This window comes from Lampetra planeri, chromosome 29, assembly GCF_965212315.1.
Source record: "Lampetra planeri chromosome 29, kcLamPlan1.2.h2, whole genome shotgun sequence".
NCBI classification, from domain to species: Eukaryota; Metazoa; Chordata; class Hyperoartia; order Petromyzontiformes; family Petromyzontidae; genus Lampetra; species Lampetra planeri.
In genome coordinates, this window is record NC_136135.1 from 6,345,248 (window position 1) to 6,595,170 (window position 249,923).

General features: G+C 48.1%; 2 protein-coding genes across 7 annotated transcripts; both read left to right on the forward strand.

Annotated features, from left to right (window-relative positions):
- The first annotated feature begins 535 nt into the window (after positions 1 to 535).
- LOC144728627 (protein Aster-B-like) lies at positions 536 to 126,491 on the forward strand. 6 transcript variants are annotated; one of them, XM_078608183.1, is made up of 21 exons: positions 536 to 1,230; positions 65,395 to 65,421; positions 70,165 to 70,384; positions 76,737 to 77,024; positions 90,469 to 90,489; positions 91,110 to 91,194; positions 91,462 to 91,565; positions 92,286 to 92,381; positions 93,737 to 93,817; positions 95,093 to 95,208; positions 100,882 to 100,990; positions 101,523 to 101,706; positions 102,762 to 102,911; positions 104,671 to 104,789; positions 105,932 to 106,074; positions 107,469 to 107,572; positions 108,155 to 108,349; positions 110,031 to 110,127; positions 112,639 to 112,746; positions 116,933 to 117,056; positions 118,074 to 126,491. In XM_078608183.1, the coding sequence occupies exons 1-21, from the start codon at positions 1,181 to 1,183 to the stop codon at positions 118,158 to 118,160; spliced, it is 2,508 nt and encodes an 835-aa protein (XP_078464309.1). In that variant the 5' UTR covers positions 536 to 1,180; the 3' UTR covers positions 118,161 to 126,491. The 6 variants fall into 6 exon arrangements, with proteins under 6 accessions (XP_078464309.1, XP_078464306.1, XP_078464307.1 ...); XM_078608180.1 differs by having other exon boundaries at positions 537 to 1,230; positions 91,107 to 91,194; XM_078608181.1 differs by having other exon boundaries at positions 537 to 1,230; positions 70,168 to 70,384; positions 91,107 to 91,194.
- A 90,354-nt stretch (positions 126,492 to 216,845) lies between these two features.
- On the forward strand, positions 216,846 to 229,487 carry LOC144728510 (sodium channel regulatory subunit beta-4-like). The gene is made up of 6 exons (XM_078607996.1): positions 216,846 to 216,941; positions 218,455 to 218,624; positions 219,811 to 220,027; positions 220,615 to 220,747; positions 221,584 to 221,704; positions 228,601 to 229,487. The coding sequence occupies exons 1-5, from the start codon at positions 216,848 to 216,850 to the stop codon at positions 221,678 to 221,680; spliced, it is 711 nt and encodes a 236-aa protein (XP_078464122.1). The 5' UTR covers positions 216,846 to 216,847; the 3' UTR covers positions 221,681 to 221,704; positions 228,601 to 229,487.
- The last annotated feature ends 20,436 nt before the right edge of the window (positions 229,488 to 249,923 follow it).

Genomic DNA, 249,923 nt, shown 5'->3' on the forward strand with positions numbered 1-249,923 from the left:
GTCAATAAACACTGCTTTGAAAGGAAAAAAATATGTATATAATCGGGCGACTTTTCGGGCAATGACCCTTATTCATGTGCTTTTTACTTTCGATGCAAGTGTTATTGACGATTTGTTTTTGGTTTGGCATTTTTTTAAATTAATGTAACCTTCTAGTCTTGGGTCTTTCGGTAAAGTCATGTAAATAGATCACGACGTTTCAATCGCGTTATCTATTATTATTTTATTAACGTGACTTAACCGAAAGACCCACGAGTGTGAATGCCTGCAGCCACGAAAGCTTTAAATCAAGATGTAATTTCACCTTCCCCCAAAAAAATTACAAAAAAGGAATCGATTCGCGAATCGATTCAACTTCTAATTCCATAATCGCATTAATCGGATCGCGTCGAGTGGACTCGCTACTGCCCCTGGTGTCGCCGCGCTGCATTGTGGGGCGATCAGCTGTGATCACCGCGCCGGGCTCCAAGCAGCAGCAGCGGCGGCGGCGGTGGTGGCGGTCGGTGGCTCCCGGTCGCTCTGTTCCCCAGGACCACCCCCCCCTCCTCCACCACCACCCCCCAGGTCCCCCCCAGGTCCCCCCCAGCTTAACGAGTTCCTGATCGCAGCTTCCCGAGGGTTTCGTTCCCCCTATCCCGGTTTCCAGACCGCCGGTGAAGCGGGTCCTCAGGTTAACGGGGTTACTACGTCCCGGGTTAGGTAACGGGGGTCCAAATCCGCTTAACGGATTCCAGTTCTCTGGGTAAGGGGATCCTCGTCCCCGCGTACCGGGTCATAGGGTCAGGTTAGCGTGGTCCAAATCTCGATTAACGAATCCTCGTGCGAAGTAACGGGGTTCAAACCGCGTCTAACGGGTCCCAGTTGTCCGGCTAACGGGGTTCCAGGTCACGGATTCTTGGTCTCCGGCTCGCAGGCTAGGTCCAGTATCTGGTGGTCTCAGGGCACAGGAGTGTCGCTCGTTCCTAGTCACAGGACCACACGCCCCCAAAGTCCAGACTCTCAGCTGCTGGGACCAGGTCTCTGGGACCAGCTCTCTGGGACCAGCTCTCTCGGATCGGATCTCTGGGACCAGCTCTCTGGGACCAGCTCTCCCGGATCGGATCTCACGGACCCAGGTCACCCGGTACCAGGGTCACCCGCAGAGACCTCGGCCACCCTCGGCTCGACTTGTCACGGGGGAATGATGACGGCCATCCCCGAAGTAACAGTGCTGGAGGCCCCTGGCGAGCGGTCAGTGGCGCGTGGTTTGATGGTGGTGGTGGTTGTGATGGTGGTGGTTGCGGTGGTGGTGGTGGTGGAGCTGAAGTTGTCGGTGGCTTTTGTGTTGTGGTCGAGCGAGACGCGTGGGTGAGAGAACGATTGGGGGGTGGGCACTCCTTTTGTGTTGATGTGTGATGGTGATGCTTGCCGGCGGGCGATGATGGTGGTGGTTATTACGGTGATTGATGACGATGGTGGTAATGCAATTAAAATGTGGCCAGTGTAGTTTGTGATCGAGCCAGACAACGTGCATGCGAGAGTCTATGCGATGTGTGGCGATGCTGCCGTTGGTGATGATAGTGGTGATGGTGATGATGATGGTGGTGATGGTGGTGGTGATGATGATGGTGGTGGTGGTGATGATGATGGTGGTGATGTTATTGTTCACGAAGTGGCTGTTGTTTGTGTTGTGATTGAGCGAAACACGTGGATGGCGCACAGCACAATGGCACTTAGTGTTTGCTACACGTTACTCTTGACCTGTACACTAACACACTAGAGACGTGTCATGCGCTAGAGTTAATACTTTGTCTACAGCAGAGTTTACTATGCATTGTCTACGCATACATTCTGTACTTTGTAAGCAATGCACAGTACTCTTAAAGTCATTGTGTAGTGGTAGTGTTACTACAACTTGTGTGAGTGCTGGACTGACTGCGGGATTGACGAATTCGCCCTCACTTAGGCTTTATGATTTGTTCATAGTTTATATTTTGCCACAATAGAGTTTGCACCTTGAAACAATGCACTGTTAAATGCACAATAGAGTCTATGCTTTGTAAACAGTGATGTATAATGATGTATTGTGTTCGATTTATTGCGTGCAGCACAATATAGTGGTCACAGCACGTTCATCCACTGCAATAGTTTTGTACTTTACAATTTGGTTTGTAATGTTTTACTTTTATAAGTTGCGAAAAGATTGCATACTTTACAGTCGGATTAGTTATTTTATAACGCTTGCTTGTATTGCGCCTACAATAGTGTACACCGCCTACAGTTTATGTTTCGTCCACAATAAGCTTATCTAAAGTGGCCTATATTTTGTCTGAAACAGAGTTAATACTTTTGTAAACAATGCAGCACAGAAACTGTGCTTACCGTGTGCAATGCTCTGCAATGCAGTGCACTGTGTAGATTTGAAGGATACGGCATTAATGTTGTACATTATATACTTTACACTCCACGTGTTAGCCCATACATGGTACACAAGTGTGCATACAATACACAGTAGAGTCAGTCGACTTTACAGTCTACTGTGTGAATAATATTCCTTGTGTAGTAGTTGACATTGTAGTTAGGGTTACTGTGTAGTACTGTTTAGCCACATTGTTCTTACACAGCTCAATACAAACAGTATTATGGTAATGTTATAATTACCATATTTAGTATACAGTACTGTATACTTGACTAAGTGGTAAGAATGTACATCATCACAGTGCCAGTGCAGTGTGTACCTACAATACTGCTCTCCATTACGGCATTGCTGGATACACAATCGTCCTGTGCACAGCACTAATACACTGTGTATACAATACTGTAATACACACTACATCCAGCAGTGGATTGATCACCTTTGCTGGTGATGATGATACGGCACAAAGCAGTGCACGTACTGCGGTAGAATTTCACGTTTGCACGTCGGTGTGGAAATTCCACGTTGCTATGGTTGGGGCCCAGTCTCCTCTGTGTGTGTGTGTGGCAGGAATCACACCGCTCGATTCGCCTGTCACGTAGGGCAGCATCAGCAGGGAGTTGACTCATTTTACCAACCCCATAGGTGTATATGATGGCCAAGCCTTGACCCTGGCGAGAGCAACACGTGCATTTGTGGAGGTCGTTGTTGTTTTAGCCACCCGCTCGTTCACGAAGCACAGAGTAAGCCGGATGTTTTGTGAAGGTGCAGTTTAACACGTAAAGGCTTTCGCGAACGAAACGGGAGGATTTCTCCACAAGTCTGGCTGCCGCCTGATGATGCCGGTTGTAATTACTGGCGAAACGTCGTACTCAGATTGCCAATGCGTTGTGGCTTTGCTCTCCAACACACCGGCGTGCTGTTCTAGTAAAGCATTGCCGCGTTCTGTTTACGTGACAAACCTTACCGTAATTTTCTGTGTTGGGTGGTGGCCGGTTTAACGATACATATATTTATGCGATCTAACCAAAAACACTTGAATTATGTTTGAAGGTGCAGTAATCGCTTGCACACTAATTAACGGATGTCGTTTTCTCTTAAGATTTGTCCGGTTTTTTGGTTGGGGTGTGGGATTCATGTTTTCTTTTTATTTTGGCTTCCTCTGTGAGCTTCATAGAACGTAAGTGGCGTAATTCACACTCGCCTTTTGGCGCTGTCGGCTTATTAAAACAATTAGGTGTAATTGTTTAAGCTGGTACACGTACTACTTTGTGTGTGTTGAGTGGCTAAAGAGTTTAGTGTTTACAGGTACTGTCTGTACCTGTTGTTTCAGTTCACTCTTTCTACTACTCCGCTCTAGTTATTGCAAGATGATGTTTAACTAATTCTTTTCGTGTGCCAAGAGGAGTGAAGTGTTCTTGTACACTTCACCGTTGACCTACGAGCCCCGAGCTGACACCGGTGGATTAATCAACTGGTTAACCCAACCTCCAAGAGTTGGACTTTCCAAGCACTTTAATGCAAGTAATTAATTACTCAACCAGTTACCGCTTGACAAATGAGTTATCATGGTTATCCTGTAATTGGAAAAGAGTCACGGCTTATGTTCCCACATGGACCATCAAACGGGGTGGAGGTGTTGGGAAGGGCTTCTTGGTAATATCATCTTCATCATCAGCTTTGACGTTGAAAACATTACGACTTCTTGTTGATTAATTTACTTAACGCACATACCGTTCCAGCTCTACGACAACAACAACAAAACTATTGACCAAATCACACGGAATGCACCAGAGTCTTGTCAGATCTCGAGGCTAAGGAGGAATTAAGCCTGTACAGTGTTTGAAATGACGACCCTTCAGTAAACATTGTAATATCGGCTACCATGGGGCTACTTTGTAGTCGGTAGAAGGCTGGTTGGCATCATTTATTGTATAGTATGACTATTTTTTTTATCCCATGTCTATATTTCTTGTCTTCAATGTCCAATGACCTGCTTGGTGAATTATGGTCCAAATAACCCATACAACCTGCAGTGTGTCGAGGCCATCATCCAGCAGTAGAATAATAGAAAAGAGACCGTACAAGTAGTAAAAAACAATATTATTCCATGTTTTGGTCCGAATGAAATTGGGGGGATGTGCATGAGGCCAGTGGCTTCATTTTCTTGAACTGTCACTTTGTAAGGCAAGACAGTGTTGCCTTTTTACAGCATACAGCTAAGCTGTTCGTCGGATTTTACATTAAGTAGCACAAGCAAAAAGAACAAAAGCGAATAATCCGAACTGAGCATTTATTTATTCTCGAATGGACAGAGGCGCGATGAGCTTGTGATTTGCTGAGAAGGTGTGGTCTAAATCCATCAGTGTAATCGACTTGGGTACCCACGGCTTACTGCCATCTGTGTGCATTTGGTGTCTGCATTTTAAAGTTTTAAAGGCACACTGTCTGAGCGTGCCTTCTTTGTGCAGGGGATCGCTTCCTTTGTTGCGTTGCCTGGGGCGCCTCATATGCTCTGCCCACATTCGGGCGCGATGGAGTGGGATTTGCCTATTCGTACGCTGCCTGGCACATCGAAAGACAAAGGTCCTTGTTTAGCCTCGTGGACTGCAAGAGGCGAGTGCCGTTAGCAAGCACCTATTAAGGTCGGCATGGCACACAGAGAGGTTTGGTGTGGCCAAAACCATAAACGGCTGCCTCCTTCTCCCTGCTGCAACTGCGAATGGTCCCACACGACAGAAACTACCCATGAAAGGTGGAGTCGACTTACAGGAGGTTTTAGATACCGTTTGTCTCCGACGTACGCCATGTCCTTAAATAAAACGTGAATTGCCGTAATCGTTGCACACTTTATCCCTGACATGGCAAAGGCAAATATTATTCACATGTTTAACACGTAGGCTTTCGCGACCAATATTATTCATAATAAAGGTTTTTTGGGTTAGATGGCGTTATTTATAAATGTGTTGTAACCCTCCACCACCCGACACGGCCAAACAATGCTGTGGATTCACTCTTCAACACACCGGTGGGCCAAAGTAGGGAACTATTTGTCTTTTATCGATTTAAAGCTTTCGTTACTGCAGGGATTCATCTTCTTGGTTCTTTCAGTAAAGTCACGTAGAAGGGAAATAATAACGTGACACTTTTTTTTGCTGATTGGCCGTGTCGGGTGGTGGAGGGTTACGACACATTTATAAATAACGCGATCTAACCCAAAAACCTATATTATGAATTATTCATATGGTGAATTACTGACTGTTGGGGTAGCTGCTGTTAGCGAGCACCTGTTGAGGCCTTGGGTCTCCCCAGTGCTGATGGTTACACACCACACCTTATTTAAGGCTGAGTAGACCTATCGGAGGCACAGGACCAGTTCAGGTATAACTCGCCATTGATGTGAACAGTGGCTGGGAGTTTAACTCGGGTTGCTTGTTTTGGAGCGCAGTGCATTGACTACTACTTATGTTCACACAAATACTTGCAAACCTACATTATGGTTAAAAGTGTTAACGAATTAGCTTCGTCATTTTGTTTCTTTAGACTGTTTAAAATCTCAGTGGATATTTTTTTATCAATTGCGTGAGGTTATATTACGTTTTCCAAAAAAAACACGATTATTTGTGTACCGTTTATCATATGGTACTTGCCTAAGTGTGAGCATCACGTTAGCTGTCGTGATCATTATACTGTTTGTCATGCAGTGACGTAACCGCTATTGCAGCCTTCATAAACCGGTGGGTATGAGAACCCACCGTTGGAATGAATTAAACTTTTGCACGATTTTTTTTATCTTGTTTTGGCAGATATATGACATAATCGTAGCCGCCAGATACAACGTGTGTAAATGATCACGTGTCTATTTAAATCTATTCTTGTTGAGTGTTTGATATCGTTCAGGGCACGACCTGGCATCAATACAAACAAAGGGTTCAAAACATTTCTTGTTTTTTTTTATTTTGAGAATGCCAGCTGCAATGCCTTCGGTGCTTGTTATTAGTTTTTTTTAATGTTTGTTTACTTAAACTCCTGTTATACTTTATAAAAAAAAACTAAATTCCACCTTCGCTACATACCATCGTGTAAACCCATAAATGGAAATTTCACGGAGGTTTAATTCTCCATTATTGGCCTTGGTCAGACTTAAGGTGCTGGAATTCATCAGAAGCAAATCAGTGGCGGGCAAATGTCAGACTGAAGCAAGTGCGGGAGAAGTTAATTAAAGACGTGTTGTGTGTATGTTTGTTGAATTTTCTGATATGTTGAAATTAGGACACGCTGACCTTCATACAACGTAGTGAAGCATAGTCATTCTGCTCTGTGAGTTTTTATATTTCTCTAATCCATTTGTTCCTTTTCCTGTCTCAATGTAATTCCAAGCGGCCTCCTCCCTCGATGCTTCTGTTCACACTTTTCACTATTCATAAAAAAAATTCAGTAATGTCCACGTTTCTCATCCATGTTACAATAGGTAGTACGCATTGATTAAAAAATGTGCCCCACCACTAGATTTGAATTTTTTAATGAAAAGCAAAGCGATTGCCTTCCAATGGCAGTTTTGACCTCCCGTCTCAGAAGCTAAACAAGGTCAGGCCTTCATAGTATTCAAATTGGTGACTTTGGTAGAAAATCTATCAACATTTTTCAGGAAGTTTCATTTGATAGCTTACTACACAAGAATTTTCTTCCTTCCAAATATGTTAAATGCGGGTAAAACTCCACTCCTCTCCATTTTTCAGCACCGTTGGGGATTCCATGTGCCTACAGCAGAAATTAAAATATGCGTATGACAATCGCCGTTGATTTCCCACAAAGTGGTACTCATCCTGGAGAGATGAGTGGCTCATGTGACCCACGTTTAGGATTTTTACCTGTGACCTTATTGCGAGCCACGAACTCTGGCCACCGGGCCACTCGGCCAGATCAGATCAACACAAATGACGAGATGACTAACTAAGAATACCGATTTTCACACTGTTTTAATATTTCCTCGGCATGACTTGGGAAGGGGGTGGGCGGCGATAACCTTCATAATTGGGTTGTGGAATCGATGCATCCTTGTTTATGAAGAAGGAGAGTGCAGCTGCCATTTTTTCGTGTTGTTTGTGTGTCACCTTGCAGGTCCGTGTTGTTATTGAAGGTTGGGCACGTTGTTGTATTTCGTGATCTCGCATGCCTATTTTTTTGGGAGCCCGGGCAGGGCTTGTGGCGTCAAGTGTTTGCTTCGAGTGGGGCTTCACAAGAGGAATAGTTCAGCCCCAGCTACATTTATTCCGAGGTGCGTTGTTATGTGGGCGGGGGGTGAATCGAGAAGACACGAGCAGCTTCCAAGGAAATGTTTATGGACCGCAGCTTTCAATCACGCAGATCTGCACTGCCATGCGTTGCGACGTCACGGTGCTTTATTAATTTTGTAAGGACTCGTTGGTTGACGTACCGCGTTTCGGGATAGCAAAAGTAATTAAAAGCCAAAACCCTTACGCACACTCTTTCTGCGTTGCCTTGGAGAATTGTGGTTAAAGCAAATACAAAAAGGATTATTTTCCGTGTCTCAACACAGAACGTGTGTGTCTCTGTGGCATGGAGGTGGCCCAGCGATAACGTGCTTGCCGCTCGTTGTAGAGGTTCACGGTTCAAATCCGGTGACTGGCTTGGTTATGACGGGGCCACCCTTTGCCAATCCTGCACTGAGCTGTGTGGTGAAGTAAGGTTAAAACAAACCAGGCCCATGACCATGGGGAGTCCTTCACCCAGCAGTGGATTGTCAACGGGCTGTGAATGTGCTCCGTCTGCCATCGCACTACTCGCTCTACCAACCTCCCTCACCACGCTCTGCCGCCTATTTCGATCGCAGCCATTCAACAAAGAGTGACGGGGGGGGGGGGCTTCTTCAGCGCTGTGCTGCTGCCGGCCCAGTGGCGCGTGTAACGAGTGCGGTGGGCCCCCCCCCCTTCCCCCGACACAGGCGAGTGGGAAATTTGAACCGGGAGGATAATGCTGCAAGGTCAGTTGCTCGACCGGCTTCCTGCCCATGGGTGGCACGCACGCCATGGCTGCTGTCTATCTCTGTAAGTGTCTGTGAGCCTCAGGGTATCTCCATCTATCTCCGAGTATCTGAGTATCTCAGTCGGCGTTGGCCACTGAGGGAGTGAGGGGTTTCTTTTTTTTCTTGTCGCTACATGCTTCCCCCTGTGCCGTTCCCGTTCCGTTGTAATTTGGCTGATGCCTACTTTATTGGGGGCGATATAGGCTCATAAAATACAGATTGATTGATCGATTCTTGTCTCGTACGCGTGTGGGCTCCAAACACGCTTCCTGGCAGATTCGTGCAGCAGCAGCAGCAGCCGTTTCCTCAATGTGGGAGGCATTGAAAAGCAGTTAAAGTCCTTTTGAAAGATACTTACATTTTTTACATTTTCTCAAGAAAATGCATTTAAGAGAAGATGTATCTCACTGCATAAAGTAGCGCTTTATGTATATAATAATACTTCTTACGTATGTTAGGACCATTTCATCCATAGATCCCAATGCGCCATATGTTACTTAGGCTGTGTGTCATGGTTTGTTGAATGATTTTGAAGATTTGTCTGTTACACACAAGGAATGAAGTATCAAGCATATGCGTGGATTAAGTAACTTTCCAGTATGCAGCGTACAAACACTGAGGCAAATCCTTTCCGTGCTGGTTCATCTCCAACTTTTGTGCTGCCCTTTGATCAATTCTGCCAGTCTTCTATAGTTCCAAATGGCAACGTGACCGCATGCTTAAATTTCGCTCATATTGGACCATCTTCACAAGAGTTATCGTGACTCCACGTGAACAGCAACAGGTTCTGACAAGGAAAACCCATAGCAGTTCCATTGACGTTGGCGGGGCGCGTGCCACACGCAACATCCAGCAGCGAGAAGCTCAGAAGAGCAAGCACTTTTTGAATGTTGGTCCCCACCTCCACCCCTTGTTTATGCCGACCTCAGGGAAGATTGCTGCACGTAAAAGCCGGGCATTGTGTGCGGCTTTCCGGCACTGCGACTCGGTGGGGTGGGGGGGCTTGGCCATGCATGAGAAGCGTGCAGAGCTCCGAAGAAAGGGGTCTTGTCTCGCGAAATGCTTTAATAATAAGTGCATTAATCATTGCTTTGGGGGGTTTAGCCCCTGATTACCGTAGTGTTTCCCATGAGCGCGGGCTCCAGGCCGCTTTACAAGCAAACCTCGGTGGAAAAGCAGTTCGCACGGTTGCGTTTTAAAACAAAGATCCCCTGTATAGGCTACTCAGGTTGTGGGGGAGCAAGTGATGTCAGCGTCGATGAAGGGCGGTGCGCAGTGGCATGTGGTGCGTGGTGTGGTCAGAGCCACGCTCGGCCCTGTTTGTCTCTCCCGGTGCTCTTGTTTGAACACCACGCCGGGTAGAGTCGTGTGAGGCCAACTCGATCTGTGGGAGGCACAAAAGCGGTTCAGATGGTTGTTACCGATTGTTGGTCACATGAGCAGGAATCGGAACTCAGGTGGGCTTGGTTTGTTCGTAAGACGGTGCACATCACTCCACCAAGACGACGACTGTGTCACTCGCATTGCAGAGGGGTTTCGTGGACACTAATAACAAGGCTCATCACAAGTCACCTCCGCAGATATTTCGTGCACTTTCACGATTGGGGGCGTCGCAATTTGATTCAATAATTGTTTTTGTTTTTGTCTTGTTTTTGTTGCCTCGTTTGAATTGCGTCAATTTCATCTCGTCTCTTGCACAGCTTTGCCCGCTCTAAATTGAACATGAGCGTACGCTTTGCATAAAATCTCCATAGCTGTAAGCAACCAATTCTCAAGCGCACGATTCGGCTAAGAATCATTTCTTGTCATTGAATTTACACATCGTTACATGCCCGCCAATAACGACTGAACCGTCGTGTTGTGATGGCGGCGAGGAGCTTTGTGTGATCTTCATCGCAAACCCTTGAAGCGTAAATTCTAATAGAGGCGCGCGCCCACCTCGCATCTTCTCTGCAGATCTCGCAAGCCATTCTGTCGCCCTAATTAATACCGACGCATTGACGTAGACGGGCAACGGTCGTGGCCATAGACACCTGCTGAGATTTCACTAAAGTGTCTATTTATACGTGCTGTAGATATGCGACTTTGACATCTCTGACTTTAAATAGCTGCAACCTAGCGCACTGAGCGTCCAGATTCATAATCCCCTTCTTAATACCAGTACCTGCGTTTACTCACGCGTTCTGCCGTGTCCTGCACATGCGCACGCTTGGCACAATGTTAATCCTCAAGATAACCGTCCTTTAATAATCTGACAGCTGCTCGGGACGGCCGTGCTATACATTCTGTGGCACCAAAGATTAGTGCTGTACGTTAATTTAATTATTTTCACGTCGCAGCTTTACCATGATATACTGACTCAACTGGCGTGGGCCTTGCAGCCAATTGCACACAATCACTGAAATCCCCGTGCGCCGCTCAGAACAGCCAAACGCTTTTGACTGGCACGGGGCGACTCTTCATTTGCCGTTGATTTCTGCGACGCTGGGGTAGAACAGCGAGTGTAAGGGTCATGTTTCGTAAAAGTTCTAGCTCTTTATATATGTAACTATTCTTGTAGGCGTACTTTCTAATTTTGTACGTAGCTTCCTGAAATGTATCACATCTGCTGGCACCCTTGTTTACCCTGTGCTATGCTTGAATATTAAAATTGTTTTGATGGCAACAATGGAGAGTGAAACGACAAACTAGTGAACCTGACATATATCTTGTTTGTCTATTTGTCCTGTACTGTCCGTGTTACGAAGCTTGAATTTGTCTGACTTGTTATACCGTATACATATGTCAATCCACTGCTGGATGAGGGCCTTCCCATGCCGTACAAGCCCGTGGGGGTTATTTGACCACAGATTTCCACGCTGGTCAGTGCGGGTTGTCGAAGGTGGGGAGCATAGGAACATAGTGCAACAATAATGGACTTCGGTGCACCGCCGTCTGCTGCCCACCACAGCCGATGCTAATCTGTTTTGAATGCTGGTCACCCATCCCAGCACACCGTGCAGGCTCAACCCTGCTTAGTTTCCGAGATGTGATGTGAGCGGCACATTCCGGGTGATTTTTTTAAAATGCGTATCGTTCTGTCCGTCTCTGCTCCGTGCCCTATATTAACCTGCTCTCTGTCACAGGTTTGTGGCGTATCTGTTTGCCTCCCTTTGTTTGACCATGTGTCTGTGCGTCTGTCTGGCTCCAACAGTGCGTGCCCATTGATCTGTTGTGGCCGGATGTGCAAGTCATTTCAGCGCTTTGTTGCACAGGGTCACATGCGGCAGCAAATAGTGTGCGCTGCGTGTTCAAGGTATAGAGAATGTGAAGGGAATCACGACTTAGCCACTGGTCACGTTGGATTGTACAATGCGGCATGCAGGAATACTACGTTGCAGCTTAGGATGGTGTCTTTATCATTGCTAATGATTGTTCCATTTCTTTTCAACAAGTACCCTGGTGGTCACACCATTATGCGTTAGCATTTCTTTGGGCTGCCTTTCTATTCCTGATTAAATCTATTTGAGTGATAATGTGTTCTAACCAAGGTATTGTGATTATTTTGCTTTTAAATGATGGTTGACGGGTGTATAATACGTGTTTATTTTCTTATCCATGTTTGTCTTCTTGTGTCCATGGTGACCAGGCTTATTAAATTTTTTATTTGGCTCACAAAATTAATTATGCGTTGGAATGATTGACCTGACCCAATGACTGCACTAAAGAACAACATTATCATAAATCAGTGTTTGCAATTAGTGCAGTGTTAGTCAAAGGTCTGCCTTTGACCAAATCACCTGCGATGTGCCCGTCCTCATCAGATCTCTCAAGCTAAGCAGGTTTGAGCCTGGATATGTGCTTTGATGGGTGACCACCATTCACAGTATAAATATATAACCAGACGACACACTTTTTCACGTTTGTCTCTCCATATAAAAAGTAAAAGTGTTCTTTTATTTATGGATCCTTTTAGCCGCACAGGCTTTCTGGGAGTGATTTTATTCAGCAGCATTGGTTCAGCACAAGCAAATTCTGGACCGGTTTCAACAGGAAGTGTCTCATCAGCAGAGTCAGGCTTGCTCGAACCAACGCTGGTGACCAGCGTGGCGAAGTATAGTCAAATAACCCACACGCCGTGGGGCGGCCCGCATCTGACGGCGGATTTGCATGTATTTCAAGTGTGAAAAAAAAACACAGCACAGGCAGCGATGGCAAAACACGCTTACAGTTCTCGCCAAGCCAGAGCCCGATGCAAAGAAGCTGGTGACAGAGGCCTGTGCCATGAGCCAGGTTGCATCCAGGGCTGTTCAGGAGCCAATGCAGATAACTCCGTCAAGGGAGGCAGGCGATGCAGTGTCACGAGGGACGGAGCTTCCACCGATTATGGTAAAATCTGAACATGAAATCGGCGGCTCAAAGATGATTTTTTTTCTCTTTTTCATTTAAAATCTTTTCTTCTGGGCTGCGCACAGCTCGCCGCGCTGTCTGTGCCACTTCCGATGACGGGGAAAAAATGTATTCGCTGTGAAACTGGCTCGCACAAGATGTCTACGAAAATACAGTACTGTACCTGTTAAATTTTGATTGATGAAAACGCGGTAAAAGCTTGTTTGTATTCAGTTGCAACACACTGTGTGATTGAAGCTCGGTGAACGTGTTTATTGATGGTTTTGTTTTGGTGAATGTTTATCCGTTTGGCTTGCAGGCATTTTGATTAGCTAAGTGTAATACAGCATATGATGAAATTACTTGGAATGTGCCCATTCTTGACAGATTATAGAAGCCCAGCAGGCGTGAGCCTGGATAGTGTTTTCACAACAAGTTGTTATAGGCTTTGTTATGGGCAGCAGAGGACAGTGGAGAAACACTGTTGTACTGTACTTCAAAGCTTCCATATAATGCTCCCCACATTCACCAACCCGCACCATTCAGTGTGTGGTGAAGTATGGTCAAATAACTCCTGCAGCCCACATGCCGTGAGGAGGTTTATTTTCTGGCAGTGGCTTGACAAAAGTCTGCACATTTGCATGTTAGATGCCCTCTAATCATGTTACTTGTGGCTTTGTTGACTGAATATTTATATGTTTGGTTTGCTGGCATTTTAAGTAGGTAAGTGTCGGTTTAACACGTCGGCTTTCGCGACCAATATTCATAATAAAGTTTTTGGGTTAGATCGCGTTATTTATAAATGTGTCGTAACCCTCCACCACCCGACACGGCCAATCAGCAAAAAAAGTGTCACGTTGACAAAAGACAAATAGTTCACTACTTTAGCCCACCGGTGTGTTGAAGAGTGAAACCACAACATTTTCAATTTTTGAGTAGTACGACGTTTCGCTGGTAATTACATCCAGCATCATCGAGCAATTCGCCAGAATGGTGAGGCTCTGCTCTGGCTCCCGGTCTTAAATAGAGCAGCAGCAGGTAAGTGTGAATGCACTGTTCTCTTGAGCTTTGGCGGCCCACATTGAAACCGCATGTTTTATATATAATATATTTAGTAATAATCATCATGATCGTTGTAATTTATCTAAAGCTGCATTGGTTGGAGCTCTGTTTGCGCATAGTCACTTGAAGATGTTTTCTTGTTCATGTTTTTGTTTTTTGTTTGTTACGGTTGCCCCCGATTCAAGAGCCGAATGGCTCACATGGCTCTACCAAATAAATGAAAACTGAAACTGAAACGTGACTGCCGTTGTGCGCGATAAGACACCACCTCCAGCGCCCACATTGGGCACCCGCAGCGTTTGCTTCAATGCCCCCTGGGCAAGCCCCAGCTATGTCGAGACTGTGAGCAGTTTACATAACACATTCAAAAATAAAGCACTGAGTCGCTGTGAAGGAACAGACGCAGGCAATGGCAGCGATAATGATGGTGTTGGGCATGATTGAGAGGTTTTCTTTTTTATCTTGGCGTGCCGCTGTTAGAGAGAGTGGAATTGTGAGACGCGGGAGTGTATCCCGCAGAGGGTTCCATGCCTATCGCGTGACTTGCTATCGGTCCGTGGGCTGTGGGTGGGACGAGGTGTGAGCAGTGCCGCTTTAAAACGTCTCTGCCAAGTGCGTACCCTCTGGGGAAGAAACGTCATTAATGCTGATAAGCGACTGCACGGATAGATACGAGGGAGCTACAAACGCTTGGCTTTTGTAACAGTGGCCATTGATTTAATGAGTGACCTATCCCTACTTCGCAATCTACACTGATGGCACTGACTTGAGTTCTAGGGGGCTGTTTGGAGATTGCTGCGCTCAGGTTCATGGGCACACCGAGCAAATTCCTCGTGCTCAGTCAGCCAAACGAAAGCAGCTCTAAAACCACCAGTTCAGCAACAGCTGTCTACCCTAATTCAGCACAGTACGTTACAATACAGTATAACCAAAGGGCGCCACGGTGGCGAGATATTCACTGCCTCGCTTTGTGTACAGGAGGTCGTGTGTTCGATCGTGACCCTGACGCCTGCTGTATATTTGGAGTTTGCGTGTTCTCCCCTTGGTCGCGTGGATTTTTCTCCAAGCCCCCTGGGTTTTCCCTCCACATTTAGAATCAACATGCGTTTAGAGTAATTGGCTGCAATATATTTCCACATGATAAGCCACTTTTTGTTGAGCTATCATTTGCAGCCAGGTTGCTTCTGAAAAAGAGCTGTATAGCTCAGTGGGCCTTTCCTGGCAAAATACAAAATATTTTTGTTTATAGATATATAGTTATGGGTAATGTAAAAACAATCTTGATATGCATGGCCATTCTTGAAGCTGCCCTATTTTTTTATTATGAATTTGGTGTTTTCAACTTAAAATTTATGACAATTGTGCTGTTAGCACCGTGCAGCGAAACAAATAATCCATTTGGAAATTGCGCAGAGCAGGTTTTGGCTCTTTTATCTGGCAACAAAACTGACACCTTTTTTACAAGGAGTCATGTTTGCATTGACCACAATACCTGCGATCGGAATGCAAAAAAAAACACAACTCTGATAATGTATGCACTGTCCTTAAAATTGATTGGTCCACACCCGAGACAGCTTTCCTTAGAGCCTAGTATCACATGGTGTTGGACCAGATAACGCCAAGAGGCGCACAACTCAAAGATAATGCACCATCAGAGTATGAGAGCTCGATGTAAGCATTTACACCATTTGAACCTCCTTTGCCAGTAGCAAAATATGATTTAAAAATGTGTACCCTTTTATCTGGCAACAAAACTGACACCTTTTTTTACAAGGAGTCATGTTTGCATTGACCACAATACCTGCGGTCGGAATGCAAAAAAAACACCTTTTCCAGTAGCAAAATATAATTTAAAAAAAGGTGCAATTTTGTTGCCAGATAAAAGGGTAATTTTTTTTAAAATCATATTTTGCTACTGGCAAAGGAGGTTCCAATGGTGAGGTTTTGGCTCGTTCGTCACGGAGAGCACGTGGACAATATTTTTGACGGAACTTCTCTTTATAAAATCCTTATCTTTTACACCGTCGCGGGTTTCACTTCTCCATCCGCATAGTGTTATGAGATTGTTATTTGACAGTCAAACCGATATAAAAAAAAATTGTATTTGTTTCCGAGGTTGGAATATGTCCAAATTGTGTTCAACATCACATTTTACGCAATGGGTAATTTGCGTGCACTCATTGGTGACCGGGTTGGGACCGTCAATCCGTTCCATACGAGAGCCAAGTTTAATCACGGCCCGTTGCATCCCAGATTTGAACCCTGCGTCTCGGTGGTGCGGGCTCAGTCCTCCGACCTTCAAGCAGCCAGGCCACCTTAGAACCGCTCTGCTGGACACATTAACACACGCAGCCTCTTGCTCATGCTTGTATGCCACACTGCAGGTATGTAGATATGTATGTTGAACTTCTTTCGCACCATACGTAGCCAACCGCGCTTATCGGAGGTGTGGGGGGGAAGGACAACAAATTAAACAGAGCGGTTCTCAAGAAATTAGTTTTTAATTTCGATGATTTAAAACTGCATAGCTCCCAGTGGCTACCTAATATCGGAAGGAAGAGCGTTCCAGACGGCCGCAGAATGCGTCTGAAAGTGCACGATGCGGTTACCGCCATTGTTGGATGGTTAGCCAAAAGCCGCTGTGAGGTTGACTGGGGTTTGCGTGATGGCTTGTGCTGCTTGACACGCAGTTTCCCACGTGTTTTGTTTTACTCGATATATATTTTTTCTTTTGGTTCATTACATTTATTTAAATGCAAGAATGCCATTTAAGGAGATGAATCATCGCACTATATTCGCCAGATTGAAAAAAAATGCACCAGAAATTCAGACAAACACCCAAAGGAATAATAAAACGAAACCTTTGTGCGGGTAAACACGACGCAGGTAAATGTACAGCAAAATAATCACGCAGGCTGTGAGAATAGTAGTACAGAATTATGGTACCAATGTGAATACAGTGCTGACATTGCGTTGGCGTGCATAACAAAGGTGGCCAGGAGTCTCAACACGGTTACAACATTACCTGTACAGTATGTCGCTTGTAAAAAAAAATAATGTTAAAATAAATATGTATGAGTTTGTGTATATTCCTGGTCACATTCTGAAATCCCGTTGGCGTCCCGAGTTATCGAGTGGCATGTATGTTCCAAGTGGTATGCAGACCACGTGGCATGTAGATTGAGTGGCGTGTAGATTGAGTGCCATGCAGATTAAACGTGCGTTGGCTTTATTTAGCTGCTGTAAATTCCCACGTGATAAGCCGCTTGGTGAAGCTATCATTCTTGGCCAGGTCGCTTCTGAAAAATAACTAAAACCTCAGTGGACTTTACCTGGTAAAATCAAAAGAGCCTAATATTTATTTATTCAGTGATTTTCTCAACTTTCCTATACTTGGCATTGCAATTTTTTTTGTATTGTTTGTTGGAAGTTTATGACTCTCGCCTACTGAGCATCTGTGAAAAGCGAGCTTTATAGCTCATAGGATTTCTCCAGGATAAATAAAGATTCTGATTCTGAGAAACTGAGTGTAGTTGTTACTTGCCTGTTCAGGTGGCAATTAATGATTTTATTTCGGATCATAGTTGGTATGTTTTTATTTAGATACTTTTACTATTCCGTGTGTACAGTATACAGTGCTTGACGTTAGTACATTGATTATTTACTTTGTGTGTGCCACTGATGATTCTGTCCCACTGATGATGTACGTCACCGCACTCGTCGATTTAACAGCGATTAGCTCGGTTGGCTACGTGCATGCAGCTCAATGTACAAGGAGCACGTGCTGTGGCTGCATTTGCGGTATAAATCCAAGCCGTTGCTATTACTAAAACCATGTTCCGGGAACAGTTTCTGCCTGATTATAATAAACTACAAGCAGGCTTTGAATTCCCTACGCGAGCTGCGTGTGCTGTCATGCCATGCCTACTAGAGGGGTGGAATTAATTGCTTCCGGTTTACATTGGAGCAATTTAACACTGAATTTTGCACTTGTGCTCAGAGATCCAGTGTTGAACAACACCAATTATCACGCCTTGGCATCACACGATGTCATTTGAGGCTAAATAGCCCCGTTATTTCCATTTGTATTTAACGCTACGTTGCTTGCGTGGTTCGTCTCGCAACAAGTTGAGTGTGTCCACGTGTGTGTCCCCTCGGTTTCTTGCGGTCACGGGGTAATGACAGGGGAATTATCAAAGGAAGAGACGAGGGGCCACAGGGGCTAATGACAGGTTAATGGACAGACAGGGCAACGATCTGGGGTCTACGAGAAGGATCGAGAATAGGGGCTGGGATCGAGAGCCGTTGAGAGGGTTCGAGAGTAGGGGGCGAGGTCAAGGGTTGGCCACGCTGGGGATAAAAGGGGTCAAGAGGAGAGGCTCGAGGCTGCTGTGGGAGTTGGGGTCTTCGCCTGTCAAGTGAACGTGTCTTCAATAAAGAATCATCAAAAGAGCAGTGTCTCCTGGAGTCGTTACACACCTTGAGAAGAACTCCTCTTGTTCGCGGTGATTTGGGGACCATATTGTGGATCCTTATACCCGTGGGGTTATCCGCGGTTTTACTCCTCTTATCCGAACGTGTGATTGTTGAGTTGATGCATATATCCTGACCCTATGGATTGATGCTTCCTTCCACCTCTCGTGGATTCTGTGTGATGATTTAAAATACACTTATTGACATAAGTATTGACATCAATACACACACAGATATCTGTGTGTGTATTTGCGTGAAGGGGGGCCACAGTGTAGTGATTTTCACGCTGCGCTACGAACCTGGTGACCACAGTTCTATCCCTGCGTGTGTGCCTGAAGCTCGTGGAAGCAGTATCTGATTCAGTCCTGCTTCTCCACCGGTTGACTCCGTTTGAAATGAGTACCTGCTGCGGTGTTTAACCATTTGCACTGGGGGGCAAAGGCAGAGGACCGTGGGTCTGGCCACACCACCTTCTCATGACCTTAATAGGTGCTCTCCAAAAAGCCGTTCTGTCAGCAGCATTTATGGCTATTCACGCGATGTTTTATTTTTTTTGTTTTAAGTTAATCCCAAGCAAATAATATGCACGTTAATTCCCAAGGCTTGCGCAGGAGTACTTACATTGAGGTCGCCGTGACATTTCTGTTCCGGCCCCATGCCTCCCTAAGCCTGTTCTATTGGAAGGTGCTGAATGTAGGGGGGGGGGGGGGAGAAAAAAAATAAACTAATAAAGTCTTCCTTTATTCATACACTGCAGCGTCACAGAGAGCACTGCGAGTTGTGGTTAGAAGGTTTGAAGCCGCGACAGTGGAGTTAACGGTTTCGCGCCCTGGACTTGCAATCCAGAGGTCGCCGGTTCAAACCTTCCCGGCGCACGGCGGTCGAAACAACAGCACGAATTTCTTACATCTCTCCCACCTGCCTCTCTGCCCGCCCAGCAGTACGCTGAGAATGCGTTACGCCCGGACAGTCGGCCGGCGGGTCACGTGTAGTGGGGTCAAGTCGGAATCTTTATCAGAATCTTTGTTTATCCTTGGGGTAATCCGATGAGCTATGAAGCTCTTTTTCGCAGATGTCCAAAGTGTGTGCGTGCTCCCACCTCTTGCAAAGCATCTCGGCAGCGTGGAAGAGTTGCCCAAAATGCCTTCCAGAGAGGCTCTCTCGGGCTCTTTCTCATGGAGGCCCCTTCTGCAAGCAGTGGCCTGAGTGAGTAATTGTGAGGCCGCACCTTTTCATTTCAGTACCAGCACCGCAAATGCCAATGCACTTTGCTGATGATATAATTTCCTCGATGTTGAGATTCAAAATGAAGCCTGGCGTTCAATGCAGAATTCCATGGCTGATACTGCAGGCCTGTGGCACCGTATGTATGCGTGTACGTTGATCTTCTTTTGCACCGTACGTAGCCCACCGTGATAATCGGAGGTGCACCACCTGATATCCATTAGATCACACTGGTCTGGCTGATTTTTTGGTTTGATGATTTTGGCTCTAATCCTGAGGTTGTGAATTCAGTTTTTTTTCCACCAACAGCATGTGTTTTTGATTCTTATTGCCAGCTGCTGAAGACCCAATGATCGCTTGCACCATTGTACAACCAGCAAGATAAATTGCCTTTAAATGAGTCTGTCTTGGAGGAGTAGAGCCGCTGTCCTGCAGGAGTAGACGAGTTAATGTGCAAGAGTTTGATGGATTGTGACATCACACGACTTAAGTATGGCAACGTCGCGGGGAGGAAGATATCCAGTAGTGGCTATGCGATGGCTGATTATGATAACGATGACTCGGATCGTTTGCATGTACTGTATGGAAATGTATTATATTCACGATGCACGTGAGATTGAGGATGCATGGACAGAGGCTTTACAAGTAGCACCACGCTGGTCCGTAAGCTCTTGTAGACCTTTGCCCTTCTCCCTTTGGTTTATGGCTGACTCGTGATGAATGGAAATGATAATTCGAGGTGGGTCGGTTTATGCTTGCATCACGGCTGGGGATTTGGTGGAATTTGGCCAATCGGCTGAACATTTTTTTTGAGCACGGATTGAGATGCATGGAGCTAATTAAAATCTCGCCAGACGGAATAGTTTGTTGCAATTAATGGGGGATTAAACGGTTCACATCCGCAGTTATTTGATTAATAGTTGCGATTCAGAGGCTGCGATTTAATTCAAGATGAAAAACTAAAAATGTTTAATGGTAGCGTCCCCTACTGGCTAAAGGGTGACGTAAAAGCATGACATACAACGTATATCGATCCTATGGTGATCGCTTCCTACACACGTGAATCATTGCAGTCATTCCTGAGCTTAGGAATTAATATTAATAATAGTTGTTTTATATATTTTATAATTTAAGCAAATATTGCGTACAACACTGCGCAATCCGCAAACACGGAGGCAGCCATGTGGTTAGCTGCTGCCAACGATTTTCCAAGCTCTGCAGTCGTCTGTCTATTAAGGTGTTTTCAGCCAAATAATGAGTGTATATACCTCTGGGAGGATACTGGCGCACCCGGAGAAAACCCACAGGTGTGAGAGGGTGCAACACTCTATCCCGCACATGAAGTGACAGATGTTATTAGTGTAATATCGTTGAGGACTCTTGGACGCCGGGGTTGGAGGCACACGTATTTATTCCGCGTCAGTTGGCACAATCACGGACATACAACACTGGAGGGGGTATCGGCCCCCTCACCCGGCTAGCTGGGGATACACTTGCTAGCTATGCCTGACCTACCTCCTAGTCCTCCACTAACGGGCTAGGGGAGGCTATCTGGCCCGACACTGGTAAGTCGGGCTTACGGTACCCGGAGTCCCAGACCAGCTCTGATAAGAGCACCGGCTCTGGCTCTCGGGACCACGCCGCTGGCTCGGTCCTGTGCGGCCCTGATAAGGGCGGCGATCCAGGGGAGTCCAGGGCCCTATCTGGACGATCTTCGGTCTTCACTGGTTTAGCTTAACATATCTCCCCGAGCCCTCCGGCTCATCCCCTTTTATACCAAACCCCCCGCTGAGGGGTGGGGCCCCGGGGGATCCCAGCTCCGAGTCAGCCCCCCAGGCTGCCCGATGCGGACGTCGCTGGGAGCACCTGCCCGTGCACCGACATAGCCACGCCCACTGTGTTTCTTTCCCATCTGATCCCATTGTATACAGCCCCTCCGTGACACCCCTACATTAGTACACGCTTTGTTTTACCGCATGTTCCTGGCGAGCTAGGCACCTTGATGCTCACGGGAAGGGAGCCTTCACAACATTTTGTGCGATCCACCAACTCTCGCCTGGCTCTGGCCTGGCTCGTTGGGTGAACCGATACATCGCTGCACTTGTAACGGTTATACCACTGGCTCTCGCTGCTGAGAAAAAATAACCATAATCCGTAGAGCGGGAAGTATGTGACTCTTTCAGGTTACACGGTAATGCATCTCGGAAAGTAAAAACTATTTTTAATGCTCGCTCCGATTAGTATTGTGAATGTTTAATGACCTTCAGCTTGTTACATGAATAAGCATTCGCCGAGTAAGCATGATGAATTCAATCCTGCTACATGATCCCGCAAAACAAGGAAATGAACACAAACATCTGCGGCTAGAAAATAGACATCCGTAGCACAAAAACCAGAGTTGCATTTGCTAATTTGGCGTGTATATTATGTTCAGTACGTATGATTTATCTTAAGTAGTTTTATTCCTCTTCTTGGTTCTTTCGGTGAGGACGGCTGCTTGCGTTGTGGCAGAAACGTCGTGAGAATAATTTTATTAGGTTTTATTTTTATTATTTTATTATTTCCCTTCTACGTGACTTTACCGAAAGAACCAAGAAGATGAATCCCTGCAGTCACGAAAGCTTTAAATCGAAATTTAGTTTTATTCCAAAACGCGTTTAAGGACTTGGACACAACCGGCCACTTTTACCATGGCAGCCACAATTAAAAGGTTAAAGGTGCAGCCCTGCAATTTCCTGCTCACCCCGCTGCTGGTGGAATGGTCGCTCCACCAGTGAGCTCCAGACAGCAACTCTCTGGGGCACGTGGTCGTCTGCTTTTCCACGCTGGCTAAGCATCTTGGAAGAGGTGAGAATACCCACACTTTACCCCACTGCCACATGCGACCTCTACCGGTCGACTACGGTGGTGTGTACCCATTTATACTGCTGGGTGGGGGGGGGTTTAAGAAACCTGGCCGTTGTTTTCACCGCCCTGCCGGGAGATAGGACCGGTGACGTATGGATTGCAGGCGTACCCTGACACCACTGCCTTAATCCCCTTTGCCACACTATAAGGACTAAAAAAATAAGACTATATCAGCTTCTGAAGTCAGTTTAACACACAGGCTTTCGCGACCAATATCATCCATAATAGAGGTTTTTGGGTTAGATCGCGTCAATATATAAATGTGTCGTTATAATCCGCCACCACCCAATCTGGCTGTCGCCTGATGAAGCTAGTTGTAATTACTGGCAAAACGTCGTATTCAGTTTGTAAATGTTGTGGCTTGGCTCTCCAACACACCGGTGTGCTGTACTAGTGATGAATTGGCACGTTCTGTTTACGTGACAACCCTTACTAGTTGGCTGTGTCGGGCGGGTGGTGGCGGGTTTTTACGACACGTTTATATATTTAGCTTCTGAAGTGTCATCCATGTGTCACTTGAACTTGGTGTTCTGGACTTGCCCGTCGTTGTACTCTACCCATATTCGCTCCATGTGCATTGAGTCATTGTTCATGAAATGCATTTGTTATAATTACCATGTTCTCTGAGTTATAAGACGCTCTCCAAACTTGTCCTCGGTGTCAATAAAGTTGACATCTGTTCTCACACAGGCGCAAGCCTGCTTTAAAATACGGGGGGGAAAGTGCGTCTTATATTTATTTTTTTAGTCGGTTGCTGAGCATGATTCCAGAAGGTATATAATGCAAAGCTGCTAACAGCAAAGAGCACTAATGAGGGTATCGCACTTGAGAATGAACACTTTGCTCGAATTGAGCAAGTTAAAGGAAGATGAGTAAAGAGCCCATCGATGGGAGTTCAAAAGTTGCGCAGGATGTACGTGTTGTTGAAGTTCTTTTGCACCGTACATAGCCATGGGTAAAGAAAGTGAATTGTCGTGTCCTACCATCTGGTAGTAGAACAAAAATATTTTTTTTGTCTGTTCCAGAGGCCAAGTATCAATGCACAATGCGTTGTAGTTGAACATTTTAAACGGATAAAAAAGCACATTGGTCAGACCATTTGCAAACATGTAATTTATTATGTTATTGAATATGTATTGCAATCCTTTTGACATCGTAAGAGTTGAGCGCTTTGCTTATTTGTTTCATCGGCCGCCTCATTTCAGTTGCTTCCCTGCGTCACCGCCGCTGTCGCCAATCCGTAAGATGAAACTGTTTATTGAGACGCATTGCCAGCCAGAGTTCAAGCAGTCGTCTCGACATGCATATCATCAGCCATGGTCAATCCACTCCTGGATGACGGCCTCCTCTAAGCCGCCACCACCTCCCACGATACCTCCGATGCAACAACCTCCCAGCACCTGCACACATCAATCTCATCGCTCCAATTCTTCGGTGGACGTTCTCGGCCACATTCCGTTCCTTAAGGGGCTGCCACTCCATTATTATTCTTGACCCCCGTCAATTGTCCCTTAGAGTGGACATGTCCCAAGCCCAATTAATTGTTTGGATGTTGTCATGAACCCGCACAACCTGTTGCACAACCTGCTACTTACACTTGAACCAAGGCCAGAGGCATCCTTGTTGTGCAACTACTCGCTCAGATGTGGACAAAGCGGTTGCAGATGACGAAGTTGCGCAGATGATCACTTGAGTTTGGACGCAATCTTTGTGTCCGCGAGAGTGGGAGCTCACCAATCTGGTGTTTCAGGAGATTGCGTGTCGGTTTAGGGTACTTCATTTATCGCTTCGCACGATGCAAGTTGCCGACCGTTTCCAGATTTCGAACCCAAGGAACAAGAGCCACAGATTCACTTCCAACAAGATTGGGGAGGGGTGTTGACGTGTAGCTTTCCTCCCGTTCCCTTTAATTACCAGAATGTGTGGTTACAAAGATAGAAAACACACAGCCACACGCACATTAGACGTATCACGGGGGGGGGAGGGAACTACAACACAAGCGGGAAGGCAACCACAACTGATGCCAAAGATTGGGCAAGCTCTCTGGCCCTGTGTTGGGATGTTTGACCAATGCCACTAATGCGTATGGGTGGAAACCGGAGCACCGGGAGAAATCCCAAGCTTTGCGAGGGGGGTAACACTGAATCCCCATACAGATGGAAATTCATCTACTTGCTGTATTGCCATACTCTGCTAAGCAAGGAGATTGTGACTTCGCAGACTGGTGGGTTTTGAGAGTCTCTTAAATTTGCGTGATTCACCAAACCTCACTGCCCACCGTGTTGTACTACAGACATGCAGCATACCCACCAGCAGCCCTGTCATTCTGGAAGCATCAAAGTGGCCAGAATGGTTTGGGTTCCTAAAATTTTCAAGACGTTGGAGGACCATCATCAATTGTTGACTCTCCTGGAGCAAATGAGTCGTTTTGAGAAATTGGGTCTCGTTTCTAAGGTTCAGAGATTGTTACTTTGGCCCAGTCAGACTTCGACCTCAGATTTATCTTTGTCACAGTTCTGGAATGTGGTGTATAACACTTGGAGTGGACCTTGTCACATTGTGTGACATTTTAGTTCATGTTTTTCTTTATTGTAGTAGCTGATATCTATAATAATAATTGACAAAAAGCACAATTTATCCAAGGGTCTCAGTGCGCCATACACGAAGTTAGGAATTATAAAGAATGCAAAGTCCAGAGTCCACTGGTCATACATGGGAAGTGTAGACCAGGTGAAACAGGTGAGTCTTTAGAGAAGACCTAAACAAGGTGAGTGACCTCGCCTGTCTGACCACAAGTGGTAGCGCTACATCGACATGGGCAATGATATCATCTAGCTCTGAACCAATTCCTCAACCACATTAATTCCATACACCCAGCCATCAAATTCACCATGGAGGTGGAAAAGGATGGTAAGCTACCATTTTTGGATTTTCTAATCGAAAAGAGACCAGATGACTCAATGGGACACTGTCTACAGGAAAGCAACTCATACGGATGCCTACCTAAAACCTGACTCCCACCACCATCCATCTCAGAAGAATTCCCTCATCAAAACTCTACACCATAGAGCTCGACGTATCTCCGACCATCATCACCTAGCCAGTGAACTGAAACACGTGCACCAAGCTCTCAAGATGAATGGATATTCGGACCACACAATCCGTAAAGCTATCACCCCAACCGTTGGGAAATAACCATCTGAGGATCCAATTAAAACCATAAACTTGCCATACATACCGGGGGTCACAAAAATATTTCCAAAATCTTGAGCAAACAAGATCCAGGCTCGATTTAACACAGTACATAAAATTTGTGATCTGATCCAATCTGTGAAGGATAGGATCCCTGACATGCAATACCCTGGCGTCTACAACCTAAGCTGTGTCTGCGGCAGTAGTTACATTGGGGAAACTAAGCGACATGTCTCGGACCGTGTTTGTGAACATCAGGCAGATTTGAAATACGGCAGGACCAACATCTTGGCCGTGGCTGATCATTGTTTTAATGCGGTGGGCTCACACGAAATTGATTTCTCTAAGACGAAGGGACTTTGTAAGCTCACTGGCTCTCAACAAAGATTTGTTCATGAAGCCATCCACATTTACAGACACAGACACAATTTCAACCGAGAGGATGGGTACAAACTCAGCAATCATTGGAACGATGTCGTCAACCAGTTTAAGTCATAACTGGCTGTGATGTTGTCATCCTGCCACCTTCCAATGTTAGTTTTTATTTTCCCCGTGGCTTCGGCTCTCCGATTTAACATTAACAGGTAAAAAAAAATGTTTACATCAACATAGCCACCTCCGCGCCCTCATTGTGGAGGTCGCCCTCCGATCTCACATTAACATCACTAGCCCCGCCCACGTCGTTTATGACCCTTGGGCTACACACATTTTAAACCTTTAAAACAGTCTGCTTCAGCAGCTTTCCCCTTCTTTCTTCCTCCTGATGACGATCGCTTGTGTTGTGATCGAAACGTCGTAGTTTTTTGTTTATTTCATCATCGATATCGATGAATGTCAAGTTTCCCGCCATGGGACAAGGGCTATTACGGGGGGAATTAAATTTATCCACTTCCGGGCCTAAAAGGAGTACAAAGCTTTAAAAGCAACAAAACTCAAGCTAATTATTAATGTCGCTAGAGAATTATCTGAATTGAATTTCAAAACATTTGCAGGTGATTCTCACGCAGAATGACGCGTCAATTGAGGACATTTTTATATCTACGTGACTTTACCGAAAGACCCAAAGAATATAACCCAAAGTTGTTAAATAAATATTAAAACGCAGGGCATGTTTTAAAGCGATGTGCACGGTTGGCTGCATACGGTGCGAAATAAGTTAATCATGCATACACACAAGCAGGGGTTTTGCTTTATACATACTTTGCGTCTGACAGTGCACTTGTTAACCCAAGAGGATGCGATGGGAAGAGGTGTATCATGACATTTTGGACTTCATATATGTTGCCAGAGTGCAGCATATTGTAGTGATGGTGGGAACACCGGGGTTATAGCGAGTCGATGTGTAAATAGTATCATCATCATCATCCATGATCAATTAAGTGCTGAATGAAGGCTAAAACAAGCCATCTTCCATCTCTCAAAATACACCTAGCACCAGCACATGTGCTTATTTCATCCCTCCTCCTCGGGTGACATCCTCTATGGCACGTTACCTCCTTTGGCCTCAACTCGATTGTTATTCTCAACCCATCAATCTTTCTCCTCTCCACTGACATCTCCTGTCCAAGCACACTTTTACGTTTCTTAATCGTTGACCAGACAACCGCGTCTTGGGTGAAGAGCGGACGACGCCCCACTCATCTACTCCGGTGGCGTCTGTCAGAGCAGTCGTGCACAGCTGAAGCCTGTATGTATGTTGAACTTCTTTTGCACCGTACGTAGCCAACCGTGCTAATCTGAGATGCGGTGGAACGACAACAAGCTAAACACAAAAAGCAGTTCTCAGGAAATAAGTTTTCAATCTAGATTTAAATGTGCATAGCTAAAGTGGCTTCCTAATATCGGCAAGAAGAGCGTTCCAGACGGCCGCAGAAGCGCATCTGAAAGCACGCGATGCCCATCTTTGTTTGATGGCGAGCCGAAAGCCGCTGCGAGGGATGACGAGTTCGCGTGATGGTTTATGCTCCTTGACGAGATCAGCAAGATACTGTGGTTCATTTATAGCAAGCACTTTGAGTGTAATGAGTGCGATAATGTAAAAGTGCTGTTGTTGGCCTGTGCCCACAAACAGCTTGTGCCCACAAACGGTCGTCATTAATCTGACTAAAGTTACTATGATGGACACAAAATTAACGAATAGTTGAACTCATGTCTTTAACCCACGTATGTCCTCGAGTCCACGCAATCCTCTATCCGTTTCCGAACAAATCGTATGAGAATAGTGAAATGAATCGCGTGTACACAATTCACATTAGTGGTGGGTGGAGAAGTGACTTGCAACAGTGGAAAGTTAAATGCCGTCCAAACAATATCCCCTTTGTGCCAAAGAGCAAGTGATTTGTGTCCCCGCTGTGACATAACCACAAGCTCTTAAGTCAATGCCTACAGCGACAACTTAACATTGCCCTATGATAAATATACTCCGTAAAATATGCATTGTATGTACAAGTGCTCATATCGTGTAATTGTATCTCTTGTGTAATTTAATTTCCAAGGACTACTAATTACGGCAATGAAATTGCCCACGATGTTATGACAACAGGCAGAGGCGTGCAAGGCGAAATGACAGCACACCAGCATGGGCACTTGTTAAACAAATTATGACCTTATTCTCCAGTTATACGATGAACTTTTCCCGTGAATTTTAGAGCTAAACATGAAGGTGCATCTTATTAATTCCAGGAGGTGTATGTGTCTGAGCAAATGTATATAACGTTATTGAGACTGGGCACAAGTTTGGAGTGCGTCTTACTTTCCGGAGCATCTTATTTTCAGGAGACTACAAGTCATGTCAACACGTGCTAAAAAAGAATGCGCCGTAGTACATCAGCTTGTTGCAAATAATTCATCATTGGCAATGAGCTGTCCACTGCTGGATGGAAATAACGTTCTTAGCCACCCCTGCTGGACATCTGTGAAGGAAAGCTTAATAGCTCATCGGATTCCTCCAGTATGAATAAATATTATGATTCTGAAATATGGGGACTTAAATGTGTTATGCTTGGCAATTATAATTTTTCTTGCAAACTACTTATTATTGTGCTTGCAAAGGACTTGATATTGGAAGCACATCCATAATGGGTTAAAAACATATACGGTTCTTGTCACGCAGCAGCCTGCCAGCATCGTCTGACCTTTGTGAAATGATCTAGTGTGCTTCTGTAAATGCCACTTTCTGACATAGTGTGTCTACGAACAACACAACGCACAGAGCAGTCTTCTTCATTCTTCTAGTGCAGTAGCAGGCAGCATACGCCAACGTGACGACGCTCAATTGCACTTTTTAGAACTTTTTTTTGGGGTACAGAATGTGCTGAAAAAAAACAATTGTGTACTGTGTAGTCACTGATTTCTAAAATTCTCCTTTGGACACACCGTTCCAGGCTTTTACCAAAAAGCAAGGAGACCGTGGTAGCCTGTTGTGGTTTGGCCAAGTCGTTGGAATCCCCTGACACAGTTGACAGCCGGTCACGCAGTGCGGCTTTCTGGTAAAGAGATCAAAAACAGATCCGCCGTGCAGCAGTTTACACCAAACAAATGGAACAAACAAAACTCATTTTGATCCATAATAGATTTCTGGGTCAGATCGCGTAAGTAACATGTATCATCTTAGAGCAGCTTTTAAACGGGACCGATGGTGCTTGTTCGACAATGGTTCACATTACAAAAGGCATTTAATCGCGGAATAATAAAGTTAACGTTGGTGCCGCTGACTGGCACCGCCTGTGAAAATGTACCGGACCACCCCGGCTGTCATCTTGGCCACCTTTGCTTGGCTGCTGCTGGGTTGACATGCAACAAGTCCAGCCCACTCTCTGCCAGCCTGCTGTTGGGCCGTGATTTGTTGTTCTTTGTTGTGCCTTGTTGCCAATTTTTAAATCCTTTATATTAAGTTCGCTTGCTTGCTTGCGTGCTTGCTTGCTTGCGTGCTTGCTTGCTTGCTTACGACCGTGCAAATCTTTCGGTCGTTTTTGAACCCACTTCCCGTGATCCAATCGAGCTGACATTTTCCACACAGACTCGTTGTGCGAGACAATTAATGTTCGTGAAAAAAAATTCCCAAAATTTTACACTGTTTAGGGAAAACAAATTAAATATTTAATAACCAATTGCTTAATACTGGCAGACAATCATCTGACCCATAGGTGGCAGCCATCTCAAGCCAGAGGACGAGAAGACTCTAGCCGCCACGCATATAAAGGATTTATAGTGACAAACTTTGTTTTTACGGGTTTACTTGTTTTCCTCTGTGTTACCGAATCGTGGGCTGCAATGGAACTGCAGTGAGAGAGGGACGAACGCCATGGAGTTTCCACTGACGACTTATCCGCACGGCTTTGTTTATTTCTCAAACATTTGCATAAGTGTTTGGCAGCCTGCACACACCGCTTTTCTGTCTGACGAGTTTCTCATCGTTTAGGGAAAGCAGTTAGAATTGGTTTATGGTATTGTCACCTTTCGGCAGTTGCCAAACGGTCCCAGCAGCGATCGGGGAACGCTGGTTCACATCAAGCTGCTGAAGCACAAACTTAACGAAATTATTCAACCATGTAAACCCATCTAGAATTGAAGCTTTCGTGACTGCAGGAATTACTATACTCATTGGTTTTTCGGTAAAGTCACGTATGTAGAAATAAAATAAAAGTAATATTTCCATTTTATTTCTACATGTAAGGCCCATTGAGCTATATAGCTCTGTTTCAGAAGTGACTGGCTACAAATGATAGTTCAACAAAGTGGCTTGTGACGTGGAAATTTCTCGCAGCCAAATACTCTAAATATGTCTCTAAATGTGGAGGGAAAAACCAAAGGACCCAGATAAAAATCCACGCGACCACAATAACAAAAAACTACGACGTTTCGATCGTGATTCGTGGTCACGATTTAACATTTGTTTTATCGATTACTCCTCCTTCGATGCTATTTCAGTGCTTTTAGCCAGGTGAGAACCCGCGAGACCAGGATACAGGGACTCCTCTACACGAACTTTCAGAGATACGAACAAACCTATCCGTATGTCCAGTTGCCTGTTCAGACCGAGAGTCGAAAGTTCAACCGCCACGCAATAGATGGCGGTGGTGACATCTACATCTGCAGAACGGGAAGAACCAGTGACATCTACAGGAGATTATACAACTTTCAAAGCCATTCCCCGTGTTTGGTGCACATGCTGTACAACACGTTTGGAATCGGCAGGAGTAAAGTTGGACTCACGAACAGACCTCTGGAAGCTAACTCGTTCCTGGAGAGAGTCTTAGGCTCCACCGAAAAGAAACCTCGCCACAGAAATGTTGACTGAGGGCATCGCTAAGATCCAGCCTGGGAGAGCAGCAGCTCCAACCTCGTCTCCCACCACTGCCTTGTACAGTAGAATGTACTCGTGAGTAAAGTAATAATGTTAATAATACATTTTTTATGTGTGATAAACTGTTAACCATCGGTGTTATTATTTGCACAATTACCGATACCCCAATGAAGCCCTTATGTATTGCGCATACGAAAGACAACGCTTTCGGTAACGCATTCCGATATATGAGCGCCGCGGTGGCTTAGAGATGTTAACTATCTCGCCTGGTATACAGGAGGTCGTGGATTCGATCCCGACCCTGACGCCTGCTGCAGCTGTATATTTGCAGTTTGCTTGTCTCTCCCTGTGGTCGCGTGGATTTTTCTCTGGGCCATCTGGATTTTCCCTCCACATTTAGAAACACGCGTTTTAGAGTATTTGGCTGCTCTACATTTCCACACGATTAGCCACCTCATTGAGCCACGTTGCTTCTGAAAAAGAGCTATATAGCCCAGTGGGCCTTACCTGGTAAAATAAAAAAACGTTTATCGTTTAGTTTATACAGCGCTGATTTGATTAGCGCTCCCTTCTCCAGGAACGCATCTTGAGCCGCTAAGCGAGGTCTGCCCTATTACAAAAGTTTTCAGCATAAGTAAAAATGTGATGTTCTATTTTCTTGTGGGCAGCCTTTGCAAGATAACTGAAGCAAAATGTGTGCATTTGCGTCTTGCTCATATCAGTGTGATTTTATTTGCTGCCTTAGATTGTGTTAATAATTAACGCCAGCGGCTGTTTGGACCCAAACCTCAGAGGCTAAAGGTTACACACCCTGAATCCAACACACTCGTAGTCATCGTTGGCGTGGTGTGAAGTATTCTTTAATGAGCAGTATACTCAGCGCGTGATTGGTTCATTTCTAAATTAGTAAAGCAAGCGCTGTAAGCGATCTCCAAAAATGGATCCTGTGTTGTTTGTTGTTGGCGGCCGTATGAGTGACGGGTAAGCCTTTTACGTTCATTTGATCGCCAAAATGAGCACTGTGATTTTTTTCGAAAAGGTTTAACTCATTCGGATAAATTATTGAGTCGAACGTCTTTTTCAATGTCACATTTTGTAGCTCCTTGTATAGTCAGAGGTCTTTTGTAAAGTGTGTAATTGTTACCTGCCTTTGGGCAAACCGGCAAGAATGTGCGAAATCTCGACAGAGCAGCTAAGCACGGTTGTGCCTGGGTCACGCTTTGATGGGCAACCACTCTGCATAACAGATGTTATAAGCTTGTGGGGTTAAATTTCGATTTAAAGCTTTCGTGACTGCAGGGATTCATCTTCTTGGTTCTTTCGGTAAAGTCACGTAGAATGGAAATAATAAAATAAAAAAAATAAAACATAATAAAATAATTCTCACGACGTTTCGGCCACAACGCAAGCAGCCGTCCTCAGGTGAAGATCAGGTCTGTCGGGGAGACAGCGTCTGAATGTCAGACGCTGTCTTTCCGACAGACCCGTTCTTCACCTGAATTGTGGGGTTACGTGATGGGCAGCAGAGGGCAGTGCTGTAAAACCCATTGTTGTACCGTTCTCCTGTGCTTCTACATATGTGGCTCTCCTTCACCGACCCGCAGTGACCGAGTCTGTGCTGATGTTTGGCCTAACAACGCCCGTGACCAGGGGTCGGCAAACCTGCAGGCTCCGGAGCCGCGTGCGGCGGTGGCTCATGACGGACTTGCTCGTGAAGTTATTTATTCACGACCGCCGTCTCGTATTCACCGCAGTGCATTGCGGCTCTTGAAATATTGAGTTTTTCTTTTTTCCGAATTCGACAAAATCAATGGCTGCTCTTGTTATTTTGGTTGCCGATTCCAGCAGTGGATTGCCACTGGGCTGTTACACGTATATTGGTGCCTTTTTGTGAATTGCATATGGGGTGTCGATCATGGTGTTCAGTACTAAAGTGTTGATTGGACAGGGATTTTGTTCTGCGTGGTTGAATCTTATGGCGATGCGAAAGATAGTGATTGCCAATAAAACTCTGAAATGTTCGGGTTGATCTTCGGCAGCAGGTAACGGAATCATTCGGGGAATAATCACACGCACCGTAGATGTTGGCGAATACCCAGAATTCTCTCAAATCTCGATACGACGTGCGTCACCAATGCCACGGTGGAAGGTTTAGAGGGCGTCGTCTTGTAGGATAAAGTCTTCACACAAGCAAGTGTGAGCACGTGCGCGTACAATGTAATTGTGTCAATCTAACCGACAGTGCTGTCTCTAAATGTGATTGTTTAACAAATTACGATGTGATTAAGGTTAGTCGTTAATGGCCGGCGGTTAACCAAACTTCACGCTCATCTGGTGAAGGGAGAACGTATTACATCTTGTCTCTCGCTGAGTACCCGGCTGGTTCGGCTGCGCCTGTCACATTTACAGCTCCTCGGGTCCACAATGCACTCAAGCCTCGTTCCCCACGACAAGGCCGTGCTGCGTTGAAGAGGGAATTCAATTGGCGCGTGTGGAGGTGCTGGGTGGATTATCACATTGCAGGATCGTGAAGAGGTGGTGGTAGTGGCTGCTTGGGTGGGGAGGCGCTTTATCCAGCAGTGGATTGACCATGGCTGATGATGATGGTGATACCTTGATGGACAACCTCATATTGCTTGCCAAATGGGCTGTCATCCACGGCGAGATCGACTTGTAATCAATGTAATGGTAGCATTGTCTACAATTCCTCAGGGCAAGCAAGGCATTGTATTTAACGCTGCCTTCCTAAATAAGCATGCACTTTCGCCTCCCAAGTGGGCATGTATAGCTTGACACAGAGTGTTAAACACTCTGGGTTAAAGATCTTAATGTATTTACGTGCCAACCGACCAAATCGCTCTGAATATGTTCCTGGATGCCATTATATCTCAGGCACTAGGCAACGGGTTGAGCCTGGATAGGTCTTGGCGGGTTGATTCAAGGGCTGCATGGTGTACAGGGTGTACACAAAGTCCCTTCGCAACACGGGACCGTACATTGAACTTCTTTTGCAACGTACGTAGCCGTCCTGCATTGCGCCCTCGCAATTCGGGAATATTTGATTCGGGCTTTTCGGCGGACGATGAATTGGGAGAGTGTCTGATGTTGATGTTGCTGCCCCTGAAGGCTAGACCTGACAAACATGTGGAGAAATACCAGGGGGAACTGTGACGGAGAATACTTTCACACTTAAGGTTGACAAATATCGACGAGCTCAAAATCATCAGTCCGTAACTGCATTTACAGTACGCAGCTATCCACTTGGAAGAATCCGTCAAGGGGAACTTTGGCACGAATCCAGCTGTGTGCTGAGAATGAGGAGGGCAACACGTGGAGCTTTGCGAATAGAGATGCTTTACCGTGTTTTTTTTCTCACGTAAAGGGACTTCGTGACCACTCTGTTATAACGCTTCGGCACTCGTGCAACCAATGTGATGTGCGTGGGAGGCCATCGAAGACCTCCTCCCCCCCCCCTATCATTGCCTTCCCCCCCACTCGTTGTTAATCCTTTGCAGCTTTGCAACTCCGTCTTGGTAAATTGGATTCCACTTACATATCATTGGCTGCTCCCCTGCTGCTTTGTGGGAAGTGGTGGGAGGCGGGGGGGCTCACTGCCTGGTAGGATCAGCCTTTGTGTTTAATTTGTGTGGTGGTGGTTGTTGTGGCTCCACCGGAACAGCCCCCCCCCCCCATTGCGCTCAGAAGCCCCATGCAACTGTAGCCCCCCCTGCTGGGAGCTTGCCGGCACCACGTGGGGCTGCCCGCGTCTGTAGAGCGGAGAGATAATTTAGTCAAAAGCACAGACCAGCAAGGACTCTGTTCCGTAGCTCCACACACAAATATCTAGACGCAAGAATATATATTTTTTATTTACGTAGCGGTACAGATGAGTCGGCGAGGTGGTTCGGTGTAAGAGTTCCACGGTTAACTTCCCCACAAAGTGGGAGGAATTTTATTGACCTCGGAGGGATGATGGGCTTAGTCAAACCTTCTGCTCAGAATTGGAAGGTTGCGAGGTCAAATCCTGGTTGGTGGGGCGGGGGGGTGGGTTGACTCAGCCCATCATTTCTCCGGGGTGGATACAATAAGTACCATTTTGTAGACAAGTCAACAGTGAGACTTGTCCCCAGTGTATACACGGGAAATAGGCACCACCTCGATGCTCATTTGACCAGGAAATCACTTGGATTGTGACAGAGAACAAATGAGTATCGCTTCTATTTGTGTTTTCCTATGAAACTCAACAGCAACACATCGAGTTTAGTGTGCTGTATTGCTTTTCGCGATGAATGGGGTCCCATAGATTATGTGGAGTGCTCTTGCCAATCATATCTGGCAACCCAGCGGGCATTTGTTTATAACAAGTCTGAATCTGATCATTGGTTTTTTACCCTTTTATCTAGCAACAAAACTGACACCTTTTTTTACAAGGAGTCATGTTTGCATTGACCACAATATCAGCGGTTGGAATGCAAACAAAAAACACAACTCTGATAATGTATGCACTGTCCTTGAAATTGATTTGTCCACACCCGAGACAGCTTTTCTTAGAGCCTAGTCTCACATGGTGTTGGATCAGATGACGCCAAAAGGCGCACAACTCTGAATCTGCTAACGGGACCCAGATTGTTGAATACGATCCAGAGTTTGCTTGCTTAAACAAAATGTTGCTTGCAAATATTCGTCTGGGAAACCCAGAGCTTGATGGAGATGCTTCTACTCTATTTCATTTTACCCATAATACTCCACAGCAATGTATGATGACGAGTTTTTGGTAACCTTTTAAATTTTAGTCGTCTTTTACTAATTCTCTTTGTCACTGATTCTCTCTGTGTTTAGTCGACTAAAACAGTCAAGAACTCTTAGTTATAAAATGTTAGTTCACTTTTGAAACCTTCCTAAATTAATTAATCCTTGTATATACATATATACATCTACAGTAAAGCCAATTAGTGTCGCATGTTTTGTCTTCTGCCGTTGGCTTCAGTCTCCAATGACGTTACTAAATGATCTCAGTATGCGGCTTCATTGACGTCTCGTTAATTTTAGTCTCATCAAAGCCAGTCACGCTTTACATCTTTGGTGGGTAGTCGTTGTGAACGTCATGCTTGACGATTTCCGTGCACTCGGAGCATTAGTTGATTAAATACAAAAACCACTCCATGGAAGAATACATGTGTGTCACTGATTCCGTTTACAAAATGAACACTGATGCGCTATAAGCCCCTACGCTGACCTGTAGGGGGAGGTCGCAGCATAGGGCTGTGCTCGATGCTGCCACAAGGCAGTCAGAAAATTTCCAAGCCACTCACCGTACAGTAGTCTGACTGTGGCCGTGCAAACCACACACACTGTGGACCGTATCGTGAACCGCTGTAGTTCTGCGATGCTCCTTCAACAGAGGAGGAATTGCAAAACTACGCAAACTCTCTCTTGAAGACCTCTCATACCTAGCAGACATTGGCATTTAGCTTCCTGCGCATACTGCGTCGTCGTATGCAAGGAGAGACGAGGCAGCCGGCGTTTGCTTGGTGTGAAGCCGACTCCTATCGAGTCGGGCCATTGCACACTTCGTCAAAGTTTTGATTCCATTTTTGGAAGGGCGGTTTTCTTTAGCATCTGAATGCGATGGCATCTCAAGGAGGCTTACGGAAGAGTGCGACATGCCTTGCGGAGAGCACCAAAGTGGGAGGTGTGTACCGTGCGCTTGTGACCAAATCACCCGGACTGCACCACTTCTTCTTCCTAGCGTTGTTCCCGCTGTGGCACAGGGTCCGCTTTTCGGCATTGTCTTCTCCATTTGGCTCGGTCCAGGGCATCTTCGGGGGATGCGTTGACCGTGTGCTTGTGACCAAATCGCCCGGACTGCGCCACATCTCGTCAGATCTCGTAGGCGAAGCAGGGTTGGACTTGGATGGTGCTTGAATGGGCAACCACGGTGCGTAAGAGATTGTTGCCGGGCTCCTGCTGAGATGTTAAATACCTCACTTGGTATGCATGAGGTCGTGGGTTCGATCCCGAGCCTGACGCCTGCTGTATATTTGGAGTTTGCATGTTCTCCCCATGGTCGCGTGGATTTTTCTTCGGGTCCTCTGGATATTCCCTCCACTTTTAGGAACGTGTGTTGAGAGTACAATACATTTCCACATGATAAGCCACTTCGTTGAGCTATCATTTGTGGCCAGGTCGCTTCTGAAAAAGAGCTATATAGCTCAGTGGGCCTTTTGTAAAATAGTTGTTTATTTTTTCAATTGGGTGGACAGTGGAGGCAGGTGTGGCAATATTCTATGGACCGTATTCGAACCTGCCACATCTCTGCTCCCCGCCTTCACCAACTTCCACTGACAAATATGGGGAAGTATGGCCCAATAAGCCCAGCACAGCGTGGGGAGGCACTCATCAAGCAATGGGTTGGCAAAAGGGCTGAACATTAATTTTGTGCGCGTGTTTTACACATTTGTCAACAGTATTGTATTTCAATGAATGATGCCAGTCGCTGTATATTTCTTCTTGTTTGTGCTTATGCATATGCACCGTATTGTTAATGTATTGTGTAGACTCCCACATTGAGCCATCTGTCTGTTGAGTCGTGTTTTTCACGCGGAGGATTTAACTTCGACCGTTTATTGGCGACAGGTTTTTCTTTTTAGAGACGCAACAGCAAAAAAGTCTTAATATATTTTTCTCTCGCGGCGGGCGCGTTTTTATTTTAATAAGCGTAACAACCCTGGGAGTTAACGAAAGGGTGCTTCTCACACGGAGAGGAAGTCCTTTGCTAAAACAAAAACAACTCGCCACTCATGTCTGTCTGTCTATCTGTGTGTGTGTTGTCATTGTTGCGCGCGCTGCCATTGGCTGCATCCTTGCCAGCACGACGGCTTCCCCTCCGCTCTCATTGGATGCCCGCCAGTGGTATGTTTTAGCGAGGGCGGCGTTTTGATTTTTAATTCTATTCCCTTGGCATCTTCCGAAAGTCATCATCGTCCTCATGTTAGCGCTCTGGACTGCTGGGAAGAGTGCTCGCTGTTTTGCATAATTTGGTTGTGTTTGGAGGTACGCTGGTCTTGCCATTTTAGAGGAACGGATGCTTGGAGACATGCGTCCTCTTCTAGAAGATGCCATCATCCAGCAGTGGATTGACCAGCGAAAATGTTTAGCGGAATTTTCTGCAGAGCAAACGCACCCACATTCAAGCGTCGTGGATTTAGCCACAAATATATGCGCCCCCTTCTGGAAGATGCCACTGAAATGCCCCCCCCACCAACCCCGACAAAGGAGTGCAGTGGTTGTGAGGTTGGCATATTGTCAACTGAGAATGCAGCCGCCAGGAACATTTCAGCGATGCCACTCTGTGTGTTGTTGACAGTGTTCCCTCGTTATTCGCGAGGGCTACGTTCGGGAGACACACGTGATATTGCCCTACGAAAATCTATATTTTTTCATGAAAATCCTTAAATAAATATATAAATTAGCTCTTAAGTACATTCACATTGTCGGACAATTTTTTTCTAATAAACAGTAAATACAATTTTAATATTAAAGTATTAAATAATTTAATACATTAACCTTAATGCATGATGATGCTGTGCAGTAGCACGGTTTACCGTGTTTCACATACTGTTTACATTTATTTTCCAATGTTTTTTTCTAACACGCATCAGTGTGGAGCGAATGCGATCGGCAGCGGTTTTGCCCGGGTTCACAGCCGCCTCTTTACGGTCGCGCATTTCGCCGTTTCGAGAACGAACTCTGGTTCACGACATCGTGCAAACAAAGTATCGACGGAAGGCAGTGGGGGGCTTGTCAGCATTACGGCGTTGATGGACGACGATTACGAATAATGATTTTTCGATTTAAAGCTTTCGTGACTGCAGGGATTCACATTCTTGGTTCTTTCGGTAAAGTCACGTAAAAGGGAAATAATGGAAATAAAACATAATTAAATTCTCACGACGTTTCGGCCACAACGCAAGCAGCCATCCTCAGGTGAAGAACAGAGCTGTCGGAAAGACAGCGTCCTAATGACATAATAATGATAATGATGGAGCGAGGATGGATTTTTCCATCGCAGGAATCGTGCGAGGTGGTGACGGCGGCAGCTTTGGGGGGAGGCCTTCATCCAGCAGTGGATTGGCTGATCATGATGATGATGGTGACGGCGAAATAGTTGTTTTGAATCACCAGTAAAACAAAAACTGCCCACCGGTACTGCAGCGTGAAACGCACCCAGTTCAAAAGTGTTGTGGAGGTGCTGGGGAAGAAACACAAAGAGCTTTGTGGAATATTTTTGCTCTCTCGTTGGCATAAAAGGCTCCGAACCCCCCCCCTCAAACCCCCCCATGTGTTCCGTGAGCAGAGTAACGGTTCATTTAAACACGGAGAGCTCATCAAACAGCGGCGCATGCCCACTCATCCATGCACCAATGGTAATATTCAATCAGCTGCTCACAAAGCTTGCTTGATTCAGTCCCCAGGACACTTTGCCAGCATTGTGCCTGCACGTAATCCTCTTATTCTAGTGGAAAAACTAAATGAAATGCTGTCAATAAAGTGCAACAACAGGTGCGCATTCTGTTGTCCATTGAAGTGCATGAAAGTGAGAATTTTTTTTAAAGGTGTGCCGCGTAATTTACTCCCCGGACGTGTTCGCGTAAAGATTGCAAGTTTTTTCCGGTAATTACCATTTATCAATTTCACTGGTGTTCCCTGCAAAACGTAAGTGGCTTTGACGGTGGCGTGATACAAAAAAAAAACCACTTGAATTCCTACTCATTCCTTGTGTGTGTGTGTCGGTCGAGACTTGAGGCACTGTCGCCTTTGGCCGTACGACAGAGGTCGCAAACGGGTTTTGATTCCTTACCCGTACCCGGCCGCACCAGGGTCGCAAACGGGTACCCGTACCCGGCTGGGTACGGGTACCCGTTTCCTACCCGTACCCGTACCCTACCCAAAATGAGTGACAAACGGTTACTCACCAGTGACTCACGGCCTACCCGTACCCGTACCCGGCCGCACCAGGGTCGCACACGGCTACCCGTACCCGGTCGGGTACGGGTAGCCAGGTATCGGGTAGGGTACGGGTATCGGGTACCCGGTTGCGACCTCTGCCGTACGATCTCTGCTGCGGTGGATGAAACGTGCGACGAACTGGAGGCCGTGCGTCTGACCGTTTTTGTCCACCTCTCTGTAAAGTGTTTACCGGATGGTCACAATCAATTTAGGCATCCCCATCTGGTGGCTGCTTATAAATGCAGTGGCGCAGCGTGGAAGCTTTATGCATGTGGATGTTGGTGTCGCCTCGTTCGAGTTTCTTCTCCGCTGTGTGGCTCGCCCCGGCTGTAGGTCGGGGGATGCCGTATTTGCTGCGGGTTTGTTTTGGGTTTTCTTTAAAAGATGCAAATTGACAAACAAATGTCCGCTTGCCTTGTACAAATGCACCCAGGCAGTCTGCCGCATGCCCACATGGCAATAGTTTTTGTTTTTGTTTTTTGAATGAAAAGAAAATATTTAACAAGTCCACTTCAGCAACATTACTGCAGTGATATAGTCCAAGTACAGAAATGATGCTTCCGACTTTTTCTTTGGTTAAGCCTGGCTCTTTGCTTGCCTAAACAAATGCTGCTTAATGATATTGGTCTTGGAAGCCAATAGGGTGATGGACAAACACATTTTATTCATGTGGTGGCACGGAATTCTGACTGTTTATCTTCTACAAACTTTAATTGTTTTTATTCCTATGAGCTGATTGTTTTTCTTTTTTTGGAATTTCATCTTCCGTGAAGCAAAACAGTTAGTGTTTAACGTAGAACATAGCGTTTCTGGGGAAAAAAAACCCCATACCGGATGTATAATATTAAACGATATCCAAAAGTGCAATGGTATTGAGTCGACACATTGATCTGGGTCAAAACTGCTGTCAAGCAATACTTGGCATATGATCAATGGTGTTCAATCTGTGTACATTACACGAATAATCTGGTGGTTTGGCGTGCCTATCGCTGGGCTGGTTTGTGCTGCATTGTTTATTTCAGATCCTATAGTTAGCCATTATCTTCAGCTGAAAATCCCGGAGCAAATGAGATGAATATTCAAAGGGGATATTTTGTTTTTCACAGGCTATTGTGAACTCGTGTCCTCAATTGGAGAATTATTCACAAAAGGTCAAAATAAATTATTAATAGCTGTCCTTTCTAAGGCTATCCCAAAAAAAACACCCTTGTAAATGAGATGATTAATATCATTAGGTTCCTACGTGTTTAAATAAAGAACATCAATTAATCATATATGCCATACTCATAACCTACACCGCACTGCGTGCGTATGCATGTATACTCATACAGAATTATAGGTATACACACAAAAACACACGCAAGGACTTGCAGAGTGTGTCGTTGTATTTGGACTTACTCGTAAGCAAATTATATTTTACATATGTAAAAACACTAGCGTCAGTAAATTTGAACGATATTCTTCAGGGGATATAAATATGAAAATTTCCACAAGTATAGTTAAGTTTGCTTTTAATTTGAAAAATTCAAACGCAAAATATATTTATTTTAAATTGGGCACCCAAATCTTTATAACCCGGAGCTTGAATGGTTTAATTTGTAGGGTAGGATCAGCCTGAAGTTCTAATTGCTTCCAGTATTGTGCTAAACGCTTTAAAAATATAATTCTCATGATGAGTGACCCAAGCAATTATTGGTATGAAAGCAAAGTCGATGGAAGGTAGACTGTACATGTCCAGTCCTTGGTCAATCCACTGCTGGATGAGGGCTTTCCCATGCTGGTTGTGGGGGTTTATTTGTTCATACTTCACCACGCCGATCAGGGGCAAGTTGTTGATGGCAGGAAGCGCAGTCGCATGAATGCAGAGGGACAGCACAACAATGGATAATGCAGCTCTTCCCGCTTACTGTGCTATCAAAATATAAACGAGACACGATGAAAGGTGAGAATGAAAGTGAAACTCCAGCACTCACACAATTGCAAGTGGCGGCCAGTACCACCGACTCGAGTTTGTGTAGCAGGGTCGGCTCCGATGAGCACGGTCGGCAGCGTACGGTGCGAAAGAAGTTCAACATAGTGTCCAAGAAACTGTCGTTCTTTCTTTTGGCCACTCCACCTCTGTTGTCCAGCACCATCACAGTGTGCCCTCCACTCCATCTTCCACTTAACTCGCTCTGTTCTGCCAGGCCTAGCCAAGCCAAGGCCATCATCAGCCAGCAGTGAGCTTCTAGCTGGGTGTGGTGGCGCATGCTCATAATCTTAGCAGGCTTTATTTGTGAAACGTAGCGCCTTCTTTGACGATAGCCTTTCCGTTGTAAAAAAAAAATGGCACGAATTTTTTTTGTTTTTAATGATTGCTAATAACGTCTTCGCGGGGTCTCATTCGTTGTTGTGCCAGCGTCGTTTCGTTTGCCCGTCATGGGAGATGCCAACGCATCGGGCACCGTTGCATTGCCTTCACGACGGCACCGGCGGTACATTATTGGCTGGGGAGTATCTCGGGCGCTTTTTTGTTTGTGTGACGCGCTGCTGCGCCAGGTGAGACGTGTTCACCTCCCGTGACTCATTAGCCCGCTCGAACAGATTTTTTTTTGCACCGCTTTAGCCACGTTCATTCAAACCTTCGCCCCGCCTCCCCTCCCGTGCCAAATGTCCCCTGCTCGAAGCATCCCGATTACCTTAGCCCATCGAAAAGCGTTTGCGCACGGGGAACAAATCAATCGATTGGTTTGCAGTCGGAGAGACATTGGCTGGCAAAGTTGTATGTCACTCTCTGCGTCCTTTGCCCATCCCTCTCTGCCTGTGCCTGCTCAGCCCTGTCCGTGCCAATGCTAATTGGCACATTCTGGCATGCGCCACTCAGTGGTGATCTGCGTGCTGGGAGCAAGAAAACGAATTCTGGAAGGTTGCGGCTGGAAGTTGGATTTTAAAATACGCATTGATGGTGAACTCATCAACTGTAAATCAATGCGAAAAAAAATCTATCTGGATTATAATGAAATAACGTGAACGTCAAATAGGTTACACGAATATTTTATTTGATTCGTGCGATGACGTGTTTCTGCGCTTGGGTTTTTTGCGACCGAGATCGGCCGAGCTCTAAACTCCGCCCACCCCCTCCAGTCGAATGGTAGCGTCCACATCCTCAAACAGATCGGGCTTCTGCTGTATTCGTGTCAGTAGAAAAGTATACGCCGGTATATAACGACGCGTCATTGACACTTCTCCAAATTGGGGTGCGGAGCTTTTGAGTTTTTTTTTAGTTGAACATTAATATAAAATATATATTAATGTCGTTTTTGCTTTTCAACAAAGTTGCCCAGTGGGCCGTGTTGGTCTGTACCAGGGTTTGGTAGCAGCTCCCACGTGCAGTGAGCCCACTGCTGCAGGCGGCTCTGATGTTGGGCAGTGAAACCGGGGGGCTAACGACACTGTCGACTCCCAGGTGCTCACCGTGCAAATAGAGAAAGCGATGCCCAGGCCAGCGTGCGGAAAAGGTGAGTCCGTGGCGTGCCTGTGAGCGTGCAAGAGTTTCAAACCCTTGGCGACAGCTGCTTCGCTTCTAAGCACAGGCACTGCGGGAGATTTTTTTTTTTGGGGTCCGTTATGCGCACCATGCACTGAGCCCACCCGCCGGTGGTTGTGCGCTCTCTGTGCCGATTGCATGTCGGCAGTGCGTTTGCAGGAAATCGCGCTTGGATTTTCAGCCGCCGGGAAATTTGTTCCTTTCGTTTTCGTACATGCCACCCACTGTGCCCTCTGTATCTTTCCTGTTCGGAACACCGGGTCCGGATCATCTTATTTTGGATGCTTTAGCTTCGTAAATTAATAGAATTGTTCCCAAGAATCCCCAAACATTATTACGAGTTGTACAGTGGTAATAGAATTTGTGTTATCGTGCATTATTTTCCTGTTTCTTTTTTTTAACTGACTATCTCACATTGTGTTTCGTCTTCTGAATACCGAATGAATATCTCACTTGGTTGTGGGCAGCGTTGGGGTGATTATTTTGGGATTAAAGAGAAACCTCTCTGCCGTCTCTGTACTTGCTTATTAAGCGCCTCATTAGTGGGGGGACGTGGAGGCAGTCTGAACATCCGTTTTAATATTTAAAGGGTGCTCATCTGTGCGCTGGATGTCAAGGGCCCACCTAGAATCGCCCGTGTCAGCAGGCGCATACAGTATGCGTGGACAGTGCCGTTGTGAGCTTTGTTGCTTTTTTTTCAGTTCGAGTGCAACGCAGTCAATCTCCGTCCCGCTCTGAGCAGCAAATGTTGGGGTCGGGTGGCATAGCCGGCTCTCTCGTGGGGCAAAGGCGCTTCGTCCTCAAAGGTTAGAGCGGCATCATCGCTGCTCGCTGCGTGGCTCTCTCTGTGTCGGTGCGTCTTGTGGCAGGTGCATGTTGCAAGTTCCTGGGGGGGTGGGGGGGTGATATGCGAGGGCTCTAGTAGATGGGTGTGTTAGAGGTGTTGGGGCTGTGACAGATCGTGTGGTTGAGGTTTGTGTGTTGGCATTGCCTATTCGTGTTATGGTAGCTCTGTTGAGGAGAGGTGTGCTGGTTGTTGCTGGCACTGGGGTTGGCGTGGGATTGTCGTCGGGGTATAAACCTTGGATTTCTGGCTACATTTCTCAGTTCTGGATGATGCCCATTCAAGAAATGATGTGTATTTGCTCACAAAAGCTGTACACATTGCCCCCTTTATGTAAAAATATGTTACGTGTCTTGCTTAACGGCACGCACGGGTGCCGGACATGTATACCTAAGACACAATGCAGGATCTCATGGACACAGGGCTGTACCTGAAATGTTCAGGTTTGTTTGAGTTGTGATAAGCTTCGAGTCATGTGTTGGGATCGTGGTGGACGTTAAGAGTGGTTGAGTTGTCTTCATAGGGGTTGGTGGTAGTGAGTGGTTGTGTTACGTAGTGGGACGTGCTTTGGGGCTGTGGTTTACGTTGGAGGTGATTTGTTCTTTGGAAACAACTTGGAGAATTGCTATAAACGAGAAGTGCTTGCTGCCAGTAAGAAGAAAACAGACGAAAGTAGCTGTGTGTGCTGCAATCCCACTTGCAGGTGCATGCTATAAGCAGGCAAACCACAGGCTGATTGAAACCAGGGGCCACTGCGTGGATTGCATAATTTTCATTTACGGAAGTCTAAAAAAAAACTGATAAGAAACAAGAGGAAAATATATTTTTTTAATCCGTATACGGATTTCATTTCTCCGTGGTGGCCTGGTTTATGTGTGCGAGCGTCAGCCTGCTGGCCGTTGGGATAATCGCAACGTTTCCCGTTTGGGGCAAGTTCGGATTTTTACTCCTCGGTTCCACCAGAGACAGGTTAGTTACAGAACTCAGGGCAAGCTATCACCGCCGCCACTCGGCCAACAAAGACGTTCAAACACTCGCAGGAATAGACCTGGGAAGTAGTGGAGAAATTAACAAAGAGGATCCCTGTTCATGAATTACTGTTGCACAATGGGCTGTGCTTATTCAAATGATTGCTACTTAAGGGCTATTTAACACATAATAAAGAATACGTTTACGGTTAATCGTCGGGCAAAGTGGCGTGACGCACTGTATAAAGGTCACGGTTTTTTTGAATGGGTTTAACGTGATGCGTATGCAATCCTTGTTAAGGTTATAAAAATAATGTCATTACTGGAGACGTGCAAAATCTGTAATGATAACGAGTTTATGTTGCAAATACGAGATAAGGTTTCAAAGATTACACAGCAACACAAGGGACAATTCAGACGGCCTTTGGAAATGGCTGTGAAAAGACACGGCAATTAAGTGACGAGTTTAATGACAATGATTTTGCTGAATGGAGCAGATGGCCTGCTGAGGTCTGATTGACGTTCAACTGTTGGTAAGTAGTGCATTTCCTGCATTTTTCTCATTGATCCGAATGCACCTTGGTTTGTCCTCTTTGTCCAAAACCGGACAGCGCTGGAGACACATGGCTTCCATAGATAGGGCTTAGCTTCTTGAGTTTCTCATTTCTCGCATAAAGGCTGCGTACATATGGCCTTAGGCTTAACCGTGGCACGTGTGCATGCTGTATTAAAACATTCACTGCACATCATATATGTCGACGTCTAGTTGAAGTGCTGTGTAAACGTGGTGGAAGGATTCTCATCCTGGAAATTAAACAAATTGTCACGGTGCAATGTAAGAATTGGTTGTGTTTAATGCTTTCCAATGGAAGTTTGAAAGGGTGAATGTATTTGCTCCGTAACATGGGAGGCGCATAATAAGAAGATGGTCTAATAAATGTTTAGTATAAAGTCGTGTTGCTGTTTGGGCTTTAGCCCACTAAAAACTAGTCACATTTTTCAAAGGATTGGCCAAATTTTGGAAAACAAGCACTAGAAGGACTCAACAAAAATCCAGCGCTAAAAGGAAGTGCGCACCTCCCCGCATCCCCTCCCAAATTACGTCATTGCATATGATGTCACCCATTGGCATCACAAAGCACATTGACGTCTGACGTCATAATTCTATGCGGCTTGAACGTCACGTTTGCGACCCTGGTGCGGCCGGGTACGGGTAGGCCGTGAGTTACTGGTGAGTAACCGTTTGTCACTCATTTCCCAACGTCTTGTCTCTTCTCACAATTGAAGTTCCTAGAATCAACCCACCCGCGCCTGCAACATGGCTTCATCCCAGAGGTCGCAATCGGGTACCCGATACCCATACCCTACCCGATACCCGGCTACCCGTACCCGGCCGGGTATCGGGTAGGGTACCTGTTTGCGACCCTGGTGCGGCCGGGTACGGGTAAGGAATCAAAACCCGTTTGCGACCTCTGGGCGGAATGCAGCACAGCGTTTGGATTTTGCTATGGCCGCCCTCTTCCTCCCCACAGCGCCTATTACACCGGTCTGTTTGTGCATGGAGGGTCACCCAGCAGTACTGTGTAGCGGTTGGCGCACGCTGCGCTAAGAGCCCGGTGACCCGAGCCAAATCCTACTCATGGCCAACATCAGTGACGATTATCTGAACCGGTCTTGGGCCTCCCCAAATGAGTATCTGGTGCGGTGTGTAAACATCGCCACTGGGGAGACAAAGGCAGCCTGGTGTAGTGCTGGCCACCCACCTCCCTCGTGTGCCGTTACGGCCTTCATAGGTGCTCGCTCACAGCACTTGCCCCAACAGTCTGTTAAGGCTATATGGGGATCTTTGTCTTTGGAGGGCCACCCATCCAAGCACGGCCTAGGCTCAACACTGCTTAGCCTCCGAGATCTGATGAGATCAGTCACTTTCCTGGTGATTTGTTCACAGGTTAGGGTATCGTCATGATCGCTCATGAAGTGCTTACGAGGACAAATGCATCATTGAAAAGCATTTTTTTGGTGTTTTTCTTTCTTTTTATGACATTGCGGTATAAGGAAGCACCTACAGTGGCTGCAAGTGTGACGTTAATCATTACTCACAATATACACACGTAAATACAGTTACATTGATGCTTAGACATGTGTCGTGAGCGACTAATGAGACGCGTCATGTAGAAGGCTTATTGTTTATTATCACACTTTAAGCACAACACGTTCTACGTAGCTACACATAGCCGACCCTTCAACACAATCCCATCGTCAGCGTCCAACTACACAGCTGTCTGACTAGCGCAGCAACGGCGACGATGAGAGCCTTGCAGAAGATCGGCCACGTGGCCGGACGACCAAGAGAGATGACGGCGAGCAGCAACGCAGCCAGGACGTAGGACCCGCAACAGGACCGAACCTCTGGTGTATATAAGGGGGACCGAACCAGAGGTTATATACGCCCCGGCGTGGCCAAGCCCCGCCTCCGGCCACGCCCCCTTCCAGAACCTTCAAGCAGGTTCCCGGAGCTTCCCGACTGACTCCGCCTTTCAACTTTACCCCAGATACGTCCCCCTCATAATTAGACATTACTTAACATGCCCATAACCGCGATTACCCCTTCAGGCCGAAAGATGGCACCCTGTCATTAAACATTTAATTTGATGTATTTATTGTTTAATTAAGGATCGATTTGAATCGATACATTTATGCATCGTTCAGGTGCCTACCTTTTATGTAGAGTATTTGGGTAACTTTTAATCTTCATCTGACCTTTCATTATTCGAGAATTAATCTGTCTACTGCTGGATGATTGCCTCCTGAAACTGTGGCCCATCTCTCACCATCTTGCAATGCAACAATCCATCTAACACGAGTTGATTTCATCACTCCATCCCTGGAGTGATGAAATCACTTTCTCAAGGTGATCTGCTGCATCATCCCTTCTTCTGACATGTTCTGGCCAATGACACTTCTCTTAAACCTTTCCTGTACCGAGACGTCTGCAAGTTGCAGGGTGGGGGTGCCGTTCACTGCTGAATCTTGGAACAAGGAAGAGGCTCAACGTTACTTGTATTTCAGAGAGGCGTAGCGCCGTTGTTTTTAAGGACATTGTACTCATCGCAGAGAACTCTAGCGACACGACCGCACTCTACGATAGCTGGCGCCAAATTCTGCCACATGCCTTCCCGCATGGCCTTGTGGGAGCCTCCGTACGTCTTCCCGACCTGAAGACGTACCATCATCGGAATGGGATTGGGTTAAGTCATTGTGATGTTCTCTAGCTTCCTATCTCTCAGTGTAATTCTCATTTTAGTAAACTGCTATTATGGTGTTGTTTTACCAGTGGCTTTTGCAAGTGATTCAATATTATTCAAATCTGGGTGTCCATCTAAATATGGCACCTGGTGTGAAATTGTCCCCCTATCTCGATGGAATTGTTGCTAATATGCATGCAGACGTGACATGAGCCCAACATTTCCACTTTATCTCTGAACTAGTCAGCCTGGCAATTTAACTGCTAGCCACTGGATACGCAATTCTGTCTTGCCACACGATTGGCTTATTAAGGGTGGTTGATGTATGCCTGTAACACAGTGTTTGCAAGGCAAGGGTTACGTGATAGTTTTTATCTGTGAAACGCAAAACTGGCCAGGAGATGACAGTACAGAAAATGGCTTAAAAACCCATCTGTGCAGAGCTTTGGGAGTTATTCTCACATTAATGGGTTTTTACTGGATTTCTTTCCAACACAAACACACGAATCAATGGAATTGACTCGGCATACTAATGCAGGACCTTCCTGGACAAGTCCTATGACTCGGTGCGCCTCTCGTGGATATATAAATAACATCATTATTATTGTTTGCTGCGGGGTGGAACTGTAAAAGGGGTGGACAGGTGCAATCCTGTAATTGTTTGCTCATGCCACTGCAGGCAGGAAGGTCTCCATTAGCGAGGTGTAGAGAGCCCCTCTAGAATACAATTGGCCTACAGTACTCTTCTATGTTACCGAATGTCTTAGAAATCGTGGAAATTCTCACACTTTACCGCACCACACGCGACCTGCCGATCGACCGAGGTGTACCGATTTATACCGCTGGGTGGACAGAGGCAGAGGGGATTTGGGAATCGTGCACCCGTGGTTTCAACTGTCGCGCGAGGAGATGGATTCAAGCCGGCGACCTCTGGATTTGCAAGTCCAGTGTGCTGACCACTGCATCCCTGTGACAGCATACCCTCGGGTGGAACTGTAGGAAGGCTCACTGCTCTGTTTAGGCTGGAGTTCAACTGTGGACAAGCGTTGAGTAAAAAAAAAGATATATATTTACAGTGTATGAAAGTGACATGTGAATCAAGGGAAGTGGTTTGTTGAACCACAAACATCACACCACGAGCCGGTCGAGTTATGTTTAATAATAAAGCCGCACTATGTGTGGAGGAATTGGAAGCTCGTGGGGGAAACAACACTAATGGCGCTTTGCTGTCCTCAGGTGTCAAAAGGAACAGCTGTGCGCCCAGCATTCGCCGCCGTATGATCTTGGGGGGGGGGGGGTCACGTTTCTCCGAGAACAAACAAACGGGACGAAAATGTTGCATCGCGCCGGCGTATTTCGCGCTAATAAATTACCGAGTTGGTTTATAATTTAGCGGCTTGCGAATGAAGAGGTTTGATCAACTTTTCCGGGTGCCCGAGTGAGGCCGCGCGTGCCAGCCCCTGTGTGTGCGTGCGGGGTGGTGTGCACACAGACGGTTTTAACCCAGTGCTGCACAATGTGCTGGGGCTCTCAAAGATGCTGTGTAGCACAGTCTGTTCTCCTATAATTCGGAAGTCGTTGCGTTCCCGAAGAGCAACGCGTTGCGGAAACAATTGCGTTTTAATAAAGAGTACAGTAAAACCTTGGATTGCGAGTAACTTGGTCTGCGAGTGTTTTCAAAGACGAGCTATTTTTTAAAATAAATATTAATTTGATAAACAAGAGATGTCTTGCAATACGAGTAATACGTGAATACGCTTTGTCTGCCGAGCGTCATGTGATCACAACAACGAGTGCTTTGGATTACAAACACGTTTCCGGAACGAATTATGCTCGCAATCCAAGGTTTTACTGTAGATAATTTCTGGTTAAAGCACAGTCCGCACTAACACGTGAGATGCGTATGCAGGCTGCACAAAGACTGAGGCATGCGGGTAACGTCTAGAAGCATCCGGCAGCATCCCGCTGCCTTGTGTGATGCTACGCCGAGCCAGCCGTACGAGCGCTCATTCCTACTAGCGCGAACGTAGTTCCATTCACTCGATCGCGTTATATCCGATTTGCATCCGCGTTATAACAAAAGTGTTCCTAATACAATCCTCGCGTTGTATCCCAAATCGCGTTATGAAAACACGTGGCATTATAGGACAACAGACTGTAAATGGGGAGAGGGAGGGAGGGATGGGGGGGCCTTGATTCCTTTGAGTTGATAAAATATTGTTTGTTACTTTTCCTTTGTATGAACTCACGTTGGCACTCCGCTATATTGTGGGCATTTTACGGATTGACGGTGTGCGCAGGAAGCAGCTGTTTTCCGTGAAAGAAAACAAACCTAAAGACGTTTGCCCTTCCACACTGTAGTTACAGTCGGAATAGGAGTCTATCGAGAAGGCTCGCCTGTTGGGTTGAAGTGGACACATTGCTTTGCGCGGCGACGCAATTGGCTGAATTTGTGTTTTTGTTATCCGTAGTAATTCCGCTGGCGGCGTTGTCGGTGGCTCTGGCATTGGAGTAAGCGATTGCATTGTTGCGTCCAAAAGGAAGGAATTATTATTTGTTTCTTTCGGTTAAGTCACGTCTAAAGATAAAATAATAAATTAAATTAAATAATACAATACGACGTTTCGATTGCAACACAAGCAATCATCATCAGGTATAATGAAATAGCGACATAAAATCTAACCAGAAAACTATAGACAGACATATTAGCAGACAGATATCACCAAGATACATAGCGAGAGCAACACAGGTAACAGAGAGGGGTGATCGTCTCTGTGTGGTGGCCTTAAATAGACAGAGGGGGGGGGCGGAGGCAGAGAGAGGGAGGAGGGTTAGAGAAAAAATTAGCATATCAATGAGTGGTCAACAGACGTGGTGCTGCGAATGCGATGGCACGGCAAGCAAGCCTGAAAATCAGAAGGACACACTAAAATTAAATAACCTAGTAAAATATCGAAATGTAATGTAATACAACACAGAGGGTCGGTCAACACACAATTAACGCATAGCCTGGTTGATTACGTATTTCAAAGATTGCTAAGTTAGAATTTAAGTGTGAACAATCTAAAGAGAGGACACAGGCAGAGAAAACAAGTCGCCAGAGAGAGAGAAAAAAGATAAGCTTAAAACTTCCCCGTAGAAGTGGTTCAATCTTAATTTTAGAACTTTCGTGACTGCAGGAATTATTATTTGTTTCTTTCGGTTAAGTCACGTCTAAAGATAAAATAATAAATTAAATTAAATAATACAATACGACGTTTCGATTGCAACACAAACGTATTGTATTATTTAATTTAATTTATTATTTTATCTTTAGACGTGACTTAACCGAAAGAAACAAATAATAATTCCTGCAGTCACGAAAGTTCTAAAATTAAGATTGAACCACTTCTACGGGGAAGTTTTAAGCTTATCTTTTTTCTCTCTCTCTGGCGACTTGTTTTCTCTGCCTGTGTCCTCTCTTTAGATTGTTCACACTTAAATTCTAACTTAGCAATCTTTGAAATACGTAATCAACCAGGCTATGCGTTAATTGTGTGTTGACCGACCCTCTGTGTTGTATTACATTACATTTCGATATTTTACTAGGTTATTTAATTTTAGTGTGTCCTTCTGATTTTCAGGCTTGCTTGCCGTGCCATCGCATTCGCAGCACCACGTCTGTTGACCACTCATTGATATGCTAATTTTTTCTCTAACCCTCCTCCCTCTCTCTGCCTCCGCCCCCCTCTGTCTATTTAAGGCCACCACACAGAGACGATCACCCCTCTGTTACCTGTGTTGCTCTCGCTATGTATCTTGGTGATATCTGTCTGCTAATATGTCTGTCTATAGTTTTCTGGTTAGATTTTATGTCGCTATTTCATTATACCTGATGATGATTGCTTGTGTTGCAATCGAAACGTCGTATTGTATTATTTAATTTAATTTATTATTTTATCTTTAGACGTGACTTAACCGAAAGAAACAAATAATAATTCCTGCAGTCACGAAAGTTCTAAAATTAAGGAAGGAATTAATGAAGTAACGCTAAACGCAGACGATTAGAAGACCCCGTTCACCATCAGCCACATGAGTCCGCCCTCCTCGTCCTGTCCGGCGTGACCTACGTCCATTTTAATCATAGCTACGCATAAGTCACACCGGATGTTTGAGTCACCGCACATCACCTGTTTGAGTGTTGTGCGTGGTGTTGTGCGTGCGTGCGCACGTTCGGGGCCGTGTCCTGTGTCGCTTGTCAAAATAGGAGAGAGTGAGTACTGCCGTTGGCTAGGTATGCCTGCCACTTAGCCGATTTTTCCACTTTTTTCACCGGCGATCATATCGATGCAGGTTCTAATACACTTAATAAGAACGCTTGAGTGTATGTGTGTGCAAGTGTGCACGTGTCTTTGTTTTTTAGGGAGCGGTGACATAGCAGTGATCTCTTGATGCTGTTAAACCAGCAATCTGAGTTTGATTCTCGGCCAGTGCCTAACATCAGTGACGAGTGATATCTGAACAAGTCCTGGGCCTCCACGAGGTCAACGGCGCTTTAAATGAGTAGCTGGTGCCAGGCGCGGTGTTGGCTAAGATATCCCACCCACCTGCCCACTACAGTAATTCTGTTTTTTGCTGTGGTTGTCCCACCTGATGACGGAAGCTTGTGTTGCCTCCGAAACGTCGCGATTAAATGGTTATTTTATTTTTATTTATTTATTTTTATTTCCACCTACGTCACTTACCGAAAGAACCAACGAGTATATCCCACCCACTTATTTGTCAAAGTGTCCTTGCTCCAGCTGCCTTTTAGGCCTTAACATAGCCAGGTGGCTGGCTCAGCAGTCGAGCGAGCTGTTTGCAATTGGAAAATTGTGAGTTCAAATCCTTGTTGGGGGTTAACTCAGACCATCATCCCTCTGGGGTCGATACAATCAGTTTGTGGGGAATTAAAGAGTGGCTGTCTTAGTGATAGATTTTCCCCCCACCATATGAATGTGGAATTTTCACCGCTTGTTCAGGGCTGTCAACAGGAGATGAACACCGCCTCAGTACTCATTTGAGCATAAAATTACCTTGACTTGTTTGACTGAATGTGGACATACCGCGTGCAAACTCTTTAATGTATAACTAGAAAGCTAGCCTGACCTACGGACTGGATTGCGTGACACGTAACACTCATCTGACCTATCAAACATTCCCCACCCACCTGACTCTCATTACTGGTCCGTTTAAACGATATGTTGGGAGGCCCGTTGATATTCTAAAGCTCCCCCCTCCACCCTGTTACCTGCCATACACCTTACTAGCTGTGCACACCTTACCGTTGCATGATTTTGAAACGGGGTCACGCCACTTGATTTTTGCAAACGGGAGAGTGGATAAGCAGCACCATGGCTGATGCACCGAATTAATTATTGGCCGAAGGGTATTTAAAAAAATATATATGTTGTGATTGACCTAATATGCATAAACTACTTTTCTTGGGCTTTCAAATGACGCCTCATTCATTGAAATTGGTGGCAAGTTTTTGGAGTTTTCTAGACAACCATACATACAGATTAGCCGCTTATTATACAAATATGTTACATGAAACCGTTATATCAGATGTGTTGGCACAAACCTGCAATCCAGCATTACAGACGTGCTGCTGGTAGATGGTGCAGATTGTCGTCGTGTGTGAGACTGCCAGGTATTACAAGACGCCCTACAGGAAGCAGTACAGCAGATAGGTTGAGGCTGTGGAACGTCCAACCAGCGGCATGTTTTTTTTCCGCTCGTTGCAGATGTTCGCAGTTCGAGCCCAGCGGCCGCCCTGGTAAATACTGCGAGTGTCTTAACCCAAAAAATACTGTGCCAAATGCTTCATATTGGATGTTAAAGGTCCTCTGACGAAATTGAAACCCGAGTAGGCCGTGTGTGCTCTTGTCACAGTCCAACTTTGTCAAATTAGCAAATTACATGCAAATGACTGAATTGATTGAAGCCGTCATTGGCAAGATCGTCCCCGAGTGTGAAACTGCTGCAGGCTACGGTATACTCCTCTGTGAACCATGCTTATCCTTGCGTGGTAAGAAAGGCTCGATATACCAAATGTACTCATCATTTATAATAGGTTACGAACCATTATATGTAGATTCATGAGTGATATCCCATATTCTTTGGTTCTTTCGGTAAAGTCACGTAGATAGAAAAGTCCCCTCAATTGACGCGTCATTCCGCGTGAGAATCACCTGCAAATGTTGTGAAATTCAATTCGGATAATTCTCTAGCGACATTAATAATTAGCTTGAGTTTTGCTGCTTTTAAAGCTTTGTACTCCTTTTAGGCCCGGAAGTGGATCATTTTAATTCCCCCCGCGATAGCCCTTGTCCCATGGCGGGAAATTTGACATTCATCGATATCGATGCCCAAAAGGCCTTGTATCAAATTGCAGAGCCCTTAAAAACTGCGCAATTAATAGCGCCGCGAGAAACTGAGAGTGAAATTTCTACGTGAACCTAGAGCCGCGTGTAACGCGACGCGAGAGCGATTGCGGGCTTCCCGTTTCTGCCAAACATAGCTCGATAATCGTAGCCGAGGCCATCGTCCCCAGCACGTTGCTTTGCGAGCACAACTGTGCAGTTGGCGCACGGCTGTTATTGCGTTATTGTTAATAAAGTCTGTGAGTAAGTGCGCCCCTAGCTTTAAATCTCAAATGTTTGTTACACTTGCACTCTCGGTGTCTTATCGTGAGACAAAGTATCAACACGGCGCTCTCTCGCGGAGGGCAGGCCGTGCCACGTGTCTTCGGCAACGACTTGCGGAAGGAAATTTCATGGAACTTTTTTCTGACTTTTCCTTCAAGTGGTCTTCCCCCCCCCCATGCACTAAGGATTGCTTCCTTGCCATGAGAAATGATCGCCACTGTATGGCATTTAAACAAAATTTGTAGGCTTCAGACTGGATTTCAGCCAAAGGTGGAAAGAGTACAAATGTCATCTGACGTGGGTTTTTTTGTATTTGTACGGTCATTGGTGATTGGGTTGATACCAGATTTGAAGCTTTCGTGACTGCAAGGATTCATACTCTTAGGTTTTTTTCGGTAAAGTCACAGCTGAATTTACTGTATCAGCTGTGACGGTCCCACCTGATGACGGAGACTTGTGTTGCCTCCGAAACGTCGTGATTTATTATTTTATTTCTATTATTATTTCTATTATTTTTTTTTTACCTACGTGACTTTACCGAAAAAAACCTAAGAGTATGGGTTGATACCATCAACTTACTGTGCTTGTTTACACAGTTTAATCAAGAGTGGCTGCCTGGATTCGAACCCAGGATCTTAGCAATGCTGGCCCGGTGCGCTGACCCGTGAACTGCCCAGTCACCTCTATATTATGGTATATTTTTGTATTTTATTAGGCTCACTTCTGTTGAGCTGAAATCTGCAGGTACATTCTGAGATGCTGGTAATCATTGGTTGAACGTGAAGGATCGTAACTGCTTTGTCTAACTGCTGTTGTCCGGTGCTTGAGAAGAAGAAAAGTAGCTTATGCTTGCAAAAGACCCCATCATATCCCCGTGAGATGAATTCCAAGGTAGGGGTAGTCATGGATCAATACTCTCCCATTGCAAGAAAAGGGCATGCCTCCCACGACAGATATAATAATTTTGTACGTATGGTATTCGTGCTATTATTATAGCGCAGGTAATCACAGAGGCGCTGTATTTCACGGACACATTTGCAGGAGTTTCATAGTCGGGGGAGAAATGTTGCTACGTGAAATCCCAAGTTGGGTAGTAATTTGCAAATTATTTTTTCCCCGATTTTTGGCAAATTTGGACCATGACACCCAGCACACAGCAGCACGACTCGTTTAAGATGAACAAGTGGCACTGGGCCATGCCATCGCCCCGGGGTTACGTTGACTACTCGTGTACGCTAACCAGATGAGTTAGTGGCAAGAGGTGCCGCTGTACCCACATTTGCCCCACCTTGTGTGATTTTCCACACGGCTTACCACGTTTTAGCTGTTTAATCACTCGTACTGTGGTCACACTTGATGAATAAACTTGCCGAGAGATGAAATTGCTGTACAAGGATTTAAAACCTTTACAAATTGTAAATGGTCATAACGCCTGGGTCTTTAGAAGCTATTTGGGTTTGCACACAATGTTTACATGGGAAGGTTTGTTTTAAACAGACAACCACTGGAAGGCACAACAAAGGAGTCTATGAATAGCCTGACAAATTGTGTAAGCCAAGACCACAAAAGTGTGCACATGTCCGGCAGATTCCGTGTATCTATTTTACGTTACGACCCATCCGTTACGAGCACGGGGCTGTGAGTGGGCTCGCCACGCTGGGCAGCTTTAAAAGACCTGGGCGCAAACTAATGGAAAGGAACGGAAGGGCATGAGAGGTCCAGTGCCGCCCGATACATCGCTGATGCGGGCTGGATTTGAGTAGCTTCCTCTGTACTCGCGTCTCCATTCGCCGCTCGCCTGTTGCGGTTTCTGGGTTGTCTGCAGTAAATGACCGCGTGCTTTTTCCGAAGCTTTATCCCAGTAATGCCCTCAATTGATGCCTGCTTGCATTTAGGCCCGTTTCACCACCCCAGCCCCCCCCCACCCTATCCATCCTCCCATAACCCCCTCCACTCGCTGACGTGCACAAAAATCCTCCTGGACCGGACAGAGCTTGCAAAGGCCCCTTTGCCCTCCTCCCCACTGCTGCGCCGTGTGTTTGCGGCGCCGTTGTGTTTAGCCGGACGAAAGTGCCAAGAACACATTTTTTTCCCCACTCTCAGAGTTGAAATTAAATATTAAAGCGTTTTAATCCGGTGTTGTGTCGTGCCTAGGAGGAGGTGCAACTGGATCTGTTGTGAGAGACGATGATCGAACGGGCCAAAACAAACGCGTAAAGCCACTCCTGTGCGTCGCTCGTAGGCTGAGTAAGGATGCGTCGCTTTAAAGAACAAACCGTGTTGACTCTCACGGTCTCTTTACACGCACTGCCGGTGGCGTGAGTCAAACTGTACAAGCGGGTAATATTATTGAGGGGCGCGATGGAAGGAGCGCTTGGTCCGCTGCACTGTGAACCCGGTGAGCCGAGTTCAATTCCCGGCCATGGCTCACGTCGCTTGCGAATGATGTCTGAAACAGTTCTCGCACTGACCAGCGTGACGGAATATGATCAAACATCCTCCACGGCTGTGGAAGCCTTCATCTAGCGGTGGACTGACAATGGGCTGTACATACGAAGTAAAAGAGACTGTAAGAACGATCCTGAATCACAAGTTTTCTAATTCGTGGACATAAATCCACCAACCAAAACTATTATCGAATTGGGACAAATCTTCCCAGATTCTTCTGTGGAAGCGATTTGCCCACAGTTGTCCTGAGCCCGATTGAGACGCACGTGACTGTATCACGACGCCCGGTTAATAACAGCGGTGGAACTCGGTGGAATGCGCGACGCTGCCGTGGATTCACCGTGGCTGTCGTGGATTCACCGCGGCTGTCGTGGATTCACCGCGGCTGCCACCGCCTCGGGCTAAGCCCGAGCGCACCCCGACGCTGGCCGTGCGCAGCATTGATTGGCCGAAGGGCGAGCGGGGACACACGGGAGAGTTTACGTGTGCGTGCGTGCTCCTGTGCACGACCGTGCTTTAACCAGTAATTCCCATTTGAGAAGCACGCTCTCTATATATAACTTGAATGGAGGTTAATCTGTAACGGAGGTCACGTTTCTCTCCTCTTCTGCATTCTCACATTAAAGCCTCCTGGAGAGTGGGGTTGAGCCAGTTAGGTTTTTAAAGATTAAAAACAGAGTAACATAAGTTACCCCCAACTTATGCTCTGCCAATGACACGATCCCAACATTTTGCAAATTACGGTCACCATTATGGTCTTTATATTTCATTCGTCGTAGAGTAGGCCAAATAAATGCAGTCGACAGATCTCTCGAGCGGGGAGACGCTTCCGCCCGCAGTGGCATGAGCAATTAATTGCAGGGTGGTATCTTTGTCTCTTTTGTGCAGATCGAAAAACATTGATTATTTCGCGAGGCAATTTGATGCAGATATTATGGGCGAAAGAATCAATATGAATCCATGAATCAATTCTGCATTACTCCTGCAGTAAACATAGAGTGCTTGTGTTTGTACTGTGCATTTTTTAGTGCACCTCTTAGAATTTAATTATCTACAGTTTATAAAGTTACTGGCCATTATTTGACCAAGCGTTGGTCCGTTGAGATGCATTAGTCCACATTAAAGTGACAGCGTTTGATTTTTCATCCCTTTAAAAGTGAGGGCATGGCCAGGGATTCCTAACCATGCACAGACACCATTCCAGTGGTGATTCTAGAAAATGGTAAATAGTTAAATAGTGGGCCATGGCGGTGGTGGGGGGGGGTGTAACGTGGGGGAGGGGGGGCACACATTCATACCGTGTATGAAACACTCTATAACCAGGAGGCTTTAAGAACGGAACATCCGCACTTCCGACTAGCACGTTTGGCTACGTATGGCGTGACAGAAGTTCATTATACATACATACATACAACGGGGAGATCGGCATGTGGCTGTGCAGCAGCTACTTGATCTGGCAAGAGGAAAGAAGCGATGGCGGCGATGTTTGGGCGGCATCATCCATATCGGTCATTGATGTCCTCTTTCAATTGATCTCGAGTGCTGCCTATGCAACCTGCAGGAGCTCCCTCTTACTCGGGGGGGGTGGGGGGCACCTGACCTGAAGCACCTCCCCCAGCCAGAGCCACTGCAGTTCATGCAGGTGGTCACAGGGTTAGGCACCCACCATGAACTTTCTGCCACTTCCGTGCCCCCTAAAACCAATGCAGTGTGTCCTCCTGATTTTCAGGCTTACTTGCCGTGCAGCACCACGTCTTTTGACCACTCATTGATATGCTAATTTTTTCTCTAACCCCCCTTCCTTCTCTCTGCCTCCGCCCCCCCCTCTGTCTATTTAAGGCCACCCCACAGAGACGATCACCCCTCTCTGTTACCTGTGTTGCTCCCGCTATGTATCTTGGTGATATCTGTCTGCTAATATGTCTGTCTATAGTTTTCTGGTTAGATTTTATGTCGCTATTTCATTATACCTGATGATGATTGCTTGTGTTGCAATCGAAACGTCGTATTCTATTATTTAATTTAATTTATTATTTTATCTTTAGACGTGACTTAACCTAAAGAACCAAATAATAACAATGCAATGCTATCCACGCAGCCTCCGAACGCCGGGAAATCGCTGACAAGACCACGGCCGGTGGCCCGTGTTGTGTTTTGGAAAGAAAAAAAAGTTCATGTTTTTTTTTATTTTGGCACACATAAAAAAAAATGTCCATGCAAGTGTACTGGGAAAACTGTCAGCGGCTCACGCAGGCATGCTCGTGGAGCCCCCTGGATTAAAGAGGACAGAAAGCTTTCAACAACCATTATGGAGGCATGGGTTGAGAGGTGGCACTCATATCTAATGGATCTCGGAGCAAGGGGAAGAAGGGTTGTGAGGAAGGGCAGATGGGGGTCAGTCACGCTGGGTCCGGGTGCGGTGGGGCAGTAGCTGTGCGGGGTGCCGAGGGGCGTCTGTAGTTATGACGGAGGGCTGTGGCGGAAGGGAGATAGCGGTGGCATGTCGGGTGGGGGGGAGCGGCTGGGGACGCATGGTTGGAGGCTGTGGGGAGTGAAGTCAATGGTACGGGGGAAAAAAAACAGGGGGCCACGCTGGGGGGGGGGGGGGAAAGAGCGGCCGGGGCGACTTGGCGAGACGTAGCATCACGAGCGGCGGAAAGAAACAGGAAGGAAAGCGAAAAAAAATAAAAAAAATTCAATTACGATAATGAAAAATGAAAGACTAATAGACCATGTGGCAAGTTAAGAGCAGGGTTATGTTTTATGCATACGTGCTAATTGTCGTCCGCTCATGATTATTGCAAGAATGGATGAGATGAGTAATTCTCCAGTGCATCGGTGAATAGCCACGGCGGGGTTTACGCGAGGAGTAGTCCAGTAAGTCGTGGCCGGGGGTATGGCATGGATCAGTCGACCTATGACTCGGAATGTGCCCAATCTCACTCGATCTAAGATCGAGGAAGGTGTGGGGAGGCCCTCATCCAGCAGTGGATAGAGAAAAGGGACTGCACATGTACATGATCAGTGGCCTCGACACAGATTCATCGTGGTCGGGCTGGACATCATCACTCGGGTTATCAAAGGTAGCGCCATTGATATGAACATGATGATTACGTCGATTTTTCACAGAATGCGTCAGCCCAGAGGCAAGGAAATGCAACACTCGGCTACCCAACAAATATATATTTTGCAGGATGAGTGTTCTCATCATGGTCTACTCTAAACTGCATCAGCACACACCATGGCAGATGTGGATACCTGATGCACAAATGGAAATTTAAAAACTCTCCAGTAGCGTGCAACTGTGGTCATCCAGAACAGACCGTACATCGTGTAATAATGCAATGCCCGATTCACAAATACGAAGGAGGCATCACAGTGATACATTCCGCTACTCCCGATGCGGTTATCTGGCTTGACCACCGAAATGTGAAATTGTAATTATTGCTCCGTATCTATATCAGCAGCCGTACGAAAGAAGAAGATTTACACGGGTGGTTAAACATGTTTGAGTTAGGTTTAACAAATAAAAGCTGGCTAATGCCTGTGAACGTGTTAGCAATGTGGTCGACCATTTATTTCTAATAATGTTGTTGTAGAGTGTAATTTAATATTCCAGGTAAGCCTCGCTGAGTCGCAAGACTTTCAGGAGAGTGCTGCGTCGGGATGTTTGGCCAATTCCTTTTAAGGAGCGTTTTGAATGTTGGGAGGGCACTGGATAACCAGGAGAAAAACCCACCCACTCACCCGCTTGCTGTACCATCTTCTGGCCACCTTACAGTTCAGTGCATTTAAGGGTGTCACTGATTTACGATATCACTAACAACCGTCTTCAAAGCTCTCGAGCGAAGGCATGCGGCACAACGCGCCAGCTGAAGTACTTTGTGATTACACCATGAAGATATACAATGTGGCCATAAGCAGGGACAGGGGTTCTGATGTATGTATGTTGAACTTCTTTTGCACTGTACGAAGCCGACTGTGCTAATCGGAGGTGATGTAAGAATAATGCAACGAGTACTTAAATATTTTACTGAGTATCACGTTTTATTGATTTAGTTTACCAGGTAAGGCCCACTGATTCTAGATTTTAAGCTTTCGTGACTGCAAGGATTCATATTCTTAGGTTTTTTCGGTAAAGTCACGTATCGTGCTGTGACGGTTGCACCTGAAGACGGAAGCTTGTGTTGCCTCCGAAACGTCGTGATTTTTATTTTATTTAACTTTTATTAATTTTAATTTTTTACCTACGTGACTTTGCCGAAAAAACCTAAGAATAAGGCCCACTGAGTTATATCGCTTTTTTTCAGAAGCGACATGGCCACAAATGATAGTGGCTTCTTATCTCGTGGAAATGTATAGCAACCAAATACTCCGTAAATACACATGTTTTTAAATGTGGAGGGAAAAACTGGAAGACCCGGAGAAAAATCCACGCAACCACTGAGAGAGAGACATCCAACCTCCAAATATACAGGGTTCGTATCGAACCCACGACCTCCTGTATACCAGGCGAGGCAGACAACATCTCACCATCAGGGTTGAGGGGCAGATAACATCTCACCACCAGGGTCGTGGGGCAGTGGTGCCGTGGTTTCCGCACTGTGCTGTGAACCCAGCGAGCCGAGATTGATCCTCGGCCTTGCCTCGCATTAGTGACGAGCCAGTGATATCTGAACCGATCCTGAGCTGCCCCCCAACCCAACCCCACCCGCCACTCCCTTTTGAGAAACTCAATGTGACCGGCCTGGTTAAATCGCCCCCATGACCGTCGCAGCGTAGAGAGGCCTTCATCTGGCAGTATATTGACAAATGGTTCTACGTCACGTGACACAAATTGCATATCCACAATAGCTGGTGCCAGTGTTTCTTATAGGAAAGCCAAGGGGGTGATTTGCAGGTCTGTTACCTGTGGTCGTTACCTGCTGGTCGCTGGTATTTAAAGGTTCTTTTCATCATCGGACGAGCCGCACCTAATGACTTCCTAAGGCCGCGCATTCATTGCGGTATTGTCTCGGCGCTCCGGGTTGCATTTGAGTTGCGTAATCCGCGCCTCCTGTGAGTTCTGGCGTCGCTTCGGGGACAGATGCTCCTTATTGAATGATCTCCCGGCTTGCAGCCCCACGCGTTATGCAGCGGCCAGCATTTACGTCTCTGTCGACGTGGGGAGATCGTCTCCGTGCGCATTGTTCGCTTAAATCGGACCCGCGCGGCGACAGGCCCACGGGACTGATTTGACGTTAAATTGTTCCAAAAGGTGAGCGAGTGGAAGCTTGCACACCTGCTTTTTTTCTTCTTCTGTTTAGCACTTTATCCAAAGGCACCTTGAGTCTGCAGTTGCTGGGGAACACTTGTAATTCGTTGCACAACATGTTCGTTCAATCTGCAGTCTGCACTTCCTCTACAACGAGTTTGTAAAGTTCTGGTTTACACGAACGAGAATACGTTTAGCTGGAAGTTTTGCCAAGCGACAATATGACACGGTGCTGTTTCTCCGAAATGTCGGTTGCCGTACGTTAACTTGGAGAAACCACAAGTGGAGATTTACACGGTCTTGCAGTTAAATCTGAACACGTTATTTAATAATTATATGCAGGATATGGAAATGTGCATCTGTGCACATTCGTACACGGATTCATCAATTATTATAGATATTGTGGTTGATATACAATGCCTTAATCCAGCAGTGGATTGACAAAGTGCCGTACATTTTGTATTTATTCGACATGTGTTATATACGTGGACTACATAGTGTCCATATACAATCAGCATATATCCATGGAATTACAAATGCTTATTGAACTAAAATTGATGCAAGAAATTATGAATATTCAAGAGAATTGTTGTTACATATCTTAAGGCATTTTCATTATAATGTGGCTAAGCATTTGGTTGAATAATTAGTGCCCCTCGATTGAAAATTGGGATTGCGGTTGAATGTGCCGCCACGCCACCTAAAAGGAAGATGTAACCCAAGAGATGAATCGCTCTTAACTCTTACGTATCTGCCCAGCTGGTATGTCCTCAGCTTTTTTGACGAGAGTGTGAAGAAGCTTTGTTAACCCTAAACCTGACTCCACTGCTAAGTGATCAGCAGCCCAACCAACATCGCTCTCTCGAAATCGCCCGACTCATTGCCTGCAACTGCTTTGTCCACATCTGAGCGTTTAGTTGCACAACCGATAAACCAAACCGCATTTGCAGAATTGCATCGACCAATCGTAAGTTGGCAAGCGTGTGCGTGTGATGAATTTCGTTAGCTACGCATCGCCGAGCAGGTCGATGCTTGTAAGTCGGGGTCTGTCTCCACTGTAAGCAACTGGTTGTGCAACTGCTCGCAACTGGTTGCGGAGACGTCTACATGACAAACGATTCAGTTAAATGCCACAGAGTTGCACACCTGGTCGCTCTTGTGTGGATCCAAATTAAACGTGCTCGCACGCAATCAAGGCTCTTGTCGATGTCATTTCCTTAGTATGTATGTATGTATGTTGAACTTCTTTCGCACCGTACGTAACCGACTATGCTGATCGGAGTGGGAGGGTCGCCCGCTTTCTGTTCCTGCCCACGTGGTCTGGAACTCCTCAACTAAAATTAAGATTTTATTTACCACTGAGCTATCAGATGTTTTTCAGAGGTGACATGGTCACACATGAAAGCTCATCGAAGTGGCTGATATCATCATCATACTTCGGAATTCATAGTAGCGGCCAAGATATCTAAACACACGTTTCTTTGCGAATTCCAAATATACAGGCATCCGTGACAAACGGTTACTCACCAGTGACTCACGGCCTACCCGTACCCGTACCCGGCCGTACCAGGGTCGCAAACGGGTACCCGTACCCGTACCCGGCCGGGTACGGGTAGCCGGGTATCGGGTAGGGTACGGGTATCGGGTACCCGATTGCGACCTCTGGTGGCATGTAGATTCGATGCTTAGCACAATGGTAGCGTGCTTGTTCGCGTGGCAGATTTTCAGGCCACATCGTTGGCATTTAACCCTTGCCCGTTCCGGGACGTTTGTACGTTGCATGGTGGGTTCCGTTCACCGCTGAATCTCTGAACGCGCAAGCGGTTCACGGTTAATTTTATTTCGAGAGGCATAGCGCCGCTGTTTTAAAATACATTGTTCTCACCGCAGATAACTGTAGTGACACGACCGCATTGTATGATAGCTGGCGCCAAGCTGTGCCACACTCTCCTCCCGCATGGCCTTGTGGAAAGCCTCAGTACACCTTGTGACCTGAAGACGTGCCGATTCTGTTCCGTACTTACATGTACGTCACCGGAACGGAATCGGAAAAAAATGATGTACACATACATCCCATTGCGATGATGTACATCTACCTGCGTCACCGCAATGGGAAAGGATTAAGATTCACCGCCAACTTTTGCTTTTAAATAATTTAAAGGGAAAAAAAAAATCCGTCATATCATCTGGAGAATATGGTAAGTTTTTTCTTTATGAATGACGCTGCCGAGTCATTGTTGCACTGTAATTCCGCAGACACAGGGCCAACGTGCTTGTCTACACGGTGAGGAATATTGTGGCTTTTGTGGATTGCCCAGTTTGTTTTATTCTGCTGGTAAGGAACCGTCACGATGGTACAGGCAGGTGCAACGTGACTGCAAAATGGATGGCAGCTTTGAAGAATGAATTCATGTAAGGAAATCCATTATCTCATGCATCCTTTTTTTTTCTCTTTTGCAGATTTGACTCGTCAACAGAGACAATAGGGTGAGTAAGCTACCGTATGAATGTACGCGTGCGTATTGGCGACACAGCATGGCACTGAGATGCTGACGTACCGCATGTATTTTTTGGTATTGGGCACATAATTTAATACTCTCCTTTCCGTCAGTGTCCCTTTATCCGTTTACATGAGCGCCTGGCAGTCGTGATGCAGCTCCTTCTAGTCCGTGATGGATGCATGCTAATCGATGTGCTCTTATTTCATCAAAAGTGGCTCGTGCCAGCGGTGGTCATGTAAATGGATCTCAACTCTCCCGTCTATTTCCCTTCCGCAACTCATTTCCTGTGCGCCCCATTGCGCCTCCCTTGTTCTTCTCCCTCCCCGATTTTCCCAGTCGCGATCTCACTTTCGCTGTCCCACTCCCCGTGCCCCCCCCCCCGCACGCACGACATCTGCGCTTGGCATCCCTCGTGTTCGCTCTTCCCGTTTGGTCAGCTGCTTGCGAAGCTCTCTCTCCCACGCCATTGCCCCTTCCGCATCATCTCCCTTTATCCTCCCGTCGCCAAGGAAACCACCCTCAAGCCGCAGCCAATTGGGATGCAGTGGGTCCCAACAGCTGATGCGGTCATGTGCTCGCCCGCTATCCAATTGTAAAGCGGATAATGTAGCTCTCCGCTTACTCGGCGCCGACCAATGCTGTCAGTGCTCAACAATAAACACGTAAAAAAAAAATCACAAAATATCGGCGCTGCCTTCACGGGAATGTTGAGGTAATGCCCCGTTCAGGATGCTTGTTTTTGCTCGCGATGTATTTTCTCTCTCTTTCTCCACCGATGAGATGCAAGGTGTGCTGCCGATGACAATGCCGAGCTGTGCTAAAAATATCTCGGTCTATTTCGGGGACTTTGCTTCTTCAGGATGCGGCATATGACGTGTGCGTGCACACTCGTGCGTGCGTGCGTACGCGTGTGGCGTGTCCGTGCGTTTTCTTTTTGTGTTTGTATTCATAATTAATGTGGCCATCCGTCCACCGGCAAGTAGCGAGTGCAATGCTTTGCTGCAGGTTGCATTCGTGTCCTTGGGTACGTCATGTGCATGTTTATTTTGACTTGGTGAGAGCAATTTAACGGTTAAGCGAATTACAGTGGCAATACGGGCAGACGAGATGCACTGTAGAAGAAACTGGCTGTTTGATATGTAATTGCACATGGAATTTGACAACGCCTTTGGACTTCATTAATATCCCACACTATAGCGATGTCTTAAATTCGTATTTTTGTAAACGTGTTCATTCAGCTGGCCATTATGTTGTGTTAATGTCAGAAATAGTTAAAACGATCGCAGAATTTTTTTTGTCGTGTGGGAGACTGCGTCGGTGGCGGTGCACGGGCGCAAATAATCGCAGGCCAACCCAGTCGTCGTATTTTATGGAGAAATACCCTCGTGCACTGTGAATGAATTAAAAGGCATGCGTTTAAATGCAGCCGGTTCCAAAATCACCCTACACTCGTAAATTACGCCCCCCCCCCCCAAAAATGTATTCAAACTAAAGGTAGTACAGGTCTTCCCTGGTAAAATAGATGCTGCGTCGCAATGAGCACCCGCCTGGTTTAACAGACGACACTGTCTCCTTGGTTCTTTCGGTAAAGTCACGTAGAAGGGAAGTAATAAAAGAATAAAAATCTAACAGAATAATTGTATTTTATAATGTTTTATTTTTATTATGTTATTATTTCCCTTCTACGTGACTTTACCGAAAGAACCAAGAAGATGAATCCCTGCAGTCACGAAAGCTTTAAATCGAAATTCAGACAACACTGATTGACTGATTGTGATTCTTTAATGAGATTCGAGGAACCGTTAGGCCAGCCTAAATTTCAGCACCAGGGACCAGGACGCTTGCAGGAATTGCGTCCTCCAAGACTGCTTTAGGAAACCAAACCCTCGCCTAGCACTGAAGGTACTGAGGCATGTCACGCGTTTAATTGCACTGTAATAACTGAGGCAGTTTAAAAATATCTTCACCGCGGGTGTTGTCTTGTTTTGCCGACGATCTAAAAAAACAAATTTCGACGTTTGAATTCCAGCCCTTGATAAAATGTTGTTCCCGCACGGCACAGAACAAACAAAACAAGATTGTGCATTGGAAAAATAACCCATCGACGATTATTCGTTGAAAGAAGTGAGTCGCTTGCTTGCTTGCTTGGAATTCGTGGCTCATGTTTAATTAATTCAGTGGGGCACAATTAACGTTTGGTTCTGTTCACATTGGCACGGGACTACAGAGTGAGATGTTGACATAATGGACCATTGCGTAAAAAAAAAAGACCACAGTTTGGCATGAAGGGCACGATGAAAATTGCTCGAACCATTCGGGCATGCTAGAGCAACTAGACGCGACGTAAATGATATCACATGGTCACCGTAACGCACAAACATCCGGTATTGTAAACAGGAAATTAAGAGACCTGTAACTAAAGCCACACAAGTCAGCATGAATGGGCCATAGATGTCTTCAGAGCATCATATACCAAATTAAAAAGAAGCTTGGTGAAGCAGTCAAGTGGACGAGTCTCCTGAAAGCTGTGTTTTTGCATAAGTCGATGTAGGCAATTGTTTTATGAATCGATTTTGTTTAAGATATGTATTTTCTCTAATTGTGGGGAGCGGTAGTGTAGCGGTTACCGCACTGCACTATGAACCCGGCAATTCGAGTTCAGTTCCTTCTCGCAGGCAGCACTAGTGATGGTTATCTTAACTGGTCCTGGGCCTCCCCTAGGTTGACTCAGTCTCAAATAAGAACCTGGTGCAGTGTGAACGCATCACCATTGGGAAGGAAAAGGCGGTTGGGCATGGTGCTGGCCATCCACACCTCCGATTAGCACGGTTGGATACGTACGTAGCCAAACGTGTACCCTGCCGTGCCGGCCTTCAGAGGTGCTCGCAATCAGCACTTGCCCCAAAAGTCTGTCTGGAGCCCTATTTCTCTTCCTCTGTTGTTATATTTCCTACCCAAACACTAGCTTGCGTTCAACTGGCACATTGCATTTAAAGAGGCAATGGCTAACAGCACCCAACAAACAACAACAACAACATAACACACACACACGATTTGCATTCGCTGATGAGAATGGTCGGGAGTCACTGAGAATCAATTTTGACTCATCGTTGTATTGACACGACGCCTTGCATTGACAAGGACATGTCTCTGCTGCTGCTGCTGTCTCTTGCTATGTTATGCACGTTTCACGTGGGACTATGCCTAAGTGGGTTTCATCCACTCCCGGAAGACCTCGGTGGGGGCCACTGTGCCTCCTTTCGTGTCTTCCTCCTTGCAACCGTCATCCTTTCAAGGCCGGCAGCGCGTGTAGTAGAGGGGGGGGACCTACACCCAGATGCGCGGCGCTATTTTACTGGGTTTAAATACTGGACATGCCCATCGGTGTCAGTCATGTGTGAGCGTCGCGCTCACGCCGGGAAATGCGAAGGTGGCCCCTGGGTGTTGTGCTGACCTCACCAGTCGAGCTGTTAGCTCACTAACAATCCTTGCCCCGCACCCCCCCTCCCCCGTTAGCCTAATCTAGTGGTTCCCAAAACTCGTTGTACTTTTATTTAGCCAATGCTGGTTACACCTTTGGCTGCACGGTTAGAGGTGTAACTGTTGTTGCGTGTTGGCCGGGATCATGAAAGATTCGGCAGCTGTAGCCGCCGCGGCTCTGGTTTCCCCTGGACGTGGCCGGGCGCTAGCGTGGAGGATGTGAACGTAGCGGCGGTGCGCACTCGGCACTCCCTGACATCCACCGTGACAATCGCACAGGCCTGGTACAGAAAGCAGCGTTGTAAGGCCGCACTATAACACAGGTTGGAGTTACGCCTCAGGTAATTTTAAAGGGTCCTGCCTGATGTGTGGGTTCATGGGTCCGTCACCGGTTCCTGCTTTAGCTTTGCAGATCCGCTGGCACATTTTGAGTAGGAAAGCCTCATTTGTGTCTCGAGTTTATTTTTCTTCTGCAGTGGGGTATTCAATCGGTTCCATTTTAACCGGCGTTTTGTGTACGCGATAAAAGCTGGAATACCCGAAAGAAAAGCCACACGTATGAGGGAATACCCTAGCTGCGCACAGATGTGCGCATTAACCCGGATGCCCTACTGCCTTTTGTTGGCCATCTCATTGCCTGGCAGGTGTACGAGTGACTCATATTTTTGACCCACCAACCCTTGCCTCTAAATCCAGCCCTGGGATAACAGGCATGTGCTACCACCATGCCCAGCTCATGAATCCCCTGGTCTAACCAGGAACCAGTTGCATAAAATACCTTAAGGAGGATTTCCCCCCCAGGTTCACAGCGATTTACATTGCAAACTAAGGGAAAATATCACTTGAAATATTCCATGCCACTGACCTTGGGCCCTGTAGGCACTTATAAGATCCACGCACCCGTGTTAATCATGGGGTGTGCGCGTCTACTGCAGAGGAGTGGTGGCGCAGTGGTTAGCGTTCTTCGCTCTGAACCCGGTGACCTGAATGCGAATCCCGCTCACGGCCAACACCAGTGACGATTATCTGAACCTGTCCCGGGACTCCCCTAGGTCGACTCGGCCTCAAATGACTACCTGGTGCGATGTGTAAACATCGCCACTAGGGAGGCAAAGGCGGCCGAGCATGGCACTGGCCACCCACCCCTTCGTGTGCCGTGCTGGTCTTCATAGGTGTTCGCTAACAGTACTCATCACAAAAGTCTGTTCAGGCTATATGGGGGATCTTTGTCTTTTGCTGTGTGCGCCAGCAGGGCAAGTGGTGGCACCCCCAACTGCTCCCCGACCCTGGGCCGGCGCTCCCTGCCCGAGTCCCGGCCCCCAACTCCGCAGCTATCCGAGCCGCGCCCTCCGACCCCGCAGCACCCCGCTGACCTGCGACCCCCAACCCCGCAGTTTGACCTGCGACCCCCAACCCCGCAGGCTGACTACCGACCGCCGAGTCCCCAGCCCTCCCCTCGCGACCTAAGGGTAAGTCCCGTGCTCGCGTGTCGGCTGAGAATGGCTGATGATGTGATTTATTATCCAGCAATAATCCAGGAAGGCTTCACCGTGTATAAGGAAGATTTTTTGGAATGATTCGTCAATTCAATGAACGAGCGTTTTCCATGTGGGAATGCACCGGAGTGCCTGGAGAAATCCCAACCACTCGCCCACTTGGCGTGCCATCTTCCTCCAGGCCACGTTGCTGTCCAGTGCGTTTGAGAGTTTCACAGATGTGCGCGATCCATGAACTGCCGTTTTCGAAGCGCAGGATCACAGCCGTGCTGCACAGCGCCCGGCTAAAATAATGCTCTTGAGTTTATAGGCGGCTGGCAAAGGTAACTTGCAAATGGGATCCGCCAGGTAAAGTCCAGTTGGACGTCCTGGACACGATGGAGAGGCTTGCTTTTTTGAATGAAATGCAGAGATCCACGAAATCAAAACATGGGGTAACAACCGGAAGCAACTGGGTGAACATCGAAGAACTGGCAAGAGATAGACACCACTTGCCGAATGTGACTACGGAGTCAATAGCCAGAAACGCCACAAAGACAAAAACCTGACCTAGCCTGCCCTTACGTTAAGGAGTATTTAAGGGAACATATCTAAATGTGGGAGAAAATTGGGAGTGCCAGTGGAAAATCCATGCATACGAGGGGAGAGTGCTCACTGTGTCTACTGTGTGGGCGTGCTCACGAATCATTCTGTTGTGCTGCTATTTCCTAAGCACTTTAAAGCTCAGTGGGTTTGGAAGAATCACAAATCTATGTGATTCACCAACCCTTGCCTCCAAAGCCTTTAACCTATATGCACCGCCACATCCAAATTCTAAGCTTCCTTCTTTGTCTTTGTATCCTTACGTAGCCTTGGGTAGAATGGAGTGAGTTAAGTGGGAGATGCAGTGGAGGGGAGACTGTGATGGTACCTAGGCACCACGGCGGCGAGATGTTTAACTTCTTCGCCTGGTATGCATGAGGTCGCGAGTTCGATCCCGACCCTTGACACCTGTACATTTGGAGTTTGCGTGTCTCTCTCCGTGGTCTCGTGGATTTTTCTCCGGGTCTTCCAGTTTTTCCCTCCACATTTAGAAACACGCGTTTAGAGTATTTGGCTCCGCAACATATCCACGTGATAAGCCATTTCGTAGAGCTATCATTTGTGGCCAGGTCGCTTCTGAAAAAGAGCTAGTGGGCCTTATCTGGTAAAATAGTCGGAAATAGTTTTCTCTGGATGTCGGTCACCTGGCGATGCTAATATATGGCCATTCAATACAATTTGGATGGAAATGATAGCATTTAAATACAACTCGAACAATGGAACTTAATCATTCAGGGGAAATAATACATATGTATTTAGTTACTCGCGAGGACGAGAAATAGTCTAAGGTGCCGAATCTGAGGCAGAGAGTTGATAACACCGTACTGCTGACGCGAGGGACTTGTAGACCTTAGGGACAGCAGAGAAGAACGAGCGACCTCCCACGAAGCAGAAGGTTGACTGGGGGCTTAGACAGAAAAGCCCTGGTGGCTGGAGCATAGAGCTCAAGGAGGGGAGTGGAGTGAGAGGAAAGCAGAGAAGCAGCGGCAGGGGGGTGGACGCGGAGTTACACGGAGGATTTGACGATGGCGAGTGAAGTCTCGAAGTTGATCCGGGATTGGGTCGGGAGCCAACGGATGGATTTGCGTTCATGAAGGGCCCCATGCAAACGATGATGCAGGTGCACATATCTGCCCGAGGTAGAACGGCATCGCGTCGACGCTGCCCACGTCAGGAGGCGTTGCTCGATTTTCGTTCACGCGTTGGCCGGGGCAGGGCCGCTCTCCGTGTGCGTTTTCACGCGTTAGGCTTTTGGTGGCCAACATTTTTCACGATAAAAGGTTAGATCCCGACGCATTCGTATTCACGCGATCTAACCCAAAAAAAACCTCTCTGCGTCCGTTTCTCCTTTGGCCTCCTGTCGACGTACGGTGAGCGCGTGTCTGTGCGTTCGGCGTAATTTTTCCGCTGCGTCTTTGTGTCGTGGCGCGTGTGGACACGACAAAGACCCGAAATAGGTTTCCTGTTGCGCTTGTTGTAACGGTGATAATTACGCACCGCGGCGCTTAATTGTTTCTGACCACGGATGGAACGTGTTTCGATAGGCCCAGTGCTACTGCGTGCGCTCGCATTTTTTTTCCATTACCAAGTTTGCACTATCCTCGAGTGAATTTGTGTCCCAGGTTTAATTATGTGTTTAAAAAAATATAATTTTGTCAAACTACGTTTTTTTTTCCACGTATGTATGATATCATTTTTTGCTTTACTCCATGGAAGCCTCAATGAATTTCAAGTTTTACCAGGATGATCTTGTATTGAGATGTGGTGCTCAATCATTTGTTTAAGGTTATTATTTAGCATTTGGGAGGAAATCAGAGCATTTGGAGAAAAGCCACACAGTCGAGACGATACCGCTCAAAGATCTGCACAGAGGGGGAGCCGTGAACCCCGTTGCTCTCCTGCGATCTCCCCCCCCCCACCCAGAGGAGTTTTAAACAGATCCGTGTAATTTATAACAATTCTGGATTACAGGTATGTACTACCGCACCTGGCTTCGTGTCCACAACATTAAACTCTGAGTCCCGGTGCTTTGGTTTCACTGGCGCAACTATGTGTGGTAACACATTGTGAAGCGGGATGTTAATCATTGCATTTTTTTTTGTTATCAATGACCAAACAAGGAAGGAACGTCACGCATACGCCTGGATTCCTGTAACACTTTACAATACGCGTTTGTCCTCTTAAAAGTCTAAATTGACGAGGATAACGTGTTCCAAGTCACGCAGCTTGATGACGTCACGCGCAATGATGTCTTCTCACGGTGTCACCTGTAATGATGTTCTCGGCTTGGCCAGCAAGGCAATTACTTTTGAGTGTTGCTTATTTGTCCCCAGGTTTTGAACAACTCTTGCTCGCAATTTGTCTGCTTTCTTGCAGGGTAAATCCCTGACAGACAGACGGACAGGCAGACGACCTTAGTTGTGAAGCATCGCCAACCATTCGTAACTGTAGTAGCCCGTACAAATTTAGACAATTTCTGCTCACGTCATTAAATCAGGAAATTGAACACTCATGCATAGTAACAATTGCCGCATCTCACGTGCACTCACTCCGAAAAGTCATCGCACGTTTATCGTGTTGCATAACCTGCTTCCGCAGATTTCCCGCGTCCGCGGGGGGGGTCATTGCTCATCTCTGTGCTTGGCCACGTAAGAGAAATGAGGTGTCCCCTCCATCCATCGTTAATGAGATCGACGGCGCTGATGTTGTTGACAGCCGGCGGTTGCTCGTCTTGGTCCCCGTGACCCCCGTGACCCCGTTTGCGAGCCGACCCCCCGAGCGCCGTTCCACTCCGGGGGTCACGGTGCGCCACGCGCGGAGCGGCGAGCGGATTCGGGAAGGTGGCGGTGTGTGTGGGGGGGCGGAGTTGAGGGGGGGCTGCTACTCCCGCGCGTGTGTGCGTACGTCGCAGCGGCCAGAGCGCACCTCCCGAAAAACGCAGCGACCGACCGACGCGGCCATTTTAGTTTGCGCGCCGGTGCGTCACGCGTCACCGTAGCGCCGGGGCTGACAGCCGTAATGCGCCGTTACTGGCAGGATGACGGATTGTGATTGTGTGCCCGTTGTCTCTTTCATAAGTGAAATGTTAATCCTCGTCATTGTGAAAGATTTAAAACACCTCACCGATAATGATTTAAAGCACCTCACCGATCCTGACACCAGGTTCGGTTTGTTTGGTTATCTTTTGCCCGAAGCAGTAAACATAACTAACAGTAATATTGTAACTTGTAAACAATAAAATGGCGCAATGAGATGTTAATTTTTAATTTATCACCTGTGTTATTGTATGATAAGCATATATCACAAGACTTCGCTGGTATTTAAGGGCAAGTGAATAAATGTAATTCATTGAATATATTCTGAATGAATGAATCAAATTTCCACAAAGCCTTAACAGCGATACATTTAAATAAATACGAGTGTAAATAGGATGGATCAATTTTAACATTCCAAATAAAATAACGATAACATTATCACAGTGACAACAATGGTCCTGTTTTTTGTGACTAAATAATAATACACATTTTAAAAGCTCGTAACTTTACAGTATTAATAATGCCCTGTTTCAACGTCAAGACATGCACATTCCACTACTGGTCGTGATGTCACTGAGCCCGAGCAGTAGCAGCAGCAGCAGATGCGGCATCAGCAGTGGCAGCGGCATCAGCAGTAGCAGCAGCAGGAGGAGTACTCGCGCCCCTGATCGTGGAGTGCAAGCGCAGCTGTACACTCATTACCCTGGGCGCAGCGCGAACACGGCACTCTGCAACACGTCTGTGAGCGAGCGGCTAATGAGGTCACCTGTCCCCAACCGCCCACGTGTGTGCACCACCCGCGTCGCCAGTGGCCGGGATGCAGCCTCGTGTCGTTGTGGGAAGTCTGCGCGATGATGAGAGAGAGAGGTCCGATCGTGAAGAAAAGGGTTCTTTACTGCGGGAGTTCTTATCTGCATTACCGTGTGGATCGGAGAGCCGGACTCGCAAAGAAGTTGTTGGCGTTTTAGCGCAGGTGTTGGATGCTAGGGATATCGTGGCATGGCAGGATATGCAATATAGAAGCCCGGAAGAGAGCGTGGCAGGTGAATTTTGTAGATGTGGTTCGGGGGGGGGGGGGGAAGGTGACGCTCTGGGTAGGACGTGTGCTGACTTGAGGAGCAGCCGGTTACTGAAGCAGGGATTGGGAGTGGTTTCCAGGAGCCTGGTGCCCAACGGGAACAACTGAGACCAGATGGTGGGATGCTGTGAGGGCAGACCTTGGAGGTCACCGCGTGTCTACTGTGCAGCAGCTGCAGGATCTGGCGCTAGGGGAGAAGGCGTATGGCGAGGTGTGGTCGCATCCATGGCTTTGGCCGCCATGACATTTTAATCTTTGATCTTGAGTCTGAGATCTCCTGGCAATGTCACCAGCTGACCGGTCGGTCAGACAGTGGGAGCAAGGCACAGGAGACAGACAGTGGGAGCAAGGCACAGGAGACAGACAGTGGGAGCAAGGCACAGGAGACAGACGGTGGCGGCGGGAAGACTCGATGAAAATTTACGACTCATGTCAGCTCGTAGTTTGTGTGTCGGACATCCTGATTTTTTTTAGGTGGCCCCAGGGGGTTTCGTGATATCCAGGTCTAAGAACCGAGCCGATGCTGGTTAGGTCTAGCTCCCTCCCCTCACATGTGTGCGTGGGTTTTCTCTGGGTATTCTTAGGTTTTCCCACATGTGGAACGCCTTCTACAGAAAGAATAACAACAACAAAAATCAACACGTCCATCAATAATACTGCTTTCAAAAAAGGCGATGTTTTGGGTACAATGGCCTTTTCTTATTAGAGAGAGGCCTTGGAGGAGGGACCTCTCTTGACGAATGTGTTGAGTTTTTTTTGTTGATCTGTACTTGTTCACCACATCACAATGCAGTATCACCAAATTATTTGTTTAATGCTACAGGAAGAGCAACCCAAAAAAAACATTTTTTTTACTTGTAGATGCCTATCTCGGATGCGGGTCCTGTGCTGCCTGGCACAAGTCAGAAACATAATTAATGTGAAAATAGACTTTAAAATCACGGCCAAAAGCAAAGTGGCACAAGTGATGTAACTCTCATACCCTAAAACTAAAGTAAACTATTTTATTTTACCAGGTAAGGCCCACTAAGCCATATAGCTATTTTTCAGAAGCGACCTGGGTGCCAATGATAGCTCAACAAAACTGGCTTATGTGCAATTTTATAGCAGCCAAATACTCTCTGCTTATAAACGTGGAGGGAAAAACCAGAGGACCTGGAGAAAAAGCAACGCGGCCACAGGGAGAACATCCAAACTCCAATTATACAGTTGTCAGGGTTGGGATTGAACCCACGACCTCCTGTATACCTGGAGGGTCATGTTGAGTTTGTTGTCCTTCCCCCGCACCTCCGATTAGCACAGTTGGATATGTACGGTGCGAAAGTAGTTCACCGTGCATACATTCCAGGCGAGGTAGTTAACATCTTGCCACCTCGGCGCCAGCTCCCAACATGTTTTGGATAGCACAGGGCACAGAGCCTATTTATGCCGATACAAGGTTAAGGGATTGGCTTCACATGTAGGTTTCCCCAGCCAATGTTATGATTTCAAAATAACGCTTGTGCACGTGACAATGCAATGTTTGGCTGCGTCGGCTGCTGGGAGAGCCTCGCGACACATTTGGCGAGATGATTACATTTCCCGACCCGCCAAAGTCTGATCCATTGACCCCGGCCGACCCATCGGGCAGGGCGGCGAGGGGCGGCCGGGGACCCCGCGACCCACCGAGGCGGCGGCGGCGGCCGACGGGAACGGCATGGTGGAGAAGGGCTCGGAGGCGGCGGCCTGCATCGCGGACCGCTCTCCCACGGGCAGCACGGCCGGAGTGGCCGCCGTCGCCGCCATCGCCGCCGCCGCGGCCGCCGCGGCCGCCGCGGCTTCGGCCTCGTCGACAGCCTCGCCCGGCGGCAGCGACGGGCCCGGCGCCAGGCTCAGCTCAACCTCGTCCGGCTCGTCGCGCAGCGGCAAGGGCAGCAAGGTCAGCTGTGTGTGCAGTGGTTCGTGTGCGCGCGTGTGTGTGTGTGTGCGCGCGTGTGTGTGTGTGTGCGTGCGCGTGTGTGTGTGTGTGCGTGCGTGCGCGTGTGTGTGTGCGCGCGCCCGTGGGGAGCAGTGGCGCAGTGGTGAGCACATTGCGCTACGAACCCGGCGACACGAGTTCGATTGCCGCTCATGGCCGACACCGGTGAGGATTACTCGAACCAATCCTGGGCCTCCCCTAGGTCTACTCGGCCTCAACAGAGTACCGTAAACATCACCACTGGGGAGACAAAGGCGGCCAGGGTTTGTGCTGGCCACCTACCCCCTCGTGTGCCGTGCCAGCCTTCATAGGTGCTCACTAACAGCACTTGCCCCAACAGTCTGTTAAGGCTATATGGAGGATATTTGTTTTGTGTGCGGTTAGCCTGCTACGCTATAAACTCAGCACCCCGAATTTGATTTCTGCTCCCGACCAACACCAGTTACGATTATCTGAACCGGTCCTGGGCTTCCTCTCGGGCGACTCGGCCTTAAACAAGTACCTGGTGCGGTGTGTGAACATCGCCACTGGGGAGTCAAAAGCGGCCAGGGCTTGTGCCGGCCACCCACCCCCTCGTGTGCCATACCGGCCTTCATAGGTGCTCGCTAACAGCACTTGCCCGAGGAACCTGTTTAATGATATACGGGGGATCTTTGCCTTGCGGAGATGTCACCGCCACTTGGCGGCGGTTGTTGTTGTTGTTGTTGTGTCCGTGTGTGTGCATGTGTTCGTAAGTGCACATTTATACGTGTGTGTGCATGTATGTGCTCGCAAACGGCACTTGTCCCACTAGTTTGTCGAGGTGTATATAGCGCAGTCGTTTGAGCATTGTGCTACGGACCCGGCAACTGAATAAAATTTCCGGCCATGTCCAACGTCACTGGCGAATGTCTGAACTGGTCCTGGGCTTCTCCTGGGTCACCTCAGCCTTAAATGAGCACCGGGGAGACATCATCACCCCCTCTTGTGCCATGCTAATCTTTATAGGCATTCAGAGTATTTGGCCGATATACATTTCAAGGTGATAAGCCGCTTCGTTGAGCTATCATTTGTGGCCAGGTCGCTTCTGAAAAACAGCTGAGTAGCTCAGTGGGCCTTACCTGGTGAAATAAAAAAAATAGTTGAGTTAAATTTGCGAACAGCGCTTGCCCCAACAGTTTGTATTGGCCATGCTGGGGATCGTTTTTGTGCATGCATTGTTGCGCCGGTGCGCTGATGCATGTGACCGCTTGTGATGTACGGATGATGAACGCGGTGGTCGAAGTGAGCTGGACAGTTGCGGATCAACCCCCTCGGCAATATTGCTGAGCATGGCCCACTTGCGCTGCCAAGAAAGTAGATGAGGGAAGAAACAAAAAAAATTCTGGCGCCATTATTGAGAGTGGGCCACTGCTTTGACGGTGTCACGGTTGAAGTTTTGCCAAATTTGAACATTATCTGCAGTGAATAATTATGGAGCCGTGGCAGTACATCCTTGAGAGTGAGATGAGTCACTGGCTAGTTGTGCTCAACACGAGCGGCGTTTGATTAAAGAAATGGTTAGGCGTGGGAGTCCGGATCGTGGTGTAGTCATGTGGAACTGGCGTTGAGAAATGCCGGTCTCGAATCCCTCAACCGTATTGCTGCCCATCTTACGTGAATGGGGGCCATCCTCGGAGCCACGGATCATTTTGAAATGCATCGGCAAGAAACATGGGGAGAAAAAAAATTTGACACCTTATTGTTGGCTTGTGTTTGGATTCGAGTATTAATGTCACTGCATTTGAGTGAGAAGCCTTCCATTATTATTAATAACTTGTGGCAAAATCGCCCGATGTTGCTGGATGTAATTACCAGCTAAAACGTCGTACTACTCAAATTGTAAATGTTGTGGATTTACTCTCCCAATACACCGGTGGGCTGAAGTAGTAACTAATTGGCATGTTTTTTTACGTGACAAACCTTACTCATTGGCTGTGTCGGATGGTGGGGGGTTTAACGCGATCTAACCTAAAAAAACACATTACTACGTATAATATTGGTCACAAAAGCCTACGTGTCAAACTGCTAGCATCAGCGTATGGAGGTGCATTTTGTTTACAATAACTGGCTTTAAAAAAGTGGTTTATGAAAACATTTTCATTGATCCTGTGCTCAGATGGGGTTTGAATTTCTATCCCAGCGCTGGAGCCCCAATACTCACTATTCCTTCTTTTAAGCATTTCCGTTTTATGTTTGCATCCTTCTCGTTACTTTATTTCACCTTTGTGCACGTTTGACTGCGTGTGGGTCGCTGTTGCGTGCGTGCGTGATCTTACGGTATTCTTTCTCCTCTCTCTCACTCTTCTTTGCTTTTGTTTGTTCATTTTTTTTCTTTCTTCACCATGGCAGTCTTACAGACGGTTGAAAATTAAAGTAAGCTGTTTATCGAGTTGTTGTGTTGCTTTACTTAATGCAATTGCTTGCAATGTATAAACCCACATTTTGTCCGATTTTTTGGGTTTGAAAGCTTCACGATAAAGTGCATACATAAACGAAAGACTGCATTTGTACAAAGCCGTTTAATTAAAGAGGCAATATGCCTAATTCTTTAATTCAAAGATAATTGTTTGTAGGCCCACATTTGATGGCCCCTCATTTTAAAACAAAATTTCTCGCATTTTAATTACTTAACAATTCTGTCCAACTCAGTTTCATTTATTTTGTTGTAATTTGATCAACAAAGCGATTCTAAGTTGGCAATTGCATTTCAATCTCTCTTTTTTTTTGCTTTAGTCAATGGGTGTGAAAACGTTTTAATTAAACGGAAGATTTTACAAGAGCGTTTTTCATTTTTCCGTGGCCAAAAAGGGGATAAAGAGCAAAACTGTACCGGGTCTCTTTTTTAGAAGTCACATGACCTCGTTTGGTGCTGCCCTGCTGTGGTTCCTGTCTCAGTCACTTGCCCCCACACTCTCTTTCCCTTGCACCCAAAAATAACAATTTATAAAAAATGTATGCCATTAAGTTGCGTATGATCACATAGTGTATTTTGTAAATCCACTGCTGGTTAAAGGCTTCTTCTCGCTCCGCGGCGGATATGGGGATTGTTTGACTGTACTTCATCATGCTGGTCAGTGGGTGTTGAATTGGGGGCCCACAGCACCGGTTCAGATATCGCGTGGTGTTTAACTCAGGTTGGTAGCTTCATAAGGCAGTATGCTAACCGTATCGCCACTGCTCCAGCCTGCAAATATAGATTGCTTGAAGAAAAGTGGGGCTGTGGGGACAAAGGAAGGGCAACTGTGAGTCTCCTCCCCAGCATTTACACTCCGTTCCTGCCTAACGCTGATGAATTAGGGAGACGTGGAATATGACACATTGTAACGCGCAGAATAGTTTCATCAGAGGGTACTACAGTATTTGAGTTTTACCCCAAGGTGACTTTAAGGGGAGAAGTAAGGGTCGTGCCTTGCCTCTGGCAAATGTATCCCAGCCAGCAGGTGAGTTCTGAGTGACGGTGACGAAATTGAAACTTCTACAAATGTTGGCGATACCGTGCAGACGTTTCTCTGGGTCTGCGTCTCGGAATTTGCGTGACCTGTTCAGGGCGAGTTTTGACAGGCAACTGAAGAAGCTATTTTTGTATAAACGTAGCACTATGCCTCCTCTTAGTTTCAATCTGACTCTTACCCCTGGATCTGTCCTCGTGGGAATTTTAGATTGAAAACGAAGTTTTTTAGAACTGCTTTTTGTGTTTAGTTTTTTGTCCTTCCTCCACAACTCCGATGAGCACGGTTGGCGTGAAAGAAGTTCAACACGTATCTGCAGATTGTGGCCATCTCCCCCGTCAGCCGGCTTGGTGTAGAGCCTCGGCTCTTTTTGTGAAAGGGCAGAATTTCCTGGAAGAACACGGATCGGGCAGCGCAGCTTCTGTACATTGTCAACTGTGAATGGCAGCCCTGGCAATGTACATCCAATTTTTGCAGGAGGCGCGTGCCATTTGGCTTTACAAATGCAATGGCTCACATCCGTTTGTGCAGCTGCATTTATATATATTGTTTGTTTCGTTTATTGTTCTTCTCCCACACCTCTGATTAGCACGGTTGGTTATTTACGGTGCGAAAGAAGTTCAACATTCTTACATACAATCAATTGTTTACTACCTAATCGGCACATTTTTTTGCCCGTGTATTATGAAGATTCTCAACGGATCTGTTGGGCGCACTGGAACTGAAACCACATTGTTGGGAATTCAAATAGCATCGTGACATCTGCATCATCGTCATGTTGAACTGCATTTAACGTAGTAGATATGGACAAAGGCAAGAGTGGTAAACCTCCCTGGCAAGCTGACAGAAAGTCGACTCCGATGGCTTGGACATGCCCCAAGAAGACAAAAAAGATGAAAAGCAAAAGGCAACAAAGGTGGTGAACACGAACTCACCGGAATGGAGAATTAGAGTCAGGCCTAGAAAGAGGAAAGTTCAAGTGGTGATCCAGGATATGAACAACTGTGGAATAGACGCAGAGATGACCCGTGACAGAAATGAATGGAGTGACAGCACCAGGAAGGCAGACCCCACATGAGTGGGAAAATTACAGAATCAAGGAGATGATGACTCCTACGTCAGCAGTTCTGCTGCTGTGTTTGTTTCACCTGATGACGGTTGCTTGTGTTGCGATCGAAACGTCGTGATCTATTAATTTTCTATCTACGTGACTTTAGCGAAAGGACCAAAGCGTAAGAAGATGATAATTCGAATTATATTACAAGTGTGCAATTATACATTTAGAATTTTCTCTGCAAGTGAAATGATAACCGTATAAACACAGTCACGAAATTGGGTCCTCCTCAATGTTAGTGAACCCATGGCTCAGATTTTGCACTGCGAACACAGCATCTGACCTCGAAGCGGCCGATTGCAACCCATCCATGTATCTCGTCAGCTGATATTTATAGTTGAAAAGTAAGTGGCTTCTGTTGCCACCGAATGGCTGTTGGGTATTTGGGGCAGGTCAGCCAACCGACAGGTGACTTCTCGCTCGTCTGAGCCAAAGTCATACTCCCATATCTTAGCTGCATCCCTATCTATGTACATGTTGATCTCCGTCTGTCTACGAACTGGGGCCACAGCGGTGAGATGTTAACTACCTCGCCCGGTATACAGGAGGTCGTGGATTTGATCCTGGAGTCTGCATGTTCTCCCCGTGGTCGTGTGGCTTTTTCTGCGGGTCCTCCGGTTTTTCCTTCCACACTTAGAATCGACGTGGGTTTAGAGTATTTGGTTGATATTAATTTCCGCGCGATGATAAGCTACTCCGTTGAGCTATCATTTGTGGCCAGGTCACTTGTGTAAAAATAGTTGTAGTATTTTGATTTAAAGCTTTCGTGACTGCAGGGATTCATATTCTTGGTTCTTTCGGTAAAGTCACGTAGAAGGGAAATAATAAAATAATATAAATATGAAACAATATAAATTCTCACGACGTTTCGACTGCAGAAAGAAAATTTTCTTTCTGTGGATATTTATATTATTTTATTATTTCCCTTCTACGTGACTTTACCGAAAGAACCAAGAATATAGTTGTAGTAGTTTAGCTTTAGAACTGACCGGTGTCCCTGCCTATCTCCTGCACACCACCCCTGACCCCGGATACTTCCACGCTTGCCGCTCTTTTGTGTCGGTCCCAGCGCAATCCTTTCCCACCGTCTTCGCCTGTCTCCCCATTTACCTGCCTGTTTGCATACTCGCATAGCTATCTGCAGCCCTAGATAGCTCACGATTATAGCAGCATTTTCCCGTTTGTCCATCTTTATGTACATGCCTTCGAATGCATAAATCTTCATCAACCCCCCCAATGCAATTAGATTAGATGAATCCTTTTGTCTCATTTGTTGTCTTGTTGGTCCAGTTAATGTTTTGCTCCGTTAGTCTGCAGCTAACATTTGCATACAAATTGTATTACTTTAAAGCGAGCGACTGTCACTCGCGTGATTCGAAGCGTGTGCCGTGATTATAACAGTTTTAGTCAGTGTACTGATGCATCGTCACCTGCCAACTCCCTGTCTGGCTGATGCCCTACCTCTTCCGGTGTAGCAACCCGCAACGCCATCGTACCCCTTCTGCTGTACGATCAATGCTTTTGGAGTTGTGGTCCCTTTTCCCCAAATACTCTCCCCCTGGCTCTGCGGGAATCACCAACGGGGGACACTAACGGGACACCACTCCGCCTGGCCTCACATTGTGCGAAGGGCAGGGCAGCACCTTACCTTGGTCTCATCTAGCCTAGCCCCCCCGCCCCCTCCCCCCACTATTCCAGGTTTCGTGTTTCATTACCTGCATGTGGATGATGCAATCGTCCCAGTGGCAGGTTGGAACTTTCGCTTTCGTGAAGGGGAATTGCTACATCGACAGTGTACTCGACTGGCGCCACGCTCGTGGTAAAACGTGCCGTGATGATGCGAATTGAGCGTGGACAAATCCCCAGTGGATTATCTCAGCGCGGTTTTTAGGGGTGGTTGGGCTGTCCGTTGAGTATTGCTTCTCTCAAGATTTCCCCACGCGCTACTGTGGGCTTTAATTCTAGATTTGAAGCTTTCGTGACTGCAAGGATTCATATTCTTAGGTTTTTTCGGTAAAGTCACGTAGGTAAAAAATTAAAATTAATAAAAGTAAGATAAAAATAAAATAAAAATCACGACGTTTCGGAGGCAACACAAGCTTCCGTCTTCAGGTGGAACCGTCACAGCACGCTTGCTGTATCAAGTAAATGAGAGAGAGATAAAACACAGAACCAGAGACATATTAGATTTGTGTTTCTATTTCAATTATACCTGATGATGATTGCTTGTGTTGCAATCGAAACGTCGTATGCTAGTATTTAATTGATTATTTCTCTTTATACGTGACTTTACCGAAAGAACCAAAGAGTAATTCCTGCAGTCACGAAAGCTCCAAATTAAGTATTAGAACTCAACCCCCGAAGATGTCCACAGTAGATGCTCAGGGAAAATAAATAATCAACGAGCAGCCCAACAAACCTTGGAAAACTTGGCTCACGACTGAGTGGCTTACGAACGCTTGAATCCTCAAATTCGGATAGATTATTATCATTAAATGTTTTTTTTCACGACGGTAATTTATTTGAATGGTCCTCTGGTGAATGCAGCTTGAAGCAATGTGGCTAACGGCCCCCCCGTGCCAAAGCTTTACCGGGTGGCACCTTGCCACGGCACGCCACGGTTTGACTATAGCCATAACCGCCCTGCGCGCACGCCCTATCCTCTGCCCCCCACCCCCTTCTCCTTGGCACAAACGGCCCGAGTGAAAGCCTCTCCTTGTAGCGGCGTCAAACTTTTTGCTGTGGCACGCTGCCACCACGGTCGTTCGTTCCCACACGGCGTCCAGCGCTGGCCCCGGTGTCACTGCCTCACCCTTTGCGCACCGCCGCCGCCTGAACCTGACACCTCCACGCTTGTCGCCCGCTCTTTTGTGTCGGTCGCGCATTCTTTCTCACCGGACTTCCTCTGTTTTGTTTGTTGCTTGTTTTCTTTCTGTTCCCATCTCGTTTTTTTTTTCTTCCAGTATGAGCGAATGGCTCTAATAAAAGTAAGGGAGTGTTTTATTTAATTTTTGTTTCCCCCCCCCCACCGCCGTGTAAACAAACGGGTAGAAAGCGGAAATTAACGGGGTATTGCACGACTGCTTTCAAGATGCGTCGAGTGCATTCGCTGCAAAGTTTTCACATGTCTATGCGTTGAACTGATAAAAAAAAATGAACATGGGTCGACTTCTGGTAAGTTTTTTTTTATTGAATCTGCCCAGCCGTATAGTGTGTATAATTTTTCTGATGCCAAATGCGGGCAATGCTGCAAGCTAATAGCGTTAGTAAAGCACTATACATTTTGTATATGTGTGTACACGTATGTGCATGTATACAGTGTAAAGAATATACATGTGAGTTTGTATTTCTAATGTGTATGTGTGTGATTATCTGGAATGTGCTTATCTACAAACTTTTGCTGCTGATTGGGATAGAGATTGGCTGTGGGAGTAGAGATTGCTTTGGTAGCCGGGTATGAAGAGATGCTTCGTTTAGTATATTGTTGATTTCCCTTCACAACAGAGCTCTGCTCAAAGCCTGTATTCACAAGGTGGCCATGTTATTTTTAAACTTGAGACTGTGGAAGAGATTTTTTTTCTTCCCCACCTCATGGAGTGGGAGTGGAATTGCAGCTGTGACTTGCACTTGTTTCACAATTGCTTTACTTGCCCAATGATTCTGCTCAACGCAGAAGTTCCCACAAACCTCTCTGGTCCGCCGGACGACTTTCAGCCAATAAACAAAATGCATGTGTCCATGTGTTGAACTTCCTTCGCACCGTGCGTAGCCAACCGTGCTAATGTCGCGACGATCCACGATTTTTCCGTGGGGCATTTTTTCAAAAATAAATCTGCTCGAACGGGGCTTGAAAAAGGGTTCCTTTATAAAAGCCATCAAAAGGATCAACTTTCCTTTAATTGACTCGCATTAATGAGATTAAAGTAGCTGCGCAATGGGCAGTGAAAACAACGTGTAGGGTGATTTTCGCTTGAAAAAATGTTGCATTTGTAACACTTCCGCGTTCCACTTCCCACGCACGACCTTGCGGGACCACAGCTTGGGAAGTTCTCCGCTACGGGGTTGATGTTTTATTCTGTACCCCCCCCCCCCCCCATTATCCTCGATTTTGTTTCTGTAATACCTGTGGTTGACTCAACAGCACACTTCTTTTTGCAACCATAGTGAAATAATAACAACAACAACCATGATGTCGTATTCACCAGATTATTGGACACACTTTTTTCCCCCCGTATTTTAAAGTTCAGGTTGGGTGTGCATCTTATAACCTGGTAGCTGTGCGACTGTGAGAGAGAGACCATATCTCTGCATAGCTTTATTAACACCGTGCACAAGTTTGTTGTGCGTCTTGCTTTCCATGGTGGCTTGTAATCTGGAGAATACGGTGCCATTGCTTTTCTTTTTGCAAGGAAGGCCTCAACTGAGCCTCAAGACAAATTATAGGAGGGGGCCGGCTGAGACTGTTTGGATAGTTACTTGAGTGGCAAGACGAAGTATTTTTTCAATCAAACTACTTTAAAAAAAGTTTTGTTGTTGTTAAAGAGGAGTACCTTGAAATACAATCCACGCAAAGGAGGGGTGACAATACAAAATACGCAACTGAAAGGCTAACATCCTGCTTGCTTTACTGCGTTCTGCAGGCAACTGTAGCGTTGCTGGTGAGCGTCTCATACAGTGACGCCTACCCAATCCACCGACCCCCACCTGCAAAGTGCTTGCGTTACAGCTTTGCACCACCACGGACAGAAATTACTTATTTTGGGCCAAACGTGGGTTGTGTCGAATGAGGGATTTGCTATATCCATGGAGGACCTGGGTAGAAAAGTAGTCTGGTTACGGCCATGAGGGATGCTGATTAATTAACCACAGAGTGGAGGCCGAGAGGAGGCAAAAGAATCAGAGGAACACGGAGGAAAAGATGGCAGCAGTGAGACGAAATTCACAGTTTAGAGGCTGCAGCTGGCGGAAATAAAATGAAATAAAACGGGAGAGGCTATTGCACAGCAGTGGGACGTTACAGGCTGACAACAACAACACCACCACCATCAAGCCGAATTTATTTGACCCCCTTTGCAAAGTGGCGTCCATTGCCTTTACGCTGGGAGTTGGCTGGGCATTGTTTTACGCAGGCCGTCAGGTCCACAAGCCCACAGCGGGTTCTTGGTGACCGTATTTTTAGGTTTTTTCGGTAAAGTCACGTAGGTAAAAATTAAAATTAATAAAAGAAAAAGAAAAATCACGACGTTTCGGAGGCAACACAAGCTTCCGTCTTCAGGTGGAACTGTCACAGCACGACAGATGTATCAAGTAAATGAGAGATTTCAGGAGATACCACTCCGTATATATAATGGTTGAGGGGGGGGGAAGGGAAAGGAACGGCCCACTTTTTATTATTATGGTAAGGTGCGGCTTGAGACTACGGCTAGATTACATAACAAATGACTGAGCCTTTATTATGGAGAGGTGCGGTTTGTGACTACGTCTAGCCTACATAACAAAATGCTGCAAATGAGACCGAGCCTCTGCCATGTAGATGGTAAAAGCACAAAAGCAGGTCAGGAAGAAACAGCCTCCTGCTATGTTGTTTGGTGGGTGCCGCCAGCAAAACCTCCTGCTAGGGCAGCACATAGGCACCCCAGCAGCTTGTGATTCGTGTTTATTTATGTAAGTGCTGTCCGGTTATTGTCACAAGGAGTGATGACGCATAAGGAGCATGCTCACATTTGTTGGCTGGTTTCCTTTTAATAGCTTCGCAAAGACGTAAAGGAATTAGATTCACGCTGGGAAAGAAAATAAATTGCACGCCAACGCTGGGGGGGCCATGGAAATTCACGGCAGCAGTGGCATTTTTGGCTTCTGCGACGCTCGCTTGGAAGGCTCTTGTCCTTGTCCGATCCTCGTGGGGTTGAGGTTTTTTGCGTATGTTGCCATGGCCGTTCAGAAGTGCCAATGCGGGGGACAAAAGTGACCTGGCGGGTCCTTCCACTGGTCATCGCCAACCCATATTTTACGCCGATTTTGAGGCCCTGGTGACGTGACCCGAAGCGGGTTTCTCCGTGAGCAACAGCAGCGCTCACCTGCACGCTCACCTGCACGCTCACCCGCACACTCGCCTGAACACTCGCCTGCACGCTCACCCTCACGCTCACCCGCACTCTCACCTGCTAGCTCACCCGCACGCTCACCTGCTAGCTCACCTGCACGCTCACCCGCACTCTCACCCGCACGCTCACCTGCACGCTCACCCGCACGCTCACCCGCACGCTCACCCGCACGCTCACCCGCACGCTCACCCGCACGCTCACCCGCACGCTCACCCGCACGCTCACACGCACGCTCACCCGCACGCTCACATGCACGCTCACCCGCACGCTCACCCGCACGCTCGCCTGCACGCTCGCCTGCACGTGCGGGCGGTAATTGGGAGTGAAGCCGAGTACTCAAACGGGTTTGGTTTCGGCCGATGGAATGTCCACTTCCACCCAAGTAGCGTTCAACACTCGCGGTAAAAGTGCGGCTCGTAGTGGAGTTGCCAACGTGGCTTCGTTTTTGTTCCCGCGAGCGGAGAGTCACGTGTACGTCGCTCTGGCTGGTCCTTCGCCATCTGTGCAAGCTCCCCAAGTGAAAACAAATCGAAGAAGACAATGGGCTTGGCACCTCTTTTTTTTTATTTAAATGGAACCAGGTTTTCAAGATGCGGTTGCGACCATCCACTTGGCATTCATTTTCACATTAATATACTCGGAAAATATTACGCTCGTGCAAAGGAACGAGCAAGGCCACGCGCGGTATTGTGGCGTATGATTAATCCAATTTGTGCATCTGGTTCATTTATAAACTGACGTGAATACAATAAGCTCAGGCATGTATGCTCTCTTTTTTTCGGGTTAAAAGCATTCGGTGACACGGCATTGTTTATTCTAAGCACTTGCTTGCTGAGGAAAAAAAACATCAATTGCGTTGATATGCTTACTTGAGTGCGACGTCAATCGCACGGTGCTCGTCGTCGCTGACTAACAGCAGTTTCCGCGGCATTCAAATTGTAGCCCTTTTCTAAATAATGCTTCCAGTGGTCATCCCGTGAGATGTGGCAGCTGCACAGAACTCAAACGTGTTCACTTTACAGGGCCATTAGTTTCACGTCGTGAGATGAAGAGTCTTACAGGGTGGCCTTGCGGTCATTGGACAGCCCTGGAAGATGAAAGCACAAAGCTGCTTCCAAAGTTGCTTCGGTGTGCTCTTAACTCAACCTTAGGACAAACGGGTCCATGCCCTGCACAGAGCATTGGATTGCTTGGCAATAACTCGCTAAACATCCAAATGCTCAGGGATGGCATTCGCTGAATTAAGTGAAAGAAAATTTGGTGTTGCAGCTCTTCGACGCATTTATTTTGTGACCATCAACTCGTTCCGCTGAACAACCCGGTCTCGTAATGAATATAATTGGCTGCCCCTATGCGAACCCAGGGTTTCGGCGTTGCTGGCACAGAGCGCTCTTATAGTATCCGACTCCTGGGATATTTGGCTATTTCCAAGATATTGAGTAATGTTGAATAATTAAGTTACAATGTAATACCTTGATATATTGTAGTGTACATGCACATCCCTCTTTCCAATCCAATGCTGGATGAAGGCCTCCCCCACACCATGCAGACATTGTGATTTATGACCATACTTTAACCCCCACTGGTCAGTGGAGGTTATCCAAGGCAGGAAGCATAGATGTTTAGGTGTTAAACTAATTAATTGCAATAGTGTTCCTGGGTGAAGCCTTGAGGTGGACCATCTCATCTGCAAGGGTGTCAAGTTACACACTCTGCAGGTAATCCACCGTGTCGCCTAATGCTGCTGCATAGGGGAGAACTAACCTCGGATCCAGTCGACGGTTTTGCCGTCGGCTTCTGTGAAAAAGAGCTCCAGTATAAAAAAATATTCAGATTCTGAAAATATGCTCGCCAGCGAGCCGTGGGGCTTGTCGATTGTAGATGGGACGTCAATTAAAACACATCTGACACCCCCCTTGAGAAGTGGTACACTCCACAAGTTATCTTCTCTGCTGGCTCTGCTGTCACGAGAAGTTGGAGAATAAGGTCACGTTCAAAATGCTTTTCGATTTCTGACCTTTGGTTGGCTTTTGGTATTTTTTGTTATTTCCTGTAAAGTACAGCACGATATAATCTGTGGTGTATTAAAACTTACGTTGTGAGTGCAATGTCTTGTACAAGGGCATATCTTTATTTTCCGTGCAGGGTGGAATTTAGTTTGATTTGCGCGACTGATTGAATTTTCCATGTAATGACATCACTGGGTTCACATCAATGTCAATTTGTGACAATTTTTCTACATTTTTTTTGCAGTTTATTGAAGAAGAAAACATTTAATTCATGAATTTTAAGGAAATCTCCCAAAACTCCACTTTGGTCACTTTCATATTGAAACAAAAAACATAGGGGTTCAATTTACTAGTTACTAAAAGCTGCTGAACAATTTTTTTCCCTCCTAAATACCATTCACATTTGTCATCATTACAAATATATCTTGGAAATGTACAGCCGGGTTTCATTTGCACAGCCTACGTTATTATTCAGTATAAAAAAAAAATCAATAATGCTGCACATATCCCACTTAAAATGGGATTTATTGATGGTGCGTGTCCTCTGTATGGGTCTCCCAGTGACAATGGCCTCTTCGTGAATACAAGTAATGGGTTGTGAAGCTGGTTTAGTGCTTGTTAGCGGCGGTTGTCAATGCTTTGCTTATAGCCTGGATTCGAGCTCCGATTATCGTTCACGTGTATGCAATTATCCCTCCCCCTCTACAGAAAAGTCAGAGCTGGTACAATGTAAGTAACTATTCTTTTTTCCAATGCACAATACTATAACTGGTCTCTTTTTCGTCGTATACAGTATTCATCTAATGTAAACGATGCCACTCTTTGTATCATGACCAACAATTTTCAATTACCTTACCTCCCGAGCAAAGAATTGTCCAATTTAACATTTTCATTAAATTCAACAGCCCGAGTGATTGCGAGGTCGGCCGCATTTTACACACATTATAAACAACGTTGCCAGCTTGTGGAGCGCATTTTATGAGAAGTGAAACAGCTGAGGTTAGCTGGCAGGTTAATCGCCCTTTGGAGACTTCTCTAATGACATAAATCAGCCTGATTGCCTTCTATCGTTATTTCACTAAAATAAAAATATTTGTCTCTCTCGCTATATGACTGCGGCGTTTGAAGTATTTCTCAGAAAAAAACGATTATGAGTCTCGGTGCATGCTCAGCTGGTTAAAGAGAGAACATAACTTGCGATGTTTTGGAGTATCTCTCAGAAAAGCAATGATGAATCTCGGCGCGTGCTCAGCTGGCTTTTAAAGAGAGACGACGATGATCGATTTGTTTGATTTATGTCCATTCTGCAATATTTACTGCGATCGCTTTCTTGGTCGGTGCAAAAGCAGGTGTTAAGTCCAACGTACAAGCAGCGGAACGAGGATTTCAGAAAACTCTTCAAGCAGCTGCCCGAGTCCGAGCGGCTCATCGTAGGTGAGTTTTACAGCAGCGGACGCCGCCCAGTGCCGTGCTCTCTCGGTGAGCCATCTCTGTCGGTCAGCATTCAACTTGAACTTCAAGCCCTCTCTTACTGAAAGTTAATTGCAGCTGAGCCAGAGACCGCACGGAGGTGGCTGCCGGGTGTGCCGCTGGCCACACACCAAGCTTCCCCGCGCCAGTCTCTACTTAAAACCGGTGCTCGATAGCAGCACTTTGCGCACCGATCGTTACCGCTGAGCACCTTTGTGTTTGTTTGCACAGACTACTCCTGTGCACTGCAGAGGGACATCCTGTTACAAGGCCGCCTCTACCTCTCTGAGAACTGGATCTGCTTTTACAGCAACATCTTCCGCTGGGAGACACTGGTGAGTTGCGCCCGTGCCGCACTCTTTGCGCTCTTGAGCCGGGTGCTCCGCTCGCCGTTGGCTGTGTCGATCGCCAATGTGTCACGACGTGCGCCCTTTAGCTTTGGTTGCGTCAGTTGGACAGGCGCAGACTTGTACGTGATCGTAGAAGGATTGATCGTTTATTCAGCTGCGGTGACTCGGTGTCTGCTGAACGGAAGGCCAATAGCCTGGACGCGGGTGGAGATTGGTGGAGACTGGAATTTGTTATCGGCATTTGACAAAAGGAAGCATGAATACTTTTGAGTGAGCAGCAAGAAGCCGTGGTCTACAGCGGTGCTACTCAACTTAAGTCTTTGCGACCCTGCACAGTCTGCCTTCCCTTGATTACCGATCATTACTCTTCATATGCAAATTAAGACACGGCACACTGCACACGCCTGATAGTTGGTCATCGCAGAGCAGAGCCCTACCGTGGGGTGGGGGGGGGAGGTCGCGAGGACCGGATTCGAGAAGCGCCGCTCGGCGGAGCGGATGATTTACGAAGGCAGAGGCGGAAGATGCGGTCGGTTAGACGGCGTGAGAGCGAGGCTTGGGACCGCGTGAGATGGAGCCGGGTTGTGTACGACGCGTCGGCCGCTCGGCGTTGTGAGCCGACGTGGTCGTCATGATGATGATGGTGATGCTGACCTCCATCTAAGCATGTTTTGTATTCGCGCCCTGTGTTGTTTGTGCGCACAGCTGACGATACGCCTGAAGGAAATCACAGCCATGACGAAAGAGAAAACAGCAAGGCTAATACCCAACGCCATCCAGATATGCACCGAGAATGACAAGGTATGACAAGCTCACAGCTTGTTTACAAGTCGGTATGACAAGCTCACAACTTGTTTACAAGTTAGAATAATGGGCAGCCCCTTTGGCAATCCACTGCTGGATTAAGGCCTCGCCACACCGTGTCGATTGTGGGGGATTTTTGACATTGCTTGGGCATGCCCTTCACCGTCCACTTTACTTCTTTAGCGGTTTGATATCTCACCCTGAAGAGTTTCTGTTCTGGTCACGATCAAATTATGCCATTAGAACAGGGTAATCTCAGATGTTCTTTAGTCCATAAATTTTCCCATGTGCATGGGGATATGCTAACTTGAGTGGGGCTATCACGTGGCTTTGCGTGGATCGTTGTTTTTGGTCAAAGCATGGGGATTGAAAGGGGGTTTCCACAAACCTCCTCTTGAGTTCTCTCTCTGATTCAGAGTGAGTGAATACTGTGTGCGTTACAAGTTGAAACTATTATCCTAGTGCAGGACCACTCTGCATTCGTAAAAAAACAAGTTAGCCATTCTGAGATAAGTACAACATAACAAAAAATTATTATGTAATTGCAGTTTATAGCTTTGTGTCAAACTAGGACCGATTTCTTACAGAAAAGCCCTTTGCCTATAAATATCAGGCATCTTGCTAGCATTGGCTCTAACAAGGTGTGACTGTGCTAATGGGACACTGCATGTCGAAAGCATCCCAGCATTTGCTTGTGTTGAACCGACGCTGCCGATAAGATACACTCCCAGAAAGCCGTGCGGCCGGTGGGTTGAATAACACATTCCTGCGGAGGGAGCTGGTAGGAACGTTGGGTTGCTCGGTCAATGGCCAGGGTCAACGGCGGCGTGGTGTATTTCGCAAATATGGCCGTTGAGTTTTATAAGGGCACCACGGGGTGACCAGCCCCTCCCCACCCAGCCCCACCCCTCCCACCCAGCCCCACCCTCCCCACCCAGCCCCTCCCCACCCTCCCCACCCAGCCCCTCCCCACCCTCCCCACCCAGCCCCTCCCCACCCAGCCCCTCCCCACCCTCCCCACCCAGCCCCACCCTCCCCTCCCCACCCAGCCCCTCCCCACCCTCCCCACCCAGCCCCTCCACACCCTCCCCTCTCCACCCAGCCCCACTCCTCCCATTTTTGGATGCACGACGTACGGACGGACGGACGGACGGACGGACACAATAATCCCCTGTGGGCTGGTGGAACCAGGAGGTTCTTACCAGTAAAAATATAAAATTCGTTTATGATGACAAGAGACACTTATGAGAAGAAGGTGTTAATCATTTGTGGTTGATTCGGAATAGGGAAGTGATGTCTATTTAATGGGCGGTCGAGTGACTGCTCTGCATGTGCGCATTCTTTTCACGCAGCATTTTTTCACATCACTGGGTGCACGGGACCGCACCTTCATGATGATGTTTCGACTGTGGCAGAACGCTCTGCTGGACAAGGTACCCCCCCTCCTCCTACTCTCTCCGGGCAACCCGAACTATCGAAGGCTTTGGGCCTGTACTCTTTGGTTCTTTCGGTAAAGTCACGTAGTTAGAAATAAAATGAAATAAAATCGATCGCAACACAAGCGGCCTGATGACGACTGCTTGTGTTGCGATCGAAACGTCGTGATTTATTTTATTTTATTTCTAACTACGTGACTTTATCGAAAGAACCAAAGAGTATGAATTCCTACAGTCACGAAAGCTTCAAATCAAGCTTTGGGCCTGGTGTAGGGGGCTGCTTGGATGAGGTCAAATTGCAGTGTTAGAGAGGTGCTTCTAGCCGTTGTCTTCGTTCATTGATTATCCAAATGTGGGGCTTCGTGCTCATAGCTAATGTAATGACTTCAAGCGTGGCGCGTTATTCCAAAGTGGTTGAGGTGTAAAAATTTAAGTTATCGAGTGAAAATTATTATTGGGGGTTGACTCAGCCCATCACAATACCTCCAAGGTTGATTAATTGAGTATTGCTTTGTGGGGAAGTCAGATTTCTCCCTGCCATGGGAATGTAGAATTTCCACCTGGGTCAGGGCTGTGAGCAGGATGAGCACTGGTTCAAAGCTTGCAAAATAAGTCTCATGGGTCGGTGTCTTGGGTGGACACTGAGGATTAGTGTTGGGGTCAGAAGGTTTAGTGTTGGTGTTTGGGATTAGTCTGGCATGAGTTAAGTGGTCGGTTTGTTGCACTGTTAGGACAAGGGGGTTAGCGGATTAGTGTCAGTCCATGCTACTTCGTGAGGCCGAGACTCAGTAAGTTTTACACTCAATACAAATTCATTGCACACTGCGAGTGAATGCGTGAATGCAATGTAAACAAAACAAATGCTAAGCCTGCTTCAAATGTAAGCACGGCCATGTTAAATGGAATTAATAATGTATGTGTGTTGAACTTCTTTCGCACCATACATAGCCAACAGTGCTGCTAATGGGAGGTGCGGGGGAAGGACAAGAAACAAAGCACAAAAAATAGTTTTAAAGAAATTCATTTTCTATTTAGATTTCAGAGTGCCTAGCTCCAGTGGCTTCCTAATATCAGAAAGAAGAGCGTTCCAGACGGCCGCAGAAGCGCATCTGAACACGCACGATGCAGCGACCGTCTTTGTCCGATGGCTAGCCAAAAGCCGCTGTTGCGAGGATGACCGGGACTTCGCTTGATGCTTTATGCTCCTCAAGAAGGTTTTCGAGAAGAACGTGACTAACCACATTATACCATCTGATCCATTTCCTGTGACAGCCGCTTTGCCCGAAGGAGCTGTGGCAGTTTGTGCACCAGTGCTACGGCAACGAGCTGGGCCTAACCAGCGAGGACGAGGACTACGTCCCTCCGGATGATGACATCGCCACCATGGGGTGAGTGGCCCCCTCGCCTCGTCGCCTGCCATTCCCCCCCCCCCCTCCCGGTCTCGCCTGCCTCCACCTTTCCTACGCACGCTCCTTTTCGCCCGGCCTTTCCACTTTCCTTGCTGCATCCCCCAGCCATCCGCCCTAACAGCGCCTCGGTGGTCCGATTTAATTGTCCTGATTCGAGTCAAGAATCGATTTAACACGTAGGCTTTTCGCGACCAATATTATCCATAATAGAGTTTTACTTGGGTTAGATCGCGTAAATATAAATGTGTCGTTAAACTCACCACCACCCAACACAGCCAATTAGTAAGGTTTGTCACGTTACTACAACATGGCAATTCGTTACTAGTTCAGCACACCAGAGGGTAAACCGACAACATTTACAGGATTCGATTCTTCTTCGAACCTCGCCTTTGCCGTCTCTAATTTTAAACTAAGAAATTAATCTGTTCTTTTTGGTTTCCTCAGTACAGTTTTGTTTGCGAATTGTCAACTTAAGTTCCCACGTGCATGATTCTTATGCTCATATCTTGAGCGTAAAGCAGTCAATTTTAATAGGAAGAATTGTCACATGCTTAGAAGCCATACATGCTCAGAAGCAGCCTAACTTGACATTCAAACCATGCCATTCCCAAAGTCCTCCCTAACTCCATATTGGGGATTGCACAAAGGGGTTTTTTGGTTGTTGTTGCTCTCAACATCTGTGAACTTTTTTTGGGTCGGACAGTATTCTGGAACAAGAATGGATGGGCTTTATTGTCAACTTGGGGTGTAAATCCCCCTTATCGCACGGCATGCACACCCATGGCTACATTTGGCATGCACACCCATAATTAGCTAAAGGTTCCAGCTTTGCATTGTCTGGTCTCCTTAATATTTGGCCTTGAGAGTTTGTATTGACCTGCAAAGGCGCCCTGTGCAATGTCCATGGTGGGTCCGAATTGGCTGATATGCTTCGTGGTGTACAAATGTTTAAGCTCACGAACGTTGAAAGTGCCTTGCGTTGAGAGCTGTAGGAAGATTGCTGCACTAAAATAAGTGCTCCACTAAATCCCATGCAAAACGCTGAGCCTCACCTGCTGGTACTGCCACGTGGATGCTGGCGGTTCAGTCAATTTCTATCGGGCAGTCGTAATATTATCTCCGTAAACATCTCCAGAAGAGTAAAAATTGGTTCATCTTCAGTAAATAATTACACCTAGCTGAAAGCAACACCTTCCCTGGCTCTACCCATGTCATTTGCTTTTCCTCCAGGCAAGCTCTTCTCTGAACCATAACTCAAAGCCAATGACCGTTTACAATGGAGAGGGGGGGGGGGGCAACGTTGAAAACACGACTTTTGTACAGCTCGCACGAATTCACTGACATGGGTGCACGGTCGATTTTAAGAGTCTTAGCGTAGCCCTCAAATAACCCGGAAAAGGCCGTCCCATCGTGAATGAGAGATGTTTATTTATGCTGGTCAACGGAGCGTGCTTTCTCCAACGGCCGCCCGTATCTCCTTTGACGTAGGCCCACGGAGTTGCCTAGGCGACATAGTCGTGAAAAATCGGCCGGTCTGTCGCATGCGCGGCTCAGCACTTTGGGCCAAGTCCCAGGTGCATCGTGTTCAGTTTGCCCAGACCAGACGACAAGCCTCCCTCCTTCCCCGCACACGCGCCGCTCTTCCCGCAAACACCAAACACATTTGGTGAGCACGAGTTAGATGTACCTATACAAGCCTCTCATTAAATATTGGGGGGAGGGGTGGGGGGGGCAAAGTTCCCAAAAGCCATCATTATTTGAATGGGCCAATCCGACCCTTGGGAACCGAGTGAAAGCAATGCACATGCGGATGGGATAATATCATCGTTGTGTTTTGCTTTGTTAAAGTCAACATTCGGCAATAATGCTGACCATAGCACCTGCCTTACAACAATGTACAACTCCAAATATCAGGGTTCAAACTCAGTTCAGAGGCCCTATTTGTGGTTTGCCAGTCAGCTGGTGAATGTAGTGCACGTATCTGTTTTATGTACTTTATTTCCTGGAATGGCCATTTGTGAGTTTGGTTTAAACATCCAAATATTGTTTACATTTATTTTGTCCTCCCGAAACATCGTGCAGAATGGAAGTGGACTATTCTTTTTTTCTGTAACAGCAATCGCTAGGCAAGGTTTACTTTTCGATTTAAAGCTTTCGTGACTGCAGGGATTCATCTTCTTGGTTCTTTCGGTAAAGTCACGTAGAAGGGAAGTAATAAAATAATAAAAATAAAACATAATAAAATAATTCTCACGACGTTTCGGCCACAACGCAAGCAGCCGTCCTCAGGTGAAAACCAAGATGCTGTCGGCTCGACAGACCTGTTTTTCACCTGAGGACGGCTGCTTGCGTTGTGGCCGAAACGTCGTGAGAATTATTTTATTATGTTTTATTTTTATTATTTTATTACTTCCCTTCTACGTGACTTTACCGAAAGAACCAAGAAGAAGGTTTACTTTGCCTTTCCCTGTAATGCGACGTCTTTTCTTTACAATTGCTATTTTTACAAAATTTTTATTACGCACACCCGCCTTTAACAAGTAGTGCAATTGACTTCCCTCTTGCAGTGTATGTATACAAATACATGAATTAAATCGCTGCATTATAAGCAGGGCAGGAACTCGTTCAGACGCAGTGACTTTTGCAATGGAGACCTGACCCAGAGCACAACGTGTCTGCGAGGTTTTCCAGGCAAAAGTCATTGTGCGTCTCTGCTTGCACACCTCTCAAATTCATTAATTTGCGTACTGTTCATTCACATTGTGCTCAAGGCCTCCTTCCGTGAAATAAAGTACACGTGTTGTTTTTGTTCACGAATACGATTTTGATTGGCCGACGTGGAAAAGCCGTGCTGTGCTTAGAACCCCTGATTGCTTGGAGTCGTCGGTCATGTCTGGGCTCTATATCCATGCTAGCCCAGAGCTAACCCTGACACCATGGCATTAATTGATGCTCAACACCAATGCGAGGCGGTCACAGTGACACAGGGAAAGAACAATTCAGGTTTGTCACCTCCCCGTCCCTCCAGCACAATGCAGAGCTGACTCATTTATAGATCTTCACCAAGTTGTGATGTCCTTGGAATGGCGGTGGCTATCGCCCTCTCTCAGAGTATTATTCTAATCAAATCCGATGTTTCAGTGATGAGTGGTACTCTCCCAACGCTTGATGTTTCCAGAGCCCATACATTTACCTGAATACTCGATTAATCTAAATGACTTGAGAATCTTGATGAGCGATTGGTTGTACAGTTGGCCTCGATTCAAGTGCACGTAGACTCGTACAACCGTGCATGGCCTTTGGCTCTGTAAGAAGCCTTACACTTTATCAATTAGAGCGTAGATAATAAGCAACACCAACTTTTGTGGTTAGTGTTTATTCGTCCCACTTACATTTGATACGTGATTAGTCGGTCCACGTTTTTAATTGGAATGGCCTAATTAGTCTAAAATGTGAGGCCTTCATGCGACCCCGACTTGTGGGTGATTTGCTGGTGCTGTAGACTCCGTCGAGACCCTTCAAATCGGCCCGTGTGGACACGCTATCAGCTCCGCTAATCATTTTTTCCATTCACCTGTAAATTGAATGAAGCACATCTGCCGATTGGTAGACAACGGAGAGGCGGCCTGTTGTTGCCTTTGCCTCTTGTATTTAGCCGATGCGGCGACGCCCGCTACGTGGTTGCAGGCTTTACGGCCAGGTTCACAAACTCTCCCTCACCCGCCCCCGTCTCTTTCCCTGCATCACTGGAAAACGGCTCACGCACGCTGGCCTGAAAACCCATCGGTGGCATTATCTGAGCATTCACCGACTCAAATCCTCCTCTCTGGCTGGCTTCCGCTCACAACTCCCACACATTCCCCCCGCCCCCTCCCCCCGACCTTTTTGCCACTCTGGATTTTGGGGGGGAGGGGAGGGGGGGCGAAACAGCTCTGTCACGTCGTGGAAAAAGGGGGCAGCGTTTTGAAAGTTTTCCTTCGTGTGTTTCACAGGAGACTGTGCAGGTACTCCATCCCCGTTCCCGCCAGGCCCCTTTGCAGGCTCCGCCTGAGTTCACTGTCGGACGCCGGTCGGTCGCTCCGTGCCGTCGGACGCCCCTGCCAGCCACCGCATGCTGTGCCACTATCGTTAGGGCGACTCTGCGTGTAGGGGCATCAGGGGGGCAGGGGCGAGCGAGGTGGTGCCGTAGGGTGCAGGTTTGGGGTAGGGTTCTTCGTGAGGCCGAGAACTCAGTAAGTTTTACACTCCATGCAAATTCACTACAGACCGCGAGTTAATGCGTGATGGAAATGTAAAGAAAGTAAATGCTAAACTTGCTTAAAGTATAAGCACGGCCATTTTAAATGTAATTAATAAGAGGGTTTCCAAGAATAATGTGACTAACAATATTATACTTCTTATCTATTAACTGAAATTTTGTTTTTACGTGTTAATTTTTTTGATTGATGTGATTGCAATTTTTCATCTTGCATTTTTATAATTATACTTGTTTGCTTTAGGGTGTAAATGGTTAGCGGAGGTTGCCGGTTTAATGAACTTGCGTGACAGTTTGAAGAGATGGCAGGCTTCTTAAATCCCCTGGTCTCTGTCCGCCCGGCAGCATAAATGGGTTCACCAAAGTTAGTCGATGGGTAGGTGGCATGTAGTGGGGTAAAGTGTGGGTACTTCCACCTCTTCCAAGACGTATGGCCAGCTTGGGCGAGTAGGCCAAATGCCCTGTAGAAGAGCTCTCGAGAACAGTGTTCTTCATTGCAAGGCTCGTGGGCCACTGACCGGCCCCTGGTGGTCTTTAGTGCGGCCCCTGACTTTTGGCCCCCGACAATACACAACATGTGAAAACAGTAGATTTGAAGCTTTCGTGACTGCAAGGATTCATATTTTTAGGTTTTTTCGGTAAAGTCACATAGGTAAAAAATTAAAATTAATATAAGTAAAATAAAAATCACGACGTTTCAGAGGCAACACAAGCTTCCGTCTTCAGGTGGAACCATCACAGCATGATTGCTGTACCAAGTAAGAGAAATTCCAAGAAAACCGTATGTGAGTGTGAAAGCGATGGGTATTACTTTGTTATCGCGGCATCTCTTGAGGAAGGCCAGCGTCTCGAGAAGCTGTGACTTTTTGTCTCGTCTGTTAAAAACTCTAACAGATCGGTGCAATTCCTCCCCGTAGAGGGTATTTATTCTAGATTTACTTCTAGAATTAGATTTTACGTTTATTAATTTAAATTTTTTACCTACGTGACTTTACCGAAAAAACCTAAGAATATGTGAAAACAGCCTGAGCAAGGCGGTGTGGCGGCCTCCACACTGATGTCTCATTGACAAAAGTGCCCCCCCCCCCCCTTCTGAAAATAAGTGAAGAACACTGCTCTCGAACCGTCTCTTGTGGTAGAAGCCCTTCTGGCGGGAGCAAGACAATTTCAGGGCTGCACATCTACCTTTCTCATTATTTACATTTTTGGTGGCGTTTGGAACAGTCGTATGATACACAGCCGAAACATTTGGTAACATTGTCAATTATTTTAAGCACATCCTCTATATATCGGGGGTATTATGAACTTTATTTATCGTAGCATTGGTAGTGCTGGACAGGGTGTAGCGGTGATGTGTGCTTTGGCCGTGTTCAACGCGATTCTCATTTGCATTGCAGCTTCGTGGAGGAGCTGGTTGGGGAGGACCCGGACCTCAACGACTCCTCAAAAGCCACCAACGACTCTCGCTCCAACCCCAGCCCCCGGCTCTACCACAAGTACAACTCCGTGAGTCACCGCGCTCCGCACCTTGCCCCAAACTGCCACCCGGAGCAGTGTCACGGTCCGAGCTGGAGACGTGACTCGCGCTCGTTGCAGCGGTTCGAACCCTTACGGCCGCCGGGGTCAACGCTGCGGGGGTGGTAACCGTAATCACTACGCGCTGCCTGCTTCACAGTGGGCACAAGCGCATGTGCACATGTACAGGCGATGTCTGCCTGCGTCGTGGTCCATATGAGCCACAATGTAGAATTTACCTAACAAAGTTGAGAAAACACAGCAACGTTGCCCCATACTGCAAAATCACTGCAGGCTGTCTGTTAAACATGGCACCTATTGTGATAGCCTTGCACTATAAGAATGACGCGAATACCAAAAGTAGTAATAGCCTGTACCCTGCCCTGCTGCCCTGCCTCGCTGTTCTGACCCTTTCCTGATCCCATCCCGACCCTATCACTTCGATCTTATCCTGACCCCATTTTAATGCTGTTCTGACCCTGCCCCTGCCTTGCCCCTGCATGTCGCTTTACCCCCTCTACAGTTCGACACCCTCGCGAACGGGGACGGGGACGACCTGGGCTCGGGCGACGGGCATTCGGAGCGGGGTTTGGGCGGCGGCGACGTGCCGATGCCGCAGACGCCGTCGCCGCCGTCGCTCGACATGAACACCAACGAGGGCATCCCCACGGAGCTCAGCGACTCCTCGGAGACGTCCGACGAGCACGGTGAGCAGAGGTCGCAAACGGGTTTTGATTCCTTACCCGTACCCGGCCGCACCAGGGTCGCAAATGGGTACCCGTACCCGGCCGGGTACGGGTACCCGTTCCCTACCCGTACCCTACCCGAAATGAGTGACAAACGGTTACTCACCAGTGACTCACGGCCTACCCGTACCCATACCCGGCCGCACTATGGTCGCAAACGGCTACCCGTAACCGGCCGGGTACGGGTAGCCGGGTATCGGGTAGGGTACGGGTATCGGGTACCCGGTTGCGACCTCTGACGGTGAGTTCGTCTTTGCTCACGCGTGTGGAGTGCAAGCGCTCTCGCCTCTCAACCGCTCACCCAGCGCTGTAACCTGCAAGCCCATACGATGAAGCTCATCACAGTCAGGGAGCGGTCACAATGTGATTGAAGAGTGGATTCAGCAGAGGTTGAAAGCGTTAATGCGCTTTGTTGCTGTTAGCGATATAGCCTCAAGAAAACTGGCGAGTTTGGTCAAAGGGTTTCCCAAATCTTAGCGATTAAAAACCGAGTGAAGAGGATTTTTCTTGGCAGCCAAGGCGATTGCGTCGTTACGTGTGTGACATCATCTCGCGACGTCACAGATGTCATGCGCCATATGTGATGTCATGCCACTGCAGCTTGAAACGCAGCGGTCATCATTTGTAACGAAATGTTTTCGAGGACAGAGCACATTTTGGAAACCATTTGAAAACGCATGGCCGTGCGTGACTTTTTGACGAATTCTTCGTGTGTGGCTTGTATTATTTCTGTCTCGTCTCATGCACTTTTGTTCACTCCCTTCGTAGACACGTACATTGTCGTACCGTTTGCACAAGTGCATGTGCACACGTACTGTTAATTTGTCGTTCTACTGCTGGACGAGGCTATGCCCAAATAACCCCCATGACCCGCACGACACGAGCAAGGCCCTCTCCTCCAGGGGCGGCTTGACAAGAGGGGCGGCACGTTACCGCTTCATTTATTATTTACTTACGTGCGCCTGCATGGCGGCGCGATTGTCGACGCGTCTCGTGGAATGCGTGCGTGCGTGCAGCACCGTGCGAGGTGGACTGCGGCATGGGCGACTTGTCGGGCCGCGTCGTCGTGAACGCCGTCTTCCACCTGGGCGCCGACAAGCTCTTCGACCTGCTCTTTCACGACCCCGAGTTTGGCCGCAACTTTGCCGAGTCTCGCAAGCTGCTGGGTGAGGCCCCCCCGACCCCCACCTACCCCGGCCCCCCCCACCGTTGATTGCCCAAGCGCTGGTTGTGCGCAAGGGTTATCGGTGTTAGCCTCCGGTACCTACTCGAGCACGGAAGGGGAGCGTGACCTCCGTGCCTTGAAGTCGCGTGAGCAGCGCCGCGTGTCTCTGCGTTACGTGTATTCGGCACGGCGTACTCCGTTCATGGAATATGCAACACGAAAAACCAACGGCTCGTTTCTTTAAAAAGGTTTTGCGAGTGACTGCAAATAAATGTTTAACAGGTTTATAGGTGCAACTTGTTTGTACTTAAGCCTTTCCGTTTGCACGGTTGACGGCCCCGTGACGTCATTCGCAAGAGCTGGCCATTGTGTGTGCCGACGGCATCGCGGTCCAAATGTTGTCAAAGTTGGAAAATTGCACCGCAAATTAATCGATTGAAATATCGCTTAGCAATCATCGCCCCCTACTGTGAAAACTTGGCAGGCGTCTCCTAAAAAACGAGTCGTGAGACTCGGTGAGGCTTTCCTGGGTGAACAAGTGTAACAGATAATAATAAACAGGTCCCTGCGGGGTGGGCTGGTAGGAACGAACAAATGAATGGCTATAATAAAATGAAATGGCGGGGGTACGATACGAAGAGAGAGTTTGAGGCCTAGTTCTAGGCTTTAGGCCTAGCTGTAGGCTTTAGGCCGCTGTGAGTTAATTTTTAATTTAAATGTTTTAATTAAAAACTATCTCAGGGAATTATAAGGGAATGTTAGACTTGTTTAGCCAGGAAAGCCTCACTGAGTCTAAAGGTTTTTGTAGGGTCCTGCCAAGTGTTTGCAGTAGGGGGCGATGTTGCTACACCTAATCGGACATCGGACAGACGCACGGACGATATAATCTATTGTAGGCTGGTTCACTTCGTTCCTACCAGTATAAACGTGGATATATCACAGTAAAAAAGCCAGCCATTTGCTTTTCATATTTTTTCATTTGTACAGTAAAATCTCTCGAATCCGGACTAAATTAGGGGAGAGCAATTTCCGCTGATGGTAGATGTCCGGCATACTGTGAATAATTAATGCATGATTACCACTTGAATTAAATTTGCTTACTTTCACGGTTGTGTGTAAATACCGTGGCATTTCTGCAGTTCAGATTCAAAATCAGAATCTTTATTTACACGTGAGGAATCCGATGAGTTACGAATCTCATTTTCACAGATGCCCAGTATTTCGTGGGTCAGCAAGTTACAGCAACAAACAATATAAAAAAAAATATAGGAGTGCAAAATAGAGAAGGTAAGAAAGCCACTATGAATAAATATATAAATATTAATGAAGTACATAACAACTACATATTGTACTTGAATTTTCTGCCAATTTCCCAACAACATATGCAAGTTTTGATTTAAAGCTTTCGTGACTGCAGGGATTCATCTTCTTGGTTCTTTCGGTAATGTCACGTAGAAGGGAAATAATAAAATAATAAAAATAAAACATAATAAAATAATTCTCACGACGTTTCGGCCAGAACGCAAGCAGCCGTCCTCAGGTGAAGAACAGGTCTGTGACTTTACCGAAAGAACCAAGAAGAACATATGCAAGCTTGGGGCAAGGCAGCAGAACAACAACTAAACCAGTCCCGAACCACGCCAAAGACAAACACACGGCCCCTCAATGAAATGACACATTTCTGTCGTGCATTGCGTTGAGTTGCGCCCGCCACGGCGACTGCGCTGACCGGCACGCATGTCCACGTGTGTGTGGCTCAGATTTCTGCGTGCAGCCGTGGAGGAAAGAGGCCACGGGTCACATGACGCGTGTGCTCACCTACGGCGTGGCGATGTCCAACCCGCTCGCGCCAAAGTCGGCCAACGGAACGGAAACACAGGTTTGGCAGCAGCGGCCAAAACAACAACAAACCTACACAACTTAACACATGTAGGAGGTTGCTGCAGCCGGTATTGTTTTCCGTAATAAATGTTTGGGTTTGGCCACGTAAATGGGCACCACGGTGGCGAGACGTTAACCACCTCGCCCGCTATGCAGGACGTCGTGGGTTCGATCGCGACCCTGACACTTGTATATTTGGAGTTTGCGTGTCTCCCCGTGGTCGTGTGCATTTTTTTCCGGATCCTCCAGTTTTTTCCCTCCACATTTATAATCAACATGCGCTTAGAGTGTCTGGTTGTTATATATTTTCGCACAATAAACCACTTTATTGAGCTATCATTTGTGGCCAGGTCAGTAGGCCTTAGCTGGTAAAAGAAAAATAGTTTATAGGTTTAGTTTAGTTTACGGTCTGGTCAGATTTTGTTGTTTTGAAACCACTTCCACTGGCCTACATAAATTGTCACGTGTGCAAGCGTTTACCAAACCTATTATGGTTGTTCCAGCTCACCGGTAAGTTGAACAATTGTCACAACCAAATTGAACAATCAGAAACAACGTTTCACTTGGAACTGTGTCAAGTATCTTCAGATCAGAACCCAGGAAGTCAGATTAACTGTGTCACCTGATCCGGCTTCTAAAATATTTGCTATGGGTTTACAGGAACAACCTGTGAAGACAAACTCAGATCTGTGTCTGTTTGCTTAATTAGACACGCTGCTGTATAATACCGGTCTGGAAAGGCAATAGGCCGATGGATTATTTGAAAAGCTTGACATTTCGAGACCGACTTGCACGCCCCCCCACCCACCCCACCTGGGAAGTCTTTGGGTCTTCCTCTGACATCAATCACTAATGTCTCTATGTCCCCACTTTTGTCTGTGTGGCCACAAAGCCAAAGATCACCCTGATAGCCTTAAGAGATTGTTGGGGGCAAGTGCTGTTAGCGAGCACCTATGAAGGCCGACAGTGGCGATGTTTGCACACCCCACCAGGTACTCATTTGAGGCTGACTCGACCTAGGGGAGGCCCAGGATCGATTCAGATTATTGTCACTGGTATTGGCCGTGAGCGGAAACCGAACTCGGGTCGCCGGATTTGCAGCGCAGTGCGCTAACCGCGCGCGCGTACGTACGCACACAGACTCTGTACAAGAACAGCCGGGAGGGCGAGTGCTACGTGGTCGACGCCGAGATCTTCACGCACGACATCCCCTACCAGGATTACTTCCACACGGCCCACCGCTACTGCATCCTGCGCATCACCAAACACAAGTGCCGACTTCGGTGAGCGACCTTCTGACATCGGTCGCGGTCCTAGGGTCGCGTTTCCGCCTCTCCTCCTCCTCTTCGTCTTCCGAAACTGCCCCAGCTCCGATGATCGAAGCCTCCAGGTTGATGGTCGCTGTGCGGTACAGGCTCGCCACTTCTAGTGGACGATTCGAAAGGGTTGGGGGCGGCGAGATGCAATCCTTCACCACCTCTCCCCCCCTTGAGACACCGAATCTTGGTATTTAATTGTATTCACTGGCGCAGTACGTTGAATGTTTTGTTATTGTAGTGGACAGCCCAATTTTAAAAGCTTGATATTTTGGGACCGTTCCTCCCACCTCTTTGGGAAGTTTCTAGATTCGCCTCGGGCCATCTCTCATCCCTTTCTAACCTACATAAGCTGCTGGGTGCATGGCTTGTTGGCAATGGTTCTCTGAAAGTCCTTTTTAAGTTCAACTCTATGTATGCTGAACTTTCCAACCGTACGTAGCCAACCATGCTAATCGGAGGTGCATTGGAAGGGCAACATACTGAACACAAAAAACAGTTCGAAAGAAATTAGTTTTTAATATAGATTTAAAAGTGCACAGCTCCCAGTGGCTTCCGAATATCGGAAGGAAGAGCATTCCAGACGGCCGCAGAAGCACCATCTGAAAGCGTGCGATGCGGTGACAACCGTCTTTGTTCGATGGTTATTATTTCTGCCAAGTAGGTGTTGTTGGTTTTGCAGCCCATGGTGTTTCTCTGCGTTCTGTCGCTCACGTCCTTGATCCGTCTTCATTCTCTCGGTCTTCCTTGACCTCCGTTTCCCCCTCTACCGTGGTGGCCATTGCTTGTGCTGGAAGTCATTGATGGTGCATTTGATCATTCGTGTCCATATCTTTTGAGGTTTTTTTTTCTTCAGTTTACCATGCCAGGAGAACGTTATTCTATTTAATAATCACAACATGTGCAGCATTGGCGAAAGTACCCTTGCCTCGTTATGTGCTTGTGTTTTATCCCAATTACATTCCATTTGCGTTTCATCGTTGTAATATCATGAAAAGGAAGATATTTCAGTGTGAAACTCTTACACGAAGTAGTATAAAATCACTCGTGTCATTGTTCAAGAATGGCCTCAGGAAGGGAAAATCACGGAATTGCTTCTGAGGTACCTGCTATTGCCTCTTATCAAAACTACACTTTTTTATTTCACAGTTTGGTTCTGGCTCAGCCCGGCAAATCGCCAGTGGAAAAGCACCCATACCATTAGGGCTCTGCGTTGGCTCGAATCAGCTCGGCTGTGCCCGTGGACGAAGGTGGAAGATCGTTGGACTTGCTTTGCACGTGTGGGTCATCATGTGCTTTAGTCATGGTCCGATGTGTTCTCATCTCTCCCGATTGCTGATTGTGCGCATCTTTCACTGCAGGGTATCTTCAGAGATTCGCTACCGGAAGCAGCCCTGGGGTCTTGTGAAGACCTTCATCGAAAGGAACACGTGGAATGGCATCGACGATTATTTCCGGCATCTCGGTACATCCCGCCCCATTGCCCCACTGCCCCACCACCCTGGCCCAACCACCCCACCGCCCCACCCCTCCACTGCCCCACCACCCCACCACCTTGGCCCTACCACCCTGGCCCCACCACCACACTGCCCGACCACCCTGGCCCCACCGCCCCACCACCCCACCACCCCACCTCCCCACTGCACCACCACCCCGACCCAAAACTCGCACGATCCGCTCGGCGCGGCGTGACCCTCATCCAAGAGAGACGGCAGTATGCATGTGCGCATGGGGCACCACAGTGGGGAGATGTTTACTGCCTTGCCTCGCATAGAGGAGTGCGTGGGTTCGATCCAAACCCTGGTGCCTGCTGTATATTTGGAGTTTGCATATCTCTCTGCCCGTGGTCACGTGGATCTTTCTCCGGGTCCTCCGGGTTTTCGCTCCACATTTAGAAACGTGCTTTTATAGTATTTCACTGTGATACATTTCCACACGATAAGCCACTTTGTTGAGTTATCATTTGTGGCTCAGTGGGCCTTACCTGGTCAAATAAAAAGAATTTAGTTTTTGATTTGGGCCCCCCCCTCATTTCATCTCTCGGCAGAGTCGGAGGTGGGCCGTGCGGAGAAGCTGCTGCTGGCCGTCGAGACGGACAAACCACTGGGGCTGCGGCGGCGCAAGCGCCTGCTGCACCGCGTCGGGGTGGCGGCCGCATCGGCCGCATCGCCCGTCACCACGCCGACGGACGAGGACATTGTGGACCCTCGCCGCATCGTGCCGGGGCCACGCGCCTCCACCGGTGCCCGACCACCGCCAATGTTTCTCTCGTTCCGCCGCGGTTCACTGTGCGGCAAACGGACGGGGGTTTAGTTGAGCGGGGAGCACCCCGCAGTGGCTAGGAGATGTTAACTGCCTCGTTTGGCATACAGGAGGTTGTGGGTTCCATCCCGACCCTGACGCCTGCTGTATGTTTGTAGTTGGCATGTATCTCTCCGCGTGGTCGCTTGGATTTTTCTCCGGTTCCTCCGGTTTTTCCCTCCACATTTAGAATCAACACGCACTTAGAGTAATTGGCTGTTATGTATTTCCACACAATACGCCACTTCATTGAGCTATCATTTGTGGCCAGGTTACTTGTGAAAAAGAGCTATTAGCTCAGTGGGCCTTACCTGGTAAAATCTAAATAGTCTCATCATTATTATTACATTCCCATCCGTCACCTCAAGCGGGTCGACAGAGCCGAATTAACTCACTCCATCTGTGTCTTTTTGTACCAGCGTCGTTGAAGTAAAGCACCCTTTGCTTCAGCGTCATTCTTTATTGCATCGATCCACCTCGTTCATTATCTCCCTCTGTTAATTTTTCATTGTACACGACGAATTGCTAGGCGTGGTGTCTTTTCCATATTCATTCGTAAAACATGTCCTGAACCATTTCAGTGGCATTGCCTCTTGTTCTGACCCCTTATTTTCTGGAGTTATTGAACATCCAGCATTCAGTTAATCTACCCCACCTCTGCAGGATAACAGTTGGTGTACATCAGCTCTCCAGATAATCCGGAACTCTTGCCCGTATTGGTGTATTGAGGTCACCATCATCTTGTATAGTTTTGTTTACATTCGAATCATTCTATTTAAAGCATCCAACCTATGAGTAGCTTTCATCTGTGTAGCCTGCTATGAGGGTCTGGTTTAGGCCTTGAGTGCCGATGAACTAACTCATCGTAGGTGCTGTGATGTAGATTCACGTTTTGTTACGTTGAGGTGGCTCAGAGGTCGGAGCTGGGTTTTAATCTAGGTCTCAACCATCCGTGATGAAACCGGGTCCTCTAGTGGTGTAATCAGCTCATCAATTTGCATTGTTACGTATGTAGCATAAACCTTAGTTTCGGTGACATGAATGAGAACGCGAAACATTAATTGGGGCATAGCAAGCGATGCCTGTTGCGTGCTGTGTCTGTGCGTGCCAACGCCCATACACCGGTCTGAATATCGACTACTATGTGAGCAGGAGAGCTTCCTGTTTCACCTTCGATTGTGTACTGTCTATAATGCTGACCTGTATGACCTGGAACACCTCTGCAACTCTCACGTAGCCCTCCACTCTTGTGTTACGAGCCTTGCCTCTGACCGCATGGCCCCCGTACCTCTAATGACAAAGATCCCCCGTATAGCCTTAACAGACTGTTGGGGCAAGTGATGTTATCGAGCACCTATGACGGCCGGCACAGCACACGAGGGGGGTGGGTGGCCAACATCACGCCGGGCCGCCTTTGTCTCCCGAGTGGCGATGTTTACACATTGCACCAGATACTCATTTGAGGCTGAGTCAACCTAGGGAAGGCCCAGGACCGGTTGAGATAATCGTCAGTGGTGGTGGCCATGAGTGAGAATCGAATTCGGGTCGCCAGGTTCGTAGCCCAGCATGCTAATCGTTGCACTACCGCCCCCTGCTCCCCATACCGCCCCACACGCACGCAGGCTCCAACACTTGCCGGGTTCTCTACGACGACAGTCGGCAGAGGCGGGACGCCGGGAGCTCACCGCTGTCCCGCGTGTTGCTGCTCATGGCGTTCGTGTGAGTGACGGCACAACCCTTCGATCACTGCTGCCCCAGCCAATCGTGATGTAACAAGCGGAGCGAGTGTGATTGTCTCAACCTCGCCACCAGTGATTGTGGGATGGGCGGGGTGCGGAAGACCAAACTAAAAGTGATAAAATTTGGCTTTTCCCTATATTCCACATTCAGTCAGGCTCTCCTGAACACGTCTTGGGACACCTCTTTTGAAACAATCGGTTTCATTGCCATGTGCTGGAAACTTATTGCAGGGCATTTTAAAAGAGTATGCCCCCAGTGCGCCTCTATCAGGAGGTTCTGCCAAAGTGCGTTCAGAAGTGGGTCTTTTAAATCATCTTCTGGTGTCATTCTCCTAAACACCGGTCAGCGCACCGGCAGCTGCTCGCGCAGCTGCTTTGTCGCGTGTGCCGTGGCTCGCCTGAGCGCTGTTCACGGTGCCGTGCGTGCGTCACCGTGCGCGGTTTGAACAGCGGTGCCACGGGCAACCGGAGCGCGCAGAGAAAACACGCGCGCACACACTCGCATGCTTTGAGGCTTCACTCGGCAGATAGGTCCCTGAGCAACTGATTTAAAAACGTTATGCATTCGGTGCTTTGTCAGTCTACGGCTGGGTGAAAGCCGTGTTGATCGTGGGGGTGCTTTGACCATACTTGACCACGCCGGTCAGTTGCGCGTTGGTGGAGGACCGCATTAAGTGTCAAGCGGGTGGTCGAGTTTAACGGCGGAGTGGCGGTTCAGGAAGAGAAGGTGCCCAAGGGTAAGCCCATCACGGAGATGGAGCGATGATGAAATCGTGTGCAGGTGCTCGGTCGATTGTTGCTTAGCAGGACCGAGAGATGGCAATGGCTTGGAGGAAGGCCTTCATCCAGCAGTGGATCGATCATAGCCGACGATGATAATGGTTACCAAAATACCTAAAACTCAATTGTATACTTGAGCAATGAAGTTAAGCTCATACCTGGTAAAGCGTTTAACAATATACAAAAGGAATCTTGTGCTCATATCGGATGTTTGTGACGTTGGGTGCGACTTCTGCGGATGGCCACGCTGGTCTCGAGGGTGGTGAGAAACGGCGGATCTGTTGCAAGGCAGTCATTGTTGAGCGGGTTATTTGGATCGCATGTCAGGACTTCCTAAATTAATTTGCCTTTCTTTTTTTTTCTTCTCTCCGCACACTTGTCAGGAGTTTCTTCAGGTACTGATTTTTTTTTCTCTGCCATAAAAGTGAGCGCTTTAGGGCGAAGCGAGGCTTGATGATCACGGCTGACGATGCATGGCGGTGGCCCAGAAATGTTTGGAAGTCTAGTTACGTGCTTGTAAATAAAATAAAATAGAGACTCGCAAAATTGTAATGGTCATTAGAACGTTAAGTTTTAAAAAAATCTACGTTTTCTTCTCTTAATTAACTAATAAGGTTCTCATAAATTCACAAGCTGATGTGTTTATTTGACTCTCAGAGCATTGGTGTTTACGGAATGCTAAATGTTTCTTGTGTAAAAAAAATAAGAATAGGTTTCACCCATTCTTACAATGAATCAGGTGTTAAGATGTTCAAACACCAAACAGAAACCTTTTGCAAGGAATCATGTCCGGATTACCCACTCATTCTTGTGGTGAACATGCAAACAAACATGCTCTGATAGTATAAATGGCATTGTCTTGGAAACTGATTGGCCTACACAAGAGACAGCCTTCTGTTGGGCCTAGTCTCAACCAGTGAATGGCAAAAGGCGAAATTTTTCATTAGTTGATACTGGCAAAAAAGCGTTCCATTTTTTTGGTGTTTTTTCCAATCATCACGGGGGTCACCTTTTTTTTTTTGGTGTAGCCAATCATCACGGGGGTCACCCTTTTTTTTTGGTGTGGCCAATCATCATGGGGGTCACCCTTTTTCTTTTTGGTGTGGCCAATCATCACGGGGGTCACCTGTTTTTTCCCCCCACGATTTGGGCACAGTGGCCCAAACAGATAATCCTCAACTTCATCCACGAGCACTCCCACAATGCTCTTCACATATCTCGTGTAACAAGTCGTGTCGATGTTTTAAATATGCATTGGGAGGCTGCATTAGATCAGACGGCCAATAAATCAACTTGAAAACCAACGTATCCCATCCTCGGTGTTTGTCAGGTCATCATCAGCATCATCAACATTGTACAGTCTAGGCCATGGGATTGCCATGGCCTAAAAAATTCAATATTTCATGAACCTCAGTGCATGTGAATACAAGATGGTGTTTTTTAATAAATAACGTCACGATGCAGTCCTTAATAAAGAGTTGCATGCCGCTCCGAAACCGCAGGTTTCCAACCCCTGGTCTAGGCGATACATTTATTTCCATGTTTTGGAGAATGTCATCAGCTGGAGAAAGGGTCTCAGCTTGTTTAGCAGACCAGCCGTTGCATGAGCAGACTCCCAAAGCACGACAGAGGCGGTGGCATTGCGCCCCGCCTGAGAGCCCCGACGTGTCCGCGCTTGAGACCTTGACGAGCGCGTGTTGATGTCGTGCAGCCTCCTGGTGCTGCTGTGCCTCAACGGGGTCCTCTTCTACAAACTCTGGGCCCTCGAGACGACCACGCAAAACCTCCAGCTCTTGCAGAGCCTCAGGAGGAGTAGCAGGTGAGCCCGAACGCACGCGAGCTCCGTCACGGCGGCGCGAGATTACGGCGCGGACGGCCGATGAGCGCGCACGCCTGATACGGCAGAAATCTCACGAATTGCAACCAAGGCCAACGACGCACTCATAATAATATAGCGCAATTCGCACAAGGCCTCAAGCCCTTTGCATGAAGTTTTAAGTTACGGGAAACGCCTGTGTAAAAGCAGTTGACTCATAAGACGCGATTTTTTTAAGTGTAACGGATTCAGATTAACCTAATGGGACCGAGGAAGGGAATTCCCAAGTCGTGGAAGCCTGGCTGCAAAAAGCTCTGTCTCCCATAGCAAAACAGTCTGGTCTTTGGAATGGGACAGCAACCTGGATGTGTGTGGTAGTTTCGGTACAATCGTATCTCAAGTCACTTGACAGAAATAACGAAGACGTTTACACGTTTACATGAGTGTGGAAGAAGGAGTGGGCGGGGCTGAGTAGGACAGGGAACCATGGGCAGGGTCCAAACACATCCCCTTCCAGCCGTGGCATGTCCTCGCAGTGCTCGCTCAACGGTTATTAAAAGCCGATGTGATGTCTCTGACGGATAACGGATAATCTCCGCCGATGTTAGGTGTGGCCGGGAATCGAACTCGGTGTTGCTGGGTTTGTAGCAGTGCACGAATCACTCTCCACACAATGACAATCATCCCCCCCCCCCCCCAGCATAGCCTCCACAGACTGTTTGGGCGAGTGCTGTGAGCGAGCACGTGTGAAGGCCGGCACTGAACCCGAGGGAGTGGGTGGCCAACACCGCGCCTGTGTCTCCCCAGTGCTGATGTTTACACATCCCCCCACCAGCTACTCTTTTAAGGCTGAGTCGACGTCAGGAGGACTAGGACCGGTTCAAATATTCTCCACTGTTATTGGCCGTGACCGGTAATGGAACGCGGGTCGCTGAGTTTGTCGTGCCGTGTGCTAACCCCACTGCACTCCCGCTCCCTTTGGGCCAGCAGTACACGACCGCTCCCCCCACAAGCAATTGAGGACAGCACAACACATCCACACAGCCACATGCACAAAATACACGTGGGCCTCACACCTGGGGTTGTTTTTTTTTTCCTGAATCAAAGGTCAAACTAAAAGGCTCTCAACCCTTTTGAGTTCCGCCGAGTCCAGCACAAATGAATGCTGCACATTTTAATTTGAGTGTGGTTTATCTTTCCGTTCTGTAATATTTTCCACCGTGACCTTTTAATTTAATTGTACGTTCCCATGTCCAAACTCGTGTACAAATTAAATATCCAGTTTCCAATTTGAAAAAAAAAAGACTCCTGCTGTTATCTAACCATCTTATATAAGCATCGCGACGAAAAGTACACACGTCCATAAACGTTGTTCCAAAATTAAATGGCCACATATTTCAGCCGCCGCACATATAAAAGTTGACTTGTCGAACACGATCCGTCATCGCCAGTGAGTCAATCCACTGCTGGATGAAGGCCCCCTTGGGCTAACGACCCATGCGATTAAATACAGCAGAGCCTCACTGCACTCCTACATCCACCCATAATGTAGCTTTTCCATCGTCCTTTTAGCCGTCTCAAATGTATATCCGCTCTCTTGCCTGCTACCCTCTCACTCCAGTTTGCCCTTCAATTGCCCATTGATGTCTATTTCACGTAACTGATTGAATTAGTAATTAATTGACCCACCTAAAGAATAACTGGCTGATTGAATGGTTGGTTAATTGAATAATTGATGGACTTGTTATTGACGTGTTGGGCCGCCTTCTGCCCGTACGTACTGACCCGGTGGTCAATGTGTAGGGTCCATTAGGTGAGCAACGCATAACTGATTTTCCAGTTAGATGTGGGAGACCAAATGACATGGATATTTATTTATCCCCACTTACTCGCTGCGTTCTGAACACATTAGATAAGTATTTGAAAGGCAAATCCATCCCCAAAAGTCTCTTAGATATATACCCAGGCCAAGTTTGAGGTTTTGTGAATGAGACTTTACTTATTCTATGGGTCTTTCGGTAAAGCCACGTGGATAGAAAAATAATAAAATATCACGACGTTTCGATCACAACACAAGCCTTCAGACGATTGCTTGTGTCGTCTTCAGACGATTGCTTGTGTTGCGATCGAAACGTCGTGAAATTTTTATTATAAAAAAAAAATTCTATCTACGTGGCTTTACCGAAAGACCCATGGAATATGTATTCCTGCAGTCACGAAAACTTTAAGTCAAGATTTTGAGACTCTACTGTCGCATTACGGTCAGGCCTGTGTTTATGTCACTGTGGTTATTTATTTTATACGACACCAATGCAGCGAAGTCACTGGAGTGCTATGGCGAGTACCAGACTGTAATTTAAAAGTTTCAAACTTGTATTCGACATCCCAGGATGCTGACTCTTTGGTTCTTTGGGTAAAGTCACGTCGGTAGAAAAAATAATAGATCACGACGTTTCGATCGCAATGCAAGCAATCATCATCAGGCGGAAGAAAGATCCCAGGATGCATAGACTATTTCATCACCACCCCAAATCCCGAGATTGGCATCTTTGGATCCATCACCCTTGCTCCGTCTGTCCTCGTAAACCACACCACCTCAAAATTGTTGTCCACGTAATCGCTGATTAGGGCACCACGGTGGCGAGATGTTAACTGGCTCGCCTAGTATACAGGAGGGTTGTTGGTTTGATCGCGACCCTGACCCACACAGCGGCATGCTCGTGCTCACACCTGCGAGCGATTGCCTCAACGCGCGCGCACACATGCTGCGGCTCGGCGTTCACTCTCGCCGCGCGTTCTCCCACGCAGCCGCTCCACGCAGGAATCACAGACGCCACGCCTATGCTCTGTACTAACTTTTATTGTCGGCGCAAACTCCGCACTGCCCGGAGGGAATATTTTGCGAGAAGAGGCCTAGCCTACTGCTGCCCAAGTCCCCAGACACTCAGACGCCCTACCACGTACCTCGCAGCTGTACTCAAGGCGTCGCACGGACGCTGTGAGAGTCGGAGGGAGGAGGGCGAGAGAAAGCTTTCACTGCCTCGTGGCGGCACTCGCCGGCGTCGCACAGACGCTGCGAGCGGCTCGAGATGGCAGGATGGCAGGGAGTGGGTCCTGGCGGCCAAGAGGTTGAAGACAAGATGCCCCCTTGAACGGTCCCAGGCTCCTCTTTTTATCCCCCTGACTTTAAAAGCCCGGGGTCACGTTGTACAGCGCGCGGACAATCGTGCACCTACCTGTGATTATCGTTTTTTTCCTTGCATCGAGCACTGCGGCGGGTGCTTCTGCGATCCATTGTCTGTCCGTCCGTCCTCATTAATTTGTGACTCACCCTCGTTAATCTGGAAGGACGCCCGGCTGGCGGATACACACCCTGCGAGTGTGTATTCGGTATGGGGGTCGGGGGGGTTGTGGCACTGCGATCCCCTGACCTCATGGTTTGCTCTTCTCGCTTAATATTCCACCCCAGCCCCTCCCGATGTCGCGAATGACTCATTGCTGCTGGCCCGGTGAACCTTTTTGCGCCCGTACAATTTTAATCCAACTCACCGCAGTGTGACCTGTCCTGCGAGGATTGGCCAATCGTGGGACTTTCCTCCGAGGGACCCTTCGGATTAAAACCCGTCGTGCCAGGCTGATCCCCTGCCAGGACACTGCGTGTGCGTGCTCAGGGTGGGGGCCAGGGGGGAGTCGCGGCGCTTGCAGAGTTGCTTCGAGGCCGTGGCACCACACGGGCACACATCATCTTCTTGGTTCTTTCGGTAAAGTCACGTAGAATGGAAATAATAAAATAATAAAAATAAAACATGATAAAATAATTCTCACGACGTTTCGGCCACAACGCAAGCAGAGTCTGAATGTCACTGACATTCAGACTCTGTCTCCCCGACAGACCTGTTCTTCACCTGAGGACGGCTGCTTGCGTTGTGGCCGAAACGTCGTGAGAATTATGTTATTATATTTTATTTTTATTATTTTATTATTTCCATTCTACGTGACTTTACCGAAAGAACCAAGAAGATGAATCCCTGCAGTCACGAAAGCTTTAAATCGAAATTTAACGGTCACACATCGCTGGCAATTTTGTCAAATAAACGGCGCTTGCTCAATTTTGGAAATATAAAAAAAAAACCTCTGGTCGGAAATGCGGTGACGGCTCAGCTGACCGGTGCGGGCCGGTTGCGCGCAGGGCGCACGTGCCGCAGTCGGAGCGCGAGTGGGCGCGAGTCATCGAGCAGCAGCAGCGCGCTCACGAGGCGCAGCTCGGCAAGTGGAGGGAGGCTCTCAAGCTCACGCTGTCGCACATCGACCAGGTGAGGGCGCCGCTGAGAGACAGCGGCACCACCGGCAGCAGCAAGCAGCAGCAGCAGCAGCAGCTTTGTCTGCACGCTGAACGGGACACGCTTTCGTCGTGCTGCGTATTGGGTGACCGCTACGTGTTTAATAGGCTTGCAGCCGATCGTTGTGTCTGCCCACGATTCGGTGGCCTTCATACGAGGTCAAGCATCGATTCTCATTTGCCCAGGTTGTATCGTCCCGTTACAAACTATTACTTGGCCTGCTTTTTGAGCTACGTCGCACCACACGTAGTCCCTTTGTGACGCTTTACAACTAAGGTTGAAAGCGTTCATGCATTCGCCCTGTCCCTCTGTCTCTCTCTAACGTGGGGTCACGCTAAATCCTATCAAGATGATTCAATACGATTCAGAGCTAAGTATAAAGTTGTATTGCTATTACGAACCCTGCAGAAGACCAGCCAGATTGACCCAAGGGTTGCCCAATACTTGGCGATTAACAAAAAACTGTGCGAAAAGGAAAACTTGTTCGTCCAAGGTGATGACTTCAAATGTAACGCGGCTTGCCTCGTGACGTCACGGGCGTGCAACATCATCTCGTTGTGCGGCAGGGAAGGTAACGTCGTCATGGCTGATTAACCCTTTCCGATGACGTTCGTGTACTTCGTCAGTTTTTCTTCCGATTCCGTTCCGATGATGTAATCAAAACGAAACCGGAAGAAAAGAGAAAAGAAACAACTTTATGGGGACCGAGGCTCCCACAGTTGTGTTGCTACAGTTCCCTGCGGAGAGTACAATACAATGTCTTTAAAAACAGCAACGCTACGCCTCTCTAAATAAAATTAATTCCGAACCGCTTGCGCATTCCCAGATTCAACGGCGAACGGAAAACTCTCACCCTGCAACTTGCAGACGTCTCGGAAAATGGAAAGGGTCACATGACTTCCGAGTATGAGCGCGGGTGTCGGAGCACGTTCCGGAGTCCGTGCGTAAAGCAACATTTTTATTTTTATTCCTCCCTGGTTTTGTTCGCAGCTTCGCGAGTCTCTGGCGAGGCTGCACCGAGGCGTTCACTCTCCGGACTCTTCCACTCCGTGGCGGGGGGGGGATGAAGGTTCCTGAAGGCGCCTGCAATTTACAAACAAGAAAAATATTGAAAAACATGCGAAAGGAAAATGAAGAAAAAAAACACAAACTGCTCTTCCTGTGAAGAAAACATGGAACATGTGCAATTTACATTTTACTGTAATCCAAGTTTGGAAATGAGGGAAGCGGCCAATTGGAAGTTGTTGAAGATCGCTGCCTCCCACCAGGGCGTCTCTTTGTATCCATTCGGCCAGGAAACACGCGGTGGTAACCGGAGGAGAGGTGGGAAACTTGAATGTATAAACAAAAGCAAGGACATTTTTTTTTCTTTTTAAACACGAGTGAACCTGTTGTATAGTTGTTTGACAAACGGTATATTTTTAAGGGTTTTCTTTTTTTAAAGCCCAAATCTGTCCGTTTTCATTTCCCTATTTTCCAGACTCTCTTTCTTTGAGAATGGTTCCTTAGCAAGGAGCACAGACACTTTTGTCGATCATGGGAAGGTTCATGGAAAACAAATAACATTAAATGGGGACGTACTTATTATCAATATCATATTGATTGCGACGTCATAGATTTGTGAAAGGTGTCTTCAACACCTTTCACGTCGAATGTTTCCTGTGAAACCATTAACGAGTGGAGCTAAAGATAAGGAAAGGATGCGTAGCCCCGTAGCGTAAATCGTAGGCTCACACACAAACCTGCCTCACATCTGTGGAACTCGTAAACAAAATCTTCACATCGCATGGATTTGGACAGCTGTAAAGGGCGATCGATGAAAAGCAGATAAACTCCCGTCCACAATAGGGAAATTTACACGGTTGAACGCGGGGACAGTGCTGGTCAAAGCGCACTCCCGCACAGTGTCATCGGTAGAGGGGGTGGCGACGCAAACGCAGCGCTATCACCCCCCTCCCCCCTGCCTACTTAACGTATGTACGTTGCTGAACTTCTTTTGCACCGTACGTAGTCAACTGTGATAATCGGAGGTGTGCGGGGGGGAAGGAGGATAAACTCAACACACAAAGCAGTTCTAAATACATTAGTTTTCAATCTTGATTATAAAGCGAATAGCGTCAGTGGCTTTCTGATATGGAAAGGAAGAGAGAGTAGCAGACGGCTGCAGAAGCCCAACCAAAAGTCAACTTTAGTTCACATGGCTTCTACAACAATCACACTGGTCAACACACTTTTTCTGGCAAAAGGTATTCCAACGGTATTAAGGTAATTTTCGGGTAATTATTCCAAATCTGGCATCAGTTTTTGTCTATCACATCAGGTTTTTGAGATATCAAATATTGCATTTTCAATAAAAACTGCAGAAGAAAAATAATAAATAATTGTGGATATCTACATAAAATGATATTATAAACACACTATCCTCAAAATACAGCACCATATTTTAACACTAAAGCAGTCACTGACTCGCAACAATTGGCAATCATAAGTGACAGAGTTAATTTCGGGTAAAATCAATTAAAATGGGGTATGCCGATAGCATAAATATGAGATGCGATAGAGCAAATCTGAGATCAGATTTGGAATCCGCACCCTGAAATTAGTCTAGAACAGCTGCAAAAGTCCAGGCCAGAAAAAAATGTTTTTTTTGTTGACCAGTGTCATCATTGCTATTATTGACCCACGAGACTCAGGTTTTCAGGAGGGCCCTACTTTGGGCATATTTGGCCATTACCATTAATGAGTGATTGGGCACGTGGAAGGAAACTGGAGTACCTGTGGAAAACCCACACAGATCAGGGGCATCACTCAACATTTTGCCATCCCCTGGCCAAACCTCACATCCTCATGCCCCCACGTCACCTGGCAGGCAATGCACGGTAGTCGTCCATTTAATTCAGTCATCGAGTACCATCGCACAAGCCGTGCGCCCCGAGATGCCAATACTGGGCAGAATTGGGAGTCGGCCCTGACGGATTCCCATTGCCAGGGGCAGCATCCACGTGGTCATACTAACGGGGTGGGGGGTGCTAATGAGGATTCACCATAAATCTCGACTTAAAGCTTTCGTGACTGCAGGAATTCCTATTCGTTGGGTCTTTCGGCAAAGTCCACCTGTCTACGTGACTTTACCGAAAGACCCAAACAATAGGGTTCACCATAAATCTCACGGCTTTTGTGGTCTCACACGACACAAACTGACGAGAAGCGGCTGCGAAACAAACCGCGGCTCGTTTGCTCATCGTTCGATTCTTCATCGTCGACGCCACTTGCTTCGCAATCGTTCAGCCAGGCAGGGGCGGAGAAATTCCTCGTCGGGTTTCCATTGCAACCAGTCTATCGCACTGACCAGGGAGGCGCGAGGTGCGGTCATTATCTCGGCCTCTCCCGTCAAAGTCCATCGGAGCCCTGCTGCGTTGTGCACGTGTTCGCGTTAAGTCTGGCTTGATCGCCACCCAGATCCATACTTTGTATTTCACTCCGAGGCAGAGAAGATTATCTCGATGTCGACATCTGCGCTGTGTTATCCCCAAAGGAAAAGAGGGCTGGAAATACAATGATTGCGATCCCTCAGCCCGTTAATCACACTTCAACTCAACCGCACGTAACGTTTAAATGCAAGATGATAAACACTCTCGACTCTTGATTACCCGGAGTAATGGGGCCAGAGGAGTTTTTTACCAGGATTAACACTTTAAACACGCATTATTTACATCATTTATTTTATTGTTTATCGAAGCAATCGGTTTACTTGTTTTGTCACGTGCTCACTGGCGTCACCGACCCCTTAACGAGTTACGAGTCAATAATGAAACCAGCGTGCACGATAATAAAGGGTGCAAAATAGCGCGGTTCATCTGCAAAACATGGATAATCCGCCCATGGATAGCAGAGAATTAAGGACATGCAAAGCAAGGTAAGGTGTGCATAGCGTAAGTAAGCGGCGAGGCTTACCCGTCGGCGGACTACTTGGCGAGTGAAGATGGATGTTGTTGTGCACGTGCGTCTGTGCGTGCGTGGCATTTGGTGAAAGGATGCAGAGTTGTCCGTCTTTCTTTGTCTTCCCGTTTGCGTCATTCATTTCTAAACCCCCGTGTGCTGCTGTAACGAGAGCGCTCCGTGCACGTCTCGAAAATCGATTTTGTTTGAACCGAGCGAGAAGTCCGAGAGGTCAGGATAGAGTCCCCGTTTGCAAGAACGACTCGGGGCACGAGTCTTGGAAGTGGAGGGCGATGATCGCCGCTGCTTGCTGTGTACACTCGTCCCGGATTGAGTGACGGTGCTGAACGAGGTACATTTCATTCAGCGCCATTGCCCACGTCTGCTGCCCACGTTTTGAGAGCATTTGCAAAATGCGCAGTTTCTGTGGGGGGTTTTTTTTGGCCGCGTTCCATTCGTAACAATGCAGACTTGGATTCTGTTCAGGAGGCATCTTAACAATTCACGGATTTAAACTAATTATGCTAACGATGCATTCTTCTAGCCGTGCCTGTAACAATCGATTATGATTTATGCAAATTATGGAGTTTACAAACGGTACATAATAACTCAATTATTGAATGGACTCATGACCCCCCCCCCCCCCGCGTCATCACAATTTGAACTGAGTTCATCATAACCAGCCATGTTCAATCCACTGCTAGATGGAGGCCTCCCAAAATCACCGCCACCTCCAGCGATGCAACAATCCGCCGAGCGCCTGTGCACGAACTGACTTTATCGCTCCATCTCCTCAGTGCCCGTCCTCCGGGATGCATAACATTCATCGGTTGCCAACTTCCATTGTTCTCAACCACACTGGTCAACACACTTTTTCTCGCATAAGGTATTCCAACGGTTTTAAGGTAATTTTGGGGTGCTGATTCCAAATCTGGCATCAGTTTTTGTCTATCACATCAGGTTTTTGAGATATCAAATATTACATTTTCAATAAAAACTGCAGAAGAAAAATATTAAATAAATGTGGATATCTACATAAAATGATATTATAAACACTATCCTAAAAATACAGCACCATATTTTAACACTAAAGCAGTCACTGACTCGCAACAATTGGCAATCATAAGTGACAGAGTTAATTTCGGGTAAAATCTATTAAAATGTGGTATGCCGATAGCATAAAAATGAGATGTGATAGAGCAAATCTGAGATCAGATTTGGAATCCGCACCCTGAAATTAGTCTAGAACAGCTGCAAAAGTCCAGGCCAGAATTTTTTTTTTGTTGACCAGTGCCATCGCCAATCATCGCGTATAGCTGCCATGAAGTGTCCTGCTCAAGCCCAATCGCTGAACAGTTTGAAATGTGTCATTAAGCTGTCGATGCGTTCTCCACTCCACATGTTGCTATTCCAGCCGTCTGTTAATCTTACTCCAATATTGCAATTCTCCACGCTTCTTTGCACATACCCTAAACAATAAGTGCACTAAACTAAGATCCATTGTACTCCTGACGTTAACCTTGTTCCAAATTCTACCTTCTATTCTCTATGCTATAACACTCGACCGATCACCGCATCTTACCACTACAATGAAACTTTCACCGGGCAAATCGCTGCTCCCCTTCAGAGAGAGAGAAACGATTCTGGACTATTTGGAAAACTGGTGGTTGTGCATTCTGACTAAAGTTATGTTTCAGCGCAGATATAACGTCTCCAGATATTAATATATCTGTTACTCCATCGGCCTATTTGGTTTTCCAGGCAAATCTTTTTCAAGCGGCAGCTTCTGTTGAAGCATGTAAACTCTGGACCGGTTTATGATTTGACCCATAATGCTTCCACAGCAACGCACGAGTTTGTGTAAGTCATGTTTACTCTGAGAATATTGGCTTAATATGGATGTCTCAGTCTATTAGGGGTCCCCAGACTACAAGCTATTTTAAAATGTACCAGGTAAGGGCCACTGAGCGATTAGCTTAATTATCCGAATCAAGCTGGCCACAAACGATAGCTCAACGGAAGTGACTTTTCATGTGGAAATGTTTCGCACCAACCAAAGACGCACGTTTCTAAACGTCTCATGGCCAACACCAGTGACGATCATCTGAAGCAGTCCTGGGCTTCCACTAAGTCGACTCAGCCTCAAATGAGTACCTGCTGCTTGTGTAAAAAAAAAGCATTGCCACTGGGGAGACAAAGGTGGTCGGGCGTTGCGTGGTGTTGTACCGCGCCTGCCTTCATATCGTTAACGGCACCTGTCACAACAGTCTGTTAAGGCACCTGATTAGCACGGTTGGCTACGTACGGTGCTAAAGAAGTTCACTATACAAGGCTTATACGGGGGATCTTTGTATTTGGGGTCCCCATTACAGCTTGCAACTGGTGACCGTCCACTGAGAAAACTCTTTGATATTTGGTTATTTGAGAGCACCTTCAAGGTTGGGTAACTTTGTTGAGATATCCGCGTGCTTTGGAAACATCTGGAAGTACTGTAGCCCTTAGACGTTGAATGTTTTTTTTAGCAACATCTACTGTTGCCTAAGCACTATTTAAATACGTCTTGAGTTGCTGTTGTACGACCACGTTACGTGCGCCATTGTGTGGTCACTTTAGAAGGTAATTCAAGAACTAACGTAAACATTTACACGAACCGTAGATGGTAAGCTCTGCCAACAATGTGCCCCTCCAAGATATTTATTGTAATTACCAAAATGACTTGAAGGTGATGAAGGATATGTTTTCCTTATTGTATTGGTCTCTTAACGACTGGAAATGGAGAGACGTGTACAATGTGTGTGTGTGCTCCATTATATTGGGCAGCAGGAAATCTGCATAGTGACCTTACAGAGTGGCTATTTTGAGTTGTGCTTTGGAGTATGTGGACCACTAATGTCATGCTCCACATACTCCACCGGTAGTCCCAGAGCAATACTCTAGACGCCTATGGGGGAGGTTGACCCTGCGTATTTCCATAGCGGTGATAGAAATCTGCGGAAGTTCCTTGTTACGTTTGTATTGAAACGCAATTTGATTTACTCCGGCACTGAACGAATCTGGAGCTTCCGCGGATTGTTTTTGGTGACGGTGACAGCTCGTTCACAGCGCACGCCACTTGCAGGTCGTCCTAAGGTGGGGGAGGAGGGGGGGGGAGCCCCTTGACGTTAATGGCAAAATAATCGGCAATGACATTTCGTCTTTAACAAAAATAAATGGGGAACGCCTAGAGAATGGTGAGGTCAGGTTGCGGTGCTTGGCTCGTGCGTGGATGATCGCTGGGCCCGTTTGTTGACTTGAGCTGGTTTTTCCCAAGTCACTGATCATATGTAAATATATGAAATAAAATGCATAAATTATAAAAGTGCGTGGAGAATGGCCCGAGCAAAGTATCTGGATACTTGCGATTTCCACTTTACGAAAAATCTTTTTGCAGGATATATACTCAATGTGTATATATGCATATACTGTATACATATTATTGACATGCATACATGTATATAGTTGTTTCGATACATGTATGTGTATGTGTGTGTTGATACTATGTATTGTTTATATACATTTCTTCATGTATAATGTACATATATACACACACACACGCTACACTTTGCGGGAGAGTTGAGCTACGTGATTATTTAGGAAAACCATTACTCTCATGATTATGCTGTTCGATTGCTCAACTAACAACAAACATAGTAAAAAAAATTGCTTCTGTTTCCACGTGTGCCGCTGGACGGGAGGTGATGGGGCAGGGCTTGGATCATCGTCCGCGTCACGCTGGACGTGGCTTATGGGTGGGGGAGGGGCTCTATTTTTAAAGAGGTCCCGCGAAGTTTAACCACAACAACAAGAAATGGGAGTCGATTTTGATTTTTTTGTCGATCGGCAAATCGATCCCCGAGGGGGGGGGGGGCTCTCTTTATTTCGTACATTGACCCTGCGACGTTAACATTTTGAGCTGTTGATTTGCATTGTTTGTGATGGCTTCATTGTAACATTTGAATGTGGCTGGGCGAGTTGGGTGGCAAGTGGGGACCCGTTGGCTGCAGCGAAAGGCCTAAGAAATGCTCGTTAGGGAACAGGTAACGTGAGCATGTGTATTTAATTTCTTTGCTATTTTAATGTCATTGAAGTCATTGTTTTTTTTTACATCAAGCAAAAAAAAAATCTGCCTAATCTGTACAGGAAAAAGTGCGTTACTCCCAATAATCGTTGTTTTACTTTGAGTTGCTGTTCTGGGAGATTTTGTGTTATTCCAAGAACTGGCTGCAGGAAATCGATGAGTCTCTTCCCATTGGAAGCGCTGTGTGTGTGCGTGTGTGCAAGACCTCCTACTCTCCCACCCCCAGTGAGAACCTTGCAACAAAGGCCATTTCAGTCTCCTTAACTTTCAGGAAGCAGTGGGCACATTCTGTGGGCCCTGCGTACAGTCATTGTAAGTGACCCAAGACAGTAAATAAGTAAGGGCTTAGAGCATGTGTATTGTTTTATCCTGTACTATAAAAAAAAACACGTTATAACACCCAATTAGATGTTTCTAGTATTGATGCAAACACGTCTTAATTTGATTTAAGGAAAAAATTACCTTAAACAATCCCCTGAAGAATGCTTTCACTGGCTTAAATTGTCAGCTGTGAGAGAGAGAGAGAACTTGGGTTGTTTTTTGATTGTGTATAACGTTTACACACTAGCAATGGAATTTAATTGTTTAACACAAGTATGTTTTTTTTAAACAACTTAAGTGGATTTTTCTTTCTTTGAACTTGAAGTGCCGCAGCTTTCTGTTTAAAGTTGTATTAAGTACAAATTCAGTATTTATGATGAAAGTTCTGTTTTAGTTGTGAATTTTAGGTTGATTTATAAACGTAGATATTTTGACCGAAGCACTCCTTTGATAAACCTTAAAACATATCCTTTACCCCAGCGAGATGTAGAGGCGGCACTAATTTAATTTTCACGTTGAATTTACCGCTATTTGTTTAAATTATCTTTTAAAACTTGTGAATGAATGTCAACTCTAATACGCAAATGATTTTTTTGGGGTCAGAGCCGATTGGTTATACAAGTTAACTTTGTGGATTGCTCAAGATTTGATAATAAGTTGAATTGAGTTCAAATGTGGCAGAACGAATATAGGGCTTTGTAGAATTCTGCGTTATGCACTGAATTGAGATGAACGCGGGATAACATTGACCAATAAATTATGGAATCGAAAAACAGCACCATTTCATGCTATTTTCGAATCTATGTTTAAGCAAATTGGAGTGCATCCAAAGCATGTTAATGCTTCCTTGATTGAAATTTAATGGATCACTTCTGCAGATCTCTAAAACGCTCTCGGCCACGTAAATCCAGTTCAGATTCGGTGAATGATTCTAACAGATGGCTTGACACTGTTTTGTGTTGACATGTGTGAGAAATGAATAAGTTAAAGAAAAATGTGTTATTTTGAAATAAAATTGATATTTAACTTGACCTGCTCCCCCCTCTCTTAATCGAAAAAGGTGCCCGAATGAGCGTCTACACAGCTGAGCAAAGATAATGATCCGGTCTGCCTTGTTTATGCCCCAGGTGAGGTTTGTTTAGGTATTAGTAGTTTGACAAACGTGTATACAGTGTTCTGTTTTAGCAGTGAACTTATGGGTTTAAATATTGACATAACTTACATCAGTAAAAGCATTAATATAAGTGGGCAAGTTAGCATATCAGCAGCTGCATTTTCCGAGGGTCATATTTCCAAACGAGTATGTTGCTGTAGTAGTGATGTCGTGCTTCGCTACGGGGGTGGGGGGGGGGTTACATCATTCTGGGGCCCTTTGTTTTTCAAGTCGGCGTTGCCACGCGGGTAGCCGTCTTCATGCCCCAGGGTTGACCATTCCCAAAGCAGATGGGTGTTAAAATTCTAAAGGAAAAAAAAAGATAAAACTTTTTATTTCACCAGGTCAGGCCCGCTGAACTACATGGCTCTGTCTTGCATAATCCTGCATAATGCACGGGCATAAGTAGTACTAATCACATACCTGCATTTCCCATAAATATGCTAAATTCCTCTTGATATGCAAATTCATTTGTCAAGGCGCTCTTCCCCCTCCAACCCAGCTTAAATATACGCTGCCAAGCCTGGTGGTGTTCATTCAGAGGCTGTCTTTCTGACAGACCTGTTCTTCACCTGAGGACGGCTGCTTGCGTTGTGGCCGAAACGTCGTGAGAATTATTTTATAATGTTTTATTTTTATTATTTTATTATTTCCATTCTACGTGACTTTATCGAAAGAACCAAGAAGATGAATCCCTGCAGTCACGAAAGCTTTAAATCGAAATTTACATGGCTCTGTTTCAGATGCGACCTGGCCTATCACAAATGATAGCTCAACGAAGCGGTTTATCACGTGGAAATGTATAGCAGCCAAATACTCGAAACGCATGTTTCTAAATATGGAGGGGAAACCCGAGGGACCTGAAGCAAAATCTACGAATCCATGGGGAGAACATGCAAAACGCAAATATATTTCCCGCACCTTCGATTAGCACAGTTGGCTACGTACGGTGCGAAAGAAATTCATCATACATCAAGCATCAACGAAGTGGCTTATCGTGTGGATAAGCCATGCCAACTAGAAAATATAGAGGCGGCAGGGTTGGGATCAAATCCACGATCTCTTGTATAGCGGGCGAGGTAGTTAACATCTCGCCACCGAGATGGGGGTCACGCTCGCCGTTCTCACGGTGAGGACGACGTGAGAGCGATGGTGACATGGAAACGGTAGAAAGAAAAACTACCGAGGCCCATGCCTCAACTTGTTGATTTAACAATCGATTCTTACACTCGTGATAAATACATTGTGCGTTGTTGGTGTGAGAATGCGTGACCTATTCCTTACGACAATTAGTTTGTTGAAATAAAATTACGCAAACGAATGTTCATTTGTGGATTACATTTAGGTCGAATGGAGCGAAACGAAACTACAAACGTAGATTGGTGACAATGTTATCGAATCGTTTGGGAGGGGGACGGTGTATCATTCGACTCCTTCAGTTAAATAACTGAAATAGGCGCAAAGAAGCATGGGGAGAGGCATGCTTGGAATTGCACGGCTGGACATTTGTAAAACTACTGGACATCTGTGAAAAAATACAATTTTGGTTCTTGGATTCCTCCAGTATAAATAGAGATTTTGATTCTGCAATTGGGAGACAACGAGAAACATTTTAATTGGAGAACGTACACAGGCCAACGGCATCATTCAAACCGTTCAGAAATGTAAGCGGGCTTTGGGCAGTATACGTCATGGACACTGGCCGATGGTTTAGGAGCAATAACGGCAAAGGAACGGAACGCGTCCGAGAGAGAGAGGACGAGACGGTGAATTCAGCGCGCGTGCAGGTGGATTTGTATCTCGCCGAATTCAGCGCGCATGCAGGTGAATTTGTATCTCGCCGGATCGTGAGCAGCTTGGAGGAGGCATTCATCCGATCAGTCTTACTGACCGTGGCGAATGGCGATGATAACGATGATTTAGAAAACATGCGCTGGGAGTATTTGGCTGCAATACATTTACACGTGATACGCCACTTCGTTGAGCTATCATCTGTGATAGCCAGCTTGCTTCTGAAAAAGAGCCATAGAGCTCAGTTGGGCCATACCTGGTCAAATAAAATTAATGTTTTTTTTTTGTTTAATATTTGGGGCCCTTTAATTGTGACGCCTGTGGTCTCGGCTTCCCTGCACCACCGTGACTCCGAATTAGAATCTTTATTATTTCACACTGGAGGAATCCTATGAGCTATAAAGCTCATTTTCACAGATGCCCAGTAGGGGCGGTTCAAGCTAACAGCTCGGTGGTTTTTACCTGGTGAAATAAAAAGTCAATAGTATTACCCAGTGCAGCATCCGTGTGCAGCTGCAGCCCGATACAGGACCGTGCTAAATCTGTGCCTTGGGGTGCGGGGCCACTCGCTTGTGAAGGGCCCTCTGGAAGAGCGCCTGGATGTCGGGCTTGCGGAGGCCACTCGCCAGGAGGGTGGCGCCCTGCGCCAGGTGCACGAGCGTCACGATCAGCAGGTGTGTTCTCACCTCCGCCTGGTTCGACGTGCCCGGGCACAGGTCCTGCGGTAGACGGCCGGGGGAGACGTTTTCGATTTAAAGCTTTCGTGACTGCAGGGATTCATCTTTTTGGTTCTTTTGGTAAAGTCACGTAGAATGGAAATAATAAAATAATAAAAATAAAACATAATAAAATAATTCTGTCGAAAAGACAGCGTCTGAATGACACAACCCAAGCCTGAGTCTGAATGACACAACCCAAGCCTGAGTCTGAATGACACAACCCAAGCCTGGCTTGGGTTGTGTCATTCAGACTGTCTTCTCGACAGACCTGTTCTTCACCTGAGGACGGCTGCTTGCGTTGTGGCCGAAACGTCGTGAGAATTATTTTATTACGTTTTATTTTATTTTTATTATTTCCATTCTACGTGGTGACTTTACCGAAAAAACCAAGAAGATGAAGCCGGGGAGACGTTTGTTTTCGCCCCACTTTAGAGTTCAGTTTCATTTCAGTTTCATGTATTAGGTGTAGCCCTGTGAGCCATGTGGCTCTTGACTCGGGTGCAACCGCAACAAACAAAAACCGTGAACAAGGAACATCTTAAAGTAACGACGCGCAACAGAAACATCCAGGAAAAAAACAGCAAAGTCTTCCAGAAAAAGCACCGTAGATCAGCGCCGTGTGCAAAAATCCAGGTGGTATGCAAGTCAAACAATAACAAGCATGAGACAATTTAGATGGAAGTTATCAGTCTGTACTACAACAAACAAATATGGCTAAACCAAAACGTTCGTGTTAGTTCAGTGCAAGGCCCGCGAAGCCACTGGCATTTCCGTGCTGCCCCTGACGTGCCCCTCCTCGACAACACACAAATGTGACCCCCCCCCCTTCCCCTTTGTTGCAAGCGGTGTTACGGCCATCGCAATGATGGTGTCTATCGACGAAAGTGACTTCCCCCCCCCGCACCCCACCATTTGAAAATGAGTAAAGAACACTGCTTTACACCATTGGTACCTCATTTGCCAGTAAAAAAATAAACTGACACCTTTTTTTTCTTTCAGTTTTGTTGCCAGATAAAAGGGTAAAAAAAACAATGATCGTATTTTGCTACTGCCAAAGGAGGTTCCAATGGTGTAAATGCTTACCCCGAGCTCTCATACTCTGATGGTGCATTGTCTTTGAGTTGTGCGCCTTTTGGCGTCATCTGGTCCAACACCATGTGAGACTAGGCTCTAAGGAAAGCTGTCTCGGGTGTGGACCAATCAACTTCAAGGACAGTGCATACATTATCAGAGTTGTGTTTTTTGTTTGCATTATGACTGCAGGTATTGTTGTCTATGCAAACATGACTCCTCGTAAAAAGGGTGTCAGTTTTTTTGCCAGATAAAAGGGTAAAAAACCAATTTACACTGCTTTAGTTCCACCAGTTGATGCTAACAGCAATATTGATATCACCGCAGATGAGAACGGCTGTATCAGACCGCATTGACCAGTTGTGGCGGTGAGGAATGGTCAAATACCCCCCCCCCTCACCCCGCCATGAATCTTGAGGCCCTCATCCAGCAGTAGATTGGCAAAAGGACTGTGTACACGTATCTGATAATTAGCATAGCCCGTCATTAACAACGAGGAAGAGTCGCTGCCTGACGCATCGCCTACAACATCGTCATTTACAAATGTGTCGAGTGTTTTTTTCTCTCCTAACAATCTGATTTACCCGACAGTTATTTATCCAGGAGAACGACGCCGAGTCGTCGGCGCTGTTTTCGCCCATCAAGCGGCGTTTATTATGCACGTAGGATGAGCCACACGCGCGAGGGGGCAACGCTCTATCCCCCACGCAGCTGGAAACAGGTGGCGATTACTCCACGTGCTGCACCGCCGTCTGCTGGCGAGCGAGGGTACGGAGGCCAGGGGGAAGGGGAGTGTCACAGCCGGGCTGTGTGATCCACCGACCCTCGCTGCCGCTTCCTACGGTTCTGTATCACGTGCCGCCAAGTGGGGTGGCCAGCATGACGGCGCGGCCGCCTTTGTCTCCCCAGTGGCGATGTTTACACATCGCCTCAGGTACTCATTTGAGGCCGAGTCGGCCTAGGAGGAGGCTCGAGAGCGGTTCAGATAATCGTCACCGGTGGTTGGTGGCCGTGAGCGGGAATCGAACTTGGGTCGTCGGGTCATACATTTCCACGTGATTGAACACTTTGTTGAGCTATCATTTGTGGAGAGGTCGTTTCTGAATAATAAGCTAATTGCTTAAAGCTCCCTCAAAGCCACCACCACTTCTCCCCATACCCACCACCACCACCACTCCCCATAGCCACCACCACCACCACTCTCCATAGCCACCACCACCGCTCCCCATAGCCACCACCACCACTTCTCCCCATAGCCACCACCACTCCCCATAGCCACCACCACCACCACCCCCCCTAGCCACCACCACCACCACTCCCCATAGCCACCACCACTCCCCATAGCCACCACCACCACCAATCCCCATAGTCACCACCACCACCACTCCCCATAGCCACCACCACCACCAATCCTTATAGCCACCACCACTCCCCATAGCCACCACCACCACCACCCCCCCTAGCCACCACCACCACCAATCCCCATAGCCACCACCACTCCCCATAGCCACCACCACCACCACTCCCCATAGTCACCACCACCACCACTCCCCATAGCCACCACCACCACCAATCCCCATAGCCACCACCACTCCCCATAGCCACCACCACCACCACTCCCCATAGCCACCACCACCACCACTTCTCCCCATAGCCACCACCACTCCCCATAGCCACCACCACCACCACTCCCCATAGCCACCACCACCACCACTCCCCATAGTCACCACCACCGCTCCCCATAGCCACCACCACCACCACTCCCCATAGCCACCACCACCACCACTCCCCATAGCCACCACCACCACTCCCCATAGCCACCACCACCACCGCTCCCCATAGCCACCACCACCACCACTCCCCATAGCCACCACCACCACCGCTCCCCATAGCCACCACCACCACTCCCCATAGCCACCACCACCACCGCTCCCGAAAGCCACCACCACCACCGCTCCCGAAAGCCACCACCACCACCGCCCCCCAAAGCCACCACCACCACCACCACCGCTCCCCAAAGCCACCACCACCACCACTCCCCATAGCCACCACCACTCCCCATAGCCACCACCACCACCGCCCATAGCCACCACCACCCATAGCCACCACCACCACCGCTCCCCAAAGCCACCACCACCACTCCCCATAGCCACTACCACCACCGCCACTGCCCGTCTCTGCACTCTCCATGCACACTCCAGGCCGCCCACCTGCTGCTCCGGTGAAACCTGCGGCTCGCCGCCTCCTCCTTCTTCGTGCACGAGCAGCAGTCGCACGGCGTTGTGCACGGGCGTGGGCAGCACGTAGACGGCCACGTGCAGCGCGTTGAGGGCCACCGTGACGCGGGCCCTGGCCATGCTGCCGCCGCCCTTGGCCAAGAGGGCCCCCTCCCGCCACACGCCGTGCAGCAGGACCGAGATGACGGCCGCCTCGGCGCTCATGAAGCACAGCCAGAAGATGTTGAGCAGCTTCTCGTGAGACACGAGGATCAGCATCTCGCAGCCGGCGCTCTGGTGCTGCTCGCTGGGAATTCGCAGTCCGCACGCGAGCATCAGCAGGGACAGCCACGTGGCTAGCAGGCACCTGGGACGGAGAGGGGACGGTGGGGGGTTGCCGTGGCCACAACCCAGCAAACAACAATTCCACTGGTCGATGTTAATGTGCGCGCGCGTGCGTTGAACTTCTTTCGCATCGTACGTAGCCAACCTTGTTAATCGTAGGTGCGCGGGGAAGGACAACAAACTAAACGCAAAAAAGCAGTTCTAAATAAATTAGTGCGTCTGTGTGTCTCTGTGTGAGTCTATGGGTCTCTATGTGAGTCTATGTATGTAGGTTGAACTTCTTTCGCATCGTACATAGCCAACCTTGTTAATCGCAGGTGCGGGGGAAGGACAACAAACGAAGCACAAAAAGCAGTTCTAAAGAAGTGAGTTTTCAATCTAAATGATGATTTAAAAGTGCGACGCAGTGAACGACCCTTAAGGCTCGTGAAGCCAGACGTTCAGCGGCACACGTCGCATGGATTTTGTTGCTGCTGCTGCTGCTGCTTATCGTCAACGTGGCTCGATGCTGCAGAGCCAATTCAATAGCGCACACTTATAGACATCGCATTGATCGGTGTTCTTGAGACTCAGAACCAGAATAAGGGATCCGTGATTTGGCCATTCTGCATAGCACGTGATGTAAGTGCTATGGAGGAGGGCCATTGCCCTAAACGTCGGCTATTATATATTTTTTAAGGCCACGCACGCAGTGTTATAGACGAATGTGCTCTATGTAATAACAAAGATCCTCAAATCTTGACTTAAAGCTTTCGTGACTGCAGGAATTCATATTCTTTGGGTCTTTCGGTAAAGTCACGAAAATAAATAATAATGAAATGCAAATAAAGTCAATAAAAAAATAATACAAATTTATATATTTTGTTAACTTTATTTGTATTATGTTATTATTGTTATTTTTCTTTCTATCTACGTGACTTTACCGAAAGACCCAAAGAATATGAAGATCCCCAACCTTAACAGAGCACCTATGAATCCCGGCACGGCACACGAGGGGGTGGGTGGCCAGCACCACGCCCGGCCGCCTTTGTCTCCCCAGTGGCGATGTTTTACACATCGCACTGGGTACTCACTTGAGGCTGAGTCGACCTAGGGGAGGCCCAGGATCTATTCAGATAAGCGTCACTGGTGTTGGTGGCCGTGAGCGGGAATCGAACTCGGGTAACACATAAACTAAAACTTTTAACTATTTTAAATTTTCAGGTATGGCCCACTGAACTATGTGTAGCTATTTTTCAGAAGCGCCTTGGCCACAAATGATAGCACAACAAAGTGGCTTATCATCATGTGGAAATTACAGCAGCCAAATACTCTAAACGCGTGTTTCTAAATGTGGAGGGGAAAATCCGGAGGATCCGGAGAAGAAAAACCCACGCGTCCACAGAGAGAGAGAGAGACACACACTCCAAATATACAGCAGCAGGCGTCAGGGTCGGGATCGAACCGACGCCCTCCTGCATATCAGGCGAGGTAGTTAACATCTCACCACCGCGGGACATGAAGGAGCAATGATTTTAATTGCATGAAGGAGCGATGATTTTAATTGCATGAAGGAGCGATGATTTTAATTGCATGAAGGAACGATGATTTGAATTGCATGAAGGAGCGATGATTTGAATTGCATGAAGGAGCGATGATTTTAATTGCACGAAGGAGCGATGATTTTAATTGCATGAAGGAGCGATGATTTGAATTGCATGAAGGAGCGATGATTTTAATTGCACGAAGGAGCGATGATTTTAATTGCACGAAGGAGCGTTGATTTGAATTGCATGAAGGAGCGATGATTTTAATTGCATGAAGGAGCGATGATTTTAATTGCACGAAGGAGCGATGATCTTAATTGCATGAAGGAGCGATGATTTTAATTGCACGAAGGAGCGATGATTTTAATTGCACGAAGGAGCGATGATTTTAATTGCACGAAGGAGCGATGATTTTAATTGCACGAAGGAGCGATGATTTTAATTGCACGAAGAAGCGATGATTTTAATGGCACGAAGAAGCGATGATTTTAATTGCATGAAGGAGCGATGATTTTAATTGCACGAAGGAGCGATGATTTTAATTGCACGAAGGAGCGATGATTTTAATTGCACGAAGGAGCGATGATTTTAATTGCACGAAGAAGCGATGATTTTAATGGCACGAAGAAGCGATGATTTTAATTGCATGAAGGAGCGATGATTTGAATTGCACGAAGGAGCGATGATTTTAATTGCATGAAGGAGCGATGATTTTAATTGCACGAAGGAGCGATGATCTTAATTGCATGAAGGAGCGATGATTTTAATTGCACGAAGGAGCGATGATTTTAATTGCACGAAGGAGCGATGATTTTAATTGCACGAAGGAGCGATTATTTTAATTGCACGAAGGCGCGATGATTTTAATTGCACGAAGAAGCGATGATTTTAATTGCATGAAGGAGCGATGATTTTAATTGCACGAAGGAGCGATGATATTAATTGCATGAAGGAGCGATGATTTTAATTGCACGAAGGAGCGATGATCTTAATTGCATGAAGGAGCGATGATTTTAATTGCACGAAGGAGCGATGATTTTAATTGCACGAAGGAGCGATGATTTTAATTGCACGAAGGAGCGATGATTTTAATTGCACGAAGGAGCGATGATTTTAATTGCACGAAGAAGCGATGATTTTAATTGCATGAAGGAGCGATGATTTTAATTGCATGAAGGAGCGATGATTTTAATTGCACGAAGGAGCGATGATTTTAATTGCACGAAGGAGCGATGATTTTAATTGCATGAAGGAGCGATGATTTTAATTGCACGAAGGAGCGATGATTTTAATTGCACGAAGGAGCGATGATTTTAATTGCATGAAGTAGCGATGATTTTAATTGCACGAAGGAGCGATGATTTTAATTGCACGAAGGAGCGATGATTTTAATTGCACGAAGGAGCGATGATTTTAATTGCACGAAGGAGCGATGATTTTAATTGCACGAAGGAGCGATGATTTTAATTGCACGAAGGAGCGATGATTTTAATTGCATGAAGGAGCGATGATTTTAATTGCACGAAGGAGCGATGATTTTAATTGCACGAAGGAGCGATGATTTTAATTGCACGAAGAAGCGATGATTTTAATTGCACGAAGGAGTGATGATTTTAATTGCATGAAGGAGCGATGATTTTAATTGCACGAAGGAGCGATGATTTTAATTGCACGAAGGAGCGATGATTTTAATTGCATGAAGGAGCGATGATTTTAATTGCACGAAGGAGCGATGATTTTAATTGCACGAAGGAGCGATGATTTTAATTGCATGAAGGAGCGATGATTTTAATTGCACGAAGGAGCGATGATTTTAATTGCATGAAGGAGCGATGATTTTAATTGCACGAAGGAGCGATGATTTTAATTGCACGAAGGAGCGATGATTTTAATTGCACGAAGGAGCGATGATTTTAATTGCATGAAGGAGCGATGATTTTAATTGCACGAAGGAGCGATGATTTTAATTGCATGAAGGAGCGATGATTTTAATTGCACGAAGGAGCGATGATTTTAATTGCACGAAGGAGCGATGATTTTAATTGCACGAAGGAGCGATGATTTTAATTGCATGAAGGATGATGGTGGTGGTGGTGGTGGTAGGAGGGGAGTCGGAGCAGGAGGGTGAAGCTGCCTCAGCGTTAGCGGCGCAGCGAGAGAAGCGGTCACCAGCAGACGCGTTCCGGCGAGCAGAGCGAGAGGTATCGGAGTGGGTGTCGCACGGTCACGTAGCGGTCGAGCGAGATGCAGGCGAGGGCCGACACGGCGCCCGTGTGCAGCGTCACGGCCAGCACCTGCCCCGAGAGGCAGGCCACGAGGCCCGGCCACCACGCCGTCGAGTTTGCCAGCTCAGCTGCTCCCCAACAGCGCCAAGGAGGAGGAAGAGAAAGAGGAGGAGGAGGAAGAGGCCACCACGCGGTGTTAGCTGTCGCCCCCCCCCGCCGCCCCGTAGCGCAGGAGAGTAAAGGGTGGGGGGGCGGGGTACCCCCACTGCTAAAGTCCCGATGGCTCAAGCCCCCCCCCCCACTCCTGCTTGACCCCCCTCCTCGCTCCCCCCCCCCATTCCATCTCTCCTCTCTAAATGATTGTAGTTACAAAAAATGATAAAAAAAATTGGAAAATGTTGAATGTTCGTAAATAACGCTACGCCGAATGGAAATACCGTATGTCTAATCGGTGACGTTTTCGGCCAATGTCCCTCCTTGATCTTTGTGCTCTGAAGATATATTGTCCGGAACGTCGGGCAGATGAAAGGGGACGGATAAAAGGCAATGCGGTTAAAGACGTGGTAAAATATTTGCCGTGTTCGCCGGATTGTGAGACGCACTTTTTCCGCCCCACTATTTTAAAGCAAGTTGGGGGTTGGGGGGGTGTGTGCCTTTTGTCAGATTTGTATAACTTTATTGACACCGGGCACACGTTTTGGGCAGTGTCGGATGAAGCTAGTGCGGGCCTGTAGCATGATGTTATGAAGGGGCCCTAAACAAATAAAAACACAAATATTAAAACACATACATTTTTTACTTGCACAGTAAAGTAATTATATTTTTTTCATTTGCTATACAGCCATTATTTCTCTAATTAAAATGCAAATCAATTTATAACATTTTTGACATGCGTTTTTCTGGATTTTTTTGTTGTTATTCTGTCTCTCACTGTTCAAATAAACCTACCATTAAAATTATAGACTGATCATTTCTTTGTCAGTGGGCAAACGTACAAAATCAGCAGGGGGTCAAATACTTTTTTCCCTCACTGTAATACGACAAATTGCTAACCTCAAACACCCAGTCGTTCATAAAAGTTGAAGGCGGTATAGTACTATAGCAATAGAGCAAGTGCAGAATCACTGAACCGGAATTGATAGCTTGAAAGCATTTAGCGCGGGGCCCTTGAACGTGCGGGGCCCGTAGCTACTACACATGTAGCTACTACACGTGTAGCTACTACACGTGTAGCTACTACACATGTAGCTACTACACATGTAGCTACTACACATGTAGCTACTACACATGTAGCTACTACACATGTAGCTACTACACATGTAGCTACTACACATGTAGCTACTACATATATATGTACTACTACAAAGTAGCTAGGATAATCCGGCACCGGTTTTGGGTGCGTTTTACTTTCCGGAGCGTCTTACAATCAATTCCGCACAACAATAATAATGATTCAAATTTCGCACAAGGTACACATTTGAGGCTGAGTCGACATAGGAGAGGCCCAGGACCGGTTCAAATAATCGTCACTGGTGTTGGCCGTGAGCGAGAATCGAACTTGTGTCTCCGGGTTCATAGCGCAGTGCGCTAACCGCTACGCCATGTTATAACTGAAATAGAACCAATGTCAGCGTTTTCAGAATAAAACACCGATCTATATCGCATCATTCTTGTCGTAATTGTGCACAGAATTCAGGCAGGCCAGAGTGTCCACGCCCTCTCCCATGTTTTGGTTTTTTGTTTGTTGCGGTTGCACCCGATTCAAGAGCCGAATAGCTCACAGGGCTATACCAAATAAATGAACTTGAAACTTGTCCATCGAGCCCATGCCACCCCCCATCTCAAACCAAACCAGAAGCCTCATCATCCCTCACGCCGTTAACCACGAGTCGAACCTTCGGGTCGAAGGTCGTACCACGTCCCGTTCGGAGGAACAGGTGGCACCACCGCCGCCTCTGCCGCCTGCTGCTGCTGCTGCTGAACCATCTGCCGAGCCGCAAACATCTCCTGCACGATCGACCAGCCGTCGAACGCGGCCACCGACGCCGTGAAACTCATGTCCATGAGCTCGGCCCCCACGAGGTTGGCGAAGAGCAGGTGTCGTGGCGTGGTGCGCAGGCCGGGCAGCGCGAGCACGGCGCCCAGCAAGGCCACCGTGCCGGCGATCACGAGCGCCAGTAGCCCCAGCGGCAGGAGGTAGAGCAGCACGGAGTTGTCCTCGGTGACGTCGGCGCATTGAGACATTCGCAACGGTACCCCCCCGCCCGCCCACACACACACGAACACGCGGTGCGGTGCCTGTCCGATTTTCCTCCCCCGACTTCTTCGTAGGCAGTTTGGGTCACTCCGGACCGTGACCTACGGTGCAGTTGCACCGCCGCTGCTTGGATTTTCTGTTTGCACTTAGTCACATATTTACTTTAATATGTTTTTTGTTCATGTTTTTGTTTGTTGCGGTTGCACCCGATTCAAGAGCCGAATGGCTCACAGGGCTATACCTAATACATGAACTTGAAACTTGAAACTTTAAACCGTCGCTCGCGCTTTCAGATGCGCTTCTGCGGCCGTCTGGAACACGCTCTTCCTTCCGATTTTGGGGAACCACTGGAGGTGTGCACTAAATTGAAGACTCGTTTATTGAGAACTGATTTTTGTGTCTAGTTTGTCGTCCTTCTCTCGCGCCTCCGATTAGCGCGGTTGGCTACGTGCGGTGCGAAGAAAGTTCAATATACGCCGCCGACAGGACCTCAAGGAAAATTATTACGCGGTAGTTGCGTCCCAGAAAAAAGGCGCACCACACGAAACCGCACGAGACAGCTGCCTGCCGAACACGGCACACACAACATGTTGCCCCCCCCCCCCCGCAGAGCCGCAAATGAGTGAGCGAAATCAATCCGCACAATAGAGCGGCTTTTGGGTAGAAATAGGTGAGTTGCACGTACGCGAAATCGCACAAATGGAACCCGCGTAAAGCGAGGGAAACCTGCGTGTGTGTATATACTGCGTGGGCAAGTGCTGTCAGCGAGCACGTGTTACAAGTTCAACGCAGATTGGAGCATTGCGGAGGGGCTGTTGACTGGCGTCTACACCAACGTATTTATTTTAGGCCGAGTCAACCTAGGTGTGGCTCAGGCCATGTTTACAATCCCACCAATCGACGACCGATGGTTCGGAATGGCCCTGTCCTCAGTGCCAGTGGGGTTTGTAATTCAGTGCGCGAGCCCGTGACACACAAACCGGCTCACACGCGAACCCACTCATACGCGAATCCGCTCACACACAAAGGCAAAGACACAGGCGTTCAGCGGGCTGTTAGCGAGCACTTATGAAGGTCGACACGGTACACGAGAGGGCGACCAGCACCACGCCCGACCGCCTTCGTCTCCCCAGTTCGCGATGTTCTTTTTTTACGCACTGCAATTTGAGACTGAGTCCACTTAGGGGAAGGCCCAGCGCCGGTTCAGATAATAATTGTCACTGCGCGTTGGCCGTGAGCGGGAATCGATGTCTTCTTTTACACAACACGCGGGCACGTGGCACGCCAGCATGTCCCGTGCCCTTGTAACGACAACAACAACGACGACAACAACAACAACAACGACAACAACAACGACGACAACAACGACAACAAGCGCAACGCTTGGCAAAAACTCGTGGGCGAGCACATGCCACGGCCAGGGAGGGGAGCATGAACCGGCGACGTTGCTCTGCGGGAGATTGATGAGAGAAAGAGGAAACAAAAACCCCAGGCTCTGCACCGTCGTCGAAGGGCAGAAACCAACAGGGGACACCTGGAGACACGGTGGGTAGTGGAATGAGAAATGAAGAGAGACTGAGATGGTAGGAGCGTGGTGTACGTGGGCCTCGGATTAGCGAAAGAAGTTCACCACACATACACGCGTGGGGCCGGGAGGAGAGTGTTCAGCCAACGTCACAGCGAAGGCCAAAATCAGGAACAGTGAAGTCGCTTCATCATCCAGGTCACGAATCCCTAGTAACGAGTAGACCGACACACAGAGACAGAGAGTGCTTGGTAAGTTGGCAAATACAAAGATCCCCCGTGTACGCTTTTACAGACTTTTGGAGCAAGTGCTGTTAGCGAGCACCTACGAAGGCCGGCACGGCACACGAGGGGTCGGTGGCCATCGCCACGCCCGACCGCCTTTGTCTCCCCAGTGGTGATGTTTACACACCACACCAGGTACTCATTTCAGGCTGAGACCATCTAAGGGAGGCCCAGGAGCGGTTCAGATAATCGTCACTGGGTGTTGGTGGCCGTGAGCGGGAATCGAACTCGGGTGGACGGATTCATAGCCCAGCACATACCAAATAAGACAAAGATACAGCTTTTTTTTGACCAGCGAGGACCGATACGAAGGTCGGAACGGTACAGAAGGGTGGGGGGGTGGTGGCTGGGTGGCCACATCAACACACCAGAGAGCTACAGGGCATGGAGTCGAGGGCCGTGTCTGTGTAGAAGGCACCTTTACGAGCCGCTCACCTGTTCGTCCGCACGAGGACGAGCTCACAGAGCTGAGACACCCCCCCCCCCATCACCACCAGCACCACTGTTTATATGAGAGCAGCTGCCCCGCAGTGTGGCTTCTCTGGGGAGAGGGGGTGGACTTCCACACAGCAGAGCTGTCACCGGACATTAATGCCAAGTCTCCGTGTTGTACCACGACCACCACCACACCTACCTACGCCCCACAGCGACCAGCCGTCGTTCGCAGGTGTGGGGGGGCGCGAGGAATGGGCTCCGATCATCATTCATTATCGTCGCCCGTGTGGGTTTAAAAAAAAGTGTTCCCTGCCGCAACAATCTGGAACTGTTCCAGGAATGTCATCATCTCGCTTTATTAAATCCTTTATATTAAGTTCACTTGCTTGCTTGCTTGCGCGCTTACGACCGTGCAAATCTTTCGGTCGTTTTTTAACCCACTTCCCGTGATCCAATCGAGCTGACATTTTGTGCGTGACAATTTATTTTCGTGAAATTTTTTCCCAAAATGTTAGACTTTTTAGGAAAAAATTAATTATATTTAATTACCAATTGCTTAATGGTGGCAGGCAATCATCTGACCCATAGGTGGCAGCCATCTCAAGCCAGAGGACGAGAGGACTCTAGCCGCCACGCATATAAAGGATTTATAGTGAAAAACTTTGTTTTTACGGGTTAATTTTTTTTTGGGTTTTTTTTTGCGCGCTCGCCACTGCGGCGGTGTGCAGGATAAACATGCGCGCGCGCGTGAGGATGGCACTTAGAGAATCATGGGGAGTTCGGGGACACTGATCGTAGGCTCGTTACGTGGCGCAGGCGGACATTGTGCGCTCGTGTGGCCAGTGCCTTACGCCGATTTGATAACCGGCGACTCCAATGCAGATTTTACTCGTGGAGTTCTATCAAGGTTATATGGTCGTGGGCATTGCCACTCGAGATCGTCACGCTTGGATGCCTTCCCCCAGGCGTTAGGGACTTTCTCTACAAGCTCCACCGTTTCGTCTCACGCGCGCCGTGCTTAGCCTCCGTGTTTGGGCTAATCGGGACTGCCTGACTTTGGAACTCCATCCCTCCCATCGTCGCGTTCCTCAAGTCCCCATGACATTTTGGTCGTATCATGTTACGAATATCGTTAATTGTTTAATTTGAATTACAGTTCCTATGATCACTGTTACATTTCGATTTAAAGCTTTCGTGACTGCAGGGATTCATCTTCTTGGTTCTTTCGGTAAAGTCACGTAGAATGGAAATAATAAAATAATAAAAATAAAACAAATAAAATAATTCTCACGACGTTTCGGCCACAACGCAAGCAGCCGTCTTCAGGTGAAGAACAGGTCTGTCGAGAAGACAGAGTCTGAATGACTCTGTCGCCGGGTTCGGAGCGCAGCGCGCGAACACGGAGTCTCAGCCTGCCACCGCCCCCCCCACCCAATAGAGCCACTTTGGGCATCGCTGTCGGTGTTAAACATTAAAGCTGCCCAATTGGGAGCGAGAGCAGCCCCGGCATACAAGCCCTCGAGCCGTATGTAGCTTAATTTTACTTTAATTCTTAGAGGCTGTATCCGTACTCCCCCCCCCCCCTCTTCCGTTGTTTAACCCCTCTTCTCCCACCCCCTCTGTCCACCCAGGGCCTTCCCTTCGTGTCTCTATGGGACCTTTGTGCCAGTATCCAAAATGATGAAAAATAAGAAGAATAGGTTTTACCCTTTCTGGCAAAAAGAAAACAGTTGTTGAGTGTTCTTATTCCCGCCTTGTCTTTGTCACTGGTTCGCCTTGTGCTGTTCTCTGGTCTATTCTGAAACCGTTGAGACAAGGCCATGAAAAAGGCCGTCTCTAGTGGAGGCCAAGCAGTTGCAAGGACCGTGCGTATATTATCAGAGCATGTTTGTTCGCAGGGTTTCTGTTGTTGCCACAAGCGCGTGTGGTTAATGCAGACTTGATGCCTCGCAAAAAGAGATCATCTGTTTGGTGTTTGAGCATCTTGACACCTCCTGTTTTATTGCCAGAAATGGTAAAACCTCTCCTTATCTTCCCCTAGATAAGGTTATTTCCCCAACCCTGTCTCTGCTCCCTATTTAAATCGTCTACCGCCCCTCCCCCCCAACTTGGCTGGGGCATTAGGGGAGGAGGGGGGTGCTACTCCTTTCATCTCGGTTCGTGTCGCCACCTTCAATGTGGTTCCACCGTTCCGGAATTGGATGTCCGCGGATTTTTTTTCTGTTGGATCATTGTCCATAATACAGGAGGTTTTCTTGGGTTAGATCGCGTTAATGGATACATGTGTCGTTAAACCCGCCACCACCCGACACAGCCAATTAGTAAGGGTTTTGTCACGTAAACAGAACGTGGCCAATTCGTCACGAGTACAGCAACACCGGTGCGTTGGCGAGCAAAGCCACAACGTTTACAATCCGAGCACGACGTTTCGTACTCAGATTGTTCGAATTAAACTAGATCCTTGTTGCTGCTGTTGTTGGAATTTCTCCCCGTGTGCTTTGCCGCCCCCCCCCCCCATGTTGTTATAATATAGATGTGAGATTTCAAAAAAAAAATCTAAGGCTGCCCAGTGGAAATAAATGAGAGGAGCAATCTTGGTGGGCGCGCGCGCGAGAGAAAAAGACCGAGAGAGAGAGAGGAGTCATTAATGATGCCTCTGACCTCCAAGTGGGGAAATTTGCGGAGCTGCGCATGAGCATCCCCTGTGGAGCCCCAACGGCTTCAACCTCGCACCGTCGCCTCCAGGGAGGCAAAGGCATTAGAGGGGGGCGGGGAGTGGGGGGCCCCTTCATTAACGAGCTCCCGGCGGAGTCTGATGCCTCACCCCGGACGTTTCAAACAACACCCAAGGGCCGCCGCCGTTCGCCGCAAAGTGGCGGTGACGCCACCGCCGTGCCAGGCTAGGTGCACCCATGAGGCCGCCACGTGAAGTGTCGAAGGCTCGCCGTTGACGGGAGGAGGTCTCGGGACAGAGCCAGTTGGAGCCATGGGTCGGCTCACTGCGATGAGCGGTAGATGCACCACACACACACAACACAGACAAAGATCTCCCGTGTAGCCTTGACGGACTATTGGGGCAAGTGCTGTTAGCGATGAGCACCTATATGAAGGCCGACACGGCACCACGCCCGGCCGCCTTTGTATCTCAATGCTGATGTTTACACATCGCCCAAAGTACTAATTTGAGGCTGAGTCGACCTAAGAGGGAGGCGTAGGACTGGTTCAGATAATCGTCACTGGTGTTGGCTGTGAGCGGGAGTCGAACTCGGGTAGTGGGGTTTGTAATGCAGTGCGCTAACCACTACACCACCGCTCCCCCACCCACACACAGTCGCGAAACGCTTCACCCCAACACTCACTACGTCTGTGCAGTTATCGTGTTTGTTTCAAGCTGATTGTCTGTGGCGTAGAGAGGAGGAAGTCACCAATTACATCTGGTGAATCCGCAGTGCAGCATTGTTTAAGTTCTATTGTAAATGTAATAATGATAATTAAAAAATAAAGAGCAGTTTTGTGGCCAGATGGCTCAGGGGGAATCAGATGTACGAGTCAGTACCGCCGAGATCCCGGTTTGGAGTCTCAGCAAACACCCGTTGCCTTAGCGGGAAACTCCGAGTTTGATTGACCACGTAGGTACTTCTTCTTGGTTCTTTCGGTAAAGTCACGTAGAATGGAAATAAAAAAATAAAAAAATAATAAACTAATAAAATAATTCTCACGACGTTTCGGCCACAACGCAAGCAGCCGTCCTCAGGTGGAGAACAGGTCTGTCGAGAAGACAGAATCTGAAGTTATCGTGTTTGTTTCAAACACGACAAAGGAGCGTTAAAGGAATCGCGCGGACTCCGATCATCCTCGCAGTAGCAGCAGCGGCTTTCGGCTCAACCATCGAATCGGTCACCGCAATCGCGCGGCGCTTTCGAATGCGCTTCTGCGGCCGTCTGGAACGCTCTTCCTTCCCGATATTAGTCAGCCGCTGGGAGCTGTGCGCTTTTAAATCATCTCGATTGAAAAACTCATTTCATTTAGAACTGTTTTTTGTGTTCGCTTTGTTGCCCTTCGCCCGCACCTCCGATTAGCACAGTTCGCTACGTACGGTGCGAAAGAAGTTTAACATACGTACACACACTGATAGCATATCACTCATCACCAGCCAGGTGGCTCGACGGTAGAGCGTGCGGCTCGCAAACGTGGAGCTTGCGAGTTCAACTCGTGGTCGGGGCGTTGACCCCATCCCATCATCCACCCCGGAGTCAATGAAATTAGAAACCTCGTCGTGGGGAAATAAACAATTGTTGTTTAAATGGATTGACTCGCCCCTGCTATAGGAATGTGGAATTTCCACCCACAGACTCAGGGCCGAAAACTGCAGAGAGATAAGCGCCTAATGGCTCAATGCTCATTTGAGCAGGAAATCACTTTGACTTTTCTACTTGTATTACCAATAACATTTTTTGCAGGGGCTATATAAGTCAAACACTTTCCACGCAGCATTGCATTCCCACACTGTGAATTCGTCTGTGTAAGTTGATAGGGGCCTATCAATTACTTCCTGATGCATCACCAGCGGAGCCCTCTGTCTCTCTCTCGATATCACACCCTGGAGGGTGCGGCGCTGTATATATGTATTGATTGTAAGGCCTGCACGTGCGTCTGTGAGGCCTATTTAAGTGCACGACTGTCAATACCTCTGGATGACAGCTGTAGCACGAGACCCACTTTGGTGATAGATCTCCATCAGAATGCCTCCCCCCCTTGTCTCCGAAAGAATGACAATCACGGACGTGGTCAGGTTAATCGAGAGAGCTCATACTTTTGCGTCTCAGAGCACTGAGCCCGCAGCGTCGAGGTCCTTGGGTTCGAAACCGGGCAACCGTCCTCTATTAAACTGGGGTGTCAAGTGGACCGAGTTGATGGTTTCAGCTTGGGTCACCAATGACGACAGACAAATCACCGGGGCATGTTGGTTTCTAATTTAATTTGGTAAATTCCATCTGGAAGGTGCAACACGGCGCAACTACTTATGCTTCATAGGCTATGTAGTAGTTCTGTGGTATTAACTTCCAGAATGAATCGCTTTCGTTCTTTCTCTCTTCTTGCCCTCGCTTTCCACCTTTCGCTCGGCCCTCAGCTCCTTTCTGATCTCGGTTTGCTTTTTCTCTTCCACTGCCTCCACCCCGACCGGTTCCTTCGCCCGCCTCTAACCTGCTCCGCCAGCCCTCCCAATCATCTTCCTCCAACGACCCTAATTCCTGACCCAGCTCCGGCGTCTTGCTTTCTATGTGCACCAGGCCACATCTAACGAACCGGCCCTCCACTGTGCTCCCCCTCCATCGGCTCAATTGACCGGCCACCAGACCTCTGCCCCTGCCACCCCACCACCGATCCTCACCCGTGCCCATTTCACACCTTCACGCGTGTCCCCCAATACTCCACTGCCTCTCGCCCACGATGCACCCATCAGGCACCCTCACTCACCATCACACTCCACCTTATTCTGCATTACCTACCCCAGCAACGTCAACTCCATTCACAGCCCCTGTCCCTCCATACATGCCATCACCTTCCTCACTGAACGCCGTCGGATTGCATTTTAAAGCGCGCTGGAAAGGGCGCTTTAGAAATGCGAAATAGAATAGAATAGAAAGTGCGGATTGATGAAGCCGTGGGGTCCAGGACTGGCTGGGTTATCGCTCGCTACCGATGTTGGCTGTTGCCAGGAATCAGACACGGGTCAGCAGGTTCACAGGACAGTGCGCTAATCGCTGCTCCACCGTTCCTCTCTCCACCGGAGCACAGCTCGCATTAGGTTACACATGGTTCTCACGCGCCCCGTTTGATGCGTGTAATCGTGAGAATAAGAATTCATTATAATCGACGCGAATCCATGGCTTCGTTACGTGTCCAATATAATCGCCAATAACATCTGCAATCATCTGTCCAGATTGGCCATTGCCTTGCTAACAAGGATGAAGGTTTTGTTTTTGTTAGATCGCATGAATATAAATGTGTCGTCAACCCACGATCACCCGACACAGCCAATCAATAAGGTATGTCACGTAAACACGTGCCACTTAGTTGCTGCTTCAGCACGCCGGTGTGTTGGAGAGTAAACCCGCAACTTTTACAATTTGAATGCGACGTTTCGCTGGTGATTACAACCAGCCTCATCGGGCGATTTGCCAGAATCGTATTACGGGATAATATTAGTCGCGAAAGCCTACGTGTCAAACTAACCTGCATGAAGACCGTGTAATACGGTTATGTATGTTGCACTTCGTTCGCACCGTACGTAGCCAACCGTGCTAATTGGAGGTTATCTCATGAATCGTCCGTGCACCGCGCAGTCTAAAAAGATGCGGCCATAGTTTTTATTATTTTGAGTTGGTGGTCTAGACAAGGCCGTGTTCATTACCACATTCTCTCGATTAGAAGGCGCACCCCCCCCCCCCCCACTGACCCCTCTCCCCCTCCTTCATCTTGTATTTAGGGTTGCCACCTCTCCAGGTTTTACCCGAACAGTTCTGGATTTGGCTTTTGTGTTTACGGGGTGGCAGCAGCACTTGATTTGTACCGAGCTCTTGATTTGTACCTGTGGGAGAGACTGCACCGTGTTGGCAAGAGGCCGAGTGCTGACTGAGAAATGTGTCCCGCTTTGGTCTGCAGTGGACACGGTTTGCAGATCGACCAGCTCCATTTCAAGCAAACGTTGGGAGTTGCGTCTTCTAATCCGGTAGGTGCGCGTGTGTGTGAGACGTGATTTGTGGGGAGCGGTGGTGTAGCGGTCAGCGCTACGCTGCGCTACGAACCCGGCGAGCCGAGTTCGATTCCCGCTCACGGCCAACACCGGTGACGATTATCTGAACCGGTCCTGGGCCTCCTCTAGGTCGACTCAGCCTCAAATGAGTACCTAGTGCGATGTGTAAACATTGCTACTGGGGAGACAAAGGTGGCCGGGCGTGGTGCTGGCCACCCACCCCCTCGTGTGCCGTTCCGGCCTTCATAGGTGCTCGCTAACAACTTTTGCCCCTACAGTCTGTTAAGGCTACACGGGGGATCTTTGTTTGTTTTTCCGGAGCGTCTTGTGATCCTGAGAATACGGTGATCCACTTGATCCCAGCCTGCACGAACTTTTCTGGTTGCACAACTCGAAGACATGATCGGAGTCGCTGTGGACAATATCGATATCGTGACGGCATAGATAAGGGGCCGTCCATAAATGACGTCACGCATTGGGGGGGGGTCAGACATTTGTGACGATGTGTGACGAGGGGGGGGTGAGTAATGTGACGTCACGTCAAAATGCTGCAACTTTCAATAAATATAGACAACACGTTCTACTTAATTAAATCGACTTTTTAATAAATGTTTTCTCCTAGAACATCAGAGTGCAGCGCCACATTAAACACGCACTGCAATGACAATAGTTTAAAGCGATTTGAAGCATGTAAACAAAAAATTGGGGGGGCGGGGGGCAAAGCTTTGTCACGTCATATTTGAGGGGGGAGTCTGACTTTTTGTGACGTCGTGTGACGGGGGAGAGGGGGGGTCAAAAATCGTCCAAAATCGCGTGACGTCATTTATGGACGGCCCCTAAGCGATGTGTCTTCTTCATGTACCTGCGTCTCAATGTTTACAGGGCAGAGGCAGCTTGATTGCTGTTGGCGCCGCCTGGTGGAAAGAAAGTTGCTTTGGCTACGTGGGTCATTGAGGATCGCCACGATACACAATCTTCACGATTGCGATACAACATTAAATATCACGATAAGACGATAATCGCGATATCAATATATATATATATATATTTCTTAACTTTGCAATTGCATTTCGCAAATTTGATCGTCTCGTGTCTTTTACGCTTTGATGTACTTCAAATACAAGTAAAGATCGCGGAAAGGTTATATTCAACTGATGTTCGATCAACAAGCCAGCCAACGTCACGTCGCGTGATGATAACTGAGCAATGTCTGACGCTGTCCGAAAACGATGGCCTCATGGCACCACCCAATTAAGCCGCCAAATTGCTCCAAACACCGTTTAGTTAAAGTTAATAGATTAGCTTTGTTTGTTCACCGCTGTCCTTATTAACGTGAACTTCATCGTCATCTCATATTTGGTCAGAAATTTGAATATTTAAAACATTTTCGTAACAATATTCACGACCATTTTGTTTGCCAAACGGACGATACGGTTATCGCGTGCCACCCAAAACCATGGGACGCCTCGCCACTTGAAATCAGCCAATCAGAGTCCGTAGATATATTCGAGTCTGTTTTGAAAACCCATCCATTTGAAGTAGCCTTCCCTCTTTGGTTTGGTCGTCTTGCCCCTGGTTCTGTTTTTTGTCTCCTGCTTTTCACGCATCCTCGGATAGAATGCGCAATTATACATTTGCATAATTCTTCTTGGTTCTTTCGGTAAAGTCACGTAGAAGGGAAATAATAAAATAATAAAAATTAAACATAATAAAATAATTCTCACGACGTTTCGGCCACAACGCAAGCAGCCGTCCTCAGGTGAAGAACACGTCGTGAGAATTTTTTTTAAAATAATAAAAAATAAAACATAATAAAATAATAGTGAGAATTATTTTATTATGTTTTATTTTTATTATTTTATTATTTCCCTTCTACGTGACTTTACCGATCTATAGTTTTCTAGTTAGATTTTTGTTGCTATTTCTTTTATACCTGATGATGATTGCTTGTGTTGCAATCGAAACGTCGTAATGTGTTGTTTTATTTTGATTTATTATTTTATTTTTAGACGTGACTTAACCGAAAAGAACCAAAGAAGAAGATGAATCCCTGCAGTCACGAAAGCTTTAAATCGAAATTTGCATAATTATTATATTGCACGGCGGCATATCGTAGTGCCGCCGAATCGTGGTGGCACTGCTCGCGTGAATTCTGCCCTTGTTATGAACCCACGAGACTTGAGCTGCGTCTGTGCGCCAGCCGTCGCATTAGCACACGCGTGGGTCTCCGCCTCCCCCCCCACATAATCACCACGTGTGGCTCGAGTTCCGTAGTCACATCTCGAGTGGTTGGCATTCCTTGAAAACTTGACACGCAAAAAACTAAAAAATAAAATTTGTATTTCACCAGGCAAGGCCCACTGAGCGATATAACTATTTTTTTCCAGAAGCGACCTGGCCGTAAATGACAGCTCAACGAAGTGGCTCATCGCGTGGAAATGTACAGCAGGCACATTCTCGAAACGCGCGTGATGTTGTTTATAAACGTGGAGGGGGGAAAAAAACAACGGACGACCCGGAGAAAAATCCACACGACCGCGGGGAGAAGACGAAAACTTCAAATGTGCAGGCGTCAGGATCGGGATCGGACACACGACGTTTCGCAGGCAAGGGAGTTGACGTCTCATCACCGTGGCACAGTTGGTAGTGGCTCGAGCCACTATCGGTGGAAGGGCTTCCACTTATAGGGAGCTCTCGGGATGGCATTTGGCCTACTCTTCCGCGCTGGCCGGACGTCTTGCAAGAGATGGGAGTTTACCCACGCTGTTCCCCACCGCACGACATACCCTGCAGATCGACTGTGGTCTACCCAAGAATATTGCTGGGTGGACAGACGCGGGGGGTGTGGGAGTGGGGCTTAAAGCACGTGGTCCCATTCGTTCAGTTGCCGCGACCGGAGATCGTACCGGCGACCTCTATGCGTGCTAGCCATGACTACACGGCGGCAGATATACACGAAAAACACGAGGGTGCGTTTGATGCCGCGGCTCATAACCAGGCGATGTAAATTTGCGCGTTCATTCAGGATGGGGACAAACATCCGCATTCCCAAAGTGCCGCACTGCAGAATAGGTGAATGAAAATAGTAGAATGTTATTGTAAGTGGGGACATTAAGGTGTGACTGCTGTAATAATTAGACACGTGTCAACGCACGTTGTCAGGATGAACGTTCGGCCTGCTATTGTGGTGCACTGTATTTGTATTTATGTGAAGGGGGCAATTTAACGAGATGTGTGTTTGGTGATTTAAAGGAGCGGTGGCACGGTGGTTAGCACACTGCGCTATGCACACGCCCATCCTTCGTTCGATTCCCGGTCACGGATTCCATCAGCGGTGAGTAAAATATCAGTGGTGAGTGAAATATCAGTGGTGAGTGAAATATCAGTGGTGAGTAAAATATCAGTGGTGAGTGAAATATTAGTGGTGAGTGAAATATCAGTGGTGAGTGAAATATCAGTGGTGAGTGAAATATCAGTGGTGAGTGAAATATCAGTGGTGAGTGAAATATCAGTGGTGAGTGAATTATCAGTGGTGAGTGAAATATCAGTGGTGAGTGATATGTACCGGTTCTGGCCAGCCCACCCCCATACCCCCACCTCCATCAAACCCACACTGACCAGCGTAGTGAAGTATAGTCAAACAGTCCCTCATTACCGACACAGTGTGGGGGGGGGGGGGGCTTCGTCCAGCAGCGCATTGACAAAGTGCCGCGCATTCCCATGATCATACATTACAACTGTTACAATAATTCACGCAATAAACACGTGAATACGACTTGGGAGCATAGGCGCTGGTTGGTGAAACGCTTTGATCTTCTGCGAAGGAGTCGCTTCGTGATGGATCGAGTTTGAGTTCGCGCGCGTACGCTCGACAATGAGCTGCGTCTGCCCGTAAAGCGATGGTCGATGCGGTAAGGAATTAAAAAAAAACTTGCCCCGGGGTTAATGCGGCTTCATCTTTCCCGAATCACCCACGAGCGTATTCGTGACGGCAGCTGTTGTTACACATTCAACGGCAGCTGTTGAATTGTCCAAGCCGCCCGCTCTCCGGAACCTAGGACTTTTCAAATTTTAATGTCCATCCATTACTCATCCGGTCTGATGAAGTCGTTGCAGATTAAAAATAGAAACACTTTTCAAACTTTAATTTAATTTTACCGGGTAAGGCCCCACTAAGTTATGTCGATCTTTATCAGAAGCGCCCTGGCCATCACAAATGGTAGCTCAACGAAGCGGCTTCTCGTCGCATGGACATTTATAGCAGCCAAATAATCTAAATGCGCCATGTTGACTATACACGTGGAGGATACAAATCCACGCGCCCACGTGCAGAACGTACACATTCCAAATTTACAGGCGTCAGGGTCAGGATCAAACCCACCACCCCCTGCACACCAGGCGAGGTAGTTAACATCTCGCCAGGGCGGCGCCCAGATGCTCCCTCCAAACAACGATGGCGGACCGCAACGTAGGGCTTTATTTCCGCCGGAGATGTCCACGGCTGAGCAAATAAATAACAAGTAAATGAACTATTACACTGGTCAACACACTTTTTCTGGCATAAGGTATTCCAACGGTTTTAAGGAAATTTTCTGGTAATTATTCCAAATCTGGCATCAGTTTTTGTCTATCACATCAGTTTTTTGAGATATCAAATATTGAATTTTAAATAAAAACTGCAGAAGAAAAATATTAAATGCATGTGGATATCTACATAAAATGATATTATAAACACACTATTCTAAAAATACAGCACCATATTTTAACACTAAAGCAGTCACTGACTCGCAACAACTTGCAATCATAAGTGACAGAGTTAATTTCGGGTAAAATCAATGAAAATGGGGTATGCCGATTGCATAAAAATGAGATGTGATAGAGCAAATCTGAGATCAAATTTGGAATCAGCACCCTGAAGTTAGTCTAAAACAGCTGCAAAAGTCCAGGCCAGAAAAAAATGATTTTTTTTATTGTTGACCAGTGTTATTAATCCCAGTCAGCGATGGCCCAATAGGCGTTGGAGGCTGTCAGTGGGTAATGCCCGCGCGCAGGTGTCAGCGACGGATGCCAGCCCCCCGTTCGGGTTACGCGTCGCTGGCACGCGGTGGAGCAAGAGAGGGGGGGGGGGCAAGAAGGAGCCTTGGCATGCGATACCCCCACCACCACCACCCACTCCCCTCCACCCCCCACCCATTCACCAACCACCAGCCATTCCCATTCCAAATGAACGAGAAACCCACTCGGCGGAGCGGATTCATTACCGATCCACTCGGACCCAAATAGCCAGCGGCGGTGGCGGGGGGGTGGAAGGGGGCGGGGGTATCGGCCGGACGGTGCGTGGTGATGGCGTTGTGGTAGCAATAATAATAATGATACTAACTACGACCACGACGATACCAATCGGACACCCGAGCAAATCACCGATCGGAGATGTGCTCGTGGACCTCAAGATGGTGCACGTTGGCGCTGTCCCGAAACTTGAGGCCGTGCCTTGGTCCATGCACGGTCCATTGTGGATCGTGAATGGACGTGGCAGTTTAACACGTGGCAGCAGTAGGAAGTTTTCGCGATCATTATTATTCATAATAGAGATAGGGGGTGGTTAAATCGCGTAAGATATAAATGTGTCGATAAACCCACCACCAACCTGACACAGTCAATAAGTAATGTGCGTCACGCACATTAAACGTGCCAATTCGTTTCCTGGTACAGCACGCCGGTGTGTCGAAAGAGTAAACCCGAAACATTTAGAATTCGAGTAACGATGTTCCTCCAGTGATGACAGCCAACATCATCAGGCGACAGCCAGACGCGAGTGTAATAATTGTACCACAGCGCACGGGGCCATTCGCAAACTAAGCCCGCTCCCACAACGCCACGTGGGCTGTGTCTGACACTGTTACGTGCGTATGTTGAACTTCTTTCGCACCGCACGCAGACAACCGTGCCAATCGGAGGTACGGGGAGAAGGACAACAAATTTAACGCGAAAATCAGTTCTAAAGAAGTTCGTTTTAAATCGAGATTTCAAAGTGCTCAGCTCCCAGTGGCTTCCGAATACCGGAGGGAAGAGCGTTCCAGACGGCCGCAGAAGCGCGCGATGCGGTGACCACCTTGATTCGATGGCAAACCTAAAGCCGCTGCTGCGAGGATGACTGTAGTTCGAGTGATGATGGTTTATGCTCCTTGACGAGATCAGCGTTACCTATGTAGTGGTGGTATTGACGTGCGCCGACTGTGACAGTGATGGATCACGGGGCGGCGCGGGGTGCGGGGTTGGGCACGCGTTGTGGGCGTGGTGTGGACGCGCGCGCCGGGAGTGACAGATGACGGGGCGGCGCGGCGTGAGTGGTGAGGCACGATGAGATGTGGGAAAAGAGGATCGTAGCCAGCGCCCGGCGATTGGTCGAATAAGTGGGTGCTCGCAGCGACGTCCGCAGGTGGGGTATAAAGGGGGACGCGCGAGAGCACTCGGGGAGAATTACCCAGTTGAAGACCCGAAGACGGAGCTGAAGACCTAGTGCCACGAGACCCCTAGTCCCGCCGTCCTTGTGGGGACCGGGGCCCTGTGTGGCTCGGAGGCGAGGCTGTGGGACCCGGGGTCCGACGCCCCCGTGGGTCGGGCTGGGGACCCACAGTCGAGACGGATACCCCGGGCAGGGAGTGTCCCGAGTAGCTCAGGGGCGTTAGTCGCCGAGTAGCTAAGTGGATGTTGGTCATCCGAGTAGCTCAGTGGCGTTAGTCGCCGAGTAGCTAAGTGGGTGTTTGTCACCCGAGATACTAAGTGGATGTTGGTCATCCGAGTAGCTCAGTGGGCGTTAGTCGCCAAGTAGCTAAGTGGGTGTTTGTCACCCGAGATACTAAGTGGGTGTTTGTCACCCGAGATACTAAGTGGGTGTTTGTCACCCGAGATACAAAGTAGGTGTTAGTCACCTGTGAACGAGTTGGATAAAATAAAGAGTGTGTTACCCGTGAAGTCGTCTCCCGCCGAGTTACTACATTACAACTGGCGTCAGAAGTGAACCTGTCTTCAAGAAGTATGGACACAAGGAAGACTACCCGTACCCACGAGCGAGGTCGGGACGACGACGGCGTACCGGGGACACCAACCTCGGGAGGAGAGGACGAGGAGTGGCCGCCGATGCAGCACCTCGCGGTGATGGCCGACGCTCTGCTTGCCTCCGACACCAGCCTCCAAGACGCACACTCCCGGTTGGCGGAGTTGCTGCTCGCCGCCGCTGCAATCTTGGCCGAGATCTCCGTTCCAGCGGGCGGGAAAACGGCTGCGGGGTTGGAGGAAGGAGCGAGGCTGGCGGGATCCCGCCAAAAGGCGCTTCGCGCCAAAAGTCTGGAAGTTCCCGCCGTTTTTGAGGGGCCGCCATTGATTGGCGGGAAACACGGACGCCACGTGGCCGGACACCTCCGCGCAGCGCAGCCCACGTCATCAGCGCGCGCCGGAGCTCTCCATTTTGCGCCTGACAACCGAGCCGACATTTTAGACAACTACAGCGGAGCGCGGGAAAATCTCTCCGACGTCGACGACGATCGGGTCCTCCAGCAAAGATTGCCCGCGCTGTCGGCGTTCAAGGCGGATGGGGGCGACTGGGGAGCCTTCCAACGAAGGTTCCTCGCTCATCAGGAGATGTCGGGGTGGTCCGACACCACTGCCCTGCGTGCGTTGCCAGCGATGCTTGACGACGACGCGCTTGCAGCCTTCACATCTGCTGCAAGGTCGTCCCGCTCTACGCTCCAGGCCGCACTACACCTGATGGCGAAGGTGTTCGGGCCGCCCTCCACGTGTCGCCACCAGTTCTACGATCGGCGGAAGGTGGCTGGAGAAACGACGCTCGCCTATCGCACGGCACTACTCGCCTTGGCGGACGCAGCTTTTCCCCGCATGGATAAAGAGGGGAAGGACGCCATGGTGACGGAGCAGCTGCTGGTGTTGGCCCACGAGTTGGGGGTCCCCATCAATGTGGCGGACGAGATGGATATCTGCTCCCTGGCGATCGCCACGAGCATTCACGCGTACGAGGTCCTCAAACGCAGGCCGGGGGGCGTCTGCAATTTGGCGGGGAACGCGGGTACTGGCAGCCACGATCGCCGAACCTCAGCCAGCTGCGGTGCAGGAGCAGGCCTTCGCTGCATCGCGTCCGGGGGAGTGGAGAACGGGAGGTCGTTCGCCCACACGTTCGCCCCGCAAGCTGGAGCAACCGAAACCTACGACGTCCGTCGTCTGCTACAACTGCGGCCTTCGGGGTCACGTCGCAGCCGGGTGCCGGGCCCCGCGTCAGCGCGCCACAGGACCACGTCGGGACGACGACCAGGGCCACAAGTCATCCCAACAAAACCCGGCAAGTCGCGGCACCTCACACGTTCGGTCCACAAACACGGCACATTCGGGTCGCCGCTTCGCGGTGGGGGGTTCGCGGCTGGGTGCCGGGGGTTCATTTCGGCGAGGGGGGTCCGTACGCGGCCCGCAAGCAGTCGAGTGGTCCGAATTGGCCCACAGGATCGTGGCTGCGTCGGCCGGGTCGTCCGTGGTAACGGGCTTCATTGACGGGGTTGAGGTCCGGGTGCTTGTTGACACGGGTGCGTCGGCCACCATCATCTCGGACCTTATTTATAACATTCTTCCCGTTCAAAGTAGACCCCTTCTGCCAGTAGACGTGCCATTTAATGCGGCGAATGGGGGATCCCTGGGGATCATCGGCCAGATTCGGGCGACTATTTGCATTGGTGACATCAAATTGGCGGGCCCTATTTTTGTATCATCATCGCTGGCCGTTCCCTGTTTGCTAGGTACGGACTTTTTGTCCAAAATGCCCATCAAAATTCTCATAGATCAGGCCTGCATTGAGCTTCCGTCAGGTCGGCGGCTTGCGTTCTTGACGAGCCCTACCAAAATACGCACGGTTTGTGCGACGGTGCAGGCGCTGCCAACTCAGACTGTAAGGGTGCCCCCGGGATCGAAAATGTTGGTACCCCGTCGGTTGAGGAAGCCACTCGAGGTGGGCGCGGTGGCACAGGGGGGGCCGTTGGGGCCGTCTAACAGGGCCAGAAGGGGCCTCGACTTAGCGGTTGCTCAAACCATGGTGAGAGGGGAGAGTGAGCCGTTCGTAAGGGTCCTGAATACGGGGTCGCGGCCGGCCGAAATTGCGCAGGGAACGGTGCTGGCTCACGCCGCGCCGCTACCCGTTGAGGAACGGCTCGTGTCTCAAGCGGATTTCACTGTCGAGTCGCATCCTCCAAGTGATGAGGGGACAGAGTGGTTGGACTCGTTGTGTGCCGGTTCTGCTAACTTGTCCAAAGTGCAATTGGGAGTCGACGCTCCCACGGGGAGGGATTCGCTGTTGTCATTGCCCCTCATTGAGTGGGGCCGTCTCCAAATGTCCGACAGCTCCCTACTTACGCTACGTCGAAAAGTTGGCGCTCCCGAGGTAGGGGATGCGCGGGTCGGTTCCTGGGTGTGCAGACAGGGCCTTTTGATGAAGTGGGACAACATGTCCCGGGGTCACGTGCTCGTTGTGCCTGTTGCTATGCGGGGTAAGGTCGTTCTGGCAGCTCATGAACGGCTCATGCATCTGGGTTTTCAAAAAACGCTCGCCCTAATCCAGCGAGACTATTATTGGCCGGGGATGGGTAACGACGTGGCGAACATTCTTAAGGGATGCGTAGGGTGCGCCGAAAGAAAACCGCCACCATTGGCAGCTAATCCACTGCTGCAATCCATTCAAGTTTCGCGCACAAACGAATTGGTTGCGTTGGACATCTTGGGGCCCTTTCCTGCTACACCGAGGGGAAATAGGTTCCTGCTGGTTGGCGTAGAATACTTCACCCGATGGCTCATGGCATGGCCACTCGCCAACCAGTCGGCTGCAGCGGTGGCGGACGCCTTCGTCCAGGGTTATGTTTTGGACAAGGGCGCCCCCGAACGCTTGCTGACGGATCAAGGAAATAATTTTTCGAGCGGTTTGTTGCGCGAGGTGTGCGACCTGTTGGGTACAATGAAAGTGCGTACTTCCCCCTACCACCCGCAGACTGACGGGATGGTTGAGCGTCTGAACAGGACGATTACGTCTATGTTGTGCCAACAGGTCTGCGACGATCAGGTTGATTGGGACTTACAGGTGCCGGGGGTACTCGCGGCCTATCGAATGGCCCCTCATGCGGCGACGGGGTTTTCCCCATTTTTTCTTATGTATGGGCGGGAGGCCGATCCGGCCATGGACGTCCAACTGGGGATTTCCCAGCCACGTGCAAAATCTAAATTGGCAGACCACATCAAATTTAATATCGCAAAATTGACTGAAGCACGGGAGGCGGCGAGGTTGAATTCGCGGTCGCGGCAAATTGCGAACGAGAGATTGCATGAGCGGAGGGTGCATACGCATGATTGGAAACCAGGCGATAAGGCCTGGCTGCATTGTCCACATGCACCGTTGGCTACGTCCCCCAAGTTGTTGAGACCTTGGAGGGGACCGGTGGAAATTGTGCGGGTTGCACGACCCCAGAGTATACAGATTAAATGGGAAAAACGCCGTTGGTACGTGCACCCCTCCCGACTGAAGCCCTATACGGCACCGTGTGACCCCGTTCTGTGCCGTAACGACCGGGCGTGTGATGTGACCGTCGACTCGGGGAGGGAGGTGTCGCAGGCTGCTCCTCACGTGTTTCCACCTGACCCACCCCCAGGTGCCTCGGGCTTGACGGCTGCTAACCGTCGGGAGCCTGAACCCCGGGGCACGCACGGGTCCTCGATGCCTGGCCGATGTCTTCCTGAACCGCCGGCACCACCGGACGTTCAACCGCGTCTGGTGCCGTACGACGGACCGGCAAGGCGGACTCGGGCTAGGGCTCAACAATTTTCATGAAGACGTTTTTTTCTCTACACCGAGCTCGCCCGGTGTTCCCCTCTGCCGGGGTAATGTCCCGTTGTAGGGACGCTCGGAAGAAAAAGGGGACACTGCACGAGTCGAAAGAAAAAAAAAAAATTTTCCATTTATTTTCCTTTTTGCATACACATTGCTATTGTCACTCGCCGGTTTGTATATATTGTTCTATTGTCGCGGTGGCATTGGTTGAGGGTTGCGGATGGTAGTGTTCGCGTCGTGTTGTGTTGTTAGGTTAGTTGTTGTTCTTGTTGTTGTGTTGTGTTACGGGGCACACAGGGGGGTTTGTATATTTTTATAGCAGCCGGGGCGGCTGCGAGCTATGTGGTAGGGGGTGATGTAGTGGTGGTATTGACGTGCGCCGACTGTGACAGTGATGGATCACGGGGCGGCGCGGGGTGCGGGGTTGGGCACGCGTTGTGGGCGTGGTGTGGACGCGCGCGCCGGGAGTGACAGATGACGGGGCGGCGCGGCGTGAGTGGTGAGGCACGATGAGATGTGGGAAAAGAGGATCGTAGCCAGCGCCCGGCGATTGGTCGAATAAGTGGGTGCTCGCAGCGACGTCCGCAGGTGGGGTATAAAGGGGGACGCGCGAGAGCACTCGGGGAGAATTACCCAGTTGAAGACCCGAAGACGGAGCTGAAGACCTAGTGCCACGAGACCCCTAGTCCCGCCGTCCTTGTGGGGACCGGGGCCCTGTGTGGCTCGGAGGCGAGGCTGTGGGACCCGGGGTCCGACGCCCCCGTGGGTCGGGCTGGGGACCCACAGTCGAGACGGAAACCCTTGCAGGGAGTGTCCCGAGTAGCTCAGGGGCGTTAGTCGCCGAGTAGCTAAGTGGATGTTGGTCATCCGAGTAGCTCAGTGGCGTTAGTCGCCGAGTAGCTAAGTGGGTGTTTGTCACCCGAGATACTAAGTGGATGTTGGTCATCCGAGTAGCTCAGTGGGCGTTAGTCGCCAAGTAGCTAAGTGGGTGTTTGTCACCCGAGATACTAAGTGGGTGTTTGTCACCCGAGATACTAAGTGGGTGTTTGTCACCCGAGATACAAAGTAGGTGTTAGTCACCTGTGAACGAGTTGGATAAAATAAAGAGTGTGTTACCCGTGAAGTCGTCTCCCGCCGAGTTACTACATTACACCTACATGATCGAACAAAAACTTGAGTTTACGGCTGAAGCACCAGGTGTTTTATGAAATTCCAAACCAGGATCTCAGTGGTACTGACTCATCTCTGGTACCCTAACGTGGGCCTGTTTGCTACACAGTGATGCGTGGCGCACTGACCTAGCCACGACAACGACCTCGTTCCTCGAGATAAACGAGGTCAAAGACCCCCCCCTCACCAGACTATCGGGGCAAGTGCTGTTCGCGAGGACCTATGAATGTCGGCACGGCACACGAGGGCGTGAGTAGCCATCACCAGGCCCGGCCGCCTTTGTCTCCCCAGTGTGCTAATGTGTACACACTGCACCAGGTGCTCACGTTCAAGGCTGAATCGACGTAGAGGAGGCCCAGAACCGGTTCAAATATTCGCCACTGCTATTGGTAGTGAGCGGGAATCGAATTCGTGTCAAGTGCAGTGTGCTAACCACTACACTACTGCTCAAAAAAACAAAACCGCCACTTCCAACCTTAATAGACGCTTGGAGCAGGTGCTGTTAGCGAGCACCTATGAAGGCCGGCCGCCTTTGTCTCCCTAGTGCGATGCTTACACACTGCCCCAGGTACTAATTTGAGGCTGAGCCAACTTAGGGGAGGCCCAGGACCCGTGTTAGCCGTGAGTCGGAATCAAACAAACTCGGATCGCTCGGCATTTCACCGCACATGCAAGATGATGTCTTCTCCGCACGATTCACTTTTTGCGCGTTACAGGTGTGCGCATCGCCCTGGTGGAAAACAACGTTTTAATTGTGGGCACAAGTTGGGCTCAGATTGATCGGTGCAGAAGTCTCGCGCCTGGCACCATTGCCAACTCTGCCCAGCAGTCAATTTTGCTGCGAGGTTCATCGCCGCACTTGTAGGCTGAGAATCAATGTTGAACTTGATGAGAATCATACTCTCAGTTATTTCGGTAAAGTCACGTAGGTAAAAAAATGAAATTAAAATTAATAAAAATAAAATAATAATATTTATTAATTTTAATTTCACTTTTTTACCTACGTGACTTTACCGAAAGAACTGAGAGTATGAATCCTTGCAGTCACGAAAGCTTCAAATCTAGAATTGATGAGAATCAATTTTGAAATATGCCCCTTTGTTGTCGGAATGGACGTGGCAAAAATACAGGGACACAGGGAAGGACGTCTGGCGTTAAAGGACATTCCGCTCAATATATGACCGTCGGTCGATAATCTGTTTTGCACGTGACTTGTCCTACAATTAGCGCTTATGGGTTTGTTGTTGTTGCGCTCACGCTGAATAACGTGCAGAAGACGTCGCATCGACGGGACTGAGAAGCTCCCCCCGATGATGGCATGGAGCTGATGAAGTTTGTTGGCTACCCGGCTCTAAAACTTCAAGAGAAGGTGGTACTTTTTTTACCAGGTAAGGCCCACTGAGCTATAGAGCTTTTTTCAGAAGCGATCTCACCACAATTGATAACTCAACGAAGTGACTTGTCATGTGAAAACTTCTAGCAGAAAAATAATGTAAATATTCTAAATGCATGTTTATAAATGTGTAGGGGAAACCCGGAGGACCCGGAGACAGATCCACGCGACCACGGGGAGAACACGCGAGCTCCAAATGTGCAGGCGTCACGGTCGGGATCGAGCCCACGACCCCCTGTATACCAGGCGAGGGAGTTAACATCTCCTAGCCACCGTGATGACGATGGGAGACACACAAACTCCAAATATACAACAGGCGTCAGGGTCGGGATCGAGCCCACGACCTCCTGTATACCAGGCGAGGGAGTTAACATCTCCTAGTCACCGTGATGACGATGGGAGACACACAAACTCCAAATATACAGCAGGCGTCAAGGTCGGGATCGAGCCCACGACCTCCTGCATACCAGGCGAGGGAGTTAACATCTCCTAGCCATCGTGATGACGATGGGAGACACACAAACTCCAAATATACAGCAGCAGGCGTCAGTGTCGGGATCGAGCCCACGACCCCCTGTATACCAGGCGAGGTAGTTAACATCTCATAGCCACCGCAGCGCCCCTTGCTGATGTCCAACACGCTCGTTCATTTTAGGCAGAGTCGACTTGGGGCGGGGGGGGTGGACAAGAGCCATTCTAGTGGACTGGGAAATAAGTGGACGCCCCCCCCCTAGAAGAAGACTTTAATTCATGGCATGGCAGAGTTTGATGGAATTCAACCACCACATCTGGCTGATCTGAGAGGTTGAAGATCGGGCAAGGTGGAAGGAGGGAAGCCGTGAGCAGAGCCACCACCACCATCGCCATCACAGTGCCACAACGAACGAGTCTCTAGGCCGGTCATGGAAGATGCCACGGATGGATGGATGTGACCGATGGGGCGTATTTCAGTATACTCACACGGATGTATGAGCGTAATGGCTATCGCGTGTTAACTGTGTGCTCATTAACTGCCCCGGAAATGCGATCCTTACGCACTTGAAAATGCCTTGAACCCGGCTTCGATCGTGGCTTGGGCTGACGAGACGGTCCCTCCGCCTGGAGTCTTTAGGTCGTCTCAATTACGCAGAAGCTAAATAAAACGAAACAAAAAAAAAACTCCACCAGGCACGGACCCAGCACCGTTAGAAAAAAAACCCCCAACGGCTTATTTGCTTGCCACGAATGAACCACACAATACAGGGTGTTTTAAAATATTGACCCAATTTCAAAGCAGTATATTTCACGATGGCAACATGTTACAATCACACAAAAAGTTACAAACGGTTTAATGAGTTATCAAGTTTTACTAACCATTTTATAAATGCTCTATGTGCCCTCCACCTGCTGTACGGACAACATCGAGACGATAGTTGAATTCATCCCAAACGCCTCTCAAAGTGGCTTCTTCCACTGAAGTCACCGCTGCCGTGATTCTGTTTTTGAGGTCATCCAGATTAGTCGCTAATGGTGGCACAAAAACGCGGCCTTTGACACATCCCCACAAGAAAAAGTCGCAGGGTGTGATGTGTGGGGATCTTGGGGGCCAAGAGTGTAGCGACAAGTCTTGGGATCCCGTGCGACCTATCTAACGTTGAGGCAGTGTGTCTTGCGAACGACTGAGGCTAGGGGCTGTTGGTGCGCTGGGAGAGGCATCGAGCGGTAATCATTTGAAACTCTATGCCCCGCCCTCTCTATGCCCCGCCCTCTCGATGCCCCGCCCTCTCTACGCCCCGCCCTTTCAAGTGGTAAGAGTTTCATTCATGGACGGTTCGTGGTTGCAGAGATATAGCGATTTCAAATCGGGTCCATTAATTTAAAACACCCTGTACCTTGCGAATCTCGTCAAAGAGCATCAACCATCACGCGAACTCCGATCTTCTTCACAGCGGCGGATTTTGGCTAACCATCGAAGAAGGACGGTCGCTGCATTGCGCACTTTCAGATGGGCCTCTGCGGCCGTCTGGAACGCTCTTCATTTTAGATATTATGAAGCGCTGGAGCTATACACTTTTAAATATAGATTGGAAACTCCCTGCTTTAGAAATTATTTGTGTGCTTAGTTTGCTGTCTTAAATAATCGCGGTTGGCTACGGATGGTCCGAAAGAAGTTCGAGATACAGAGACTTTGAAAACCACCATACAGCATTCAAACGAGCAGGCACGCTTTGGGGGTGTTTTCAAGCACGGATTTGCAGTCACCAAAGCACGCCTGGTGTTTGTAGGTCTCCCCTTGCCCTACCCCTCTTTGCCCTTTTCTTCTTCCTATGATTTTGCTGGAATACAATTTTGATGAGAAAAGGGGAAACACACCGTCGCGTGCCCTTACGATGTTTCAAGTCGTCGATTGGTCTGGTCCTAAAGTGCTCCGTCACTCGCCATGCGTTCATCGACACAGCGAGAGACAGAGGCGCGATAAACAGAGGCGCGAGAAGCCACATACGAGCGGGAAGGCAGCCACGTGGTGAACCGGCATCAGCAATTGCCCAAGCTCTGCGGCCCTCTCTATATATTAAGGTGTTATCGGTCAAATAATACGCGTCTACATGTGTAGTGTCATAGATACTGGCACTGTAGCGTAGCGACAGTACCGGGTGAGTGGAACTGTATGTGCGGAGCCTCTCCCTGGCACCTGAGTGAGCATACCAAGGAAGAGGTCGGGTGAGGTCACGACAGCCTGGGTGAACCCGAGGGGGGCACGTGACCGGATGAGGTGGTAACGAGGACCAGGGAGGAGGTGAGAGGAACACGTGATGTGGGTCCTGAACCGTCGAGAAGGATCTGGAAAGGGGGCGTGGCCATGGGCGGGGGATAAAAGCCGAGTTCCGGTGGGAATCGGGGTCGTTCATCTCTGGGAAGAACTCCTCCGTCTCCGTGGGTCCTTCGATCTCCGGTCTTCATGCAGAAGGACCCGGCAGCGTGTTGGCTGTCCTGGTCCACGTTAGTAGTTATCCCATCCAGCATGTAAAGAGACTCGCCCAGTGTATATAGTTACCCGTGGTGGTCAGCACCCTTAGTCGTTATCCCGTAGTAAAAAGTTACCAGTTGTATCAGCTAATAAACGTGTTGCCTCTAAGATCACGTGTGCGCCTCAATTGAACCCACTACAAATGTGTAAGGAAACTGGAGCACCCAGAGAGAACCCACATGGGTGCGAGGGGGAAACACTCCATCCGATTCGGACCGAAAAGGTATAAGCCACATTTTTGCCGTACTGCCATGTGCTGCCATGTGCTGCCATGTACTGCCATGTGCTGCCATGTGCTGCCATGTGCTGCCATGTCCTGTCAAGCCAGGGTATGGCACCTCCTCGACTCCCACGGGGAGGTGCGGTGATCCACCAACTCTCGCTGCTGCTGCCCCCACAGAGTGCTGGATCACAAGCAGCCCACGTGTGCATAGCCACCACCGCCCGGCCAAAACTGTACGGTCGTTAAACTTATTCGACTGCATCTCCTTAAAATAAAAATAAAGATATTATAATAACGATGCCCCCCTTTTGTCTTTTACTTATAAAGTAAAGAGCCCACAGTTAATATCTTAAAACTTCTTTTCGAAGAAGACTCTAAATCGGGATATTTGACCGTGCCCGCTTACGAGCTCTCTGGCATTGTGTGCTAGGGAGCTCAGAGGGGAAAAAAACCCCCACGCGTGCTATGGGTCGGCGGCGCTCAAAGCACTCCGCGGATATATTCAAGAATCCATATCTTGACGCTGGACAAGAGGTCCAGCCTTGTAGGATTAATCAATCGTTTGTCGAGAGCTCATTACCCATTTGTTGAAAAAAAAGGTCAGTATTTTGAGGAACCCATCTGTCCAAACTTGCACGGCTCCACGGCCAAGTGAAGTTTTGAAGCATAGCGGCACTTTGATTTGTCCTGGCAAGAGAAACGACGGCACGAACGAACAAGAAGAGATGTTGAAGAGAGCGAGATTTCAGTCGCCGAGTGCAATAATCTCAGACACGTGACGGTGTCGCCTTCGTCTCTCTCTCTCTCTCGGGCTCGTTAGCGGACGCACATGAAGCGTAGCACAACAATCGAGTGATGTGCAACAGCAGCAAAACTCTTAATAGTTTGGGACGATGTGTGTACACGTGTCGAACCTCTTTCGCACCGTACGTAGCCAACCGTGCTAATCGAAGGTGCGGCGGAGGGGCAACATGTGAGTGGTAATTGTATCTTCATGTATTTTTAAAAATATATATGAGACCTGATTACTAATGGTTTTATTAACGATTCACCCCCACCCAACTGCCCAACCCACCAATTCTTCCACAATTCCCAGTTCCACGGAGGTGATTCGCTACAAGAATCGAGTTCCTCGTTCTGGTGGTGAATGGTGGCCACCGTAAACAACATATGTGTAATGGCGACTTGACACACTTCTCTTGAGATGGCACTTTATTGAAGACACGTTCACTTGACATCAGGCAGAGACCCCCACTGCAACAGCCCCGAGTCTCCCGCGCATCTCGCTTTTATATACCAACACGAGGCCACGCCCCCCTTCTCGATCATTCTCGCTGACTCTGGACGCTCGCTCCACCGGCAGACTCCACCGTCCTCTTCCGTCACCTGACCACGCTCCCTTCTCGATCATTCCCGTAGCCACCAGTCCTTTCGCACTCACAACTGACTCCCCTGTCATTACCCCCGTGGCCACCAGTCACTTCGCACTCGCAACTGATACCCGTCATTACCTCCTGTGGCCACCAGTCTCTTCACACTCACAACTGACTCCCCTGTCATTACCTCCCGTGGCCACCAGTCCCTCCGCACTCACAACTGACTCCCCTGTCATTACCTCCCGTGGCCACCAGTCTCTCCGCACTCACAACTGACTCCCCTGTCATTACCTCCCGTGGCCACCAGTCCCTTCACACTCACAACTGACTCCCCTGTCATTACCTCCCGTGGCCACCAGTCTCTTCATACTCACAACTGACTCCCCTGTCATTACCTCCCGTAGCCACCAGTCTCTTCGCACTCAGAACTGACTCCCCTGTCATTACCTCCTGTGGCTACTAATCTATTGTAATTACATATGCAAGAGTAAAAAAAAACATTATTTCACGATCAATTCAATCCACGCATTGTGAGGTTCAGAGTAAATATGAATTAATCGATGCATCATTACACCTAGTGTGTTCGATTACCACTCACAATATACACGCGGAGAGCGGTGACACTGCTCTGAACCGAGGAGTAACCCGAGTTCGATTCCCGCCGATGGTAAAGTATGGTCAAACATCTACCCCCCGACTATGACAGCATGGGGAGGGCTTCATCCAGCAGTGGGTTGACAAAGGGGCAGTACATTATTAGTATTAAAAGTACTATTTTTTTTTATTAATGCTTTCATCCATTGACCTTTTTAGGCAATAGCATATCAGCGGCACAGGTAAAACACACAAACACCTCGCCCCCACCTTTGCTCACCTGGCCGTACACTCTTCCTGGGTCCACCACATTTAGACAATCGGCAGGTCACGTGCAGAGGGGTAACCAGTCGATACTCCCATCTCTTCCAGGACGACTGGCCGGGGTGGAAGAGTAGGCCAATTTACCCGATAATTGGAGGCCTTTCCGCCAGCAGTGACGTGAGCGGGCGATGTGCAGGGTAGCGACTGTTCCTTTTACCATCTGTTACCTTTACCAACCTGCGCTGACCAGCATTGATGAAAAATATGACCATACAAACACCGTGATCGGTGCATCGTTGTATTTGGCCAAAATAATTAGCCCCGGGCTATAAACTCTTTGTAATACAATTTATTAAACGCAGTATCGTTCGATGCAAATACACCTTCTGTGCATCTCTTGATGAGCAAAAAACAACGGACGGAGGGAATGGAGTTTATAGCTGTTTGTTTCTGTTGTTTGTGTTGTTTCTTTTCTTCCCGAAAGCACAACGAGAACCTTCCGTCTATTTCGGAAAACCCGTGCAGACGCGTGTATAATAAGCACCTGGCAGAAACCCCGCGCGTGTAAGCAGCACGCATCCGCCAAGAGCGCTACCGGACACCCACCCTACTAACGGGAAGGTCGGGGAGCGGGGCAAGCTTCATTTAGAGGCAGCGCCCGAGGACTTCATTGCAGGCGACTCGGGTTACACAATAAAGCGCTCGGACCACTCCGTGTCGAGTTCACGCGGATCAAGGTCACGTTGGGAAACAACGCCAAATTAATAGAGTGAGGGTGAGTGGTGGGAGGCACCGCGGTGGCTAGGAGATGTTAACTCCCTCGCCTGGTATGCAGAAGGTCGTGGGTTCGATCCCGACTCTGACGCCTGCTGCTGTATATTCGGAGTTTGCGTGTTTCTCTCCCCGCGGTCGCGTGGATTTTTCTTCGGGTCCTCCGGGTTTTCTCCTCCTCGACATTTAGAATCAACGACACGCGTTTTAGAGTCTTTGGCTGCTTTACCTATCGACACGATAAGCCACTTTGTTGAGCTATCATTTGTAGCGAGGTCGCTTCTGAAAAAAGAGCTTAGAAGGCCTTATCTGGTAAAATAAAAAGTTAAATGAAAGTTTTAAATTTTCATAGTTTAATGTGGGGCCTTGTACTTGCTACGCATGTGGTCTCTGGTTCCTTCCCTGCACGTCTGTGACTCAGAATCAGAATATTTATCCTGGAGGAATCCGATAAGCTATAAAGTTATTTTTCACAGATGTCCAGTAGGGGCGGGTGAGACCGTTAGAACAACAAACAATTCCAAAAACACGATAGGAGTGCAAAGTATAGGAGAGGTAAACAATTTACTTTTAAAGTAAATAAATCCAAACAATTTTTTGTTACCTTACCAGGTAAAGCCCACTGAGCTATTAACTTCTTTTTCAGAAGCAAACCTGGCCACAAGTGACAGCTCAACAAAGTGGCTTAATCACGTGGAGATTTCTAGCAGCGAAATAATCAAAATAATCTAAACGCATGTTTCTAAACGTGGAACAACAATTCGACACGACCACGAGGATAAAACGCAGACTCGAAATTTTCCGGCGTCGAGGTCGGCGATTGAACCCCCGACCCATCGCGCACACCGGGCGAGGAAAATAGCATCCAACCACAGGCGGTTCTGTCGGAACAAACCTGCCAATATGTACACACATGCATGTTGAACTTCTTTCACACCGTACTCAGCCAACCATGATAATTAATCGAAGGTGCGGGGGGTAGGGGAAGACATCAAACCAAACACAAAACGCAGTTTAAAATAAATGAGTTTTGCGATCGAGATCTTTTTGTTTGTTAAATCATCACGAGTCGTGATGAATTCTTGAAGCGAATGTTATTTTTTTTACACGTGACTTTCGCGCAGTTCGAGCACCAGCTACACGAGAAAGCCCATCAATGAATCGCACATGGACGTCATTGTTGTGTGAGCGGACATCAGCCCACGTAGCCACGAGACCACGGGGCAGCCTCCCCCAGCACGCGTGGGGCAAAGCAGTCCGCCCGGCACTCCCCCGACGCACCTCGCAGCCGTATGCACGTTGAACTTCTTTCGCACCGTACGCAGCCAACCGCGCCAATCGTAGGCGCGCCACGATCTCCTCCTGCTCCTGCACAGAGGCCTCGCGGCGCGAGCCACTGCACAGAGAAGATGGCATCATGAGGATGAGGAGGCTGCCGTTAACGCGACGTGTACATTGAAGCGCACGATGCCACGCGCTGCTGTGAAGAGAGAACGCGCAAATTCCGTGTTGACCCAAAAACAATTCCCTAAGACTGTTGGTGACCCATGCAGCTCATGCAGTCAAGCGGTAGGCGCGCTGCGCTAGCGAACCCGGCGACTCGAGTTCGATTCCCGCTCGCGGTCAGCAGCAGTGACGATTATCTGAACCGGGCCACCCCTAGGTGAACTCAGCCTGAAATGAGTGCTTGGTGCGATGTGTAAACATCATCACTAGGGAGACACCCACCACTTCGTGCGCCGTGCCGGCCTTCATAGGTGCTCGCTAACAGCACTTGCCCCGACAGTCTATTACAGGCTATGCGGGGGACTTTTGTCTTTGTCGTGTAATCAGAGAATTGTGAAACTGCGTTGGCAGCGGTGCACGGTCACAAATAACACAAACTCTCGTCAATAACACTGCCCTAAAAGGAACGAGCTGTAATGGGCGACGTTTCGGGCAATGGATCTTTTTGATTGCAGAGAGAGGCTATGAAACTGGGGCATAAAGATGCTATCAAGTCGCTTTAGAAATAGCTCAGTGGGCCTTACCTGGTAAAATAAAAATAGTTTATCTTCTTGGTTCTTTCGGTAAAGTCACGTAGAAGGGAAATAATACAATAATAAAAATGAAACATAATTAAATACAATTCTCACGATGTTTCGGCCACAACGCAAGCAGCCGTCCTCAGGTGAAGAACAGGTCTGTCGGAAAGACAGCGTCTGAATGAACACCACCAAGCTTGGCAGCTTAAATATCCCTGCAGTCACGAAAGCTTTAAATCGAAAAATAGTTTAGTTTATAAAGAAGGCCAATTGAAGGGACAAACGTTGCGTATACTGAATATATATACATTTCCTTTCAGAGCCGTGTTATCAACTCACGCAAATAGACTTTGACTCAAACAGGCTGCGGGACTCCACCGGCTTCTGCATGGAAACCCATGCAGTGGTTCTGGCATTGGTACGGTTAGGTTCAGTGTATTCAATAGCACCAGGTGAGTGTATTCAATGTCACCAGGTGAGTGTATTCGATGTCACCAGGTCAGTGTATTCGATGTGACCAGGTGAGTGTATTCGATGTGACCAGGTGAGTTTATTCAATGTGCCCAGGTGAGTGTATTCAATGTGACCAGGTGAGTGTGTTCAATGTGACCAGGTGAGTATATTCGATGTCACCAGGCGAGTTTATTCAATGTCACCAGGTGAGTATATTCAAAGTGACCAGGTGAGTATGTTCAATGTCACCAGGTGAGTGTATTGAATGTCACCAGGTGAGTGTATTCGATGTGACCAGTTGAGTTTATTCAATGTGCCCAGGTGAGTATATTCAATGTCACCAGGTGAGTGTGTTCAATGTGACCAGGTGAGTATATTCAATGTCACCAGGCGAGTTTATTCAATGTCACCAGGTGAGTCTATTCAAAGTGACCAGGTGAGTATGTTCAATGTCACCAGGTGAGTGTATTGAATGTCACCAGGTGAGTGTATTCGATGTGACCAGTTGAGTTTATTCAATGTGCCCAGGTGAGTATATTCAATGTCACCAGGTGAGTGTGTTCAATGTGACCAGGTGAGTATATTCAATGTCACCAGGTGAGTGTATTCAATGTCACCAGGTGAGTGTATTCAATGTCACCAGGTGAGTATATTCAATGTCACCAGGTGAGTGTATTTGATGTGACCGGGTGAGTTTATTCAATGTGCCCAGGTGAGTATATTCAATGTCACCAGGTGAGTGTGTTCAATGTGACCAGGTGAGTATATTCAATGTGACCAGGTGAGTATATTCAATGTCACCAGGTGAGTATATTCAATGTCACCAGGTGAGTATATTCAATGTCACCAGGTGAGTAAATTCAATGTCACCAGGTGAGTATTTTCAATGTGACCAGATGAGTATATGGATTGTTGAATATATCCGCAAGTGCTTTGAGCGCCACCAAGCCCATGGCACGCGTCCTGCGTAGCAGCACAAAGATAATACAAAGACAATGACTCCCCCGTATAGCCTTAACGGACTATAGGGGCAAGTGCTGTTAGCGAGGCACCTATAAAGGCCGGCACGGCACACGAGGGGGTGGGTGGCCAGCACCACGCCCGACCGCCTTTGTCTCCCCAGTGGCGATGTTTACTACACACCGCACCAGGTACTCATTTGAGTCCGAGTCGACCTGGGGGAGGCCCAGGACCGGTTCAGACAATCGTCACTGGTGGTGTTGGCCGTGAGCGGGAATCGAACTTGGTAGCGCAGCGTAGCGCTAACCGCTGCACCACCGCTCCCCACACACACACAAAGACAAAGCTCCCCCGTATAGCCTTAACAGATTGTTGGGGCAAGTGTTGTTAGCGAGGCACCTATGAAGGCCAGAGCGGCACACGAGGGGGTGGGTGGCGAGCACCACGCCCGGCCGCCTTTGTCTCCCCAGCGGCCCTCGGCTCCCGGCTGCGCCAAGAGCGCCGCATTCCTTGGCCGCGAACGGTTTGTTCACCGTCACGCCCGCGTGTCTCCTTGGAGGGCAGTCTCAAGGTCTCTCGAACGAGCGCCTTCGTCGTGTTAATATTTGATGGCACCGAGAGCGAGCCGCCGCGTCTTCGTTGTCGTCGTCGTCGGCGGCGTCATTTCCCCTCCGCTCGGAAGCGCGGATCGAGACGTTGCCGAGCGGGACCCGGGCGAAGGACGGACGCGTCCCCCACCCCCCCCTGCCCCCCCCCCTCCCCTCGTGAGCATCAAAGCCCCGCGAGATTGTCACCGCATTCTCCTCTCTCGCTCTCTTCTTACGATCGGAGGAAACAAGAAGATGCTCGGTGTAGTCGGCACTTTGCTTCGTTCATCATTTCGGTTTTTTAGTTTTTTTTTATTCTTTGCTTTATGTAAAACACTCCCCCCCCCCCCCTAATTTTAAAATGAAAGATTTCATGAAAGATTTCACGCTCTGTTCTCCTTACCCCTTCCATCTCTCTGTACCCCCCTCTCTGCCCCCCCCCTCTCTCTCTACCCCCTCTCTCCCAACTCCATGTCTATGTTCCCCCGATGATTTCTATGTGATATTACTGTAATGTTTTACCTCCTCCCTCACGTCTTTCCCTCTCCGTGTCTCCCTCCTCTCTCTCTCTCTCTTTTTACGATTAGTGGAAACAAGAAGTTGCTCGGTGTAGTCGGCACTTTGCTTCGTTCATCATTTCGTTCTCTCCCTCCTCGATGTCTACGTTCCCCCTGTTCTCTATGTAATTCTCTGTCGCGGGGTGAGGGCAAATCGAAAGAAAGAAGCTCCGTTCTGCCCCCCCACCCACCACCAACACCTCCCCCCCCCCCCACACGTCAATCTATTTTCTCGTCCGGCCACGTGGCTACGTTTAACTTCTTTCGCACCGTAACTCAGCCAACCGTGCTAGGTGGAGGCACCCATTGGGCTGCCCAGAACAACAACAATAACAATGCTCAACAAAAAAACTAACTTTTTTCTGGCCTGGACTTTTGCAGCTGTTTTAGACTAATTTCAGGGTGCTGATTCCAAATCTGATCTCAGATTTGCTCTATCACATCTAATGTTATGCTATCGGCATACCCCATTTTCATTGATTTTACCCGAAATTAACTCTGTCACTTATGATTGCAAGTTTTTGCGAGTCAGTGACTGCTTTAGTGTTAAAATATGGTGCTGTATTTTTAGGATAGTGTGTTTACAATATCATTTTATGTAGATATCCACATTTATTTAATATTTTTCTTCTGCAGTTTTTATTGAAAATACAATATTTGATATCTCAAAAAACTGATGTGATAGACAAAAACTGACGCCAGATTTGGAATCAGCACCCCAAAACTACCTTCAAACCGTTGGAATACCTTATGCCAGAAAAAGTGTGTTGACCAGTGTAATCAAAGCAGCGTTTTTCTTCATTGGAGCAAATAAAACTCTGCACGGCCTTAATGCCCCCCCACCCCCCCGCCCAAACCCCTGGCTGTCAACCGCAGAGTCAAGGTCGTTCGTCAAACCCTGCCGGGATTACCAGACAACACATCGGCAAGAGCACTCTGCGTAAAATGCATCGGCGCCGTGAGACTCCCAAGGCCAGACCAAGGCCGCCGGCTCGTGGAACGCGATGAACACATTGTCCGTGCTGTTCAAACTCCTCGAGGATCAGCGAAACCACCTTCGAAAGGTGAAATCCGGGTGCACACCTTCGAACCAACTCCGGCTCAGAGACCAATCGCATTTGAAATTCGGCGCATCCGACCCGGGCGGCGAGCGACGAAGCTGCTCCGTGCGGCCAGGAATCCCAGGGGGATCTTTGTGGCATCGCGAGAGGATGAGAGGCGGTGTGAAGGCGGCGGCTTTGGGAGGCCAGCCGTGGATAGATCGTGCTGTTGCTGCTGCTGATGCTGCTGCTACTGATGATGATGCTGATGATGCTGTTGATGCTGCTGATGCTGCTGCTGATGCTGCTGATGCTGCTGCTGCTGATGCTGCTGCTGATGATGATGATGATGCTGCTGCTGATGCTGTTGATGCTGCTGATGCTGCTGCTGATGCTGCTGCTGATGCTGTTGATGCTGCTGATGCTGATGCTGCTAATGCTGCTGCTGATGCTGCTGATGATGCTGCTGCTGATGCTGCTGATGATGCTGCTGCTGCTGATGCTGCTGCTGCTGCTGATGCTGCTGCTGCTGATGATGCTGCTGCTGCTGTTGCTGCTGCTGCTGATGATAATCAAGATGATGATGAACAAGGCGCTGGTGTAATTCACGTCCCTGTGTGTGATTGCCACTCGGCGCGTAGCGACGCATTGAATGAGATCGATTCACAAGCTCGGGACACAAGCGTGGATGGCATCGCGTGGGAGAGCCGCTGTCATTCGGGATGGACGCAGACTTTACGAACACGTTCGTGCTGACATCACTTCTAAATGCCTCCGCAAGACGCCGCACAAGTTCTCACGGTTTTTTTTGTGTCTGGGCGGAGTTTGAGCACTCTTGCGAGGGCTTCGTGTGACAGTTGAGCACAGGCTGGGGTTCCATGCCGTGTTTTACTTTTGGAACACTCACGACAATTGGAAGGAGCGCTTCACAACATTTCACTAGCAGCTCAGTGGGCCTTACCTGGTAAAATTAAATAAAACATTAGCTTAATAGTTTAGTTTGCATAGGTGCTCGCTCGATTTTTATTTACACTTGCCCCAAAAGTCTGTCGAGGCTATACCGGGGAGGGTGGAATATTTGTCTTTGTGCACTGTGGGGCTAGTGGAAGTCGCCACGGTGGCGAGATGTTAACTACCTCGCCTGGTGTGCAGGAGGTCGGGGGGTTCGATCCTGACCCTGACGCTTGCATATTTGGAGTTTGCATTTTCTCTTCGTGGTCGTGTGGATTTTCTACGGATTCTCCGGTTTCTCCCTCCACGTTTACAATCAGCACGCGTTCAGAGTATTTAGCTGAAATACATTTCACGTGATGAGTCAGTTCGTTTGGCTATCATTTGTGGCCAGGTCGCTTCTGAAAAAAAGCGACACAGTATAGCTCAGTGGACCTTACCTGGTAAAATAAAAAAAATTGTTTAGTTTATCTTCTTGGTTCTTTCGGTAAAGTCACGTAGAATGGAAATAATAAAATAATAAAAAATAAAACATTATAAAAAAATTATTTTGTTATGCACTAATTTTATTATTATTATGTTTATTATTTTTTTATTTCCATTCTACGTGACTTTACCGAAAGAACCAAGAAGATGAATCCCTGTAGTCACGAAAGCTTTAAATCGAAATTGTTTAGTTTGTTTCGTCATTTCACTTGGTCGTCTTTCATATGACAGAGTGATTATGAACACCCTGTGGTGATGTGGAGCCTGGTGATCCGGTTAGGGGCGATGTTGTGAATGCTGTAATGTGAAGCATCGGGCATCGTTTGATAAGTTCGCACTCATTACACACAAAGTGCTTGCCACAAATGAACCACACTTACCTCGCTGATCTTGTCAAGGAGCATAAACCATCGTCACACGAACTCCAGTCATCCTCGCAGCAGCAGCGGCTTTTGGCTGCTGCCATCGAACAAAAGCAGTAACTGCTTCACGCGCTAGCAGATGCGTTTCTGCGGCCGTCTGGAACGCTCTTTCTTCCGATATTAGGAAGCCACCGGAGCTATGCACTTTTACATCTACATGGAAAACCAATTTCTTTAGAAACTGCGTTTTGTGTTTAGTTTGTTGCCCTTCTCCCGCACCTCCGATAAGTAGGGGTGGCTCCGTACGAAATAAGTTATTCTTACACACATCGATCTTGATTTGAAGCTTTCATGACTGCAGGAATCCATAGTCTTTGGTTCTTTCGGTAAAATCACGTAGGTAGAAAAATAAAATTTAACAAAAATAATGTATCACGACGTTTCAATCGCAACACAAGCGGTCGTCCTCAGGCGTAAAAAAACATCCAGCAGTGGAACTGCTGGATGATTTATTTTATTTTATTTTTCTACCAACGTGACTTTACCGAAAGAACCAGAGAGCATACACACATCGTTGGACGATGTGTTGCCTGGTTTGAAGACTTCGCTGAGTATCGTGATAATTTGAACAAATGCGAGCCTGTGGATGATACTCCGAGGAGATTAGTATAAGAATCGCGTTTGACTCTCACGATTGCACGATTAAAACTATGAAGAACACGTTTTTTATTTTACCAGGTAAGGCCCACTGAGATTTCTTTCAGAAGCGACCTGGCCACAAATGATGGCGTAATGAAGTGGATTCTCACGTGGACATTTATAGCAACCAAACACTCTAAACGCGTGATGTTTCTATATGTGGAGGGAAAAACCGGAGGACCCGGAGAAAAATCCACGTGACCACAGAGAGAACAAACTCCAAATATATTTAGGTGTCAGGGTCGGGATCGAACCAAAGACCTCCTGTATACCAGGAAAGGTAGCTAACATCTTACCACTATACTCTTAGGGTTTTTTTTCTTTTTTTCTCGTTTAGCCCCGCCCACCCCCCTAACACGTTCCATTCATTGGCTACCACATTCAGATAAGCCCCTCCCCCCCTCCCCCTTAACTTGTATTTAAGAGCGTGTCTCTTGGAATTTTGACTCACTTGATACAGCAAATTTAGCTGTGACGGTTCCACCTGATTACGGAGACTTGTGTTGCCTCCGAAACGTCGTGATTTAGTATTTTATTATTTATATTATTTATATTATAATTTTTTTACCTACGTGACTTTACCGAAAAAACCTAAGAGTATGAATCCTTGCAGTCACGAAAGCTTCAAATCTAGAATCTTATCACTAATCTCACCACCATGGAACATTCCTTCAGGAATCATGACTCTTCTCCGGCCGATTCCAATGTTAAAAACTCACTTGAATGAGGTCAAAACGCCTGAATGGGATTCTAAAACGCCCTTGAGTGGATATTCTGGGAATCATTTGAATGGAGACAGGAATTACTATTGAAAGGGATTGGTGATTTTAAAGCTCCATTGGTATCTCATTTGCCAGTAAAAAATATGATAATTGTTTTTTTACCCTTTTATCTAGCAACAAAACTGACACCTTTTTTACGAGGAGTCATGTTTGCATAGACCACAATACCTGCAGTCAAAATGCAAACAAAAAACATAACTCTTTTACTGGCAAATGAGGTACCAATGGTGTAAATGCTTACCCCGAGCTCTCATACTCTGATGATGCATTGTCTTTGAGTTGTGCGCCTTTTGGCGTCATCTGGTCCAACACAATGTGAGACTAGGCTCTGAGGAAAGCTGTCTCGGGTGTGGACCAATCAACTTCAAGGACAGTGCATACATTATCAGAGTTCTGTTTTTTGTTTGCTGGAAATGACATTGAAATGAATTAGAATTTGACAGTCCACATAATAACCCTTAACTTCAATGGAGATGCATGCATCTCCATTCCACTGGGATTGTATTGCCATGGCTTAAACAATTCCCATAGCAAAGACACTGGCGAAACCATGATGACAACCGCGGCAAGATCCTGTTTGCAATATAATTCATGATCAATTTCAACAATTGGATCGCATCCTAACTCCTAGCCTGGGGAATGTGAGCATTGTCCAGTACTCGGGAACACATTTATAAAACTCCTGCTAATAAGTAGAGTGTGGAGATATGAACTGCGCACGTAAACCATATTCGTTCCACGCAGCACATTTCAATTTCACACCATCAATTTTATTTTTATTCTAAACTTAAAGGGCACTCTGCCTCCGTGACCCCTAAAAGAAAGAAAAAAAATAATCCCGCGTGTTTCAGCCTCAGTGGCCGAGTGTGAAAATTGCGTTTGGAACGAGAGAAAAATTCAGAGGTTCTCAGAAGGGCATTGCGGCGTGATGCCTCGGACCGGGCGTGATGTCACTTCACGGGCCCGCATTTCAGAGCCCCCCCCCCCTCGTCCCTTAGCCCCCCCCCCCCCCAGACTCTGAAGAATGACCGCAGTCAGCGTTGCAGAGGCGTGCAGACTTTGCACTAAAACCACATTCGGGGTACCCTGTCGTAAATACGAACCGTTGCTGGGGAGGTCTTTTTTTTGTGCGTGCGCTTATTTATCCTTACATATTTCATTTTATTAGGGGGCGATCTATGCCAAATGAATGGACGTGCCGACCGATCAATTGATGGCTTGAGTTATAATGCCGCTGCCGTCTGACACAATCGAACGGAATCTTTAAAATAATTCTTTTACAACCAGGACATTGGATGAAAGCATTTGTCTTGTAGAGATTTGGAGAGAAAAAAAAAATATCAGATGACCGATTTGATTTCTCTCTCTCTCTCTAATATTTCCATGAGATAATTAAATGTGCACGCGTATGTATTCCAGTAGATGGATCGTTGCTTTGCTCCAAGCGTTTCTGTCGCGCGTTCGGACAAGCGCTGGCGGTGTTTGGGCAAAACGAAAACCACACATCGAGCGCGTGACTGCACGAACCCCCTGCCAGTCAAGAGTTTCGCTTTCGCTCAAAGCACAGCAGTGGATAGTTTAAGAAAAGTACTCAAAAGTACTTGCCTGTGACGCAATCCAGGTGCCAGAGGGCAGTACCAGCAAAAATCAATTGTTGTACCCTACTTCTACGCCCCCTGCCTTCACCGTTACAGTAGAATGTGACGGAAAACGGTAATCACAACAAATTATAATTTCGCATGAACATTCAAATCGCATGCTTGTGTGTTGAACTTCTTTCGCGCCGTACGTAGCCAACCGCGCTGATCTAAGATGCGGGCATTGGGGGTGGGAAGGGCAACACACCGAGCACAAAGAGCAGGTCGCCCATCGTGTTGTGTTGTTGAAGCGAAATTGCGGCAAGGCCCGCGAACAGCCACGACGGCTGGTGGCATGGCCAGACGGAACGGGTCGGGTGTTTAGGGGATGGTGTCTCCGTTATCACGCCTCACCAGATCACCTTACACATTACTCATTTCATGCTGAGCTGACCTAAATTTACGTGCGCACACACACACGTGGATATATATATACATTAACGCAGCGATTTGTATTTGCGAGGGTTCTGGAAGAGAGCAGTAGAGAAAACGCATTCTTGTATCCACGACGGAAATCCCCCCCACGTGCACGATGGGGTCCCCCCCCCCAGGTACTCCGATTTCCTGCCACTCGCCAAACGCTCATTGCACGGAATCGGTCAAACGTTCAAACGCGGGACCCTCTTGCAAATATGGTCCTAAGACTCACGAGGTTTTTCCTGCGTATGGCTGCAAAGTTTGGTCGTACATGTTATGTGTAGATCGTTTATTGTTAGATTTGAATCACAGTTCATATGATCACTGTTACATTACTAATAGGGGTTTTCCCCTTTTTTCTGGCAACAAAACTGACACCTTTTGCAAGGAATCATGCTTACATTAACCACAATACTTGCAGTCAAATGCAAACAAAAAACAATACTCTGATAATTTATGCATTGTCTTTGAAACAGATTGGTCCACACCAGAGACAGCTTTCTTTAGAGCCTGGTCTCATATGGTGTTCGACCAGATGACGCCAAGAGGCGCACATTTGACTGCAAGTATTGTGGTTAATGTAAGCATGATTCCTTGCAAAAGGTGTCAGTTTTGTTGCCAGAAAAAAAAGGGGAAAACCCCTATTAGTATATTTTGGTACTGGCAAAGGAGGTCCCATGATGTACACTGTTACATTGTTTTTATAGCTTTATGTTGGTGATTTCGAAAAGTTTTGGTTCAGCCATATTTGTTTGTTGTAGTACAGAGTTAGACTGATAACTTTAATCTAAGTTGTCTTGTGGTTGTTATTGTTTGACTTGCATCCCACTGGGATTTTTGCACACAGCATTGATATACGGTGCTTTTTCTGGAAGACTCTTGCTGCTTTTTCCTGGATTCTTCTGTTGCGCGCAGTCAGTTTACGATGTTTCTTGTTCACGTTCTTGTTTGTTGCGGTTGCACCCGAGTCAAGAGCCGAATGGCTCACAGGGCTACACCTAATACATAAACTGAACTGATCAAAGAGGGTTGATTACTATTCATTACAGGTTTACCTACCCATGTCAAAGCGTGTTGCGGGCGTGGTGCACGGTTCACGACATGAAGTCCCAATAACAAATTGGACAACTTGATTTTGCGACCGGTACAGACACCTCGTTGTGTTAGCTACACGATCGCCCTTAAGAGCCCTGCAACTCGTTCCGGGCAACACTCCTGACGTCGGCTTTGTCGCGTTGCTGCCACTGCTGATGCTGCTGCTGCTGCTCACTCGGCATCACGGATCGCCCGTGTAAAATAGCCTGGGAAACGTCCGTGTGCATTCGCCCACCTCCGATTACGCGCGGTGCGAAAGAAGTTCAACATACATATAGAGGGTGCTTCAAAAAAAGTGTGAGCACTTACACGGGACTGTCGGTTTTGTTGATGGAAAAAGAACTGATAATTATACTTAATTTGGAGCTTTCGTGACTGCAGGAATTACTCTTTGGTTCTTTCGGTAAAGTCACGTATCAAGAGAAAAAATATATAATTGTATGCTAGTATTTAATTTATTATTTTCTCTTGATACGTGACTTTACCGAAATAACCAAAGAGTAACTGATAATTAATGGTGCACTGTAACATGGTAACAAATGTGTGTTAGTGGCATCAAGAAGTCTCTCCACTTGTTCGCCATCGTTGTCAACGTGAGCCATGTAATCTTCTGCAGGCGGTCTCCAGAGCCCGAGGGCGCACTTCTTGTGGTGTTGTTGCAAATTCTCAGAAGTGTTAACATAATTTTGAAGCACCCTGTATTTACAAACATATCGAGTTAACTGAAACTTTCATACGGTATTTGTGCTGCAATCATAAAAGTGTATTTCGTTTTGCCAGTGGTTACCGTGTATATATATATACCGTACAGAATTATATAAATGTTGAAAAATAAATATGTCAAAGTAAACCCTCCCCCCCCAAAAAAACTCAAATTGAAAACTCAATTCGGCACATGCCGTCTTCTGCGGTGGGATACAACCGACACCTGCTCCGCTCTCCCTCCCGCACCTCACCCCGACAGGAGATGAAGCATATTTTTAGAAATAATCGGTGGAAATTCGGTCCCGGGCAAACGCAATTACACGCGCTTGCTATTGAACTTGGGTCACGGTTCAGCAAGCGACAGCAGCAGAGAGAGAGAGGCAGCCGTCAAGCGGGTCGGCATGCGGCATGACCGGCGATCCACGTCCGCATCGCCAGCACGTGGCACTTGCTCGATGTTTGTCCCGTAATTAATTTCGCCATCAATCGCCGGAGATTGCTAATAACAATTTCCAAGCCGCTTGCCCTGAAACTAAATCTAACCCAACAGCGTCACCCCTCTTCAACGTAATCCGCGCGTGCGTCTTGAACTCTGACCTTCGCCGATTTCTCTTCGTCACGCTATAGGAGTTTGCGGAGACGAAATGGGCTGATGTGCTACGGCAGGATTTAGAGCCGAGTGGACTTACCGATGGCCGGTACCAGCGGTGTCAAATTCGGCCTCCGTGTAGGAGGAGGCTCGTGAAGGACGCTGAGTTGGAGATTTGGAGGCAGTCGCCCTCTGACAACAGCGGAGGGCAGAGGAGCGACGGATGACGGCAACGAGCGGAGCGCCTGGCGGATTCCGCGGAGCGAGTTGGCACATCAAGGGGAGCGAGGGTGGTGCATCTGTCAGTCATCCCAGTCAGTCAACCGATAACATCTTGGTCTGTCACCCGTCGCTTTGACACTTAGACACACTGCACATGGCCTCAAAGTGCACTTATCCTGGCACCAGGCGCTGGGGTGGCGTCACTGTCAACAACAACAACAACAACAACAGGTGAATGGCCTTGACTTAAGGCTTTCGTGACTGCAGGAATTCATACTCTTTGGGTTCTTCGGTAAAGTCACGTAGATATAAAACATATATATATATATTCCTGCTTCAGCAGCCCGCCTGCTGTATTGCTTGTGTTGCGATCGAAACGTCGTGATTTTTATAAATTATTTTTCTATCTACGTGACTTTACCCAAAGACCCAACGAGGTGAATGGCCCTGCTGTTGTTGCTGTTGTTTGTTTGACCGCGAGAGGCCCTCGCCAGTGTGTATCGACCAAGTCAGCTGCTTCATAAACGGTGGCATTGGACGAACTGGCCACCACCAATGGGTGCCTCGGAGACGAGGTCGTGGGTTCGATCCCGACCCTGACGCCTGCTGTATATTGTGAGTTTGTGTGTGTCTCTCTCTCATCATCATCACGGTGGCTAGGATATGTTAACTACCTCGCCTGGTATACAGGAGGTCGTGGGTTCGATCCCGATCCTGACGCTTGTTGTATATTTGGAATTTGTGTGTCTCTCTCTCTCATCATCATCACGGTGGCTAGGAGATGTTAACTACCTCGCCTGGTATACAGGCGGTCGTGGGTTCAATCCCGACCCTGACGCCTGCTGTATATTTGGAGTTTGTGTGTGTCTCTCTCTTATCATCATCACGGTGGCTAGGAGATGTTAACTACCTCGCCTGGTATACAGGAGGTCGTGGATTCGATCCCGACCCTGATGCCTGCTGTATATTTGGAGTGTGCATGCCTCTCTTCCCTTGGTCGCAAGGATTTTGAAGGGTGCTTTTAGAGTCTTTGACTGCTATAAATTTCCCCATGATAAGCCACTTCATTTGGCTCTCATTTGTGGCCAGGTAACTTCTGAAAAAGAGCTGAATACTTGGTAAAATAAAGACAATATCCCCTTGCTCCTCTGTCACCACACTCCATGGTTCCGTTCCAAAAATGTCTAAATATGATTTATGTAATGTGCAACCCTGCAAAAAGGCCGTCCATAAATGACGTCACGCACCTGGGGGGGGGGTCAGACATTTGTGACGATGTGTGACGAGGGTGGGGGGGGGTTGAGAAATGCGCAACTTTAAATAAATATAGACAACACGTTCTACTGAATTAAATAGACTTTTAAATAAATGTTTTCTCCTGACATCAGAGTGCAGCGCCACATTACATATTTTTTGGGGGGTTGGGGGGGCAGAGCGTTGTGACGCAATATTTTAGGGGGGGTCTGACTTTTTGTGACGCCGTGTGACGAGGGGGGGGGTCAAAAATTGTCCAAAATCGCGTGACACACCCACCCACACACAAGTGTGTCACAAAGCTCGTGTGTGTGTGGGTGGGTGTGAAAGCTGAGAAGTTTGGCTTAAGTGGCGCTGGGTAAGTGACGGTGACGACTTTCATTCTTAAAAAGTACGGATTCGTTTTTTGGCTTTGTTACTTCCTTTTTCACGTTTCGCACCACAAAACTTGTGCTTTGTGTGACCTTGATGTGCGGTTGTGGGTGTATGGGTGTGTGTGTGGGGGGGTGTGTGTGGGTGTGTGTGTGGGTGTGTGTGTGTGGGTGTGTGTGGGTGTGTGCGTGTGTGTGTGGAGTATGTGGGTGTGTGTGGGTTTGGGTGTGTGGGTGTGTGCGTGTGGGGTGTGTGGGCGTGTGTGTGTGCGTGTGTGTGTGGGTGTGTGTGTGTGTGGGCGTGTGTGTGTGTGGGTGTGTGTGTGGGTGTGTGTGTGTGTGGGTGGGGTGTGTGTGTGGGTGTCTGTGGGTGTGTGTGTGCGTGTGTGTGTGGGTGTGTGTGTGTGGGAGCCATCTCGAAGTGGGTCGCCTCGTCGTGCCCGCGTGTGCGATGTTGCGATGCACGTGGCTGGCAGGTCGCAGGCTCCGCAGCGCGTGCAGGGAGCGAGGGAGCGAGAGAGAGAGGCGCTGCACGTGACTCGACGCCTTTTGCAGCCGCTCAGATCGCGCTGACGTCAGCGCGTTGGAGCCACTGCAATGCAGAGCGCACACCCAGACACACACACACACATACACACACACACACACCCCACACACACACACCCACACACACCCACACACACACCCATACATACACCCACACATACCCACACACACACCCACACACACACACACCCATACACACACACACACATACACACCCACATACACACACCCCCACATACACACACCCACACACACACACACCCACACACAGCCACCCACACACCCACACACACACACCCACACCCACACACACCCACTAACGCACCGGCGTTCTCCTGGCTACACACGCAGCCACGTGTCTACAACGCCTGGCAAGTCGTGGTTGTCTCCCGTTTACGGACGAGCCCGACTCATTCTCTGCATCAACTGAACTCGTTTTTATTTGACCAGCTCCACTGCTGAGCCTGCAGGCCGGAAAACGCCTGAGTCAAGTGACTGATACGCAGTGGCTCTACGTTTTGACTTTAGTTAATTACGTAAATTAATGTGCCGATAAATTTGGTGTGACCACTTCACGAAGCATGGCGTGCTTTTGTAAAAGTGCCCTGCAGCATTTCAGGGTACAGATGATTCCAAACTTCCACTTTTCTGCCAATGTATAGAATGCGCATTCAACTAAGCCATTTTTATTTTACCAGGCAAGGCCTATTGCCCTATACAGCTCTTTTTCAAAAGTGACCTGGCCACAAATGTTAGCTCAAAGAAGTGGCTTATCATAGTGGAGATTTAAAGCAGCCAAATCCTATAAACGCATCTTCTTAAATGTGGTGGGAAAAATCGCAGGGCCCGGAGAAGAATCCACACGAACACTGGAAGAACACGCAAAATCCAAACATACAGCAGGCGTCAGGGTCGGGAATGAACCCACGACCTCCTGTATACCAGGCGAGGGAGTTAACATCTCCTAGCCACCGTGGCGCTGCATAGTTTCTGAAATCTGACAAGATTAAGAACATTGAGAGTGATCCTCTGTTCGCTAAATAGACCAATAACCTATCCAGGCCACACTTGTTTGTAGGACTTTATATAACTTTTATTTTATTGCGTATGATGGAAATATGTTCAAGAGCTAAATGCCAACGTTGAGGTCTGCAAAGCTATCAGAGGGTTTCAGCAGAGAGTTCGGGTAGTTTTACTGATCCTCAGTGTTTTACTATTTACGATACGTTCCATAGTGTAGATCTATACACTCCCACACCAATACGTATATCTACACACACCTACACACACATACCTACACACACACGTAGACCTACACACACCTACACCCACATCTACACACACCTACACACACACACCCACACACACGTAGATCTACACACACCTACACACACACGTAGATCTACACACACCTACACCCACATCTACACACACCTACACACACACACCCACACACACGTAGATCTACACACACCTACACCCACACGTATATCTACACACACACGTAGATCTACACACACCTACACCCACACACACACGTAGACCTACACACACCTACACCCACATGTAGATCTACACACACCTACACCCACAGATCTACACACACCTACACACACGTAGATCTACACACACCTACACCCACACGTAGATCTACACACACCTACACCCACATCTACACACACATACACCCACATCTACACACACCTACACACACGTAGATCTACACACACCTACACCCACAGATCCACACACACCTACACACACACACGTAGATCTACACACACCTACACACACAGATCTACACACACCTACACCCACACGTAGATCTACACACACCTACACACACACACATGTAGAGCTACACCACACCGTGCAACTTCCTCTAGACGTGTGTGTGCGGAACAACATATACAGTGTCAGCATGATGACCACATATATGTACACACCGATGATGACGCCCGTAAACTTTGCACAGGTGCACAGAGTGCGTCCACTGCTGAACAGGTGCACGTCTACCTGCTCGAGAGAGAGCGCGCACACAGACACAGACACACACAGACACACACACATACATAGACACACACACAGAGACACACAGACACACACGCAGACACACAGACACACACCCACAGACACACAGACACACACAGACACACACACAGAGACACAGACACACAGACACACAGATACACAGAGACACAGAGACACAGACACACACACAGACACACAGAGACACAGACACACAGACACACACACAGACACAGACACACAGATACACAGAGACACAGACACACAGAGACACAGACACACAGAGACACAGACACAGAGAGACACAGACACATAGAGACACAGAAACACAGACACACAGAGACACAGAGACACAGACACACAGAGACACAGAGACACAGACACACAGAGACACAGACACAGAGATACACAGACACACAGAGACACAGACACACAGACACACAGAGACACAGACACACAGAGACACAGACACACACACACACAGACACACAGACACACACACAGACACACACACACACAAACACACAGACACACACATAGACACACACACAAACAGACACACACACACACAGACACACACACAAACAGACACACACACACACAGACACACACACACACACAGACACACAGACACACACACAGACACACACACACACAGACACACAGACAGACACACAGACACACACAAACAGACACACACACAGACACACACACACATACACACACACACAGACACACACACACAGACACACACACACAGACACACAGAGACACACAACAACAACAACAACCGCCATTCGCCACTAAGTGGTGGTGACGTCACCACGACGCTTGTGCCAGGCCATGTGCACCCTGAGGCCACGTGAAGTGTCGAACGCCCGCTGGCAGGAGGTCACGGGGCAGACCCAGGTGCCACGGGTCGACTGACCGAGATGACCGAGATGACTGGCTGATGCACCACCCGTGCCCCCTACTGTGCCAACTTGCTGTGCTTTAGCCACCCGGCGCTCCGCTCGTTGTTGTGAGCGTCGCTCCTCCGCCCTCCGTTGTTGTTGGAGGGCGACTGCCTCCAACTGCCCAGTAGCGTCCTTCACGAGCCTCCTCCACTGAGGCCGATCTTGACACCGCTGGTACCAGTCATAGGCAAGTCCACTCAGCTCCACGTCCTCCTGTACCACATCACTCCATCTCTTCTCTAGCCCGTGCCGCGCCCGTTTAGCCCCCTGGATCCGGCCGAACAGAAGCTGTTTAGGCATGCGGTGGCTGGGCATGCGGGCTACATGACCCAGCCACCGCAGCCTTGCCTGCCGGAGGACCTCACTGATGGGACTTTGCCCAGATCTTTCAAGGACTTCTGAGCTCCTCACACAATCCAGCCTGGTTAAACCCAGGATGGATCGTAGGCAGGCCAGCCTAAATGTTTCCAACCGGCGAAGATGCTCCACTAGGGGGGTCCACGTTTCGCAAGCGTAGAGAAGGGAGGGAATGACCGTGGCCGAGAAGACCTGAAGCTTCGTGCGGAGCGACAGACCAGGTAGCTTCCACACAGCGTTACGCAACCGATGAAAAGATATTGCCGCTCGACTGATTCGGAGTGAGACCTCTGCTGATAAACTGGAGCCGGTCATGAGCACACTGCCCAGGTATGGGAAACTCTCCACTCTCTCCACTACTGCCCCATCACCGATTAGGAGTTGTGGGGGTGGAGTGCCCGATGGTACAAAATACCCAGGCAGGTGCTTAGTTTTGGTGGGGCTGATGGTAAGGCCCCACCTCTTAGTGGCACACTCCAGTCTCAGCAGCAGCGTCTCCAACTCCTCTTCTGAATGAGCAGCTATTACCAAATCATCGGCATACATAACGTGGTTGACCAATAGGGAGCCATCCCTTGATCGCACCCGGGCGTCGATCAGCCTCCCATTATATCTGTACCAAATGGTAATTCCCCCGGTACAGCTATTGAAGGCTTCACGAACTACGCAGTCGAAATAGATGTTAAATAATGTGGGAGCCAGAGGACATCCTTGTCGCACCCCAAGGTGTACAGGGAAAGGCTCCGACTCCCGGCCACGTAGTTTTACCCGGGCCCGCTCACCATCATGAAGGTCCTTAATGATCGTGAGCAGAGGGTCAGGGAAGCACGAAGAACAACCCACAGCCCAGTCCTACTGATGGTATCATAGGCCTTGACCAGGTCAATAAAGCAGAGATGTAGGTCTTTTTGGAATTCCCTACACCTCTGCTGTAGCAAACGGACAGAAAATATGGCATCTGTGCAGGACCGCCCTTTCCTGAAACCGCATTGGGGCTCCGCAAGCCTCTCCTCAGCATGCCTAGCAAGGCGATGTTGAATAATCCTTGCCAGGACCTTACCCGGCACACTGAGGAGTGAGATGCCCCTGTAGTTGTTACAGTCGGTACGGTCCCCCTTCTTAAAGAGGGGGACCACCAGGGCATCCTTCCAGTCCGGCGGAACCCGTCCAGTGGTCCAGACTGTTGTTATGATGTCATATAGGGCAGTCTGTGCACAAACGCCACCCTCCCTCAGCATTTCGCTTGGGAGATCATCTCTGCCCGGTGCCTTCCCTGGTCTCAGACTCCGGATCGCCCTCAGTACTTCCTCAACAGCTGGTACCTCAGCCAGCCACTCACAGGGGGTGACCTCTTCCAATATTTGAGGCACCGCAGCCTCAGCAGGGTTATCCCCACTTTGTGCCATGATGTTTTCCTGGCTGAGAGATTTTCCCTCCCCCAGGACCTCACAGAAATGCTCAGCAAATCTGCAAACCTGTTCCTGGGGGTCGGAGATTGGATCACCGTTTTTTCCTCTAATGATGGTAATAGGTGTGGCGCTACAGGTTACTTTTTTGATGGAGTTAAATAGTGATTTGTGATCGCGAGCTACTGAGGCAGACTCCATCTCCTCAGCAACCCGCGACCACCACCCATCCTTGCAGCGCCTCACGGCTCTCCGAACCTCCGAGCGAAGACTGCGGTAAACCTCCTCATTCTCTGACGTGGGATGCTGTAGGCGATGAGAGTGGGCCTGTCGCTTTTTCTCAATTAACCTGAACACCTCCTCCGTCAGCCAGGGTTCCCGGGGAGGTCTGGACCGCGTACCCAAAGCAGCCATTGCAGCTGCATGAGTCACAGTCTTAAACCTCGCCCATTTACCCTCGACATCAGGTGGAGTGGGGGACGATGCCAACCCCAGCTGCAAGCGATGATGAAATTCTCGCTTGCAACTTTCATCAGCTAACTTAGACCAGGCCACTTTTGGTTGGAATGGGATCCTGGGTGTACACCCACCACCGGAGTGGAAGAATGGCAGGCGCATCTTACAGATGACTAGTCGATGGTCAGAGGGCAGATCAGCTCCACGGTAGGTCCTGGTGTCAAGGACATGGGCTCGCATCCGCTGGTCCGTCACTATGTAGTCCAGCAGATGTTCTTGCTTGGACCCGGCATGCATCCATGATGTTGTGTGGATGCGCCGATGCCGGAAGAGCGTGTTGGTAATTACAAGCCCATGGGCTGCACAAAAATCTAGCAGCCTCCTACCGTTATTATTGAGCTGATCTGGCCCATGCCTTCCAATCACTCCAGACCAGGTGCCAGCATCATGACCAACTCGGGCATTGAAGTCACCCAACAAGATGACTCTGTCCCGAGTGGCCACTTTAGCCAGCACCTGTGACAGGAGGTCATAGAAAGCGTCCGACTCATCGGCTTTGCCTGCATCCCTCCACGGATGTTCGTCTTCGGTGGGGGCATAAGTAACCACGACCACCACTCCTCGCCTCTGATTGATGGGAAGGCGAGCCGAAAGTATCCTGGGGCTTACAGCTTCCCACACCTCACCGCCACGCTCCCACGCCCCCTTCATTCTTTTGTTCAGAAGAAGAGCCACACCCTGTTGTTTGGCAGTCTCCTGCCCCGAGTAGAGGACTGTCCACCCCTCATGGTGGCAGGAGCCAGAACCGGTCCACCGGACCTCCTGAATGCCATAGAGATCCAGGCGGTACCGGTCCAGCTCCCGACAGAGGAGTGGCAGCCTCTCCTCCGCAGTGAGCGTTCGAACATTCCACGTGGCCATCCGCAATGGTTTTTCGTTGTTTCTGGAGAAGCCCCGAGGGTTAAAATTCAATCTCCTGGCTCCGCCAAATGGGGTTTGGCCAGGAGACGTCATAAAAGCCTGACCCCCCGGGGCCTCCGGCACAAGCTTATTAATTACAGGTTTATGTTTAATTCGTAGTTTAGTGGTGGTTAATTGAAGGTGGAGGGGTTACCAGCCCCTCGCACCCGTCCAGAGCCCCCGTTTAGCCACTGTGGTGGTCACAGACGCCATGAGGGGAGAGGCCAATGGGCATTGGCCGTCCCCCCACAGCACTGCCCACGACAGTGTTGCCCGTCCGGCACCGCGAGGAGGTAGGAGGTTGTTTTGCCGGACCAGAGACACACACAGACACACACACACACACGTGACACACAGACACACACACACAGACACACACACACAGACACACACACACAAAGGGCTGTGGCTGTGAGCATTAGCGGTGATCATCGTCACTTAACTCGACTGGCCTCATGGCAATACAACATAATCCCTAAACACACACAGACACACAAAGACTCTTGGGGCAAGTGTTGTTCGCGAGCACCTATAAAGGCCGGCACGACACGCGAGGGGGTGGGTGGCCAGCACCACGCCCGGCCGCCTTTGTCTCCCTCGTGGCATATGTTTACACATCGCGCACAGGTACTCATTTGAGGCTGAGTCGACCTAGGGGAGGCCCTGGACCAGTTCAGATAATCCTCACCGGTGTTGGCCGCTACACTACCGCTCCTCCCCCCACACACACAGTGACAACAACAACAACAGCCGCCATTCGCCACTAAGCGGCTGTGACGTCACCACGACGCTTGTGCCAGGCTATGTGCACCTTGAGGCCACGTGAAGTGTCGAACGCCCGCTGGCAGCAGGTCACGGGGCAAACCCAAGTGCCACGGGTCGACTGACTGAGATGACTGAGATGACTGGCTGATGCACCACCTGTGCCCCCTACTGTGCCGACCTGCTGTGCTTTAGGCACCCGGCGCTCCGCTCGTTGTTGTGAGCGTCCTCCTCCGCCCTCTGTTGTTGCTGGAGGGCGACTGCCTCCAACTTCCCAGTAGCGTCCTTCACGAGCCTCCTCCACTGAGGCCGATCTTGACACCGCTGGTACCAGTCATCGGCAAGTCCACTCAGCTCCACGTCCTCCTGTACCACATCACTCCATCTCTTCTCTAGCCCGTGCCGCGCCCGTTTAGCCCCCTCGATCCGGCCGAACAAAAGCTGTTAAGGCCTGCGGTGGCTGGGCATGCGGGCGACATGACCCAGCCAACGCAGCCTTGACTACCGGAGGAGCTCACCGATGGAACCTTGTCCAGATCTTTCAAGGATTTGTGAGCTCCTCACACAATCCAGCCTGGTTAAACCCAGGATGGATCGTAGGCAGGCTAGCCAAAATGTTTCTAACCGGCGAAGATGTTCCATTAGGGGGGTCCACGTTTCGCAAGCGTAGAGAAGAGAGGGAATGACCGTGGCCGAGAAGACCTGAAGCTTAGTGCGGAGCGACAGACCAGGTAGCTTCCACACAGCGTTACGCAACCGATTAAAAGATATTGCCGCTCGGCTGATTCGGAGTGAGACCTCTGCTGTTAAACTGGAGCCATAAGCACACTGCCCAGGTATGGGAAATTCTCCACTCTCTCCACAACTGCACGCTCCAGTCTCAGGAGCAGCGTCTCCAACTCCTCCTCTGAATAAGCAGCTATTACCAAATCATCGGCATACATAACGTGGTTGACCAATAGGGAGCCATCCCTTGACTGCACCCGGGCATCGATCAGCCTCCCATTTTATCTGTACCAAATGGAAATTCCCCCGGTACATCTATTGAAGGCTTCACGAACTACGTGGTCAAAATAGATGTTAAACAATGTGGAAGCCAGAGGACATCCCTGTCGCACCCCAAGGTGTACAGGGAATGGCTCTGACTCCCGGCCACGTAGTTTTACCCGGGCCCGCTCACCATCATGAACGTCCTTAATGATCGTGAGCAGAGGGTCAGGGACTCCGAAAGCACGAAGAACAACCCAGAGCACAGGCCTACTGATGATATCATAGGCCTTGACCAGGTCATTAAAGCAGAGATTTAGGTCTTGTTGGAATTCCCTACACCTCTGCTGTAGCAGATGGACAGAAAATATGGCATCTGTGTAGGACCGCCCTTTCCTGAAACCGCATTGGAGCTCCGCAAGCCTCTCTTCAGCATGCCTAGCAAGGCGATGTTGAATAATTCTTGCCAGGACCTTTCCCGGCACACTGAGGAGTGAGATGCCACTGTAGTTGTTATAGTCTGTGCGGTCCCTCTTCTTAAAGGGGGGGACCACCAGGGCATCCTTCCAATCCTGCGGAACCCGTCCAGTGGTCCAGACTGTTGTTATGATGTCATATAGGGCAGTCTGTGCACAAACGCCACCCTCCCTCAGCATTTCGCTTTGGAGATCATCTCTGCCAGATGCCTTTCCTGGTCTCAGACTCCGGATCGCCTTCAGTACTGCCTCAACAGATGGCACCTCAGCCAGCCACTCACAGGGGGTGACTTCTTCCAATATTTGAGGCACCGCAGTCTCAGCAGGGTCATTCCCACTTTGTGCCACGATGTTTTCCTGGCTGAGGGATTTCCCATCCCCCAGGACCTCACAGAAATGCTCAGCAAATCTGCAAACCTGTTCTCGGGGGTCGGAGATTGGATCATCGTTTTTTCCCCTAATGATGGTAATAGGTGTGGCGCTGCAGGTAACTTTTTTATGGAGTTAAATAGTGATTTGTGATCGCGGGCCACTGAGACAGACTCCATCTCCTCAGCAACCCGCGACCACCACCTATCCTTGCAGCGCCTCACGGCTCTCTAAACCTCCGAGCGAAGGCTGCGGTAAGCCTCCTCATTCTCTGATACACACACACACCGTGACGCACACACACACAGTTGTTGTTTACCACTCGCACAGGGCTCACGTTTTCACTCGATATTTTCCAGAGCGTTGACTCAGGCTCACTTGGAGTGGGTATTATCGGCGTAAGGCACTACCACTACCAACTAGGGTAGTGCAAGGGAACTCCATGATCATCCTAGATTTGAAGCTTTCGTGACTGCAAGGATTCATACTCTTAGGTTTTTCGGTAAAGTCACTTAGGGTGAAAAAAATAATAATAAAACATAATAGAAATAATAATAGAAATAAATTATTTTATTTCTGTTATTTTTATTTTTTACGTTTTTACCTACGTGACTTTACCGAAAAACCTAAGAGTATGAATCCATGATCATCCCGTATCATTGCACCTTCAGTTCCTGTAAGCCCGTGAAACAGGTTCATGCATATCGAGGGCATATGTGGAGCGACGTGGATGTGAATCGGTGCCAAAATGATGACAGCAACGGCGTTCCCGGACTGTTCCGGCTAAAATTAAGGACTGCACACACACACACAACATCAAATCTGCTCACACATACACAAAGACAAAGATCCCTCGCGTGTAGCCTACGCTGGGTGTTGGGGCAAGTGCTGTTAGCGAGCACCTATGAAGGTCGGCAAGGGACACGTGGGCATTGTGTGGTTAGCACCAGGCCCGGCTGCCTTTGTCTCCCCAGTGCTGATGTTTATACACTGCACCACGTATATATAATACGCAACTTTAAGGCTGAGTTGACCTAGGGGGGCCTAGGACCGGTTCAGACATTCGCCGCTGGCGTTGGCTGTTAGTGGGGTATCGAACTCGGCCCGCCGGGTTTGTGGCACAGTGCGATAGCCGCTACACACACACAGGCACATACACACACACAGCCACACTCACACACACATGCACACACAGGCACAGCCACACAGACTCACACACACACGCAGACCCACACACACACACAGGCACATACACACACAGCCACGCAGACTCACTCACACACACAGCCACGCACACACACACGCAGCCACACTCACACACACACACAGCCACACGGACTCACACACACACAGCCACACAGACCCTCTCACACACACAGCCACACAGACTCTCACACACACAGCCACGCACACTCACTCACACACACACAGCCACACAGACTCACACACACACACACACAGCCACACAGACTCACTCACACACACACAGCCACACAGACCCACACACACACACAGCCACACAGACTCACACACACACACAGCCACACAGACTCACTCACACACACACAGCCACACAGACTCACTCACACACACACAGCCACACAGACTCACTCACACACACAGCCACACAGACTCACACACACACACAGCCACACACACACACAGCCACACAGACTCACACACACACAGCCACACACACACACAGCCACACAGACTCACTCACACACACACAGCCACACAGACTCACTCACACACACACAGCCACACAGACTCACAGACACACACACAGCCACACAGACTCACACACACACAGCCACACAGACACACACACACAGCCACACAGACTCACTCACACACACACAGCCACACACACACACAGCCACACAGACTCACACACACACACAGCCACACAGACTCACTCACACACACACAGCCACACAGACTCACACACACACACAGCCGCGCAGACTCACACACACACAGCCACACACACTCACACACAAACAGCCACGCACACTCACTCACACACACACAACCACACACACACACAGCCACGCACACTCACTCACACACACACAGCCACGCAGACTCACACACACACAGCCGCGCAGACTCACTCACACACACATATCCACACACACACACAGCCACACAAACTCACACACACAGCCACACTCACTCACCCACGCAGACTCACACACACAGCCACACAGACTCACACACACACACACAGCCTCACAAACTCACACACACACAGACTCACACACAGCCACACTCACTCACACACACAGACTCACACACACACATAGCCACACAGACTCACACACACACACAGCCACGCAGACCCACACACACACAACCACACAGACTCACACACACACAGCCACACAGACTCACACACACACAGCCAAACAGACTCACTCACACACACAGCCACACAGACTCACTCACACACACAGCGACGGAGACTCACACACACACAGCCACACAGACTCACTCACACACACACAGACTCACACACACACACAGACTCACACACACGCACAGACTCGCACACACACACAGCCACGCAGACTCACACACACACACAGCCACACAGACTCACACACACACACAGCCACTCACACATACAGCCACGCCGACTCGCACACACAGAGACGTGCCATCAAAAGGCTCATCTCGCAGCATCTGCAAATTCTTAATTCGTTCACCAGTCGAAGCAAACACAGTTCCAGTGACGTTACACAATTCACCTCCCCCTCTCTCCTCCCTCTCCCAATGCGTCCCTCTCACTCACTCACCCCGCACTCCTCCTTCTCCTCTCTCTCACCTCCCCACACTCCCTCTCTCACCCCCTACAGCCCCACTCACCCCCCAAAGGATTTTTTTTTGTTTCCACATCTCTCTCATCCATTCAGGGGCTGCTGCTGCTGCTGCCCCCCCCCCCCCCGGGTGCGCAACGCGCCGAGGCTGGAGACGGGGAGGAGGGACTCACGTCGACTTCCAAGGTCAGGGGCGTCAACAGCAGCAGCAGTAGCAGCCTCGGCAACAGCAGCAGCGGTCTCAGGCAGCAGTAGCAGCAGCATCAGCAGAGGCGGCTTGCTCTCGAGCTCACACGGGACTCTCTGCGTCCCCGCTTCGCGTCTCCCCGCCACGGCCGCCGTCGGCTACTGCCCCAGGTGAGACGGGTCCGTTCCAGCGGCGGCCGTGTGGACAAACGCCGACTCGCGACTCTTTGAGGTGTTCCATCCCGCGACCGGCAGAGTGTTTCCTCCGTGACCTGCTGGGATTTTTTTTGGGGTTGTTTTATTTGTTATATTTTTTTGTGAAATTTCTCTTTTTTTTTACGCCACCCTGGCCCGGCGTTCCAGGGTCGCGTGGCCGTGCCACCGTTCCACGTTGACCTCTCGGAGTTTCCGTGACCGCGGTCAATGTCGTGACTGTTTTGCCAGCCACCCCGTGGCAGCGATGCCAGAGGACCGCGTGACTACGACTCGAGGGGACGCGACTTTCGTGGCGGGGCGTTTTAATGACCGATTCAAACGACCGGCCGAACGACCGACTCTCTCGCCGTGCATTGATTGACGACCGGCTCTTGTGTTTTTTTTCTTTCTCTCGTGACTGTGACCTCCCAGCGACCGTGCGTTTTTCGTAACTACGACTCGAACGAGAGCTGTACGTTTAGGGGACTCTATGACTCTCACGACAATCGGCTCGAACAACTGACTCAGGTCCGTCGAACGGCTGACTCGGGTGGAGATGTTCGTGGCCGGCTCTCAGTGACTTCTGCGACGGTGCCAATGAGTGGTGGCTCTGACTCTCGTGCCTCTCCGTTACTGCAGCGGCCCGACTGCCTCGCGTGGCGTGAGTCGCCACTGCAGCATGCCGCTGCAAACAAGCGCAGAGTGTCAGTGTGCGCGTGCGTGCGAGTGTGTGTGTGTCTGTACGTGCGTGTGTGTGTGTCTGTACGTGTGAGTGTGTGTGTCTGTACGTGCGTGTGTGAGTGTGTGTGTCTATACGTGTGCGTGCGTGTGAGTGTGTGTCTGTATGTGTGCGCGTGTGTGTCTGTACGTGAGTGAGTGTGTGTCTACGTGCGCGTGCGTGAGTGTGTGTGTGTACGTGCGCGTGCGTGTGTGTGTACGTGTGAGTGTGTGTCTGTACGTGCGTGTGAGTGTGTGTGTGTCTGTACGTGCGCGTGCGTGAGTGTGTGTGTGTCTGTACGTGCGTGTGAGTGTGTGTGTCTGTACGTGCGCGCGCGTGCGTGTGTGTGTCTGTACGTGTGAAATGTTCTGCCTTTAATAGGTACACAGTTAGCAGCGCTTGACGCCGCCCCCCCCCCCCCCTTAGGTCTATTTATAATACGAGATGAAGGATGCTTTTGTGTCGTCGTGTTTTCAAATGCACTCTTGCATTTGCATTGCGCGTAAAATTACAGCAGTGTCGGTATGAGACGATGTCAGCGTGTGTGTGTGCTCGCAGACTCCAGAGTGTGTGTGTGTGCGCGCGCGTGTCTGCAGTGTATTGCAGTACTGCATAGCTGAGTGCTTAAAGCAGTTGCAGTGTTGGGCATAATAGCCCAATGGAATGCCGGTATCATCAGTGGCGTTCCGAATTTATCTCACGATTGTCAGTCCGTCGTGTTGCACATTGAACGACTTACCCGATTTCTATGCGGCAGCAGAAGCAGGAGCACAATTCGTTGTTGTAATGTACTTCTATGATTCCCATATTTATTCTCTCCCGCCTTGATCAACCCGCCATGGCCAGCGTGGTGAAGTGTGGTCAAGATGTACACATCGTACATGGACATGTCCACATCGTCATCATCATCGATATGATCATCGTCATTATCACCACCAACAACAACATCACAATCACCAACATCGTCATTCATGTTGTTATCATTATCATCATCATGATACTGTAATCATTGCAATCACATACTCATATCATAATGGCCATTATTGATCATCATCACATCACCAAATATTTTCCATCTTACAAACGTTCTGCAGTACTTACGTAAGTGCATATCTTCCCCACAGAGCGTCTGCGTGCTAAATTATGCAATGTTCCTCATAGTTACATCGCTGAGGTCAGCAACGTCACGATGCATGCATCATTAGCCGCTGCCACTTAGTTGCAATGGGCAGTTTGAGGTTGTTGCTTGAAAAATGTGCAAACTCATTCGCCGCGAAGTCGTCCTGATGCTCTGTCCCCTTTCCCCCGATTCTATTGAAACTGTCCCTTTGGCGTCTCGTGGTGAGCTGAAGATATTTCCGCTCAGAATTCTCAGAGAGAGAGAGAGCAGTGCATCACCCTGTGCCAGAGAACATCTCCGGAAGATGAGGCCACAGAACTACTTCCGAAATCACTGCCAATCGGCCCCTTCGTCCACACCCGAGTTAAAAAAAAAACCTTTGAAGGTCCTTTGCCAATCAACCTTCCTCTTTTTTTATCTCAAAGAAGTATAATTTTGTCAAATTAAGCGAAAACGACAGTTAAGTGAAGAAAAAAAAGACGTTTAATATGATAGTCTGTTTTTGTGTGTGTGTGCGGTCATTGGTAACTGGACCGGAACTATCAATGACCGGATTCCAAAGCAGGATCTGAGAGAAGCTGCTGACCATCAGCATTGGCAGAACGCCGTTTCATCACCAGCAGCTTTGAGTCCTGGATCTCAACGATGCCGACTCTGACCCCGCAGCCACCCACCCACATCCACTTTCAAGATACCCTTCACGTTAATTACACTGTGTAACGAAACGAAAAAAATAGTTTCATCTTCTTGGTATTTCCATAAATATGCATTTCGATAAATATGCTAAATTCATCTTGATATGCAAATTCCTTTGTCAAGGCGCCCTTCCCCCTCTAACCCAGCTTAAATATATGCTGCCAAGCTTGGTGGTGCTCATTCAGACGCTGTCTTTCCGACAGACCTGTTCTTCACATGAGGACGGCTGCTTGCGTTGTGGCCGAAACGTCGTGAGAATTGTATTTTATTATGTTTTATTTCTATTATTTTATTATTTCCTTTCTACGTGACTTTACCGAAAGAACCAAGAAGATGAATCCCTGCAGTCACGAAAGCTTTAAATCTAAAAATAGTTTCGTTACACAGTGTAATTCCTAATTGCTTATGCCTCAAAAGTACAGAAAAATGGCTATTATTCCCCACAAACTTTGCTTTAGTGACCAGGACAGTGATCTTTTGAAATGTATCTATTTGCAATGAGAAAACTTGTGCATTTGTGCCTTTCGTTCACATAAAGTCCCGGTCACAAAAGCAAAGTTTGTGGGGAAGAATAGCAATTGTCTATACTTTTGAGGCATAAGCAATTAAAAAATAACACTTACTACCCAGGAACAAAAATTGTGTTACAAAGTGTTATTTGTTAATTACCCTTTTTTCTAGTTCGTTGACGGATAGACCCTCCAATCTCAATATAGGGGCTTCTTATCCCCTCCCCCCAACAAGTCCACGAAGGAGGATGTGTTATTGTTTACGTCTCCTCATTGCCTCCCACTCAAAAGGCAGATTGATGTCCGACTCAAATTAGCATTCAAGAAGTCTCCCCCCGTCTCCCGTTTATAGCCTTGAGCCAGCAGTGGAAATTCGCCATTCCGGCCGGGCAGCAAGTCGACTGCTTTTGACTTCCCCACAGAGTGGTACTTATTTACCGACCTCCACCCCCGAGAGGGATGATGGGCTGAGTCAATCGCCACAACCTGGATTGGAACTCGCGACCTTCACGGATTGGGAGCCGATCACCAATCTACCGCTGAGCCACTTGACAGGAAACCCCTGAGACAAGAGACTTACACGAAGTGGATCTACGTTTTGACTTTTGTTAATTACGTAAATTCACGTGCCGACATATTTAGTGCGACCACTTTACGACGCATGCCATGCTTGTATGAAAGTGCCCTGCAGCATTGCAGGGTGCAGGGGATTCCAAACTGCCACCTTCCTGCCAATGTATATAACGCACATTCAACTAAACTCTTTTTATTTTATTTTACCACGAACGCCAAATACACAGCAGGAATCAGCGTCGGTATCGAACCCACGACCTCCTGTATACCAGGCGAGGGAGTTAACATCTCCTAGCCACCGTGATGATGAGAAAGAGAGAGACACACAAACGCCAAATATACAGCAGGCGTCAGGGTCGGTATCGAACCCACGACCTCCTGCATACCAGGCGAGGTAGTTAACATCTCCTAGCCACCGTGATGGTGATGAGAGAGAGAAACACACAAATGCCAAATATACAGCAGGAATCAGGGTCGGTATCGAACCCACGACCTCCTGTATACCAGGCGAGGGAGTTAACATCTCCTAGCCACCGTGATGATGAGAGATAGAGACACACACAAACGCCCAATATACAGCAGCAGGCGTCAGAGTCGGTATCGAACCCACGACCTCCTGTATACCAGGCGAGGGAGTTAACATTTCCTAGCCACCGTGATGATGAGAGAGACACACAAACGCCAAATATACAGCAGCAGGCGTCAGGGTCGGTATCGAACCCACGACCTCCTGTAGACCAGGCGAGGCAGTTAACATCTCCTAGCCACCGTTAACCCACATCGTCATGGGTTAATGACAATTCATCTGTACCGCAGTGTAATTGCCTCCTGGTGTGCAGTTTGTCCACTGCACTTCAGGGGGTGCTGCTGCGGTGTCATGGTGAGCGCATTGCACTTGCAATCTCGGAGTCGCCGGTTCGATCTCCGGGCGCGGCAGTTTAAACAATGGTGGCAAGTTTCTTAAACCCCCCCCCACCCCGCTTGTCCATCGAATAGTTGTGTACAGCTCAGAGCAGTCGATTGTCAGGTAGCGTGTGGTCGCGTGAAGTGTGACTCATCCCTTTGCTCTTCCAATACGTCTGAGCAGTGTGGAAGAGTAGGCCAATGTAGCCTCCTAGTGGGGCTCTCGAGAGGTCCCCTCTAGTGGGAGGCCCTTCTGCCAGCAGTGGTACAAGCGTTACATGTCGGGGCTGTACCTTTATGCTTACACAATACACTCCGTATATCTACTTAGACTAACATTACACAGCGCATGAGTAACATCAATCCACAGCCATAGCCAATGCACTGCTAGAGGAAGGCCTCCCCGTGCCATAATCCATCTCACTCCTGCATATGGAAGAATATATATACACAGTACTTATGTATACACAGTGTATACTTACACATGTCACGTGTCATGTGTCTCTGCGTGTGGACTGACAGGTTTGGGGAGCGGTGGTGCAGCGGTTAGCGCGCTGCGCTACGAACCCGGCCACCTGAGTTCGATTCCCGCTCACGACCATCAACACCCAGTGAGGATTATCGGAACCGGTCATGGGCCTTGCCTAGGTCGACTAAACCTCAAATGAGTACATGGTGCGGTGTGTAACCACCGCTACGAGGGAGACAAAGGCGGTCGGGCGTGGTGTTGGCCACCCACCCGCTTGTGTGCCGTGCCGATCTTCACAAGTGCTACTCGCTGACAGCACTTGCCCCAGCAGCCTGGTGAAGGTTATACGGTGGCATCTTTGTCTTTGTGTTGATGGACTGACATGTTCACAGCTTCGTCTCCTGGCTAGACACACGTGAAGCCCTCCCATCCACCCCCACATAGTACCGAGGACTTCCAGTCGATACTCGTGGTGGTCACACCTCTTGCGCTGCTTGACTGCAGGACATCACCGTCATCGCCGGAGCGCAGTGCACGAGAGAACACCGCAGGGCAGATCAGTGCCCATTTTTTGTCAGTGCGGTATTTCATCGAGTGAGGGCTGAGCAGTCCACGCAATATCTTATAGCACTGTACACACACGTGCGCGTGCGTGCGTGTGCGTGGGGATAGGTGCTCGCTAACAGCACTTGCCCCAGCAGTCTGTTAAGGCTATACGGGGAGCTTTGTCTTTGGGGAGCGGTCGTGTAGCGGGAAGCGCGCTGCGCTATGAACCCGGGGCCCCGGTTCGACTCCCGCTCATGGTTAACACCAGTGACGATTGTCTGAGCCGGTCCTGGGTCTCCCCCAGGTCGACTCAGCCTCAAATGAGTACCTGGTGCGGGGGAGACAAAGGCGGCCGGGCGTAGTGTGGCCTCCAAACCCCCCACCCCCTCGTGTGGCGTGCCGTCCTTCATAGGTGCTAACCCGCTTGCAGCACTTGCTCCAACGGTCCGTGTAAAGGCTGTAACGGAGCATCTTTGTCTTTGCTATGATGAGAGTATTCTTTGGTTATGTATCTCTGTGATATCTGTCTGCTTATATGTCTGTCTATATGTCTCTGGTTCTGTGTTTTATCTCTCTCTCAAATTTAGCATTCTCAGGAAGAACGTAATCAACCAGGTAGGATGTTGACTGTCATGTTATCCGACTCTCTGTTGTATTACATTACATTTCTAAGTATACTAGATTTGTGTTTCTATTTAATTTATACCTGATGATGATTGCTTGTGTTGCAATCGAAACGTCGTATGCTAGTATTTAATTTAATTTATTATTTTATCTTTATACGTGACTTTACCGAAAGAACCAAAGAATAATTCCTGCAGTCACGAAAGCTCCAAATTAAGTTATAATGAGAGTGTTGTCTGGACGTGTGCGAATCTCGATGTGTTCACGCAGTGCACGGCCCGGTCTGCATCATCACGGTTCACGCGCGCGTACAGCGATGCCCTTCAATGCGATGTGACAACGTGGAAAGACGACGACGTTTTCTCGTACAGGGATGATTTCATTTTATTTGAAACATCGCTGCCGCACACCGCTGCCGTTATCACAACACGCGAATGGGTTGATATTACCTACGCAAAACAAAAAAATGCACGCGTGCTCCGTTGCGTTCAATGTGCCCCATCACAGCTGTGTTGCTGCTTTGCCAATGAATATGCGTGGATTGATAATAATGATTATTTTTATTATTTAAATGTCTAAAGCGCCCTTTAACAGTCGTTCTCAGGGCGCTGTGCATGGCGAAGGCGTAAAAAGTAATCTAACAATTAGCAAGTAAGGAAGAAAAGTGGGGAAGACGTTTTTAAATATTTGGAATAACTTAAAATAGAGAGAGAACGCCAATTTAAACGGATAGGTTTTTAGTCGAGATTTGAAGATGTGTGAGTGCCTCGGAGGTGATGACCTCGACGGGGGCAAGGAGTTACAGAGCTTAGACGCCGTAGCCACCACCAAAGTGTGAAGCCTGGAGACCGTGGGACCTCGAGCAACGCCCAGCCCGAACATCTTCACCATCTTGATGGAACATTCGTGGCGGAAGGAGGTCACGAATGTAGGAGGAGGAGACAGCCCATCCAAAGGCTTCGAATACCGGCAAAGAGAATCGTGAGATCAGTACGGGCACGGACAGGGAGCCAGCGAGGCTTTTGAATGGGCTGTTTCCTCCTGCATTCGTGACCTCCTTCCGCCACCAGTTGTGTGATGCGCTTGATTGTGCGCGACTGAGGACAATTTGCTTGCGCTACACGTGTGCGTGGCACGTGCAACACGCGTCCGTGAGAAATCTCTTTCGTGCGCGTACGGCAGAATTGTTCGCGTGTCCGAGGCCCTGTCACCCACGACTCTCGTTATCCCCGGCAGCTGCTAGGGTCGGCGAAATCTCCCAAATATCCGCAGACCAATTTCTGCCGATTATCCGCAAATGTTTCAGCCCGCGGATGAATCAGAATCAGAATATTTAGTTATAGTGGAGGAATCCGATGAGCTACAAAGCTCTATTTCACAGATGTCCAGTCGAGTGGCATCGCGGCAAACCCCGGCAGATAATAAGATTTGCGATATGAGTTTCCCCATATCACCGTGGCAGATAAGAGGAGTTCCCCTGTAACACAGATTGTCCCCCGTGTAAAACCTCAGCGTCATCATACCGAGGCGTGACCTCTCATGCCGCAATAGCACGGGGGGAGCGTATCCGTGGTCATAATTATGATCACATTTACGCTAATGCGGCACACACGTGCCCTACTAATTATATATGCCCTCTTTGTGTCCGTGTATTATTCATGCTGGTCATTCTCCCGGGCAATACACATAAATGGTGATTGTTAACGTCCCTTTGTCCTTGGAACCGGTCGTCCATTAACCCCGAGTTTCCGTTTGGCACAGCTAGTGCTGACGCTTAGAGTCGTGGCACAGACACACACACAGTGGATTGTAGGTAGGCGCGTCATGCACTGCCTCTGGAGGCTAAAGGCATCGCTCCTCCGTTCAACTTCATCCCTCACAGGTCTAGGGGTCAGCCACGTGATGTGCTCACAAGCAACCGCTTGGGCTTCAGATCCGTGCAGTGTCCGTGGCTCGGTTGCACATCCTAGATTATCCAGAACGCACACCCATAAATGAGGCCACATCGTTCCAATGCTCCAAATGTCTCCACTACCCCGCCCAATCCAATCCCAGATGAATTGTAATACAGGACAGCGCTCACTTTCTTAAAGATGCTTCATGGACTCGCTGTCGTCTGCATCTCCCCTCTTATCTCACTCTACTCCCCTCCACGCGCTCTCCTACCTCTCCACTCTCATCTCATTCTACTCCCCTCCACGCACTCTCCTACCTCTCCCCTCCCATCTCACTCTACTTCCCTTCACGCACTCTCCTACCTCTCCCCTCTCATCTCACTCTACTCCCCTCCACGCACTCTCCTACCTCTCTCATCTCACTCTACTTCCCTCCACGCACTCTCCTACCTCTCCCCTCTCATCTAACTCTACTCCCCTCCACGCACTCTCCTACCTCTCCCTTCTCATCTCACTCTACTCCCCTCCACGCACTCTCCTACCTCTCCCCTCTCATCTCACTCTGCTCCCCTCCACACACTCTCCTACCTCTCCCTTCTCATCTCACTCTACTCCCCTCCACGCACTCTCCTACCTCTCCACTCTCATCTCACTCTACTCCCCTCCACACACTCTCCTACCTCTTCCTTCTCATCTCACTCTACTCCCCTCCACACACTCTCGTACCTCTCCCCTCTCATCTCACTCTACTCTCCTCCACACACTCTCCTACCTCTCCACTCTCATCTCACTCTACTCCCCTCCACGCACTCTCCTACCTCTCCCCTCCCATCTCACTCTACTCCCCTCCACACACTCTCCTACCTCTCCCCTCTCATCTCACTCTACTCCCCTCCACACACTCTCCTACCTCTCCCCTCTCATCTCACTCTACTCCCCTCCACACACTCTCCCACGTCTCCCCTCTCATCTCACTCTACTCCCCTCCACACACTCTCCTACCTCTCCCCTCTCATCTCACTCTACTCCCCTCCACACACTCTCGTACCTCTCCCCTCTCATCTCACTCTACTCCCCTCCACACAATCTCCTACCTCTCCCCTCTCATCTCACTCTACACCCCTCCACGCACTCTCCTACCTCTCATCTCACTCTACTCCCCTCCACGCACTCTCCTACCTCTCCACTCTAATCTCACTCTACTCTCCTCCACACACCCCCCTACCTCTCCACTCTCATCTCACTCTACTCCCCTGCGCGCACTCTCCACTCCAGTAACCACGACTTTCTGTCCATGTCCTAGTCAACCTTCAGACAGTGGGCGGTCGCCCATTCTCCCACCTCAGAGTCTGGAACTCCCTTGCCCACATCCGCCCGTGCTGTCCACTCCCTGCCTCTGCTCAGCTCCAGGCTTCCGTCCATCCGTTTGTCACTTGCCTCTAACTGACTGCCGCTCTCGAGAAAATAAAAATGCCCAACTGTTTCCGTACGATACCTTGAGAGATGCGATCGCATGTGGATGCTGTACGAATCAAATTGTTTTCGCGATTGTGTCCGTAGCTAAAGAGAAAACCCATCTGCCAGGATGTTTCCGAGAACAACTGATGTACGATCCATGATTGAAAAAAAAAGATCGTTTAGACAAATCAGCAGCCAGGGCACCCTTAGCTCTACTCTGCTGATGCCTCTTAAAAGGATGATACGAGTACTGTATACAGGTGCCTTGTTGTTCTGCACGGTTGGCTACGTACGGTGCGAAAGAAGTTCAACATGCACGTGCATACAGCAGCCTCACTTCCAGCACTTTTGAGCCGATGGCCATCACAGGCTGCGTGCCGATTGTGGCCAAGGACGGTGTTGTCGTCTTGACTTTCAAGGCATCCTGGGACACCCTGTCATGCTTTCACTCTCTAAACGGAGAGCCGTTCTGCTCGATGCATTATTATGATGACCACCACCACCACCACGGTTAAACTTCCTTTTTGACATCTGCTTCACAAGTGACTCCCTGCGAGTGTGTTATCCCGCACAATTACATGTCGGACGATCACATTTACTCTAATAAACACGGTGCCAATGCACAAGCAGCGGAAGGGAATATTAATCCGGTGGTTCTCACAACGCGTTTCGTTACGTCCCCTTCACATCAACACCACTGATTGCCGTGGACCCCCCCCCACCACGCACTCTCCAAATTAGTTGAGGCCACAATGGAGGGGGGGGGGACCACGCCTCTTAGTCGACGCGGGTTTAGTCACAGGCCTTTGTTTCACGTTGTTTAATCGTGCGCGCGTGTGAATGTGTGTGTGTGCTTTGCGCCAGTGAACGGGGAGCGGTGGCGCAGCGGTTAGCGCTGCGCTACGCTACCAAACCTGGCGGCCCCAGTTCGATTCCCGCTCACGGCCAACATCAGTGACGATTATCTGAACCGGTCGTGAGCCTCCCCTAGGTCGACTCGGCCTCAAATTAGTAACCCGGCGCGGTGTGTAAACATCGCCACTGGGGGAGACAAAGGCGGTCGGGCGCGGTGCTGGCCACCCAACCCGCTCCGTGTGTCGTTCCGGCCTTCATAGGTGCTGCTCGCTAATAGCACTTGATGCTGCAGTCTGTTGAGGCTATCCGGGCGACCTTTGTCTTTGTGTCAGTGAGGCATTCGTTGCACGTGGTGCACCGGCGTCTGTGTGCGTTCCATTGCCGCAACGTGGCGCTGACGTTCGTTCCCAGCGCACAACTCATTATTTATTTATTTCGTTCTCCCCATGCACGGCCATCGATGCCCGCAGCCTTGCGGCGAGCCGCGCTGTCGAGATGACCCTCGGCAGAGGCGTCGTGCCGGACCCCGGCCGTGATCTCGGAGCCGCCGTGCACGAGGAAGAAAAAAACAATCACCGAGATTTCCGATTTAAAGCTTTCGTGACTACAGGGATTCATCTTCTTGGTTCTTTCAATAAAGTCACGTAGAAGGGAAGTAATAAAATAATAAAAATAAAACATAACATCACCTGAGGACGGCTGCTTGCGTTGTGGCCGAAACGTCGTGAGAATTATTTTATTATGTTTTATTTTTATTATTTTATTACTTCCCTTCTACGTGACTTTACCGAAAGAACCAAGAAGATGAATCACTGAGAGCTTTGTATAGAAGTCAAACGTCACTTCATTGCGTCGTCACTTTTGTCGATGGGAAATTCATCGACGTCGCATCCAAGCCGCGATGAAGAACGGCGAATGTGACGGTGGAGGATGTCGGTGAATTTTGGGGATATTCGCTCACAGTTCCCGAAGTAAACGTGATCCACGCCCCCAAAAGCTCCGTCCACGTTTTGTCCCGGTTCAGTGTCGAATTGCGGGGTTTTGAACCGATATATAAAAAAACTTTCATTGTTTGAACCGAGGCTGAACACATTATACACCCTCCTGAATGGATTTTTCATTGTTTTTATTTGCAGTCTAAAGTGTCTAAAGTGCGTGCGCACGCGCGCGTGTGTGGGTGAATACAAGAGAGGACTTCATCGCGGAGGGAGCAGTCACAAGCCTCTTTCATTGGGCCCAGTGTTGTTTCTGATGCCCCCCCCCCCCCTTGAATGGGCGCTTCAATCAGGGCCACGGATCAAGAACGGTTTCAAACGAAATGGGCCATCGATGCTTTTGTACGCACGCTTCAGATCCGTGCAGTGTCCTTGGCTCGGTTCCATATCCTAGATTATCCAGAATGCTTCCGATGATAGACTTCTCACGCACACCAAAAAATGAGGCCACATCGTTCCAATGCTCCAAATGTCTCCACTACCCCGCCCAATACAATCCCAGATGAATTGTAATACAGGACGGCGCTCACTTTCTTAAAGATGCTTCATGGACTCGTTGTCGTCTGCATCTCCCCTCTTATCTCACTCTACCCTCCTCCACGCACTCTCCTACCTCTCCACTCTCATCTCACTCTACTCCCCTCCACGCACTCCCCTACCTCTCCCCTCTCATCTCACTCTACTCCCCTCCACGCACTCCCTACCTCTCCCCTCTCATCTCACTCCACTCCCCTCCACGCACTCTCCTACCTCTCCCCTCTCATCTCACTTCACTCCCCTCCACGCACTCTCCTGCCTCTCCCCCCTCATCTCACTCTACTCCCCTCCACGCACTCTCCTGCCTCTCCCCTCTCATCTCACTCTACTCCACGCACTCCCCTACCTCTCCCCTCTCATCTCACTCTACTCCCCTCCACGCACCCCCCTACCTCTCCCCTCTCATCTCACTCCACTCCCCTCCACGCACTCTCCTACCTCTCCCCTCTCATCTCACTCCACTCCCCTCCACGCACTATCCTGCCTCTCCCCTCTCATCTCACTCTACTCCCCTCCACGCACCCCCCTACCTCTCCCCTCTCATCTCACTCTACTCCCCTCCACGCACTCCCCTACCTCTCCCCTCTCATCTCACTCTACTCCCCTCCACGCATTCTCCTACCTCTCCCCTCTCATCTCACTCTACTCCCCTCCACGCACTCTACTGCCTCTCCCCTCTCATCTCACTCTACTCCCCTCCACGCACTCTCCTACCTCTCCCCTTTCATCCCACTCTACTCCCCTCCACGCACTCTCCTACCTCTCCCCTCCCATCTCACTCTACTCCCCTCCACGCACTCTCCTACCTCTCCCCTTTCATCCCACTCTACTCCCCTCCACGCACTCTCCTACCTCTCCCCTCTCATCTCACTCTACTCCCCTCCACGCACTCTCCTACCTCTCCCCTTCCATCCCACTCTACTCCCCTCCACGCACTCTCCTACCTCTCCCCTCTCATCTCACTCTACTCCCCTCCACGCACTCTCCTACCTCTCCCCTCTCATCTCACTCTACTCCCCTCCACGCACTCTCCTACCTCTCCCCTCTCATCTCACTCTACTCCCCTCCACGCACTCTCCTACCTCTCCCCTCTCATCTCACTCTACTCCCCTCCACGCACTCTCCTACCTCTCCCCTCTCATCTCACTCTACTCCCCTCCACGCACTCTCCTACCTCTCCCCTCTCATCTCACTCTACTCCCCTCCACGCACTCTCCTACCTCTCCCCTCTCAGCGTACGTTGGACTTCTTGACGCACCGCATGTAGTCGACCGTGCTAATCGCGCGGACGGAAAGATCTCGATTTAAAATAAGCGCGAGCCCCGCTGCAGTTACGGCACTCGGGTTGCGTTTCCGATGGATGTTTGAGGCAACGTTGACGAACGGGGGCTCTGAACGGTCGGAGGCCATCGCTGGGTGGAGTGGCCAGAACATGTTTATACGTCTCCGTCCATCCGTCCGGTAGCTGCGAGATGTTAACTGCCTCGCCCGATATACAGGAGGTCGTGGGTTCGATGCTGACCATAACGCCTGCTGTTCTATATTTGGAGTTTGCGTGTCTCTCTCCCCGTGGTTGCGTGGATTTTTCTCTGGGTGCTATAAATTGGCTGCTATGAAATTTCCACGTGATCAGCAACCTCGTTGAGGCTATCATTTGTGATAACCAGGTCGCTTCTGAAAAATAGTTGTACAGCTCAGTGGGCCTTGCCTTGTAAAATAATTTTTAAAAATACATAAATGTTTAGTTTTTAATGACCCCGAAGAGCGAATGGCAAACTTCTGCTAAGACAGCCACTTGGCAAACCTGCTGTGCCATCCAGCGATTGGTCAGTTCATTTCTGTGCATGATAAACATCATCCGGAATGCACAAACCCAGTCTTGTCAGGTTTGGAAAGCTCAGCATGGATTGTTGGGCCCGGATAGTGCTTGGATGGGTGACCACAGCGTTATAGGCTGCAGCGGGGCCACGTGACGGAGAACAACAGAGGGCAGTGTAGCAACATCCATGGTTATATATTGTACTGTACTTCTGCGCTCCCATATCAATACTAGACTGTACGCCCCACTCTGCTCTGCCAGATATATATACGGCATGTAGCATGCGATGATCAGACACACACACACGAACACGCGCGCGTGTGCAGCGTGGCTGTGTGAAGCTGATTGGTAAGGCGAGCGCAACGAGGCTTCAATCGGCTTTACAATGATTGGGTTCCGCGTACCAAGGACTTTGTGATTGAAAATGAGAATTATACATGCCCTCGCCTGTGCGATAATTAATCCTCGTGTATGTACGTTGAACTTCTTTCGCACCGTAGGCAACCGTGCTAATCGAAGGCGCCGGGAAAGGACAACACACTAAACGCAAAAAGCAGTTCTGAAGAAATGAGTTTTCAATCGAGATTTGATTTAAAGGTGCTTAGCTCCAGCAGCTTCCGAATATCGGAAGGAAGAGCGTTCCAGACGGCTGTGGAAGCACATCTGAAAGCGCCGCGCGATGCGGTGACCACCGTCTTTGTTTGATGTGGAACACAGACGCAACTGTACCTTCTCGATGGTTAATCTGTAAGCGATCACGCTCACGCTTTACGGCACGATGGTCAAGACTAACTATGGAGTGGCGGTCAAAGGCGGGAGCACGCTCAGGCAGAACGTCAACAGTGAACACGGCGATGGAATCAGTTCCAGGGCTGGTACTGGATGGATGGTTGCGTCAAAAGGTTTTGAGAAATTGCGACATTCATCGAGCAGCGGGTATATCGTGGATGATATAGCCAATTCCTATTAACGCATCCATGTCACCGTTTTACGGTGGTAATAAAACACAAAACCATTTCGCAAGGCTCATTCGTAGACATTCTCACTTTCCCAAAGTTAAAAAGTCACAATTTAAAACGTCTTACAAAAATAAATAATCTTCTTGGTTCTTTCGGTAAAGTCACGTAGAAGGGAAGTAATAAAATAATAAAAATAAAAGATAATAAAATACTTCTCACGACGTTTCGGCCGCAACGCAAGCAGCCGTCCTCAGGTGAAGAAACAGGTCTGTCGAGAAGACAGCGTCTCATTCAGACGCTGAACCAAGAAGATGAATCCCTGCAGTCACGAAAGCTTTAAATCGAAAAATAAATAAATATCATCGCGTGCAATAAAATGAAAGTTGTTTACATGTAGTTGTGTCTAACAAATGCGTTATGATTATTATTAACAGGGTCGCATTTACCAGCCGGTCTTTCCCGATGACAGATGCGCAGCAAATTTAGTCGAAAAGGCAAGGCCCAATGTTCTCCTTGTCGCACGGGAGTCTATATTGGGCTCAGCTCTGGTTACGTAGAGGGGTCCCTTTTCTTAAACCCGCAATGAATCACAAATTCCCAAACCGTGTGGGAAATTAATCTCAGACATAACTCTGACCTCCAGAAAATTCAGCACCCTCCTCCGTTACGTCCCTGCAGTGTGCTCACGACAAGAAGCGTCCGTCGCCCTGCGCTGTTGTTTTTTTTTTATCTTCCAAGGAACGCAGAATTCCCCAACAGGAGATGGAGTGGTGAAATCGGTTCGTGCGCAGCCGCTGGTCGGGAATTGTTACGTTCGAACGATCGTGAAGGGTGGCGGCGGATTTGGGGAGGCCTCCGTCCAGCAGTGGATTGAGCGTGTCACGTTGATGGATGTGGCCAACCGTGGCATCAGAAAGAGGAACGCGGGGACCATTTTTTTTCTTCTAATTTTACTCACCTCTCTGTGTGCAAACAGAAGTTGTTGTTTTTTGTGGGATGTCGCGTTGGCAGCGGTGCATGAGCACGACACTGCCCTGAAGGTAAAAAAAAATAGGCAATGTTACGTGCAATTGCCCTCTACTTTGCAACAGATCGTGAGGCCAGAGAGATTCAGTGAATAATGGTTGTAGACTTGCACAATACGAAGCACCACGGGGCCCTGAGAGACATTTGAATTCCATGTTTCCCAGAATGAACAGTCTCAAGATTGGCACGGGAACATCTACTTAATCTCGATTTGAAGTTTTCGTGACTGCAGGGATCCATACTCTTTGGTTCTTTCGGTAAAGTCACGTGGGTAGAAAACAAAATAAATTAAATCACGACGTTTCGGGCGCAACACAAGCGTCCGTCATCAGGTGGGACAACCACAGCACGAAACAACTGCTGAGGCGGGCAACAACAAAAAAACATCGTGATTTAACATTTACTTACCCATTACTGGTGTCTAAAACAGGGTGGTTTAGTGACGCACAGCATGACTTAAGAGCACATAGCTCCATGGAATTCAGTTTCTGTTGTTGTTGTTGCTGACTCTGGGTCTATTGATTCGGGAGAGGTGTGCGTGGGTGCATTAAAGAAGAGGGGAGCGGTGGGGTAGCGGTTAGCGCTATGCTGCGCTACGAACCCGGCGTCCGAGTTCGACTCCCGCTCACGGTCAACACCGGTGACAACTATCTGAACCGGTCCTGGGCCTTTCCCTAGGTCGACTCAGCCTCCAATGAGTACCTGGAGCGGTGTGTAAAAACATCGCCACCTGGGGAGACAAAGGCGGCCGGGCGTGGTGCTGGCCACCCATTCCCTCGTGTGCCTTGCCAGACCTTCATATGTGCTCACTTCCAGCACTTGCCCCAACAGTCTGTTAAAGCTATGGGGGGGATCTTTGTCTTTACATTTAAAAAAAAGTCTCTCCCACTGGGGCCAATGACATCCCAATCGTGGGTTGTGACGTCGGCGAGACGTCCTCAATGAATTTGTCCCAAGCGGCGCCGACCCTGACGGGAGTTCCCGAGGGGGCTCTGTTGTCTCTCTCTCTCTCTGCGGCAATTAGAAGCTTCTGCTGCTTAATGAGAGTCTCTCATCCACCTTGTACCACCACCACCACCCTGCCCGCTCCCCTCCCCTCCCCCCGCCCACCCCCAAGAGTGGCAGAGGCTGGAAATGAGTGCCTGACCCATAGGTTAATTTGTGGACGTGTGTGTGTGTGTCCACGTGTGTGTTTGTGTGTGTGTCCACGTGTGTGTTTGTGTGTGTGTCCACGTGTGTGTGTGTGTGTGTGTCCATGTTTGTGTGTGTGTGTCCACGTATGTGTGTGTGTGTGTCCATGTTTGCGTGTGTGTGTGTCCACGTTTGTGTGTGTGTGTGTCCACGTGTGTGTGTGTGTCCACGTGTGTGTGTGTCCATGTTTGTGTGTGTGTGTGTCCACGTGTGTGTGTGTAGTATAGCGGTGAGCGCGCTGAGCTACGATTCCGGCGACCCGGGTTCGATTCCCGCCCACGGTCAACGCCAGTGACGACTATATGAACCGGTTCTGGGCATCTCCCCTGGGTCTACTCAGCCTCAATTGAATGAACGTCGCCACTGGGGGAGACAAAGGCGGCCGGGCGGGGTGTTGGCCACCCACTCCCCTCATGGGCAGTGCCGGATGAAGCTAGTGCGGGGCCTGTAGCATATGTTATAAAGGTGCCCTAAATAAAAATAAAAACACGTAAATATAAAAAATACTTGCACAGTAAAGTTATTGTATTTTTTCATTTGCTATACAGCCAGATAACACGACAAATCGCTAACCTCAAACACCACAGTCGTTCATAAAAGTTTAAGGCGGTATAGTACTCTAGTAATAGAGCAAGTGCAAAATCACTGAACCGAAATTGATAACGTGAAAGCATTTAGCGCGGGGCCCTAGAAAGTGCGGGGCCCGTAGCGTTTGTGCCTCATGTGACGTGTCGGCCATCATAGGTGCTACTCGCTAACAGCACTTGCCTCAACAGTCTGGTTAAGGCTACACGGGGCATCTTTGTCTTTGCACAAGGCTGCTCTTGTACGAGGGAGGCAATGGGGTAAAGATAGGTGGCAGGGGCAATCGTGCTGGCCACACCACCCCTTCGCGTGCCTTGTGCTGTGCCAGGCTTAATCAGAATCTTGACTTAGAGCTTTCGTGACTGCAGGAATTCATACTCTTTTGGGTCTTTCGGTAAAGTCACGTAGATAGGTAAAAAAAATAATTTTATAATTTAAAAAATGTTTACCTATCTACGTGACTTTACCGAAAAACCCAAATAATATTAATCAGAATCTGTATTTTTACTGGGGGGGGGGGGGGGGGTGGAATCCGATGAGCTATGACGCTTTTTTTTACAAGATGTGCAGTAGACGTCTGTGAAACACATTCTAGCGGAGGGAGCTGGTAGGAACGTTGGGTTGCTCAGTCAATGGCCAGGGTCAACGGCGGCGTGGTGTATTCCGCAAATATGGCCGACTGTGAGAGTGGGCACAAGCCGGCGTGAGTAGGTTAAACGTTGAGTTTTATAAGGGCACCACGGGATGACAAGCCCCTCCCCACCCAGCCCCACCCCTCCCACCCCCCACCCAGCCCCACCCTCTCCACCCAGCCCCTCTCCACCCTCTCCTCCCCACCCAGCCCCTCCCCACCCTCCCCACCCAGCCCCTCCCCACCCTCCCCTCTCCACCCAGCCCCACCCCTCCCATTTTTGAATTCACGACGGACGGACGGACACAATAATCCCCTGTGGGCTGGTGGAACCAGGTGGTTCCTACCAGTAAAATAGGTATTCGCTCAGCTTTGTAAAGGCTATATGGGGGACCTTTGTCGCTTGTGTGCGTGTAATTGCAATGCAATCCTGGTGACCAGAGTTCAATCGCCGTCCACGGCTAACATCAGTGCCGGAACTATTCTCGGGAACTCTCCGCTCGGCTGACTCAGACTGATATACGAGTCCAGTATCCGCCTTGAGTGTGTAAACATTATCCTCGAGAAAATTGGTGCGGTGTATAAATATCAGAACCGGAGATACAAAGGTGGTTGAGATCGTGGCTGGCCACGTAATTTCCCTCGTGTGCCCTGCTGGTCTCAATGCGTGCTTGCTATCATCATGTTCCTGGATAGTATATAAGGATGACAGAAAACAAATCTTTGTCATGCATGTTGGGACGGAGATAATCCCCTAGGTGATGGTGTGTGTTGTTGTTGTTGTAGTTGGCGCGTGTCATTGAGAACTGCTGGTGGAGACAGCTGGGTGGCTCAGAGATCAGAGGGCTGACCTGGCACCGCTGTGATCCTGCGTTAGAAGCCAGGCAGGCACCCACGAACGCACCGCGTTCTCGAGTGGGGCGAGTCGATGACCTTTGCACGGCCACTAATTATGGCGACAATAAAAAGCACCCACCCCCCTCCCCCTTACATTTGATTTGAGTGAATTCCAACTCTACGATGTAAAAAAAATGTTGGTTCCACTGTCACGTGACAAACAATCTCCGGGCAGAGTGTGTAGGGAGAGTGCGGCCCCCAAGATGCCATCATCATGATCGTCACGCTCCATGGGTAGAGGCGTCCATTGCACATTTTGTCATCTGTTTCCACTTTCCTCTCTGTCTCGTGCCAATATGCTCAAGTAGCGGCCACTTCTTTCTGGCACCGATCTCTTCTCATGTCGACGTCGTCGTCGTCGTAAAGCCGTTCTGTGCGAGGTCTTCCTCTTTCTGGTTCCTTCCATTTTTCCCGAACAATAACACTTTTAGTTTTCCTGTTGGTGTTACTGTGTTAGTATATTCTTTACTTAACATTCTTTACTGTGGAAAGAATATCATTTAAATATATATATTTTAAAAAACTCTTCCAAATCTGTTTTTCTGGCGCAAGGGGCCCTTTGTCTCATGGCATGACACCGATTGCACAATTGGAATCCATTAGGAGGATTGCATTTGGAGAAACAAAAGGGATGGGGATATACAGGGAGCACATTGGCCATCTCATGTTTGCCAAGTGACTTCGTCGTCATAGCAAACAATGGCGACGAACGATGGAAACATTCTGGAAGGTAAAAAGGTGGAACAATCCGTCAGGGGCACAGAAGAGGGACACGACTGGAAAACACAGCGAGGAAATCCAATCAACATACGTACAAATAATAATAATAATAATGCCAACAAATTACACACACCCAAATACACGTCATTCACAAGACAAAGATCCCCCCGTGTAGCCTTGACAGACTAATCGGGGCAAGTGCTGTTAGCGAACACAGATGAAGGCCGGCATAGCACACAAATAGGTGGTTGGCCAGAACCGCGCCTGGTTGCCTTTGTCTCCCGAGTGGGGAAGTTTACACACGACACCAGGTACTCATTTGATGCCGAGTCCCAGGACTTCTACCTCAAATGAGTAGCCCCAGGACCGGTTCAGATATTCGTCGGCGCGCTAACCACTATGCTACCGCTCCCCAGACACACACACACACTTACACATATAAAATATATATAAATAGGTGCACTTCCTCAAGCGTACATCCTGGCCACCGTCCCCCTGATGATGGCCGGTCCCAGGCTGCCGCTGCCATGGCGACGTGGATCGACGGCCTCTCACAGGTGACAACCGCTTTCATTCCGTTTGCCGCGGCGAAATGTTCCAAAACAAAACGCCCAAGCTACGCCTGCTCCTAGGGGCGGATTGAGGTGCGCCGCTAGTGAACGGCGTTTCAATGGGCGTTGCGTGCACCGTTTGCACGTCGAACATCGACCGTGCTAATCGGAGGTGCGTTTTGCGCGGTTGATTCTAGCGGTGCGTTTTTTTTACTGCCGCTGTGTTTCTCCGACAGTTGTTTGGCGATGCCGACGCGTTGGTCGCAGTGCGCAAGGCACGCGTGTAACAAAAGCTCGGCGCATTCACCGATTGCACTGCCCTACAAGGGAAACGACACATCGCATGTGACGTTTTTTGGGAAATGGGCTATGAAAAAATTAACCCGTAAAAACAAAGTTTTTCACTCTATATCCTTTATATGCGTGGCGGCTAGAGTCCTCTCGTCCTCTGGCTTGAGATGGCTGCCATCTATGGGTCAGATGATTGTCTGCCAGCATTAAGCAATTGGTAATTAAATATTTTTAAAAAATTCCCTAGACAGTGTAAAATGTAGGAAAATTTTTTCACGAAAATTAATTGTCACGCACAACGAGTCTGTGTGGAAAATGTCAGCTCGATTGGATCACGGGAAGTGGGTTAAAAAACGACCGAAAGATTTGCACGGTCGTAAGCAAGCAAGCAAGCACGCAAGCAAGCAAGCGAACTTAATATAAAGGATTTAAAATGGACCATTGTTAGAAACGTTGGCTGTTATATATATATCCCTTTTAGCACAGTGTCTTTTGGCGTCCGCTGGTCTAACACCGTTTGAGACGAGGCTCAAAAGAAAGCTGTCTCTGGTGTGGACCAATCAGTTTCAAGGACAATGCATATATTATCAGAGTGTGTCTTTTGTTTGCATTCTGACCACAAGCATTGTGGTTAATGCAAACATTATTCCTTGAAAAAAGGTTTCAGTTTGGTGTTTTTGATATCTTAACACCTGTTTTGTTGCCAGAAAAAGGGGGAAAAACCTATTATCACAGTGTTATTGACAAATGTGTTGGGTTTTTGTGTATTTTGAAGCTGCGACTGATGAAATATTTTAGATGGATTTGCTGTCTTGTCATCTTATGGCCACCTCGCCGCTGATTAGCGCTGGCTGAGTAGGGCCCTGTCAGTAGGGCTCAGTGAAGCGGCCCACGTTGTGACGGTGGCTATCAAAGCGACATCCGTGGAACGCATCGTCCAATGATGTCCACTTTGATCATTCACTAGCAGCCTCTGAGATATTCACAGCGTCACACCTGCAGCCCTCCGCTGGCCCGCCAACCTCAACTTCCTAAACACCCTGCCAAAAAATAAGAATACGTGAATAACAGCGGGTCAAGCCTTATACGACCTCTGCCCTGCTTGCGTGACCTCTGACCCCCTCCCCCGCCTCCTGCCCCCCCAGGTATGGCGAGCGGGAGTGAAGCAGCGGTGAGCGTGTCCAGCCGCTGGCCCGCGTGGCTGACACCTGTGGTGATGGTGGTGCTGTGCCTAGCGCTGGGTGAGGACGCGCACACGAACACTCGCCTCGCTCACCGCCCACCACACTGGCGGGGAATTCAATGTCGAGGCTGCCAGGCCGACGATCGAGCACTCGTCACCGATTCACTCAGTTTACTCGCTCGGTGGCGGCCAAGGCGCCTCTAACTTATCGCTCTTCTATCGCTAATACCGTGGTTCACATTGCCATGAATATATCCATGAATTTGAACCACCATGAAGAAGGGGCATTGTTGTTTGTTTGTTTGAGAACTGCTTTTTGTGTTCTGGTTTGTTGTCCTTCCCCCGCACCTCCGGTTGGCACGGTTAGCTACGTACGGTGTGAAAGAAGTTCAACGTACATGCATAGATAGGAAGAACGTGTTCTTTTTTTTCGGTATAATTTTTACTCTTTCCCCGTGTATCCTTTGGTCGCATTTTCTTCTTGTTTTGTCCATGCCGCTCACTCCGTCAGCCCGAAAGGAACATTGACAGGAGCATCGCCACAGCGTCTGCATACAGCTTGCCCACATTCTGAATCATCGGTTCTCTCGCACGCGATTCCGTACACGTCGATGACTGGCTGCTCCATATCCTCCCGCACGCCGCGTTCAACCACCACCACCATTGCCGCATTTCAAGCCAGGTGTCTTCTCTTTCTGCTTCACCCCTCCCCAACGTCTCTCTTCCCCCAAGTTCATGCGACGACCCTGCTCGTGTCACTAAGCACATGTCGCCTGCTACATCTTCAACAGCGCTGCTCGTTGCTGCTTGAGGGAGCGGCAGCCCAGCGAGTGCGACGGCACATTTATAGTTCACGAGAAATTCATTATCAACGCGGGCGTTTCCATTTGAGGGTGCACTGAACGCACACTCGTGTACGCCGCTGCCGCGCACGTCTATTTTTTGCAACCAAAGATAATCATTGCGCGGTGGTGGAGCAGACGCGCATCGGTCCGCACGTGTTGAAACCAGCGAGCTGAGTTAAATCCCCAGCCGCCACGGCTAACAGCGGTGCTCATGTGTGCATGCGTGTACACACGCGTGTGTTGGTTTGTGTGTGGGTCTGTATGTATTAATGTGTGTCTGTGTGTGGGGAGCGGTGGTGTGGCGGTTAGCGCGCTGCGCTATGAACCTGGCGACCCAGGTTCGATTCCCGCTCACGGCCAACACCAGTGACGATTATCTGAACCGATCCCGGGCCTCCCCTAGGTCGACTCAGCCTCAAATGAGTACCTGGTGCGATGTGTAGTAAACATCGTCACTAGGGAGACAAAGGCGGCCGGGCGTGGTGTTGGCCACCCATTCCCTTGTGTGCCGTGCCGGCCTTCATAGGTGCTCGCTAACAGCACTTGCCCCTACAGTCTGTTATGGCTAAATGGGGGATCTTCGTGTGTGTGTGCGCACACGAATCTGGTTGCATTCACGCCCGCACAAGCCCCCGTTGTGGGTCGCGATCGGCACTTTCCCCAGCAGTCTATAACGAGGTGCACGGGGATGGTGGGGGGTGACATCGTTGTCTTTGTTGCCTGCAGCCGTGCCGATGGCGTGCATCGAGGTGGAGATCAAGGAGAACAAGTTGACGGTGCTGAACGGGACGAACGTGACCCTCAAGTGCCGCATCATGTCCTGCTACCGCATGAAGGCCGCGGTCATCAACGTGCACTGGTTCTACGGCCTCAACTCCACGCTGAGACAGCGCGCGGTACGGCCTGGCCGGACCCCCCCCCCCCCACCCCGGCCCCCAGCTGTACACCCACTGACAAAGCACGTGGCCTCATCCGCAGGCTGGACGCCTCGGTGGCTAGGAGATGTTAACTCCCTCGCCTGGTACACAGAAGGTCGTGGGTTCAATCCCGACCCTGACGCCTGTGGTATATTTGGAGTTTGCGGTGTCTCTCTCATCATCATCATGGTGGCTAGGAGATGTTAACTCCCTCGCCTGGTGTGCAGGAGGTCGTGGGTTCGATCCCGACCCTGACGACGCCTGCTGCTGTATATTTGGAGTTTGCGTGTCTCTCCCCGTGGTCGCGTGGATTTTTCTCTCTGGGTCCTCCGGTTTTTTTCCCTCCACGTTTAAAATGGGCATGCGCTTAGAGTATTTGGCTGCTATAAATTACCACGTGATGAGCCACTTTGTTGGGCTATCATTTGTGGCCAGATCGCTTCCGAGAGAGAGGTGTATAGCTCAGTGGGCCTTACCTGGTCACATAAACAAACTAGTTTTTAGGGTTAACTCGGTATCCTCCGTAATGCTGCTGTGCTGGCTCTGAGTGGAGATTATCGTAGTGATAGGTGGGCATGCCGTGTATCGATAGAAAACTGGAAGCGCCTATCCATAGTCGTGTAATTTTCTACTCGAATGATCATACGTGTGTTCAACTTCTTTTCTCGCCGTACGTAGCTAACCGTGCTAATTGGAGGTAACACAAAAAAGCAGTTGTAAAGGAATTCGTTTTAATATAGATTTTAAAGTGCATGGCTCCAGTGGCTTCCTAATATCGCAAGGAAGAGCGTTCCAGACGGCCGCAGAAGCGCATCTGAAAGCGCGCTAGGCGGTGACCGTCTTTGTTCGACGGCTCGCCAAAAGCCGCTGTGAGGATGACCAGAGTTCGCGTGATGCTTTATGCTCCTTGACGAGATCAGCGAGGTATCGTGGTTCATCTGTGGCAAGCACTTCGTGCGTAATGAGCGCGACCTCACAACGTATTCGTTCGGCAACCGGAAGCCAATGCAGCTCGGCGAGCACTGGATGGACACGGTCGGATCGTGCAGTGCGATGATTCCTCCTCTTTCTCCCTCCTCTTCTCGACCGACGCTCCGATTTCTCCGGCGTGCGTTGCCGCCGCCCGCGCTCGCTCGGCCGCCGTGCCCGGGGTTCCACGACGCAGCTCTTCTCCATGAAGGCGGGCAAGGCGTGGTACACGCATGCGTCGCAGTTCCACGGGCGTCTGCAGTGGACGGGCGAGATAGCGAAGGAGGACGCGTCGCTCATGCTCTACGACACACGCTTCGAGGACTCGGGCGTCTACAACTGCACGGCCCGGCACCTCGACGACAAGCTCAAGATCGCGTCCACCCTGCTGTACCTCAACGTCGTCTCGGAGAGTATGTGTATCCCGCTGAACCCCCCCCCCCCCCCCCGCCGGTGAAACGTGTCCTTCCCCCGCACATCCGATTTGCACGGTTGGCTACGTACGGTTGCGAAAAAAGTTCAACATACATACATTCACCTCCGGTTAACATGGTTGGCTACGTTTCATCAGACTCTGCAGTCGTCAGTTGCAGCTCTCACTGAATCAGCAGTTGCCTGGTTGACTGATCGGTCCGTTGGACCATGAGTTGGTCGGTTGACTAATAGGCTGGCCCGGTAGTGTTTGCGAACTCGGTTGGATTCTTGGTTGGTTGACTGATTGGGAGCTTTATTGGTCGATCAGTTGGTTGCTTGGCTTATCCGTTGTTTGGTCGGTTGACTGATCGGGCAGCCGGTTGTTTGGTTGGACACGTGGGTTGGTTGGCTAACTGGTGGGATGGCTAACCGGGTAGATGATTGGGGTGAATGGTTGCTGCGTTGTTGTTTGACTAATCAGTCGCTTGCTTGGTTGGAAGGACGAGTTGACTGGTCGGTCGCTTGCCTAACCGCTCGACCCATTGTGCTTCTTTCCCGTGGCGTGCCCGCGTCTCCACCTCCCAAGTCGAGCCCAAGGACCGGAGCATCATGTTCATCGTGGGTGCCTCGGTGGGTGGACTTGCCGGCCTCCTCATCTTCTTCGTCATCATCAAGAAAGTCGTCAAATTCGCCATGAGGATGCACGCCAACAAGGAGAAGTAAGGCCCCAAGGCAACGGTTCGAACTAACGTCGCCGCGACAGCGGGTGCAACCTCGCGTTGATATCACAAAAGCGGCCGTGCCTTTTGGTTGGCGGCACGATGGACGGATATTCTCACGGCAGAGAGGGGCGTCATTGTCAAGGCGAGCCAAAAGGAATTTTGAAGGCTCGGGGGAAAGAAAATTCGAGATGAAGCCCTTGTTCTTCTTGGTTCTTTCGGTAAAGTCACGTAGAAGGGAAATAATAAAATAATAAAAATAAAACATTATAAAATACAATTCTCACGACGTTTCGGCCACAACGCAAGCAGCCGTCCTCAAGTCAAGAACAGGTCTGTCGGAAAGACAGCGTCTGAATGAACACCACCAGGCTTGGCAGCGTATATTTAAGCTGGGTTAGGGGAGGAAGGGCGCCTTGACAAAGGAATTTGCAACCCAGCTTAAATATACGCTGCCAAGCCTGGTGGTGTTCATTCAGACGCTGTCTTTCTGACAGACCTGTTCTTCACCTGAGGATGGCTGCTTGCGTTGTGGCCGAAACGTCGTGAGAATTGTATTTTATGATGTTTTATTTTTATTATTTTATTATTTCCCTTCTACGTGACTTTACCGAAAGAACCAAGAAGATGAATCCCTGCAGTCACGAAAGCTTTAAATCGAAATTGAAGCCCTTGTTGTTTTTGCTGAGGCCATCTCAAAATCTGAGGCCTAGGGCACACTCCCCCCCCCCGCCCCACTGGTAGGTCAGGGAGGAAACATTTATTGTAAACGAAATGCAGATGAGATGCTGCTCCTCCGTGTGTGATGGTTTCACTGCCCTGTATGTGGCTACCAGGAAAGACTGCTTGGTCAACTCATCCCCCCAGCATGACAACGTGGAAAACTGCATCAACAACTCCAAGGAGGAGGTTGAGAAAGCTTCGAACCCGTGATGCACTCTTCTGCGCCCCAGCCAGGTACTTCCCTTACCCCCCCTCCACACCCTCGTAGCGTCTGGGGGGGCTGGAGGGAGCTGCCCCCCCCCCCCCCCACTGCTCGATGCATAGCATCAAATAAAAAAACACATTGGCACATCTTCTTGGTTCTTTCGGTAAAGTCACATAGAATGGAAATAATAAAATAATAAAAATAAAACATAATAAAATAATTCTCACGACGTTTCGGCCACAACGCAAGTAGCTGTCCTCAGGTGGAGAACAGGTCTGTCGAGGAGACAGAGTCTGAATGACAAGCCCCAGGCTTGGAGCGACTATTTAAGCTGGGATGGAGGGGCGAAGAGCGCCTTGACAAAATAAGTTGCATATCAAGAGGAATTTAGCATATTTATGGGAAATGCAGATATGCGATTAGTACTACTTCTGAAATGCGTAGGAGGTTTGGCGAGGGGTTTAAAGTCATTATGCCCGTGCATTAAGCAGGATTAGCAGCATCAAAGGGAGGGGATAGGGGTAGCATTAATAAAGGGCACAATCAAGTGCTGGGCATGGCAGTCATTCCTCCTATACACGGGGTGTGAGAGCTACAGCAAACTAAAACTAAACTAAAAATATATAGTTTACCAGGTAAGGCCCGCTATTTTTCAGAAGCGACCTGGCCACACAAATGGTAGCTCACCGAAGTGGCTTATCATCGTGTGGAAATGTATAGCAGCCAAATACTCGAAATGCTTGTTGATTTTAAATGTGTGAGGGAAAAACCGGAGGTCACGGAGAAAAATCCACGCGACCATGGGGAGGACACGCAAACTCCAAATATACAGGTGTCAGGGTCGGGGTCGGGGTCGAACCCACAGCCTTCTGTGTACCAGGCGAGGTAGTTAACGTCTCACCACCGTGGCACCTTAGAGTGTACGATAGACAAAATCAGATAGCATCGTTACTCATTGTGTTTAGCATTTTTCGTTTATTTAACGTTTAACATTGACTGTCGTGCGCACCTTGAGTTTTACATGCCCCCCCCCTTTAAACAGGGTCACGGTAATAATAAAATAATAAAAATTAAACATAAAAAAATAATTCTCACGACGTTTCGGCCACAACGCAAGCAGCCGTCTTCAGGTGAAGACCAGGTCTGTCGGGGAGACAGCGTCTGAAGTCTGAAGACGCTGTCTCCCCGACAGACCTGGTCTTCACGCTGTCTCCCCGACAGACCTGGTCTTCACCTGAAGACGGCTGCTTGCGTTGTGGCCGAAACTTTCGTGAGAATTATTTTATTATGTTTTATTTGTATTATTTTATTACTTCCCTTCTACGTGACTTTACCGAAATAACCAAGAAGATGAATCCCTGCAGTCACGAAATAAGCTTTAAATCGAGATTTAGGGTCACGGTACATGGTTGACCTCTTGGCCTGCGCAATCGCCCAGCCCCTAAGCTAGATTTGTGTGTGGGTATAAAATTCGGCCGAAGGGAGTAAACTTCGGGATATGTTGCATTTGTCCAGCTTGCTGTCGAAGCCGATCTCGAGTTCAAAGGTTACTCTGTTCTCCGGATTATGAGACGCTCCGGAAAGTAAGACGCACCCTGAACTTTGGGGCCATGATTTTTTTTGCTGTTGCTTTGCATAGGCCGTGACGTACTATATAGAGAGCCATGGCGAGAGATGGAGGATTCTTCTGTTTGGGTGGTGGTGTCTTTTCGTCACCTCGATTAGTAAGGGATTTTTTGCTGCTCTTCTTCCCCCCGCGCCTGCGATTAGAACGGTTGGCTACGTATGGTGCGAAAGAAGTCCAACGCACACGCACATTGTGGAGAACCGTCTTCCAGAAGACGATGTTGAGCAACTATGTCAAAATATGTTGACTCAAAGCTTTCGTGACTGCAGCAATTCATATTATTTGAGTCTTTCGGTAAAGTCACGTAGATAGGTCGTCGTCGCTTGCGTTGCGATCGAAACGTCGTAGTTCTTTGTCATTTTATTTCAACCCATCTACGTGACTTTACCGAAAGACCGGAAGAAGATAATGTCAAAATATGCCTTCGGGAAGAGAACTATTATCACTCCGAATTATAAGATGTAGGCCCAACTATCGATGTTATTTTGGGTAGCACACCTCACTACAATGCAGTCATTGAGATGTCTCATTCGTGTTCAACGACGATCACAGGACACTCAATCTGTTCGTGCTGTGCAACGCATTGTGTGGTAGTCACAATGTTGTGTGATGCTTGTGTTTCCGCCGTCCGTGGCTTGATGAATGCACTTTTTTGAAGCAATACACCACAGACCGTACAGTAACTCACCTACACAACTTCAAAATGCACGTAACATTTTAAGTGGCATCCATCAATGTCATTGATAATGTGTTCCTGGTTTATTTATAATGTACACGTTATGCATAAATTGTGCACATTACCGTCACGCGCATTTAAAATTAATTCATGCATTAGGTGGCATTTGTGTGATGGGGTGCTCTTACAAAGAAAGGGGTCGCTTCATCACTCACTTCACCTTCTTCTTGGTTCTTTCGGTAAAGTCACGCAGAAGGAAAGTAGTAAAATAATAAAAATAAAACATAATAAAATCATTCTCACGACGTTTCGGCCACAACGCAAGCAGCCGTCTTCAGGTGGAGAACAGGTTTGTCGAGAAGGCAGACTCTGCAGTCACGAAAGCTTTAAATCGAAATTTCACTTCACCTTATTAAAAGTAAGTCACCTCTAGCTCCGATGTTGGACTTAGGCAGTGGTTTTGTTATGCCGTTGGCAATGAACGGGGCGACTGGTGGCATTGTGGGGGGAGTGAAATCTGAGTCGGTCCCGGGATCCGCCTCTTCTGCATCCTCCACTGACCAGAGGAGTGAAGTATGGTCAAACTGACATTGTGGGGAGGGGGGTGGGGGTGGAGACCTTCATCCAGCAGTGGATTGACAGAGGGTCGTAAGTGATGATTGTTTCATGAATTAAATTTGACAATCGAAAGCTTTGTGCTGGTACAGTACACAGTTGTAAACAGTTGGAGGCTGGCAGAACTAAAAAATACGTCGTGTAGGAACCAGTGGAACCCAGTTTGAGAAGTTGTATTTGCCAAAGTAAACATTAAAGCCATTGGAACCTCATTTGCGAGTAAAAAATATGAGAATTGTTTTTTTACCCTTCTATCTGGCAACAAAACTGACACCTTTTTAGACTTCAAGGACAGTGCAGACATTATCAGAGTTGTTTTTTATTTGCATTTTGACTGCAGGTATTGTGGTCTATGCAAACATGACTCCTTGTAAAAAAGGTGTCAGTTTTGTTGCCAGATAGAAGGGTAAAAAAACAATTATCATATTTTTTACTGCCAAATGAGGTTCCAATGGTGTAAATGCTTACCCCCGAGCTCTCATACTCTGATGGTGCATTGTCTTTGAGTTGTGCGCCTTTTTGCGTCATCTGGTCCAACCCATGTGAGACCAGGCTCTAAGGAAAGCTGTCTCGGGTGTGGACCAATCAACTTCAAGGACAGTGCATACATTATCAGAGTTATGTTTTTTGTTTGAATTATGACTGCAGATATTGTGGTCTATGCAAACATGACTCCTTGTAAAAAAGGTGTCAGTTTTGTTGCCAGATAGAAGGGTAAAAAAACAATAAACTTAAAAATTTGAGTTTTTATTGGAATAACAAAAAGCTTGATCCTATTGCGTAGTCCATTAAAACTAGAACTCCACCAGGCACGGACGTGATAAATAATAAAGTAACAAAGTGTTGAAAAGCACTGTATGTGTGTTTTTTTGTAAAACGCCGACATACATTTTGCAAAATTTAAAGGCGCGCTCTTGAGATTTTGTAAGCACAGGTTTGAAGTACCAAGGCATAGCCGTGCGTGGAGGCCCATTTCCTGAATCCCTAACCCATCGTCAATACCGGTCCTGCGTTTGCTTCTCTTGAACCGCTGTTGCTGACAACACGAAGCTCTCCCAGAAGGCTGTGGGTAGTGAAATATAAATATATAATATTTATTTTTATATTTATTTAATTTTGCAGGGAGACAAATATGGTAGGCGGGTGCTATTTATGTTGTGGATGCTGAATTTTCACCGACACCATTAAGCGCGATCCATTCTGATTTGCTGACCGCATCGTTCAGTCGCTCTATTGATGAGCCGTGCCTTTTTTTACCCGGGCGAGTAACTCGAATACGCTCGCATCTCGTTTCACATTGCGGCTCCCACTGGGAACAAATCGTCGAGCAGAGAGAGAGTGGAGGAAGCACGGCAGGCAAGAGAGGAATAATTGATGAGGGCATTAGACGGAGGTTATGGATTGAGGCGTATTAAATAAATGGCAGCTTGTTTCTGCTGAAGGCGGGCAGTCTGTTGCAGAAATGCGTTCTCGAGCGTTTGACTGATAATCAAGACAGTAAGCACAAACTAGCCAGCGATGCGTACAAATGCAAATGGATTTTGTCTGAAATGCAGACAGCTCCTGTTCAAAACACGGCCGTTATGGACAGGCTGCCTACGATCGAAACGGCAGCATCTGCGTCATCTGTGTTGCCGTACGGATCAGAAAGCTGGACTCCAAACTAAGCGGCTCGAACAGAAGTTGTCGGGGCACAGGTGTCTGAGACGGATGCTAGGAATGTCGTGGCCAGACAGGATAAGCGTTGCCGACGTCGAATAGAGGACAAGGCCGGTAAGTGTTGTCCATGTGATCAGGCGAAACAAATAACGACTGTGAAGTTGATTTTGAAGATGCTCCGTGAGTTCGGCGAGCAAGGGGAAGGCCAGACTGGGACACCGTTCGAGTAGATCTTCTTCTTCCTAGCGTTGTTCCCGCTGTGGCAAAAGGGTCCGCTTTTCGGCATTGTCTTCTCCATTTGGCTCGGTCCAGGGCATCTTCGGGGGATGCGTTGACCGTCTTCACATCTTCCTTTATTCGATCCATCCATCGCTTCTTCGGACGTCCGCGTGGACGGCGGCCCTCTGGCTCAATACGCATGGCAGTCTTGGCCACTGATGACTCTTCACTTCGCATCACATGGCCGTACCACCGAAGCCTTGCCTCAAGCATCTTGTCCGCAATGGGGGCCACACCAAGTCGCTTCCGAGTAGATCGTGGAGGTCAAATGCATACCTGTCAACCCATACGGTTTACCCTGTATTCTTGTACAGGAAAATGTAGTTTTTAGGTTCATACGACGTACAGCCGTTTCAATAGGGCAACACTATTTCTGTGTTTCTCTCTTGTGATGGGACTTTATAGGATGAACTTTGAGATGTATAAGGGCACGGGGTGACCAATAAGGTCTGAATTGGTCTGTGTTAAGGTAGGCACTGATTAAGGGTTGATAGGTATGCACATTTTTCGATTTAAAGCTTTCGTGACTGCAGGGATTCATCTTCTTGGTTCTTTCGGTAAAGTCACGTAGAAGGAAAATAATAAAATAATAAAAATAAAACATAATAAAATAATTCTCACGACGTTTCGGCCACAATGCAAGCAGCCGTCTTCAGGTGGAGAACAGGTCTGTCGAGGAGACAGAGTCTGAATGGCACGCCCCAGGCTTGGAGCGACTATTTATGCTAGGATGGAGGGGCGAAGAGCGTCTTGACAAAATAATTTGCATATCAAGAGGAATTTACGTGACTTTACCGAAAGAACCAAGAAGAGGTATGCAAATGTCTACTGTCCAGCAGCTGCGGATTCTGGCAGGGGGTAGAAAGTGTCCGGAGGTGTGGTGCCATCAGCGTGTTTTTGGCACGATGACATCCTGAGCATCTCGTTCTGCGTGAGCCAACAGAGATTAAATTAGAAACCCTCAACCTCAAGAGTTACAAGAGTGGGGCAGATGATATGAGTCTGTAAATCCAGCACTTTGGACGTTGTGCAGATCACACACATTCATGGCACTGCCCACCAGTGGACCCCAAAGTTGTCATCTCCCGGCTCACTAGAGTATGGCAGTACAGCAAGCGGATTGATTTCCTTCTGTACAGGATTGTGTGTGAGCCCCCCCCCCCCCCCCCCATTCTGCGTGCATTCGTTTTCTCCAGGTACTCCAGTATCCTACCGCGTGTCTGAACACTCATTAAATGTAGTTGGCCAAACGTCCCAAATATAGGGCCACAGAGCTTGGGCAATTGTTGGCCGTGCCGGTTCTGGCTGCCTTCCCGCTTATCCGTGTGAAATCTGTTGCGTGTTAAAAATGCCACGGTATAGTTTTTTAAAGAGGAGTTAAAGAGCAATACTCACAACCAAATTTAGCAAATGGAATCGTTTTTCAACTTCCCGATGGGTGAACTGAGAAATAGTTATTAAATTGGCACGGTGAATGGTCGTGCACAAAACAATTAATGTTTCTTGCCTGTGTCGGGTGGCGGAAGGCCTCAAATCATTATGGGGCCTCACTCAAGAAATCTATCACGTGTGTATGTACGTTGAACTCCTTTCGCAGCGTATGTAGCGAGCTGTGCTAATCGCAGGTGCAGGGGGGAAGAACAACGAAGCCAACACGAAAAGCCATTCTAAAGCAACGAGTATTCAATCTGCAACGAGTATTCAATCTCGAGATGATGAGTAAGTTGTGAATAATAAATAAATGCATACTCTTTGGTTCTTTCGTTAAAGTCAGGGAGGTATAAAATAACCTCTTTATCACGGCAACTCTCTCTCCCATTTCAGCAAGAAAAATTATTGCTGTGGTTTTCCCACCTGATGATGATTGCTTGTGTTGCAATCGAAACGTCGTGATTTAATTCATTTTATCTTCTACCCACGTGACTTTACCGAAAGAACCAAAGAGTATGGATCCCTGCAGTCACGAAAACTTCAAATCAAGATAAATGCATTTTAACGTGCACATTTAAATGAGTGATGTGGCCGTGCCAATGATAGCCCTTCCTGTTGTTGCTGTCGCCACGAAACAGTGCAGGAGGCCTTGAAGACTGTGTCGGGGGACGGGAGGTGGACAGGCTGCTGGTCAAGCAAAGGTCAAGCAAAGGTCAAGCGATGGCACCCAGAAGACGACCCGCGACGTCACGGCTTATACAACCAAGGAAACATTAAACAAAAAACTTTGCATGAAGTGCTAAACTGTGTGAGATATAAAGCAATTAGTGCAATGCTGCTTCTACGCGCTTTTCGAACGGGGATCTGAGACAAATTTTACTTGAGAAATCTCTGAAACAAATCACTCAATGCATAAAATAATTCATTGCACTTCATACATTTTCTATACGTATACTGTACATAAAATATAATTATATGACACATATATATTAGGGCTAGCTATTCTATAACGGTTCTATATTGAACTAATACTGTAATGTAAATTTAGCGGTTGATATGCACTATGAAATCTAATGTATGCTTACATGCACTGAAATCGAAAAACTGCCAAATTCTGAAAAACATACATGATTATCAATATCATTTATATATATACCCACACACACACACACTTACATATGTGTGTGTATATATGCACATACATATACACATGCTGTATATCGTCAAGTAATTCACATTTTTTTACAAACTTATCAATGCCCTCCGCAGGTTATACTCGCACTTAACCATACTTTAGTATGTGGATGCTCACGTGAAAGGGAATTTTCATAACCCCCCTCCCCCATCCACACACCCACCCCGCCACTGCGTGCAATGGAATGACCCACAGAACACATTCCTGCGGAGGGAGCTGGTAGGAACGTTGGGTTGCTCGGTCAATGGCCAGGGTCAACGGCGGCGTGGTGTATTCCGCAAATATGGCCGACTGTGAGGGCGGGCACAAGCCGGCGTGAGTAGGTTAAACGTTGAGTTTTATAAGGGCACCACGGGGTGACCAGCCCCTACCCACCCAGCCCCACCCCTTCAACCCCCCACCCAGCCCCACCCTCCCCACCCTCCCCTCCCCGCCCAGCTCCTCCCCACCCTCCCCTCTCCACCCAGCCCCACCCCTCCCATTTTTGGATGCACGACGGACGGACGGACCGAATAATCCCCTGTGGGCTGGTGTAACCAGGAGGTTCCTACCAGTATAAACCGCCACACCTGTATGAGCTGCAGCAGCCCGTTGTGTCGTACCTGATCTCTGCTCACACGTGGGGCGGGCCATCATGGTTTGGAGCATCCAATTTTGTCGGCCCCGGGTAGAGTGACGTTGGAGACATCGATTTGCCTCCGCGATGGCCGCAGTGGACCCGATTGATCGAGGATGTCTGTGAAACCGTTTTTTCCCATTTCAAGATACAGATCCCAAAATCTCTTAGGATCCTTGGCTTAAAAGCCCTGGTTTCCTGCTTTGGGACAAAATCAAATACGCTGGCTTCGGCCCCATTTGCTTGCACGATTTGCACAAAACAGGCCTCGTTTGTAGATTCATGTTTGCACTCAATGATGCCTATGCCCCCCCCCCCCCCCCATTTTAGGACACTGTAAATGTATCGGGGACTAGGGAAAAGGTTGCAAGGCCCGCGTTGTGGACGCGAGTGGAGGGCCAGGAGGTCAAGTTGAGGGACATTGGTGCTGTGGACGGGCCTCTAGCGCCTCGCCTGTTGCACAGCACTGTTTCCTTGTCAGGAATCTTGTTTGCTGGTAACGCAATTCCGGTGATGGACAAGACTTCCAATTTGAAATTGAATCAAGTGGCGCTTTGGCAGTTTTAAACAAAAACAAAAAGCTGAAAGAAAAAAAAACATGAAAATCAATTGATGGTTTTAACAAAAATGTTTTTACTTGAGTCAAATTGACTGCCGTGTAGACGACCTTGCGCGTTGCATGCGAATGCCCACCCGTCATCCTACCGGAGCTCAATCTCATCGGCGTCGTCGTCATCATCATCAGCAGCAGCAGCGGCTTTTCTTGTTTCTTAATCTTTTTCCTCCACAGACCTTCAGAGCCCCGCGTGCCCCTTCTGTTGTGAGCGACGTGGAGCCTCTTGGCTCGCTTGACGGTCGAGAAACCCGCACGCCGCACACGTACACACACACATACAGCGCACGTGCACGCGTGTAATGCTCACGTACACACGCGCACGTACACGCGCGTACATACGCACACATACGCACGTACACACGAACGGGGCTCGGTCTGCACAATCAATGGATGCCTCGGAGTTCTACGTTGGGGTTTTTGTGTTTGTGACATAAAATTGCTTCCGAATGAGTGGCGAGAACTTGAGCGGTGGGCATGACGTCGGCCGAAGGATCTCGTTCGGCATCTGTATAAATCCAGACTGCAATGCCCCCCATTCACCATCTAGCAACAATATGCGTCAGAACTCTGTTGTGTGTGTCTGTGTGTATACAGTATATAACCGATGTCGTTTGCTTTTTTGTCAACATCAAAATACAAAATTCTCTTTGCATGCTGCATATAACAAGTATGATGTGATATGTGTGCATACATTTGTAATGCATACTCTTTGGTTCTTTTGGTAAAGTCACGTAGGTACCTAAAGTCACGTAGGTACCTACGTGACTTTACCGACAGAACCACAGAGTATGGATTCCTGCAGTCACGAAAGCTTCAAATCAAGATTTGTAATTCATATTTATATATAGCCGTATGTTCTGTGCTACTTTGACCCTTGCTGTCACCACGTTTACTTTACATTTCTTTTGGCGCGAGCGTTAAAAGTAATGAGCGTTGACCACTTGTTTAGGTTCTATTTAGCTTTAAATTTACATCAGGAAAAATGTGTCGTCAGGCCTATCGTTGCATTTTGTGTGTGCGCCCTTCAAATGTTTTTGATTAGCGGTGATCTAGATTTTTTTTTTTAGAACAATCCGCTTCTGGATGAAATGTGGCCGTCGCCTTCATGGCACCAACGAGTTTTGAGTGCGGCGAATGCGCTTCCTCATGTGGGCACCTTCGCCCAAGTGTCGCGTCTCCTCCTCTGCTGCTCAACCACGCGCCTTCTTGCTGTTGCGCCTTCCACCTTGCTCTGGATGGAAATCTTTTTGCTGACAAAAAGAGACGTTTAACCGCCGCGCTCGAATCTCGTTCGCGCCGTGGGAGGCGGGCAACGGCTGCATATCGTGCGTTTCAAAGTGCGCTTCTGGAACCGCGAGAGTTCTACAGACTGCGCGAAATCTTCCCGACGCGGAGTTGATAAAAACTCCACCCAAAACCGTTCACGTGCAAATTCGGAACGCAACGTCCCGACAAAGTACTCCGGTAATGTTTGAGCCCTCTCTGGCTTCGCAGATTGTACATCCAAAAGCCGCGCTCCAAACGACCCGCTCCATTCCCAAAACGAAATCAACCACCGAGATTTATCCCTTTTCTTTTTTTAATAACCCACGTCACCGTGGCGGCAGCTTGTGCATCATTCGAATCGGAGCGACATCTGTCGTGGGCAATGGAACACCTAAATCGCGGATTAACACTGCCCGTGCAACAGTTACCCGCTCACGTGGTCGCGGCAGTCACAAAAGGGCAACGTTTTAATGGACTTGCAATGCTCCGTTGGTACTCTGTGTACGTGTCTTCTTGGTTCTTTCGGTAAAGTCACGTAGAAGGGAAATACTAAAATAATAAAAATAAAACATAATAAAATAATTTTCACGACGTTTCGGCCACAGCGCAAGCAGCCGTCCTCAGGTGAAGACCGACAGACCTGGTTTATTTTTATTTTTATAATTTTATTATTTCCCTTCTACGTGACTTTACCGAAAGAACCAAGAAGATGAATCCCTGCAGTCACGAAAGCTTTAAATCGAAATCTATGTACGTGTATATGACGCGAGGCAGCCCATGGCTTTGCATGGGCTTCAATTCACACCTCGCCTTCCACCAACACCTTCCACATAACCTTGCCTTTCGCACGTCTGTGACCCAATCTGCTTCATCATACCCCCACAGCCCCCCCCCTCCCCCACCCCCCTCTTGGTCCCAATAGCCACACATCTTCTGGTGGAACAGACACCCAAACCTCAATCACGTTCGTGTGTGTGTGTATATACTTAGACACTATGTAGGTGGCCGCGTAGTTGCGGTGGCAGATGGCAGGGAGCTGAGTCGGCAACCCCGTGGAGTTTTCTGGCGACGCAGCGTCTCGGGAGAGCCTTGAACGTGATTTGACCTCTCAGAGGTCACCGAGGAATTCTCAACGCGCAATGAGTCTGATGGTCCCAAATCCAGTCGGTCCGTGATGCTCGAATTGAAGAGAAGAAACGCCTGGTTCTGCAACTCTTGAACTTCCTTCTCAGGGCAGGTGGAAAAAATATAAAAATAAAAAAAATATCAGTTTTGCTGCGATATTGTTAGGAGTTCCATAGTTCCATCATGTCTCGTGCCAGGGCAGTTTGTTTTGAGTTCCACTATCAAAGGGATAAACAACGATGCAAACAAAGCGTCTCCACTCTGAATCTGCAGCCAGTAATAACGTTAGCATAGAACACACTAAACACATTTCCATGGTATACGTAACCTCAGTAAAGAGAATGCATTTGACTCATTAGCATTGGCAACCAAACACGAGTGCTCGTTTCTTTTCAGTCGTAAAGGAATGAATCACGAAGGGGAAAGTCACATGCAACAATTTAACACTGTGTTGTCCTAATAACATGCACGTAACGACGTGTGTACGTAATACGTGTGGATGTGTGTGTGTATGTACACATAGGTATACAATAAGAAACATGTATTTACACCAGTAGAAATCGAAATTAATCCAGTGCTTCCAAGCAGTACCCGTGTAATCTGCCGTCACCTGATCATGACTTCATTAAAAAAAAAATCACAAATCACGACCCCAGCGATGCAGGTTGAAGCGGACAACAACATCAGCGCTCCGCATTTACGAGTCTGCAAGGAGAGTTTGAACAGAGAGCTCAGGGGTACATTAATATTAACCGACACTTTTCGATCCCAAACTCCGAGCTAGAAAACCCAGGAACATGAAGGGATTGTTTTGGGAATACGAATGTTACCGTATTCTCTGGAGTATAAGGTGCTCCGAAAAGACGCACAGAAAACTTGTGCCCGTTGTTAATAAAGTTACATAAACCCTCGTGACACTGCATCCTAAGACGCACCCCAAACGTTTGATTTTTAAATACCAGGATTAAAGAATCAGAATATTTTATTTATACTGGACGAATCCGATGAGCTACAAAGCTCATTTTCACTGATGCCCATCATAGGGGCGTTTTATAAGCAGGAGAATACGGTAAATCACCTGTTCTTCTTATTTCCACAAACATTTAGATAAAGGCTTGGCAATCAACCCTTAGCCGCATGACCATGCAGGTGGCCAACGGATTTTCTTTTGACAGAAAAAAGTTGTTCGGCTGTTAAGGGTGGCAGCCTTCTTCATTTGAGTTGCTGTGACAAGCAGAGTCGTGAATCGACATGGCTACAGTGAAATGACATGGGCAAATGTTGCCCATTTTCATTGAACTAATCCCCGAAGGACCTTTTTGAGTTGCCAATTTGTTTTAAAGTTTCAATTTATCGAGACTATATTTGCAATACAGTATGAGTGCCTACAAAATAGCTCACAACACCCTTCCCATGAAAACTGTACATTTTAAATCGCGTGCGTCTATGAAGTAGATGTCTTTTACAGATATCTAAAATTAATTCCGTTTGAATTAAGTGGCTCCATAACAGATAACATTGGTGTATTCAGAATGTATACAATAGGTCTGACATTGTATGACTTGCTTGATATCTGAGACAAGACAGTAACAGGTTCAACTAAACTGAATAATACTGCATAATATTTTTGCATGCAATAGAAACAGCATTAATGCCTGACTTCAGTAACTTTAGGAAGCAAAAGTTAACCATGTTTAAATAAAATAAAAACACAGTCAAGCTGCCGTTAACAGAACAATCGTTTCTGTAACATTCATGTATGTAACCCATGGCCCAGGACTGCCTATGCGAACGAGCTGTAACGATCTCAATAGAACTGCCTTGCATACATCTACGCTTGTGATAAAATAGCATTGCTCTTGAATTTAACACAAATCAAAGTTACCATTGATTTTGGCTGTTTTCCATGAACCTGACAATTGCATTTCAGCCGTGCAGTAATCACCGCCTTCTCTTTTGTCCACTTAAAATAAAGTACGGGCGCCCAGTCCACGTGACCTGATGCCTCTTCCTACCTGACTCGACACCAGAATTCCTCGAGATTTGGGTCGCCAACTGGAAGGGGATCATATTCTTAGGTTTTTTCGGTAAAGTCACGTAGGTAAAAACATTACGGCTCTCGTGGCTGTGACGGTTCCACCTGAAGACGGAAGCTTGTGTTGCCTCCGAAACGTCGTGATTTTTTATTTATTTTACTTTTATTAATTTTAATGTTTTTACCTACGTGACTTTACCGAAAAAACCTAAGAATATGAATCCTTGCAGTCACGAAAGCTTCAAATCTAGAATGGAAGGGGATCAAATGGGTGCAGCCAAGAGAGTCCCAATTAATGAGCCTTTGGGCAGAGGCCGTGGCTTACGACGATGATGATGATCATGACGAAGGTTTGAATGCAAGGGGCCTTTATATCTTAGTACGGAGCTACTGGGCCAACTGAGTGGGATCTATGAGCTAATTATAACCATACTTTTAGTTTTTTCGGTAAAGTCACGTAGGTAAAAAATGAAATAAAAATTAATAAAAATACAATAATAAAAGTCACGACGTTTCGGAGGCAACACAAGTCTCCGTCCTCACTTGATACAGCAAATCTGGCTGTGACGGTCCCACCTGATGACGGAGACTTGTGTTGCCTCCGAAACGTCGTGACTTTTATTATTTTATTTTTATTAATTTTAATTTCATTTTTTACCTACGTGACTTTACCGAAAAAACCAAGAGTATGAATACCTTGCAGTCACGAAAGCTTCAAATCTAGAATTAATTATAACCACTTTAGGCCGTAGGACGTGATCGAGGAGCTGTTCACGTTGAACTTTGGGGCGTTAGGACAGAAGAGGAAAGGTGCTGTAAGCCTTCGGAGTCGTTGTTGGGTCAACAGGAGCACGGCAAAGTAAATCTCCTTGACTATCCGGGCATCCCTAAAGCTAAGTGAGACGGTGGGGATGGGGTGAGTGGCGAAGGCCCCGTGGGCCATGCTTGCTCTTGAGCTGGGGTTTGCCACGTTTAGCTCCGAGCGATGAGTGACTCTACAATTAGTCCGTAGCGGGTAAGCGTTCGGACTGAAATGAAGCATCACGCTGGAAAACGCACTCCCTTCCCCCTCGTCCGTGGCTTCATTTGACCCGGCGAATGAACGCGCATCTCTCTTGAGCCCTCTGCGTAATCCTCACCATGGACGTAGAAAATCAATCTGAACAAAAAAAAACAACCCGTCATTAGGAACGATGGTCTGTGTACGCGTTGTGAGCTGGTCGATGGGTGTCATTGTCACTTGAATGCAACTACCGTTATGCAAATGTGCACTAGTTGTTACCAAAAAAATATATGCATAAAATTGCAAGATAATCAGCACAAGGAATAACCATTGCATATTGCATGAATGCTACGCTTAATCTATGCTCTGTATCGACAGTGTGCATGCGTGACCTGGCGTATGGGATGACGTATAATTGCCTAACGCTGCTGGGAAGAGTGGTTAAGTAACCTCTGCTTAATTTGCTGGGTATTTTGGGAAGAAATAAATAAATAATGTTGGAAAACCTTTATTGCAAGCGCCCAAGGGACCGAAAGAAGTGGTCTCAAGAGCGAGTTGGTCTAAGCGTGAAAGCCCTCTGGATTAAAGACCCAGAGCAAGGTGCAGTCATAATACATTGACCAGGGGCGGCCCGTCCATATAAGCGAACTAAGTGGGGCGCCAATTTCAAGGAACAAAATCCAAATTCAAATCCAAATAAAATAACGAAGATGTCATTATTCAAATTCCCGTGCGCTTACAGAAGGAATGTGAATTGTAATTCATTTTCTCAACATGTCTGAGGATGTATTGGTTCGACAGACGGATGGACGGACAATCCGAATAATTACGCCTCTGTTTAAAAAAATAAAACGCTTACAAAACATTGAACGGAAAACAGGGGGCAAAATGTTTCCCAGTTTACCAAAAACCTCTGCCTAGATCTGCCCTTGGGGTTTTGGGGTTTGGGGGCGCCGATTGGTTCGCCTCGGGCGCCAGTTGCTGGCAGTTCGTCTCGAGCTGCCCCTGACATTAACCACGGTAAACATGCCAACGTTGGGCGAACGTTGGCATGGGGATGGAACCCTCGGACCAACGATTGCCCACCATATTCATGTTCACTGGGACTGTGCTAAAAGCCTAATTGTTTTCATTCATGTTTGGTAAGACAGTATTTACGCTTGGAAGTCCTGCCTTATGTGATTTGCACTCGCTTGAATCGTTAAGATACAACAAAAAATACTTACCTTAAAAAAATCAGTGGTACATTTTAAAAACAAGCCCTCTGTGTTTGGAATTTGTGGGACTGCAGCCGGTATGAGGGCCACCCAAACCCAATGAAGCCTAAGTGATGCAGCCCATTACAAGCTAATATTGTAATGGTGTGTATTGCTCTGTTCTCCTATGCGGCATGATTACCAAAAAGCTCAGCCTTCCCATGTAGGCATTGTACTGTATTATAATTATTAAAACAATAAAAATAGCGATCTTTCTAACAAAAGGTACAAGTCATTGATCAGGAGATTGTTTTTTGTCAAGTGTCTGTCATAAGGAATGGTACACTCCAATCTTACACATGCTACAAAATGTACGTGCTGTGCTTTGCTTAGAGATTTGCGGGACATTATTGGAGGTGTCTGTCTGTTGCAGAGGTGTTTAATCCACAGAGGGATTTTGTGACTTAATTTTCCATTTTTCATACATACCAACAATGCAACGTATCTTCAAAATATACATACGGCAAGGGGGGGGGGGTTGTTGGTCAATAAATCAAATGAAAACATTGCATTATACGAATATCTCTTGCCTAAAATAAAGTAATCAATCATATTATGGTGACAGCGTGGTGCAGTGGTATAACACGTGTGCCTCACAACGAGAAGGCCCTGGGTTCTATTCCTGACTTGGTCGCGTTCCTGCGTTGTTTGTATTTTCTCCCCCTGAGTATCTTCGCAGAACTAAAGAAACACAATGTAATTGTCATTGGCCAATAATTCCTATAGTCAGACAGATATTTAAAACAAAAATACCTGCAAATAACTCAATTCGGATGAGGGGCCGTCCATAAATGACGTCACGCACCTAGGGGGAAGGGGGTCAGACATTTGTGACGATGTGTGACGAGGGGGGGGGGGGGAGTTTGAGAAATGTGACGTCACATCAAAATGCGCAACTTTAAATAAATATAGACAACACGTTCTACTTAAATAAATACACTTTATAATAAATGGTTTCTCCTACAACATCAGACTGCAGCGCCACATTTATTACGCACTACAATGACAATAGTTTGAAGCGATTTGAAGCATGTTTTATTTTTTTTTGGGGGGGGGGGGGCAGAGCTTTGTGACGTCATATGAGGGGGGGTCTGACTTTTTGTGACGCCGTGTGACGAAGGGGGGGGGGGTAAAAAATTGTCCAAAATCGCGTGACGTCATTTATGGACGGCCCCTTACACAGCAACAACATCGCCCCAGGCCGAGAAAACTTAGCAGGACCCTTTTGAAATGTTCACAACTTGCCACGGCGGCGAGATGTGAACTGCCTCGCCTGGTCTACAGGAAGTCGTGGGTTCCAACCCGACCCTGACGCCTGCTGTATATTTGGAGTCTGCACGTTTTCCCCGTAGTCGCGTGGATTTTTCTTCGGGTCCTCCGGTTTTTTCCCTCCACATGTAGAATCAACATCACGCGGTTAGAGTATTTGACTGCTATACATTTCCACGTGATAAGCCACTTCGTCGAGCTATCATTTGTGGGCGCTTCTGAAAAAAAGATCTATATAGCTTAGTAGGCCTTACCTGGAAAAAGAAAAGAAAATACGATTTGATTTAAAGCTTTCGTGACTGCAGGGATTCATATTCTTGGTTCTTTCGGTAAAGTCACGTAGAAGGGAAATAATAAAATAATATAAAACAATCTTTATCAATAAAATAATATTATTTGTATAATTTCCCTTCTACGTGACTTTACCGAAAGAACCAAGAATATAAAAGAAAATACGTTTAATAATTTAGCTTTCAGGAATAAAAGCAATGAAAAACAGTGAGGCTTTCCTGGGTGAGCACGCTGATTCATAATAACGATATCAACCACACTGCCTTCTAAGAGCGCATCATTTCAGTAGCACTGGTCCAACTCAATCAAATTGTGGATAGCCTTCAACATTCAGTGTATCATCAGCAGAGTTGTGTATCGTCATCAACAGTCACAACTCTGTAGTAGGTTTTTACCCTTTCAACTGGTACAAAAACTGACACCTTTTTTACAAGGAGTCATGTTTGCATAGACCGCAATACCTGCAGTCATAATACAAACAAAAGAACATAACTCTGATAATGTGCACTGTCCTTAAAGTTGATTGATCCACACCCGAGACAGCTTTCCTTAGAGCCTAGTCTCATATGGGTTGGACCAGATGACGCCAAAAGGCGCACAACTCAAAGACAATGCACCATCAGAGTATGAGAGCTCTGGGCAAGTATCATATTTTTACTGGCAAATGAGGTTCCCATAATGATGCCTTGTATAAAGGTGTCAGTTTTTGTACCAGTTGAATAGGTAAAAACCTACTACTATATTTTGCCACTGATAAAGGAGATCTCAGTCACAACTCTGCTTTGACGAGACCCATTTCGACGAATGTGCTTGTGTTGAGTCAATGCTGCTGAAATTACACACACTCCCAGAATGTGTAAAAAAAAACACGTTTTTTTTTATCTTAAGAAACAGAGAGATGTGGCAACGAGGCATTTTGTCCATTTGGCAGATCGATGCTTGCCATCGAGCGCAGCCAGGCCATGAGAGGGCGTAATAGCGGTCAGGATTGGTGTGAAATGACACTGGCACCTCATAATAGTACAGGGCGTTTTAAAGAGATGGACCCGATTTGAAATCGAGTAATACTCATGCTCATTTGTAACGCGCACAATTTCCACTTGCCCGAAGGCAGCAACTCTGAAGCGTGGATCGCAGCTCAGAGATCCGTTCAGTAACAGGCGAAAAAAAAAATAGAGTTTTTTTAGGTAAAGAGTCAGCGCTGCGAATGTGGAGGCGGGGGGGCTGACATTCTACATGGAGTGGTCAACAACAGAGAAACTAATTTCGATTTAAAGCTTTCGTGACTGCAGGGATTCATCACCTTGGTTCTTTCGGTAAAGTCACGTAGAAGGGAAATAATAAAGTAATAAAAATAAAGCAATGAAAGAATACTGTTGTTTTATTTTTATTATTTTATTATTTCCCTTCTACGTTACTTTATTATGTTTTATTTTTATTAATTAAATAATAAAAATAAAACATAATAAAATAATATTATTATGTTTTATTTTTATTATTTTATTATTTCCCTTCTACGTGACTTTATCGAAAGAACAAAGAAGATGAATCCCTGCAGTCACGAAAGCTTTAAATTGAAAATATTATTCTTTTATTTTATAATGTTATTAATTTATTATTTCCCTTCTACGTGACTTTACCGAAAGAACCAAGAAGAGAAACAACAGAGAAACGACGCGTGGCGATGATCCTGCTCCTGACTCTTCGATGTCGAGATAGTAACTCCTGGCTAGAGCTGCGGAGAATTCTGACGGTGGTTTGGGAGCAGAGAGTCTGGTCCTGCAGACACCGTCACGTGTTCTCTGGATTAGAAGGCGATCCGTCCGGAGAGTAAGACGCACCCAAAGACCGGTACGTGTACTAGATGACAATAATAAGGTTATGATAAACTGGACCCACACAAGCCTACCTTATTGTAACGCTCACGATTATGTAGGACTATGTATTGTATACTTTTTGGTTCTATCGGTGAAGTCACGTAGAAAGAAAAGCAATTTAATAATAGAGTACGACGTTTCGATTGCAACACAAGCAACCGTCATCAGGTAGAACTAAATTTGAGAGGGAGACAAAACACAGACACGGAGACACACAGACAGACAAGCAGAGAGAGACAACACAGAGACACACAGAGAGAGACACAGCATAGGCACACAGACAGACACACAACATAGACACACAAAGAGAGACACACAACATAGACACACAGTTGTGTGTCTCTCTCTGTGTGTGTCTGTGTTGTCTCTCTCTGCTTGTGTGTCTGTCTGTGTGTCTCCGTGTCTGTGTTTTGTCTCTCTCTCAAATTTTGTTCTACCTGATGACGGTTGCTTGTGTTGCAATCGAAACGTCGTATTCTATTATTTAATGTATTTTCTTTCTACGTTACTTTAGCGAAAGACCCAAAGAGTAATTCCTGCAGTCACGAAAGCTTCAAATCAAGTTTGCATTATATAATTGTACGTCAATACATGAACCCCGTAGTGTATAAGGAGCATTGATTCAAGCAAGCCTGACGCGGCTGCTGGGGCAAGGAATGCCGAGCTTGCTTGTCTTGAAACAATGCCGCTGAAATTATCCGGAGGAATTGCGCTCAATATTAAACGCTCTCGAGGCGGGAATGTCAGCGGCTCCCTGGGCCTCAAGCCAACAACGTGTTTGATATATCACACGCCCTGGAAATGCGTCAGATGTGTAGTGACATAAGAAGGGAGGGGCTGCTGGGGGCTCTGGGTTCCCAGGTGGGTCCAGACGCTTAAGCCTCTGGGCGCCAGGCGTTGAGTTCCCAGGGGGTCCAGACGCTTAATCCCCTTGGTGCCGCCAAAGGGGGGGGCTGTGTGTGCTCTGTGGGATATCTGGGGGCGCACACGGCCCCACCCCTCGTTGTACCAGGCATAAAAGGAGAGCTCCCTGGACGATCGGGGCCCAGTTGTAACTCAAGACCCAAGACCCACGACCAGCCATCTGAAGACCCTGGGATGCTGTGAGAGCCAGCGCTGGGACTCTGGAACTCCCGACTCTACGACCTTGTGAGGGCGAGTTCCGGAGCGTAGCCAGAGTAGAGTATCTAGGCTGTGTAGCTAGGCTGTGTACCTAGGCTGTAACAGAGTATCAGGACTGTTGGACTGTTGGAGTGTTGTATTGTAATAAAGAAGTTACCTCTACAAGTGTCTCCGGAACCTGTTACAGATGTATCACCGTCAGGTGTGGAGGGCGCGAGAGAGAGAGAAACGCCGGGTGCGTAACTCTCACACTCGGTGGTGTGCGCTGTGAGAGATCTGGAATTGGGAACGCATGGAATCGTAGCTTTCCTTCACGTTGAATCGCGTTCTCAGGTGAGTAAGTGAGCGGCAGTTTAACACGTACGGCTTATTATGAAGTGAGCGGCGGTGTGTAACTTGTGCCAGACATAACGTCGGCGGGATGTTGCTGTTGTTTGTCCATCGTTGAATGTTCACAAAAGGAGGACATCGCAAATTAAGGCATTTGTCTTATTTCTTTCAACAACAAACAATTCAGAGTGGGTTGTAATCAGAGCTTAAATTTCACACGGGTGTTTTTTTTCGCGAACGCTGCCTTCTTAGGCTTGGTTGAATTCGATTCGGTATTATCGGCATAAGGCACTACCACTAGTACACCTCTCAATAATAATCGTCATATTATTTTACCCTGTGTCCTAATACTCATATGAACAGGTTTAGGACAAAATAAGACGAGCTGGATGTAGCGTGAGCCAACATAATTCCCAGAACAGTGTCCTGGAATGTTCCGGATGAAATTAAGGACCTGTTATGAAATGGAGCTGTCATTTTTTAGTGAATTAATGTTTTGTAAATATTCCCTGTTTATCCTCAAGGGTAGGCGTGCTTCTAATAGAGCAATTACTGAAAACCTGCTGACGTTTTCTAGAAATGTGATTATCTAGAAATGTAATTACAATTAAATCGAGTTTGTGGTAAATTGCTCTGCAAAGCAATTCATGCAGCAATAGCATTTACAGATAAAACGTCGTGAAGCCAAGGCGGTTCAATTGGCTTTGTCAAACCACGAAGCCAGCATTGCTGAGACACCAAGGTTGGAATCCGAGTTGAAGCCACTGTGGAGACAGACGTGAGTGTTGTTTAAGCTGTACAGTGCAATACTCTATATGCGTTTACCTCTTGCAACGAATAATGCGTTTGTTAACGGTATTGTGCGTTTTTTTTTTACAATGGGACAGGTTCCGACAGTTTATATGGCGTGATCTTGCCAAGAACACCTCGTGACCCAACAGGCTTCGATTATTGACAAGCTTGACTGCTGATGAGACCCAGAAGGACAAACCCAGTTCGGAGTTTTCTGCTGGGCTAATATTGGCTTGGACTGAAACGTAATTCTTATTTATACGTGGAGACTCACATGTGTGCTTTTACCCATAATGCCCCACGGAGATGCAGGTCAGAGTTCGAGGTCACTGGGGAAGACACACACACAGCCGTATTTGTTAACAATTCTGTAAGTTGACCGCACGAGTGCTTTCTATGGCGTTGATGCGTTTGTTTCCACACACGAAGTGAAAACTCTGCTGGCTGTGAAATGACGCTTACGGGCGCGTCCGTGGCATGGCCCCGACAGCGCTAACGAGATCTGAAACAAGTGGCATGGCGTGGTTGCCCAGGTAGTGTTCTGCACCGTCCTCGGTGGCTCCACCTCCCATCGCAAACTCTTCCACGAGCTTTTCGCTGAAATAACGATCTCGGAAGTACGACGGGCGAGAATCACAGCACGGCGGCACGCATCCAGTGGCGCTTGAGAACGAGAAGGCAGCTTTTTTGACGGACATTGCGGGCTTTTTTTTAAACTATAGTAATAGATGTTTACCCTTTCATCTGGTACAAAAACTGACACCTTTATGCAAGGGGTCATGTTTGCAATAACCACAACACAAGCAGTCAAAATGCTAACAAAAAGAAACAACTCTGATAATGATAATGATATGCACTGCCCTTGAAGTTGATTGGTCCACACCCAAGACAGCTTTTCTTAGAGCCTAATAAAAATAAAACCAAAAAATAATATATCACGACGTTTCGATCGCAACACAAGCGGTCGTCCTCAGGCGGAAAATATAATCCAGCAGTGGAACTGCTGAAACTGCGATATGATAATGTCACCTCCAATAAATACACGTGCCTGGCACGGCGCGTGCCATCCAGCGGTTGCATCGTGTACGTCCAGCGCTCTAGTTAGTGCGGCATAGCATTTGGCGGTGACGCCTTTATATTACATGTGGAGGACCGCAGAGCTTGGAGAATTGTTGGCGAGCCTTTCCCGCTCGTCTGCGGTTCCTCCTCGCGCCTCTGACTCGCTCTCGCTCTGTACGACAGCGAGCTACTACTGTGCGTCGTTAACACTTGGCATCATTACGATCGTTATTTAGGCGGAAGCGTTGTGTGCGACCGAGGAATTGTTTCGTGGGAGAGACGGAACAATGGGGTCGAGCCGAAGCTGTGCGTGCTCGAAAGATGTTGACGCCAGTGCCTTCGCGTCGTGGCACTGACACGAGCCCGTGACGACGCGGCTCACAATGCGAAACCAGACGACACATAAGCCCACACTTTAACAGCAACAAAAAAGCAGAAGGTCTGCATTCCGCACTAAACTCTCGCACGGTGAATGAGAAATCCGACAATTGACAACGGCCGGTGATCACAACCACAGCACACACGACCACCAAAAAAAATAAAGCATTCAGCAGCAGATGCCAACGGGGACAGCCACGCAACGCGGCTTCTAAGACGCCCTCTGGCCCAGCTGTGTAAGGGGCGCCAGGAACTCGTCGGTTCCTCCCGCGTGGTTCATCCCACGGGGTCCCTCGTTCGACTCCGACCACGAACGCCCTCGGGGCCGTGAGGGGCAGGCGCTGGTGTTGCTGTGAGACTCGCGCAGAGGCCGGGTGGGAAGGTGAGTCGAGAAGGAACGCACGCACGCACGTGCGTGTGTGCGTGTGTCATTGTCACTTTGCATGTTACGCCGTGTCACCAGATGTTGTTGCTGACAGAGAGCGAACAGCGCAAAGTTGTTGGGCTAATTGGTTCGTGCACCGAAAGATACGGTCGTGGCTACGGCTACTGCTGGACACTGCCATGTAAAGTGGCTTTAATGCAACATAGAATTCTACAACTGTTTGAGTATCTTTCCATTTAAAGCTTTCATGACTGCAGGGATTCATCTTCTTGGTTCTTTCGGTAAAGTCACGTAGAAGGGAAGTAATAAAATGATAAAAAATAAAACATAATAAGAGAATTATTTTATTCTGTTTTATTTTCATCATTTTATTACTTCCCTTCTACGTGACTTTACCGAAAGAACTAAGATGTTTGAGTATCATTTTGATGAATGAACACGCTTTTTATCTTTCCACTCTCAATCTGTTTTTCGAGACTGTCTTATTTGACCTGTTATTCACAATTACCCCAAAGTTTGGGGCTGCTTCTCACTTTCCGAAGAGTCTTATAACCCAGAGAGGATGATGGTACCATCCTCTGCCGTTTTCATCTCAATCAAAACTTTCATATTAACAAAGCCACGTGCTAGCTTCTAAAGGTCTAATGATTTCCCGTCCCCCACCCTCGTAATTCGTGGAATTGTTATCTCATTACCACTGCCACCACTGCAACCTCTACAGTCATAACAGCCACCACGAACAACAACCACCACCATCACTTGCGACACGATCTCACAATCACATCAACCACAATCCCCCACCAGAGCCACAGCCAACTCCACCACCACCACCACCGCCGCCCGCTAATACCGTCGCCACCAACACCACCCCGAGCATCGTCAGTTCACCTCCACATGGGCCATCACCACCACTACCAGCAGCAGCACTATCCCAGCAAACACTGTCACCACGAACAGATGAGGTCTCTCAACAGCCTACACGGGCTTCCGTGACCACTTAACCCCCATCTGCCCAACTTGAGAATTGGCCCTTGATAGAATGAGTCAGTGGATCTAACGTTATTTTTCAAAATGTGTCATTTGTGTATTAATTCATTACTTGGAAAGGGTCCTTGCCTATCAATAGTTTGCCTTTAGAAGCTAACCCCTTTCCTGATGACGACCGCTTGTGTTGCGATCGAAACGTCGTAGTTTTTTGTCATTTTCTTTGAACCTATCTACGTGACTTTACCGAAAGACCCAAATAATCGGAATTCCTGCAGTCACGAAAGCTTTAAGTCGAGATTTACTTTGCCTATAAGTTGAGCACAAACGGGAAGAAGGCATTACAGTCCACATTATTTATGATGTTGTAAGTGTTAAGTTGATGTGAATTTACTTTGTAGTTTGTAATTAAACACTCTTTGGTTCTTTCGGTAAAGTCACGTAACTTCACCGAAAGAACCAAAGAGTATGAATTCCTGCAGTCACGAAAACTTCAGGTCAAGATTGTAATTAAATAGAACACCATATAAATGTTTGGTATTAAACGTTATAATACAATATATGACGTGTGCCAAATGTATGTTGCTTCGTAAGCCATTGACAGTCATTATAATTGCCAATTCTGTTTATTAGAGTCAAATGTATGCATCACGCTTTGCATTCGAAAGTAATAATAATGGATCATTATCTTTGACAACATGCATGAACATTTTCGCACCTCCAATTATCACAGTTGGCTACATACGGTGCGAAAGAAGTTCAATGTACACACATACACAATGAATGTGTTAAAGTTCTACATTTACAAAAGAGAGCACAACATGCTGTTTTGATATACCCCAAAGAATGCAAAAACACATCTAACATGAAACTATTTTACCAAAAATATTTAACGATCACTTCCCCCCTTGGCTATAACACCGTAAGTATTCTTGACCATCACTCATCATCCCTTGCTAAAACCCACTATCTTTTCTTCGCAGTTTGAATTATGTCCTTAACCTGCGGTGTGTTCTCTAATCAAGAGCAGGTGGTAACGCGGTGATTAAAAATGTCCTACTTTGGGCACATTGGTAAATGGACAAAAAAATACGTGACAAAATTTTAATTGGCGACTCTTCTGTATTTGCGTCTCGCTTTCTCTCTCTCTGTTTGGAATGTGTCTCACCCCCAGCAGAGGGCAACCCTTCTCGTGAAAGTCGGCGTGCTTGGATCCACGACTTTCGCGAGATGCGACGCTTCCAAGTGCTGCCCCTTCTGCTGTCATCGCTGCTGTACACAGGCGAGAAATAACATCGGGCAAATCTCGATTTAAAGAAGGGAAATAATAAGATAATAAAAATAAAACAATACAATAATTCTCACGACGTTTCGGCCACAACGCAAGCGGCCGTCCTCAGGTGGAGAACAGGTCTGTCGCCGCGTATTTCCGACAGACCTGTTCTTCGCCTGAGGACGGCTGCTTGCGTTGTGGCCGAAACGTCGTGAGAATTATTTTATCATGTTTTATTTTTATTATTTTATTATTTCCCTTCTACGTGACTTTACCGAAAGAACCAAGAAGATCGGGCAAATCGTTCACACGTTTTGGCCATTTGTCCGCAACGCCATCTCGCCGTCCATTCGCAGCACCGTTCAATCATCCACGCCGACTCAATGTGCCTCCTGCACATTTCAGGAGTGCAAATTGACTCTGTGTTTGTTTTCTCTCTGTTTAGCATTTTTGTGTTTTCATTTCTGCATCGCCGGTATTTTGTTCGTGACCGCCTGTATGGCATCCCCTGAAGACACGTTTGGTCATAATGGACTCTCGCCTGGTTGTTAGGACCTACTGCTTGCATTCAACTTGAGATGCGTTATGCACAACTGGCGCCGCGTAAAATAACCCAAGTAAAAGTAGAAGCATGTCAAGCTCTTTGTAAAACCACTGGTGGATTAATGCCTCGCCACGCTGATGTCATCGCTCCAACTCCGCGCGGGATGCCCTCTCTGGACAAGTTCACTAAATAAATCTAGATAGATATCGTATTGATTGAGTATATACGTGTGCAGTGCATTACAGCGAAGCATAGCCATTGTCAGGTGTGGCCACATTGGGAGGTACAGTAGAACAAGAGATGGCATTGCTATCTTAATCCGATCAGCAGTCAATCCAAATATTTGAGAGCCCTTCAATGGCCACTATTTGCCACACCCATGGCACAGAAGCAGCTCATCTGCCTTGCATCAGTGGGCCTCAGGAATGCAGAGATTTAAAACGCCGTCAGGATTGGCCCAATAAATATCCTTTTGTCATCAGCATCTTCATCATCAGCACCGTCAATAATTATCTACTTCAGTAACCATACATTGCAAAAGAAAATGATCCTGTGCAGTGATAAACATTACTTGGTAAAGCAGCCGTGTTCTTTTATGGTCCAGCACTCACCGATTCTTTCCAGGCAATTCGTCACTGGCAGCCAGTCACCTCCTTGTCACTCTCCCATTGCTACTGGCATGATTACTGTTCATGTGAAATGCACTCATTGATGCATTAGTCTACCAGACTTTCTCATCCGTACTGTGTTCAACCACCACATTGCAAGTCACAACTACACCCACTCACTCACCACACTGCAGGTCACGATAACAAAAATTCCCCATATACAGTAGATTCCCCTTAACAGGCTGTTGGGGCAAGTGCTGTTAGCGAGCACCTATGAAGGCTGGCACGGCACACGAGGGGGTGGGTGGCCAGCACCACGCTCGACCACCTTTGTCTCCCTAGTGGTGATGTTTACACACCGCACAAGGTGCTCATTTGAGGCTGAGTCGACCTTGGGGAGGCCCAGGACCGGTTTAGATAATCGTCACTGGTGTTGGCCATGAGCGGCAATCGCACCCAGGTCGCCAGGTTCATAGCACAGCGCGCTAACCGTTCCACCACCGCTCCCTACACGATAACAAAGACAAAGATCCCCCATATAGCCTTTAACAGATTGCTTCTTCCATTATACTGCTCCACTTTAGAATTCCCACCCATCATCTCTTTTGGAATTCTCATAACCTTGCTCAATTCAAGAAACATGTTTTACTCTTTATCTATTACAACTTTAATTGGGCTGTTTGTCGCTTGCAAATTAGCGTTTTGTGCTTAGCAAAACAAAATTACTATCATGACCTGTGTATAATTTTGTGAACATTCTCTCCCCATAATCTATCGCTTTAAACTATAAAACTATTACAACTATTTTTTATTTTACCAGGTAAGGCCCACTGAGCTATGCAGCTCTTTTCCAGAAGAGACATGGCCACAAATGATAGCTCAAAGAAGTGGCTTATCACGTGGAAAATTATAGCAGTAAAATACACTTAACTCGTGTTTCTAAATGTGGATGGAAAAAACAGGAAGACCCGGAGAAAAATCCACGTGACCACGGGGAGAACATGAAAACTACAAATATTCAGGCGCCACGGTCGAACTCACGAACTCGTGCAACCAGGCGAGCTCGTGAACGCCTCGCCACCGCGAAATGTTGACGATAGATCCCCTTGCACGTTCGAATTTGGAGCTCCAAATATCCCAGGGCCTGCTTGCCAGTGAGCCCAGATTTTGTAACATGTTTACCTTTTATTACATTTGAATCAACCAAAGAGTGTCAGGGTGAGATTTGTTGGCTGCTTTGTATTTTCTCTCAATATCAGATGTTTTGTTTGTTAACGGTCTGAATCAAAGTAAGTGCGCTTGGGTAGAACGCGTCATGGCTATGAGGCAGAGGTCGCAAACGGGTTTTGATTCCTTACCTGTACCCGTACCCGGCCGCACCTGGGTCGCAAACGGCTACCCGTACCCAGCCGGGTACGGGTATCCGTACCCTACCCGATACCTGGCCGGGTACGGATAGCTGGGTATCGGGTAGGGTACGGGTATCGGGTACCCGATTGCGACCTCTGGGATGAAGCCATGTTGCAGGCGCGGGTGGGTTGATTCTAGGAACTTGAATTGTGAGAAGAGACAAGACGTTGGGAAATGAGTGAAAACGGTGACTCACCAGTGACTCACGGCCTTCTCACTCATTGGTTGGGGTGAGTCACGTGCGGCTACCCGTACTCGTACCCGGCCGGACCAGGGTCGCAAACGGGTATCCGTACCTGTACCCGGCCGGGTACGGGTAGCCGGGTATCGGGTAGGGTACGGGTATCAGGTACCCGGTTGCGACCTCTGCTATGAGGTACGACGGCTGGTGGTCAAGACTAACGATGGAGTGACAGTCAAAGGAGGAAATACATCCGAGCAGAAATCAAGCGGTGAAATCAGCCCGTGTGTTTATATCAGTAGGCCATGAGAGACGGCGACAGATTGGGGGAGGCCTTCATCCAGCA

Excerpts from the sequence above, each read along its gene's own strand:
- LOC144728510 (XM_078607996.1), top strand. The coding sequence starts at position 216,848 with ATGGCGAGCGGGAGTGAAGCAGCGGTGAGCGTGTCCAGCCGCTGGCCC. Across the intron at positions 220,028-220,614 it reads CCTCAACGTCGTCTCGGAGA|TCGAGCCCAAGGACCGGAGC; the intron begins GTATGTGTATCC and ends CCACCTCCCAAG. Across the intron at positions 220,748-221,583 it reads ATGCACGCCAACAAGGAGAA|GAAAGACTGCTTGGTCAACT; the intron begins GTAAGGCCCCAA and ends TGTGGCTACCAG.
- LOC144728627 (XM_078608180.1), top strand. The coding sequence starts at position 1,181 with ATGATGACGGCCATCCCCGAAGTAACAGTGCTGGAGGCCCCTGGCGAG. Across the intron at positions 100,991-101,522 it reads TCTACCACAAGTACAACTCC|TTCGACACCCTCGCGAACGG; the intron begins GTGAGTCACCGC and ends CCCCCTCTACAG. Across the intron at positions 107,573-108,154 it reads CGATTATTTCCGGCATCTCG|AGTCGGAGGTGGGCCGTGCG; the intron begins GTACATCCCGCC and ends ATCTCTCGGCAG.